This window comes from Calypte anna, chromosome 2 (assembly GCF_003957555.1).
Source record: "Calypte anna isolate BGI_N300 chromosome 2, bCalAnn1_v1.p, whole genome shotgun sequence".
Lineage (NCBI taxonomy): Eukaryota > Metazoa > Chordata > Aves > Apodiformes > Trochilidae > Calypte > Calypte anna.
In genome coordinates this window covers 107,669,658-107,958,015 of record NC_044245.1, presented here as the reverse complement: position 1 = coordinate 107,958,015, position 288,358 = coordinate 107,669,658, and the positions used below count along the sequence as shown (strand labels likewise).

Genomic DNA, 288,358 nt, shown 5'->3' with positions numbered 1-288,358 from the left:
TAATCAATAGACATTAATAATGAAGTTGTTCTTGCGTTTCTTTATTACTGTGCATATTAAGTGTTTCAATTATTTCTACTTAGTTTGATAGATAAATGTATATGCACATTTTATGCCTTGAAAAGAATATAGGATTACTCTTCAAAACAAAAGCTACTGTTTAGATGAAAGAACAAGTGGACTGGAAATACACAGCTTGTTATACCCCTCTGCTGTTCATGTTTGATGCATGTATACAATTTATTATGCAATTTCTTGAGATTTGACAAAGTAATTGTCTGGCAAAGCATAGCTCTAATGATGGTTTTTCTGCTTCATACAAAAGGTCTGAAGGTAGTGTAGGAAAATGACTTAATAGATCAGTGTCTATAAATGCTGCTAATGTATTATATACATACACATACATATATATGTGTGTATATATACATGCAATGGTAACCCAGGTTATTTTCTGAGTTACTGCACAATATGTTGTGAGATTCCATGTGGTAAATTTGTTTTTTGTCATCAGAGCTACTGCATGAAATCTTATATGTTGAGCTGTAGCTCCCAAAATAACTCAGGTTACTGCCCTAGCTTGGTGTCTTGGTGTCTGTCACTGGGAGTTCTTGACAGTGGACCAAAGGCTGTGAAGAAGCCTGGATGTTAGAAGAGCACCTTAAAAAAGCAGCTTAAAAAAGGACAGCATTTCCATTGTTAATCTTGTTTTAAGAGCTCATCACTTGGAAGTTAAGATTCATTCAGGTCTGAAAACAAAGTCAAGGAGTAATATATAAATTTTCCTTTCATCATATTCATTTTAAGTCATTGTGGCTATCCTTGAGATAAGGAACACAGAAATCCTAAAGTTTTATTATTTTGAACACTTACACAGTCTTTCATTACTAAAATATATCCATTTTTTAAAAAATTAAATTTCTCAGAAGAGGGATGTTTCATTTTGTCTGTCTCCCTGCTTTACCATCAGTAAAAGACTACTGTCCAGATTCATTCCTCGTGTGAGTGAGCACTGAGTCCACCAGGACCATCCCTTTACATCAGCAATGAACCTCTGTCTGCTGATGAGCTTTACTCAAATGAAATTAAAATGGAGAACTCTTTCATTTTTCTCTGGTGTTGTTTCTCAGCCCCAGAATATTAGGATTGCTTGTGCATATCTTGGTGTAAATTCACATGAGGCATTGGGCAGACAGGAAGATGTTATCTCGTGAGCAATAGGTGCCTGAAAATCATCCCAGCATATTAAGCTAAATTAGGAAAAAACGAGATGAAGTTCTGCCGAGTGGGCTTCAAATCAAGTATTGCTTTATTCTGTTTGGTCTCAATTTTTAGAATTAATCATACCTACCCTCATACCTGATTTTTTGCCTCCCATATACAGCTGATTCAGTTTGTTGATAACAGGGAAGACTAAAGTCTCCTCTTAATCCTCTGGTAGGAGAGAAACAGAGCAATACTTATTTCTTCACTTCCCTCATTCAGCACTGTGAAAATACTCAAAAAGGTGAGGGGGGAACAATTTCCAGCTGTCAGTGGCTGGTATATCCTTCATGCCAAAGCAGACCACACATGATCCGCTTGTATTCCAAGGTAATGTAACTCTGAGCAAAATACAACAACATTTTTATTACGTGAACTAGATGCTGACCTGAAACAGCTGACTGGTGACCCATGGAGCCTTGCCACCCATTCACTGATGTCTTCTTCTTGGGTTCTACTTTTTGGCCCAGACTTGAACCAGGAAGCTGGACACAACTGTCCACTTTGCTGAGAAGTAGAGAAACAGTTCAGCAAAGGAAAGGGATTATTTTTCTGCTCCCAGTTTCTCCTCCTTCAGAGTATCTGCTACTAAAGTTATATGTTCCCTGACGAAAAAGTTATTTTTACAATGCTACACCAACCTCAGGTTGCTATGTTGCAGATGGATCTAGTGGAGACAAGACAAGAGGTCCTTGTTTATCTGCATAGCTGGCTGGGTTAAGTCAGAGCCAGTACTGTAGTTCACCAAAATCACCCTGACCATCTAATGGGGTCAACACCAGTTAGGGGAATAATGCTTGACCTTCACTGGCTGCACAAAGTTAAAGATTACCTGGTTTCAATCTCATGAAGCACTATCTCCATGTTTTGTGGTTTTGTTTTTTTCTTAATCAGCAAACCAGCTAGCTTGAGTTAGCAGGTTTCAAAAACACAGCATGGGATATGGGCAGCAGAAGTGGCATGTTGGCTATTTTACAATGGTGAATAGGTCTGGTTACTGGGAAAGTGATGATGACACATGATCTCCATAGAGAGATCACCTTTTTTCCTCTCTGCAGCCAAACAAGACTCTATTATTTAAGCACAGCCCTACTATTTGAGCAGCCAGGTCAGGAGGGGCTCTATGTTATCTTAGAAAGATGAAGTAAATCAAGGGAAGACTGTAAACTAGCATCTCCTTTGGGTTTTTTATACTTACATTTAACTGATGTTGCCAAAATTATGTAAACAAATAAGTATCTTGATAGTCAAAGCTAACATCACATTTTATTTGAAATTGTTACACCTCACAAGGGAGTTGACATCAAATGAGCCCTTTCTGCTACATCCAAAGGGAGAAGAGAGTTTTGGGGCAGCTGAAAGATTTCTGTCCTCAGTGCACTTAGATGTGATGGAGAACAAAAGTCTTTATCAGTAGATTTTGCTTGAAAGGGAATGAAAACATTTTTTGCAGCTCTTCTCTCCCTTCAAATCTGTTAGTTGTCCCTAGGTGCTTGCAAGAGCCATCCTATGGATTATGTATTATTTTGGTACAAAAATATACTCCAAATCTTGCCCCCACAATCCAGCTGGTTCCTGTTGCACTGAAACTTGCCCTTTCCCCTTTGTGCCTCAAAATGCTGCCTCAAGAAACCAAGCAACTGGGATGGAGGCCTCTCCCACTTGGGGATGGCTCCTAACAAAGCCTGACTGCCTTTAGAGCAATTGTGGTTTCACTTGCCACCAGTGTGCCCTCCTAGTTTTGCAGTGAGTCCTATGTGCATCAGGCTGGAAAAACTCAGCCAGATTGAATGGTGAATGAGGACACATGTCCCATGCCAGGAAAGCATTCCCTTTCAAGAGAGCACTTAAGAATATTCTTTAAGAACTGCTTAAATGCTTTTCTGAACAGAAATGGACTTAAGTACAAGAGAGTATCCCTTAACTGGGAGTAGAGCACAGACACAATCACTATAGCTCGTATTATGTTCCTGAATATCAAGACCCAGAGCATAAGCTTTTCTGAGTGATGGTTAGAATGTTCCTAGTTGTAGCATGGTTCTTTACAGGAGGATTTGCTTAATCCACCTTGCTTTTAGATTGCAATTTCCCCAAGCTTAGCTGCTTCTTTTTACAGTTCTGAATTCTGCCCTCCCACCCCCCAAGTTATTTTAATAACTCTTTCAGAAGCAACATCTTATATTTTGATTTTTCAGAAGCCACTGGTTTCCTGCAAACTTTATTCATGTAATCTTGACTGCACAGCATTTCATGGAATGACTTTATAATTTTTTATGTAATCTACCCTATTGCCTTTTTGGAAACTGCAAGAGGAGAAAGAACAACTTGCCTTTTGGCTCTTAGGATCACTGATTTAAGGTCCTGTTTGGCATCTCCTAGTCCACCCCCACCAAAGCTTTGGGTAAGCAGGGCAGAAGTCTGACTATTTAATGGTATTATGACTCCTTGATAAAGAAAAAATTATGTTCTGTATACATTCAGGCATAGAAACAATACTTCACAGTATGTCTGCATGCATAAATAAAACCAGTCAGTATTCCTGGAGAAATCCCAAGCACTAGGCAAGCATGTATGAACCAGGACACAACACAGGTGACCAGGATGCCTGTGACACCTTTAGGACGAGTTGTGCCAGTCTCTATACACAAAGTTGCTGAAGCCACTGGAAAAGCAAGCATGTTGGAGCTAGGCAGATGTGCTCAGTGGGATCAATGGACCATAAACTGGGAGAGTCTTGGACTGCAGTAATGAAAACCCTTAGCATTTAACTGAAGCACAGAGATATGAAAGGATGCACCTGAATCAAGGTTGTTGCATATTAGACTCAAGATAACTTCTGATTTCAGATCTCTCTCCCTCCCAGCTCCTTGTAACACCTCACATTTCCTTAGTTTTCTGGACAAAGGCCTCCTCATAGAACAAGAAGGCACCTGTGAGCTTTGGATGGGTCCCAGGTTCTAATCCCAAAGCACGCAAACCAGTGCAGGTGCAATCACTGTGTGCCAGTGGTGGGAATCCAGACCCTGGCTCTAACAGCCAGCACAGCAGCCTCCTGAAATCTTCCATTCCTGCCTTACTTCTGAACTGACTCTGCTTGGCAATGAATGAAGCGAGCAGTCCAGCTGTATGGCAGGAACAGTGCAGCTGCACTGCCAGGTCTACCTTCAGAAGTCCCAGTTTACAAATTTCCACATAGGAAACTTCAGGGTGGATTATACAAAAATGTTGTGAACCTATCTGCATAGCACTCATACTACAAAAAGGACCTGTGTCTTCAGATCTGTCCAAGCAACTAGTATGGCATGTTGCCCAACAAAAAAATGATCCATCTTACCTGTGGACTTTACTTTTCTGGAAGACCCCCAAAAGAACTTCGTTTCCTTGCAGTGGGAGATCCCATACACATATGAGGGGCTCTGGTGAGAACTACCATCTCTGTTCTACCATTTGAAATGCAACAGTGGCAGAAATGCAGACTTTCTTGAGAGAGTTCAACAGGCCAGACAATATGCATAAAGGCAATTCCTGCATTCCAAGCAGAGAGCCAGCTGAAGCTCTGTTTTTGGGAGCAGTCTCAATGACAAAGGCCCATGTGTTCAGAATTGATACTTATTTTTGTTCTTAATAATTAGGATACTGTGCAAGTAACTTGATTTCTCAGCTGTGCCAGGATATGAGTGTATATTGCAAAACCAAAATCAGATGGATATTTCACATTGCAAGCACAGATAATAAAGGGTTTCTAAACTTACTTTTAGTGAAAAATACCTCACTTATGTACTGAGTTTGTTCCCTTGGGCTTAAATAACAATGTCTTATAGTTTCTTGATGAATGCCCCCTTTGCACCTCTTCCCTTAATTGCAGTTCCTTTTGTAGCACTGACCTCCCTAGTACAAGCCTCTGCAATGAGACTTCAGCAAGTTGAGGAGTCTGCATGGAAGGAAAGAGATGAGCTAGGGGAAGACAAGTAACCACCCAAAATCTAGTAACCTCTTTGAAAAGATGAAAGCATGGGGTGCTGCCCACTGTTCTTTAGAAATTCTGGTTAGGGATAGAGTCCTATGGCTATGATAGTGAAGGCTTGGGAGTTGGTATGTGTTCAGTACCACTGAAGAGATACTCTTTGCTCCCAGTAGTTCCCCTTATGTTTGTGATGGTCTTGGGCTCTTAATCTAGAGATGTGAAGTCCCTACTTAACCTGAACAGCAAGTACATCTTGTTTTGCTCCACAGGAAAAAAAAAAAAGGTAATTTTACATGGTGTGGGTCAAGGAGTAACTGCAGAAGGAAGAAAATATGGTACTTTGTGCTGATAGCTGTTGCTTACAAGAGAGGTACTTTAACTTCCTACATTTCATATTTAACAGGTGAAATTCTCAAATATCTCACCGAAGTGAGATAGAAGCTTTGAAGTCTCACTTCAAAAGTACTCAAGCCCATTTAGAAAACACTGTAACCAGAACTTCTGGAAATATTTGTCCAATGTAATTCACATGTGACCACAAATCATCTATATAAAGTTTGTTTCTACTTGAGTTGTCTAGCAAAGATAAAGAATTAAACTGGTCTAATGGGCAAAACATACCAATATGCTAGTCCTAGAAACTTGCTGCACATTGGCAAGGGCATATTTTGGCAGCTTATGATGGGGAAAGAGTATCAGTGAAGAGTGGTGACATCAGTCAGTGAAAATTGATACAAAATCCCATGGGGATTATTTACAGCCATTACCGCAGTAAAGTTCAGCAGCACAAGCATAATATAAAAATTTTTCTTTCCATCTACTCCACTTGGGAGACAACTTGCATCACTGAAGACATCAGAGAGTACCAAAATCTAGATGTCTTGTAATTCATGTTTCTCCTCACCCAAGCAGAGGTCAGAATCTGGGTGGCAAAGAATGTACAACTGAGAGGAAGGGGAGGCTCAACGAGAGCAAAGCTAAGAAAATGGTTTTAGAAGCAGCATATGACAGCATGATTCTTCTGGGAATACCATGCCCTAAAAAAACGGGTGCCTAATCTTTCTTGGAAATTTCCTGCAGGAATAATTGATGTCCAAGAGAGGAAGAAGGGAACTATCTGCTGAAGAAAAATAGAAAGGTAAGGCAGAACTTCTTTTTTTAAGGTCACCAGAAAATAAATAAAAGTAAAAAGTGCCTTGATGCCTTTCAGTTCCAGTCCTTTGCATTCCTGAGCAATCTGAGTCCAGCTCTGTAAATGTATTGGTATCCTTGGCCAAGTCAAAGAGAAAGACCATGAGACCAGGCATTCAAAGTCCCACTCCTAGTGTGTATTTTAATTAACGAGAGACTGAGTATTATCTTGGAAAGAGGATGGGGCTTATGCCTTTCACACCAGGTAAAACTTTCTGTACGTGCTCACTCCAGCTTCTTTTCATGTGCTTTCATTGAAGGGCATACATTCCACCTTTTTTTTTTTTTTTTTTTTTTTTTTTTTTTTTTTTTTTTTTTTTTTTTTTTTTGACAATTGGAGGTTTGACAACAGAGGAACGAAGCTATAAATGTGAGGGTGCAATATATCATGAGACAAAGTGTGGAGAACATGTCCTCTACCAAAATGCCCCTTGCTGGAAAGAAGAAAGCCCAAAATACCTACAATAAGAATACTTCCCTGCTTCTTGCAACTACAAAGGAGCAAAAATCAAAACAAAGCCCCCACCCACAAGGCTGCACTGTGCTCATTTCTAAGGTATCATCTCTGGTAGAAAGTTGAAAGGTTACATTTGTGAAAAAGCAGCTGCTTTCCTGCCATTTGATTCAGGCTTCTGCATTGCAAAGTCTTGAAACTGAAAGACAAATCTGACAATATGCTAATCTTCCAATAAAAAAATTATAAAAAAAAAAGTGACTTCTCAACCCTTGTCTGTTGAAGAGCTGACAGTGAAGTTCAGAGATGGTTGTCTAACCAGACAAAACGGTAGAGAAAATATGCCTTCAAACAAGATAATAAATCTTGAACAGTGCAGGGGAACAAATGTAAAGGGAACATTTTACCACTAACACCATTAAGTAGCCTCACTTTCTTTCTTCCCCCTCCACCACTCCAGCCTCATCATACTTGTAAGGAAGGAGGATGTATCCTGTCAAAGCAACAATATAAATACAAGGGGGCGGGGGTGGGGTGACAATATACTGGGTACTGAAATCAGGCATTACTTCCATTACATCCGGGGTGCGGGGGGAGAGCTGAGACACAAAACAAATACTGTGCAACCTGAATACAACAGACTTACACACACACACACACACACCCGCCCCCGCCAGCAACACACACACACACACACACACACTCACACACAAAAAAGTTTGCATATTGCACAGGGTGCTTGAAGATCATAAATCTATGCATGAGAAAGATGTAGTGGAAATTTTTGGGGGGATTAGAGTTTATTTTTGTCATCTCTGTGAGACAGCTACTCATTCATCCAGATCACAGCTAAGAAAAAAGCTGGTCACAGAAATTAGCAGTTTCAGCTCAGCAGCAAAGTCGCCAGCCTGTGAAGGCAGAGAGAAATTGACTAATTAGCAATGCGCACTAAAACTTGACGGTTCTTTATAGAGAGAGAGAAGAGAGAGGGAGAGCGAGAGGGAGGGAGGCAGAGAGGAGGGGGGGGGGGCTCGCTTTTTCCCCTTCTTTCTTCCAAAGATGTTTGAAATCGCAGTCATTTACGCTCGACAATTTTTACAATAGCCTTGAGCCATAATTTTGCGAGTCTCTCCAGCATCCATCCCCCTGTATGGTCTCTCTCCACTGGCCATGCACGACCGTTTCTCTCCCCAACCGTGGATTTCCTATTACTCTCGTTACGACTCACTGAGCCCCAGGCCCAAGGATAATGATGTGTTGTTTCTTGGTAGCATAATTTGTCACACGTACATTTTTTCTTCTTCTTCTCTTGCAGAAAGCTCTGCGCTCTCTCTCTCTCTCTCTTTCTCTCTCTCTCCTTCTCTCTCTCTCGTACATTTTCTTGCTGTTGCTAATTCATGGTGATCAAATGATGTACGACAAAATAAATTGTAAAGAGTGACTGCTCCGAGTTGGGAACCAGAAGGTTTTTTTCTTTCTTTTCTCTCCTTTTTTTTTTTTCTTCTTTTTTTTTTTTCTTTTTTTTTTTCTTTTTTTTTCTCTTTTTTTTTTCTTTTTTTTTTTTTTCTTTAAGGAGCGAGCAAACCTTTAAAAAGGAAGGACAATTGATTTTTTTTTTAGAGGGAGCTTAAGTGAACCTTTACTTTGGCAGCTGGTTGTAGAGCAGGTAAGTTTCTGGCCTTGTGTCTAACCGTCTCCGTGCATTTTCTTGTGTCTCCTGATTTGTTTGTTGTTGGGGGAGAGGAAAGGGGTGTCTGTGTGCGGGTGTGTGTGCTGGGAGTGTGTGCGGATGGGAGGGGGGGCAGTTGTATAACGAACGCGTTTGCAGAATAAACTCTGATGGCAAGAAATGGGCAAAACGAGGAAGAAAGAAGGGGAGGGAGAAAGAGGAGGAGTATGTGTGTCTATGTGCGTGTGCATGTATGTATGCGTGTGTCTGTGTGTGCGGTGGGGAGGGGGGGGGGGGTTTGACCGGGTCCACTTAAAGGGAGAGGCTCCGGGAGGTTTCTGTAGCTGGCGGCGGGGCGCGGAGCGGGGCTGAGCGGAGCCGGGGCAGGGGAAGCGGCTGGAAGGAGCCCCTCGCTGTGCCGATAAATGGGGCGGGGGACAGGGAAGGGAGGCAGAGGGAAGCCCAGCGCTGGCGAAGAGCGTCTTAGCGCGCTGCAATGGCAGGAGCAGGTCTCGGCGGGATCCCGCTGAGGAGGAGGAGGAGAAGGAGGAAGAGCGGCGGCGCTCGGCGAGGCGGGATGCGGCCAGCTCGGGTCGGTGGCCGAGCAGCCACCCCAGGTGCGGCCGCAGCTCGGGGTTGCCCCGCAGACCTCCTCCCACCCCCCCTCCCAACCCCGGGCCGGGTACGGGGTAGAAAGGGCTGCAGCGGGGCCCGGCTGGCCCGAGGGGCCGCCGGGCAGGGCCCTGCTCCCCGCAGCCCCCGCCCGCCTCCCGTGTCCTTCCCCCAACTTGAACTTCACGTAGTTACCGGAGTTACGGCAGCGGCGCCGTCTGCTGCGAGGAGAAGCGAGACGGGCAGGACAGCAGCGGACGGCCCCTCACCGGGCCCGAGGCTGGGGCTTTCCCTCCCTCCCCTTTCCGGGGTGGGAAGTATTGCCAACCCTCCGCTGGGTCGAGGAGAGGGGCACAACTCCTGTGCCGGCCCATGCCGGGGCCCTCGGCCCGGACACGCCATCTCCCGATTCTAGGGAGGATAGGGAGGAAGCGGGTCAGGGCGCCGCCGAGTTGCCACCCAAACGTCCGGGGGGTTGGGGGGACGGGGGCTGCTCGCCTTCCCTTTAGAGTTTCAGTGACTTGGTAGTTTCTCTGGGTATCACGGAGTTTTGTGGTTTGGTTTTTTTTTCGTTGTTGTTGCTGGTTGGTGGTTTTGTTTATGGGTTTTATTATTTCCTTGGGGGGGGGGGGGGAGCTTATTTTGTTCGTGACTGCTTGGGTAGGTTTGTGAGATGTTTTTTGAGGGGGGGGGCTCAGGGTTGAAAACGTCCCCATCTTCTTCGCTCCTCCCCTGAAGAGCAGCCCGGTTTGCACCGAGGAGGGAGGAGAAAGGGGTGGTGTATGTGTGTGTAGAATAGGGGGGGAAGGAGGTAGGGCAAAAAATTAATCTCCTCCAGCCTTTGCAAGTTGCTGCCCCTACGTGCGAACCAGTCTGTGCGCGGGGCAGGGGGGCGGCTCGGCGGGGGCAGAGGGGAGCCCATCCCCTGACTGCTGCCCCCGCCACCCGTGGTCACACGGCTGGGATGCGCCCTCCGGGCCTCTAAAGCTCTATGTTTATTGTTGTGTCGTCCCGTGTTGTCCCCCCCACCCCGCTCTCCTCCCCACCCCTCTGCCCAGGTTGGAGGAGGGTTTAAAAGACAGGTGTGTCGGAGGCCGCTCGCCATGTCCAGATCCGGGGACAGGACCTCCACCTTCGACCCCAGCCACAGCGACAACCTGCTGCACGGCCTCAACCTGCTGTGGAGGAAGCAGCTCTTCTGCGACGTGACCCTGACGGCCCAGGGCCAGCAGTTCCACTGCCACAAAGCCGTCCTGGCCTCCTGCTCCCAGTACTTCCGATCCCTCTTCTCCAGCGGCGGTGGGAGCGCTGGGCACCCTCACGCCCTGGGGCTGGGACCCGGCGCCCAGGACGGGCTGGGGGGCCCGCCGAAGGAACCGCCGCCGCCGCAGCCTCAGGAGGAGCCCGGTACCCCGTCCTCCTCCCCGGAGGACAAGCTGCTGGCCAGCCCACGGGCCATCAACAACCTGGTGCTGCAGGGCTGCTCGTCCATCGGACTGCGGCTGGTGCTGGAGTACCTGTACACGGCCAACGTGACCCTCTCGCTGGACACGGTGGAGGAGGTGCTGTCGGTCAGCAAGATCCTGCACATCCCGCAGGTCACCAAGCTGTGCGTCCAGTTCCTCAACGACCAGATCTCGGTGCAGAACTACAAGCAGGTGTGCAAGATCGCCGCCCTGCACGGCCTGGAGGAGACCAAGAAGCTGGCCAACAAGTATCTGGTGGAGGACGTGCTGCTGCTCAACTTCGAGGAGATGCGCGCCCTGCTCGACTCCCTGCCCCCCCCCGTCGAGTCGGAGCTGGCGCTTTTCCAGATGTCCGTGCTGTGGCTGGAGCACGACCGAGAGACCCGCATGCAGTACGCCCCAGACCTCATGAAGCGCCTCCGCTTCGCCCTCATCCCGGCCCCGGAGCTGGTGGAGCGGGTCCAGTCGGTGGATTTCATGCGCACCGACCCCGTCTGCCAGAAGCTGCTGCTGGACGCCATGAACTACCACCTGATGCCCTTCAGGCAGCACTGCCGGCAGAGCCTGGCCAGCAGGTGAGGGGGGACGGCGAGGAGGGACGGGGCGTGGAGGGGAGGCTTTCCTCACGGACGCTCCTTCGGCGTCTCCTGGCCGCTGGAGGGAGGTTGGGGGAGCGGGGAGTCCCCGCAGGTTGCGGGGCCGAGGCGGCGGTGGGCAAGGATCCCGCGGGGGCTGGGCCGGGCGCCCTCCGGAGGGGGCTGGAGGAGGCGCGGCGGCTGCGGCCGGACCGGGCGGCGGTGGCGCGGAGCTGCCCGCCCTTAGCACCGCTAAACTTTTCATCCCCTCCCCTCGGCCCGGCGGGGCCGTTGCGGCCAGGGGCGGGTGGCGGGGCAGGGAGAGCCCCGCAGCGCTTCTCTGGCCGCCCGCCCTGCGTTGCGCAGACAGCCGGGCCGGGCAGGCTCCGCCGGCCGCCTTTCCATCAGAGAGGAGCTGGGCGGGGAGGGCTGGAGCCCCGGCAGGGCTGGGGCAGCGGCGGGGTCGGAGGCCGAGTCCGAGGGCGGGAGGCCGTCTCGGTGGCGATGGCCGGCGGGGCGTGCTGCCGCGGGAGTTTCCCAGGGCGTGGGTCCCTCGACTGCCCGGTCCGGCCCAGCCCAACCCAGCCCAGTCCTCCCCGTGGCCTCCCGGCGTACTGGCGGCTATCGCAACTCCGTCAGACGTGGTGTCCGGTCCCGGGGTCTTCACTGTGTGTAAGAGCGCCCGCACCTTGGGAACCTGTTGTAATTATTTATTTTAGGCCATTTATATTTATTGTGGTTTTGCCCCACAGTGTTAGCCCTTAACAATGATTATCAGCAGCGCATCTGCAGGGCGTTTTCATCTGTGATACCCAAGTTCTAAATCTAATGAATTATTTTCGTAAATACCTACATTATTTGTGCACACCTTGGTATTGCTGGTGTTCGGATGGTGTCTGTATTGTGCATGGAAACTTGTGACTTCATAGTCCTTACATCTATGACATGTCAGTTATTTTCATTTAATAAGGTCATTAATGAATCATGATGTCAAAGATTGACAATGTGAAGTTAGTTTTAGGAACTGAAAGCACAGCATGTCATTTAATGAGCAATAAATATATTAAAAATTAAAAGTATGTTAATTTTTCTGTCATTTAAATATATGTTTATACTTTATTTCATTAGAAAATGGAAAGATAATAGCATCTAAGTACAGTGGCATGGTAGTGCAGAAATCAGAGCACACTTTGTATTATTCAGCTTTTTGACTAATAGGTGAATATTATTAATGACTTTACAGCCACAGGAAAAACTAGTGATTGTTAAATATTTTAGATAACATGCTCTCTTAGCATTAATGCAGAGGATTCTTTATATCTTCATGTAATGGGTACCCCGGTGATTTAACTTTGGAAATGCTGTGCCTTCTGTTATGATCTCTGGCTAGCTCTCTCTGTTAGTGTTTTGTCGTGCTCATCACCTTGCTGCCTAACCAGTTCTCACTCTGAAATCCTACAGTAAAAAACAAACACCAGCATTTCGCACTGTAAAGTATTTTTGAGGTGCCGCTGCTGTAGCTGGCGTGTACCCTTTCTGCATTTTAGTATTCAAAATTTTTGACTTTCAGAAATGCAAACCCCACCACGTCCTTCTCAGTCAAGATGCTGCACGCCACCAGGGGCATTCTGGGGCTTGTGTCCTGGTGGATTGCTGAGATACTAGCCGGCTTGGTTCAGTGAAGATACCTTCCAGCTTCATTGGTCCATGTCATTTGAAGGATATGTAGTGGTGTTCTGACCACTGAATGCTTACAAGTGTCATGGATGCTGCAAGAATCTGATACCCTTGGTGCTGGGAGCTGGCTGGCCCCGTAAGCGTACACAAAAGGATCACACTTTAGGTAGACCTAGATTAGATTCTAAGTTGAGTTTACTTAATGGCTTGTGGGGGACTCCAAATGCCACATAGCCACAAGTACTATGTTTTCTATTTGTAGCAGGTCTGCACATCTGTGCAGGCAGTGGCATTTCAGAGGCTCTGCACAAAAACATACCATCACCTTCTGAACTTTACGGTGTTTACTGTGTTTAATGACAGTGTTACAACTAGCTTCTCTTGATTGGGTTTTTTGGTGGCGGAGAAATTGGGGAAAAAAATATTTCCTTTTATTTATAGGCAGACATTAGAACGTACTCAAAACATTTAAATGATGGAGATGTTGAAATGCTCTGTGATGCAGCATACAATTGGTATATTTTTGGTTTGGGTCTTGGATGGTTTTCCTGGGAATTCATAAAGGTCACAAAGGCCTGTCTTTGAATCTTAATCATTTTAAGATTTCCTTAGGCTATCCAAGTGTTCAAATGCTTTCTTAAACATGAAAAAAAAAACCAAAAGAAACTTACATAATATTAGAGAGATTTCCAGACTTGTCCTTCTTGTTACCCATTGTTTCTCTTAACAATTTTGACAAGTTGACATTCAGTAAGTAAAAATCTATTTTTAAAGTGGAAAATATGCAGTTATTTAAGTTACTAATTTGTGGAAGGAAATCTTAAAAGTAATTAACAGGTGTGTGTACAAGTAGGCAAAAATTATTACACAGCAAAGGACATTAAAGCTATTATTACCTTTACTGTGATCAATGGTGACCTTGGTAATTTGGAGTTGAAAGTTTAATGAAGAGTCATTCTCAAAAGATTCTCTTGTCTTTAGAAAGATTAACTTTTCCAGTTGTGCAGTATAATATATACTGCACAGTACAGTATGGGCCGGTGAGAAATATAAGCAGTGCCATAGCCATCCATTACTATATTGAAGAAATTAAGAGCATTGCACTCAGAATTAGAAATTGCCAGTACATTTTCTGCGTTTTTAAAAAGAAAAATTTTTTTTTTTTGTAATGTGCTACTTAAAAAAAAAAATAGTCTAAAAGTCTGTACCAATATGTACATGCATTTCTATAGATGCATTGCTACTTTGGAGTACTATGGAATTGGGGCTACTTGCATTTCTTAAATGAAATACATGTGATGGAAACCTTAAAATACCATGATACTCCTCTGAAATGCAACTGGAGAAACAGCAGAGGTTGTTTCATTAAGATTGTTCTTTACGTGGCTCATTTGTCTGACAGACACAAGGTTTTGCTATTTTCAGTGTGGCAGGAAAGTGATTTTGGATCTTAAGAGGCAGCCTGCACACTTTGAGCAGAGTTATTTCCAAAGTTAGTGCTACACATCCTGGTCCTGCAGTGCAAGTGATGCTGGCACTCTTAGCATGGTTGTCTTCTGTGCCACAGTGAAAAATGCAGTTTACCTGCAGGGAGAGCATTTTTTAATATTTTTTTTCATTAAATTTCCTGAGAGAAGGTAACACTTGAACACCTTCATGCATTTTTGCAAAATTATTTTTTGAAGTCCAGCAACTAAATGATCATAGTTTAAAAAGATGAGTGATGAAGTTCCTAACTTGTGAACCTTGCTGTGCACTCAGAAGTTTAGGGCTTTACCACTGGGGGGTGGGTGTTTTGACTCTGGACTGTCATTTGATCGGGTGCTCAACTCTAGGCAAAGTTGGTAATTCCTTTGACTTCCATCTCCATTTCACAGGTTAATGCTGGAGCTTTCTGGCCTCTGCAGTCCTCACCCTGCAGTAGGGCCTCAGCACATAAACCACTATTGGAGCTTCTTGAGGCAGTCAGTTTTGAGATCAGTAGGAAAAATCCCAGTTCCTTTCAGCATAGAGAGACTTGGGCCCATTATGGGGAACCCAGATGTTAGGCTTAAATTATGCTTGTCCCCGAGAGACACACATAACTTGGTGCTGTATCATGTTTTCTGTAATCCCGGGGAAAAATGCATTTAGAAAGAGGAATGCTCATTTACCAATTACTTTTTGTCTCTTGGAACTTCACTAGAATATTGAGCTGATTAACATCTCTGTGTGTTATTTTGTAATGTATTTTATATAATGCACAGTATGTGTTTCCAGTTTTGAAAGGTCTAGGTTACAGCATTACTGTGTTGCTGGGAAGAACTTCACTTTTAGAGATGAGTGAGCAAGTCAGAATTACTACTGCTTCCATGTTTATTTGCAACAATGAAAATGCTTAAAAACACATCACTGCTGTGAAACAGGTAGCTTTTACTTTTAGTTTTTCTTGTGCTCATACACAGTACAGCTGTAGACAGATAATGGAGCATTACCAAAAAAATATTTAAATTACAGGGCTTATTATTGAATGCTTTACTGAAATCTTGCTACCTTCTAATGGAACATTGCAATGATTTTATATTTTTGCTCTCTTCTACCTATTCACAATGACTTCTGATCCAAACAGACATGAGAAGATAGTTTGGGTGGGAAGAGACAGCCTTGTAGAGCCTTGGGAGCTGCTTGTCAGCTGCAGCTCCTCTTGGCCATCAGTGGTTTGGGCTGGCCCAGCTCCTCCCAGGATCTGCAGGCAAATCAGCAGCTGCTTGTCTGTACAGCTGCATTAGTACCTGAGCATAGAGGGAAGTGAGGAACCTGGGAGAGTGGGGAAAATGCAGGAAAAGGTAGGAATTGAGATACCCTGTGAGAGAAACAGGACATAAGTAGTGGAAGTGAGGATGTGTGAATGAGGGAAAAGGGGAGAGAGCAGTTTTGAAGGGAGAGAAGTGAAAGGATAGGATACCAGACAGAAGAGGAGGAAAGCAAAACAAAAAAGAATCTGGCAGATGAAAAGAAGAGAGGCAACAAAAAAAAAAAAGGAAAAAAAAGTCATTCTTGGCAGAAACAGCATCTGTTGTGAACAACTGAGTATTTCAGTTTCTGTCAAAGCTGTTTCAGATGCAGGGGAGGAAAAATGGACAGGGGTCAACCAAGTGACCTGAGATGGGAAAAACTTTAGGCAGTAAATACAGAATTTAAGAGGAAAAGAGAAAGGAGGGAAATAAAAACACCAAGACATAAGAAGGCTAAGACTGACTGTGCTGTTTTCAAAGTCCCAGCATGTACAGACCCAGCTGTTTTTCTATACCTTTGTTCCCTAAACTTTGGGAAGATGAGAAGTGCAAATTCTTATCCCACTGAAAGTAATTGTAGAGGATTATATTTTTCTTTAATTTCTTCAGGGAGAGGGTGTCATCCAAACTGTGTTAGGTGATATTAGTCACAGTGACAGCAAATTAAACAGAGAGAAGTGATGAAGATGATAAGGCCAGTTTTCACTCAATGGAAAGGTGTTGATGAAGAAGGAAAGTGCAAGGTGCTGAACAGTGGGAGATGCTAGCATTTATGTGGAAGAGACAGATACCCATTCTGTTTTACTTTCTGCAGGATAAATTCAAAATATGAAGAAACTGGTTATGTCACATGGCAATTAAATAATTTCTTTCTTAAATCTTTGTTCGCAGAGCCAAGTGATGACACTATCTGTTTACAAATCTCACAGAGTGTAGTTGAATCTGACCTTTTTTTTTTTCTGCTAGGATTTTTGTAGGATCTAAGTAGGGCATCTGCAATGGTTGTAAAAAAATGTACTAGTTTCTTTTCAGAAATGCATTGTCATGTGTTCTGGTAACAGCCACCTGCCTGATCCTTTTTAATCCTGACATCAATATTTTGATTTTTAATTAATTTTTGTATTCATAGTTAATTGCAATAGAGAAATATTTCATACCTCGAATTAACATCTGGATAATAAACATACCTTAAAGTGTATGTGAATTAGTAACATTTGCATTGCAGTGTGCACGAAGGAAAAGTGAAGCTCTGGTTTATTTTAGTGGGCTTTGTATCAGGTCTTATGTGCCTGAATTAATATCAGGAAATTGTAACTGTGCCAGGACTCTCTCAGCTGAGCTGCAGAAGGGAGACTGACACATTAGAGGCTGCAGGGAAGTGAACCACAGACCTGTAGACAGTTTAATCCTGGTTAGTCTCACCTGCTTGCCTTACTTGCCTTATGTGCATTCATTTGCCTTTGCAGACAGGCTAGTACTGAAGTGTAAGTGGAGAGATGTTGAGTATTTGAGAGGGAGAGCAAGGCCTGGAGCTTAGGTTATAGTCAGAGGCAGCACCATTGTCCTTAAAGGGCATATATGACCTGACTGGTAAAATCCTTGAGAGCTGCAGTGTCATTGGTTATAGCCAGTTTCTTGGCCCAGTTACAGTATTCCTTAGGAGAAACATAAAATCATAGAATATTTTGGTTTTGAAGGGACCTTAAAGATCATTTAAGTCCCACCCTCCTGCATGGGCTCTTGCATGGGACACCTCCCACTGGACCATGTAGCTGAAAGTCCCATCAAACCTGGTCTTGAACACTTCCAGGCTTTTCTGGGCAACCTGTGCCTCACAGTAAAGGGAGTGCACAGACACACAGTGCCCACACAACCTCAACTGTGAGATTGCCCTCACAGTAAAAATTTCTTCCTGATTAAATCTTTACCCTTCTTCAGTTGGAAATTGTTTTCTCTCTCCCTGCACGCTCTTGTAAAAAGTCCCTCCTCAGCTTTCCTGTAGCCCCCTTCAAGTACTGGAAGATTTCTGTAAGCTTTCCCTGGAGCCTTCTCTTCTCCAGGCTGAACAACTGCAAGTCTCCATGCCTGTCTTCATAGACAGGCTACCATTGTGTTGGTAAATTATGCTCTTTATAATTTATTCATTCCATTTAATAGCCTTTCTTATGGGCAACCGTCTTTCCAACATCTGTGGGTGAAGAAGGGGTGCCAAGTGCAGGTACCCCCCCTACCAGCTGGTTTAATTGTCATAAGCCCCAGTTGTGGTTGTCTCCTTTGTGAACTGCCAGCACCTCCTGAGTTATGTCCTTATGAATCCCTGTACCTCCTTGCGCATCCTGTGACTTCTCTTGCTTCTGTTTGACCAAATCTTCTACTTCAAAGCCTTTTGAACATCCAAGCTACTCTGTTTCTCGTAGCAGTCTGCATTATAGGTTCCTCTTTGCTCCCAGGAAGGGCTCTTCAGATCCAGCCTACCTGAGCTTCACCTCCACCTGTCCTTTCTCTTAAATACCCTGCTGCCATGGCCCCTGACCTCTCAGTGGCTCCTCAGAGCTTCACAGGCTCCGTGTAGTCACACACACTAATGCTGACTGCTCCAGACCTTGTAGCTTGGATCTCCAAAAGCTGCTGCAGCTGGTTGGGCTGTGCTGTTCCTCAGCTTTCCATCACTTTTTAGCACTTGAAGCAGCTTCAGGTATCTGCATCTGAATCTCCAAACTGTTTTTCCAAGAAGGGAAGTCTTTCACTGGATTTCAAGCCACCTGGTTCTATGGGGAAAATGAAGTTCAATTAAAAAACCCCCAACCTTACTAAACTACTCAAACTGAGGGCAGAGTGCCTGTGAAATTGGGAACTTCCTCCTCAAATGCTGTACATTAGCAAAATGCCTCTTTCCAAGCACCTGCAATGTGCATCTTATTAATGGATCCTGTAGGTTTCTATAAGAACAGAGCTGCCTCTTGTGAGGTCTTGTGGGGTCTTGTCCATGCTTTGGCAACACAGTCCATCTAGGCTTGCTGCATGTGCTGTTTAGGGCTTATCTGTTGAGTCTTTGCCTTCACGTGGAAAGAGGAGATAGAAAGAACAGAGTCTCTGGAGGCATGTTGTGGCCTGGGGGGCCTGGGGACTGGGGGTGCTTTGTTTTTTTTCCTTTTAGCAGAAGAATAAGAAGAATCCTGTCTCTGTAACTTCTGGGCACTTAATGGAACTGAGCTGCAATGGTGCAATTGTTTGGATTTGTACTTGCAGAAAAAGTACAGCAAACCTTGGGGGCAAGGGGAGTGAGGAAAGCAAATGTAGAACACAAAATCAACAGAAGGTAGTTTGCCAGGAAAAAAGCTTTGTTTCTGTGAAATTCACACTAGGAAAAAAATCCTCCTAATCTGTTAAAAGACCATTTTCTCTTTTCAAACATCTCCTATGTTTTAATAATCAGAGCAGTTTTCTAAATATGAACAAAGTCTTCCATTACCCTTTCAAAGTATGGCCTGGAAAGATTGGGTAGGGAAGTTAATAAAAATCCTGAATAAAAGTTTTGAATCCATTGCTCTGTATAGATCTCTGTTGTTGGTATTTTTGAAACACATCCTGTCTGGTATTGCAGGTTTAGCAAAGGACCATGCAAAGAAATGAAAGAATATGGGAAGTTAGAATCCATTAGTAGGTAATTCCTGGCATCAGTTTTTGTATTTGCTGCTTTCCTGAAGTTTTCTTTAAAGACCATCATGCTTAGTGCTTAGTAGTCTACACTTCTTTCTGTATTCTTGGAAAGCAGACAATAAACTTTGAGCAAATATTATCATCTGCCAAGTTCAGTGGAAACAGACGGTTTGCACTGAGGCTGGAAGTAAATAGAAGTTGATGCCACAGTTTGTTCTTCCTATCATCCCTGACTGCCTCTTTTCAGAAAAAAAAGCAAAAGAAAAGGTAACCAGTCACAGCTTGGGTGAGACAGCAATAAGTAGTGTGTCTTGTTCTTGCCTTTCTAAGGAAAAGAAGCCTATATATCTACATCCAGTATAGAATCAAACAAAGAAAAGGACCTTCTTGACTTTTCCCAGTCTGAAAGTCAAAAAGAGGAGCTGACTGAAATTTCCTAGGGGAAAAAGTGTGGGCTTAGCCACCCTGAAGCATTCTATAAACACTTCTATTGTACCACCTCAGTCTAAAACAAACCAGAAAAAGAAAGGAGGTGAGAAAGGGAAGGCAAATTGCAAAAGCACCTAACCTTCACGCTTTCTTTAGTTTTACTTTTAAAAGTATTCAGGATCAATTCTTTTAGGTTTTTCAAAACTTCCAACAATACAGAAAAATCAGTTGTTGGCACAGTTTCATCAGTAAGGTTCATGACACAGGTTTTGTGACTCTTACCAACATAAGCTTTGCTAATAAAATTCCTTAGATTCAAATCCCTTACAATGCTTCAGATACTCTCTGGCCAGTATTGGATGTCTTTTGCGTTCAAATCTCAGAGAATTTGAAGAACTGAGTTCAAAAGATGTATTTGTATAGATACTGTCACTGGAGACATGGTGTTCATGATCTTGTATATGCAGCACATCTGTTAAAGTCTGTTTCAAGCTATAGGGCATGACAGTGTTTGGTAGGAGTACAGCAGCCTAGGTGGGACTCCATATAGGAAAGCTAGTGAGCATCTCTCGCTGGGGTGCTGTACAGGTCTCCTGTCAACATGATGAATAAGCTGGTAATACAGGGAGAGGAAGATGAGAAGGATATTCCTGAGTGTTACTCCCAAAGGAATGTTGATGGTAGGTGCTGCTCTTTAAGGATAGGTGTCCACCCACCACGAGCTGCCTCTCAGTTCAGAGGCTGGTATCCCAAAGAGAAGGACATTCACTTTAAAAATCTTCCAGCCCTGACTCATCAATGTTTTCTTAGAGACCATCTTCAATGAATAACAGCAGTGGGATTGGATTCATAGAGAAAAATATTCACTGCTCCAAAATATGGATAAATTATTTTAATACAGGGAATGGAAAATTGTTAGGCAATTGTAGAAGTAAAGAAAAATTTTAAGTTGTCAGGTAGCTTTGCAACAGTTCAGTGTGACTTGTCAGGCAAAAGATTCACTTACCCTTAGACTTCTGATTTTTAGACAAAAAGAAAATACTGCTGTTGGAGCAAACAGTGCCTCCTTTTTTTCTTTGTGTATTTAAACAAATGCACTGGACAGAAATGAAAAAAACTAGTAGACTTGGGTAACAGAGCAACAATGAATATCTGCAGCAAATAATTCTCAACTTAGTATCCATGTTCCTAAACTTCAGTCTGTCAGTAGTCAGCAACATGCATTACATGAGCAGGAGAGGTGGTGTCTCTTGGGCATCACTGAATGTCTTCAGTGAACACTACAGTGAGCTCTGCTGCAATGAAAACTTGAACTCTGGGCCTCTTGCTAAGCATGGCCATGTTGAGAATGAAAAGATTAAAACCAAAATCTGCATGGCACTAACGTGAATGAATGATAAAACCAGTTCTCAGATTTTTCATGTTCTTTCAGATGTGCTTTGGGGAGTAGATGTGCCTTAGAAGAGTCAGAAAAATCCATTCATTAAGGAACATTAATTTGTTCAGCATATTTTTAGATATATTTTGAACCCAAGAACTAAATTATTTCTTGGACATTTTTTTCATGAGAGCTCAGCATGCTTCAACAAAGTCATGATATTCTGTTAGGTCTGTACTTTGGATATAAGGAGAAAAATACTCCTGGTGGGTCAGAATTCCAGCAGAAGTCTGATCTTTGGACCTTGGTCTGGGGGCTGTGAGGGCTCAGGTCATTTCCCTGGTAATGTTTTATGTTTTGGAAGCGATTCTGGTAACCTATTCACCTATAGGTTATAATGTTCATGAATTCATTTTTTTATGATAACAAGATCTCAAAAAATTTCCCTGTCCAAAATAAAATTTACATTATATCTTATGTCTCTCATCAAGTTCATAGTTAAACTGCTGGATAACAGTATTTTCTCTCAATTAAATGCGTTGCTAATCATGGCTATCTTTGCAGTCAACTATGTGTGGAAGCCAAAATCTGTTGAAATAAGCAGTTTTCCTATGACACTTTTGTTGCACTGAAATGTCTGTCCAGGAGCAGGGAAGGTGATTGTCAGAGATCTCATCACACCTTCTGTGATGGTCAAACAGTTTCTTCAATAACAGGGAAATGGATGCCCTCATCATTAGGTCAGATTTGCAGAGTGCAACTGGATTCTCCATTACTGTTTTGTGGGATAAAACTTTTTCAGATGCCTTTTTAGAAGGAAAAGGTCACTAATGATTGTCCTGGTATCTGAATATTAAATTAAGTCTGTAATGTTAACAAATAAAAGGTCTGCACTTGAAATACTGATTGGGACAGTGTATTTATCTCTTTGTCTATTACCTCCATTAAGGTTGGTATCTAAACCTCAGTGCAACATTCTGTTTATCCTGCAGCTTCTTTTTGAGGTTCTTGCTACCTCTTGTTTTGATGGTATTACTCTGTGTCAGCCTTCAGTTTCTCAAATTCTTTGACATAATAAGATTTGTGGGTATCAGTAAAATTTACCATTTGTTCACTCTTGCTGGATCCAGGCTGATCTTCTGGCTGGTTTTGTCTGAGCCTGAATTCAAAGAGCAAATACTTAAAGTATGATTTGGCTCTGCTGTGTTTAAGGTAAAAGCTCAAGCAAGAGCAGGGCATCCCATGTCTGTGAGATCCCTGGTCTGAAGAGGCACCAATGACACCAAAATGACAGCCAGTATTAAAAGAGACATAATGCTCCAGGTTTTTGTTTTTATTGTAATCCTGTGTTAAGATGAATGTGTAGTTGAATAGATGTTCTTTTTCTTCATTGGTTATCATGATCACCTGAATGTCTAAAATTCAGTTTTCTTTCTGATGTGTAATACTGCACTGAATGCATGAAGAACCACATGACTGCCACTTCATTGTTGTATTCTTCTTTTCATGTGCATTTCCTACTCATGCGAAGGAGGGAAGCCTTACTGCATTGTTTGAAAACTGGAAGTGTCTGGAGCAAACCTGTTGTTGGGGCTTGTTTTCTTGCCAGCCTTGATAGAATGGACTTCTACTAACTGCCCAGATAAGAAAAAAACCATCAGTGCAAGATTGATAGATATGCTAATAAAAGAAAACAATGTGCAAGAAGAATATTTCCCATCCGTATGTTTTCTATTAACATGAGGCTACTAAGGTAGAAAAAGAGCTTTGGGTAGTCAGGGTTGTCGGGAGTTCTGAAGTCTGTTTCTGTCTTTTCTTCTGATTCCTTATGAGTTGACAAACTCTTGGAATCAGAATTTTGCCTTGTGTATTCATGGTTAGTTTAGACTTTGTACTAATGATCTGAGTTTTAGAACTGCTGCACCTCTGATAATACCTTTGAAGTGAGTAGGATTTAGATATGTTTATGGATAAACATTTCTGAAAACAAAGCTACTTATATGAGTTATCAAATTCCTAGGTTGGTGTGCCTGAAGGAAATGATTTGAAAATAATTTGAAAATGTTTAATTTAAAATACACTTTTTGATTTAAAATCATATACCATCTTTACTTAGTTCACTGGAAGAGATCTCAATGTTGGTGAATTAGTTACTTTGGATAAAAGAACCCATCTTTTTTTTTTTTGCCACGTGAGAGTTCCCTGCTTGGTAGAGACTGCACTGGCTATTAAGTTATTATTAAACTTTTATTAAGAGCTTCAGTTCATGCTACTTCCCACTTTAAACATGTAGAAATGCTAACTACTTTTAGACACTTTTTAGACACTCCTGTAGCAATGCAGCTCCATCTCAAGAAACAGTAGCTTATCAGATTGTTTAGCTGAAAAAGTAATGTTAAGGATAGTTGCAGCTGCCAAAGTCTGGAAACTCAGAGTTACATCTGACATTTCATTCTTCACCTTAACCATTGAGCCTTGGCCATTCATTGGTTTTTCACAGAGCTTTGGCATTAGAAGAGAGTTTTACAGATGAAAGATGAAAATCAGAATAAACTCCTTTATCGAGTAAACCTTGCAAGGGCATTCTGAATTTTACAATACACAGGAAGTTGATTGTGATATAACATACAACACGAGAGGGCTGGAATAAACAATTTATTCTCTATCGTCAGGGATGGCCATGCATAACTGACTTATGGCTCTGGTTTGCTCTGCCACTTGTTACGTGTGCAGCCATCCCTAGCTCGTACCAAAAATAGTTTATCATACTCCTGTGTTGCATACTTTTTGTCAAATGTTCTCTCATTAAAAATTTTACCAGGGAGATTGAACGTTTCAAGACATTGGCAATGCTTATGAAAGCTTTCCCCAGAGCTTGGTCTCTCTGAGCGGAGTCGATGCTGACAGTGATCACAAGACAGTTCCTGATATCCTACACAGATACAGTCTGGTGGGCAGGTAGCACTCATCATTTGGCAGTATATAGGAGGCTCAGTGCAGAGGTGAAAGGCTGGCATGCCAGCAGGACTGAAGGACCCAACCCCCTAGTTGGGAGTGAATCAGGGGTTTAGGACAGTGGGAGAGAATACTGCAGTGTTACCACCCTTGTGGTGTAGCTTTTGCCCCTGCAGTGAGGGTTTAATTTCTTCCCCTGTCAATTTAGGACCTTCCCTGAGCCCCAAATATATTTAAAATCAAACAAGGCCATCTGTCAAATAATTCCCTGGCCATCCTTGTGACAGCTGTATCTGAAGTCTGTAGTTGTCTTCTGGATAGCCGTTCGGAAGGTTTTATTTCGAAGCGTCGTGTGGATCGAGCCTTCAGCTGCGTGTTCCATATGTGAAGGGGGTTTCTCTTGGTAGTGCATGCATACAGCATGAGCTAGATCAGTCCACCCAGTCTTCTAGAGAGGGGATACAGGCCTGGTACAAATGTAAATGGGTTGGTCCTCACCACTGTCTAGGTAACAGCTGGACCTAAGGCACTGGTGTGCCTCGGTGGTAAAGCCCGTAGTGCTGAGGTGCTCCTGGAGCTCCATACAGTGGTGGTGGTGGGCTTTGGCTCATAGCATTCTGTACCTTTCTTGGCCAGGAGTGTTTGCTGCAGGCTGGCACACAGATTGGTTCACTGATGTTGTTGGGCTTGGAAAAATGTTGGTGTTTGGCAAGGGTGCTTTCCATCAGATGTCATGCTCTTCCCTGCACATTCATTTGTGTCGATGCATTTAATTTTTTTCCAGGCAATGTCACCTTCCTACTTCACAGGAACGTTTGGAGCATAGGTCTTGGTTTCAGCACTACCACACCCAAGCTTAGTACGACTGTTGAAAGTTCAATTATGCACGGAGTGACTATTAATGCATCAGGGCTCATCTGGGGGTCTGGGCCACCCCTCCCCTTCTCACTTAGGATTGTGCTAAATACCTTAATGTTGCAAAGAAACCCTACATTCATCAGGTGGAGCGTTGGAGGCCAGGGTGCAGATAACCGCTTTTACTGCATATGAGACATTGCAGTCCTGTTCTTAAGAACTGCCAGGCAGATTGGGAATCACGGTCACGGTTAATAGCAGCGAATTGCCAGCTCTTGATGGGTGGGTAGTCACTCCTTTCAGTGGTTGCCCCCTGGGGGAGAAGGTAGAAAAACAGAGGGAGGGAATTAGAGTGACTTTGCACAGTTGAGCAGGTTCATGCCGCTGGATCAGTGGCAAGCATTGGCAGGGCTCCACTCTGGGGAGGCTCACAACAACATCACAGTCTCATTTTTACCAATTGGTGTTGCTATAGCCAGTGGTGCACAGGGGGAGAGCACAGAGAAGGGGGGGAGCCCGGGGAGTCAAGTAGGGGGGGGGAGGGTGAAAGCGAGAGCCTGGACTAAATTAAACAAACAAAAGTGCTTGTAAGTAGCATTTAACCCATAACCATTAGCCCAGTGCTGCTAATTGTACTAAACTATATATCTGAAGTTCAGTGTGTGATTAAAGAGTTGGCTCACAAACTCTCTGCATAACCTTAATTTTTTCAAGGTTCTTTGAGTGTAGAATGGCTTATAATAATGATTTTGACTAATACGATTTTTGACATGCAACTTTAATGCTTAACCTTAGTACAACTCCAGAGCATTTCATGTGTATTCAGCTGTAAAGAGTGATGATTTAAAGGGATAATATAAGAAAAAGGTCGTTCTAGAATGAACCTCTAACAAATTGCATAAAGGAAGCTTATTATTCCATGAGTAGAGAGATATGCAGCTTTTCTGATCATTTTTCTGCTTGGTTCAAAAAATTGTTGAGACATGATTGGGGAAAGAAACACAAAAAAATGAAATAGAAAACTGCAAGCAGTGAACATTCTTTTGATGGTTATGATTTTGTTGCCACTAAAAATACTCCTCAGTAATGTGGTTGTTCATCTTTCCTCTTGTTTTGGGTGAAGAATTCGTTCCAATAAGAAAATGCTGTTACTGGTTGGAGGATTGCCTCCTGGACCTGACCGGCTACCTAGCAATTTGGTTCAGTATTATGATGATGAAAAGAAGACATGGAAAATACTGACAAGTAAGTGGTTTATTTTTGTACAGTTGTCTTGATGAATTTAAAAACATGGTTAATCAAATTAGACACTTTATTGATTGGTTTCTCTTCAGAGATTTGTTTATGTATCACAAGGGGCTTCACAATGGAACAATAAATTGAGATTGCAGAAGATGCTAATTTTATAATGGAATAGGCCTAAATTAACATTGGCTTAAAATCATTCCAGTAAGTTTTTAAAGTAAACTCGTAAGTCTTTCAGGCTGCAACCTGGATACAGGCATATTTATGTATATTTGAGTAAAATCTGGATTAGGATTTTAAAAAGGCAATGCACAAGACAGTTTTCACAGAGTCAGATCCCTGGTAAGCCATGGTACTAGAGAACACCTTTGATTCTCTTTTACGTTTTCATTTCCTTCTTCCAGCTTTATCTGTTGTCCACAATAATTAAAGAAAGGTTTCCTCTGTACTGCTCTGTGTCCATTGCTGACAGAAGCACTGGTAAAATATATCAGCTACAGTAAACAGTGCACGGAGGCTTCTATCACTAATTTCTTTCACACCTTCTTTTAAAGGTTGATGGTGTTTTAGAGTAAGTATTTTGCCTCAAGCATTGAGATTTGGAACTTATTGTTATGTTGGTTGCGATTCCCAGTCTGACTTGGTCATGGAATCAAATCATAGCTTCTTGAGTGCAGCAGGCTGTGTGTGCATTCGTCCCCTTGTGGCTAAACTGGCTGCATTGGTCAATAAAACTAAATTTTAACTGTCAAAATTGCCCAAAGCAGTATAGATAAAATAATAAATGAGCAATTTTGATCCATAAATCAAAGCCGTACTTCTAAAACTGGACAAGTGGTAAAACCTGTATTTCCTAATAGACCTGATTTTCCTCCCTAGGAAAATACAATTTACAGAATTCTGTTCTTCTTCCCTTATCCAGAGCCTCTTAATGGGATGCATCCATGTTATTATTACATGCACAGGTTAGGATGAAAAAGAATTAAGATGCTTGCTTTTATTCAGGACTTGAAATTACGGTTTTGCAAATTGCTTTCTCCTATGGAGAAATCAGGAGCCTTTCTCAAAGTGCTGCAACATAAAGGCTGCTTAAGTTTAGGTACCCTGAACTAATGGTTGGAGGGTATTGTGTAAGAATGACAATTAATAAGGTTGTATGAATTGGACATCGGAAAAGTCTGCAGTGTCTATACTAGGGAACAGAATGGGCTTCACATTTTTCAGAATGAGATATGGTACTCACCTCTGTATCTTGCTTCTAAGAAAATTCTGAAGGTATTAAGTCAGTGAAAAATCGGTGACATTACATAAGGCAAAATTGCTCAGTTTTTTTCAATTTCTCATGTCTAGTCCAGTGGCTCACCAGGATAGGCAGGTGAAATGGCTCTCTTGCTGCAAGATCTGACCTCTCCACTGGATTAAAGTAAAAAAGTAAATAAATCTGCATCTTACCTATCTGTAGTTGTGTTGGATTTTGTAAGAATTAAATTTTTTTGGTTCATGGTTACTTTCAGTGTGATGCTATCTCCAAGACTGTGGGAAACTGTACCCAGAGGCTTGATTCCTAAACACTCTGGTTAAAAATCCACTGGTACTTAAATATCACCACCATCTATGGTGATGTTGAATAGCTTTATGTCATTTTATCAGAAGAATGCAAATTTTTCTGTGTTACTACTCTAACAAGTAGTAAATGGAAATTCTTCTTCCATTCTGGTTAATGCACATAACCTTCTGTGCTGTGGTTAGAAGAAAATGCATCTGCAACAGCCTAGGTAGCTTGTGTCCAAGTACCTGGTGCTCAGCACTGGAAGTCCTGAACATTCCAGGGTCTGCCTCAGTGCTAGCTGAGACAAAGGCTGTCAAATACACAGCTCTCAAGACAATCAATAGCCCTCTTGTTACAGAAATAGCTAATACAGGATGCCTTCTTGGTCTGAACTACTGCTCAAGGACATTTTTCACACTGGAAAAGACTAAATGTTACCAAGCATGTTTTCTTAGAAAATACTGTTAGTATTCACCAAATGCTAGCAGGAGAATTTTTTTTTAAATGAAGAAAAAGTTTCAAGTATTCCCAGGTTTATTTTCTAATTTAATATGAAAGAGGATGGGAAGTGAAGACAGGTTGGAATAGAACCTTTTTCCTCTCCATTTCATAAAACACTGAAGGACTGTAGTGCAGTAGAAGTGCAGTGAGAATTGAAGAACTGTGACTGACCAGTTTTAGGGAAGACCACAAATGAATCACATTATAATACAGTGATAATTCAGGACAGTCATAGTGTGGTACCAACATGGTGTGATATTTATGGTATGTTAGAATTTAAGGACATTGTTCTGTCTTTATTTTTCATGTACTTCTTGCAATTTAGGGAGTAGTACATTTATTTCCTTCCTTTACCTTTTTACCTCTCTGAGTCTACACATGGCATTTTAGAAAATAATCAGTCTATTTATTCTTATCAGAGATGTACAATCAGCAGGAAGATTTTTTTTTTTCTGGTTTTTTTTTTTTTTTTTTTTTTCTTGTTTAGACAGTGCTGTCAGTCCTAAGGTTGCAGTTCAGCACCAACTCATCAATGCAAGTGAAGAGTTTTCTCCCTAGTGAACAGGGAGAGAGTAAAGATTTTGTGGTGGAAGAATCTCAGTCCATGTAGTTTGATATTTCAGGGTCTTATGTCTTATAACCCTATATTTGACTTTTTCTCCTGTACAAGCAAACAAAGTCTTTCTTTAATCTTCTGCCCTCCAGTAGATTCCCCCATGTGCCAACAAAAATCCAGGTTTTGCATTTAGAGGCTTACTGATCCAGTGTAAATGTGCACAGACATTTCCCTTTCCCTCCTCCTAACTCATCTATGTTACTCATTTTCTGCTCTCTGTGCCAGTGGAACCTGGGAGTAGGGAAGGTGGGCAAGAAGCTTGCAGACACTTAGCCCTGGGTACAGTGGCAGGACCATTCAGTAGGAGATGGATGAGAGAAGACTGAATCTCCTCTTGTCATCTTCCACTGAGAGGAACTCAGAAGTTACTTAAGAGGGCCCGCAAACCCTGTCTGGGGATCTGTTTGCCTGTTGCCTTCCTCCTTCTCAGCATCAAGAGTGGCTGCTGCAACCACACAGTTGCTTAGGGCTCTGTGCCCTGCCTTGTGTGATGCATAAGGAGCAGGAGAAGATCAGGCATCAGAAACTACTGTCTGCCTTTAAGTTGTGGCACTGCAGTTGGAGCTATGAAGACAGTTGCAGGTGGAACAGCACAAGCTATCGAGTATGACAGCTCAGCAGAGTAGCAATCTCATTTTGTTCCCCCGACAAGACTAGATCTATTGGCAGGGGATACTGCCCACCTCTCTCTGCCTGGCTACCCAAAGCACCAAATGCATCAGTACTAATGGGAGTAATTCTAAAGGTATCAGGAAAACAACTTGCCTTGTTCATAGATCCAGAAGAGGAGGGGAAGCATGCACCCATTTCCAATTTTTTAATGTCATCATGTATAGGAAGGAATGCTATGGCTCAGGGGATCAGTAGATTTTTCACAATCTAGTATTACTGTGTATTTCTCCTGTCTGGTATTTCTCAGAGAATGATTTTTTTCTATGTTGGTAACAAAGACAAAAGAAAAAAAAGGATGAAGTAAGTGTCATTTTACAAACATTTTCTTCCACCCAATTTTACTTGATGTGAGCATAATCCCAATCTGAGATTCTTAGTGTACATGTTGCTTTATAATTTAGAACATCTTTTACTGCCCAGTTGTGCCTGAGCAAACTAGAGGCTTTTATAGACTGTATGGCAAAGTACAGTGAACAGATCTTCACTGCATGATTTCTTTGCAGGCTTGCTTACACGTGCATGAACAGCAGTTCATTTTTTAACTGGGTGCTGCCTAGGTCACCTAGCAGCAACAGGCTACCACCACCAGAGACACAAACTGGGTGACTGGTGGGTGTATGACAGACCTTAGTAACAGCAGAAGTTCTGCTCTGTTAATGGGGGCTCATTGTGCCATGGTATTTTACAGTCCTCATTGCTGCTTACAGGATGTGGGGCAGCGTGGGGGTCCTCTGTGTCACCACCTCGTGCCATACTGCTCAGAACCAGTCACTGGCTCAATTACCAGCTATGGTCCTGCCAGGACTCCTTGTGTAATCCTAGAGTTCCTTTGGTTGGTTGTTTTAACTGTAGTGCTTAAGATTAATTAAACTTTAAGGAAATGAAGCAATGTTTTGTTTCATAGTATTATTTGAAAATAATTGCAAGTTTCAAAATCCAGAGCCTATAAAGATTTTTTGTGTTGAGAATTGCATAGCTCTCCCAAAAACCCTACTGCTAAAGCAATGATGTATTACTTTCACTTTCATTATATGTTTTTAATCAGAGCATGACTTCACACTAGACAAAGCGATGCTTTATGCATGGTCTCCCTTGTTTTTGCTAAAATATTTTGACATGATTAATTTTACTTTAATGCTTTTGTCTTGTTGTAATGTTAAGGATGATGGGTATAAACCAGGGCAAAAAAATACATGCTTTTCTGTCATAACGCCTCTAAGCATTTAAAAAATATATTAAATGAAAGAAAAAAATATCACAAGAGACTGATCCACTGGAATTAAATTTCTTGCTACGTGAACAGAGAATGCAAGAAAGAAATAAAAATGATGCAGCCATTGTTTTAGTTTGATTTTTTTTGTATTTTTCCGTAGCAATGTATCCATCTGTCTGATTAGGAGCAATGAGTAGGAGAGAAATTGTCTTGCAGTTTTCTAGGTATACAGCAAAAGCTCCTTGCAATGCAGAATTCCTTTTACTCTAAAGCACAAAAGGGTAAAATATTGGAAATGTTACTGAACTCTTGCCTGGCAAGTTCCATCCATGTGAAACTGCAGCAGAGCTTTCTTTCATATCAGTACTTTGTTTTTCAGTAAGATGCTAATTGAAACATTCCTTAACCTCCCCAGCTTACCACATCATCTGCATAAACCATGGAGAGTCTCAGCGGACATCAGAGTAGTGGCAAATATCTGTATGGGCATTATTGTGGCATTATGCTTAGGTATTGCACTACGTTTGGATTTTAATCCAATGTAAAAAATCCAATGTCACATCCAATGAAAAGTATAAAACAGAAAATATATTTGCATAGGAAAGTAGGAAAATCATAGAATCACAGAATGGCTTGGGTTGGAAGGGACCTTAAAGATGATCTAGTTCCAACCCCCCTGAATGGGCAAGGAGATCCTCCACCAGACCAGGCTCCTCAAGGCCCCATCCAGCCTGAGCTTGAACACTTCCAGGGAGGAGGCAGCCACAACTTCCTTGGGCAACCTGTTCCAGTGTCTCACCACCCTCAAATTAAAGAATTTCTTCCTAATGTCTAACCTAAATCTCCCCTCTCCAAGTTTTAAACCATTTCCCCATGTCCTCTCGCTACACATCCATGTAAAAACACCTACCCCAGATTTCTTGTAGGCCCCCTTAAGATATTGGAAGGTTGCTATAAGGTCACGTTGGAGCCTCCTTTTCTGCAGGCTGAACAACCCCAACTTCTTCACCCTGTCTTCAAAGGAGACAGAGGGCTCCAGACCTCTGATCATTTTACTGGCTCTCCTCTGGACATGTTTCAGGAGCTTCATGTCCTTATGCTGGATGTCCTTCCAGATCAGAGAGTTTAGTCAGGATGACCAACATGCCACTTCTGGTGACTTCTTTTCCTGGTTAACCCTTAGTTTTACTACAGTTATTTTGACCTTCCTGCCCTTTTCCAGGTGTATTTACATCTGCTGTGTATTTACATCTGCTGTGTTTGATCTGTGTGCAAGGACAATCAGTGAATCAGGCACTTTGATTTCCTCCTCCATCTCTCCTTCATGCCAGCAGCAGTCACACAGTATCAAGGAGATGTCATTTATTTGTCTTCCTCAGATTCACTGATCACAAGCAGCTGGTAACCTTTTCATCCTCCATGCTCTTATAAAGGCCATCCATATCCTCCTTCCTTCCCCAGACTGGCTCTGCTTTCCTTTTCCCATGAGGAAATCCCCACTGCAGGAAATCTGCTTTGGATACAATGTCTTCGTATTCCTGTGATTTTGACTTTTCAGATTTCCCTTGAATATATTCAGTGACAGTATGGCCTCCTGTAGAGCAGTCTTCCATCATCACTAACAACATTTTGAGTGTCACCCAGCACATAGGTGTACTGGTGGCTCTAGAAACCCTTTCAGCATTGTTCTTTATGCATTTTATCCATGGTGCAGTCAAGTAAAAAGAAGGTTGAAGTGGGTTTGAAATGGACTATGTTTTTTTATCATGGTCAGCATTAGAGAACCTGGGTCACTGCACTTCCCAGCCTATATCATTGCTGCTGGAATAGGTTGCATTTCTTCTTTCTCTCCTGTTTTCTTTGGCAATTCTGTGATGCTCAGTTGTGTCAGCCTTTCCTATACAGAATGATACTTCTTTGTCCTTCCTGGGCAAATTAATAACAAAAGTCCTGTTCCTCTCTTTTTCTAAAATGGCTTTGGGCCCTTCCTGTGTTGGGAATGCTTTATCCAATTTTCTCTTTTCTAAGTTGGTTACTTATGAGACAGACTATATGATTGATATGGTCACACTGGAGGTTCTTGTGAGAAATTTGCAAAGGCATAAATGTCAGTTTAAGTGCCACTCTATTCCTAGCACATATTGTGCCTTTGGAAATGTTATGTCTTTTAAGTAAATAAATTCATCCACTGTGGAGCTTTTACTTTTTAAAAGAATGACTGTATCTTAGAGTCAAAGGTTTCCCCCTTCATGTTATCCCAAGTGACTGGGTAACTGAATAAAAGAAGTGATGCTTGCAAAAAAGTGAGTTGTTTCAGGTAGGTTACATCTCTTGACATATGCCAGTTATAATTTCTTCTCTCTTTTTTGTCACTTGTGAGAATAGCTCACACTTGCGTTGATCAAAAATGTGTCTTGATGAACACTCCTTGGCAGCTCTGATAAATTTCATCTCTCTTACTCCATTTATCCAGCAGTCGGGAATGCTGCAGCTACTGCTTCAGTGTTGTGTCAAGGATGGTTTCAGCACTGCATTGAAAAGCTTGAGCAAGCATTAGCATATTGCTAAGGCAGAAGTCTTGGTATTATCCACTAGACAGATTTAATAAATGTGGTAGGTGTATGTGGTAGTTCTAAAAGTACACGTACACTTACGCACACGCTCATGTGTATTCTCCATCTTAAATAAGCACACTGGTTGCAATAAAAGCAGTTTTAAACATAAGTTCCATCTGTATTTTTCATTCTTATACCTAGCCTCTTTCAGAAGCTTCAAAACCAGGAAAATGCAGTCAAAAAAAAAAAAGGGAAATTCACACAATGAAAAGTTGACTGGTCAGTATGACTATCCAACTTTAACTCTGGATTTAGGAGATTTATTCAGTATGGCCGACACATTGCCAAAAAGCCACATGCTTTATATATACAGGGAAGTGAGAATATAGAAGTGAGTAGCAGAAATATAGTGAAAAGTATTTCTTTACATGTGACATAACAGAGGTTAGCCACAACTCCCATTCTGAGGATGTCACATGGGAATTCAGCCATGCAAGTGCCATTAATGGTGCATGATGCCTGTGTATCTAAGAGCAAGACAGAGCTCTCAGAATGAGTGAAAATGTGGCATTTTCTCAAAATGAATGTTATATTTGTGCCTTAAATACAGTTTTCTTCTGTACTACCATATAAAATAACTTTCAAGAAATGTCATCTCTCTTTCTGCACATTTTTCATTTTTTATTACAATAGTTGCTAGTTGGTACATAGCTGATACTTGCATATCTTTTGGGATAATGTTGGTACTCTGCCTAGCTTGACCAAGCAACATATTCTCTTCCCCCCAGGGAATGAAAAACTAGTGTAAGTAAATCATTTAAATTTTTTTTTTTTTTTTTTTTTTTTTTTTTTTGTAATAATTTCATCTGAGACTTTCTCCTTATTTATAAAGCAGATTGTTCTGCATTTGCCCTCATATCTAAGTGTAATGTATTTTCAGTTCTGGATATCTTTGTCTTGCATAGGGATTAACATCTTGCTATCCTGTGCCTTTGCAATGTCCAGTCTCCTTGCAGTCTTATTGCAGTCTTACTGTATTCAATCTGTTTGTGCTAAAGCCCTCAGTAGTCTTGCAGCTTCTCTTGGCTACTTTCTTCTCTTCCTCATGAACTTGTGAACAGCCACCTCTCTGGAAACCAGGCTGCTCATTTTCTTCCGCACAGAAAAAGATACCTGAGTCTATTCAACTTTATCCTCAGAAACTCCACCTGCAAACAGTTACTTTCAGGTAAAGTCCAAAAGAAGTCTTAGCCCAAATGTCCTGTGCCCTGCCACTGCTTGGTCAGGACTATCTGTGGTTGAAAACTTGAGTGGGACAAGAGAACAAGTCACAGCCCTGTTCCAAGACATCCCTATGCAGGGATCTGGGAGCTGAGTCGTGGCTGTCCCCAAGTAAACAGGCAGCAGGTGTAAATTCCACAGCAGGTGCTGATGTCAGGTTTCTGCAGAGATTTCTTACAAGGAAAGCTGATGGTTATTGGAGATGCTGCTCCCTGCTATATACTTGCAAGTACAGCAAAACCTTTGACTCAAAACATTCCTTCTCATTTACAGAGGGCTTGAGGATGGCCATTCAATTTTGCAGCAACTTCTACAGCTTTGTTTCAGGGCAAAATGAGAACAAATTCCTTCAAATGTTTTTGCAATACCAGTGTTATATTAGGATGGCATCTCAACAAGTCCTGTGGGGTGGGGAAGGGGCAGGCAGCTGAGGTTCAAGCCTCTGCTTAAGTCAGAGAACAGTTTTTTAATGTAAGGATCTCTCATATGTGTCCCAATGGGTATTTTTCATCCAAATGGGTATTTTTCAACCAAAGACAGTTTTGTGTAGTTTTTCAAGGGTAACTGCAAACCAGAAACTGCATAGCTACAAGTATAAAGTTTCCACAACTTCAGTGGTAAACCCAGGTGAGTATAGACACTTGGTCTTAATGCAGCCCTAAAGGATCTGCAGCATTTCAAGTCATCTCAGCCAATGGGCATTGTGTTTCTGCTATGAACATACATATCCTGATGCAGTAGGAACTGGGAACTGTGTTGTCCAGTCTTCTGTCCAAAGCAAGTGTCTCACCTTGCTAGATACAGATTGCAGTAAAGTCACACAATTTCTAGTGAAAGGAAGTATTGTACAAAATGTTCTCACCTCTGAGAAATAGAACATCTTGAATAATTCCCAGGAAAAATTATATGACATTATGTGAACTTAGTTCTGGCTGCAAATATGTCTTTCTGTTTCTTACATAATTTTTGGTAAAAAATATGTTTATTCTTATCTAGTTGTTCTTGGATTTATGGAGCATTAATGGGAGCCAGGCATGTATGGAGATGAAAATTAACTCTGTTGTATTTCTAGTTGCTTCCTTCAGAAAGCATTCCCTCTTTTTCATTATCCAATGTGACATTTTATTTATGTACAAATAGCTTGCAAACAGGATGGCAAAACACTCCTAGCTGGGCAAAATGTAAGCATAAAAAACTCTCATAGAAATCCTCAGACTTTTTTAAGAAACTGATATATGGTTTATAAATTATCTCCACTCAAATGTTCCTAAAACAAAAGGCAGTTTCCTTCCAAAAAGTGTTTTGTACAGAGTTATTTGCAATACAGATTTCAGAAGCCTGCCTTAGATTTATCAGGTTTTTAAGTGCTATTAATAGCAAGAATTGTACATTTTGCATCCTCATCTTTATTTGGTTTTGTATGTCCTGATTGCATTTTGGTGGCTCATTGTTTGTAGGAAGTCATGCTCTGTTCATTTTTCCTCTATTTTCTCACAGCATGATTAAGTCACTTTCTCTCTTTCCTTGCTCATGCCTTCCCCTTCTCTACTCGCCCCCATACTTCTCTACCTTCCCTCTGTATAAGAGAGAAATAAAATCTATTACAGACTTGAGAGGGTTTTTTTTCTAAGCTTTCTGTCTCATACCAGGTGTTGTATGAGCTACTGCTTTCATTTAACTGAATGCTGGAGTAAGTATCTGCAGGAACAGACTAATATGTCTTTACAGGGATGGCTTTTGGTATTTTGTTTTGTCATATTTATATATTGTGATTCTACTCCCAGATGGGAATTGTGCTACTATAGGGTATGCAAGTGGAGAATGACTGTTCACACCGAGAAAAAAAGTGTTAACAAATTGAATAGTAATGAATTAACCTGCAGAAAAAGCATTTTGCCCTAGTACACAGAAACCCTGCATAACTAGAGCATATAATTTTAAATGAAGCAGGCTCTAGGAATGCCTCAATGGGTGTGATGTCGACAGTAGCTCATAATTCATGGGTATGAATTATGGCTGAGTATCAGGAAAAAACTTCCTGACATTGAGATCTATTAGATTGTGGAATAATCTCCCATGGGAGATAGTGGAAATCCCATTGCCTAAGATCAGACTGAGCACTAGGAAAGGTACAAATCCTGGCCTGGCCTCAATCTTTTAGGGCAAATGGATTAATTGCTTTGACATATGCTTCCCAGTCAATCTAGACAAGTCATGTCCTCTAACTTTTGCCAGGCAGGAACAACAAAGTCAGCTGTCATACAAGCCACCCTTCCTTGCCCTATGACTGTGTCCCCTGTGAATAGATCACCCCCAGGGAAAAAAAAGAAAAGGGGGACTTTGAGCCCCCCAAAGAGCTGTTCTGGAGAATCACTGTGCTGGCTTCATGAGGGCTGTGCCTTGGGACCTGGGGGTCCCTGTTCAGCAAAACAGCTCTGCTCTGCTGGGGGGCTCCTACCCACCTTCCACATGGGGTGCAGGATGGCTCCAGTCCTCTGCCAGGGTCTCCCCCAGTGCTGATGTGAGCCTGTCGTTTTCAGTAACAAATTATCTGTGACTGAATCATTTTTAAAATTCCCATTTTACAACTTGCAAGTAGATAATGTATTTAATGCACACGATTTAGCTTTAATTTAGGGGGAAAAAATGTCATCAACTCTGAGATGGCTACAGCTAAAACTATTAAGTCATGCTTGTTTCCTTGTTAGTAAGAATGAAATAGATGCAAGTGGAGTGACTGCTTTGCAGCAGTGACAATGATCAGTACCTTAATGTATATGGGCAGGCCAGTGTTTTATGTTCTGATGGGTTTTTTTATTTTAGAAAGCAAAAAAAAGTCACAAAAACAAACAAACAGAAAAACAACAAAGTAACAACAACAACAAAAACACCCGACCAAACAAACAAAACAAAACAAAACAAACATAGAGACAAAGAAAAAAGTTTGACTCCAAAACTTGAATGTAGGATATGGTGGTGAATTCTCTCTGGGTTAAGCAGGAAAGGAATAATTGAGAGAGAGATGTGCTTGTGCCACGTTCAGAGGGAGATCTTGGCAAATTATGCTATTAAAAGTCATTTTAAATAGATTTATATAAAACTACCAAGATTAGTAATGTAAAGTCATGTTTCTTCTCTCTCCCTCCCCCCCAGTTTTGCATGCAGAAGAACAAAGTGCATGGCTCAGATCTGTACTCACCAGCAGCTGCCTGCTTAGTGGTCAAGAACTATAGCTGCTCTATGTTCCCAACCTTAATAAGCACATACATGTAAAAGATACTTTTCTGATTGAAATAACATGAAAGAAATGTCAAAAGATCTGCCAGATCAGAAAGAAACGAAGTAACAGTTTTGGTTTGGGTTTTTTTTCCCCTAGATGAATCCTTCAAGAATTAAAAAAAAAAAAGTGCAATTAAAAGTTGTGGAGCAGTCTTTTGCCTCATGCATGTGAAAGACACTGTGCAGGCATAACAAAGGCAGAATTTGACTCCCAAATTAACTAATTTGCTGGATGCAAAACTGAAAGAAAATCCTTATGACCAGCTTATAAGCGCATATAGTGAAAAATTACAACAGCAGAAAAATGTATTCATGTCATATCTCTAATTTAGCCAAGTATTAATCACACTGATGTTCAGCAGTGTGTTTAAATACATGCTTAAGTACATTACTGAGTACTGCCTGTAAACAACTCTATAGGATGCTACATTAACATAGGACAGATCTTATCTATAAACTCTCTCCAGAGAAATACAATTCTAAGCACTGTGGCAGCCAGTGGTACAGAGCTGGGTGATCTGCAGTGTCCAAATCCCACCCTTCTGGCTTGTCCATGCTGTCCTTGTCCTCCATCTTCATTACCACTAATGTCTACACAAGCTCTTTTAAAATTTGTTTTATTCATCACAATCACACCTGCTGGAATCAGCTGGGCATTTACACAGTTCCATTAACTTCAGTTCCAGGAAAAAAGGTATGGCCAGGGCAGAGGTGTCTCATGTAAGCGTTTATACAGGGTCCAAGTCTCAAACTTGAGTATTGTTAATGTGCAGGATGTTTCAGGAGCTTTCTGCGTTGGAGCACACTTCATCCAGCAAGGTTGGGGTCACTGTCTTCCTGCCAGATCTTGGGTTTTTTCCAGCACAGGTCCAAGAAACAATCATTTCAGTGCTTGCAAGTTTAATTTCTCTTAACTGCAAAGATTAACACCAGCAATCAAATAATAAAGCCCGGGCATAACGTTCCGTTTTGTGAAGCCATTATTTCGCTTCACCCCAGCTGTCCAGGACTGTCCAGGGAAGAGGGTTCCTCCCAGGTAAAACAGTGCTGGTGCCTGCCTGAAGCAGGTACAGTCACTTGAGGGCTCTCATTTGATACTTCCAATACTGGAAAACAATTTGTTGTCCTCAGAGAAAATAATGCCTTCCTTCGGGAGAAGTCCTCTGGCTTTACTTGACACAAAGCAGTACTATTCAACAGGAATGAAGACAGATCTTTAAATAATAGAAGAATTAGTTTGAATAATGCCAAACTGTTTCAATGAAAGTTTTTATAATAGAGAAAACTTCTATTGATCTATCATCTTCTATTGATTTTCACTCCAAAAAAATTCTCCAGGTCTGGCCATTTAACCATATACCACAGTTAATTGCTTCTGCTTTGGGAGTCACTGATTGTTTTGAGATGTCTGCATCTCCCTGGGTGCTCTGAGGTTTTGCAGGGTGCTGGAATGCACTGCCAAGGGTGGGAAGTCCTCTCTTTGCAGAACCAAGGCTGTAGAGGTAGCTCCAAGGTACTAGAAGACTAACAGTTGTGCACCAATTTTGGGTGTGGGGAACCCTATGTAGGGTGCAGGAAGGGAGGAGTGGCTGGGTTTGGTTGGTTTGAGTCACTGGGGGGTTCCATAGTTGGACAAGGAGGGCAGATGCCAGAGCTTCATGCTTGATCTGCAATTGGAATTTGTCCTAGGTGGGCTCCAGAGGCTGGTGCAAAGATGTTATGCAAGTGTCACAGGGAAAAAAAAAAACACAAGCAAAAGAGTCTGATTTATTAGAGATGGGAAAATTCATGCCACTCAATGAAATCTAGAGATAAAATCTATCATGAATTTAATGTCCATTCTACTTAAAATGATTTGTGGATGTCCATTGGGGCAACTAAGACAGACGCTGAAAATCTGGAAAGAAGTATTTGATTTACCCTTTTGCTGATAGTTTCTATATTCCTTTGTAACATGTTGTTTCCTGCCACCAGTGGATACAACACCTGCTGGACTGGGGCCCTGGACCAACTGGGACTTTTAAAACAAAAGAGAACCTGAGAGCACACGAGTTGGGGCTAAGTCAGCAGCACAAAGTTAGTTCAGGTGTTGCTGTACCGTACTGTAACAATTTTGGTACTCACAGTTCTATGCTGGGACTGTCTCCTCAGAGTGCAGCAATAACACTGTCTTTTGTCATGTGTCTAAAAGCCTAAGTGGGTACCTAATTCTGATTATTTCAGGGAAATGACTGCAGAGTGACATTAGCAGTGCTGCAAACAATTTTATCTCTGATCTTGCACATTTAGTATATTTAGACAAAGCTTTGTGATTCAACTGATTATTTTTTGCATGGTAGGTTTTGGTCTTGTGGTTAAAACTTAAAAGTCACTTGAAAGTAAATTGAAGATAGTAAATTGAAGAGACATCAGCATATGTAGTAGCTTAGATTTAGTGGTCTGGATTATAATTTTTGAAAATGTTTTGGGTTATCAGCACTTGTATGGTAGAGTAGGGAGCAAGTAGGTAAGCCCACAAGATTTGTAATGTGATTTGAAGACAAGATTTTTTTCAAAAATGTTTAGTATTCATGTTTTTCAAAACTGTGTTTAGGCACTCTGGAATTAATGTATTTGTCAACTTCCAGTGCCATTGATCTCAACAAGTGTGCCAACAGGGTTTTTTTGTAATTGCTTAGATATTCTATATATTGCAGAATGCAAAAAAGTACTTCTTTATGTCAGAAACCCAAATAAATGAGAGAACTTATCATTTGAAAGTCTACATATAGCTGATTATATTGAGCTATCTTTGCAGCCTCAATGTCTAAAGTTCAGCTTAAAAGACTCTGTAAAGTTTTAATGAAGGTGTTTCTCTAATAAAAACGCCAGCCTACTTCTTGGGATATGGGTAGTTAGTGCAAAATTTCAGTGTTTTTGTACTGTCTGAATAAGGTACACTGGCATAAGGAGTAGGCTGATTTCACCAGCTCATTTTCCAGGTAGTTGCTATCATGTTTTGTTTGTCATCTGTGGAATTTTTGTTGAGCTAAGTCTTTTGTGGTTTTGCTAAGGTCAAGAGATTTCAAGAGATCCAGCTCATCTGCTTTTCTCCAAGGTAGCACCCACTAATTGACCCATGATACCTGCTAATGATTATGTTCCTAGGTTGTTACAACTGTAAGGTAAAATGTGCTCTTTTGAATGGCCTAATCAGTGCTTTAAGGTAGTTTAAGATAGTGATGTTTTCTAATTGTAAGAAACTATAAGCAGCTACTGCAGCCCTGCTGATAAGTGATGACTTTCACAAGCACAGTGCTAAACCAAAGCAGTTGCCTTGGTCATCTGTTCATGCCTTGTAGTACGAATCAAAACTGTATTGGTGGTAACCCAATTTGTGTAAAAACACATCTATTTTAGCTAGATGTGGATCAGCAATGTTCGAATGAATATATATGAGCAAATATGCTGCACTTGGGATTATAATCTGTCTTTATTAATTTATAAAAAGTATGCAAACTCTTCAGACAGGATCAGTCTGTATTAATGTCCAATGATGATGCACTGCACAGTTTGTCAGGGCTTCTGCAATGAATTAAAAGAATAGCTCACTGAATGCACTTTCTGCTTTAATTTCATAGAATTATAGAATAATTTCCATTGCATTTCTTTTTCTGTCACATTTTTTTCATCCATTTTTCTTTGAAATCCCAATTCATCAGGAATGCAGGTTGGGTTTTCATCTGCAGTGTATGTGACAGGACACACTGCTGGGCAGCACAAATATGTCTGACCATGTTCATCTCCCAGTTAACTGGCAAGGTGCAATCCTGCCTAATTAAGTGCTGTACTGCTTCTTGGGTTTACTCCTGTGTGTGGCTCTCGAGGACTTTTGAGACACCAGCAGGGATACAGGCCTGTGCAGGGCTGGCTGTCACAGGCTGCAAAATGCAAGTTATCCCCTTACTGGAGAGGTAACTGAGGGTGTGCTTAGTACCCCTGTCAGTAACCCTGCCCCGTGGTAGCAGCATCCCCAGCCATCTTCTTCTGCTGAGTGGGAGAAGGACTTTTTCTACCCATGCCAGACAAGAAAAAAAAAAAAAAGGCTGACTTCAAAATTATCCCAGGACTGTAGAGAGACATTGTCAACCAGGTGCCTCGAGTTGCCAGAGAGTGGGTGTGAGTCCACCTGTGCCTGATTAGGACAGGCCCCTATTGGGCATGAGCAAGACCAGGGGGCCAATAAAGGTGGGACACACACCCACAGAAGGCACCTCAGCTCACTCTGGTGCAAGGCATGGAGAGGCCAGCAGCTCGTTGAGCCTCTGGAGCAAGAAAGGCTCTTCCCGCTACACTTCTACCCTGGAAGCGCTGTGTGGTGGCTGGAGTCCTGGAAGAGACCAGCAGCTCGTCGAGCTTCAGGAGCAAGAATGGCTCCTCCCGCTACACAGGACCATGCAGAAGAAGATAACTCTGCAGGAGCTTGCAAGGATGGCCCAGGTCCTGAGAAGGTGCTGTAAAGGGGATGCAAGATACCTGTACTTTTGTGAAAGGATGGAAGAAGCTGGATGTTGTGAAGAAATATTTGTCTGTATTTTATCATAGAATCATAGAATGGTTTGTGTTGGAAAGGACCTTAAAGGTCATCTAGTTCTGACACCCCTGCATGTGCAGGGACACCTTCCACTAGACCAGGTTGATCAAGGCCCCATCCAACCTGGTCTTGAACACTTCCAGGGAGGGAGCAGCCACAGCTTCTTGGGCAGTCAGTGCCAGCATCTCACCGGCCTCACAGGAAAGAATTTTATATACAGGTTGAATAATAAATAGTGTTACTGGAATGGATGATGCTTTGAGAGGGACAGTTCTTCTTGAAAGCAGTTGGGAAGGAATGTGAGAAGGTGTAACTCTTCAACAGTGCAGACACAGGTAAAAATACCAGTGCTTTCCCATGTTCCCTATGGGACAGGCATGCTTTACCTTCTGTGTGCTTTCCCAAATAATCTTTCTTTAAGGAGAGGATAGCTGTGATATGGCCATCTTTATACAGTCCATTTTGGGATTAACCTTGAGTCATGTTTCCATTCACAAGGAGTGACTATTTTAGAAAGGATTCTTCCTCTCCCCCTCCAGCCCCCGGCAATTCTGTAGGTTCTTTCTTTGTATCACAGTTTCCTCGGGTCCTCTTTCCCCTTCCTTACCCCAGTAATGAGGAAGCACCCTCTTTGTCAGAAGTGAGCATGTTGTTTCACCCAGTTTCCAGATCATTATTAAGAGAGAGAGAGAGGGAGAGAGCTTTGGCAGCGGCGCTGGCAGTGAAGGGAGCTGTGCCTGCTGTATTTTACTGGGACTGGAGTAGAAAAGCAGATGTGTGCGGACTGCCAGAGGAATCGCTGACTGATGCTCGCTCAGTCTGGCTTCGGGGAGCTGAGACAAGACGAGGCAAAGCAGGTATGACTGATAACCGTGCCAGAGCCTGAGCACCCGCCGTGCCCACGGCAGGCAGCGGGAGAGCTCAGCACCCGCCAGGGCCGACGCACCGAGCGTTCGCTGGGGTTTGTGTACTCCGTTTGATTTCCCCCCTTTCACGGCGAACACGAGGAACAAGCAGAAGTTAACTGCTTGGGAGGAAGCTGGCTGTGTCTTTTTGTGTGCTGCGTTTCACCTCCTTTGTTTTTTTTGGTTGGCTGCAAAACCTGAAGCCAAAAGATGATTGAAATGCCTCTCCCCGGGGAGGGAGAGGGAGGGGGGAGGCGAGCTCATCTCACCCCATCTAGTGGCTTCGCCTCAAACTGCTGGCGAGAAGGAAATGCGGCAGGAGGAGGAGGAGGAGGAAGGCGAAGAGGAGGGCTCCTGCCATGGGCTTGGTAGACTTCAGACTCCACAGCACTTAGACGAGTGATCCAGGGATGCTGGAGAACCTGCAGGATCAGGACAGGGTCTAGCTGCCAGTCAGACCTAGGGGGTGGATCACACACCCGGGACTTGCACCAAGGTTGGAAAGAGCGTGAGACAGGCAGGGGCACCAAGCCCTCTGGAGTTACAAAATGTGAGAATTAAGCTGCTTCTGCAGCCCTAATTCTGCCTCTGTTTGCACAAGCATTAAGATACGATCTCCAATGTTACCAAATACTATTCTTTGTCACACATCAGTGCACAGAAGGGACCGTGCTCAGTTTCTCCTCACAGTATTTTGTTTTCTGTGTTCAGCAGATAGAGCCTATCTGTTACATGCTGCTAAAATCTTAAGAAAACAGTTTTTTTCACAAAGTTTCTTTTATAGTATTCACAACAGCAGGTGCAAGCTGCTTCACTGGCATTCATTGCAGTATTTTTCACCATCCTCTTTGTGGGGCACATACTCTGACATTGCTCCCATTTTGCAGGTGAGGAACAGAGGTGCAAGGAGGTTAAAACTGAAGGTGTTCTTTATTTTGGGGTTCCCATTTCAAGACCCCTCAGATCATGCTTTTCAGCCTGCCTCTCCCCACCTATTTCAGTTAACAGCGGTGTGCACAAGAGCATTCCTGCGTGTCAGACACAGGGATCAGAGCAGGCTTTCTGGGAGTAAAGCACATGTAATTAGTGTTCTCAGAACAGGAGAAATGGGTAGCGGCAGAAAAAAATTAGCTTAGCAGACTTGTCTAGAACCACAGTAAAATCATATGGCAAAGGCAGGGACAGGAGCCCATCCTCCATCTCAGGGCAGAGTTGCCTTGGCTGTGAGAAATCCCATCTCCTCCTGCAGCCCCCAGCCTCTCCCTACGCACCTTCCGGAAGTGAAGCAACCTCATACAGTTAGAGGTCTTGTTCACTGTTACCTATTTCATTCATAGTGCTGCTTCATGCCCTTTACAACCATATGATAGGTGAAGCTTTCCACCCAATTCCCCCTACCCACCCATGGTCCTGTCTTCTCATTCTTTTGAGCACTGGAATTCATTTGGCTCCTGTGTGAGTTTGCTTAGGTCATTAGACCAAAATGAAAATACTCTCTAAGTTATTTTTCCACCAGATTATTGCTTGAAAGGGCTCATTGAGGGGTGCCAAGGAGACACTGCTGACATGAAGAGAGAGCTGGATTCCCTGGTCTATGAGAGGAACAGGGACACAGCAGTGCTAGATTAGACCCATTTAAATGGTTTAGTGTCGTGTGCTGAGGCTGTAGTTTCACAAATATGATGAACTGATGCGAGCTGGTTCTCCTGCTGCTATATAAGTCCTTCCCTTCTCATGGCATTGCAGTCCCACTAACTCAAATTTATGAGGCCAGGCAAGGAAGCTTAGTGGAGAACAGATCTGTTCCTTAAAAAAGTAGTGTGGCTTCTTGCTTGTTTATTGTTTGGCTGCATGCATGCATCAGCCATCACCAGGGCTGAAATGTTTCTTGCAAGTGGCAGGTTTCTGGTGTTCATGGGACTGAGCTTTCAGCAAGATGTGATGTTGGGAAGTGTCATGGTTAGGTGTTTAAGGGCCATACCGGTATTAAAAAAAAAAAGAGGTGTTAGAAGACCTGTGCACTGCAGTCCCTTACAGTGACATTCCATAACTTCTCAATGCCCTACATCTCCTTGGCATTTTCATAGACTTGGAGGTGAAACTGCCTTTTCAAGGTGTGCTGAGAAACAGTGCATCATGTAGGCTGCCTTTATAGCTCTGCCTTTTGAATTGAGGATGATGATAGCAGAGCCTTTGTGTCCTGGTGCTGGCACCAGTTTCCACCCAAATGTGGTGACAGCGGAAAAGTGTGGAGAGTGCAGGACTTGGAGCTCTGGATCAGTAAATGCTGCTGCATTTGCAGACTATGGCATCTCTTATTCCAGCCCTAGTCCCTTCTGCCATCTTCCCTCCAACCTGACCCATCCCTGTCCATTTCAGTTTCATTCCCTTCCAGAACTCAGTCTCCAACAGAACCTGGTCCAAGTCATGGTTGCAAGCACTATGAGCCCCAGTGTCATTCTTAAGACTCTGTCTCAGTCTTCAGTTGCCTTCAGCTAACTAACTGAAAATGATACTTACATGAACAGTACTGTTTACAAAATTAACTTCTTCAACAAAAAAATGCAACCGGTTGAGAATGCTTGATTATGTATATTTTTAAGTATTTGGGATTGATAACAATGGTTTTAACTAACTGTACTGTGCATGTTGAATTATGCAGTCCTGGCATGGCTAGTGATTTAAATTAACCTGACCTTTCTTTCTGTTTGTCTGCAGCCCACGACCATAATATAGTATTATAATTGTGAATTATTTGTGATTCTGTGTGAACATGGTTCAGCCCATGGATTGTGACACTGCTGAATTTACATAGCTGCTTGTGCTAGGATATTTGTCTTGGTATTTAATGTAAAGAAACATGGTTTTGCTTCAGTTTCCTGAAGGGAAGCTTTCTAAATCCATGAAGAGTTTTTGAAGAGACGGAACAAAATTTCTGGTATGAGCACTCATTGGGCGTGATTCTTTCTGATCTTTATCTTCTGATCACAATACATTTTGCATAGCAGTTTTTCTGAAAACATTATACAGTACTGTTTTCATACAAAGCAGAAGAAAGTTAACATAAATTTAGTCTAAATCTGTTAATGGATTTTTTCTAGATACACATTCTCATTTCATCTTCTGTGTATAGATTTAAAAAGTAAGTGGTCTGTGCCAGTTTTACGTAAGTCTGTGGTTATGCTGCCCAGGTCAATTTTCTTTGTCCGATGTGATAATTGTCTCTGGGTCTGCCGTTTCCCTTCCTTGGGAAGGTCTAGGTGAGTAACATTTCTGCCTGATTTCTATTAGAGAAACCATCCTTTGGTGTTACCTACTTTCTGTGGATTGATTCCTGTGTTTCCTTCTCCATTTGTTTGCCCAGTAGTTAGTACATTTTAGAGTCTGCCCATCCTTGGCAAAAAGAATATTATACATTTTATTTAATTCTGTCCATCCTGGAAAAAGCGTCAACGTTAAGTTGCTCATCTCCTGGTACTTGAACAACCATTTTGGTGGTGATGAGAGCGTTAACCCCTGCCCAGGCATCACCAAGTGGCTTTTTTATTTCAGGGTGTTGGTAGGGTGCTGCAGAACTGAGGAAAAAATCTGGACTGTAGTCCTGGCTCAGACAGCAATGTTCCCAACTATGAGTGTTCATTAGGGCACAATCAGGGCTGTTGGCTCTGTGAGGACAGACCTTAGCATGGATCCAAAGTCCACCCAGGACCCAAAGGCAAAGCTGGAGACACACTGCAACATACCTACATGGGGTCTGTCCAGGTCTGAGCTGAAATGGGGTTCCTGCTCCTATGGGCAAGTGGTGCTGAGGGAGACCTCAGGCTGGCCAGGGCTACTGGGTCATGTTGGTGTCCTCAGTGTTCTGACAGTATGCTGTCAGAGAGGTGTGTCCATTAAAGAGGAACTTGGCCTTCTTGGAGTCCCTGGCAAGGGACCCCTGAGCTTTCTTTAGGCAGCCTAAGTCAAATACTATATGGACATTGCTACTTCTGCATTCTGTGCTGGGGCATGCTGGAAGGTAGGCATATTGGAGTTTCAGACTTCTCTTCAGACAGCATCAGCTACTCACATATCTCCTGAGAAAGAAAGCATTTTTGAAGCTTTTTTCCTGGTGCTAAGCACTGGACGGATATTTCCAGCCTTCCCTGCTTTAGGTCTGGTGCTTTAGGTATGTGCTGCACTTCCTTGTTAACAAAACCTTTTGTTTGTGAATTCTGAACTATTTAAAAAGAAATGTGCAAAAATCCTTAGCAGTGCAATTTTGAAGGTTTCAATTTATCTATTGAGATTGAACTCATGTGTGTCAAAACCGCTGTTTTAATGTGGTGAAATATGGGCACATCCCTTTTCCATGTAGTTTTCCAAATGGAAAATCACATTTTTCTTCTTCTCCTGGAATGATTTCAAGACTTAGTGGGGAAAAAAAATCGACTTCTGGTTGCTTTAAAATAATATGTTTGTCAAGAACATAGAGTAGCATAGCAAGTACTGAGACCGAGAGAGAAAATAGCGCAAGATTCAGCTTGGGGAAAGTAGGAACCAAGTAAAATCTTGATGCATGTGATGGAGTCTTTTAAAGACATGGATCCTGGAGAAGCATGAGCAGGATCTGGCTAGGAAGACACAAGGGGTGATTGCAATTGGAAGGTTACCTTCAGAGGAGACCAGGAGAACATCTGCATCTCAAGGTCAGGTAGAAATCGAGCCATGAACAAATGCAACTGGTAACAAACAGTTGGTCATTAGCACATAACTCCTGGTTGGAATCTTCTGTCCTGTGGCTCTGTTAGGAAAGTCAGTGCATGTCCTTGAGATGATATCTTGGAGGATGTGAAAGCCTGCAGTGGGACAAAAGAGTATTTATTTCTGGAGCTTTCTGGCAGCTCTGCTGTGGTTTTCTCCCATCAGGGACTATTCATAATTTCCTCCATAAGGAGATTTTGTTGTGTGAAATGTCATGTGTGAATGTCTCATCATGAAACTGCTATGATGTGACTGACAAGATGCTGTTTGCCAGGAAAATATGTTGGGCTCTACTTTAGAGACCATAAATTGGGGCCAGAGTAGGTACACAGCATATTCTGCTGAGGAGCAGCTCAGCAGTGTCACTGAGGTGGTGACAACCGTGGTGGTGGACACCAAGTGTCTCCTGATAAACAGTCTGTGGGACAGCTGGGTAAAGAATGTATCAAAACAGTTATCTCCTAGCATTTGAATAAAAAATGTTTTCTTTTCATTACTAAGAAACATGTATGTAATGTAAAATACTTTAATATGAAATACCAGTCACTATGTAGTGAATAATTCCAAGTACTTTCATCTGCTCAGATAACTGTTTCTTAGCGCTTTTCTTGCAATAAGGGCAGTTTTGGGGTGGCATTTCACCTTTTCTTACTTCCAGCCTGAGGAGAAGTAGGGGTTGTGTCCTAGATGAACTCTGCTGGTATGTGTCCATCTTACCTGTGATGGTTTGGGTGGAGTTTCCACTCCACTGGCCATGGGGGTGAACAGGTTGTGAAGTTTAAAGCTGAGCTGATGAAGTTCTCTGTGGTGCATCTGAACCAGAGCTATACCAGTTGTTTTCAAGAAAGATTTGAAGAGACAGTGCTTCATCCTGATCATTTTAGCATTCAGTTATTGTGATTGCTGTCCCAGGCTTCCCCCAGAGAGTTGAGCTCAGACTTAAGGTTGACACTGGTGTGTTACCAGAAAAAATACTTCCCATGTATTTGCTTGGATTTGAGGTGACAGGGTACAGTTTGGCTATAGGAATTCCAACAGGGGTATTTAGCATCTACTGTTGATTATTCTCCTCTTCTAACTTTGTTTGATCGTTTTTGTAGCAGAAAATGCCAGTGGGTGAACGCCTGATGCCTTTAAAGTCAATGGCAAAACTCCTACTACATTCACCGAGCTTAGAATTTCTTACTTACTGTGGTCAGTCTTTCCTCACAGTTACTAAATAACAAACAACTGCATAATTCACAAAGGAATCCAAACGTATTTGTATAACCTCCTTGGTGAGAAATAACAAGTAACATTCAGTAATAAATTCATAGTCTTGCTACAAATGATGTATGAAACAAAGAAAGGTGAACAGTATCTGATATTCTGTATTCAAGAAACAGCTGGACCAGCTGTGACCTGACCAGCACTTTGGGTAGAGGATTTGGAATGAAACAAATATTGTATCTCTGCCATGAGCAGATCATAGTCTCCTCAAGTGCAGGTGCTTTCTGTGCTAGGAAGAGACATCTCATGTTACCCTGCCCTCTGGAGAACCATGAAAATACCCAGTTTTGAAGTAGCAGTGGCTGAATGTAGCCAACAAATTAGGTTGCTAATATTGTGGAAGGTCATTACTGACTCCATATGTCCTCTGGTAATGACATCCTGGTTCTGGAAACACACTCTTCTTTTGCGTCATCTGCACAGGTCATTAGAAATTATAAGCATGACTTCTTGGTGTGTACTCAGTCTTGAAGGGGCTATGTTCAAGCTGTGCAGTAGCTGAGGAAGAGATTTCTTGGCTTTCCTCATGGTACCGCCTGTATTTCAAGCAGCTGAACAGTTCAGGGCAGTGAAAAATCTATGTATTTTTAGGGTGGTTTTTGTTTTTGTTTTTTAACTTTGAGCAGAAGAATCAAATTCAGTTCCTGAAAAGAGTTTTTAGCATATCAGGGAAATGGCTGTGGGCTATATCAAAGCTTTCAAGTCTCCTGAGGCCAGAGCTCATCCTTCCTTCTGTCTTGGAAAATGCCATTCCTGTTCCCCCTTTCTTCATTCTAGTTAGTGTTGAAGTGACAACAGACAGGGGAGTGTGGGTTGTAAGGGGAAGGAGGAGCTGATGACCCCTTGATTAATGTACGGAGAACAACCAGATGCTGTTTCCTAAATGTTCAATTGTTGGCAGAAATTAAGCAAAACTAAGCAAGAAAAACAGTATGTTATTTTTTGTTAGGTGAGTGAGGTGCATCACTGTCACTCCAATAGAAAAGTTCAAGTACCTTTGGAGCATCATTGCATCTGGCTGATCTCATAGGCATTACGGTTGAGAGCATTTGATTTCATGAGCTCTGAGTTGTAGACCCTTGTTTCTGAAAGTAGATGCCAGAACATTATCTGATGCCTTTCATTAATAAGATTTGGCATATGTGAGGAGGTTTTGCCTGGAACAGCTATCCTGATGTGCAGAGTGTTTGTACGTTGCATCTGAAGAACATCCGTGACCGTCACCCCCTGCACAATGTCACTGATGGTTGTGTAGTGAAGTATTCCTAAACAAATACCACTGCACTCTTGGACTTCACTGCTTTCCAGATCATTCCGAAGTATAAATCACTGCTTTGGTTTTGACCTAGAATGCTTTGCATGTTACATATCAGTACCTGAGGAGTTTCTTACCACCTTACTAAGGGTCTGCTACTGATCATACATAAATTTCATGGGAATGGGGCTGGTGGGGTTGTTGTCCTCTGTAGGACTGCTTGAATTCATTTGCACTCATGGTCCAGGAAAGCACTAGTTTGTTAACCATGGGCCTCTCAAGCTTTGGGAAGTGTGTGTTAGGGACAAGGGCTTTGGGGAGATAATTTCTGCTTGCCCTACTTGATCTACTTATATTTGTTCATCTCATGTAATTTTCTGGCACCTCTTGCCTTGGTAGCCAAGCATGTTTCTCAGATGACCATGGCTTTTTTCCCTCTTGTCCTTTTAAATAGTCTTTGCTCCTTCCTTTTAAATCAGTCTTTAATAAAGTTGAAAATTCTTGCACAGGGCTTTATAAACATGTGTTATTAAATTTTAAATCTGTTTTGAAAGTGCCTCTATCCTACTCCCTCCTAGTAAAGTGACCTTTTTAAATGGAGGGAAGTGGGTTTAGATGACAGTCATGATAAATGCGGTCATGTTCACTCAATAAAATAAGGCCCAGTGCATTTGAGGATAAATCAGTGAAATGTACAGCCCCACCTGTCTGTCTCCATCATTCATTTCCACTGTCACTTTCACAGTGGCTGATGGATCACAGTTGCTGTAAAATTAGACAGCCTTTAATCTCATTTCATCCTGATTAGCTTCTCCTTACCCTTTCCCTCTAACTCACTGACTGACACGCTAAAAACTCACACCGGGCTGTGTTTGAGCGTGGAGTACAAACTTCTCTTCAAATACCCTTTTCTGTGGGGCAGGCAGGTGTTCCACTGAGTTGAAATCGAAAAATGAGAGGAGAGGGTTTCCAGATTATTAAGGCAAAACAGCAGACAAGGGCTCATATAAAATTAATGGAAGCAGCAGCCTGGCCAGAGTGTGTGATGGGCCAGATTCTTCCTGTTACACCTTGCCAAGCCCCTGGTGAGTTTGAGAAGATTCTTCCTACTAGAGACGTAATGTAGCATGCTCATTGCCATGTGAATTTCACTGTATCTGTGACAAGTTATGTCCTATATGGGTGTGCGTTCAACAGGAATTAAGAGTTTGCAGCACAAATTTGCTGGTGCTTTCAATGGGGCTTTTTGTAGCAGTAAAAAAAGTTGTTCGTTCACATAATTTCAGTTCCTGTGTACAAGTCATGATTCTGAGGGACACTGAAAATGGCCAGGGAAAAAGACTGCAACACTGATGATTTAAGAATTCAGTGTCAAAATTCCTTCCCCTCTTGGATGTCCACAGTGTTGCTCTGTCCCCCCTGTTTTGTCCAGGACCTTCCAGCCCTGTGGGCAGATTCATGAGACCCGAGAAGAGAGTTTTCCCCAAAGCTCTGTAAGAACCATAGGTCATAGTAGAGGTCTGCAGTGTTTTATTGCAGTCACCTTTCCTTCTGAAGTCCAAATACTACCCTTCTTTCTAAGGCAAACTTACCATTAGCTTTTCCATAAAATACAGATGGCAGTGTGGGTCATTTGGGCCCAATCCCCTATCAGTGGGAATGTTGCCATACACAGGGAGCCAGGATCAAGTCCTTAGTTTTCAAGGTTTAATTATCATCATAAGTGTGGGAGTCTTACTACATAGTTGATATGCATAGTAACAGCAACAAAGCTTAAAATATAATTTCTTCCTCTACTGGCCCTGTTTTTATCAATATGGAGGATAAAAAAACAAAAAATGTCTGCAAAAATGAAAAAACAACGTGGAAAATATGCATGTGTGCTGCCTGCAGGCAGTGTTTCTGATGAATGCTAGGTCTGTCCAGACTGACCAAAGGAAGAGCCTGGTTGAGAGTACAACCATTGGCTTGGACCTGATTTGAAACCATAAGGGAGCATTGGAAGAGGTAAGAATTGAAGCCCCTGCAGACTGATCCTGGGAAGTCTCTTCTTGAAAGGGTCCTAAAAAGCATCTAAGCAAAGCAGCAAATTTCCCAAATTCATTCTGTAGTACAGCAATCCACAAAATCAAGCAAATTACTGGGTTTTGGGAGAGATAATTTTAAATGGAAAAATGTCTGAGATTAAAGAATAATAAAAATACAGTGTGGGGGCTAACAAGAAAACAAAAATCCTCTCAGTCTTTCATGGCACTGTAGGAATCTATAGGTAGCAAAATCTTAATGCATTGCCTAGTATAGGGTTATTTCCCAATTATATAAAGTGAGCAGTAACAAATAACCTTAATTAATGAACTTCTATTGTACATGGCTGCTCAGTTCAAGAACTGCTTCACTTACATGACTTGTAAGAGCACAGACTATGAAAATTATATTCGACCTTTACAAGAAACTAAAAATGTACCTTACTTATTTGTCATTGCCTTGGTGAAAACTTCAGTAAGAAGCTTAAGTGAGCCCACTTGATCTTTAAGAAAATGTGTCCTAAATAATAAAGCTGTGCGTATTTCTTATTATTATTTGCATATGCTATACTGCACAACTGCATTCTGAGAAAAATAAAAGATAATAAAACAAATGAAATGAGAGATGTATCACCCAAAATAATCCAAGTGTGAGATAGGCTGACTCTTTTTTTTTTTCTTTTTTTTTTTTTTTTTTTGGCATTGGCAAAAGAGCACAAAGTAAGAGCTGGCCCTGAGTCATATTGATTTCCCACTGCACTGGTTTCCTAAGTGCTCTGTTGATCCGTGTCAAGCAATAAGTTCCCTGCCTGTACATGCACATCACCTCCCCATTTGTCCTCACCTAGATTTAAGGTGCCCATATGATGAGCTGAACAAGGACATAATTTTTCCTGCTGGTGTCACTGGGCCAAAACTATTCTATGTGGTATGATAACTAATGCTGTGTAAGTTTACATTTACCATATAATATCCAAATAGTGCTTTATGGCACACCACAATAATATGTTCATATTATGTATATATAAGCCCCTGTCTCTTTGTCTTAGTACTTGCAGTGGAAAATGTAAATTTTTAAAAAACCCTATTCTTATGACTTTAGTTGGTCCGCAGTAATCCTGACACCTCCAAAAAAAAAAAAAAAAAAAAAAAAAGGATACTGAAAACCTAATACCACATTTTTGATCTTTGTTAACAAAGGGCTTCCTGATTAGATGAATAGAAAATGTGTGGTTGTGCTGCTAATGACATTGTACAGGAAATTAAGCGTATACATTTGGAAAAGGCATTAAATCAGCAGGACCTTAATTTAAAAACTTAAAACTGTATGGAAATGCAGCTTGTTCATTGCTGTGTAATAGAAAGCTTCTGAACACACTGACTTTTCTTGTGGAAACATTACCACCAGAACAAAGCTGGGCTGAGGTTTTTTTTTAGTGTTTCCTAGCATACTAGGATTCCTAGTATCTGCCTGTTTTCAGGGAAATATCAGGAAACTTCACCCCTTTTTACAAGTTCTTTTTAGGGATGCATATACAGCAGTTGGCCATGCTGGGGGTGCTGGGGGGCCAGAAATGGATCTTTTTTCCTCAATTATTTGCAAGATTGAGTAACATAAGACTGCTATATAAGTGGCTATGTCTGCTGCTAATTCAGTGGACGTGGATGCTTGGAGTAATGCATTCCCCTGTTATTTCCTACAGATTTAATACTAGTTTTTTATTTTGTACCTTTGGAAATACTTGATGGACTTGGTACCTTGAGCTGACAAAGAATTCTTGCTTTACTTGCAGTTATGCCATATAACAGTGCTCATCACTGTGTCGTGGAAGTGGAAAACTTCTTGTTTGTGCTGGGAGGAGAAGACCAATGGAACCCTAATGGTATGTATAGAACATTAAAAGACACAAGCAGCATTTGCCTTCCTGGGTCTGTCTTTCCGTCAGGTCAGCTGCTGTAGTCATTACCAATGGATTTTGAGGACCCTCAGCCTAGTTGTTGAACCTAGGAAGGGCTAATTTTAGATGCTGATGCAATAAATATCCAATACTTCAGCATTAGCATCTCCGTCATTCATGAGCTCCCACCTCCCTTGAGAAGTGCCACAGGCAGCAGAACAGACTCTTGCATGCATGCACCAGGCAGCAGCTGTTAAGAATTTTAACCTTCATTTCCAGTCTCCTTCCAGTCATAATATAATAGTGCTATTGCAGTAGATGAATGCTTCTTTTCTATTGTCAGACCAGATACTCGCAGCTGAAGTTGTTAATGTGTTAATTATCTAGATTCTGAGATTCTTAAACTGGTCCTCTTTTCAGTCTTTTGCAAGAGCTTTTCATATAGATTATCTGCTGCTACCTTCTTTGATTTGATTACTTCATAAATTTACTGCAATGAGAAATTAAACAATTTAACAGGCTTCTGAGCAACGCAAAAGGAGAATACCATGCCTTGCAAAATTCAGAAAATTGTCAAGACATTGTTAAAAAGCTTGCACACGAAGAAAGAGTTGTAGTTGTAGCAGTCTGTGTAACAGAGATAATTATGACTGAGAAACCATAAAACAGCTTGCAGGTACACATTTTTACTTTAAAACACCAGAGGATCCAGCTGAAATTGCATATACTGCATATATTTTATTGTGAATGCCCCATTTCAGCATCTGCACTAAGCCAAATTATAGAAAATTGTTACATCTGTTCACTTCCCAAAACCTGAGACAAACAATCCAGTCCACCCTATTAGCATATTTCCGGTGTAGTTAAAAAGATGGCTAAACATCTTAGGAGAAGAGCCCTGCAGTTCTATTGTTGCATCTCCTTTATATTAAAGAGAAGATAGTGTGATATCATCAATGACAATTTTTATTAGGAGCATCAGACACATCCAAAAACTGAGGGCCCCTGTTGTGCTTGGTGCATACGGATAGTAAGGCGCAGACCTTGTTACAGACAGTTTATAATTAAATTGAGGATAAAAGAGAAGAAGTGTGATTACCCACAGAATAAGGATGTGGAAACTGAGTCTCAAGGTGATGGAGAGATGTTAGAAAGGGTACATGCCCTGCATAAAAGGTAGGAGTCAAGTACAACTGTTTGTGTGATAGATAATGTGTTAGGTCTAAGGTCACCTAGATGAACGCCTGAGCTGAAGGTGTTGCTGAAGACCTCTAACATTGTCCTTGTTCTGTGAATACCAGATTTTTCTGTAGGGAGGATAGGAATAAAAGATAGGAGCATCGCTGATTCTGATCTCCTTCTGAATTTACTCCAAGAGAAATGGATCTTACTGGTCACAAAAAAAGTGAACATCCTGTGTTATTACTGGGCTATTTCTTTCATGGAACTGATAGGCTCTCAATGTGCAGCTGCATGGGAACCACTTGCACATTGCCTCTTGAGTTTATGTAAAAACTCTTGTCTGCTCTTGTCACAGCACAGAAGTGTTTTCAGATTGACACTATCTGGAACTGTCTTATCAGGGCTTTCAGTTTCAGGGCTTTTCAGTAAGAATGTATCAAGTGTTTTCCCAGTGGAAAGAATCACCCTTAAGGTGGGGGCAGTGGAAGGAACACCCTAAGTTTCTTTATCTGGCAGACCTACAGATATTTGAGAATCTGGGTGGGCTCCAAGGAGCACCCATGCCCCTTCTGTGCTGCTCCTTGACTCCTAGAGAGCACAAGAGACCTTTTTTCTCACTTTTTCACATCCTCTTGTGACTATACCTTTCCATTCACAAAGGATCCCTGCCTGAGTAAACACTGATGAAAGGAGGTTGCAGAACACGGGCATGGATTTAAGACTGACTTTCATAACCTTCAGACACCTTTTGGCTTGGCTGTAGAGACCTTCCTTTAGAGTGCAGAGAGCAGCATCTGCCTCCTTTTGTCCCATCATTCTGCTAATTGCTAATGCTGATTTATGGTCATTTGTTACAGTTTCTTCATTCTGACAGGTGCCTCCTAGCATGTTTAACTTCCTGACTGAAGAGTAAGGCAAAATAAAAGATACTTTCTTTCAAACTGAAGTCCAAAATTAAGCTGGAGTCAAACAGGTTACACCAGGCAGCCAAAGTGGGTTAGCAAGTCCATCTCCTGCCATCACAGGCCTCATGTAGACCCATTTTCTAAATTTTCTAAGCTATTTCAAAAAGCAGTTGAATATTTTAGCCCCAGATACTACTGTTGGAAAGCTGTTACAGAATCCAATTGCTTTAAATGAATAGAAGCCTTATTCTAATTCCCAGTAAAATGTATTCTTTGACTGTCTAAGTCACCTTGTTCACATGCCAAAGTTGGCCTTTAGCTTAATAGTTTTTCCCCTCCTGGAGATTTTCTCCCCTAGTCTATTACAGACAGTGCTTCCATCCCCTTTTAGCTTTTGTTTTCCTAGGTACAACAAGCTAAGTTCTTTTTCTCCTGTGATAAGGTAAACTTTCTGTTTCTTCTGTCACAATAGTAGCTCTTCATTCTGCCTGTCCTGGTTTAATTTCATCTCCCTTCCTGTGAAGCAACAATATTTTGTATCCTGTATTCCCACTCTAGGCTCACTACACCCTTCTCTTTCTAATCTGTGCTATCCAACTTTCTACACACATGGCATTTGTTAGTGACTGTGTTTGACATATGTCAGGAGGCCAAGGTCCCCAAGCCATGGTTTTGTTCAAGAACAATTAAAAAGCTGCTATATAACCAGTGACCACTGAAGTCCCCAGTAACTCTGAAAGATGTAGTGAATCTGACAGCATTAAAATCTCCTGCTAGAAGTACAAACTTACGATCAATACTTACATTGTTTTAAAATGCTGCTTTTTTAAATAGAAACAGATGAATATATGTCCTAAACAGTGAGACCTACAGCCAGGCAGATCCCTGCTGTTACTGTTTCACTTTTTATTAAATATTTAGCTTTCAATGGTTCTTTTTCTAAACTGTTTGTGTAGACTGAAGGAATTCAGCAAGGGACCAAAAGCAACGCCGCGCTTCACCGAGCTCTGTGGCAAAAGGACCAGTTGCCCTGTGTGTACAGGGATCTCACCCTATGTCTTCAGATTTGTTTGAGTGGTGCTCAGCATATAAGGCTTTGTTCCTCACTAGGCACCACACTGAATTTGATGTTGCTTTATTCATCAGTCTTCTGCTTTGCCCTTCTTACATAGAACAGGCTCATACATAGTGAGAGAATGGGTTTGCTTTCAGAGTGGCCAACATGGTTTCTTTCTCTGTTTCCTTGTAGAACATGATCTTAAATTATTATGAATATAAATTCTAGATGTGTTGTTATTCTTTTCTACAGTCTTGATGGCATATTTACACATGCTGAAGTAAGTGTGGAATGAAACAAGCACAGCCAGCCAATCCTACAGAGGCTTTTCCAATGCAAAAATATTCTCCTTGCAGAACACCCAGTGACCATTTATAGAACTGTGACATATGCAGTTGGGTTATTCTTCTGGCCTGTGAAGCCTCTAATTCAATTTTTTAGTCACACATATATCAACAAAGGTTTCTGTTTCCAAGATCCTCATCTGTTGAAGTCTCAGGTGTTACAGAAAATTGCCATACACTCTCTTGCTTCAGTTTTCATGCTTTTATGTCAATCTGCATATAAAATAAGGTGGAATCTTAATATCATGAAGGCATGAGTACAGTTCTTGGGCTTGACAGCAGGGATAAGCTAGTTAGCTGGTGTGTGTTGCTCATGTTTTATATTTTAGCTAACACAACTGGAATAAAACTCTACGAGTGTATTCCCCCTTCAATGCACGTGTGTAATTCCTTCTAACTTAACACTGAAAGTAGCTGGTAGAATAAACCATCTAGTGCAAACACTGCATACCCCATGCTGATGGCTTATGCAGCTCCTGGTTATTTACACATAGAGATGATGTGAGGAGAAAGAAAAGTACATGTTCTCCCTTTGGGTTTTTTTTTACCGGACACCAAATACTCTCATCATAAAAATACCGTAGGGATGACCTCTTTTGGGTTGTAATTTTGTTTAGTGCTGTGATTTATTGTGGCTGGAAAAGTACCACAGCATCTATAAGTAAATTTAAATACACATTTTCAAGATCTTATTACAGAGAGCAAGAATAATCTCTTATCTGCTTTTACTGCTAACAATTGGTAATTCAAACCTTGCAGTGCCCCATTTGTTGAATTATTACTATACACATAGTGTAATCATACATTGTTGTAAAAGGGGGAACCCTTCATAAAAGCTGTCAACTTGTGAAGTGTGTGTAATATATATTACAATCATGATGTTAAATACATGAAACAAACAGCTGAGTGTCAAAATAATCTATCTTTACAGGGAAACACAGTACAAACTTTGTTAGCCGATATGATCCCAGGTTTAACAGCTGGATACAACTTCCACCCATGCAAGAGAGGTAAAAACCTGCTATTACGTGTTGTTCAATATATGTTTTATCATCCTAAGAGCAGTTGAAGTTTGTCTTAGTTCTTGGAATAAGGAGGTCTACAGAGGCACTGAAAATACTGATATAAAGGCAGCATGCAGTTGTGTCCCATTTTTTTCCTAATTTTTTAAACTTTCCAGATTCAAACCTCTGTATGCCAAATCCTGTAGTGCTAATTCATACCAAATAACCATGGGCTTTGTGCAATTACTGGTTGCCTGAGTATGGTCTGAAGGAGTTTTCTGAATGCTTCATAGTGTTCTGTCATGTTCCCTGATGGAAATGTCATTATGAGTTTGCTGTAAATGATCAGTATAGTAAGATATCTTGTGGGGAACTGAAACTTCCACATGTTGACCTCATACTATTTCACCACACCAGCCATGAAGACCTATCCTCAACATGACTCACCTTGTCAGAGGACTCCTAATCCTAGTTGGTCTTTGAGTGAAGTTGTTGTCAATCAGTGTATATTAGAGAAGCAAACATTTTAATCTTAACTGTGTACCATAGAGTGGAGGTGCAAGTAGACTTAAGCAGTGGATGGTAAAGGTTATGTAAATTTAACTCTGGATCCCAAATCCTAGCTTGGCAGATAAAAAGTCTGCCAAGCCTAAACTGAATGATGAGTGTTTCCTAAGAAGAATCTCAAAGGCCAATGTCAGAATGTTGCTTCATGAAAGTGCATTCAGTGTCCATCCTTCAGCTCAACACCCATCTTGTCATGCATCTGACATACGAGAGATCTCACACCACCTTCCTAAAACACTTTCCTTGTTCCATTTGCTGTCAGTATTATAGCTTTTTCTCTCTTGACTGGTCCCAGTATTAGGTGTCTGGCAGTTGTTAATACATTGAACTCAGTGTAACCTTCTGATTCAAGGTGTGTATTATGGAGATGCATGGAAATATGTGTGTTCTTTCAAATATCCAGAGGTAAAATGTCAGTCTACAGAGTTTTTGAAGGGCCTTTGTTCAAGATTCAGTTTGATTGACAGAAGTCCATATGCAGACCCATGTGTTATGCTTGTAACCAAAAAATTGTGCATTTCTCCACTGCATGAACAAGCATAAGTGGAATAGATCTGAGAAGGTTCCCTGGTGGAGGTGGGTGAACTGATAAAATTAGCCATATAAATAGAGGTAGGAGTAGGATCATAATTCATCATAGTCTCTTGTTCTCCTTCCCTCCTGCCAGCACTGTGGGACATCTCCAGAGCTGGGTTATTGACCATAAAACAGAGGGACCCCTTCTCATCTGGTTCAGCTCCCTGGACTGCGTCACCACCAGCTCAGGTGTTGATGTGGGGGAGACAGGAGGTGTGCAGGAGATTGTGCATTGCCATGCAGGTCATCCTCAGGGAACCAGGAGGCTGACTGGTGTTTGTATGGAGACCTAAGCTCTTCTGTGGAGCCTAATCTGTGCCCTTGATACACCCATTGGATATCTGCCAGCAAAACTCTTGAGGAGTATGTGCAGCAGGCTGAATGGTCGGGTTATTTTGGCAAAGAAGGTAAAAGTAGGTAGTTGAGGGCTGGAGTAAGAAAGCAGTAAGAGTTATTCTATCTCCACAGCAACCAATTGCGTTTCACTAGAAAAGCATTTTACAATTGCAGGTGCCAAATATGACTTGCCTTGTGCTTTGGTAGAACCTACCTCCTTCAGCCATAAGTCAGAAACTCCACTGCACTTTGTGATCACTTAGCTGCTGCCCAGTAATAAACTGGAATGTATAACTTGAGATGGTCCGCTTATACATAGTTCCTTCTGCAAGGAGATTTTACTGTGATGCTAATTGTCACCTCTTTTGTTTGTGGAACAGAACTCGTAGGCTTGCCTATTATTTTCCTCTAAAGGTTCCTCAGCATTTGGGCTAATGCTGGAAAATTTTAAAATTACTTCCTGAAATGGTTTTAATGGTTTATTTGCTGAATCCAAGTGACTTCCTCAGAGTTGTTGCTGACCTTAGAGGTAGGGTCTAGCCAAATTTTGGAAGATCATACAAACGAGAGAGCTTTTATGCAGTCTCCTTTCTCAGCTCCTATAGTCAGATGAAATTCCCATTAAAGTCAACAGGCTATTTTTCCCCCACTAGGAATACAGGGTCATGCCCTGTCTCTGCTGGCATAATGCAGGCACCACTGACAAGACATACTGTTTAATGGGTTTTTCTGAGTCATTATGGTCCATCAAGTCAAAACCTACTTTGTAATTTTAGTCTGAGAATAATTGTCTGTATAGACTATAATAATAGCTCCTTTGAAACGACTGCCAGGTAAATGTGGGTCTCATTCACAGGCAGTATATTCTCAAGCTGAAAATCTGTATGAAATATTTGATGAGTAAACTTTTATCTCATATGCTAAAATCCATATCTGATTGATTTTACTATATGAGCTATAAAGAAAAGTCTCATCCTGTTAGGCATCCATAGTTGTTAGTCTGTTTTCTTTAAAGCCAAGTTTAGTTTCTTTTCATTTGAAGAACATCTCAAAAATACATGCTTTTGAAAACTGTGTACTATTTTCAGGCATGCATCGTTTAGAAAAGCAACAAATGGCTCATCAGCTTTTGAAGTACACATCTTCCTGACAATGAATAGCAATGGGATGCTTTTTGGAGAGCAATTAATTTAGACTAACATGCCTGCTGAAGCAGTGGTCTTTGTAGCAGATGTATATGAACTCGTGGCCTCAGATAGACACCTCAGTACTCCTGATTCTTGCCCACTTAGCCCGGAGCTGGACAGGGTGTGTAGAACCTGGGTGTGTTTTAATAACAATTAAAGCATTACAATTTTTCTTAGATTCTGAGTTAAAAGTTTTTGCTTAAATACCAGCAAAACCCACAGTGTTGTACCAGGGCCTGAAGTGAGCAGATCAGCATTCTCAATGAGGCTGAGGGAGCTGAAAAAAGAACCCGTAGAAAGAGAGATAAAACAATTTCACGTTTTATTTTAGTCTTTTGCTTTAATAATTGTAGTGTTAACCTTTATTAACATGACTGCAGTTTTTAAAAAGCAAAGCATACACACTAAAAGTGACTTTGAAATCATATCCAGACATTGGGATGATCAGTAATTGTATTGGTAGTTTCAAACCTCAGACTGGTGGTTCTGTTTCTTTTTTGAGGGTATAAATTTGCAATCTGAGGAAATCAGAAAAGATTTCTTCCTTTTATGTGTATGTACTTACAAGAAGAAGTTAGTTGGGTTGATTATTGAGTGGAGGGATGTGAAGGAAGAGCATTTCAGTGAGCAGTGGATGTCAAGTAATTGCAAGTCCTGAAGAAAACCACAAAATTGGATTATTGTCTACATTCAGATCCTGAGGATTCTGGTTATCTGATTAAAATGGCTCGTTTCTCCCCAGTTGGGTGGGGAGAGTTGTGCAAAGATTACTGTACTATATTTTAATCTGAATAGTATTTTAGAGCAGTTTAAAAAGTCAGCACTTAACAGCATGCCCCTTAGACACTGTATCACTGAAAAGTACCAAACTGAAAAGCTCAAAATGTTTGTGACAGGAGCTAGTGAGTATTCACATCCAAGCAGAAGAGTGAAGCGTGCTGGCACTTTTCGTTTTTGCTCCTTATAGTGACACTGTGTGGATGAAACCAGGAGTACACACACACACACACACACACACAGAATAATGTCAGTGAAATCCTACTTAATATGTGATGCCTGCAAGTTCTGTCTCCCTCTGTTTATTAAACCTGAACTAAGAAAAAAAAAACCCAAAAACAAAACCAGGGTGAGAGCAGTTCATTAGTGACTTTGTCCATGAGCATGTCAAGCATTGGCATCTGAACTGACACCCTATGGGTTTGTGCCCTGTGGCTTCCAGACACAGGAGGTTTGGACAATGTGAGTGCCCCCCTACATGGGGGGATATCTAATAGGATGTGAACTCTGCAGCTTTTTCTACTTTTGGGGCCTCTGTGGGCTGTCTTGCCTCTGTCCTGTCACATACTCACAGGGTTCATATAGGCACTTGATTGCCTCTAACAACTATACCCTCTGTGAAATCAGAGTGAAATCAGCAAGCAGGTTTTTGTTGAGGAGACAACACTCAGGCAGACATGGGTGCACATACAATGTAATCAAATAAGCTTTGTTTCCATAGAAAATCAGGCTAAAAACATAGATGCACAATTTGCTGCCCAACCATGCAGAGCAATGTATGCCATCAGCTTCTATCTGCCCATTGACAGATGAATTAAATGGTCTTACTTAATTCTTCAGTTGAGCTGGAGGCACTTAGCAGTGTTCCTGTCCTCCTATTTGTATCTTTTTTTTTTTTTCAGTAGCCTTATCCCTGTGGTGGTGTTCCTAATGCAACAAGGTGTGCTTTCCTGCACCATCCAGGTTGCCCATGTGCAGGCAAGGTGAAAGCAAAGAGGCAGACAGGAGTTGCTCAGTGACCCTGGCTGCTGAGAAGCCCTGTCAGGTGTTCACCATATCCAAAAAGTAAGGCCAGAAACAGCCAGAGTTTGGTCAAATCTGCACTCTGAATGCCCACCCACCCCTACTGTTTCCATGGCTGTATCTTTGTGTCTGCCTGACCTCTCCAGCTTACAAACAACCACCAGCTGGTCTCAGCTACATTTAACAGGAGGAGAGGTGACTCCCAAATGTCAAGGCACGTTAAAAATTTTATGAAAACTAGCTGCTGGGTGAAGGAGAGAGATCTTATTGGTGGTGGCAGGTTAGAGACATGGCACACTGGTCTCTGCTAGCCCACCAGGTCATGGGATAACTGTAGGAAAGGCTGGTAAGGAGCTGGGACACACCAGAGCAAGGTGCATGTGAACCACCACTCATCCTGAATGCCTTGCAGGGGTCTGCAGGATCAAGCCCTTGATGGTGCAGGTGACCATCAAACCTCCAAGATTTACCATGCAGTTCAGGAATCCAAAATTCAGATCCAGGTGCCTGGCCAGGAACCAAAGCATGTTGTGTCAGCCATGGAGAAGGGTTTGGCAAGCTGCAGCCACAGTCCAATGTGCCTGCTTTGCAAGAGCATTCAGAGCCAGACCTTGCCCTGCCTGACCTGCCTGCTTATCTCTGGCCCCACATGCCACTGATTTCACCCAGGAGAAAACTTGAGGTTTGGGACTGGCAGTTCTTGTCGTTCACCATTTTGTACAGGTCTTCATTCTAGCCTAGCTTTGCACTTTTGCAGTCTTCTTTCTCGTATCATTGCAGTTTAAAATTACAGGCTGCTACCCTAGTAAACCTTCTAAGCCAGGGAGCTTTCTCTCAGAGTGGATTACACTAAACAGGGTCTCTCAGTGTTGTCTGCTGCTCTATTTTTGCTGCAGGAACAAACACTCTTAATTTTGTAGGGATGAGTAAGACAAACTAATACATGCCTAGCACTGCTTACCAGAAAAATCAATTATTTTCCTGAATACCTGAGTTGCATGTGAAAGTGGACAGGTGGCTAAAACTTTTCTTAGAAGTAGTTGGATGGAGACAGACATCTTTTTATTTGAGGAGTGGAAGTATAATATTGTGCCTACTGTAAGGAAAGTTGTTCTATTTGCAGTACTGCAGAAAAAAATTATAATTGAAGAAAAATTTTGATGATGTGGTTCTCTTAGTAAATTGGGAACAATGACCCTTGAAGGACCATAAAGAAAGTGAATGTCAAGATAATTTATTATTGTTACATTATCTACCTCATTTTTCACTTTGTCTCACTGAGTTGTTATATCCCTTACAAGGTAATGCCCCAAACATTAATGAATGCCTTTTTGTCTTTCACGGGTGTGAAAAGGCAACAAACATCTTTGAAAAGGGGTATTATCTGCTGGTTTATGTGTGCTTAATTGTTTTTACACCAAAAATGAAGTATCTGTTTGATGTGAAGCATGCATTTGGGTAGAAAAGCAGCCATGGTCTCTAGGGTAGATGTAAGCCTGTGAAGCTCCCTGACACTTCTCTCTGAAACAGCATTTGGAGGAGCTGCTATCTTAGTTCAGAGAGTCATCTGGAGAAGAAAAAACAAACAAACCATGTTTGACATGGCTAATTGGTTTGTTGTTGGCTTGTTTGGCTTTGTTCTTCCCTGTCCTCCAGGAGAGCCAGTTTCTACGCCTGTCGCCTCGACAAGAACCTGTATGTCATCGGTGGAAGAAACGAAACTGGGTACTTGTCCAGCGTGGAGTGCTACAACCTGGAGACAAACGAGTGGCGTTATGTGTCCTCCTTACCCCAACCTTTGGCAGCCCACGCAGGAGCTGTTCACAATGGCAAGATATATATTTCAGGCCAGTGTCTTTTATCATTCCTGCCGTAAGAAAAAACCCAAAACGACACCAAAAAAAAAAAAAAAACCAGAACTCAAGATCATAGAACTAAACTCCCGCTGCAACACAGTGTCTTTATTTCCATCAATTAACAGAAGTGTCTTTACTTTGCAGGAGGTGTTCACAATGGAGAGTATGTCCCCTGGCTGTACTGCTATGACCCTGTGATGGATGTCTGGGCCCGAAAACAGGACATGAACACAAAGCGAGCAATCCACACTTTGGCTGTAATGAATGACCGACTGTATGCAATTGGAGGAAACCATTTGAAAGGTCACATTTTTAATAGGGAAAAAGCATTTCAGTGTCCCCGTCTTCTGATAAAGAGTATTTTTGTTAGACAGTCGTTGTTAAATACATTAAAAAACAGGCAACACAATTTAACAGGACACTTGAGCCAGCAATTTTAAAAACATTTAATGCAAATTATTTTAAAATTATAACAGTACATTAAATATATGAGTAATGAATGCTTTAGATAATAAAAATAAGAGCTTCCATTACTCAAAGGCATGGACAATTTGTCATTACCAAGAATTCAATGAAACAAACAGATTATTCTTTGACCCGAAAGTACCAGCAATACTTTCCTCTGTAAATCATTTTCCAAAATGTGCATTTAGAGACCTGTATACAGAGCAACATAGAAAAGCAAGTTGGTGATGTAATGAAGAGAAAAAAAAAACAACAAACCTTTAGACATTAAATATTAGGATCAGGCTCTTTAAAATCCTTCTTAGTATTAAATGCAACTTGCTAATTATAATCCTTTTCAGAGGTCTCTGTTTTCATCCTTTGAAAAGGTCTCCTCTTAACATAACTACTGTTTAGGCATCCGGTATTTTTGTCTTAATACCTCCATGCCACCACTGTTGCTGTTAAAGAGATTCTGCTTAATCCAGCTACTTAGACAACAAGCACAGCTCCTATTCCTTTGTCCCATGACAGTATTTGACAGTTTATATTCACATTTTTGCTTCTTTGTCCTTTATTGATTGGAAAAAAAAAAAAAAAAAAAAAAAAAAAAGTCTCACAGCAACAAAAGAGGAAATTGTAATGCAAAAGAAAAAGTGATGTTGTTAACTGCGAGTAACACCAGGCCATGTGCCTGGATGACTCCAGCATCTGAGTCCTGGTGAGAATCTGCAGCCACGTGCTGCTTTTGAAGTTCTGAGTGCCTGTGGAGCATAGAGGGACAAAGTGTCACATGTAAATTTTCTCTGGTAAATTATACTGGTTCATAAACCCCTAAAGCCAGGTGTAGGGCTGCTGTGTCTCCTCTCCCCACCCTTGGTTGTGATGGGTGTTCCTGGACTGGACTTTACAGGGGGAGGGAGGTAAAAACTGCTGTACATGTGCACCTGCAAATTTTGTAGAGGTTGCGGAGCTCCACAGTGGTGGCTTTTTCTCCTGCTAATGTGGAAGTCAGCATGTCACACTCATCCTATAGCAAAAGCACATGGTTTGGATTGCTTTCATCCTGCCTTCTCCTTTTTTTCACCTGGTTTCATCTACTGTCTTCTGGTGAGGAGGGACTTGTAATGAACATTGCATTTTTGTCTCTGCAACAGTTGCTGCCCCAGGTGCCTTTGTTACTTATAGAATCATAGAATCATAGAATCCTAGGGGTTAGAAGGGACCTCGAAAGATCATCTAGTCCAACCCCCCCTGCCAGAGCAGGGCCACCTAGAGTACATTGTGCAGGAACGTGTCCAGGCGGGTTTTGAATGTCTCCAGTGAAGGAGACTCCACGACCCCCCTGGGCAGCCTGTTCCAGGGCTCTGTCACCCTTACAGTAAAAAAATTTTTTTCGAATATTCAACTTGAACCTCCTGTGCTCCAATTTACACCCATTACCCCTTGTCCTATCACTGGTCATCACTGAGAAAAGCCTAACTCCATCTCCCTGATGAACTGTTCACTATTGCAAGAGGTATTTAACATCCAAGCTTCTGGAAAGCAGGGAGCTGTCTGTTAAAAGGGCTTTTTGGAAATCTGATTTCTTCTGTACAGTGAGACAAAAGGAAGGACTGCGAGAAAAGAAAGAAAGGAAAGGGGGTGGACTGAAGTGTGGGTGAAATGTGACAATTTCTCCACCCTGGGGGAATAGCAGGACTCCACGGCAAAGGCCTCCTTTGTGAAGCTGTGAGTGTCAGCAGTGCGTTTACTGCATCACAGCGAGTCATGTGCATACTGCAGTTTATTATGGAGCTTTTGACAGATTCTGGGCACACAGCAGTGGCCTTTCTATGGCTCCTTGAAAACTTCACAGCAAAAAAAAAATATTTCATCCGAGCTGTTCATTCCTGACATAAATAGTACTTGTGTGAGCAGCATCATTGTGGTGCACCAATATCGTCATACATACCCTCTTTTTCAGCAAATCTTCTCTTCTCATTTCTGTCATACCTTGGTGGAGAAGACAGTAGTGTCAAATAAAGCACCCTAGCGTATCAGGAAAGCCATGATTTTACCATGGTGGTCTGATAAGAAGGTAGTTTGAGATAGCAAAGGGTCTAAAAATCAGAGCAGAAACCTGGACTCTTGGGTTCTATGTCTTCAGCTCACGTAATTGATACTAGTTGATACAGCTTAAGTGTCTTGAGCTGAGGCCCTTCAGCCCCTTGGTGATGACAAAGCAGCAGTTGAATGGAGCCTTTTTTTGTCTGTCAGAGAAGGATGGGGCCAGTGTTTCAGGGGTTTTTGTATATTTCTTGTCAGAAGATATTGTCATATCACACCTACATGCCAAGGAAACACTTTACCTCAGCTTGAAAACTGAAACTGGTCCTGAATGTCACATCCATCATGCTAAGCATCTTGTCCTTCTGGAACAAAGTGGCATCTGTTGTCTAAGCTCTACCTTGACTCATTAGACATTGGTTTCTGAGTAAAATTTAATCCATTGACTTTTGTATAGGTAAGATCTGCTGACCTTTGAGAAAGTCTGCCAGGACAGTCTTTTCCTACATGTTCAAACTCACATTAGCACAGATAGACGAATAAGAATACTGCTTGAATCTGCTTTCATCATTGAAAGTTTATTACTGAGTGTTATGGTTTGATTTATTCAGCTTTTCTATGTACTTGTGATTTGTAGAAGACTGTGCAACTAATGGTAAAAGCTTTCAGCAAATCTATTTGAACCAAGACAATGAGACATCAATGTTACAGGAGATGGCTTAAATGTACATGGCAGTATTTTCTAGAAGAAAGTTTAACGATGATGTTACAATTGTAATAATTGTACCTGTAATTTAATAAATTTAACAGTAAAGAAAATAATAGAACATGTCATAATGCAAATTCTCTCTTCTCAATGCCCTCATGTAGGTTTCTCCCATCTTGACGTAATGCTTGTGGAATGCTATGATCCAAAAGGCGACCAGTGGAATATTCTCCAGACTCCTATTCTGGAGGGTCGCAGTGGCCCAGGCTGTGCAGTCCTTGATGACAGTATTTACCTTGTAGGAGGATACAGCTGGAGTATGGTATGTACCTGCTTTCTGCAGTGACCCTTCTATTTCTTCTCAGCTCTTGAATCCCATGTGTATGTGTTACTCAGACCGGGATGGAGAGTAGATGAGGAATGAAGTAGCTTCAGGGGCAGGTTTTGATTATTTGTGGAGATCATAGAGTATTTTTTCTCCTTTGTGCTTTCTTATTTATATGAGTTATTATCACACTGTATTCACTGATATGGAGTAATACAAAGGTCAGATTAAATTTGGCACAAGTGATTGATGTGACTGTATGCTTATAGCTCTGCTTATAAGGTGCTTGTAAAGAAGCCTGATTTGCAGAAGGTGGGTGCTCAGCCCACATGAAAACCAACTCTCTTGAAGGGCTCCTAAATTAGAGCTCAAAACCCTGAGTCGCTTTTGGATGACTTTAAAGCTGATGTGTGACTTGGATTTTAATGTGACTTCTTTTTCTATTACAGGGAGCCTACAAATCTTCTACTATTTGCTATAGCCCTGAGAAAGGGACTTGGACAGAACTAGAAGGAGATGTTGCTGAGCCACTTGCAGGTCCTGCTTGTTCGACTGTCATACTGCCAGCCTGTGTACCATACAATAAATGATGGTCAAGGAGTACTGACACGAACACTGATTACATTCGGGAAAATAATGACAGGTGACGTAACTGTTTTATTAGAACAGGATTCCTGTTAAAACAAAGCTATCATAATTGACCCCTTGTTCCATATTTATGCTTTAGGAGCAAACTAAAAGAAAATAAAAAAATAAGTGTTGTCCCATCTCAGATAGGTGCTGGTGTCTTATGAAGCAAGCAGCTAAAACACACCAAACATTACATGCTGACAGACTGCCATTTCAGACTGATTTTAACTTTTTCCTGCTGCAGAGATATTCCTCACATCAAATTTAACTTTAAAAAAAAAATGAAGGCTAAATGTTCAAAAACGGCCTGAAGAGACAAGATCAGTATTGTGCATTGTATCTACCTGCATGTGATCTGTGTTGAAGTCATGAGGATGTTGTTTTCATGAATGCTTCAGAATTCAGATAGTGAAAAGCTCACACTGCATTGCAGAATTGTCTCCTCCTCTCTAATCCTAACCTACAGCTACTTCACATGCTCTGCAAGCAACACAGCATCAGAAGATTATAAAAGGTACAGAAATATCATTCAGTTTTTGCACAGCTTGGCATCTAATACTCTCTGCCTTCAAAGTCCCCATGTGTAAGTGCAGCAGAAAGCAGACTACAATGAAAGCCATGCTTTACAGAGCACTACTTGCAATAGCATCTTAGGGATTAGGATCAAATTCTTCTAATCTCACTTGTGTAAAGTCAGAGTCATTTCACTGAAATCACGAGGTGACTGTTCTATATTAGTATAGCAGAAATTTGGTCCTACACCTTAAATTCTGGGTTTGTAAAGTTATTTCTATGACCACTAAACCAGAAACCTTAATTATTTTTCACTAACCTGTTAGATAGGAGCATTCGTGCTAATTGCTTCCAAAGACAAGAGGACTGCATTTCACTGTAAATGTATTACTTTGGACTCTTAAATGATTATGCACAATTTTGGAGAGACACTGGTAAGTAGGTACAATACTCCTGTGTGGCTGAGCTTAAAAATGTGCTCTGAAAGATTTTTACTATTGATCCATCTTATATGAGGCTAAACTTTCCACTGCCTTATAGCCTGTGTAATTATTTACCCATTGCAAAGCAAGTTCAGAATGCTACCACATGGGACCAATAGCATTTAAAGACTTGCTTCGTGAACCCATAGATGCTTGCACAGATCAGGCTGTCTGTGTTTTCAGCTTGTCTCTTCTGGTCCTGGCTTTGCAAAAGCAATGACGAAATCTGAGCCTGATTCTTCAGTTAACATAATCATCTACACCTCAGCAAAGCAGATGCATAATTCTTCCATTGTGGTTTACTGGTGCTGCATCCATTACCCTCAGGAGTGCCCTCTTTGCTGGTATTAATTGACACTGCTCCATCGAAGCCAATGGATGTACTTTGGTTTAGGTCAGCAAAGAATCTGGCCTTTAATTTGCTTGGTTGTGACTGACTGCACCAGATAAAAAGCAAAGCAGATTCAGACCCTGCATTTTCAAGTCCACATGTACCTTTCATGACAGGGCTTAATGCTAGTGTGTTAAACAAGGAGCAGGCAACTACTGGAGGCTGATTTCTGCTGCAGAGGCAGTAGATGGGAGGAAGAATTCATTATTTGCTTTGCAAAATAGAAAGAGGGCAAATGTATACAGAAATTACATTATATATTGATGCTTGAGAGCAATATAAGTAATGGAGGACAAATACCATGGGACTGTTTCTCTCTGGCATCAGTCCAGTTTTATTGCAGTGCAACTCCCTTGCTTGCAGCAGAATTACACAGTTGTAAAACTGGAGTAATGCAGTAAAGACTGGTACCATACAAATGCAATAACCTAATTGGTGAGGTAGCTGCACGCTTGGAAAAAAATGTTTAAACAAAATAATAATCTGAAGATGCTAATATTTGAATGTGCCATTAGGGAGTTTTCCAGTGAGCATTGCTAAGGATCTCATAAAGGTGGAGTGTATATCCTGAAATATCAATCCATTTCTACTATATAGTGCAATCTTAGTTGGTTTTGTATTTATTTATATTGTTCAGATCCAAGGGATCCCTTGTAAAATATATTTGGTGCAATCATGACTTTTTTTTTCTTTCCTGTTGAAAGTATATAAATATAAATATATATAAAAAAGAAACTGTTAAGATACTATTTGAGAAAACCTTGAATGACATTTAAGATCAGGATAAGGTCTGCCATTAAACACTGACTGTCACCTGTCTCTACTAAAATGTACCATTTTAAAAGGATATTTGTTGTCCTTTTAAGTGGTTCTTTTTTTTACTAAGATAATTTAAAGATTTATGAGGACTGTATGTAAATCTTTCTATCTTTCAGGAAGGCATGACCAAGGAAAGTGCTAACTGAATAAGTCACAAAAAAGAATGTAAATTTTGTACAGTACTAGACTGTGTAAATGAAGCTTGCTTGTAGGGGGGAAACTTTAAATAAAACTTTATGTACTAATTCAACTGTCTGCCATATTCCTACTTATAAAGTGTATGTATAAATAATATCTACATTAAATTCTTTGGAACTTTTTTTATCATGTAGATGCGTAAACTTATTTTATTTTGTGGCTGCACACAGCAGCTTCTTTGTTCTCCAAGTGTCATTACTCAGTACTTACAAACCCAGCGACATAACAAAACATCGTGAGTCAGAGTCTTCTCCTGAGCCTGTGCCCCTGGCCTCTGCTTCCAGCAGGGACAGCCCCACCCGTGTGCCCCATGGCAGGGTTGGACCTCAGGAGCCTTCTGATATGAGTGTAAGTCTGTAAAATGCCTCTGGCTTGCCCATTCCTCCGTCGCATGGTAAAAGAAGTACAGAGGAGACCACTCTGTTAAATGCAGTCTTGCTCTGGGGAATTTAGTGCTGACTGTGGCATTTTCTGCCCTCCTCAAAATGTCCCTCCTGTGGTGACTGACCCTTCCAGCTCCAGGTATTTCCATAGTGATGGCACAGGTGAGTAGCAGAGGAGTTGGGACAAGAGGAGACAAAGGTTAAGGCAGGGATTTTATCAGGAAGCAAAATCATTACCGGTACCACAGGATCACAGAATGTCAGGGATTGGAAGGGATCTCTGAAGATCATCAAGTCCAACCCCTGCCAGAGCAGGACCAAAACTGGGGCAGGTCACTCAGAAATGCATCCAGATGCGTGTTTAAAGTCTCCTGAGAAGGAGAGTCCACAGCCTTACAGTAAAGCCATTCTTCTTTGTGTTCAGGTGGAACTTCCTGTGATTGATCTTGAATCCATTGCCCCCCATCCTATCACAAGTGGGAAGCAATTGTCCCTTCCTTCCTCATTCCTCATATATTTATATTCATTAGACTCCTTCTCAGCCCCAGGTCCCTCAGCCTTTCTTCACAAGGCAGGTGTTTCAGTCCCTTAATCATCCTCATAACCCTCTGTTGTACTCTCTCAAGTAAATCCCTGTCCCAATCCCTGTACCAGCTATCATACTGCATGTATTGCTTATTCCTGCCTATCAGCCTTTGTCATGGGCCAGAACCTTCCTGTGCAAACCAAATGGATGCAATGAGTGAAGAAAAAGGCAGTCCTGTGCTTACAGCAAATGTGAGCTGTGCTGGGGTGGCTAAGGGCACAATGAAAGAGCCTGGTCTAAGGAGAGAGGATCAGTCCTGTTCATAGCTTTAAAAAGGAAGGGAAAGGCAAGCCAGCAGCAGCTATGGTAAGATACCACAATGAATAGAACTGTTTCATGAATGAGTTTGTTTCAAGAAGGAAGAGAGATTCCATCATATTTTTTAAAGTAATGTGGTAGGAGAAGTAGGAGAAGCTGGAAGCAGTGGGCAGAGATACGATTTAGAAAGGAAGGGAATGAAGGGAGAAAGAAAATCCAAGAATGAAAAGAAAAAATGGAAAATGACAGCCTGCAAGAGGAGGAAGTGCAAATTTCTCGAGGATCAAGGGAACAGAGAAAGTAAGGGCTGGAGTCATGAGGAAGGCAAAGATGGTTTCAGAGAAGCCCACATTAGAGCAAGGCTGGAAAGAAATTGCAGGAGAGGCAATACAGAGAGCAGAAGAGAAACACAAGAAAACACAATAAAAGAGGACATGAATTAAATACAGAACTAAGAAAGCACTTGGTGATAGTACTGCTCCTGTTTTCCTCAGCTAATCAATCGCAGTGGTCTAGCTGTCAAGCAGAAGAATCCAGTCAGCAGAGTACTTAAGTGAGGCGGTGTTCAAGCTTTCAGTGCACAGACTTCAGCACAACAGAAACGATGACAGGGATGTCCAGTGTCACCTCTCTGTGGTGCTTGCGCTGTGGCACCCACCCAGTGACAGCCAGCACTGGTGGCAAGGGAGGAGAGCTGCCTCTGGCAGTGTGAGGCAGAAGAAGAGCAGATGTGGCCCATGTCCCCATCCCTGCCAGGCTGAAGGGAAGCATCTTTTCCATTTCTGATTCTCTAATGATAATTGTCCTTGGGAGCTGCACACATAGAGTATTCCTCTGTTCTCCCTCTCTGCTGTCCCCCTTGGCATTTGTCTTCTCCTCAGCATGACAGACTTGCCTAAGTACTTTCATGGAGCTGGGCCTTGAAAACAACAGACCAATGAATTTCTTCAGCCCTGGGCTGTGGTCCACGCCCACCACCAGAGAAGCACGAGAAGGCCAGGTTGCTGCTGTCTTGCAACTCATATGCATGCCCTTAAGGAAGGTAAATTAGTTGTTTCAGAAATACATTTTTCATTGATTATAGCATTGTCTTACACCTGCCTCCCAAAAGTCAGCATTGCTTTCCTTTGTGTTTGTCCCCCTTCCCACTTGTAACATGATTCACTTTACTCACTGCATCTGTGAGCCAACTTGTGGGAAAAATCCATGCCAAACCTCATTATATATGGCAGTTTGTGTTATTTTATAGCCTGTACAGTACTCTAGTTCTTGTGCTTTTAGGGGACAGATCATATTTAAGCATTTCAGCAATTTAAATGGAGTTTTCCAAGTCCAGGCAGAGGAAACAGAAATCCCAAACAGTGCTAAGAAGACAGTTGCCAACCTACACACTCCTGAGCACTTTTAAGATTCACATTCTTGTTTCTGTTAATGCAGCAGAGGAAAAGAGTCAGTGTTTTAGCCTTTCAGTCCAGACCAAGGAAGCAGCAGCAGCAGTGCTGGAGGTCAGAGTAGTTAGTGGGAAGGGAAAGTACACTAATGAATTCTGGAGGGCTTGTAGTGCCATAAAAGATTCAGTTAATCTGCAGCATAGATGTTGATCAGTGAAACTGAACCTAACTCTCTGGACCTTGTCAGATGTATTCTGTGCGTGTCAGTGTTCCACACCAATTACAGATTTTAGAAGATGCTCTCATGCAAAAACTATGTGCCCTAATATATAAGCCAGCTCAGATGTAACTAAAATTAAAATCTGACTGTGGCAAATCTCTGTGATCCTGATATATGAAAATCCAAATAAATGATTTGTTCCTAGAAATGAAAAATAACTTCAGCAGGAAATTTCAAAATTACTTATGCAGGATTAATCCAGTTCAATGAATGCGTCTTCCGTTGATTAGTAAAGCATTCCTGAATTGCAAAGTAAAACGAGAGGAGACTTCTGCTGCTGATATATTTGTGTATTTCTGAGCTCGAGAGAAATGCGTGCTAGCAAGAGATGTGGTCAGCCAGTGTAAACAGAGATTGAATACAAATAGTGATTTTTTAATTGTCTGTTTTCTCCCTGCAGCAGAAAACTACCTTGTGTCATTGCCTTTCTTGAAGAACACAAGTACTGTGTTACCTGCCACAATATTGAATGAGCACAGGGCACCTAACAAGATTGTACAATGACTCCAATTAGCATCCAGATGACATCTGCAGTCTTATCTAGCAACAAAAAGCAAAACTTGAGCTACTTTCTGCTGCTTTTCTTGCCACATAGAGTAGAAATTTTGGTCAAGTAGCATTAGCTTTTATGATCTGCTGCCCTGGAATTTAATTTGCCTTAGAGATGAACAGATGCAGGAAACCTATTTAGCAAGTGCAAACAAAGAAGTAGATATAAAGAAATGCAGCATTCCCTCCTCCTCCCCACATTTTTCTTTTCCTTCAGCATCTGCAAACACACCCCCCAAAAAATATTGTTGAATTTTGTTAAAATGGTCTCATCACTTAATCTAAAAACCTGTTCTTCAGTTTGGAGAAGGAATACTAGTGTCTGAGGTATTTTGCAAAATACCTTTAAAATGCTTATGGCTTTCTCTTTATACTTGGTTCTTCATATCAATCCTAAAAATCTTCCAAAAACCCAGACTGGAGTAACAGTATTTGTAAAGCTTGCTCTGTATTTTGGTAGCCTGTGTGGTATTCAGTTCCTGATTCTTTGCAAATTAATTTCCATTTTTGTTTGCATTTGTGTAAAACAATTCCTTTTTCAAAAAAAATTTGTCCAATTAAGAATATTTTACAAACAAATTAAACTTTAAACATACTTCACTGTGAATAGTGAATACCCAAGCTGATGATCCATTGCATAAAGAGTAACAAGAAAATTGTTGCTTCCTGTGTATTTAGGGGGGTTGAGAATCACAAAATCACAGTTGGAAAAGACATCTAAGATCACTGCATCCTACTGTCAAGATCTGCCCCCCCACCCAATAAAATCTATATATCAATATCTGTATCAACCACTAGAGCATGTCCTGAACTACCTCATCTCCACAGTTTTTAAATACTTCCAGAGATGGTGACTCCACCACCTCTATGGAAAAGTGTTTAACTACACACATACACACCTGCACCCCAAAAATGTCAAGTTTATAGGCCATAGTAATGACTGCTATGCTGTTGGTTATGCTAAAACTGTAAACTTGGTAATAGCACTGAAAGTAGGAGCTTTTTCTTTAAAACCCACCTCTTTAACTGCAAAGATCCCATTAGTCACAGCAGGGAGCATAACCAGAAGGAGGATGTCTGTAACGATAGCAAGAGAGCACATTAAACTGTAGGTCAAAATCACGACTGACTGATTACCTTCAGGGTGAGAGTAAATCTTCAGACTTGCCAGAGTGATAGGAAACAGGACTACGAGGGGCTTGCTGAGACCATCCCTGGCTGGAATTCCCCATGCCACAGTGGGGTCAGTGGTGCCCAGCACGCTCCCAGCAGACGTTTGCTGACTCTCCTGACCTTCGTAGTGATGTATGGCAGGATGTAGTCATCATCGTCATTAGAAAATCCTTCCAAATGTCTAGCTTAAATGTCTCATTAGTTTAAAGAGGTGATGCCAAGAAGAACCTAAAAGAGAAAAGAAGTGTTTTCCAAAATTTTAAGTTCACCATTACATCATCAAAACTTGCAGAAAATATCACAAAGCTGCTTTCCTTCTTGTGCTCTCAGTGGATGAGAAGTGTTTATTCCCTCTCTTTTTGTGACAGATTTTTTTTCCAAACTCAAAGACTAGAAGTTTTAACTTTTCTCTAGTCCTGTGATTCAGTCTCCTGGAGTGTGAATTTCACATCTAACAGCAGTCTGATTTTTCCCTTTTTCAGCGATGTTCAGCTGGCCCATACCTTCAGCTGGGCTTTGACCTTCATTTTATCTCATTTTCACTGAGGTTTTTGCCTGCCCATTCTTCTTCTTTTGAATGTGAGGGAACTTCCCAATCTGGACTAAGCAAGACCAGACCCCTGGCTGGCTAAATGCATGCCTCATGTTGTTAAGTGCCATGCACTGGCCCTGTCATTCAGAGCTGAATTTGTGGCAGTTCTGAATTTGAAGCAGTTCTGGATGTAGTTACTGAGACTTTGCCTTCATACTTGCAGGAACACTGGACATTCCTCTTTCAACAGGAAAGAAAATAAAAGGGTTGTAGCCTTGGCCTGAAAAGTCGGTTGTATGTTAGACTCCGTGTCTAGTCCAGCCCAAAAAAAGTTGCTGAAGGACGGCTCAGACTGGATTATACCCCAGTCACTATAAAACTTGCATTTTTCTACCAGTCTACCAGGCAGGCCATGGGCTGCATGGCTTTACTCTCTCCTCCATTCCTTGGCACTCTGGAACAACTCATCCACACCACCCCCATGTATGTATCTCACCATTGCTTGGGGCCAGGCAGCAGCTCTGGCAGTGGCCACATGACAGGGACTGATCCTGTGCTGTGCTCCCAGTCCTGCTTCAGATGAAGTGATTGAACTACACTGCTTTAGGAAATTACCTGTGCAAACAGTTTAGGACCCAGCTACAGAACATAATCAGAGCCCTTGTACTTCACCAGAGAACACTTATTGACAGCTATGGAGAGGACTCACAAGTCATTTTTTTAGACGTGGAACAGCACTTAATAGATGAGAAAAAGAGTCTTCATTCTGTACTCATTGGTGCCAATTAGAGAATGAACTGTCCTCTATTTTCCAAAGCATGTTTAATTTTGAATGGGTTTCTCATGGAGAGTGGGCTACCATTGGCAAATCTCATTTTGACAAGTACTAATTATGGACAAGGCAGTGGCAGGCTGTAATCTCTGTCATGAGAGCTATCAACAGGGATGCAGCGAAGGCTTTAACAGTGGGTGGCGTCAAATTAATCACCACCATAATGACAATGAAATCAGTAGAGCTTTAGGATGTTAAGTTTGATAAAAGAAGGCACTCTGTTCTCTGTCTGGCTATTTACATTGCAGCCTGGCCTCAGCTCGAGCTAATCCTTTGTCATAGTGTTCACGGATGGCTTTTTTGGGCATGAGGGAGAGAGAACAAAGAGCAGCCCCCCTCCCTTGCAGAACCAACGTTTTCATGTCCAGATTTGAATTGCTGTGAGTGGATTACCTAAGTGTGAAGAGGACAACCCCAGATTTGCACAGGCTGCTGTTTTGAGGCACATGAAAGGACTCAAATTTAAGTGGGAGTTCTGGGGGATGTGACCTCAGAAACACTGTTGTGTGTGTAGTCAGCTCCATTTGATTTAATTTTTTTGCCAAAGAACTTTAGCAAGGTCTCTTCTACCTCCCTTGTGTCCTTTTACCATGGCCAGAGCTTGAGGTCTGGACAGGAATCCTGTTAAAGCAGGTTGTAGGCAGCTGCCGGACAGGAAGACATGCAGTGCCTGCAGATGCAGCTAAAGGCAGCCATTTCTAGGAATAACCAGGTGAGCTGATTCTGCATGTGATGACTAAACTCTGTCACATTTTAGCCCAAGTCAGCTTTGCCCTACAGCTCCGGTCTTGCTCACCAAGAGTGCTTCACACTGCTTTATTCTCCTTTAGATACACGTTTCATGCTCTGCTGCTAATGGCTGTTTCTGTGATACTGAGTCTGGGAACATTCTCAGCACTTGTGCCCATGCACATACTCCCTCTGGACCCCAGAAAGGGTCTGGATGCGAGTTGCTGCCCTCACTAGGAGCTCTTTAGGCTACACTACCAGGGCAGTGGGGCCTTAGGCATCATCCAGCACATCCCACCAGGTTCCTGTGGACATGGACACAGCAAGAAGCTTTACATCTTGTGTGCTGGTGTGGCACAAACTCCAATTACCTTCCCATTTTGCCAGGTGGGCCTCCCCCACCCCCCTGCCTTACCCCACAAGGGGTTATCTCCTCACATCCTCTGTGTCTTCTGACAATTTTTCAAATACTGCTTTGATGAGGATGATAGAGCTCAGCTTTTTATCTGGGACTAAAATGAAGAATTTCTATTCCTACATCTACACACCTATAATATAGGAAGAATAAAAATATAAAACAATGTATTTTCATTCACCTATTTAGTATCAGACTGTTCACAAAAATACCTAACCACCCTAATTGCCAAATAAACTGCCAGCTACCCATTTTGGATCCATTTTGTAACTATGCAGAATAATCCATTCTTTTATTAGAGTGGTTAAAGGAGATTTAGAGGGAGGAAAGAGCTTGGTGACTTCCAAGGGGAAAATGAGTGATTCAGTGCAAAAAGGGTAAATTTCATCTGCACATTCTTAACTGCGAGGACATTCTGCACATCTCAGGAGTGCACTAAGTGGTGCAGTAAACCAGTAAATTAGAAGAATGTAAATTCTTTAGTACGAATTGCACGCAAGGGAAAAATGCTTCCTCATGCTCATATTTGTTTTCATGAAAATAATGTACACTCTTCCTAAAATCATACTGGTACAGAGCTGAGTAAGACATCAAAACCAGTACTAGATATTACACTGGACTAAGAAATGGCAATGACACAATTATCTGCAGTGTTTCTGATGATCACTGTGATAAAGCAAGTATCTGGTGTTTTTAGAGCCTGGCACTGAGTAGAGAGCCTTGTAGCTCCCTTCCCCTCTCACTCTGTCTGTCTTATTTATCTCTCATTAAACTAAATTGTATTCTTATTGGCTGAGTGACCTCTGATATTGTTATTAATTGATTTATATAGTGCCTTTCGCAAGCCTCAAGGCATTTCAGAGAATTGCAAATATATACGGGGATCACTTCACTAACCATCTAGGTGCAGTCACCAGTGGGATGGAAACCAGTGGCTATTGCAGTGGCACTGGAAACATTTTGGGTTAGAAAAGGAGGCAGACTAATACAGTTCCCGTTTCTAGCCAGCCTACTGCCCAGGAGCTGCCTTGAAATCAGACTGGAAGGGACAGGAATCTTCAAGAGAAATGACCAGGTCTGGCAAACAAATGAGTTGAGAGAGTGCATTCAAAAAGACGCTGCAGCAGAATAATTTCATGCTGGATTCAGTACCCAAGGGGAGTCATGATAAGGCTTGCATTTTTTCTTGGTGTCCTGATGACCACAGAAACCCCCCAGGCATCATGCCTGGCTGCTCTGTGAACTCACTCCTGCATGAAGATGTGGCTTTCATCCCCAGGAGTGTGCATCTGCAAGCCCCACTGTGTCCAAAGGACAGCTGGAGGTGCTGGCCCAGGCAAATGCCACTTACAGGCATGATCACTGAACAGCTACAAGGAGCTAAGCCTGGTGCTTCCTTCTCTCACCATCTCAGATGTTTGGAAAGATCACAGGGATTTCAGACCAGAAACTGGGGCCTCCCAGCTATCTGAGCCCTGTTTAACTCAGGACCCAAAGTATCATTGACAACTGGTAGCATCACTTCTGCATATCCTTGATGCCCACACCATTGAGTAATGCAGAGAAAAAGGTTAAAAGAGGCTAACATGCACATAATGGGTGGTCGACAAGAACAAAAGGGATCATACACACCAAAAATTGACACTGAGCTTCATAGAAGGGCACCACCTTTGGTGGTGACTCCCAGCACCATGGCAGGACCACATCTGTGGTCCCTGTCAGTGTTGATTCTGACTTCTCAAATGTCAGGAGATTGCAGGTTTTCAGTATAAAAGCTTGAGCAATCAAAATAAACATTTTTAATATTTTCCCATCAATCACAGATGAGAGGGCTTTGTGTTTTTTCAGAATATTATAGTTTTGTCTTAATTTGAAACACCTGAATGCCTCTAATAAAATAATAATTTTAAAAATATATAAAAAAAAAAAAAAAGTCTTTCCAAAGGTGCAAACATAGCAGAGATTATCAGAAATACCTTTTTTATGTTAGGTCATTAAAACTACTTAGACCTCAGTGAAATGCATTGTATAGATCTGAAGGTTTTGAACCTTTCCCCATTAAAACAACCCCTGAATATGAAAAAGTGCACCCCTTTCCAAAGCAGAATTAATTTCACGGGCTCCATTAACAAGCAGGTCTGCTCTCGTCTTATCTTTCAAGAATTCTATGCCTGATTGCATTTATGTTCTCATTTAGCATCTCAAAATGGGCACTTTCTTTCAAGAAGGGTTAGTGCATGACTCACCCGCTTAGTTAATCTGACTAATTAGCATACTGTCACCCATTAACAGCATTAGAACAACAACTGTAGCTCTCACTACCTTGCTGTCTGGAAAACAGACCTCTTCCAGTCTGCAAGGACATTGACTGCTCCCCTTCTTTTGGTAACCATGCAGCATAGGATTTGCAGATAGCTCTGGAAGAGATATAATTCTTAATATCCTGCAAAAAGCCTCAACCCATAATCTTTCCTGATGATTTATTGTAAATTATTCTAAAATCAAGTCCTTAGCTCTGCAAAAACCCTCTCTGGCATCTAAGCTGCTCTCATGCACCTCTTCCAGCTTCGTCAAAAGAAACTGATGGGGGAAATTAAAGATTTTGTTTCATATGGTAAGTCACAGTAAGCGTATCAATAGTGAAATCTGCTGTGCTTACACCAGCCACTACAGTATTAGACATATTTCCCTCAGTTATTCTAGGTGTATCAAGATGTGCTCACAGGTAGATGGTTTTGGATGGAAGTAAGATTTGTGGCTCCTTAGAAGAGTAGTTTTCTTGCCTTGCAAACCAGGAACATTTTTATTCATGGAGGTGACGCTGGGAGCAGCAGGTTAAAAGACTGAACTAAGGAGACCAAACCAGTGAGTGCAAGAGCTCCTTAAGACAACTGCAGAGTGCTCAAGGTGCTCAGGATTTACACATCTCATTTCAGCCTGCCTCAAATAGGCTGAGAAACCGTAGGCCCAGATAGGTGTGAATTTCTATTATTTATCTCGAAGGGCTGTTCATGGGAAGCCTAATTATGGCCACTTAAATGCCAGGACAGTTAATCATTTCACTGCTGCTCCCTGTACCAGAAACACCGATCATCTAACACCCTTCCCTCATGTCACCACCACGCAGGTGAAACCCACTGCTGCCAGACACCTTCACTCCAAGTTCGTGAGGAATAAACCAGCAGTCTGCAGAGGCCAGCGATGTCTTGTGAAGCCCTTTGATGGGAAGTGTTTAATTTCCCTTGCTGTTGGCACAGGGCCCTTCGATGCTGCTGTTCAGCTGGGTCATTCAAGTGGTGCCGTCTTTGTTGGGTCCTCGGAGACAACACCTGTAGGGTGTGCCCAGAGGTTTAGTAAGCAGGGCTCCTTGCCTTCTCCTCAGCTAGAGGTGAAACATCAGCAGGCATAACACACGAAAACACAGCTTTAGCTTTAGCTGAATCATATCACCAGCTTTAGCAAGCTGAAATGTCTCATGGGCCTGCAGATCTTTCCTGACAGGAATGTTGCTGCTTGGGGACAGCAAGCCCATTCGCTAGGATGGTTCATGCTGGACAATGCCAAAGCTCACGCTGGGTGAAGTCTCTGTCTTCATCGACCAAAAGCGCAGCAACATATCCCCTGACCAAAAATCCCTTGCTAAGCACGGGTCCCCACAGGAGGGGAGGTTGCTGGTACCCTCCTCCTGCTGCACAGTCACGGCACAGCCGCTCCTAATGATTGTCCCTGCTGCAGCTGGGGCTGAAAAGCATGAGCTCCTAGCAGAGATGGAACTACACCAACAGGTCTCAGGAATCTGAGTCTTGGGTTCAAAGTGCCCCTGATGGTACTGACAGTGATTCTGTCCAACTCACATTAGCAGCTAAACTTGTTTCAGGACCAGTGGAGGGCAATATTGCTTTGGCTTCCTAGAGCAAAGGGACTGAGGCACCAGCTAGGGCACTGAGCTGGTGTGTGCAAGGCAAAAGCCCTCACTCTGGGCACAGAATGACTCTTTTTGGTCTGCAAAAAACAGTTCCCCAGGCCATTGGAGTGCCAGCAGTGCCTTTTAAAATTACTCCCTCCCCAGACAGCAGCTTGCTGTAGAAATCAATGCTTTTATATAAGCTCCATGACCCCAGAACGGTGTGCAGGGAATGTCAGAGAGCGAAGCAGCTCAAGGGTGACACAGATTCTCTGTATGTACCAACTGCATCGTCCCCCATACAGACATACTACAAAACAACAGTTCTGCATCTCTTTACTTTTTACCCCCAGTTGTTACCATTAGTGGTTTTACTGCAAAGGAACCATGGAAAGGATTCTTCCTCTTATGACTTCTGTTATTTTCCTCATTATGAGGTTGACTCAGCATTTAAAAATTGCAGAAGCTCAAGTCTTAGTAAATATATAAAGTCAAAAAAAGGGGCACTAGGCCCTGTTTTGTTGAAATAAATTGTAGTTAATGCAGTACCTGAAGTATTTCTGGACTCGAGCAAACTGTTCAGCAGATGAAGTTACCAAGCCTGCAAAAGTAACAAGTGACTTAAAACCTTTGCTCCTTGTTTGATACAGTCCCTTAGATTCCTCTTGTAATATTAAATCCCTTGTTTTATTGTTAAAAAGAAATGTTCATAGTTTGTGTTGCCTCTCTCAGAGCTTTTGAACTGGTCTTGAAGCAACATGATTTATTCTGCTATAATTTCTCTCTCCTGTTTGAAATTTTGATTCATCAAAGTGCTTCCCTGGCAAGAAGAGCTTTGAACTTGTGCTCAGTGAAGAGCTGTGGCATTACTCCTTTTTCAACTTTGGCATCTGTGGCAAGTGATGGCTGCTAATGGGTACCCAGGGAGCAGGTGGGTGCTGGGTGACTGCTGCCACTGGGATAGTGAGTGGAATTTCTGGAAAGATGAAAGGAAAGTAAGAGGACTGAAGGCTGGTTTCATAAAGCTGGGAGGGATGTTGTCTGAGCCAGGGGCAAAGCTGGGGTGCCCGAGGGCTGAGGGGAAATTAAAGCTTGATGGGGGTGGCAGGGTAGAGGTGGGTTTGGTGGAGGCAAATGGCAGGTTTTTTTTTCCCTCCTCACCCCACTCACCTTCTGCTGCTGCATCCCTGCACTGTCCTGCTCTCACCATGTCTGAGGGGACTGTAGTGCCCATGGAGGCTCCCACACTACCAGCAAACATTGATGAATCCTCCCATTCAGCCTGCCATGGGGCAAATCTATCAGGAGAGAGGAAGACTTGGTTAGATTCACTGATTTGTCTGCAAAAACAAGGCAAGCTTTCTAGCTTTTTCTATGTGCAGAGAAGTTAGTACCTGGAAAATTGGCTATTTTTTCCAGCTATCTCAGTTTTTCCAAGAAAAAAAACCAAAAAGGTATTATTTCTTCCAGTAGTCTTTGTCTGTCATATCTGTAGACCACCACAGCTGCAACACAATTAGGAATTCAGCACATGCCCTTCAGTGTGGGCTGCAAACCTGTGCCTGATGAAATGGTGTCCAAGAGCCAGAAGTGTGCAACTCAAACCATTTTTGAATTGCCACGTGTATGTATTCATCCTTGCCTTTATGAGGAGCAGAATTTATTTACACAACACAGAAAATGATAGAAGATTGGAACTGAAGCCTGGAGAAGCTTAAAAGGCTATGGAGGTTCCTTTTTGCATGAGAGAAGCATCTATATTATTACATATAATTATTAATGATAGAATAGCAGCAAATATATGTGACTCAGTGAAGGCTAAGTAATTTCTCAAAGGCCACAGACTGACAGAAAATATCTCCACTTCATCTTTAACATATGACTGCAAAGAACAGTTTGGCAACACAAAGAACATTCTTCTTACTGACTCATTAAATATCCATCTTTCTGAGAGAGTTTTGATGTTGGAAATATTATTGAAAACTTTAGTGAAGACCTGAAATATTTAATCACCAAATAGGTCCTTCAAAAACCTAAAATCAAACTGTGCTATGAACTTTTTGTCTTGTGATTCTACCAGGGGCCCAGTGGAACCGTGAAGGTTAAGCTGTTTTTCAATCCCTTGCTCTGATCCTTGTGTCCCATGAAGTCCCATATTATTGCATGACATGTGCCATGTTTCTAGCTCCAAAAGGCAGGAGGGAACTCTGTTGAAAATCGTGCTTGGTGCTTAGTGATCCTAGACTTCAGGAAATAAGTTTGCTGCATTTACAGTGACTTGCACCTCTGCATAGCCACAAGTGATCAAAATGGGGGAATGCAAAGGGATTCTGTAGTTATATGAGTGCTGGCGCATCATGTGGTATGAGAATGTGTTGATTTCAGTTCAGTGATGTCAGTAAGTGCCTCCTGTAAACCTATGTCCTTCTGTGTAAATTCACATACGTTGCCATCAGCCCTGCTGATGTCAGGCTAAGCATGCAGGCAGGGATTTGCAGAGTTAGTCTAAGTCATCTTATAAAATCTGAGAATGAAGACATTCTTCTCTCCTATTAAACTTACTGTTATATTACCAAAAACATTGTAGTAGAACTTTATTTAGATAGAATTATTAATTGTCATATGGGTCTTTAGCTCATTATATCAGTGCATCCAATTATCTGCAATTCACAATCCAGTTGGCTTGTAACACATGATCATCAAGAAGGACTTTATACATCCTTGAGTTCTCTTCTGATATATCTGTATTCCCTAGACAAAGGTGACTTTAGCAGAATTGTGAAAGTTTTGGCTGTTGAGAAAGTCAGAAAGTGAAAGTTTAATGGGAACAATATCTACCTATTCTGCAAAGCTGCCACAGGCTTCTCAACAGGGTAAGGAACACAAAGGATATTTCTATTCCTGCCTCAAGAAAACCAAAAGGAAAGAAAAGGACAGTGCTGGATTGGAGCCAGCATGTTGATACACCCTCCTCTTCTAGAGGACGGAGATGGTTCTCCCGGCAAGGGTGCTTCTCCCCAGCCTCAGCTCAGTATACCTACCTTGCCCTCTCTGTAAGCAGAATAGAGAGCAGGACTCTGATGTTTTGCTGGGTTCATTGGACTGGCAGCTCAGCCAGATGCCTATGCTGCAAAAGGTCAGTTACCACTCTGCTTTGCAGAGGACAGAGAATTATACCACTGATGTTCCAATTCCAAAACTTTATTATCACATCCAATGGCTGAAGACTGTTTTGATTTCTTTTATTACACTAATATTTAATCCAGCACTTAGAGAGAGTCATCATAAAAAGGAAGGGACTTGGAAAGAACATCCTTAGCTGTACCTAATCTGATGTTTGTTAACCAGATCTTAACTCCAGCAATGAAGGTGTAAGTATGTGCCTAGAAAACCTGTAATAGTGCCTCAGTGTCTTGCTGCTCTCAGACATTTCCTAATACCTAAACTAAATATCTCCTGATGCAATGTAGACTCCTTATTGCTTTTTGACAGGTTATTCTTGTCCTCCTTCAGGCTATTCCTGCCCTCTTTGCCATTTATATTTTTGAAGATGTTTAATGTCTTTTGTGGTTTCTATCTTCTTTAGATCAACTGAGCAAAGTTCCTTTGATCTTGCCAAAGGCTTTAGAGGAGAATAAGGAAAATTGCCAGATCCACCTTACTTTGCTTGCATCTTTCTTGAAGAGGTTGACATGTCCATAGGTGAACACAGTTCTCCAGCTCAATGCCACACCTGCACTCAGCAGAGGAAGAAAATTCATGCATGTTGCAGACAAAGTGCCTTTCTTACTTTTTTGCATTCTCATCAACACATACATACACTATGAATTCCAGATTTTCTCCATGACTTTTATGCCTTGTCAGATATTCCCAGTTTTCTGGATTCTAGAGTGCAGATTTTCCTTGCTGAATCTTTCTTATGAATTTGCATAGTATTTTTTTCTCATTGCCTTCTCCAAGATACCTTGTATAGCCTGGATCCTAGATCTGCCTTTCAAAGTGTTTGCAACCCTCTCAGCTTGGTATCTTCTGCAATTTTAACATATATGCTCTTTATTTAATCAGCAATGTTGCTAGTGAAATTTAGTCTGAATGAATATTCTACACTCAGTATTACTGGGTCCATGACAGACCTCTGAGGCATTCCCCTTTGAAACATGCTCCAGTGTGACAGAAACCTACTAATTATTCCCTTTAGTTTTCAAAATGGTTTTGGACTGGCTTATTTAGACCATATTTCTCTTATTTGCTCATGAGGATTCCACATGTAACCATGCCAAGACTACTCAAAGTCTTGATTTATGGACTCTATTCATTCTTCCCTAGTCCACAAGGCCTCTTTTCCTGTCATAGAAGGAAATTAGGTTGGTTTAATACAATTTGTTCTTGACAAATCCAATTTGTCCTTGACACTAGTTTCATTATTTGTTCCATAAGTCTCAGGCTCTTCCTTTCCCTGCTTCCTAAAGATAAGCATTAGGTTTATCATTTTCCAGGCTTATCCCATGTAACTTATCTGCCACACATTTCACAACTTGTTTTCATCTCTAGCTTCTTCTGAAGGTGAGATTTGGTCAACTTCACTGGTCATCAAGCAGCACTCAATTTTAAGCTGACACACTCCTATGCGCTTTGAAATGTGCATGATCAATGGCTTTGGAGCACTCTGTTGGTGCTAACTATTCTTATTTCAGAGAAAACAGTGATGCTCACACTTGTGGATAAACTACAGCCAAAGATGCCTCAGTCTCCACAACCATAGTACCACTGTCAACTTGCCAGCTTTGCTTCTGTCAGCCTCAGTAGTCTGTGGTACTTTTGTTCCTCAACCTAAACAACCAAATTTCAACAAAGTTGTCTCCTCTAAGGCAGCTCACTTCTCAGATTTTGATTGAATTCAAGAAGTGGCAGTCTTGCTGCCAGCGTGACACAAACAACTGTAGTCTGTAAAGGAGAGAAGAGTCAAGTTCCACAATCAGCTTCAAGTCTCTTTCTAGCAACTCACCAACCTTACTGTCTCTCATCCTGGCTTCTCTTGCCTCTTTGGGCCTTCCGTTTCACCAGGTCCTACCTGTGCCTCCTGGAGCACAATGTTGGAGAGAAAAGCAGGGTGGAAACCCCAGGAAGGGTGTGGGAGATGGTGGATGAAACAGCTGTGAAAGCGGAGTAGGCAGAGCAGCACAGAGTAGCATGAGGGAAAATGGGAGCTGTGTGGGTTACTGGGTAGCAGAACATCAGCTCCCTTGGCCATACGTCTTTAAAAAGCAGTGACTTCAAAATTTCTGCTGTACAAATAAGTAGAGAGGGATAACAAAAAAAATATTAATCAGAATCGTGCTCCCTGAGACAGCACCAGTTTGACACTGTTGGAGTATTCTGTGGCAGTATTAAGTTTCCAGGCAATCTACAAAGAGACATATTTTAGAAACTTGAAATTAGTTATCTGCTTTCTGTTGGAAGGGGAAGTGAGTTTGTTCCACAGGTGTACTACCTGTGTGTCCCACTGCATGAATCTGTGTCACTAACCAAGGCATGTGAACCTTTCTCAGTGTTTTTTTTACTGCCTCTCCTAATGGCATTCAATTGCTTGATCAATATTTCAAATGATGTGCCCAATCACTGTCTCGCCTTTGTGTGGGTACCTGGATGGAAGTTTGATTTGTTTTAACTGCAAATCAAAGATGTTTTTGATTTAAAACAGCTTTTACTTAATGTAGGCATGTCTTCAGGAGGATTTGGTTGAGCTAGAACTGAGCATTGATCATTTCATACCTTTGTTTCACAACTGCATCCCCTGCTAGGTCTCTCTTCAATGGGTACTAAACATTCATGTTCACACAGCTTCCTTCCCTGCCACACCTCCCTCCTATGTTATTTTAGAGGGGAAGATATCATGCATGTTGCTTAGAAATCTGTAGAGGCCAAAAGGTTTTTATGTATTGCTGCTTGTTCTACAGTTACTGTTCTAATAGCTCACTATATTTTACCGTCACAAAATGTTTTTTTTCAATGAACAGCATGAGAAGGCTAATCTTCAATGTAAGGCTAATCAGCTTCTGAGTCAATGATGTCACCATAAAACCAAACATGGGATAGACCATCCTATTTTCTCAGGTATTTTCCACCCTAAAAGGATACTTCAGGCACTCTTACGCCAGATTCCCAAGGAGAGGTAACCGAACCAATGGCAGAGAGAAGATTCTACATGCCAATGGGTGCTAGAGGTGATGAGTTAGATGAAACCCTTGCACTTGGTAGATGAAAATTATTTTTTTACTTTTTAATAAGTTTGTCAAAGAGACAAACTTGGGGATGCGCCACAGGGAAGCTTGCCAGTGCTGATGACCAGGGCCCAGATGTACTGCTCCTCTCTGATGCTCAGACCACCCCTGCAAATTCCTCTAGCTCATGTTAATCATCTTAACTTGTATCCAAATTATCTTGGAAAACCAAGAAAAATGCAGATGTTTCCTGTGCATATGCAAAATTATTTTCGTTCACCAGGGCAAGATGGAAGGCATCTGTCATCCCAGGTCCAGCACCAGCTAACCTACAGCTGCATAAGCATAAAAGATGCTGTGACCTCAGTGACCCTCTCAGCCCTTCCTGGAGCACCACATGGCCTCAGCACTCTGTCACCATATTCAGACCCCACAACAACCTCTGATCCTGACAGAAATTCCAAACAGAAGGGAGCCTCCTACACTTCTGCTGCCCATGTTAGGCAGTATCTCACTGTCCAAGACACAGAAATCTCCACAGAATTTTTAACCTCTCTTAATTTTTTTAACAGCATATTTAAGTTACTTTTAAAACCTTGTAACATCTGTTTCCTAAATTAAAAAAATATATTCAACACGATAGTTTAACATTTTGAAGTTATTGTTAAAGATGTTAAAATTAAAAAAGATTGAATTCTTTGATTTAGTGAATACTTTTATCTGCTTTCAAAAGTTGCTTTGAATAAAAACCATGTAAGAACTGAATAATAAGTTAAAAATCAGTGATGTCTTCCTAACACATGCTTATGACTCCAATTTGTTTCAGCAGAAATATTATCATATAAAAAATGGATGGCTTGCATTTATTCATCCTAACAAGATATTGGGAAATACTCATTTTCCAAATGATGCAGGCAGCGATAACAGGAAAAGGAGCAGGCCCAACAGTCAGCCTAAGCCAAGGGAAACTAGGAAGGAAGGGAGACAAGAGCAAAATAAAAAGTAGAGAAAGAGATGAGGAATGAAATTCATTCCACAACAGTCCTGTGTTTCAAGGGCTGAAGTTCTCATGTCTAGAATCTCTGCCTCAGACTAGAGAGGAACAACTGAGGGATCTAATAGGAGGGCTTCAGGAAGAGTTAATTTCTGTCTTTCTAACAGATTATAATTTCATTTTCAAGAACTGTTGAGTTCTTCAGCTTCTTCTGTGTTGGCAAAATATATTTCTTCTTTAGCTGAATCATGCAGTGCAATCCCAGTACGTCTCCTTTCCAGGGCTGCTTTATGCAGCCAGGGCTTTTATGGGACTTAGATGAGGTTTTGGTGATTCATACTACTTAAACTACTCAAGAGCACTTTTTCAATTGGAAAATTCACTTGAAGTAAATGCATCATCAGCATGATTGTCCATGCATGAAAGAACTACAAGCAAAACAATGAGCACCATTTTTTAAAACCTACACTTAAGGCAAGAAAAACAGTTATCATGAACTATTAAAAGACCTTATTTTCCAGTTTCCATTAATCTCTCATAGAAAACATGGGTTATCCTTGTCTCTGTATCTCTTATTCTGAGAATACAAAATTGCAAATGAAAATAATATAATGTCCACATTGTTCTAGAGTCATTAACATGATACACAGCAACATAAATTACATTATCTATGACTGATAAAGATACTACTGATTTAGCCTTATTCTTGTAGTAGTCTTTTCTAGAAAGAAACCTGTAAAATCTAGGCATTGAATACTCTTAGTATTCTCTTTTTTGCTTTCAAAATGCTATATAGTGCTCTAATTTTAATCATTAACGGATTAATAGAAGATGCTCTGGTACCTGCCCAGAGCACTGTGGATTTGAAGAATATGTCAGATACTTAAATGAAAACAGATGTCTGCATTTTTGACATTTATCTAAAGGAAAAAAAATCTTTCTGTGGGTTATGTGTGTGCATGTGCCTATGTGGCATTTTCACAGCTGATTTGATAGTGGCGCTCCCAAAATACTTTTAATAGCATCTATGCAATCTTTCACTTGTGCTGCATTGTGGCAGTTTTTATTTATTTATTCACTTAAATAGATTTATATGATACATAAAAAAGGTCTATCCACAACTCTGCATGCTTTTGATATATAGGAAAACATAGACTGGTGAAAACAAGTATAAAACCAGCAACCTCGATTAAATCAGAAAACAGTCACTGGAAAATAAATTAAAAACTGTTCCTTGCTCAGGCAGTCATTCAGAAAGCCTGCACTAACCAAGATCATGAGGACACTTGAGAAGGTGAGTTCATATCATAAAAGCCCTTATAAAATGGGCCCATCAAGCCCCCAGCTCTGAATGTTCCCATTCCTGTCCCAGCGTTGTTCCCCATGACTGATGGGGACTGGAGATGGGTCCAGCAGATCTGAAGGCCCAAGGAACAAGGTGATTTCACAGCAGAGTGCTGCAGTCCAAATGTGAGGGCTCCTCATTGGGACCTCCTGGCCAGGAGTGCTTGATCCTGACAAAAGAAAAAAAAAACAAAACAAACAAGAGGATGGGTGCTCATGTAACCCTTTGGGTAGGGCTTTGGGGTAGCTGTGTGCTCTTGAGCATGGAAGAATAGTCCTGCTCCAGAAAGCTCCATGCAGTTTGCTAGTCAAGGCTCAGAGAACTGCATGCCAATTACCATCAGATACCAGTGTCTCTCCTCCAAAAATCATGCTCCACTGCAGGCAGCAGAATTGCATCCTCAACTCTGCATGTGATGGGGTGACAGCCCTCAGCCCTCACCTCTGTGGCTGGAGTGGCAAGTCCAGCTGAGGAAGAAGAGCATCTGGCATGGAACTAGTGGAACTGGGTGCATCAGGACACAGGGAATCAGGAGAAGGTAGCAAGTTTGGTTTCACCCTGACAAAACCCAAGTTAGCAGAGGTGAACTAGCACCTACTGGATAGATGGAGATGGTTTACTCCTTCTTCATCTTTGCTTGGTGAATTTGAACTGAAGTATGGCCACTTCTACTAAAGGTGACATATGTAGCTTGTGTGTTCTCAGGATCATCCCTCAGCAGACAGCTTGCATGGTTTCCACTTTGTTTCCATTACTAGGTAAAAAAGCAATGCAAGGAGTATGTAAAAGCTTCCCATCAAAACTGTCTGTCATGGCCACTTGGCCTTTGGTATGTGTCTTCTCTAAGCCACTTACTCCATTTTGATCTTCTAAAAGTGCTGTGGGAAATCATTCCCATAAACTGTACCTACAGGTTTCTGGGAGGATTAATTTTGTCCCTCACGTCTACATCATCTCTGATTTTCTACTCCCTGTCCCTTGATTTGGAGATCAATCAGTCTACACTGCTCCTGACACTACAGGCACTGAGGAAAATCAGCACATGTACTTAGCATCCTCCTCCTTGTCCTTACATCTTGATGATAACATATCTCTCCACCTCCTCTCTTCCTAGTCCAGGATTTTTTTTATGATGTTTAGATGTTTCTCAACTATTTTTTTTTCATAATAATATAGATTCCCATGGGAAAGTCCCCTGCAGACCTGTTTTCCACATGGGAAGAACAGTAGACGGCTCTTGTTTCTAGGACCATAAGTAAGGGCGCTTTCAGATTTTGATTCCCATGGATAGTGATGCCAGACAGATGCTATTTAGCTAACAAAATAGGGCAGACCAAAAAACAGGATTTTGTTTATCAGGATACCTGTACTCCAGGAGATATAAGAGGTAAACATGGGGAGTAACCTGCAATATGCAAACCAAAATACATTTTAGCAACAGATTATGTTCTGTAATGCACACACATCAGCACAAACTCTATCGAAAAACAAATATAATTCCACCATAGCTGTCTGAGTCCAACGGCTTCCCATCCCTACAGATGACCTATACTTACCTGAAGCTAACTCTGCATTTTGAAATGTCTATGAAGCTTAACTAGATCAACCTGAGGATGTAAAAATATCAGTACAGTTAATTTCTAAAGCTATGTGTGGGCAACAAAATTAATTACTAAGTTCCTCAGCATCCAGCAGTTTCCAGTCAGCATTCATGCATCTAGATAACTTTAAAGTTCCTATGTGTTATTTTAATAACATTGAATAATTCTTCTGAAAATCTTGACCAGATAATTAAGCAGTGACCCAAATACAGCACAGTGTTGAGTAATGGGGAAGTCCAAGTAACTCTGGGAGGAGGGTATGTATTTAAAGGCTGTACTTCTCTGACTGTTCAGTGAGAAAGGCTGACAGTGAATCACCACCAGCCAGTACATTACTCAATTGTTAAACTGGTCAAAAACTCTCCAGAAATTTCAGGATTCATTTAAAATGTACTCATAGTTCAGTAATGGAGATGAAGCAGGCTCAAGATAAGGGTAAAAATTACATTTGTGACCCTACCATAAATGTTGTGAATTATTCTGTGCGGACTTCAGTTATAATCAGGATTTTATTAACTGTACAGATGGAAGTCAGTATGGTCTCCTAAAATTCCTTCTGCTGCTCCTCATTCAGAAAAGAAGTTATGCATTGCGAAAAGAACTGCAGAAGAAAGACTACTTTTTCTGATATGGGAGCTCAAATATTTTTTATTTTAAAAGTTGTTCATAAAGTTGCTGAGTGACAGCTTTATTAGCAAATTACTAAATATTCATAGCTAACAACTTTTATGTGTCCAAGAGAAATGATGTTGAATTAGGGCTGAGGGTGACATTTGCTTGGTCTCCTTGATAGTCCCAATTCTATATTTTTTAAGAGGTCAGAACCCCTGATACAAGGCTTGGATTACTTCAGTTTGTTCTGCTAATATTTGTCTTTCTCATCAGTAGGTCAGAAATGTGACTTTGAATCTGGAGTTACCAAGGCCTACCCTTAGTGAAGATGGCCCAGCTAACCCTGCAAGTAATACTGACTCTGTCATTAAGAAAAATAAAATTAAAAGAACCCTACAATTCCAAACCAGGCCATGAGCAGCTATAAACAATGTGCTTCTCATTGCCATCACTTCTCTACAGGCAGTTTTCATCAGTAACCCCACATTTGAGCCATTCTGATTCAGAGAGATGCCCTATTCTCTGATGAAATCTTAAAAATTATATTCCTGTTTAAAAGTGAATACTGTCTCTTAAATAACTAAAATACTTTACATTTAGCTCAGCAATTTCATTTAAGGCTTAGTGAACCCTGTTTTGCCCATCATGAGTAATTTACCTCACTTTTGTCCACTCAGAAATGGTTTTATCTTAACACTAATGAAAGCAAAGAGCTTCACTTTGGTCACTTATTAGATTCTGTTCAGTGAGTAATCTTGACAAGAGCAGTGACTCAGTACTGAGGATTTTAAATCCAAATTAAACTTTGCTTTTTCCTCTCATTACCATTTTTAGCTTATACCTTCAGCTCAGGAAAACTTGCATGAATATGCTGCCAATATTTGTAATTGCATTAGTATTCTAATATTCCACCAAAATAATTTCAAATGGAAAGACATTGAATCTCTCTGCAATATTTTGTAAGCTGCATTTCATTAAGGAGGCTGTGGCATCTGTAATGGTATAATTGTGCTACAGACAAAAGGTTGTACTCGAATGCTGGTTTTTGTTCAATCTTGCTTTATAGTTAATTCGTTCCTTTAACTTTTTTTTTTTTTTTTAATAATGGTTGCTTGCAAGAATGTCCAAAGGAGACTTAGCGACAAAAATATGCTGGATGTTTTGCATGAAATATGCTGCTGAAGAGTCTCTATGGGTCCTGCCTGCATTCAGAGAAATTTACAGTACTTTCTGTAACTGTGATGAAGACTTAGCCCCCCTTCTGCATGGGTTTGGCTACATGAAAAATCAGCTGATCTAATAATTTGCTAACTCACTAGGAGAGACTGAGGAAACATATAACACTAAAGGAAATTAGGAGGTGACTTATGTGAGCATTTTGAGTATTAAAAAACGATAGCATCGTCACCTTTGTTCAAAGTCCTCCTGTACTCTGAGAGTAAACGGAGCAGTTATTCCTAAGCTTAACATTTCAGACAAAAAGCAAAAATGTAAGTATCATACCATGAAAAGTAATCCTAACCATTTACAAGTATTCAATGAAAAGTAATGTGATGTTGTAATAACCCAGCTTTTAAAAATTTAATTCTAATAGTTTTGTTCATTTTTCTGTGTGAGATGAAAAGGTCTCCCACTAAAAATTATTTTTAAAATTACACTGTTCTTATTAGTAGTATTTATCACATTATTGGAAAGATAGAGTCAAAGAAATGAAAGTGATCTATCAAAAAAGCTGAATGAGATGCAAGGACATCTTTTTCCAAGGGTATCTCAATGAACACCATGGAAACTTTCTTCTGGGTTTTTCACTGATTATCTTTCAGACACACAGTCATTGTTTTCAAGTCATTAGCTTATTAAACAAACTTTACCTATTATTAGCTCTACAAATGCAGCAAAATCATGTAGTTTACACAAAATCCAGAAATTTTTAAAAGCATGAAGCATGTTTTGTTGGGGTTTTTTGTTTTGGTTTGGTTTTTGGTTTTTTTTAATATCAAATTTCATTCATTGAATGGTAGCTTTTCAATGAGCTAACTTTAAAATGGTTTTAGTCAGTGGTAAGAGATGGAAAGAGTGTCCCCTTGTGGATAGGAATATGAGGAAAGTGATGTTGTAACTCACAGATAGGAGCCTGGGCATTTGCATTTTTGCAAATGGAAAATGCCTGGGCATTTTTGTTAAGAGACTAGCTAGAATCCTGCCTTAAACATTGCTCATAAATCAGTACTCAAATGCACACAATACTAGGGACAGCCTTTTAATTTAAATTGTCTGGCCTGGCAGATAACAGAGGGTGAAGACTGAGCTAATGTGGCATCCTTGCTAACACCATCAGTCCAGGCTACCACCTAAATTTAACTGCTCCAGGGAGCTGCAGTGCTGCCATCATTTGAAGAAAGCTATTCTGGGATGAACAGCTTCAGAGCAGAGAATGGCAGAAGGCCCCACAATAAAGACAAAGTTTTATTGTGTATCTATAAACCAATGTGCTGCTGACATCCGTGCACCTGCCAAACCTGTGGTAGAGCATCCATCTGCAGGACAAAGCACCAACCTTTTCCTTGCTCCCTCAAGATCACTGACAGGGGGATTGGAGCAGGATTAATGCACAGCTATTTGGAGACACCAGAACCTTGCTGAAAAATTTAGATTATTCTGAACTGTTACAGATTCCCCATACACATCATCATCTCTCTTCCATGAAAACTCCAAGAAGAAGATAGCACCCTGACATCACTGAGATCTGGGATAACCACTGGTAGCTTCAAATTTCTGCACAGGGAAGCAGAACTTCATGGGGCTGCTGAGAGAGCAGGGGATGTTTACCAGTGGAAGTGGTCTGGTTTATGAAGTCCAGTCCTTCCCTGTGGCAGGCAGCTGTAGACTCCCTAACAAATTTACTATATTCTGTCTTTATTAAGATTTTTTTCCTACTGATTGTCTCAATTATGGGAATTTTCTGAAGCATCATTATAAAACAATTTTCAGCTCAGCCATATTCATGGTTGGTCCCTATCTGTTATCTTCTTGTATAAGCAGGTTTTTTCACCCCTTTATAATTTAATCCCTGGCAGACAGTAATCATATTCCCTCCTAGCCTTTATTTTGTTAAACTAAGCAAACCACACACCCCAGCTTTATTGTACAGGATGGACTCCTCAAACACATTCATAATGTCATATGCCACTTGAAGGTTCCTGTAGGGTCAGCTTTTTTCACTACCAGTCATTCAGACCCTATGAGGAGAGGCTGAGGGAGCTGGGGCTGCTCAGCCTGGAGAAGAGGCAACTCAGGGGAGACCTCATCACTCTCTACAGCTCCCTGAAAGGAGGGTGTAGCCAGGTGGGGGTTGGGCTCTTTTGCCAGACGACATTCAACAAGACAAGAGGGCACGGTCTTCAGTTGTGCCGAGGGAAGTTTAGGTTGGATATTAGAAAGAATTTCTTTACGGAGAGAGTGATCAGGCATTGGAATGGGCTGCCCAGGGAAGTAGTGGATTCTCCGTCCCTGGAGATATTTAAAAAGAGACTGGATGTGGCACTCAGTGCCATGGTCTGGTAACTGCAGCGGTAGTGGATCAAGGGTTGGACTTGATGATCTCTGAGGTCCCTTCCAACCCAGCTAATTCTATGATTCTATGATTCAAGAATGTATTCAGCTTCATCAATAGACATCATTTCTCTGTCCCTAAATGGAAACACTTTGACTTATGCGCTCTTTGGTACTATTGGCTTTTTTATACAATCATGTCTCTCAGATCATCCCTGAAATAACCAGCTGAGTCAGCAGCTGATTTTGTTGTGTCCTAGTGATTAATTCCCAGTTTGTAGCAGAAATTCTCATTCTTTCAACAATGAAGGAAACTGCACTGATACTGAGAAACAAGCTGCTGCTGCTCTTTGAATATCTCCCACCTCGAAGTCATAGAAGTCTGTGGTCTGATACTGGCAAGCTGAGGTGCAGGTTGTTGTGTGTTTCAGAGTGGGGGTGATGGGGAAATAAACTGGCAATACTGCTTGGCTTTTGATAAGAGGATGTCCTGGATCGTGGTAGGTTGAACTCACTGAGTTGTAAGTAGTCCTACACAAAAAGCAAGTATGTTACATCTCCCACTCTGTGATACCCCAAGTGACTGAGGAGTTGCCTGAAGGGTTGAAGTTGAAAATGTAAAAATCTGTGGAGAGTCTTTACAGGCCTAGGCAGACACAAATATTTGTGAAGGTCTAGTAGCACTTTTAATTCAAAGTGTATCCCATTCCTAAATCTATGACACCAGAGAAGTTCACTGAACACAATGGAAAATGACTTTACAATCTGGATGACCTCAGATTCCAGTAAAAACAGCCAGACATACATGCACCAAATCTACATGGCAGGTGTACTCTTTCTTTTTGTACACTGCTGGTCACTTAGGCTGTCAGATGACACAGCAAATCAAAAGAGATAAAGAGGAAATTCTTAAAACCTCTTTCTTCTGTCTTTAATGCTAGGAAGTAACAAGAAACCAGCCTGTTCGTGTCTGTAGACACAGGGGAAGTGTTATGGGGGTTGTGAAAGTTCCCTCTTTCCTCCGCAGTGATGAAACTTCATGAAAAAAAGGTGCCTCTTTGCATAATTTCCCAATCCTAATTCAGAAGCATGGCTGAAGCGCAGCACACAGAAGCCTGTACATGATCTGTAAAAGGTCCAAGAGCGTGTGTAAGCTTTTATGGGATCTGTAAGAGGTCCAGCGCGTCTCCACTGACCAGCGTGACGGTGGATGCTGCGTACAAGCCGCTGTCACCCAGGTGGCTGTCACCGAGATGCAGTCGGTGGCCGCCGAGGGACAGCCAAGTCCTGGTGCATCAGCACAACAGACCCGCGACCGTGACAGCTCTGGGATTGCTGCGAAGCCACCGCAGCCGCTTACAGCACGGAATGACTTCAAGTCAACCAGTTTGGTCTCAGATTTTATTTTTTTTTTTTTTAGCAACCAGAGGAACTGCACGATTTAGAGCTTGGCCGGTTTCGTATTTTCTGTCGCACGTACGCAGACAGCCGGCTGGCGTAAGGACGGCGACATTGTCAGACTGAAAGGAAAAAAATAAAATAAAAGAAGACAAAAAGTAGATGCTTTATTCTTTAAATCCGGTTAAAAAAACTGAGTAGCGGTCCCGTTCACCTCCGGAGCCCGCCCCGCAGCCCAGCACTCCAAAGGGGCTTCTCCACCTTCGCGGGTCCGGAGGCGTCGGCCCCGCTAGGCGCCGGCGAAGAAGGCACCGGGCCCCGGTTCCGGTCCCGGCCCACTCGCTGGGTCCCGTCGCACCGCGGGCGGGGGCGGTGCCCGCTCCCTCACAGCGGGGCGGCCCGAGGTCCCCGCCCCGCCTTACCCCCGGCTTAACCCGGCCCGGTACGGCCCGGCCGGCACTCGGCGCCCGCCATGGCGGGCCAGTGTCAGGGCGGTGCGGGCAGTCCGCCGGCTCTGCTGCTGAAAATCGTGATGGCCGGGGAGTCCTGCGTGGGAAAGACCTCCATCGTGCGGAGGTACACGGACTCCGCCTCGCAGCCCGTCGGAGCTCCCACCTCCTCCTCCTACTTGGCCACGATCGGTGAGTGACAGCGGACCGGGGAGGGCCCCCAGGCAGTGGCGGTGCTGGAGCTCTCCCGCAGCCGCCGGCCTTCCACCTGTCGGCATTCCCCGGGCACTCCCTCCCGCCGGCCTTCCACCCCTCCCCGTGCCCCTGCAGCCCGCCAGCCCCTCGGGGAAGCGGGGACCCGCCAGGCTGAGGCGGTATCTGTGTGGGTACGGCCGCGCTCGCCGCACTCCCCGAAGGAAGGACGGGCGTGTGTCCCAGTGGGCCGGGTCGGCGCCCAGAGCCTTCACCCTCCTCAGCCTTTGCCTTCCCCGCAGGCCGCGGGTTCAGGTTTTAAACGCGATCTCCCGGGGGGTATGGGTTTCAAATCCAACCCTCCCGGCGCTTGTACCTCGGCACCGCCGCTCTCCGAGGTGTCAAATCGCGTTCCGGGAAACTGCTGAGAGTGTCCAGACACGTTTAGCGACTTACACCGGTGCAGAGGTTTGCCAGGATGTCAGGAAGCATGTCACCCTGGCTACCGAACTTCTCTCTGCTAGGTAGTAACACACTCCTTGCTGTTTGGGGCATTCGGAACCTAGTACTTTTCATTTTTTAAAACGTATGAATCATAGAATGGGTTGGGTTGGAAGGGACTTTAAAGGTGATCTAGTTCCAACCCCCCAGCATGGGCAGAGACACCTTACTGTTTCTTACTGCCCACAGCTCCACATGGAAGCTTTGTTCCTGTACACAAGTGTGGGTGCACAGAATGTTGCGTACTTAAGACCTGTCAAGCATCAGTAAAATGTCCTTCCATCTTTCATGCTAGAAAGGGGGTTAACTTCGTAATAATAATTTTTACGGTATGAAGTCTGCTGTAGGAAGCCTTATGTGTGATTATTAAAGCAGAGCCATTGTGGTAATGGAAATAATTAGCCCTGCCAGGCCAAGGTGGTTTTGTGCTGCACCACCCTGCTGCCTTCCCTGGCACCTCTGCAGATGAGGAGTGATGGGGAATTCCCCACTGCCATGTTACACCAGCCTCACAGCACCTCAGGGAACCAATGGCAAGTTGGCTGTCCACAGGATGAAAACCAGGTCATCAGCATGAAGACACATGATGCAGAGATTTTCTCAAATTCTGAGTGGGAGATTTTAATTTTTACAAGTTTGAGTGTGTGTAAGAATTCCTTTCATTTTCTATGGTCTTGAAGAGAAAGTATGCACAACAAATTGTGTGTTTCTGCATTTGGAACATGCATGGGTGGGAGGATTTGGGTTAATAGAATAAATAAGAGGTGGTAGCTGTGGCAGCAGTTGGTGTTGGGAGAACTTAATGTGATATGACTTGACCTGCATGTTTAAGAATGTCTGAACTTAAACCACATTTTATTTTTGGTCCATTCTTGCAGAGCAGCTTCTGAAACTGACACAAACAGGGAGGAATGCAACTAGAAGTCTTGAAATTGATGGTTATGACAGGCAACTTGTTACCAGACTTAGCAAGGAGTCTCAAGGAATGGCATGAAAATAAACATCAGCTTTGTTGATGGGTTTTATGTTGGAAAGTAGATTCCTGACTGTGAGGTTACTATTTGAGTCAAGATTTCTTTTAATTAAATCCACTGCTGAATCAAAAAATCTTGTATGGTGGTGGTATTAAGAATATATTTTCCAAGTTGTGGGCTGAGGTAGTTTAAAGAATAGTTAAGATAAAAGAGTTTTGTCACCATTAGGGACTGACATTCACTGTCTTAGTTTTATTATTGTTCCTGAGACCTATGCTTGAGAGAGTTATAAACTATTTATAACTGAAATGTATGTGAATCATACAAATGCAGTGTTTGTTGAATGTGAGTTTAAAGTTATTTCTGAAACACCATGTTCCTTTTAATTCCATATTAGGAGGTGTATTATAGCGTAGACTTTTAAAATGAATGGTATTGGGAGTGATGGCTTCTCAAACAGTAATGTTAGAAATGGAAGTTTCTTTTCCATGAAGACAGCTACAAACAAGAGCATAGCCCATAGCTTGTGGCCTATAACACTCTAAAGAAAAAAGACACGATACAATGGTTGTTCTGTTCCTGATGTTTCCCCAACTTTGTTGACACCATCAAGAACATAACTGCTTTCATTCAGATGCGTGCTTCATGCAAGCTCAACCAAATGATTCCTATCTGTCATGCATCCTATTGAATGCTCATCTGTTGTTAATTTGGTTTTCACCCTACCTGTCTGGCTGGAACAGTGATTCAAATAGAGGAAACATTAGCCAGGCTGTGCAGTCTCCCTGCCATCTGAGTTCCTGACAAAATCATGTGCCACCACCTTCCTTAGCAGCAAAGGGTCATAGGCACAGAAGTTAAAAAGTTGAGAGTCTCATTTCTGTGTCATCATGAATCACAGGTTTGTGTTACTAGGAAAAAACGTATTGGTGGGGAAAAAAAACAACAAACCACAAGCACACAAACAGTTTTTAGTAAGCTGCAGTAGTGGTGAATTTTTTCTAAAATTATGTATTTTCTGAGAAAAAAACAATATGCATCCACAGTAAATCTTAATTGAAAACTTTTTATGCAGCAGTTGAACACTCAAGGCTGTGTGCCCTTCCTCCTCTTCAATTACGCAGTTTGAGTAAATTCTAAGGAGCTGCAGTTTTCTAATTAAACTTCTACGCATCATAAGGCAGCTGCATTGTATTATGAATAGACTATAAAGAATAAATGTTTTTGTTTAAACAATGGCATCGAATATAAAGCTGTAGAGAAAGTTTATGAGCAAGAAAACCTCTTAAGTAGGTTTGTGATCTCACAGGCTATGAGGTTGTTGTTTGGCTGCAGTATGGTGGCTGTGGTCTCGTAGCACACACGTGTTCTGTGATAATTACTTCTGTAGGGGTGTGAGTCCTCCCAAATCTGTCCTAGTTAAAAGTGGTGCAATTCCCACTTGAAGTTAAAAAAACAAAAACCAAACCAAAACAATTTTTTTTTAAATTTGACTTTTTCCTCAAAAAGAAACTTTTGCTTTTTAGTGCTTATACTTAAAAAAAAAAGTTGCAAATTGAAGTGATTTACACATTTGTTTCTAATGCATGATGCGTAAGAGGAACCAGCTCTTAAGCCTGTGTAGATTCCCTGATACTCACTTTAGAAGGAAATGGAGTTAATTTAAATAAATGAGCCGTTTTGAAGATACATGTGTTAACCATGTTAACAACACTTGTTGTAAGCTGCATCTTATTTTAATTTTTTAATTTTTTTTTACAAGGCTGCTTTTTTGTCACACCTAACTTTCCTGACAAGCCGTTCGTTGCCATGAGCTGCTTTTCTTGCCAAAATCATTATTATCAACACTTGTGACTGGTCATTACCAGTCCACTTAAGATATTCCTTAATATGTACAGGAAGAGAGTCTGATTCCAGTAATGCATCAACATCTAGTAAAGGTTAAGTATGGGTTGGAGTAACACAGTGGAAACTCAGCCCGTGACATCTAACTGGGAGCATGCCCAGCTTGGGCAGAGGAGATGATACCATCTCCTTCCCCATTTTCCAAGTTGGAGACACTGTATGGCAGTAAGTGGGGTAGGGAGAACCTGCACCTGGGGCAAGTACCACCATCTGCCCATCCTACTACTAAGCTGCTCAAATGTGTATTTGCTCTGGGTAGATGTAGTTTTTTGGGCCTTTTATATCAAGGAACTTGCCAACTGTATTGGTGAAGAGTGGGTTGTAATTTTCTGGTCCAGGTGCAAAAGACCTTTTTGAAGAGGACTTTTGCAGACTGCCAAAGACTATTTTTGTAGGTATTGAGGGAATAGAGGGGCTATTCACAGCTGAATTACCTTATGGCTGAATTGATGCTTTTTAGACCTATTTGTCTTTAAGGTCCTTCAATCCTAATATGAGCATATTTATTATTTGGAATATAAAGAAAAGAATTTAACCTCAGGGGTATAAAACTTGGAAATAGCAACTAGAATTTGAACTTGTACCCAGTGTACCCCTTCTTGGTTTTATTGGACAACTTAAAAGAAGCAAGTACAAGCTGTTGCATTCAAATAACATTTAACTCGAGAGCGGTAATCAATGCTCATTTTGTAATGTTCATCATGTTGTAAACTCACATGGGCCTTAAAGCATCTGAAATCTGTGAGCTGTCTTTGGCATTGTATTTCTCATTTTTCTTTTCTGTCTTTCCAATTTGCTAAGTTTGCTGGAAATTTCATATAAAGACATGAACAATTCATGCATGCAGAACATATTGACTTCTGTTTTTCACTAACATTCATTGACCTTTTAGGTCAATAAATTTTGAAGTTGACTTAAGAAGTCAATAAGCCTTATTTTAATTTAGATTAAGTTTTAGTCTGATTCAGCACTCTCCTTCCCTTTTTATAAAGAAAAAAAAACCCAGAACCTAGAGTAATTTATTATTAAAATGTATGTCAAGTAAGAACTCTTTCCTATATGTCTGTGAATCTCCATCTGGCTTATAGGATTTTTTGCTATATTCCTACCACACCATTTGAAAGTGACATTCCATCCTCTCAGCCCTTACTCTGTCTCTCTCAACTGCTTTAATGTCAATTGGAGAAAGTGATACAGATAATTAGACAAAATCATGTGAATTTCCAGAGCAAATGTTTTCCGTCACATTGGAATTTCACCTTACATGAGAAACTTGTTTTAAATTACATTTTCATTTGACATTATTAATTCCATCAAGGAAGCTTTGTGTAATATTAATTGCAGATACGAATTATATTATTTCATCTTTCCTTTCCATTGGAGCTTCAATAAAAATTCATCAAGTGGAGGACATGATTATCATAATAATTTTGAAAATCTACCTAGGTTATTTTACCACATGCACACAATAATATTAACAGCATTGGAATCAGGCATGTGAAAGCATACTTGTAAAAGTTCTGTGCACAGTAATTCCATTGGTAAAAAGGAATGGAGCATTTTTGGTTTGCTGTCATGGATGCTTACCTTTCATACAGTAATTTGATAACAATCATTTGGCAGTTCTTACAGAAATCAGTGTAATGGTTATAATTTTAAAATTTTATGTTTTTTCAATCAGTTTGGTTCTTTCAGTGACATTACTATAGGTGAAAAGGCACACTGAAGTCATGTTAAACAGATGTATTTTGACCTTATGGAATTTTGACCATGCAGTATGGCTACCTATTGCAATATCACCTTAACTTCACTTAATACAATTGACAAAAATCACCTTATTAGTTTTCAGTGGGGAAAAAAAAAAGAGCAGATAAATTACCAAGTGGTATTTTAAAACTTCAGCTGTAATGTAATTGAAAAAAAAATGCTGAGCTGTGAGGACGTGTATCACTCAAGATAACAGCTGATAGCTGGCAGATTCTTATATTAAGATCAGAGCTTCAACAATTCATAAATCCAAGTATCATCCACTGCATCTGCGGTACCTATTTTATAATATGATAAAGGAGTATGTAGAGTGTAGAGTAGAAACAACATTCTGCACTGATTCTGAGTCCTTGATTTTAGCATTAGTGTTCTGGATCTGGGATGAACGGTGATTCAGGCTGCAGAGACAATCCTCTTCATTTTGAATGAAATCCAGTCTATGTTTGTCTCTGCATTTAACCAGTACAGCTAATTCCTGTTCCTGTTCCTGTAACCTTTGACTATTCTTTTTAGAGATTTGAAAGGAAGGGCAGAAAAATGGTGTTAAGCATGAAACAGCTTTTTAAGTGTTCCTACCTTCCCATTCATAGCTATTGTGATGAAACTGGAAACAAGAGAATCACCAGAATATTTTCCAGGTTCATAGGCCATGAAACTGCTCTCATGCCACTTCCACTATTCATGGAAATGCCTACATCTAGTTTCAGAGTCACCTTTGCTCTGACCTGCCCATCTGTTGGTCTGTTGGCATTGCTTTGTATTGTGTTCAGGTAATGTATTGGGACATAGTTGTTTTCACCATTGAATAATTTCCTATTACAGCTTCCATTTTGAATGTATATGGTTGGCTGGTTATTCTTTGTTTGATATAGTTCCTTTTCACTTTCTGTTCAAAATGGCATGATAACTAGAGCTAAGAAATGGTCTTCAAAGGGATTCCATATTATTATGAGAAATGTTACACTTTTTCTTCTTTCTTCTAGGCATTGATTTTAAAGTCAAGCTAGTAACATTTAATGACACAAGAGTGAAACTTCAAATATGGTAAGTTTTAATTTATATGACCATACATGAGAGCCAGCTAAATTACATTACAGCATGAAAAAAATCTCATACGCTTTAAATTGTTTGTCTTCTAAAGTGCAGTTGTTCCTACTAAGTCATTTTTAAATTTGAATTAGGCCTACAGGAGCATATTTTTTGCAGCAACTAATCTAAGATTTAAAAAAGGGTTATTGCTAGGTTGCTTTAACAGTAAAACTTGCAGCATACAAACCATGCAGCTATACCATCCTTATTTGGTAGATTTAATTGTATAGGAACATTGAGGGAAGTATAAAAGCAAGAAGATTTTACATTTCATTACTCATAAAATGCATGTTCAAAAAGAGAAAGCTAGTCAGGTAAATATTCTGGAACCTACACTCTATTTTTTGTTTTTGAAGTTTTTCTAAAGGCAGTGTAGGGCTCCTGACGTCCATCTCTCTGGGCATACAACACTGGAGGTTATCTATATTTTCCAGTATTTAACTTCTTAAGGAGTAACACTGTACCTGAATTATCTGACCAGAGTTGGATATGTGTTTATTCCATCTCAACTTTTAATACAAAAATCTTGGAGGCTTTTTTAGAGCTTCCTTAAGGCCTGATTATTTGTAGGAATCTCTGCATCTCTGTATTTTATGACTTCTTCCCAAGCCCTACCTTCCATATGAACTGCTTTATTGTCTTAGTCACAGTTTACAAAAGGCTTATCAGAATATGGAACTCTGCAGTGCTTGTACTCCAAATTTTTGTCATCACCTTAGTTTCCTGATCTTAATGATTAACTGTATATAAAGAAGCAATGTTGGGCTTGAAGATGCACTCAGACTTCAACCACTGTTTAGCTTCCCTGGTAGGTCTGTATCTTTCAGGACAAATTTTCAGTGTATTTCTTTCACTGCTGCAACTGGCAACCAGATTTTCTCTCATTCTTATCTTTTTTATCCCTTTTATATTAGGGTATGCCATTCAAAATTTGGCCAATACTCCTTCAAGTAAAGTGACTTTTCTTGGGGGTTCTGCAGTTTTAAAATGTTTTCTTTTGTTGTTGTTTTTTATATGTGTGTGATTTCTTCAATTTCTTTCAGGGATACTGCTGGCCAGGAACGATTCCATACACTTAGTACTAGCTATTTTCGTGGTGCACAAGGGTTTGTCCTTGTATATGACATCACAAATCTGGAGAGTTTTCAAAATATAACAATGTGGATGAAAGACATACATGAGGTAAGTATACATAACAGTGGTTTATTTCTTAATGTAATTAACAAGTTACTGCAGTTAATGCTTAAATTACTGCATGAGATTTTTATTCCTGGAACTGTATGTTTCTAACCAGAATTTCTTACCTTTAACTCGACACACATTATGGTAGTGGGATTACCTGGAACTGGAATACAGTGTAGATTATCCAGGACAAGCCAGAGATAATGTATGAGTGCTTTCTGAAGTACTTTTGAAACATAGCTTCCAATGTGGTTTTGCACATACTGAATTATGGTGCTTCTGTCACTGGTGTGGCTGTGCACAAGCCAATCTCTGTGAGCTCACCCCAGGATTTTAATTGGCTTCCATGTCAAAATTCAACATGACAGCCAGTGATTTCCCTTTCCTGATTTCATTACTTTAGCCTAGTTACCACATCCCAGTAATCAAAAGAAACAAATTAAATGAAACATCCTGTTCATCCTTGCTGTATATTCCCTTTGAGAAGAGGGTTTCAAGAGGTAGGAACTGGGGGAGGAAAAGGAGAATCCCTTTTTGATGGAAAATCTCTTAACCTAACCAGCTAGCTCTGGTACTGCAGCCAGAAACTGCTTTCATGTGCTGTAGGAAGTGATTCAGCAACACATGGCTGCCAGAAGGGGGGTGTGTTCCCACATCCCTTCCTGCTCCTGAACATTGCCTGCCACTGTGCTGCTTGTCAGAGCTCTCTGGGGTTCACTCTGACTGTCTAATGTGGTAGAAAAATAACACAGCAAAACCAGTTGGATGGTTTTCTGTTCCATCAGTGAGTTTAAGAGGTTCATAGAAAGGTCTGACAATTATTGGAGTTGGTGCAAGGTAAACAAGTAGGAGTAGGAAGGGCAGGAGAAGATCGTCTAAGGAACAGTGTGAAGGAGGCACCAGAGAGGAAGGAGTGGGCAAACCCTTAGGGATCAGATCATTCAGATTCCTGTAACCCTGTACCCCAAGTCTTTATTGCTAGAGCTCCCCTTATGTGTTCTCTGTTGGTAGAGGCAATTTTAGAATAGAACAGTTCAGCTGGAAGAGATCTACAGTGATCATCTGGTCCAGCTACCTAACCACTTCAGAGCTGACCAAAAGTTAAAGCATGTTACTAAGGTCATTATCCAAATGCCTCTTAAACACTGACAGGCTTGGCTCATTGTCAGATACCTCTCAAGGAAGCCTGTTCCAAAGTCTGCCCACCCTCTTGGTAAATAAATGCTTCCTAATGTTCCATCTGAAGAGCCCCTGGTACAGCTTTGCACTATTCCCACGTGTCCCATCACTACCAGGAACAAGAGATCAGCACCATCCTCTCTACGTCCCCTTCTCAGGAAGCTATGAGAGCAATGAGATTGCCCTAAGCAGTAATGTTGAGGTTTGTAGTTGGCATGCTTGGATAAGTCAGTATGCTTGTGGAACAACCCAAGCAAGATAGCACTCTTTGTTTATTAAAATGAAGTAAACATTTAGCCAGTTTTTATAGTAATCTGTGAATTGGTAGGAATATGACGTGATGAATGGGAGAGTTCATCTTGGGAAAGTAGGCTTGAAATAAAACCATCAGATGTGTTCCTTTCTCTCTTCACAGCTTCAGTATATGGATTAATTTATGAACTACACATGGGCATATATCCAATGATATATGCATAGGGTATCTTATACTTGTGGTGAAACATTGTGTTTCCATTGCCTCAGTATTGAAAACGTTACTATGGGGAGCTAGTACATCATTGTCCTTTACCACAGACTTATCCTAAAAGTCTCAGTGGCAACAGAGCCTAACTTCAGTTATGTGTTACAAAAGAAATTTGATGATAGAATATTCTTCCTGGCTTGTCTACACACACTTCAAACTAACACATGGTTTATTACTTCATTAAGCAAAGTGTGCACTCTTCTTCTGTTAGGTAAACCAACTAGAGTCACAGCTGAATATGCCACTTGTACAGCTTCATTATTGGCCCAGATTTAACTCAGCACATGCTATGATGGTAGGTTTACTGTTACCTGCAGCTGAAAATGCAGATTATCCATATCTGTCTGTCTATCCATCTATCTATCTATATGAAATACGTGTGTATGTGTGTATAAATTTATACATAAAATATATATAGACAGTGATATGTCTTCACACTGCCTCCAAAGGGGTCATTTTTGTCCTGCCCACTTCAATCAGATCTATTAGGATTGTTAATTCAGTGGACAACCATGCAAAACCATGAATGCAAAGAAAGGATCAGGTCTGTATGGCTAGGGTGGAGGGAAGGATGGGACCAGCTCTTGTAGCCTCCATGCAGGCTTTAATCTGCTTAAGTCAATCAGCAAATCACACTTGCACAAGCCTGCTTTCTGTTCCTGATACTTAAAAGCTTTTGTGTAAACATACTCAAGCTATTAATACTTACATTTTTTAATCTTAACCCCAGAAGGCACTTTGTTACTATAAAATTAAAAAACAGAAAACTATTCAATTTTTAAAAAATTCTAGGGATGTGAATTGCATGATAGATTGCACTAATTTCAAAACTAGCAATTAGCAAATGTTGTAATATAGCTAGATAATAATAAAAAAATTAATTTAGTCCTAGTGGGATATCAATTTCTGAAGTGTCTTGGTGAAAATATATGGGGCTATTCATTGCAAAAGAAGTGTTTTTTAAGCAATAACTGTTAAAACACGGGGCATTTCATGAAAATTAATTACTTACTAGAGGCTGGTGACATTCCCTGCATTTGCTTTGGTCTCTTAGTGCAAACCACTAATTCTCCACAAATGCTCAGTATCAAAGAGGCTTTTGCTATGCCATCCTTAAAAATGTGCAAGGGCAGGCATTTTATTTTAAAGTTAAAACAGGAAGCAGATACAGGTTTCATTGGATAACAGGTGGATGGGTAATGTGAAGGTTGCACTTGAACCTATCAAACAGGATTTTTTTGACAATTCAGTTATTACATTGCACTCTCCCCTTTGAATTCTTCATGCATGGATTTTAAACAAAGTTTTTAAAAACTCCTCAGTGTGCTAAGCCTTTTTTGCAACAGTTGAAAATGACAATCTAAGCAATTTAGCATTCATAAGAACTCCATTGATTTTATAAAAACTGTCCAGTCAGTGCTATTACAATCAAATTACCAGTAATGGTCTCATTGTATTTCAATTCTTTTAAGTGTAGAATACAGCAACTTCCCTATTAAAAATGACTTATTGTTCAAGGAAGTTCAAGATGCAAATATGCTGCTGTCTCTATTGCTGTAAAATTTGTGTTCTGAACTAGAGGAAACTACATAACATGACTGTATTTAAAAAGTGCACTAGAAATGCATACTCGCAGATTAATATCTTGGGATGTTATTGACAAATATATACAAGTATATTGGATTTGTAATGCACTCATTAGAAGCATGATAATTGCAGGAAAATTGCTTTAGAACCTGAAACCATGCTTTATTCCTAGGGTTGTGGGTGATGTTGAATTTATTAAGGTGTCCCTCTTGTCTGATGACATGGCTTTTAAAAATTAAATACAACTGTGTGCCATATCTCTTTGCAGAAAACACTTCTTTCCAGGGTGTTCTGAACAAGATTCCAACTAACATGTTGTCTAAAAGTTCCTCTCAGTAGAGTGTTCAAATGCTGAAAGAAGGTGCCTACAGAGGATTAGAGATACTGAAAATGATACAACAGGGCCTTGAGCAATTTGACCTGACTTTGAAGCTGGTCCTTCTTCAAGCATGAAGTTAGAGACCCAATGACTTCAGAAGTCCTTCCATGATTCACACTTGGCATCTGAGTGTCCAAAAACTTTTGACATTAGTTTGGTTTTAAAGACACAGGGCTGGTTTTCATAGTGCTACTCACCTGGTGTGGCCATGAAGATGACCAGTTCTTAACAATTACCTCTGTGCTGAGAATTCTTGGCTAGCATTGGATTTTTTTGCATGGGAAATAGTAATTTTCTCATACAGGAGCAAGCCTTGGTGACATAATTGAGTGGTTTTGGAATATACAACCTTTCAGTTTATGCTATCTGAAAATAGTGACCCCTCAACCAGGATGTGGCATGTATGGGTATGGTGGGTTACTGAGATTTTTGCATAGTGCCCTCTTCTGGTTCTGTGCATTAAATGCATCTTAAGAGTTGGGAATCTGGAGTGCTGCTCAGTATTTCTGCACCATGCTTAAATAAAAGCAGCACAGCAAAATGCTTTGCAAGTGTAAATAAGCTTGACATGTCTTGTGAGATTTTCATCGTCAGATGAAAAACCTTGATGTGTGAACCCATGGATGGGTTTGTTGTTATGACTCTGGTCAGAACTGAAAATTCTCGTTCTTGTCACTTTACTAAATTGGTTTACCTCTCACCGTAGGCTAGCTTGAGGATAAATTGTTTTATATCTAATCAAGTTTAAGTTTGATAATAGAAAACTTCTGTCATTTGTACAATTCCCTCTAGTTCTGGGAACTAAGCATTTGTAACTGTGGTCATCATGTGGCACTTCTTAGAAAAATGTATATGGACAGACATACATATGGGAATCATGGTATGAACACTACTCGTGATGCTGTCAATGAGATTGTGGAGAACAGTATATTGCTAGGAAACTGTTCTTCATTAATACAAAGGATCAGTTTCTAGTGTTATTGTCGAGTGAGCAAGAGGAAGAAACTTCACAGCTTTATGGCTCTTGCCTTTATCTTTCTGCATGAACATGCATATTACTATATCCTCTCCAAATCTGAAAAATTATATTCTATATTTCTTCCTCAAATGCAAACTAATTAAGCATTACCATAGAGTATTTCTCAGATCTGTTTTTTGGTTTTTTTTCACTGCTCTGACCTGCAAAGAAACTTAGGTTTCCTTTTCAAACTCAGTTATCAAACTATGCAGCCTTGGAGATGTGGTAGAAGGACAAGGGGGTGATTCTAGAGAGAAAGCTTTAGCCAGCCAGCAGTCAGGGTGAGCTTGGGGTAACTGCAGTCAGTTTGCTGCAGGGAAGGTTGATGCCAGCCACTCCTATCAGGGGTGGTGCTCACCATTTAAAAAGTGAAAGGATAATTTCTCTCAAGAACTGGTAAGTACAAATGTGACGTGGTTGTCTTTTGATAAAGGTGTCAGTGCTACTTCTGACATTTTCATGAATTCACAGCACTTCTGTGAAATTCTTTTTCCTGAAAAAAGAGAGCAAACACAGAAAAAAGCCATAAAAGGGGTGAAAATGACATTAAAAAAGGGATGAGCAAGATATTTTCCTTTTTGCATCATTGGTTTCTATTAATAGCTGCGCAGTCAAGAAGTTGGGTAGTTATCTGGTAAAGATTAAGCAGTACTGTAACTAGAGAAGGGCATGGATGGATGGCTCCCATCAGAGCAGGCTGCTAATGCACACCATGGCAGTGAGGGATGAATCCAGGGTTCCTAGTCCTGTCCCTGGCTCTTCTGTGACTGAAGCTCTGGCACTGCTCCCTCCTGTGGCCACCGGTCACAACATCCTGGCTCCAGCACCACCGGCTCCAGCTGCTGGGGAATCCAGAAGTGGAAAAACCCTTTAGCAAAAATCCGATGACTCTTCTAAATGCTTGAGAAAACTTAGTCATTCTCAGTAAATTTCTCTACTCGAATTTTTGGAGAGAAATATAGTGCTGATATTTTCTTCTCAGAAGTTTGGAAAAAGACAAGCTAGGTTTTCACCAAGTTCAGATTATTTTTATACGTCAATAAAATGCAAACTTTGAAATGTTAAAACCAGAAGAAAAACTAAAGAAGGTGAACAGAAAGAAAATCTGGATGTATTTTTGACAAAGCAAAGCAAGTTTCGTTTTTTTTTTTTTTTTTACTTCTCGAAATAAATTATTTTTGATGAAATTGATGAGCTTTTTAATAGTACTTTTCCACTACATGGAAAACAAATGTTTCCTTACTCTACTGGCTTAGTCAGTGCTGACTTGCAACTGTGCTCTTTTTAGCTATAGGTTTTGCATTTGGAAAGCTTAATCCTGAGCTATAAGTAAAAGAGGATGAGCACAGGGAGCTTTTGGAAGCACCGAAGAGCTGTATTTTTGGTCAGTTCAAGTCTGTGTACATTTGCAGCTTTTATGCCAGCTGAGCATATGGTCAAACTTCTGCCTAGTCATATTGTCTTAATTTTTTTAAGGCTAGTTCTATATAATCAGCTTTCAAAAATATAAATGGAAGTAATTTTGGTGTATATTCTTTAGTTTTACAAAATCAAAAAACTGCAAAATAACATCTTTTTAAATAGAGTAGTTGCAGTGCTTTGATGGAGCATCCAGTCAAATTGAAAATATGTTCTTACCATAGAAATAGTTATTTATCATAGAATTACAGAATCACAGAATGGCCAGGGTTGGAAAGACCCATAAAGATCCTCTAGTTTCAACCCCCTGCATGGGCAGGGACACCTCCTCTAGACCAGGTTGCTCAAGGCCCCATCCAACCTGACCTTGAACACTTCAGGGAAAGGGCAGCCACAGCTTCTTTGGGCAACCTATTCCAACATCTCATTACCCTCACAGGAAAGAATTTTTTCCTAATGTCTAACCTAAATCTCCCCTCTTCTTACTGAAAGGCCTGGTACCTCTAATGCCCTTTAAATTTGAGGCTGTTGAAAAGACTACTCCTACTGTAAACATCTCCGCTGTTTGTACAGAAATAAATTTACAGGATTACTTTTACAGCTTTGTACATAAAGTATGCTAGTATTTCCCTTTGACCTTTTACTTCAGAGTAAAGTCAAATGTCACTTGTAAAACTGTCAGCTGCATACAGTCTTCCTCCAAATAAAAAAATGATTATGTGGTGTGGTTACCCTATTCTAAGTATTGATGTATGTGATTTTATGTAGGAGAACCATTGACCTTAATGAGTAAAATTTCACTGCGTTATGAAACAGACAGCATTTTGGTCTATTAATCCAGGTTAGATTGATTCATTATTTTAGACTGTACTTTGTACTCTTATGATAAGCTTACTTCATTTTTATACATTGATTATCTTAAACATGACCTATAGGTGTGAAATGAAATAAGCTGACTCAAAAATGAGAGAGGATTAAAAAAAAATATGATATAATGTTCTTTAAGAATAAATTGTCTCCTCCTTTATTCTTCAAATGAGGCCACTTTGTTTTACAGTTGCAAACAGACTAAAAATAATGATTCTTTCATCCTTTAATGCTAAAGATTTATCACTACATTTTTCAGAAGTGAAAAAGTGTCCATGTGTCCATATGCATGGGTGTGTCCACTGGGGAAAAGGACTGTCTGCATTTGTTTTATGGGAAAGTTAAAAAAATAAGACTTCGTCAGAGGTCAAAGCTGTCACCAATGTCATTGTAGAGAAAAGATCTGTAGCCTTAGACCAAGCTTTTTAAGTCATCAGAGAAGCTGTGTGCACATGTACTTTCAGAATATAAACCATGGGATCAGACCCTATTACCTTTAATTGTCACTAGATTGAGACTCTCAGCTCCTTCCATTTAAGCATCACAAGTGGTTTCAAGTATTATAATTTTCCCAACAAATGATGATTTTGCAATTCCACATGCTGCTGCAGAACTGTTCTTTTCCTTATCATTATTCCAGTCATGTGTAGTTCCAATAGCTTATCTTAAAATAACACTGATGTAAAGCATCCAGTGCATTTTACAGTCATCATGTACATAACTGAATTAGTGGAACAAAGGATGAAGACAAGGTCAAAAAGCTAGATTTTTCTTCCTTTTGAAATCAATGAGGTTTTTAAGTTTTACTTCAGTAGAAATCTATTGCCTTCTTCCAAGTGTCTAGCAATAGTCAAACTTTTATGTCGACTTTGAAGACTTTGAATGTAATTTCACTCTCTGCATGTGAAAGTGAAGCACAGAGAGGTAATCTTTCAGGTGCAGCAAATTCCTACCTTTTTACTTGTGAGTGCTGGATGTGGACCAGACCAATATGCTAACCCACGAACCCGTTACTTTAGAGAGGGCACTGTCTGAATTTAGGGCATTTCCAGTCACTTTAAAGCCTCAAGATGGAGCATTCATCAGAAGATGGTGCCCACGCACTATATACTTTATATCCTCTGAAACGGTTTCCAAGTTATGCCTTGCACTTGCAAGCAGCTTTATTTCTGCTCTTTGCAATCTTGCTGTTTTCCTTCAAATTCCAGTAACTAATGGAAAATATTTCTACAGATGAAAAGGTCAGGACAGAATTTAGCCTTTACTTTCAATGAAATAAAGTGTTGAAGGTTAGTGTGAGCTGGAGGTGAAGGGCTTTTGTTGTTTGCTTTTTTCTTACTTGACACTTATTAATGCTGGTTCTCTTTTAGAAAGCAGGTGATGAAGTGGACGTAATACTGTTGGGCAACAAATGTGATAAGGAGTCAGAACGTGTAGTTCCAAAACAGAAAGGAGAAAAGGTATCATTGATCACTAGCACTGTCTTTGGGTTCTCCTGAGTATCTTAGTATGTGACTGTGAGCTGTTACACTGAAAATAATAAAAAAAGCTCCCGAATTCCAAAAAATTCTGTTAGGAAATGCTCCAGAAGAACAGTTGTGGAATTTTGAAGTGGTTGAGGTTTTTCTAATGTATGAGCAGAAATGCATTAACTAATTCCTAGCTGATCCTTTTAGAATACTGATTTTTATTTTAAAGGTCAAAATGCATTTTTATTGTTTTAGGCATTGCAATAGAAATCTTATATTTTGAATGAAAACGAAAAATATTTTAGAGTCTGCATTTTCAGGGTACTGTTTTAATGTGGAAATCTAAACTATCATTTATAATACATTCTGCATAATTTTTCTTGTACCTGATGCACCCATCAATTTTTTTTTTTTTTTTTTTTTTTTTTTGCTACAGCCTGACTATAAACAGTTATTCTGTCAGCCTGTTCACTGTGATTTGCATTGTTTATGAATACCCTAAATAATATTAGACAGGTGCATTTCAGGAACATCAAGCTCCCCAGGTTCTAACTGTGTATGTTGTATAGATTACAGTATAGTTTATACATGCTGACCATGTGTAGGGGCAAAACTGGTGTTAAGTGGGGAGTGCTGTTTTAAAGGTAATGGCAAACTGCTCTCACTGAGAACCCATGAGGAAATACTGGAGCCATGCTCTGACAGAAGGAATTGTCATAACTTAAATGTTGTGGGAGAGTGTGTCCTATATATCAGAAAATTTTGCATCTGCAAACTGTGTGTATCTGTTATCTGGAACTTGGAATAATCCCTTCTGTTATGCTTTCAGGCATAGAATCGTAGAATCATTTAGGTTGGAGAGGACCTTTAAGATCACTGAGTCCAGTCTTTAACACACTGCCAGGTCCACTAATAAATCATGTCCCTAAGCACCACAGCTACATGTCTTTTAAATACCTCCAAGGATGGTGACTCCACGATTTCCCTGGGCAGCCTGTTCCACTGTCTGACAACCCTTTCAGTGAAGAAATTTTTTTTAATATCCAATCTAAACCACCCCTGACACAACTTGAGGTGATGTCCTCTTGTTGTACCACTTTTAACTTGGAAGAAGAGACCAACCCCCACCTTACTACAATCTCATTCAGGTCGTAATTTAGGTAATTGTAGGAAGTGATAAGGGGTCCCCTCAGCCTCCTTTTCTCAAGGCTAAACAACTCCAGTTTCCTCATAAGGCTTGTGCCATAGATCTTTCAGCAGCTTTGTTGCCCATCCCTGTACATGTATGGTGAGTTAGGCAAGATGTCTTTTGTTTGAATAATTTTTTTGCCAATTATATAATCCTGGATAATGGAACTTTAAAAAATAGCATCACCCTTTCAACAGCATCTTGAATAGAAACTTTTGAAAGTCATATGCAAGAGCCTTTCAGTGTTAATGTACTGTATCTGTGTTCAAGCAGCAAGGTTACTGAAAAAGATATGTCTGCTCTCACTCAAAGAATACAGTGTTAGAAATCCAGTCACTGGATGCTTGTGCACAAGAGGGCAGTAGTAGGGTTTTGCATAAAGTATTAACAGGGACATTTTCTGACTTCTGTATACTTAACCAGCCAGTCAAGATTTCTCATAGTACAGTATTTTTTTCAGAAAACTATTACTTCCTCACCAATAAGTCCTCTTTCTAGATGTGTTCTGTGTTTTAAGGCAAGGCAGTTCTTCAGTTACACTTCTTTTAATGTGATTTACAAATCCTAAAAACCTGACTGGTCCAAATGGAGAAATATTCCATTAGCGGGGAGAGAGAATATTGTCCTCTCCAAAGAAGAAAATATCCTTATTTAGAGGGAAAAATAGTTTGATGCTAACTCTGCCACATAATAATTAATACGGATGTATTTCATATTATTCTGTGAGCATGATCTGTAAGTATTGATCTGCTCAGAGTCTTGTAGAGAAGACCCCTGGATTCCCTGGAAATCTTACCATGTATGTTGGCATTTCTATAACAATCTGTCATAACTGAATGGCCATTGTGTGCCACTTCAGAGACTAGTTGAATGCTGGAAAATTATAATTATTTTTTAGTTTTCTTCTGTAGAGATATAATTTTGATAACACAGAATGGATAGATTTAATTTTAACACTATGAAGTATTTTCTTGTATTAACATCTTTTTCTTCACTTTGAGAAAAGATTGAACTAAACCCTCTTTGGCTCCTGCATTTCTGCACTCTCCCCCCCAGTAACATTATCTTTTTCTCTGAAAAATACCAATGTTGAGGGTTATATTTTTTCTCCTGTCAAATCTAACATAAATCTTTCTAGCAGAAAGAGATAAGTAAGATTTTTTTTTTCATGTCTTCATGATTTCAAAGCTGATCTTTCCAAGTTTCCAGGTACAATACCAATGAAAAAAACATTCTACACAGTTCTAGTACTATTTCAGACACATTTCTCTGCTTCAATAGCAGGAAATTTTAGCGTCACTTTGCTAGGAAGTTATTCTGAGTTACAAGAGAAGTGAACAATTGGAATTAAATTTCACCAAGGAATATACTGGTATTAGTTACTTTGTTATTGTTAGTAACAAATGAGGTTACTTCACTCAAGATATTCAAACTGTTCTCAAGGGTAATATAAAGTAATGTTTCCCAGCAGCATAATTCTCATAGGTTTGTAAATTTATTTAGTCAACAATTTAATGTAAGTCAAGAGTGTTCTCTTGTTGCGTAAAGGCATGCTGGGCTACATTAAGAGGATAATGGAAGGTAGGTCTGGGGAAATTATTATCCCACAAGGCCACAGAGGATATTGTGTCCAGCTTTAGCTCCCTCATTTCAAGATGGGTATTGAGAAACTGGAGAAGTTCCAGCAGACAGCTACAAAGATGACTGGGGTCTAGTGCCAGTAATCCAGGAGGAGAACTGAGGCAGCAGGGTAGAGATGAGGCTAAGTAGCAAATACTGATCTGCAGCAATTGAAGTGTAGCTAGAGGAATGGCAGAAGTCCTGGCTTATGAGGTTCAGGTTGGAGACCCATAAAGGCTATAGAATCATCATCAGTGGTGGATTTCAAGGCTTAGGTAGGTAAAGCCTTGCCTAACCCCGTATTGTCCCGTTTCAAATAGGGTTATCTTTCCAAATTATTTTCTATTTGGAAATTTTTCTATTTCCAAATATATTTCTATTATTACAATGGTTTGTGTTCATCAATTTGATTATAGGTAGTGTCTGGGAATCTGTTACATGACACAGGAAAGAAAAGGAATAATTAAATGTAGATGCTGTACACTTCACAAACTGTAAACTGGTCTTCTTCACTTTATTAACCCAGTATTTCTTTATTGCCTCTATTTTTCTTTATGAACCATTATGCATCATTGTTTTGCACTGGCACTTGCCACTAGTTGACTGACCTTAACTTTCTTTAACAAGTTGCTACAGAACCAAAATCAGTTCAAAGTGGTCAGCTGGAGTTTTTGGATCCTTTATGAAACCGCTTGTCTTGAAAAACAGTCAGAAATTATTTTGTTTTACAGCATTTTGGAAAAATAAATATTTTTTCTTTCCTTTTCCCTACCCTTAATATAATCTTTATTATACTTTGGCTAAAACTTTGAAGCCCAAATCTCGTACCTTCAAACATGATTTTGGATTCATTTGTTACTTCTAGAGGTCATTGAAAGCAAACATAAATGCCAACACTAGACCCGTTATCCTAACAGAGAGCCTCCCAAATGAATCATTAAGTGGTCAGTAATTTCCTACACATTATAAGCATAGGTCATTTGCCTGGGATAGTTTTCTCCAGATGCTTACTAAGAAAGGATCCATTGCAAAGGGAGTGGACTTTCCAACTATATTTATCTGGCAGATATTCCCATTTTGGCCCTCTCTCTTGGGAAGCATCAATGCAACCGTCTTTCTTTTATCTCCATGTATTTAACTGTATAAATTAGAAAAAAAATAGGACCTTAAAAAGCTAGAATTTTGTTGGGTTGTTGTTTTTTTTCCTCATACCAACATATCCCTAAGCTATCTGTAAGGCAAGCATACTACAAATTAGGGAATTGGAGTATATTAAATAAAATTAACCAGTGTGAACTCTATTCTGCCCTTTTATTTTAAGTATTTTCTCTCTTCTATTACCATAATATATTTTCACATGTTATCTGGTTTTTGTTTGCCTGTTATCTCTGTGCTTCATCTCTTTTCTATGTGTAATCACTCCTCTTTGTCTACATTTTTTTCACATTTTTATCTATACTTTTCTGCAGGCAATCCATTAGTTTCCTCTAAGTAATTGCCTAGGAGACAGCTTATTCTCCACATAAATCAAAACATTGAGAACATACCCACTAGAGTTTATTTTTCTTATTTACAAGCAAAGATAGATTTAAAAAGCTGTATTGAAAATGCGAAAACTTAAGAATGTTTCAAGAGTTACCTGAAATTCATGAACAGAGGATGAATACAGAGTATGTCAATGAGCTGACATTTACTTAATCTGTGTTTATGTAGCAGGGTAGAAGCTATCAGAACACCTCCATATTTCTTGCTATTAGAACTAGGAAGTGTTTTTTTCCTAAAGACTGTTCATCTCATTGCCTACATTTGTTTTTCAGCTTGCTTGGGAACATGGAATACCCTTTTTTGAAACCAGTGCTAAAGATAATGTGAACATTGAGGATGCATTCTTAGTCTTAACTAAGGAAATACTGGAAAAGGTAGGCTCCTTCTCTGAGTAGAAAGAAAATGGGAGATTTTTCGTGACAAATTGGGTGAACAAGGTTGTAAATACCAAAGAGGTTTAGCAGAGCACTGCCAGTGCTCTTTCTGCATCATCAAGTTAGTATTTTGGAGAGATCATATAGCTGCAGGCATACAGAGGAGGAACTTGGGAGAAGAACTGTAGCAGAAGAGAACAGAAGGGCAGGTAAAATACTGTCTGGAGAGAAGGTGAAAATTCAGGAAATCTGCATCTGTTTCTTTCCTGCCCTCAGCTCTAGAGTAGCTCTGTTCCAGGAAGATTTTTCCTGTAGGTTTCTGCAGAATATGCACACACTGTGAAGATGCTGCATGCCTTTGGAATGAGTGGACATTTTGTTCAACAATCACATGTTTCATCCAAAGTTCACAGCTGTTTTTTGGGATGATTTATGCTTGTACTTTTGAAGTTGTTAGGACCTAAAGATTTGGGTTAATTAGTGGTAGAATCAATATTGTAGCTGTCAGAGTCAGCATCTCTAACTGCCTCTACTGTGTTGGATTAAGGATCCTTACTCCTCAGAGTTGCAATACTTTTGTTGGACTGAATTTTTGTTAATTAGCTCTGAAAATGTTTTGCATTGCAATTTATTTTTAGACAGTAGAATATTATTTTAGACATTAATGGATGTTCTTCATGCAATGAATTATCATTGCCATTCATCACCAATATTAGTTATACAAAGCTAACCTTCCATTCCAAATACTTCTGAAGTCATAATAAAGATAAATGAGCAAAATTACTGACAAAGTCACAAGTTGCAGTGTTTTGATTAAGTAGCCATAGAGGATGGTCAGAATAATAGCTCAGGGTTGGACTCCTTTTAAATCAAGGTCTCATCGGATTCTAGCAAAACATAAGCTATAGTTGATTATTTTGGGGGAGGAAAAAAAGAAAAGAAAAAAAAAGCTGAAGAGCTTTTTAAAGCTTCATTTTCATACCTTTCGCATGAAAGTGGAGCTCGGCAACCCAGCAATCACATACCATTTAGAACAGGGGGATAGCAGCAGGTCCTTGAATAGATGGCAAAATCTCTCTTCTTGTAAATGAAGACACTGCCCACTGTAAATAGAGAATGTATTTGTTAGTATGAAGCATGAAAACTATAAGACATTGGCTATGATCCTAGCTGCATGAAGATAAATACATGTGACGTGAGCATTTCTGGACAGCGTGTGTTGGGGTAAGATCTGTGAGAATTCTTTGCAGTGTGTGGATTATTTTTGAGTTTTTCTTACTTTAAGATTGCCTGTACATATTCTTTTGCTTTAAGTGCAATGTTAGTATTCCTACTCATCTTGATGGAAATTCATGGGTTTTGTAGTGTGTACATGCAAATAAATTCAGACCATGCTGAAAATGTTATGTACTCCATAGCTTTAATTAGAACTGCTTGAGGGTACAGTTGTATGCTCTGAGTGCATGTATGTATTTTTGGAAAATACATCCATGAGAATTTGTTGAGTTCATCTGTAGTAACATTTCACCTTATTTACAAACATTTGCAATCCTTGAAAGGGCATCAAGTGCCATTACTTTAGTAGATAACTCGCCATTTTTAGTGTAATGCATTTGTTAATTTAAACAAGTGCCCCTTTAGCCCAAGTGGTTTTGCCTCTGGCCTGGCACGAGTTCACAGTAAAAAAAAGTTTCATCGGTTCGACGTTTTCAGGTTCGACAAAATAATTTGCTTGTTCGAAAAGCTGTGAAATCTCAATTGAATTTTAACTTCTGCTAACTGATCAAATTTTGGAGAAGGGAAAATGCAATAGGAAGTGTGACCAGTAGCTGTGAAAAATGACATGACAGATGACAGTCTGAGATCCCTTCAGTTATACATCCATTCTGTAGTGGTAAAATATGTACTTGCTGACTGTAAAAAGGAGATACAGCTTTGCACTGTGTTCTGTCCCAAGATGCCTATGTCTGGGGTACAGGGGTATTAGCCCTCACTTCTGGTTGCAGTAAACCAAACCAAAGGTGTGGCTGCACCTTTCCAAACTGATGAGATGATTCAGTAGAAGCATGTCATTGCTTTACCAGTCCTGTTGAGGAAACTCATTTTAAGGATCTACCCAGAAAGTGTGTTACAACCATGCTTTTGGGAAGTATGTGGAGGTCATTCAACAGCTAGATAGATAGGCAGTAGACCATTTTTGGATGCATTGCAGTAGGCTGTATTAATCTGAGGAAATCTAGGATATTTTATATATGCTCCTGTTTGCCATCTACTACTTGCATTACTATATTAACTAAATCTACAGAAAACACTCCTGTGGATGGGGAAGATCAATGTATTGAATTACAGAATTCATACAGAAGTAATGGGGTTCTGGATTCTCTTGACATTTAGAAGAGTTGTGGTTCAGTGGAGAATTGGGGGAAAAAAAACACATTAAAATGTGTCAAACACACACAGAAAGCAAGTTTGTATTGACATTATTTTGTGCTGCATTTTCCTGTCTCTTCTGGTGTCCCTGCCCAAGTCAGGGTGTTGGAACTATATGGTCTTCAAGGTTCCATCCAGTCTATTCTATGATTCTTTTGTGGATTTAGTTGTAGTAGGCTTAAAGGAGGGAGAAAACTTACATTTCTCAGCTTTTCAGATAACAAAAATGCTACTTAACCTTTCAGCTTTGATCTCTGCAGTTCTATGCTGGGTCTTGATTCTACAGCTCTAATTGACATAGAAAGTTTCATAAACCAACCATATGCTATTTGACAGTTTACATAGGTAACAGTTAAGTAGTCATGACATATTTTTGAGAACTCATTATTTTCAAACCGATCAGTTAATATTAACTTATTTAATTGTATTGAAAAGGCTATAGTGGAAATGAATGTTAGTGACACAACTTACTCCAGAGGTTTGCGTAGATGTAGACACGTCCACAAATAACAACATTATTATTATTTATTCACAATTCTTATGAGTCTCAGATATGTCTACACCTGTCGATTAATAGATGGCAGCTGTTCCTTAACAATGCTTTTGTTTGCCAGTCAATTATTTGTCCTTGTGAGTCAGTCCTCAAAAAAACAACCAAAAAATACCACCCACAATGCAATTAGGATTTGCAGTTTGGTGTTTGGTTTCATGTGTGACAAGCAGTACTCTTCTTAACCAGCTTTTTAAAAAAAATAGTACAAGCCCTTGTATTTCCATCTTTGTGAGTGTGGTGGTTGGTATTTTCCTAAATAGAAGCAGAAAGAGGAAAACGTAATTCAATGAAAAGGAAAATAAAGTTTTTATCTTTTTTCTGAAGACTGCTGTAAAACTAACCAGTCAAAGATCCATATAAGAACTTTCTCTGTGCTGTTGAGAATAACATTTAATGTTTAACATCTGGATGTGATTTGAGATGAATATTCAAAAGTATTAGGCTTCAATTCTGTCCTTCCTTCATCTCTTTACCTCCTTTCCTATGGCAACAAGATTTTTGATATTATACTGTATGTACCATTCCTTTGCTCCTAAAGTACCTTTGGAACTTGTTAGATGATTTTAAACAGATTTGACAGGTTAAACTACAAGATAGGTAAGCTCCCAAGGAGTTTCTTGAAAATAAGGTGCTGGGTGAAGGAGAGAGAGTATTCTGCAGAAGGCAAGTGTCCAGAATTAGTTCATGCAGTACTAGGCAGAAATGGCTACACAGAGAAACTGAAATATGCTTCAGCCAGCCACTCCAACTGGAGCTTGCATCACAGAAACCAAAGGTAATTCACTGCAAGACACAAATCCATAGGAAATCAGATTTCATTATTGCCAAGGTTCATGGAATTTTTAGTTTGTCCAAAAGATACCCATGTCTCCAGCAGTGCACATTCCATGGGCTATCATCCACAGTCAAAGCATGGAACCCCAGGCATTATTTGCCCTTTATTTATCTTGTATTGACCACAGAATATTAATTTCTTCATGAGTTTTTTCATAATGTTCATAATGCTGTGGTTTAGATCTATTTTAGATTTTTATCTTCATAACATTAATAACGTTAGGGAGTATACTCAGCATTGCACATGTGGAAACCAAGGTACAGAGATTAAAGCAAAGAGGATAAATGGTACCAACTCAAAACTATGCCCTACTTTTCATTAATTCTACTACACTACCTTGTTTAATTGGAAAAGAAGTTTGTTCTGGACATTGAATGAGCCAGATATTCTTCTGGAAACAGTAGCGTGTAATTAGGTCATGTAAATCAAAACTTAGTCATAATGTTTGATTATAGTATCCAACCTTAGGTGGACAAAATTTCCGTGACTACTCTGGTGTGTTTTTCTGGAACCATCTCTGTTCAGTGGAATAAGATACATCTTTTTAGCATAGAAGTGTGTTCTGGAGATGTCTTTTTCCATTGATTATAGAGGATTCAATATTTCAGCCTATATGGTTTCATATTATCAAGTTAAATAAATTGAACTCCAAGAGACCAAAGGAATGTTACACACTTGACTTTCTTCTGGCATGTGCTGCATCTGCAAGATCTTGACTTTGAAGCCTGATTGCACTCTTAGACTGGGTTTTTGAGGTGGAGCTATATTAATCCTTACAAAGATTATCTATAAGGTTGAGGAACCTTAGAGTTCCTCAGCACAGCTGTCTCAAGTTTGTGAAATCCCTAATTGCAGAACAACATTGCTATAGTCTATGGTATTAACAGAAGAGGGAGGTAGAGACCCACACTTGGCCAGTGGGTTAGATGTGTTTTAGGAACTTTGTACGAGCAGGAATTGGGAGTGCAGACTCATCCCCATTTCCTGATGCAGGTTTTTCTGCTGTGCCTGATTCTGTACCTGCTTCTGCTCCTTTCCCTGCCACCCCCCTGAGTAGTCTCTTTCCTAGTTAATATATCCCTAGCTCTTGCTTGGTGCTGATTGTGCCCTGTCCTGGCCATTCCTGTTGTGAGAGGACTGTCTTGTATTTTGAACAAGTAATTTCAACCCTAGAATTACAGAATAAAGGGAAAATACAGGTCAAGAATATGGCAGGACTTAGTAACTGAGCTGTCTGTCTACTGGGAGTTGAGGTGTGGTCACATGAATTTGGTTGCACAAGATTATCTGCCAATCTTTGGCAACTACCACTGTTAGATATAAACAAAATTATTGTGTACATTAACTGTGTTGATTTTGTCATTAGAGAGAATAAAAATCCCTGAAATTTCATGAAGTTATAAATAATAAGAACTTCAGTTACAGTCCCTCTTACTTGTTTCTCTAAATCCCATAGTTTTCCCACAGGCACTCCAGGTCTGTCTTTGATGGGGGCATTGAAATATATGTAAAATTCTTCCAAGCCCATAGTGAACCCCACCTCCAAAATAACTAAAGCAATATGAAAAATAGAAAGAGGTGGTGCCAGAGTAGGTGAATTCAACTTGGTATCGCACTGCTAATCTGAGCAGTTTCCCAGCAAGGTAAGGGCAGCTGATTTTAGCTGAGATTTAGAAATTTACACCATTAGAAGACATTCAAAGAGCCAAGGAAAGAGCAGCTGATCTTAACTGAGATTTAGAAATTTACACCATTAGAAGACATTCAAAGAGCCTCTTTTATTTTTTAATTATATTTTCCCCTTGTACAATTGGGATCTCATCCAGCTTCTCACAGTTCCAGTATGTCTATGAGTTAGGTATCTGTACCACAACAGTGACGCAAATTCTTCTTAGAGCTGGAGAGAAGAGACAGCTCCTAAATCAGCTTAAACAAATGCTTGCCTGTTAGGTGAGACATGTCTGCTCTGCTATATAACAGGAAAAACTAGTATTTGATAGCAGGAAGTTTCAACATCTTGATAAAATCACTCTGTGGTGGAGCGGTATCTGTGTCTGTATTTTCAAACCCCCACTTTGCCCAAGGTGCTGGGGTGGAAACTCGGGCTTCTTGGTAGCAATTTTTGTTCTCACCTTTTCACAGCTTTCTGCTGTTGGTTGGCTGGCTTGTTGAGTGAGTTTCAACAGGTTGAGCTGAAATGTGAGCTGGAAGTATTAGCGTTCAGGGAGCCCTGAAGAAGGAATGCTGCCTGCCTTGTTCTCTGCAGGTGGGAGAGATTTGCATACCTCCCCGCTGTCATTTCAGGAGAGAAGGGTGCCACACCTCTGCCAGGGCTCTGCTTCAGTTGAGCTCTAGGTGGGATTGCCTGATCATTGCTTCAGTGCTTTATGCAGGGTGTCTGATTATCAATGTGTGTTTTAAATGTGTGTATAGCCTATTTGCTTAAATGAATCCCAGGACCTTATTTGCTTGACGAAGATCCTGTATGGAGCAGTCTTATAAAACTGAAGTCTGCAACTTTCAAATGGCTTTTAAAAACAATTACCTGTTCTTTGTGGAGCAGTGGTTCTTGTCTTTCTGTCTTGGCTAATTTGTTGCTGAGCTACTATCAGATAATGATTTTACAGATTATATGAACCATTTCAGTGCCAAATAAGCTTCACCATTCTTCATTACTTACAGAATTAGAGATCTTTACTGCACTTTCACATAGCCACCTTACTTGCCACCCAGAAATACTATTAAATATTAAAGTAATTGCAAATAAGCATCTTCATTGTTTAAAGAACATGCAGGTTTCTCCCTTATAACTAAAAGCATAAAGTTAGATATAACCAACCATACTTTAAAATCCCCTGTTTGCTCCAAAGCAAGTGGAACCTGAATTCTGAAATTGCTGAAACAGGGATTTTTCTAGAACTCTTTACTATTTAAACTGACCTTTTTTTTTTTTTTTTTTTTTTGTCAGAAGAAAAAGCAGGGGTGAAACAGCACCTACTTAATTTATGTTCACAGTAATAAATTCTCAGGGTTCGTTCTTGGTCTCAATACTCTATTGAGAATTGAATTTAAATTTCTTATTGTACCATTATCTTCCAAGGCTATTGTGGGGTTTTTTCCCCCTTCTTATCTCTTGTTCCTTAAGATGACAAGGGTATGGGTGTTTGCTTTTGATTCTGCCTCGCTGTCTCTTTTAAAAAGGTCTCATAGTTTGCATGTACCATCCAAGCTAGAAGGCTCTCTAATACTGTCTCTGCCTAGCACAAATACTGGCTAATGCCTGTACTTGAGCACCTGACACTACTGGGTTAAAAAAAAAATAGAAACAAATCAGAAGTTATGAAGATGTGTGTTGGAATTTGTGTGAAATCTCAAGGGCAATAAAAATGTGATGGCTGTTGTTACTTGTCACTCCAACAGAACGACAAATACCAACTGCACATTCGTCATGTATGTATGACTAATGACAAGAAATTCCTAAAATCAGTAAGTCACAGTCTGCTAATACCTCAGAGTCAGAACAATCATTGTCACTAATTTTACTGATGGCAGGTTCAGCATCCATCCTGTGGTTTAGAAGCGATTGTACCTTTCCTGCCCTCTGCTCCTGCATCTGTCTGTCTGTCTGTCTATCTATCTATCTACCTATATATCTATTTCTTCTGATCCCTTCCCAAGGGATCTATTCCCAAGCATTTCTTCTTCTCAAGCAGTGTGCACTGTGGAAGCCTTCCTGAGTTCCTGTACCCTCAGGGAGAAACAGGAGGACTCCAGCCATTCTCTTGATGGGGTTGGCCAGGGCACAGGGCAGCCAGCATGCTGGGAGAGCTACCTACTGAAGGTAAAAGGAAACAATTTTCATGCATCTTCTCCAGAAATTTAGGTAGCTTTACATAATCACGAGACACATAAAGCTGATTATAGTATTACAGCATACTTTTTTTCCCTCTTGTTTTGGTTCAGTTGAGTAATTTTAGGTGAACCTTTCTGGGTGTTTATCTAAATGTACATACTTACACTGTATATGTAAATTTTCAAGATGTGGCTTTATATTACATTTGTGCTTTTTTTCCTCTCTGCATTTCTTTTCTGGAAGCTTTTCTTTATTATCAGAAATGGTTGATTATGGCTGTTGGGTTTGGGTTGGGAGAGGAATGTGGTGAATCCAGTAGTTGCACTTACTTCTCAGTGTATCATTCCATACTTGGGAAAGCTGCCAAGAAGCAGGCAGGAGAAGTGGCAAGTAGAGAAGTTAGGACATGTTTTTTTCTAGGCATGTGACAATAATATTCTCTATGTCTTTGTGCTTGAGTTCAGAGTTCATAGTTTTAGAGTACAAGATTGCATCATGTACTCATATTGAATTGCACAACTGGGTTTGAATGTTTCTCTGGTCAGCACTAATTATCTAGTTGAGTTTTTTGCTGAAAGGAAGAGGCCTGGGTTTGCTGATTTCTGGGTTTTTAAAAAAAATTTGCTTTTGCTGTAAGTACATAAATGTACATGGGTGCAATTGTTTTTTTGATCGTGTACCTTGGTAAAGATTTGTTGCTTCTATTGGAGGTATTCCTGGTTATTAAACAGAGACAAGAAAATAAAGAATTTCAGTGAATTTCACAAAACCAGTTGATGCTCTTTGTAACAATTAATAGCCTGTGCCTTTTTAAATGAGTACTGGTGTTCTAGATTGCCTTATTCCTTTCACTTGGATTTTTGCACTTTATGCTCAATACTTTAAAGAGTAGTGTAGGTAACTGAAAATTAGTGAAAATTGTGTAGTCAACAGAAGAACATGAACATCAAAAAAAAATTATGTAAGTAAAGATTTACAGGGTCATTTCACATGATTTGTAGTATCCCCTCAAAAGACACTTGAATCTGTCACATTCAGAGTTATGGGAGATGTTTGAGGTATCTGAAGAATGTGACTACACAAAGCTCTGATTTGCATGGGCATCAATTGCTGTCTAATTTATTAGAAAACTGCAATATTTTAATTAAAAATTCAAAATAAATATATATTCAGTGACACCACCAAATCTTTAAATATTAAAATAAAAATTAAATCTTTTCAACTGTTGTGTTGTAGTTATCTTAATTGTTTGCTTATGTTTGTTTTACAGAAATCCTGTGTATTATATGACTTTGATGTTGTGACTCTAAATGGAAGTAAGAAGAGAACCTGCTGTGCATTCTGAAATGCAGTTTCCATTTTCTTTTCAGAAAATATTAACTGTTGCAAAGGAACATATAAGGTTTTAAAAGTGAGACTGTAATACCAAAACACAGCATTTAGTTAGCCTTTATATAGCAAAAACTTTTTTTGCCAAATGTTTTGATATGTTTATATTATATTTTCATATTTTTAATATGAAGTTAAAACAATTATCTGGCTTTGGAGTTACCAGATGCTTCTCAGGAGTACTGCATTTGCATACAAATGTTTGCAGAAATGAAATTTAAGTGTACTAATCTTCTCATATTAAAAAAATTTACCTGGACTTCTTTTTTTATGTGTTATTCATACCAGATTTGTAATATAATGAACATTGACCTAATCATACAGGCAACCTTCTGACACATGAAATTACTTATGCAGTCCCCTAGCTAACACCTCTTTAACTAGCTGATATTTACTGCAGTTCCCTAAGGTAATTTTCTGGGAATTTCTGGCTTTGTTTCTTTTTTTTCAGAAACAGATGTGTTACTTGAATATGCTTGAACAGGGAGTCTGCAAAGGTGAGGGCTGAGAGAAAAGAGTAAGCCCTACACAAGATCAGTAAGCTGCTTAACCTTCCTTAGAAGGCAGAAAACATGGAATAATAGAATACATCCAGTAATAATTCTTGTGCTACTACAGACTTATCATTCTATAAAATAATTCATATGGGCATCGTAGCATTGCCTGCATTTTCAGATTTTCCTTTTGTTATAAATGATCATAATATTAAAAGGGTATTCAGTAATTAATTTTTTTTCTAAAAGTATAAATACATTGAGTAGCTGGTTCTGCTCTTTTTGATCTGTTTTATGTTGGTATGTAATATCTTTAATTTCAGTGGAGGATATCAGATTTTACTTAAATTTAAATGAAGGCAGAATCAGGGTGATGGTTTCTTTTGCTTTAATCAAAAAAGCAAAGAGAACTCGAAAAAATTTGGAAAAAACTCGAAAAAACTTGGGAAATCTGAAGAATCGCTGTGATTATATATTGTCCTTTTTTGTTTGGTTGGGTTTTTTGGGTTTTTTTGTTTTTTGTTTGGGTTTCTTTGCTTTTTTTCCTGAGAGACATGGTTCTTTCTGACTATGAAATGTATTAATTTTATCACCATTTGTGAAGGAATAAAACTACAGTGAAAAATTGTTCTGAGCTGTTCCAGCACATCCAGAGTAACTAACTCCACTGTCATATTGTTTGACATACTAGAATGTCACTACCCTCCTAAAATATGCCTGTATCTTTTTTGAGGGCTGGTTGCAGACTGTCATAATAACAAATTATTACTAAAATTTGATATTGCAAGAGTGAGCTCAGCTGGAAAATGTTTTCTGAAAGCACAAGGGACCTAGTATGCCTGAGCATACTGCCAGGTTACTGTGTCACTGGGCAATTAGTATGCTTGCTGAAAAGGTGCAAAAGGATGGGAAGGGGTATATATAAATTTATAGCTGCTCCTGTGACTACTTATCATGGCCAGTCACTTAAACTAGCATTTAGAGCAAAATCTGAAAGTGAGGAACAAACAGTAATCTCTGCCTTAGTTAGAGCCACAGCAGAGAAAGGAATGGTGCTGGAGGAGATCTTCAGAGGCTGTCTTGTTTCTCGCCCTGTCTGAGCCTCAGATCAGCTGTCCCTGCTGTACTGCAGGAAGATGTTTAGAGAACTGCAGTGATGGAGATTACACCCTCTCCCTGACTAGTGCACAGTCCTTACTTAACTGGTTTGGCAAGCTGGAAATTTCCTAGTACCTAACCTAGCTGCTATCCATGGAAAGCAGGTTCTCCATTTCCTGTCCATGTAGGTGAATGTCTCTGCCCGCCCTTTCCCATCTCTTCAGGCTGGAGAACTCCTGTCCCTTCCACCTTCCCTTGTAGTTCTGTTTTCTGAATCATTTGCCATTTTTCTCTCTCTCAATGTTTTTGAGTTGGTTCTTAATTACACTGGAGTGTAGATCTGGAAACCAAGCAGACTGTTACAGTTTAAATAAGAATACTTGGGTAGATTAAAATTTCTTTTTCATTACTTATGATACTCCCAGTTGTGCATTTCAATATCAGCATAATGCAAGATAGCCTGACACTGCTGACTATTCAACTTGTGATCCATAATCTCTCTTGTATGAATAACTGCTTTTTATCCTGTGCAGTTGACTGTTCTTTTGTATCTGTAGAACCTTCTCTTTCTCCTTATTCAGTGGCATTTCAGTTTCTCCAGTCTGCCAAGTTCCCTCTGAATTGTAGTGCATAGTTGTAGCTTCCTCTTGTTGATATGGTCTCCAAATGTGAATAAATGTACTTTGTCATGTAGTCATCAAAGATGATGATGAAAGTACTGAATAGTTTTAGATTCAAGACAGATCTCAGTGAAATGCATTTCAATGTATCCTTTCAGCTTGGGAGTGCTAATTATTTCCAAATAATTTTGCACTCATCCTTCTCTAAACCAGATTTTCGGGGGGTTCAGAGCACATTCTGTGAAATCCTATGATCCTCACCCTTTCTACCCTACCCACAAAGCCTGTTACCATCTGGCAGAAGTAAACTAGATTCATGTATCACTTGTCACTGATAAATCCATGCCATTACTTCTCATACTTTTACTTTGCAGATGGTTACAAATGGTTAGATTATCTGTTTTGGGTTTTTCTGGAGTAGCAATTCAGCGAACCAGTTTTTAGATCTCATTCCTTTCCCCTTTCTTTTCAAAAGAGATGCAATCTTTTTTAGAGTTTTCTGGAACCTCACTCATTCTCAATTGATTCCTGGAGATAATCAGTAGCAGCTGTAACATTGCTTGAGCCCCAAGGGAGTTCAGTCAGGTCCAGTCTATCAAAAAATCTTTATTTTCTAGTCCATGTGTTCATTTTTCTAGCCTAAACTCTTAGACTTTTGTCAGTGCTGCTAGTAGTGAAATCACATTTCCCACCTTAAACTGAAGGCTGAGGTTAAAAAAGGTGTTACAGATACTGGCATCTCAGCATCACCAGTACTTGAGTGGTGATTAAATTACATAATTATTCCCCATCTATGGAATAACAGACCAATTTTTAACTCTGTCTTCTCACTATGCATCTTTCCAACATCCTTGTTATCTTTTAAATCCAATTGTCTTAACATTTTGGGACCTTACCTTTCTGGTTTTGTCCATTCATAGTCTATACATTGTTCATAATTTAATAACTTTACCTACTTTCTACCTTCTTTCAAGTCATGGAAGATCTTACGAGTCAGCCAAGTTAGTCTTTATTTCACTTTCTCTCCTTCCTCTGTGTAGATCAAATTCTGCAGTTTTGCCTCCAGCAGTGGATCTTCAATGAACTTTTAAGCTGTCCTGAACTCACAGAAGTTTAGCTATTAGTTCTTTCTCCAATTTTAAGTCTCCATTTAGTTCTTCCTCCTCTTCCTAACAATGCAAATAGATAAAAAGAGGGTCAGACTGGTTAATAATTTAAATTTCATTGGGACATCTACCACTAGACCAATTGCACAAGGCTTCATCCAACTTGGCCTTAAACACTTCCAGGGATGGGGCATCAGCAGTCTCCCTGGGCAACCTGTTCCAGTGTCTTACTACCCTATAGTGAAGATTTTTTTTCCTAATATCTAACCTAAATCTACCCTCTTTCAATTTAAAACCATTACCCCCTGTCCTATCACTATCCTCTTGGGTGAAAAGCCCCTCCCCAGCTTTCCTATAGGTCTCCTTCATGTACTGGAAGGCCTCCCCACTCTTCTCCAGATTGAAAAAAAACCAGGTCTCTCAGCCTGTTTTCATAGCAGAGGTTCTCCAGCCCCTTGATCATCTTTGTGGTTCTTCTCTGGACCCTCTCCAACAGGTCTGTATCTTTCCTGTGCTGGGGGCTCTGAAGCTGTATGCAGTATTCCAGGGGTGGTCTCACCAGAGCAGAACAGAGGGGCACAGTCACTGCCCTTGCTCTGCTGGCCATGCTTCTTTTGATGCAGTTGGCTGCCTGGCCTGTGAGTGCACACTGGTAGCTCATGTCAAGCTTCTTATCTACTACCACTCCCAAGTTCTTTTCCTCAGGACTGCTCTCTATCCATTCTCCCCTCAGTCTGTATTTGTGCTTGGTATTGCACCAACCTAGCTGCTTGGTATTGCAGTTGGCCATGTTGTAATGCATTAAGTTGGCATGAGCACACCTCTCCAGCCTCTTGTGGTCTTTCTGGCTGGCTTGCCTTCCCTCTAAGGTGCCAACCACAAATCACAGTTTGGTGTCATCAGCACTCTGATGCTGGGTCTCTACCCCACTGTCTGTGTCTGCAACAAAGATGTTAAAACAGCACTGGTCCCAGTACTGACCCATGAGGAACACCACTTGTCCCTTGCCTCCACAGATTTGATCTCTGCATAGCTAATCAGATATTCAGGTCCTGATGGAATATTTGCAGGATGCCTCACCCCTGCTGGCTGATGTAGGAAGCTTTGCCTGACAGTGTAGGTAGCATGACTGTTCTACTCTTGGCATCTGTTCCTCTTCTGGAGTGAGACAGTTGCCTTTTTCTAAGCATATGCATTGGGAACTATGTTCCCAGGAATGTGCCACTGGGGGAAAATCACCACTCTTGCTAGGAAGGACCAGGAAGCCTCCCACCCACCTGGAACACTGTGGTTGGAAGGCATTTTCCCAACTAGAAATGAGTTGCAAGTTGCAAACATTATCTTCATTTACTTCTCTCCAAAGCTGGCTGGAGGATAGGGTCACACAAATTCCCACAGATGGAATTTTTAGTATAAATAAAGGTTAAGGGATTTGATTGGAAAAAGGAGGACACCTCTTACAGTGAAATAGAAGATAAAAAGGTAAAATGTTCACATCAGACCTTCAGATCTCTTTAGAATACCTTGCATGAACAAAGATTGCTTGAATTTTGCCAGTAATACAGGAATACTGCTTTCTTTCCAAACATGAGATGCACAGACATCAACTATTTCAAATGCATTGCTCTCTTTCCCCTTTCCCCCTTGCTTCAGAGAAAGACAGGTATTTAGGATCTGATTCTGAAATGATCACTGCATTTTCTGTTGTTTCCCATTGGACTTGCAAATATTTATTATGAAAATCGTTTGCCTTTGATATAAAGGCAAATCACATGTAGGAAGAAGAATGAAAATTAATTGGAGGGTTTAAACGCAAACTGACTGTGATGGCTTCACATGGAACTTACTGTGTAAGGCTCAGAGTTTTATTTGGTGTATGCATCTTACAGTGTAAGCCCTATTACCAGATTCCTACTAAAATCAGTTTGTTGTGAACAGCTCCATTTCAAATGTTAGCCTAACTATAAACTGATGATGATCTGGAGTGCTTTAAAAGTCATTTTATTGGCAATGGAATAAGTATATACTAGAGATTTTACAGCCTGCTGCATAAATGTGTTGTAGAATCAACATTAAAATCAGGCAATTCAAAATTCATCTAAGAATAATCTCAGGAATTATTCTGAGTCCCCCTGCCACTTCTGATGGTTTTATGGTGAGAGTTTGCTGTTGATACATAAACACTGTCTCTCAAAGCTGCTGGAAAGGCACATACACAAAGAAATAAAGCTTTTCTATCACTGAGACCTTGGTCCTGAGGTGGAACTGTGCACAAGGATTCCTGTCTGATGGCTTTGTTACCATTTTACACCAGTAGGAGACTCTGGTAAGAGATCATGAGAAGGAACTAAATCATTGCTAGATATCAGATAAATTATGTCTGAAGTGTTAACTATGCATAAGGTTCATTTAAAAGAAGAAGTCATATGAATGAAGAAGTCACATTCATATGTGCTGGTGATTTGAATACTGTGTGTGTAATATCAGAATGTATTTCAAGGAGGATGAGCTATAATACAGTTAGGACACATAACAAAATCATTCTGAAAGCTCCAGAGAGACATTTAAATACTAGTAAGCTTTATGTCTCTTTGCCTGGGAATAACTGAATGAAATTTAGATATTATATAGAAGGTACATTTTTCAAAACTATCTTGTTCCAGTAGGATGGGTAAGAGTGGGCTGGGCTTCCACTGCTTGTAGAGAACACAAACACAGATAAACAAAGTCAGATTTTAAAACCATAGGACATCTAAAACCATCTGAAGAGTCTTTAAAACAAAGTCTTTAAATTAAAATCAGCAGTAACTATTTATTAGTGTCAATGATGCATTTCTTCCCAGGCAGCAGAAGTGCATGATGTCCGAGAGAACTATATGCTGTGAGATGGTATCTATCCTGGAATTAAACCTACACAAGACAGTGCTTAAAAACAGTTCTTGACAGACTAGTGCTTCAAGTCCAGGTGAATCCCAGTCTGACCTGCTCTGCTTTGCCTTACACTCAGCAACCAATAACCTCATCAAACCTGAACGAGTTAAAAAGATGCCTTTGCTTTGTATGTCAACAGTAATGCTCTTAGTTATTACTTTGCACTTCAATAGCTTAATTCACTTTAGCTGTTCAAAGCATTTGGAGAACTCTGTAAAAGGCAAGCTTCTTGGACAAAAAAGAAATCCACCCATAATTTTAAAGCTGATTATTGTAGGTAGGATCTAACAGCAACATGACTTGAGTGCAGAGAAAAAAAGTTCTCCACAGTGCTGGGAAATCACAGTGCCAGCCTGTGTAGCTAAAGCCTGTACCCACATCAGTTTGAGGTTCAGATCAACCCAGTTCCATTCAAAGCAAAAGAGCTTGGGTTTTCTTTACTCCTCTGAGCTGACTGGCTTCCACTGCCTTTGTTTCATCCTGGAGAGCACGGATGAAGTCCCAGTCTCTGTTTGCAGCAGGGCAGAACAAGAGGGTGTTTGTCTCAGCCCTCCTGGTGCTGGCGGTGCTGCTAGCACCAGGAGTTAGGGAGGCATGAAGCAGTGGCTGCCCTTCATCCAGGCCCACAAGGAAGGAAGGGCAAGTGGCAGGAAAGCCTTTCCTTGCTCTCCCCGGAGCTCTGCTACCCCTAGCAGTCTCATAGGTACTGTGGGAGACAGATCCTGGAGTGAGATGTTAGATAGGGTTGTTTGCAGTTGTTCTAGAAATCACTGAAAGGCACTTCTAAGTTTCTACTCAAACAGTACCACCTAAAATGGAGACAAATTTCCTGCAGTAAAATAAGCAGGTCTGACACAAAAGTGAACAAAATAAACTTAAGCACAGTGCAGTGCAACCACCCAGGAGGTAGTTCTTTTTCTGGTTTAGTTGGCCAGAGTTTCTGCAGTCCAGAATCCATCAATCTAGAGATAGAAATGCGTTAAAAATTTTAACAAGTGGTAGATCAAGAGGCAACAGCCTCAGATTTTGCCAGGGGAGGCTTAGATTGGATATTAGGAAAAAAATCTACACTGAAAGGTTTGTCAGGCACTGGAAAAGGCTGCCCAGGGAAATGGTGGAGTCACCATCCCTCAAAGTGTTTAACATGTGTAGATGTGGTGCCCAAGAACATGGTATAGTGAACTTGGCAGTGTTAACAATTGGACTTGACCTTAGGAGTCTTTTCCAATGAAATCAATTCTATGGTTCTATGAAGATCATGTAAGATTTTGTCACATAAGCCACTTGAAAAGGAGAACTAGTGCTTGGTTTTAAACTTTCCTGTGGTGTGAAGACCTATTTCCAATGTGCAACATACAGAGCATTGCATGAGCAGTAACAACGATGCAACAAAGTTGAAGATCTTAACTTCAGCGCGCTTCTCTTCATACTTTAAATACCCATCCTTGACTTACAGTTGAAAACTAAAACAATAGAAGGACAACCGAAGCTGTGACCTGATTGGATTTTTCTTAATGTAGGATGAGTTTCACAGGAACATTTCCTGTGCTAAATTAAATGGTGAGAAGATGCAATGACACGGCGAGACCTTTTAAGAATCTCAGTTTTGGGGGGGGGGAGGGGAGGGAGAAGGGGCGCAGCACATACAATTCCAGCGCACGGGGGAGACGCCGGAGCCTCAAACCTGTGCGCAGCCCCACGGGCAGCGCTGCTGGAGTCTCCCCCCGCTGTGAAGGGGGAGGTGGGGGGGGGGGGTGGAGGTCGGACGGACACACGGACACCTGCACGGCCTCCCCACTGCTCTCCCCGCCCCGCTGGGGCCCTGCTCGGCGGCGGGCGGGCTGCAAGTCGGTGGAGCGGTCGGAGGGTGGAGTGAGAGGGACAGTCTGGGCGGCTACGGCAGCTCCCCGCGGGGCGGGCGGGCAGCCCGGCACTTTCCTTTTCGGCGCGGGGAGGAGCGGTAGCTGCGCAGGCGTTTCTCGCACCCTGTTGATTACTCAGTGCTGGGATGGCGCTTCCTGGCCCAGGCGCGGCGGCGGGCGGCCCCAGCCGGTCCCGGGGGGCGGCGGCGGCGGGAGCAGCAGCCGCACCAGCACCAGGAGCAACCACCCGGTCGGCCTCCCCTTCTGCCTAGCCCGGCATGTCCCGGGGCGGCCGACACTGAGCGAGGCGGGTTCGTTCCCCTCCCTCTTCTTCCCCCTCCCCGTTGGCTGTAGCCCCGCCGGGAGGGAGCACCCGTCGGCGCTGCCTGTCTGGCTCCCCTCTCCTCCTTCCCCTCCCCGGGCCGGGAAGATGGACCCCGGCCCTTCGCTGGCTTGCAGCCTCAAGGACGTGAAGTGGAGCGCTGTGGCCGTCCCCTTGGACCTGCTCGTCAGCACCTACCGCCTCCCCCAGATCGCCCGGCTGGACAGCGGTGCGTGGGGCGGCTCTGCCCGGCGGGGAGCGGGGCGGCGGGGCGGGCAGAGGGGGCTGCTCCTGGGGCGGGCTGCCAGACCTCCCGGTTGACCCCCCTTCCCTCGCCGGGGTTCGTTCTGTGCCGTCCTTTCACCGGCGTCTGCCGTCACTGGGTGTCGGTGCAAGGCTGCGACTTGCGTCCGGGTCCGTGCGTGTTGCTTTGCATCAAAATCTCGGGGTTTTACCCCCTACCGCCTCTGCCCGGGGGAGCTGGGTGAAGCCCCTTTGCTGTCAACTGCCTGCCCCTGAGAAAAGTCCTCCACTTGAAACGTGGAAGGGCAGTTGCCGACTCAGTGTTGTAATGAAGTGATGCTACACCAAGGGCAAAGAAGAAGGGATATTAAATAGCCACGCGGGTTAAAGCTCCGGTATTGCATGTCACTGGAAAAAAAAAAAGCCGAGGACCTGCAAAAAAGAGTAACATAAGAAGCCTTTGCAGCCTCCAGATAACTTTTTATTACTGTTCACCTGCAGTTTGCAAGTCTGCAGCTATTTGTTTACTCCGGGAAATAAAAATCTGACAGAGCAGCTGTGACAGCAGTGCTTTACCTTTCCTAGATATGTGTCTTGGAAAGTAGTGTGTCAGCACAGAGAACTGGGGAAATACAGGGAATTTTTCATAAAGCCTCAGACAGCTGCTTTACAATAAATGTGCATTGCTCTGTGAAAATTGTCTGACTCTCCCTTCTCTAAGGGAATGCAGAAGATAGCTCGCAATTCAGGAAACATTTCCAGGCTTTTTATTTTGACAGATTATGAATTTATCTTCTGCTTACATGATGTAATAGGAGAGTTCTCTTATAAAAGTTTTGTAGTGATCTGAAAAGTTAAAGAGGAACACAGGCATCTTCTGTTTTTCCCCAGAGTGCAGGTCAAGACCAGGATTGGTTTATTACTTAACTGCAGCTCTCCTAATCCTATGATGATTCAAGCCAGGGCTTTTTTGACTTTGTCCCTTGATTATGCAGTACTTTTCCAATCCCTTGTAGTGCTTCCTCAGAGCTGGTGCTCAGGAGCAGGTTAAAGAAAAGCCTCTTTGCCTTTCTGACTGCAGTGGCTGTTTTACATACTGTCGCATGTGTATCGTCCTGTGAGAATGGCAGAGTTGGTGTGATAAGGAGTTCCTCGTGGTAATTGCTTCTGTCACTAGAAACAGCTAAGATGGCCTCCAGTCACTGCACTTAAGGCTGTCGATTTACTTGAGATTTCTGGCAGTGCTTCAGGCTTTAACAGGATGTATATATATTGATGACTTACTGATTTCCCTCTCTGTGTGTTGTACTTCCCAATCTCCCCGCTCATCTGCCCTTGCTTTATTGGAAGGGACCTGAGAGAGATTTGTGGGAAGAGAAAGTTTATGGGGTTTGAAGCAAGTAGCCTTGTTGGGTTTTGGTTTGTTTGGTTTTAGTTTGTAGGGGGTTTTTTGTCTTATGTCAGACCTGATGATCAGAATGTCCTGTATTTTTTTGGGAAGATGAACATGATGTGGATTTTGTGCAAAGGCTTTTTTGTCCCTTATGTCATACTTAAAGCATATGCACAGGCAAGCGAGTGTAGACAGACCTGAGCTCTTTTGCCAGTGCCCTGAGATGGCCAGACATGAGGCAGCTGTTGGTGTTAGTGTCCTGCCAGTTATGGTTCAGCCCCACACAAAACTCTTCTAGGAGGCAGGCTTTGGTATAGCACTGTACACAGGGCTTGAGGCTAGAGCTGGCTGAGGTCTGGCCAGTTCAGCATGCAGGCAGATGCTCTTGGGACTGCTTTTACCTGTTTGTATGTACATGCCTTTTAACCTCTGGGACTACAGATGGCAGACAAATCAATATTTTGTAAAGAAGACAGTTGCTGTGGTCTTGGTGGTACAAAAAGAGTGTGTTTTCAATTTCCAATGGAAGTTGTCATGAAAAAGGAGAAAGCAACCATCAATCTGTTCATACCCTTCTGAAGGAGGAAAGTTGAGAAGGTGCAGTGTTAGTGGAAATGACTGGAGCACCTGCTGTCCTGGGATGGTTGCTCTGCATCCCTGGCCTTGTCTTGCACAGCTAACAAGTGGAGCTCTGGGGGAGAATTTCTTGATGCAATGTGGAAGAAAATAATTGTGGAGCTCAACCCACATATACTTGGAAAGTTTAAGGCCACCTTTGATAACAAAGTTGGGTCTTGTGCCAGATTTATCAGGGTGCAGCTCTTGCTTCCTCCACACCACTTGGGGTACAGCCTGCAGATACTCACTGTCAGGGTTCAGTTGTATGGAAAAGGCCTGATCTCTTCTTTAGGTGCTGAATTCCTCTCTCTCAGTGGAAGTTGCAAGTGTTCTGTGCTGTTGGAAATGAAACCACCTGTAGATGTCTGTCTTCAGTCACCTTCTGATTTCATGGCTGGCTTCTGTCTGTAGCAGTGAGTTGTTTTTGGACTGGTGGTTTCAGACATCGTGAGGTTTTGTGGAAGACAGAATTCATTTCTTCTGGAGGATCAGGATGCAGAGGAGGATGGTAAAGCTGGAGATATATTTTCTTCAGAAGGTGCCAGCCTTACTGTTTTGTTTCTACATTTCTTTTAGTGGAGTTTAGCCCTCAATGAATAATATTCTTAGATGATACCCACAAAAAATCTCCAGTTTTTCATGGCTGCTTTACCTTTGGTCCATTTAGTTTGAAGAGGGAGAGTGATGAATGCAGTTTTATTCTTTGAGTTTGCATGTGTAGCTCCTGGAAAAATGCCCTTAAGTAATTCAGTTTGATTTCTTGACAGGATGAAGATATGAAATATTTATGTGCACTAAATTTGTCCCTCTGCTAAGAAGGGAGGGTTTTTCTTGATGAGATGGGATGAAGGAGGAATGGAAGGGAATAGTCTGTTGTTACATCAAGATATATAGTTAGAAGTGATTTGGCATCAGTGCCTGCCTTATCCATCAAGAAGTGATAAATATATCAATTTCTGTTTTTTCAGATGACATTTTAAGACTGTTTAGCTGTATTCCAGGTTCTGCTTTAGCATGCTGTTAAGCTGTATGCCAAATATTGTTTGGTTTAACCTGTTTGTGTGTTTTAATATTTTGGTAGTGACTATTGTTATATTAATTGAAAAAATAGACTTAAAGATCTGTCACTCTTGCAAGGAAGCAAGTTTTTTTGTATGTTTTTTTGTTTGTTTGTTTTTCCCCAACATATATAGGGCTTAAATATTTCTAGAGGATAGATCAAATACAAAACTGCTGAAAGAGTGCTAAACACCATACCAAAGAAGATGAATGGACTTTATCTCACACTGGAATTTACTGAATGGGCCGTTGCAGTTGAAAAGAAGCAAGACTGGAAGAGCAAGAGAGGAGGGAGCTTGTGCTGTGTTTCTCCTGTCCTTGCCTCCCCCCTCTGCTACCCCTTCCCTCCCCTTGATGTGCTTTGTCACAGATGAATCCCACCCCAGTGACACCCAGAGGTTTGTGGGTGGGTTCAGTGGGAAAAGGATTTCACTCTGGGAACTGGCAGCAGAAAGAGATTTTATCAGAGTGTGGTTGTTGGAACAGGGCAAAAGGTGAGCGTTGCTGGGCTTCCAGAAAACAGGGATGCACATGAGGCTTGGGCTGGCTTTCTTCAGATAGTTAGAAGGCTAAATGAAGCTATGCCTCTTGTCTCTCTGTGCCAAAATGATAGACATGAATATCTTGGGGCTTTAAGGGGTTTTTTGTTAATTATTTTTTTCAAGGATGGTTTTGGAGGGTAAAAGAGAAATGCTGTCAAAGTTAAGATCTGGAAAATAATGCTTTGCATAGAGCTAAGCTTCAGGCTGAGAGTGTTTCAGCTTTGAAGCTCTCTGCTCCCTTTGGACTCCAAGAGTCTGTCATTCTTTTTCATAGTGGAACTCCTTTTCCCCCAACCACTGTTGCTGTTCTCCCACACATAAAGAGCAGCCTTTGGTAGTAGGTTGTTTTCACCCACAGATTGGGTATGAACTTGAAAGAGTTCACAGAAATTCCAAAGTTGTGTACAAAGACTAAAGTTTCAGGGATTAGGAAGGCATGTGGTCCTCTTGATTTTATTTATATATTATTTTCTCTCAAGAGATAAACACGTTTATGCATTCTCTAAAACAAAAGATGTTTTGGAAACTGATGCTCTTGGGATCAAAGTCATGGTACTTGTCCTCAACTCATAGAGAAGTGATTTGCTGCTCTGCATGGTGGGGAAGCCATGCTGAATTTGGCTGAGAGTGAGACCGTGGATTGTGATGAGCCCCTGAGACTCCAAAGGAAATTATACTCTATGCACTTTAAATGTGTGGTCACTGTAAGATAAAATGACAAAATTAGTGGCTATAAAGAAAGGAAAAATCTATAAAATCGGTAACAAATTGAAAGGGTGTTTTCTTCTTTCCTACCCCTGAGTGAGTGAGCTCTTTGTGAATATCAGCAGTGGGTAAAAGTGAGTTTATGCTGCTACTGCTCCTGGGGATGAAGAGAATTTATTTACTTATTTTATTTTAGATTCTCTTTTTCTATTCTGTTTCAAAACATTTCATGATGGTGGCCATCTTCCACAGTCACATTCAGGGGACTATTGTTCTCTGCAGCACATTACTTTAGGGCTTATTCCTATTCCAAATACCTGGAAACTGAGCAGCGTTGCACTTATCAAAGAACATCACACTCAATAGAACAGTGTGGCTGTGTACATAAAGAATATTTGGTATTGCGTCACTCTACAAATCCAGGTTATCTCTGCAGCTGAACAATACTTTGAAACTACAAAGAGACTTATTCTTTCAAGGCCTGAATGCTTCCATTCCTGCTTTGTCTTGAGTGACCTCCCTCTTTCGAGAAGCTGGTGCAGGATGTCTCAGTAGTCTGCTACTGAATAAATATTTCAGAGGAATCGTGGGGGTAGAGCAGAGCTTTCAAGAGGACCAAGGAAAAGGTATCAGATATGCACAGACCCTGGGCAATGACCATGATCTGATTTCCCATTGTAGGTGTGTTGTGCACTGTGTTGTGCTAGGTGGTAGTTCTCATATATTTGTCAGGTAGACAAGTGACTCTGATTTGAAGGCCGAATTACTCAAGAATATGCTCTCTCCACATGGCTTGTTTTTTCATTGCTTTGTTTTTTGTGGGTTTTGTTTGTTTTTTCTCCTTGCTTTGAAACTCCCAGCTGTTCATACTCTCTGTTCTGCCACTAAAGTGTAAACTCAGAAGCATCTCCTCCTTGCTGCTTCTTTCCTCCTTTACCTTGTGGTCCACTGTTTCCCTCAAGCCAGTTGCCCCTAACCACTGCTCCTGGTGTGTGCTTTTTGTTTTGTTTTCTTATTGTTCTGTTTTGTTTTTTTCCTTTTCCCCTGCTGGCAGAGATGAGTTCCAGAAACATTTTAGTGAAAAAGCTTTTAATTCATTTAAAATCTGCAGCTACTGAATGGTGTCTGTGAAGATTATAGTGCCCTCATGGAGATGGAAGCCAGTAACTTGGCAACACCTATCCCCAGGAGTACATAGCAGCATAGTTGTTTTACACCTAAATACCCATTATTTCTTTGAGCTGCTTTCATGTTTGGCAATGATTTAGTGCACAATAGTGTGTACTGCATGTTCTTTAACCAGTGTGCCATTTGAGCTGCACGGGACCCTTGGTAGTGTGGTAGGGCTGCTGAGATGCAAAATTCGTTCCTTGATAAATATAAACTTCTATTTATGCATATATATATATATATATATATATAAATTAAAACAAGATTCTAAATTTAAAAATACTCTTTTCTGCCATACAGGATGTGAAACTTATAGGTCTTTGTTTCAATTTCTAAAGTATTGACTGTTGTGTTTCCAGGAATGGGGCATCTATCACAGAATCACTCATTCTGGTTGGAAAAGACTTTTAAGACCATTGATTCCAACCATTAACCTAACCCTCCCAAATCCAGTGCTAGGCCATATTCCTAAGCACCACACCTACACATCTTTCACACACCACTGGAGATGGGGATACCTCTCTGTGGAGCCTATTCCAGTGTTTCACCACCCTCATAAGAAAGAATTTCTTCCCTATATGTAGTCTGAATCTATGTTCTTTTGGTTTAAAACCATTACCCCTTGTCCTTTCACAATAGGTCTTGCTAAAAAACTTGTACCCAGCTTTCCTCTAGCCCTCTTCAAGAACTGGAAGGCTGCTTCAAGGTCTCCCTGAAACCTTCTCTTCTCCAGGCTGAGCAACCCCAACTCACTCAGTGTGTCCCACCAGAGGGGTGCTCTCCAGTCCTCTGATCATCTTTGTGGCCCTCCTCTGGACTTGCTCCAATAGCTCCATGTCCTTCCTGTCTTGTGCGTCACAGAACTGGACACAGTATTCCAGGTGGGGTCTGACCCACCTCCTTTGACTTGGTGGCCACACTTCTTTTGCTGCAGTCCAGGGTACTGTTGGCTTTCTGGTCTGTAAGCCCACATTCTTGGCTCCGGTCCAGCTTTTCATACACCAATATTCCCAAGCCCTTCTCCAAAGGACTTCTCTCATTCCTTTCTTTCCCCAGCCTGTATTGGTACTGGGGGTTGGCTTGACCCAGGTGCTGGACCTTTGCGCTTGGCATTTTGGAATTTTGTGAGGTTTGCACAGGCCCTCTTCTCAAGCTTATCCAGATCCCTCTGGATGGTGTCCTGTCCCTCAGGTGTATCAGAAGGTGAAAAAACATTTTACTTTCCTTTACTGGAATTTAGGTGCTGTAACTTGAAATCCATGGTTAAAGTCTTAGAGGAAGCTTAGTGCCTTGGTTTTTGGTTTTTTATTGTCATTTGGGGGGTTTTTTCCTTCTTCATTTAATTACACGTAACATTCAGATAAAGCACAAGATGTACATAAAATCAAAGGAATGAAGGTGTTTTGATCAGGTAGTTAAGACCCCTAATCTTAAAACAAATGTGGTTTGATGAATTATGTGCTGCTGTTGCAAGATACGGTAGTAAGGAATGGTACAAGTCCAGCACAGGAGAAAAGGCTTTTGCTGTTTTATGCTTTGTCTGTCAGTGCTGTTCTGGGACTAGGTGTTCCTGGGTTTGGTTATTATGTGAATTGGCACTCCCTGTAATCACCCAGCAAAGGCAACTCCAGGGAGTATGCCAAGACAAAGTGCTGGAGGATATTGGACAATGTGGTCTGGTGCTCCAGGATTTGATGGAAGTTGTGGGAAGAGCTACAGCATGTTCCAGTCATTCCAGTGGTGGTTTGTCAGCATTGGAAGGGCATGGGTGTTGCTGCATTTCCTTTTGGCATTAGGAGTAACAAGTTGGTTGGATTAGGGAAGATTAAGTCTCTCCCCTATAGGAAAATATTCATCATCATAATGTGGATTGCATATGACTCAAAACCAACCTTCATAAAACCTAGTCAGCCAATATTTCAAGTCTGAAATTTTTGCTTTTAGTAGTGCTTCCCTTTGGAAGGAGTTTTACATTGCGTTTGCGGTTTGTGATTTTTCATACCATTTATAGTATAAAAAGCTTGCAGAGCTGACTTCACTGCACCTTCTCTTGTAAGCCGGATCTGCTAGTCTGAAGGCCTAGCATGGAAAATGTAAAATTGAGGTACAGAAGCAAGCTGAAGAGTATGTCTTTGCTGATGATCAGGGCCACCTCTGCTTTGCAGTCTTTGTGGCAGTGTGCACGTCAGCATAACACTGCTAATATTCTCAGCTTTGCCAGAGCACCTGCATGCTTGGCTGAGGCATTGCATCAGCAAGAAGAGCTGCTCCATCTCGATGCTGCCTGCACTGCTGCCTCATGGTGTATCGCACCATCAGGCTTGTTGCTGCATGCTGGGGGTAGAAATGTCTTCTGGGGGTTGGTAGGGTTTGGAGCCCAAGCCTCCTCATCCCATACTTTGCTTTGGTTTTCAGTTTGTGCAAAGGAGTGGTCAGAAACTTGACCTTCAGAAAGAGGTTGGTGGACTGGTGGAGAGAAGGAGATGTGTTTAGCTTGTACAAGGTTCTAATACCAACAGAGAAGGCCAGAGAAATGAGAATAGAGGTGTTATAGAAGTTGTGGGAGCAAGAACTGCCGAATCCTGAGTCATTTGCAAGCCAAGTCTGTTGTGTGGGGGATGTTGCTCCTGAGCCAGCAAAGCTCATACCAAGTGTCTGGACCAACCTGCAATGCAGACCCAACATGACCAGTGAGAGATGCTGGGGCTGTGGGCTCAGGTGCCTTGGGGAGCCCCTGAATGAACTGAGACTTGTGGGTATTTCTTTGCCCTAGGGTGATGTTGCTGGGCTCCTAAAGAGAACCAATGGTAAAGACATAAATGCGGTCCATACTTAAGTATGAACTTAAGTTCACACTGGAATTGCCTCACACTAGGGCTGGACCTTAGTTTCTCAAATGTAAATTTTACACAACATGCTGCCATAGCATGTGTGAAATGAGCAGAAGAAACCTTTCTGGCAAAGCGGTGGCAACATGGAGGTTGGGGAAGTTCTGTTTACAGGTGAGAGCTGGAGGACTGGGAAGAAAATGGACTGAAGTAAGGGACTGAAAGCCCCTTTTGACAGTCTTGTACATGCAGTGTGCTGCTCTGCTCTCTTTCTCTGTGTGTTCATGACAAAACGTGTGCCTGGTGTGGGGGAGGATGTAGCTCAGTGGGTGGCAGGTTCCCAGAGAAGGGCTGGGGGCTGCAGCCAGCAGCTGGGGAGCAGTGCAGGGTGTGCGTCCCCTAAAGGCAAAATGCTGGATGTGAGGCTGCATGGGGACATCATTCCCCTCTCTGCAAGAAGGGTGTAAGTTAGTTGTGGGGAGTCTAGATATTAACCATCCTGAACTGCTTATTCACTCTGTCCTGTAAGAGAGAGATTTTGTGCCCAAGACCAATCCGAGGGTACAAGCAGAGGGAGGTCCCTGTGGGTACCTTAAGCGATCATTTCCAACTTGTGCCTGCTGGTCCTTCCAGTGTCTTCCCCCTTGTCATGCTACTGGTGTGGTGCTGCTGGACTGACGCAGCAATGACACACTCACCTGACAGCTGGGTTTGTAAGAGTAATACACTCTAAATACTCAGTTACTAGATTAACTTCCAGGAACTATTTCAAAGTAATCTGCAAATGTTTGGGTACCCACTCCCATGTGTTTTGTGTTTCTGTTTGCATACTTTTTGTTGTTGTTGTTGTTCCAACTGGCAGTTTTACTTATCTGACCCACTCAAAGCAAGCATTGACTATTCCTGATGTTCCTTGGCACCTCACCATTTGGGAGATGAAAAGATTGGTGTGGGAAGATCAAGGAAGCTTTTTTATCTAAAGGAGAAAAAAAAGATGTGTGCGAAAGATGTGTGTGCACATCTCTTTTTCATGTCCAACTTTCCTGTTGCATCTTTCAAGTGAGTCGCTTTGGGGGACAGTTGGATTCAAGGACCCCTTTGCTCCAGTCTGTGTCATTCAGTCCATCCACCAGGCAGCTGTCCTGCACTTGGGGGCTTCCAGTAGGTGTTGCAAGTTACCTGCAGTTGTTGCCAGAGTTACTCTAAGGTGAAACACCCAACACTGTCTAGCAATAACAGAACAGAGCAGTGCAAGGAGCTTCTTCCATTTTTCTATTTTCCTTTCTTACCTTTAGGTAGGATAGTCCTTCCTTTCACCTTTTCCAGCATTACTAGCATGTTGCTGTTGTCTTCTTGTCTTGTCCTTAAGCTCCTTGCAGCTCCTGCACATACTCTGTTTCTCAATCCCTCCATGCCCTTATCTTTTTCCTAAATGCCCTTTTCTTTTCCCTCATCTTGAAGGAAATCGGGGTATTTCTTGGACAAGGCAGCAGCATGATGTTTGGCTGTGAGTGTACCAGGAGTGATAGTTGGGTATGTTCTACCAGAGGTGAAGAAGCAGGGAAAATTATTTCAGAGACTTCTACAGACTTGAAAGTTTCTGGTGACTGAGACCAGATTGGAACTACAGCTCATTGCTGTTGGAAGGAGAGAGGTGTTCTTGTCTTCACTGCAAAGAGGTTGGTCACATCAGAGCAGATAACATGGGATCTCCCTGCGTGTGGTCTTGTGCTTTGCTGTTGACATGCTGTTTGTTTTAACTTCAGTAAAGGGAGTTTTGCTGACAGGACTGGAGCAGGAATCCATAGGCTTTGCATGCAATGCTTTCTTTTGTCAGCCAGCACTGACTGCTTGCTTGACTTTGAGAATGCGAGTGGAGATGCTGTTTATTTGTAAGAATCATGGTAATCTCTGCTCATTTGCTATGTGACTAGCTGGAAGGAGAATCTTGTGTGTATATATCCTAGTTGGAAGACTGGTTTCCAAAGCACTTAATTATTCCTGCTTATTTCTTAACAGTCGTGTTCAGGCTTCTATTTAATGAAAGGTCAAAATTCCCCTTTTCCTCTTTGAAGGGGGCCATAACCACACACACTGAGTAATCACTAAGATCTTGTCTCAGTTGCCTTTATGTAAATTCACTGTGGTCAGGCTTTTTTTTTTTTTCTTTGTCTCCAACTCTGAAGCTACACTGTGCTCATAGCAGGAAAATACAGAAAGCAATGGTGCATATGTAACTCAGAGAGATGATAGGGTTCCATATGAAAACACAAGATGTGACGAGTTACACCTGTGTGTTATTGCAAACATTGAACCCAGGATGTGGCTGCAGAGAAGCAGCAAAGCTGCAGCACTGCCAGAGCTGAATGTAGGGCAAGCTCGAGGAAAGGATCATTTCTGTTGCGTGTTTTATAGGTTACGCTGTCAAGTATCATTTCAGTTCCTGTCAGTATCTAGCAAAATATTTTCTGTCTGTGATCAAATGGCTGGTGGGCAAAGATAGATGTGCCCTCATGGGGGAAGTGAGGCATGATGGGCTTTTCTTCACTCTCCATTCTGCATGCTGCTCACCAAAAGTAGCTTTCCTCTTCATGGGAGGGGTTTTTCGGTTTTTTCCTCTTTTTTCCTTTTTCAGATGATGAAAATATTACCAAAGGGATGATATCCACCTATCCCTTATGTTTTATTAAAAACAAAGCCATTCTCTTTATACATTACATTTCAAGTGTAGGTTTTGCTGAGACAATGAAAATAAATTGCATTCAGGGTTAGGACTAGGATTGCATTCCACTTTTTTTTTGTATTCTCATATTGCTCAGATATTCTTGCTGTACCAGGATGTAACCAAACCAAACAGATCCCTAATTCCAGTTGCACATCCGAAATTTCTATAGGTGTATTTGATCAGCCCATGTTTGAAGAGACATTACCCTCTTATTAGTGATACTTAATTTTTCCAGGTTGCCCAGAAGGGGTAGGATAGACAAGGCTAAAATGGAAAGGCAGCAGCAGCCCTGAGAGGAGGGTTGCAGCCCTGAGAGGAGGGTTGTGTGTGTGCATGATCAATGAGTGCCTGCGCAGTCTCTGAGGGCACCGGAATATGGGCCAGGCCACTGGGCAAGCAGCCAGGTGGCAACCCGACTTCAGAGCAGAGCTGAACTTTTGCTTTGCTTCCAGCTGTTTTTATTCCATCGTTACCCAGGCTCGGTGAGGCTGGGGGTGAAGGGGGGGAAAATCAGAGGCAAATTAAAGTGTAATGATTTCTTTCAGAGCCAAAGAAAACTATGCTTTTGAGCAGGTCCTGGATTTTGGCTACTTTATTTTTAATTGGGATCCTGTCCAAGATGCCCCAAGTTCAAACAGGGAACACTGCTGTGCAACACAAAGCAGCATAGTGTCTCTTTAGGACTTGGGATATATAATGAGAGGACTGAGCATGTTTGCTTGAGTACTATTTTAAAATACCATCTAGTCATAAATAACTGACAATGAGAGCTCCCCAGCTCTTGTGCTGTGCCCAGGAAAGGCCTGAATGAATAGGCTGCTTTTCTGTCTGCCTAGGCCATCTAGAATCCAGTTCTGTGCCTTAGATCCATGAGATTGGTAGGGTCAAAATTCTCTTCATTGACATCCTGAATCTGGAGAGTTTTAGCCAGACTTCCCTGACCAGACTCCCAGCCATTGCGTGTGGGGAGAGATGACTTTTGCAGCAGCTAAGGTGTGCAGCTGCTTTTGGTTTTATTGATTAAAGCAACCATTCTGTATCCATGCTTGGGAACAAGTAGGAAGCCAGTAAAAGCATCTAATGCAATGCTAAATGGTGACCTCCCAGCACTAAGTATTCAGCTTCTCCAACTATGTACATGTTACTAAACAGGCACTTGGAAGTACATCCTCATACCTACCTGTGTAGGTACATCTAAGCAGGAGTTTTCTAGCATGAGGAGTGCTTGCCTTTAGCAAAAGAAAACCTCACCTCTTCTAGCATTGTATTTAAAGGTGCTGATTTGGATGGCAAAAGCTGCTGAGAAATATCATTGCTGCTGTAGTTTTGTTTTGGGTTTTTTTTCTGACTTTGGCTACAAGAGTTCAAATCAAAAGTGAACTGTGATACCAACATTAAAAATTTCTTTCTCTTACCTTCTGTGGTAACACTAAATGAGGCTGGAACATTTCTTGCATGCAATTAAAAGTTATTTAGCTTTATTCTTCTCCATATTTCTAACCAGCATTTTAATTGGAGTTAACTTGATGATCTCTGCTCTTATCCATAGTACTTCACGTTTGTGATCTTAGGTGACTTCAGAACCAGAGATCTTTGTTCCATAAGAATCTTACTTTTCAGTTGAGTGATTCAAAGATGTATTTTAAATTTTTTTTCCTTCAAATGCAAGATACCATAAGTAGTTGGCAGTATTCAACATGTTGCATGCTGTAGGGGTAGTTTAAAGAATTCCTGTTACTTTCTAGTATGCTTTGTAAGTAGCCATGGTGATTGACTTCTGTTGGATCAATCATACAGCTAAATCTGTTGTGAGGATACAGCAAATCTGCAGTTAACATGTGGTGATGCTCAACACTAATAAGAAGAGTAATTATGATAGCAACAGAAAGTTACTGTGTTTTTCAATGCAAATGTTAGGATGTTGTGGGTTTTTTTTCTCCCGTGTAGGAGTGGAGAGCAGTCTGTGTTGAAAGATGTGTTTTGGCTTGCTTGGCTTAAGTTCATAAAAAATAAGGTTTCTCATTCTGGGATGTTTGTTCTGAAGGCATGAAACAAACACAAACAAAGCTCAATGAAATCTATATTGTTACTCTTTGGGAGGGAGGGGTTTTTGCCCCTTAGTTTTCTTACGAGCACAAAGAAAGCGAGATGCCAAGGTTCAAAGTGTGAGTTTGCTAAAGTCAGCAGAGCATTTACCATTAGTGGCAGTGGCACCAGAATTCCCCTTGGTGTTTATTTAAAATATTTGTGTTCCTCTTCCCTGCAGTAGGTCAAACAGGTTTTTGTTTTTAAGACTGAGATACTGTCTCTGTGAATGTGCAGCTAGAGCAAAGCTTGTCTTGGAACAAACTGGATTTTTCAGCGGATTAATCTGTCCCATCGGCTTGTAACAAGATTATGGTTTATGCTGATTTGTTGCAACAGTACTGGTATATCCAGTCATTCCAATAGCAAAATGCTAATCCTGAAGAAATAAATCTGTCTTCCTGCTGGCAGGCATAAAAAGAATAGGGGGATGGGAGTCTCTACTCTCTTGTTAGGTATTAGTGGGTGGTAGGTTGAGCTCAGCCTCGGTTGGATTCAAGCAATTTGATTGTATCAGGCTTTTGCAGAAGGATTGGGAATTACTGAAATGAAGCCTTATCTTCTTTCTCTTGATTGGGAAATACTTAATGGTCACCCAGAGCAAAGTTTGATCACAGTATTGTGAGGGTGAAGGATTACATCAAAGCACAAAGCAGCACAGGTAGGGGTGTCTGGCAGCCGCAGGGTGATGTTGTCCTTGCCCCTTCCCCATAGGATCACTGAAGCCTGGGCTTCAGTATACTCTGGGCTCCCTGTATACTCTGTTGTTCAGACATGACTGAAAAGTGTTGCAGCATGGTCAACCATAGCCAACAACAGTTGTGTTTCATCCCAGCAAAAAGATGTACAGAGGGGACAGGTTTAATTTTGTACAAACTGTTTCTTGGGAAACTGCACCTTGCTCAGCCCTTCCTGAAGGTACAAGAAGATTCAGTGTCTCTCCCTTCACTATCCAAGGTGGAGACAAGTGTAATTACTAGTAATGGACATTGCTGCTGGTGACCAGTTTTGGGCATCTGAGTGTCTCAGTCTGGGCTGGACAGGCTTGGATTCTTTTGCTGAGCATACATCATTCCTACATGGCCTCTGTAGTTGAGTATCAAAGAGGCAGTCCAGAACTCTTGGTGAGTTTGTGAGGCACAACCTGACTTTGATGCCTGGGCTCCCTGGTGGCTCAATTAAAAATATATTTCTAAAAAGGGAAAGCACTTTGTTTTTTTTAAAAACGATCTTTTGTAATGTAAAAAGCAACTCTGAAGACCAATTAGTTGAATCTTAATATGAGAGACACTATATAAGATTTTAAACCAATCTTCCCTGATGTTCCCTGCTTCAGTTACAGCTTTTTCCCTCTCTTGCTTTTCACAAAGGAAGGAAGGATATAAATCATCTTAAAATGATTTTATGACTTCCCCTTATGCTGTCAGGGGAAGCCTTTCATCCACTGAAGGATGTGGAGTCTATGCACTTGATGGAAGGTCAAGTCAGTATTGCTTTAGATTTCTTTGGAGAGAAGGGTGTTTGATTGCAGTTTGAATCATGACAGAAATACTGGTTGATCCAGAGACTGGGAACCAGCACAAATGAATGTGCTGCAGGAGTGGAACCATTAAATGGATGCACATATTTAAAACTACCCAGGAAATTGTTTGAGAAGGAAGAAGGGAAACTGAAAAGTGAGACAGATTATCAACTGCCCTAGATACGCCTGCAGTTTTTATTGCAGATGTTTGTGTTTCAAGTTGAAAAGGTTGTGTGGCTAATGATGGAGCCCTCTGTCCATCTTTTCCACTATGTTCAGACACAGTTAGATGAGACCACTCTCAGACTTTCCTAATGAATCTGACCACTTTAAAATAAAAATTTAGGGCACTACATTTTATAGCCCTGACATGTTTAAATTTTAACATGAGTTGGTCTGTTTTGGTTGGATTTTTTTTTCCATCTTGCTCCTAGAAACTCCTGTTTACCTGCTTAACTCGCTGGCAGTCCATATTTATTTTTTGTGTCTTTACAGAATGACAAAATAGAAAAAATGTCAAAGCAGGTTTTTCTTTGGTAGCAGTAGTGGTGTTTTCTACAGCTACATGTTCTCTTTACTTCTTTCTCATTAGGCATTTTATGTAGGAGTAGTTCTTGCAAGCATCAATTCAATCATAGCGACAAAAAAAATCCCATGAAATTTTTAGTCTTTGTGGATCCAGTGCTCATTGATGTTTCTGGAAGTGGGATTCTTCATGAAATAAAATATTTGCGGAAGTTTTTTTCCTGCCTCTATTAGGGAATGCTACAAGGATGTGATTTTTTTTTTTTCCCCTCCATACAAATTCTTGGTGCCACTTCAAACTGGAAAATTAAGATGATGTTCTCCACCTAATGAACTTTTTCCTCTGACCTACATCATAGCCCAGTGTAAGTTTTATTTTTGTGGAAGAAATAGCATGTCAGGCTGAACAGCTCATTGACATTTGACTAGGTAACTATGTACAGTGTCAAAGCGCAAGCAAGCAAGCCACCCTACTTTAATATTTATTTTATTAGTATATCAGTCTCTGACATTCATAGAAGTATTTCTCCATGGATAAATACCCAACAGATACTCTGGAGTATGATCATAGAATCAAAGAATTTTCCGGGTTGGAAGAGACCTTTAAGATCATCTAGTACTAATCCCCCTGCCATGGGCAGGGACACCTCCCACCAGATCAGGTTGCTCAGAGCCCTGTCCAGCCTGGACTTAAAAACTTTCAGGGATGGGGCTTCCACCTCTCTGGGCAACCTGTGCCAGTGTCTCACCACCCTCATGGTGAAGAACTTCTTCCTAACATCTAACCTGAATCTGCCCTCCTCTAGTTTGAATCCATTCCCCTGTGTCCTATCACTACCTGGCATCCTAAAAAGTCCCTCACCAGCTTTCTTGTAGCCTCCTTCAGATACTGCAAGGCTACAATAAGGTCTCCTCAGAGACCTTACTTCTCCAGACTGAATAACCCCAACTCAGTCTGTCCTTGTAGGAGAGGTGCTCCATCCCTCTGATCATCCTTGTGGTCCTTCTCTGGACGTACATGTCCATGTCCATCCTGTAAAAGGGGCTTCAGAAATGGATGCCGCACTCCAGGTGGGGTCTCACAAGAGTAGAGTAGAGTGGGAGAAATGATGTTGTAGCATGCAGAAAACACAAGGTTTGACTCCTTCCCTTTCACCCTCCCTCAGAGTTCAGACAGAAGTTATTGTCATGAGATGTTGCATGACATGCTAAATAATATTAATATTAAATTAATTTCCCTAATTTCAATATTAAAATTTAATAAGAAACTTTGTGTCTTTGTTTCTTGCCCCAAAATGTAAATTTCAAACTCAGCATTGTACAAGAAGAAAGCTTTAAGTATTAGTGAAATATCTGTAGGAGAAGAGGCACCTGTTCTGCCAGGGAGATGTTGCTGTGGTAATAACCACTGAGTGCTGGAGATGAGGGGTGATGTGTTGATAGCATTGTGGTACATGGGCAGTCAAGATGGAAACTGTCTCATGCACTGTCTGCAGTTTCAGTCTGACTGAAAGAGCAAAGGGAAAAGGGCATTTACTCACTTGTTTCCTTCCTCCTCTTGGTGACAGCTGCTATCAGGTGGTCATTTGTGACAGCACTGCAGGTATTTAATTAGCAAATAATATGTCAGGTACATCTTCTAATGAGTTGTCACGTACTTGCTACTTTTCTTTCTCCTCCTCAGCTTGTGTTGAAACCAGAGAAGGTTATTTAGGAGCACAGTTTTGCCCCCTAAGTGAAAGAATGAATTCTGCTCCTTTAATTCAAACTCCAATAAAAATAGATGCTAAGCCTCAGAGATATTGGAAAATTGACTGTTTAGTATGCTCCTCCAGTCGTCTACTGCCCATGCTAACAGTTTGGCATTTTTTTGTTTGTGTTTTTCAAAGCACTTGTACTCTTACTAGCATAAAAGCAACATACTCAGTGCAGTGCTTCTTGAGAACTAGCAGTGCTTCTGTGCGTCTCTGCGTCAAACAAGTCCAAATTGAATTTAACAGTGAAAAATCTTTGTGATGGAGCCTGACATGCACCTTGATCTTTTTTTGGCTTACTTGTTTTGTATGGAACAAGGAGTTTCTGTCTGCCTTTTTTTTCTTTTGTGGACGGCTACGCCTTGGCTTTTGTTGTCTTGTGTTTCAAAAGATCAGAAGCCCAAATAATCACCTGGCTGAACAAGAAGGAAAGTGTTGAGAGCTGTTTGAAGGCTGTGTAAAGGATGAGCCCACCAGTGAAAGGAAAGACAGATTGCCAGATGAGAATGGTTTTGAGTTATGATTGATTTTAAATTTACTTTTTTAAGGCAAAAAGGATGTTCTGGTATCCAGCTTAGTTTTAACACCTGGTGATACCACACAGCCTACCTTGGGAAGGCTGCAGGTACCTCATTGCCAAGAAGGCTGAAGCCAGTGAGAGCAAAGGGCTCAGTTTGTAGGTGCTCACTGTTCACAGCTGGTGTTTCTGACCCCTGAGCTTTTGTGTTTAGAGGAGGCCTTGGCTAAAGCTTTTTGGCTGCTGTGAATCTTCCAATAAGATGAAAAGAAATTAAATTTGCCTTAAGGTGTTACCTGTGTGGCAGCTGTGTGACTAGCGGATGTTTGCAGAAAAACAAGAGTGGCCTTTCCAAAAAGAAGACAACTTTTAGTAGTTGACTGGTGTTTAGTGTTTTAAATTCCTTTTTTTGGAGTGGAAAAGCAGTGCTGGCATTTACTTGTGCTAGCAGCCTGACCTCTCTCTGACCTGAAGCATGAAGCCCATAATACTGTCTTTTTTTTTTTTTTTTTTTTTTTTAACACTAGATAATAACTTCATTTCATACTGGCTAGGGCTGTGCTTTGTTTTTTGTGATGCAGGAGGGTAATGTTAAGGTATATCTTACGGCATGGCTTGTTTGGCCCTTAGCCAGGGAAAGCCCAGTGAAGCTGTATGCCCAGTGAAGCAGATACCGTGTAAGTAAGGCTCCTCAGTGCAATGATAGCATGATAAATAAGTGAGAAACTCACTTCTTTCTCTTTTCTGGCTTTTAACAGTTCTACTTTCCTAGCTTCCAGTTGTTGCAAAATAAGCCAATTGTTGGTAGTCTTCTCCTGTAACACTAGCCACATGCTGACAGTTCTTCATAGTTATTTTGCAGCAGACATGCTCACCTAATTAGACAGACACTTCTTTTTGCTGTTTCACAAATTAACTCTTTATTCCTAGCAATGTCAGTGCAAGCTTGAGTTAGGTTAAAGTTGAAATTAATCATTTGTATAGGTATCTGGCTGAGCACCCACCGAAATGATTTTTAATGTTGCTGAGATTTTCCTTTATAATGATATGTTATGCTATTGTGGAACATTAGATGGAATAATTAAACTTACCACCTACTTAACTGACCAAGACAGGCTGGGTGATGCACTTAATTGTACAGCATCTGTTACCTGCATGCAGATGGTGCTCAGGCTTAATGAGAACACATGGCCCAAAGTTTTGGTGAGTGTTTTCTGGGGTTTCACAGGTATCTTCTTCACCAGCTATTTCACAAAAGCCACCGTGACCTCCTCCTTGCTGTGAGCTGTTTTGTTCCAGAAAGAACAAATTCTGCATGCTTGAATGGATGTGCAAGGGGCAGCATTAAGCTCACTTTACAGTCTTCTGTGATGAATGAGATGACAGGAATGTCTCCGTAACCATCCTCCTGGCAGGAGGAGATGGTATCTAGTTCATCTGGCATGTGTAAATGGTATCTGTTACGTTGCTGGAACTTTGCAGGCCACTTCATCTCTTTTTCTGAATTGCTTGCTACCTGCTATTTTAATGTCTCCAGACGCAAAGCTTACGCTTTAAGGCAGTGGTGTAAACTCTTAGCCAGGATGACAGAGTGTGTGCCATTATACAGAGTTTATATTACTGTAGATTGCTGCTTATTTTTAGCAGTGCAGTTCTGTGAGTGAATGAGTCATGTTGGCCTGCACATTTTGCAGTGACTTGAAAGTTAGTTTCTCAATACTAGAAGAGCCTTAGTAGTTGGCAATTTTTTGAGTTTGTTTTTGGTTTTGTTTTTCATTTGTTTCCTGGTTTTTCTTCAGTGGTTGGGAAGACATTGCTGGCTTTGGCAAACCAGAATATGTGGAACCTGCACTGATTTTCTTTTATGACCTCCAATGGGCCAGGCTTTAACTGTTGATCCAGAAGGAAGCGGGAGGTGGGAGTGCTCAGACCATTCAAAATTGGAGTGGTCTTCAGTTCTGCTCCTGAGGCCTTACCCCAGATATTTGGAAACAGAAATGCTGAACCAAGTAAAAGTGTACGTCTTTAGAAACTAAGTGATGGCACCAACCTGCCGGGAGGTCAGTGCTTGCTTTAAAAGAAATTAGCTTCTTTCTCTGCTGCAGCCCTGCCACATATAAACACATGTATGTAGCCAACTTGTCTTCTCACCTGGTTCTTAAAAACTGCAAGTGAGAGCAGCAATTCGTCTCTGAACTTGCAGACCCAGGCATTCTGCTCCCAGTCTCACAGCAGTTGTTAGCTGCTCGTTTGAGTTTGGAGTGTTTACAGTGACAGAGCCAAGATGTGCTAAATGTGGACAATCCAGTTTTGGAACTGGAAAGAATTATTAAAGAAGTATTGGCATTTAATGTAGGTGGTATTTAATAAGCATGGGAATCTTGATTAAGCAATCGCCTCTTTTTAACCCTATCAACATGTGAACAGTTTTTCTTTTGTGATCATCATTCTCTTGCAACTTCGCTGCAACAAGGGTGGGATTTGCAGTATTGGTAGTTTTTAGGAATGGCTTGAGAAATTAAAAAAATAGTAATACATCTTAAGTGAAGTGAGCACATGAATAGCTAATGCAGTGCTGCTTTGCTCATGCATGATGTGTAGCCCAAATGCTGGTTTCAGAGTGCTTACAGGAGGACAGCTTGTGTAGGAACCTACTGGCCAGCTTTTCAGTTCAGAAGTGTGAGGGTTTTATTGTCAGGCAAGGAAGGGTACTGAGGCTTTATTTAGGGTTTAGGCACTGTTAGCAAATCATGGGTTTCTTAGTCTCAGACATTATTATGAATAAACTTGACTCACATTTTGGAAGGAGGTAGGCAACTTGGGGAGGGGTGGGGAATTGCATGTGATACTTCATTGCTTCCATGGTTTTTATTTGGGGGAAAAAACCCAGCTCAAGTGTTTGCCTGTAGGTTCTTTGTAGTGGTTTAATTATACTGCAAGCATGTGGGGTGGGGAGGAGAGGATGAGAAGATAGAGCTAATCCGTATTTGATCATAAGAGACAAAACTCTTACTAAAGAACTCTTACTGTGTTCTCTGTTTTCTCATGGTGTTATGGTTTTTGTGTAAGCAGCAGTGTAGGAGTATGTTGAATAGGTGAGAACTGAATTGCATAGTTGGTGGACGTAAGCACTGCTGAGGTCTCTCCCACATAGTTAAAATGTGATTAATGAAAGGCTTGCGTAACTGGGGTTAGTAACTGAGGCAGGGGAAAAAAAAAATCAGGTTGGATGTGTGTGGCTAGTTGGCCAGGTACAGTTGGCTGAGAAGAGTTGTAAAGGGCCGAGTGTGGGCAGTGCTTGGGCTGGGAAACGAGTTGTACAGCTAGGGTCAGAGGTGGCTCCTGCCTGAAAGGTCCTTCTCTCAAGGAGACAGTGAGCAAGTCTTGTGGGAGAAGGCACGAGAAGACAATGGAAGAAAGAAGCGTGCTTATTGCCATGTTCTGTTGCCCTTGGTCATGTTTGACTCTTCCTTGTATTTCCTCCCATATCACGGAGGCCATCATTAACTGGGTGTTTTTGCAAGTCCATTAATCCCTTTGGTGACAAGAAGCTTATTCCTATAAAACAACCCCAGGAATCCAGCTCACCCACAGTTAGGAAAGATGAGGGCTTGTTAAGGACAGTGTTGCCTCTTGTGAGAGAGCCAGAGGGACCGAGAGCTCCCTGTGGCATGTGCTCCACCTCCGCTCAGTCTCCCCTGGCAAAGCACAAAATTCATTTCCGATGTAATCGGTTGGAGCAAATAATTGGTTTAACAAGAATTGTGGTTTCCAAGGTTCTGTTTAAAAAATACAGCTGCTTTCAGCTGCAGACTTAATTATAGAGTCACTCTTGGGCCTGCCTTAGTGATTCCTTTTTACACTCACCTGTCCCACCCAGTTTTAGTGGAGTAATCGCTTAAACAGATCACAGCATGTGAGCCATGACTGGAAGCACCTATTCATAATGGGTGTCTTTATTTTCCTGAGAATATCTTTCTCAGACTCTTCGAAGGGTGACCCATACTGTAATTATTTCCATGTAGTCCTGGATGTAGCATCCAGCCTCCCTTTAGCTAAGATTATGAAATTATACCTACAGTTTGTAAGGCAGAGAAAAAGCATGCCAGAGATGCTTTGTATTTTCTTCCAAATTCATTTAGTACTGTCACTGAAACTACTAAAATACTAGTTCTTCCCTTAAATGTCACTGGTGGTGTTTTGTTTTGAGATGGATTAATTACTTGTTGCCATGGATTATAGAAAACCTGAACATAACTCTTTGAACTGAAATGTGAGTTTCTAATAACATATTATTATTGTTATTATTATTATTTTTATTACTATTGTGCTTTCCTCCAGACTTTTAAGCCCCTATTGCAGCAAGCTGAATTTTTGTACGTATTAGGCGTTGCCCTGTGAGCAGGAAGCAGGAGATGCTTGAGGTTGGATGACATGGTGAAATTTAGTGGGTGCATGACTCCTTTAGCAAATATATCTGAATTCCCTTCAAGGTATGAATGGGGCCAAAGAGTTGTCCTTTTGCTGCATGGCAGCTTTCCCACCCGTCCTGAGGCTTTCTGAGGTCCCTTCTCCCAGCACACTGGGGGGGGTGGTAGGGGGGGTGTGCTTTCTAGAGAAGAGGAGCTGATGTTGAGCAGCCCATCTGCCTGGCTGGACTGTCAAGGGATGTGGTCCAAGGAGCACTTGAAAACCAGTTCTTGAAATGTCTTGCCTGCCTTGAAGCTACTTTCAGTGCTGTGAAAAAGAAGGAAACCTGGAAATGGTACCTTCACAGGGAAAGAATAATTGGTACTAAGCAGTTCTGTACACCTTTTGGTTTTTTTTCTTTTTGTTTGTTTTTTTGTTGTTGTTTCCCCTCTATACCACCAATATAGCAGCTGGTCCACACTTATGTATTGCCCCAAATGTGCAAAGCAAACTTTTTTTTTAGTTTTTAGGACTGAAAGAGACGAGACAGAAGGAAGCTCATCTCTCAGACTCTGCAGATTGGAATGGGTCTTTCCTTTCTTTAGCCAAATCTAAGTTTCTGGAGGAAACAATCAGAATCCTGTAGCTGGAGAGTGTCGGAGCAGATGGTTGTAATGGTCTCTTATTGAACAATCCTCACACACACCAGTTGCTGTGTTTTGAATTGTGTAGGAGGGTGCTTTCTGATAGAATGGGAGCATGAAATCAGGCAGGAATGGGGTGTGTAGTAGCCATTGCTTACGGTGGAAAGGATTGCCTGATGTGGGAGAAAAAAAACAGCCAAACAAACAAAAAACAAACCATCTCAATTGGAAGTATCTCTCTTCTGCAGACATTGAGCAATGAAAATGTCTGCTGCCCCAGGCTGAGGAAAGTCTCATTCTTCTACTGACTTTTTAAGAACATCAGAGGACAGTGAAGAGAAAGTGCAGTTTGTTGTAGTAGCTGAAGGGAATGGTTTTTGTCCAAACTTGATTCCAGGGCTAAGCTACGTGCTTTATTTTTGGCTGTAACTGCAGAGGGCTGGTGAGAGAGAAGGAAAAATAAATTTCAAGCTTCATTTTTCTTGGCTGTCTACTAAGTCTTCCTGAAAGTTGAATGTGGCTGCTTTAGGAACACCTTGAGAAAGGCTGCTTTCTGTGGGCTTAACGCAGAAGCATACCTAGCAGAACTGCAGGTGTGTAAGAGCAGTACCCTGCTCTATGTAATTTTGTTCATTTATCATGCTCGAGATGTGTAGCTGACAGCGCAAGTAGTCTATCTGATGTAGCAGTTGCTGAAAAGCAAAGCAAAGCACCCTAGTCCTGATCAGGTGCTGTAACCAGTGGAGGAGGAAAGCATACTCTGCAGAAATGCAGAGGATTTGGTAGGGACAGGGGAAGAAAGGAGAGCTGGATCTCTGGCTGTGTTTGGAATTAATTTGACAGAGCATAAGAGATTACAAAGATAAGCTGGACATTATCTGGGAGGAGGCTTCTGGCTGAATTTATCTCTGAGAGAGGGTTTCAGTCTGTGCTAAAATTTTTTTTTTTTTTTCTTCTCATTAAGTGTCAGGATTAAGTTTACAGACCTAGGAATGGCTGATCAAGCAATGACTTGCAAAAGCTGAAGTCTCTATGTCTGCAAGTATGATACTCAATTACTTCAGTGATGAACATGACTTGGCTTCAGGTGCCTGTATGGTAGTGTGATGCCTGTCTTTCAATATACAGAAATGCACTTTTTTCCCTTTATTTCAAAATGAAAAGAGCTTTCAGGTATTTGTGTTAGGTGAGATGGGCAGACATAAGTAGAGATGTCAGAAATCTGTTTCTGCAGAAAGCTAGGAAAGGAACCCCAGAGCAGCTACTGAGTAAACTTGATTATATCTCTTTGGTATCATATTCATGCACAGAGTTGTTTTGGCTTACGCTTTCCTGTAAGGTAAAGATGCTTGTGTTGCAAAAATTAATACCGTGTAGAATTGAAACATAATTGCTCTGAAAAAATGAACAGCAATAAGAATGAAATGCTTGTTGTGGAGTTTTCCTAATTATTTACGCAGTAATTATAATTTTTTTTTAAACCTACATCTGTTTTGCAGGAGAAACTGTAGAAGGCCTTCGAGAGAGCGATTATCTTCTCATCCATTCATGTCGGCAGTGGACAACAATTACAGCTCACAGTCTGGAGGAGGGTCACTACGTCATTGGGCCAAAGATTGAAATCCCTGTACATTATGCAGGTAAAACTATTGCTGACCTGAAATACAAATACAAAGAGAATGAGTTGCCTGCTGCTTGCACTGATCACTTTTTTAAGAGGAGGAAGCTGAGCTTCTGATGCCTCTGTCTGTGACTTAACTTCTTGATAATGTGTTCAAGAGATACTGGCTTACTACTAGGGCTACTAAATATGTGTATTTCATTGGGCAGAACATTGACACAGTGTGTAGCTATGTAGAAGAATTACTTTCAATATGGGTATATATAAGGAATTGCTAGTGCTTCTCATCTGTGAATGTTGTGACAAATGAGTGAAAGTTTGAAAATACCTTGGAATGTTTGGTCAAAAATGGAATGGGTTTTGCACTTTGTAGAATACTCAAGCTGGAGGGGATTTTTTAATGTTTCCATGGTAAAAGTCAGGAAGCCTTATACTGCAGTTTTACACTAATGCTCCTCACAAGTTCCTTGTCACTCTCTTCCTTTTTGAGTGATGCAGTAATACTGTTGTTCCAAGTAGATTATAAAGCAATGAATCCATATTTATTTTATAGTTCCAATTTTTTACTTTTCTATTATTTTTAATACTGTTATATTTCTTATTATTTTTAATACTGTTTCCCAGTGCTTAATATCCTTATTCACAGGTAGAATAGAGCAATATTATATGAGTGAGATGTGCTTATCTTACTGCAGTAGATACAAAAACTTTAAAAACTGGAAAAGGAGCAGAAAGAGCCATGGTTACAACACAAAGATGTGGGCTCTGTTTTACTTGGTCTTCAGTATAGCCAGTTGTCAATTGAGTAACCAACTCTCTTACAATCTCCTTAAAAATGTTGCTGCAACAAGGGTGTGCTGAGCTGTACAAGAGTTGAATGGAATGTTTTGTTTCAATCACACCACTGCTGCAACTGCAGTGATGGCACCTTATTCAGTGATGAAACTCAGATCAGCTGCCTTCTTACACACTGTTTCTCCTTCTGGAAGGTTGTTTTTGTTTTTAAGATGTGTTTCTATGAGCTTTTGATCTGATATTTTCATATGTGTCTCTCAGTATAAAGAGTTTCTAGCATTTGTGTTTAGTAACGTCAATTATTTTTTTTTAAAAACCTCCTGGGTGCATAACCTTCAGTACTGTGAGCAGATAAACACTCCTTCAAACTGAATGCAGAGTTTTTAAATCCTCACAGTGATTCCTGGAAGAATGAGAACAGTAAATAAAATGGTTATTGGCATGAAGACTGGATCTGAAGGGGCTTAATAAAGCTTGGTTCTTAATTTTAAAAGAAATTAACAAAGATCTGCTAAGCATGGTTTCCTGACTCTTTATACTTTTGTTCATACGTGGCTTGAATTTACACAGAAACCAGCAAAATCAAAATCTGTCCCCTGAGATATTGCAATATAAATATCAATATGTTTTTCTGCATGGCTTGTGTTAATACAGAAGTGTGCGTTTAGTGGGTAGAACATGTCTTGCTGCCAAACAATCTTCGGAAAGTTCCCTGCCATAAACCCCTCATTAATTAGATGAAAATTCAGGGAAGTTAAGAAACTGCTACTGAAAGTTAAGAAACTGTAGTGAGGGCACTTACTGAACGTATGATGATCTCTGATGCCGCCAAAGGAACTTCACAAAAATGGTCAGTGCTAACTTGCATGTATATTGGGCTTGCCTGCAAGGAAGAGATGTGTCTAAGCATGTGAAGGGTTAATTAGCAAAGCACTGCAATCTGCTGCTTGGGTGGTATCATCAAATTGTATTTAGAAACTTCTTCAATACCTGAAATATAAATTTATGCTGTTGTGGTGTACCACGCAGAAATCTACAATCTAACGCCGAGTGTGCTTTCAGTGCTGCATTGCACTGTGCCTCATGGCATCACTGCTTTTAGGGTCCAGAACGCTGAAGAGGTAAAGTTTAATCTAAGAAGAGGTGCTGGGCTGTGTGCTGGCTGGACACAGTTATGCTGCTGGGATCTGCTGTGTAGTGCTTCTCTGAGAAGGCTGGGAGGTGAGGAGCACTCCAGAAGCTCCTCTGCAGAGGATGTGCTGCTACCAAAAGGTAGAGCCAGCCCCTGGTGCTGACTGGCTGGTACAGCCCTGTGTCTGCATGGGAGAACTGAAAGCGCAACTGGAGCAGTTGGCAGAATGTTTATATTGGACTCAGACGTTTTTTAAGGAAGGATTTTATGTCCTTCTAGGCAAATGTTTGTAAACTGTATTGCTGTATAAATTTTGGATTACAGATCTTAACTTTTTCCATGCTTTAACTTTATCAAGTTAGAGATACACGATGAATACACAGCTGACCTTGGTGCTTATACTGCTTACTAGAATGACCCTGAGACGTTGGACAAGATTGTTAGAATAACTTCTCAGGCTTCTTTCTGCTTTAAGAGAACAACTTTTTTTTCTTCTAGCAGAATTTTAATGTAGAAAATTGCAGCATGGTTTTGGTTGCAACAGGTGAACAGGAAGAGAAGTTGAAACTGATGTTACTCTCTTGAAATTATGGGCTTAAGTAACACAAAGTCATCACTCATATATATAGATATATATATATATAAGAGTATAAAGTAAATCTCTTTCTGCTACTTGCAAAGTCAGGTTTTGATACACTTATTAAACCTAAAGACAATAAAGCCGTATTAAAGAAGGAAAATGTTTTTACATTTAAGTTCACTATTTAGAGAACCTGAGTTCTGCAGTCCTGCCAATGGTTCTTTCCCTACTGAGAAGCTGGTACCCTGTGTGTTTCTGTTGGGGATGGCTGACATGGTTAATTTTTTGCTGTTGCTGTCAAAGAGCAGTCATATATGACAGCTGCCAGTCTAACTATTCCCTCTTGAATACTATTTCCAGTCTGCATCTCTTTAGAGTTAAAGGTAAAACTAACATAGCATCAAGTTCAATTTTCATGTAATTAAAACCAAATGGCTAATGTGTCTCTGGCTGGTCAAACATAAGGGGTCTTCATGTGTATATAGCATGGAGAGCAGATCCTGATAGTGCCCTACTGTGGTGTAACAGAGCACACAAGAGTCCAAGGCAAACCATCACATTTGGAAGTTGCTTTGGTGTCCTGTGCTTTCCTCAGGTACACCATTCATATATGGTGCTTACAACAAGGTCTTAGCAGCTTTCAGTCTGAACTAGTTTTATTTTGTTCTTAGAGAACTGAGTTCTCTGAGTTTCAAGTTTTGTTCTTAGAACTGAGAACCCTAATAATAAATTCCTGCTCTAACAATGTGTGCATATCATCTGTACCTTCCATCTGGCAACAAACATTACCCCTACATTTGGCTTACGCAGTTCTGTAATCTTTACCTTGATAAATGTCTCCCTTAGCAGCCTCCAGCAGGTATGATTTTATGATCTGAATCTGGAAGATACAGAGAATATTGGTATCTTGCAGAACTGGACTGTACTGTGCTGTTGGTCATCAAGAGGTACCTCTGTAGAGGTACCTCTGTGGGAAGATGTGTACCAGGGGTGTTGATGGCCACTTCTCTGTGATAACTGAAAGTGACTGAAGCAAAGTAATGGGGGTTTGAGCACTGTCATCCTTGGGTGTTGCCTGACCCTCCCTGTGTGTTATGTTCCAGGCCTACATAACTCAAAAGTTATCAAAAGCATTTTTGAGGATGCATCAGCTCAAGCTGCAAAGGTGTTCTGCTCTGACTTGAAGCAGCCCAGGTTCAGTCTCTTGTGCCCTGGATACTTGATCCCATGCTTAATGAAATTGTAACAAGACATTTACTGTCGGTTTTTAGGACCTTATTTCTGTTGTTGCATATGGTGGTTCATTTATTCTTCTGTTTGCCCATTAGAGGGTTTTTTCCCATCCAAGAACAAAGCTGTTTTCTCGAGTTCATATTTAAAAAAAAATAATAAAAAAATCTACCCCCTGCCTTTCCTTAAAGAAAAAGCTTCTAGTCAGCTTTATGCAGGGCTTGAAGAGAATACCTCTTGCACCAGGCCTGCTGTCTGTGTGATCTTAGGAGGCAACAAATGAAGAATATACTGATGTGAAGACATTAGAAAGTAACACCCCATTCCAGGGCGTGCCATTGCTGGAACACATACGGGGTGTTGGAAATACTCTTCCTGTGAACTCGTACCTCCCTGCCTCGTAGTGGAGGTATGCAGTTGCTAATACAGAGTAATTGGTGGTACCCTGTCCAGTTTCTTACTTATGTGTGCTGATAGCTTTCTTTAATGTCTTTTGAATGAAGAAATACAGAACTTTGTCATGTGAACCTTCCCCAGGTGGGGCAGCAGGTGAGGATGAGTCAGAAGTCCCTTCTCCAGTGGTAGAACTGGTGTACAACAAACGTCCTACTGAAACCTGTTTCTACTGGTTTGATTAGTTAATCATGGAGCAGTGCCTGATGGGCCTGTTCCTCACTGCATCCTTCAGACACAGAGGAAGACAGTCTCTGCAGACCTTCTCAAGAGCGAACTTGCCTTGGCAGCTGTGGAGCAGGAAAGCTCCTTGAGATTTTGCAACACGCAGCTGCAGAAATTTTTCTCTCATGTCCAGAGGTGTGCCTGCCCCTAGGACCCAGTTTTGCACTCTGATACTTGCTCTGGGGTAGCCAGACCTTAGAGATTGAGGGAAGAAAGTGGTGAAGTATGGTGTGAGCTGGGCATCTCTTAGTTGACTTGAGGTGGTGACAGAAGCTGCTGTTGCTCAGTACCCACCGAGAACCTATTGCATCCAAGATATGCAAAGAGCTTGGATTTTTACTTTGGTGATTACTGAACACTCTTAGATGCTTATAGTATGTTGGATGTTCTGTAAGGATGCTGTATGGCTCTCTTCAGGGCCCTGGAGGGAAAACCAAACATCAGACTTGGCAAATGTCCTTTGATTGAGCATTTCTGGTATCTGCTGCCAACCTGTGTTACTCTATGGACAGAGGGATGCTTCCTTGTCATACATTCAGCTTTGACTCTTCACTCCTTCAAGTGCAATGTAATACTGTCTGCTGGTCAAGGAAGGTGGCACTGGGCAAAGAGCTCTTTGTCCATGGCTTTGCCTCCCTGGAAGCAGCAGATGGATTTAGGGAGAAGCCACTCCTGATCTTCTTTGTGAGTGGTATGGTACAGCTTTGATGGGGTAATTTTTAAGTTCAAAGTTTTACAACAGGGAGAGATGCTGCTCTGGAGCAGGGAACTTACTTAGGTGGGTCCTTTCCATCCAACAGGTACACCACTCCCTGATATGAAATGTGCTTTGCATTTTAATCTGTGTTTTGCTTTGAATTTAACCTGGTATCCAACTGTCACATAGTTCTTGCTACTTTTGTTCTGTACAGCTGAACTTAACTTCAAGAGGACAGAGCCCAAGTGCTTCCCAGAGAGGGGGGCTGCCATGTGTCTCTGGGCTGGTAAATGATTAATGAATAAATGTCCTCAGAAGCAAACCAAGGGGAAAAACAACCCGGAAATTTAACCCCCCAGTGCCTAAGCTTTGCTTTGCTTTACTTTGCTTTGCTTTGTTTTGTTTTGTTGTTGAAAAAGCTGGTGTGATCTAAAAAGCAGTTGGAGGTTTGAAAGCTTTTCTTCATAGGTACTGGTAATGAAAGCATTGCCACCAGCATTCATGCTTTTAAAAGAGAAGTATGGCTTCTGTAGCTCTGAATACTTGACTGTGTGAAGTTTCCTGAGAGCTGCTTACCTTTTCTTCCCATAAATAATTGCAAGAAAGTCTGTTTTGAGTGTTCATTTAAAAACCTGAGTATTAAAGAGTGAGAGGGCACTTGTTTTCATGAGCGGTGCTCATGCATTTTCATCTGTAAGCTTGATATCAGTCATGTCTGAAAATCTTGTAATGGCCCAAATAGCATAGTCCCATGCTTTTATTTTTTTGTCACAGAATACATTTTTCTACTTGTTTCAAGTTTAATTGCTGCCTCCTCTTTCCTAAAGACAAGTTTTTCTATTCTAGACAATCATAGCTTTGAAGACTGGAAACTATATTCATATTCCTGGATTTTTCAGACCTGTCACCTTGAGCTTATGTATGAACTATTCTTCCATACAGGAGGAAATACCAATATTCTTTTTGGGTTTTTTTGCTTTTCTTTTCTTGCTTTCTTCCTCTTCCCAAGAGTTACCTTCAGCAATTTTAGCTGCTGTCAGATTTCTCCATGGTTCTATCTGTTTGTTACTGCAGTTTTCTGAGCCTGATATTTCAATTTTTGGCAGATGCCTCTCTACTGATCTGCAGTGCAGTATCAACTCTAAATCAATATTAAAATACAGGCACTGAAGTTGCTGGCAAAAAATGGTTTTCTTTTGCTCCTGTGGGTGCACATGTTCCTTCTGCCTCTTCGTATCCCCCTGTTAGCCAGTCTGGTGAAGTAGCAGCTCTTTACCTAGGTTTAATGAAAGATTCCTCATTTATCTGACCACCTGTATTGGAGAATCTTTTCTACTTTGCATTTTTTTTATAACTATTAAGTTCATAGAATCATAGAATTGGCTGGGTTGGAAGGGACCTCAGAGATATCAAGTCCAACCCTTGGTCCACTACCGCTGCAGTTACTAAAGTTATGTCTGGGCATGTCTTCCCAGTTGGTTGTTGTTTTGTTTCAGGTTTTTTGCTTGCTTGCTTGCTTAGTTGATTTTTGATTGAGTAGTCTCCCCTAAGTCCAAGGAGTTCTGTGTGTAAACAGTTCTTGTTTTCTAGTGTCATGTGTTGGCAGCATTCCCAGAATGCAAGCTGTGGATCAGGAATACCTTTTTAGTGGGGGTAGGTGGTTCAAATTTAGTTTCTAGCGAAGTGGTGGCATTGCAATTCTTCATCAGGTTGCACTGCTGAGAATCTTTCATTCTCAACTTCATCTCTCTGGAGTCAGCCAGGTTTTTTTGCAGTGTCAAGTTTCCTTAAAGGTATCATTCTCATAGATGAAAATCAGTGGACTGTGACACTGTCTCTTCATACATATGCAACCTTGTGTCTATGAGACATTTCTGGAGTTGCCCAGAGACTTTGTACAATTTGCTTTGATGTTCAGTTTGGTGGCTGGATATAGCTACATTTGTATTCAGACTTCTGGTGAAACCCCATTCAACTCTTTTAGTTCCCACCCACCTCCCAGTTTTGCTGCTTGGCCCACCTGAAATGTCCGAAGCTGTTGTAGAGTCTGCAGTGCTCAAAGGCTGCTGCTCTTGGTTATGATGAGAAGAGCAGGGTTAGCCCACAGGGTAGTGTAATTCTAACTGATGGAGGAAGAGCCTGGTTGTATTAAAGAAGTTCAGGGAGAGAAAATGTCTGCATTTTTTTTCTTATTATTTCCAACCTGGGATAAGAGGTTCTGGTTTGTAGACACCAGTTTGTACTATAAAAATTGGTTTAATGGGATTTGCTTTGTGCCTCAAAAGGAACAAAAACTTGTGATAGTAGTGTTTTTCAGTATTATCTCAGTGAGGTACTCAGTGGAAGAGGCATATTCTTTGAGATACAGCTGTCTTCCACTCCTCTACTTTGACTTCAGCACAAGTATAATCTTATGCTTGTTAAAAAAATTAAGATTTGCCTCAGTGTTGAACTTTGTGTTTTACTTGTGACAAGGGAGTGAGGAGGGAGGGAAAACTTGCAGCTTTTACAGCTGACAATTCGAAGGATCACATGTTCCTCTCAAGTCTGCAGACTTGTAACTTGCTGAAATTCAGCTGTGACCTTACAAGCATTCATTATAAGGAGGGTTTCTTTTGTTTGTTTGCTCATTTCAGATCTCTGTGGGCAGCAAAGAAGCTGGTCAGAGTTGCATCAGTTAGGAAAGAACTCTCGGGGCTTGTACAAAAGAAATTAACTGGGGAGGATGACTTTTGAAAGACTGCAGTGAAGGGAAGAGTAGAGTAGCAGCCAGGAAACTGGTTCCCAGAAGACAGGGAGATGGGCTAAATCCCACAGGATTTACTTGGCATTGCTTGAATTACTTTGCCTTAGCTCTTGGCTGGTACAGTGGAGCGCTGGGCTCATTTCCATGATGTGAGACAGAGACTTAAGCAGCTTTTAAGACCCTTCTCCCAAGCACTTAACTTAACCATGAGGAAGATGAGAGGAAAAGGCTGATCCCCACTGGGAATTTGAGGTGTATTTAGGGCTGCGCTCAACTCTGGTCCTGTTTCATGTTTCTGACCACTTGAGGCTGCCCTAAATACTAGCTACAAGGAAGCTGGGAATGTGGCTCCTAAGAGGAAACCTGTTCTCTGCTTTCCTGAGGTATAATTTAAGGATTTAAAAGAAAGGAAATGCACAAACAGTCTGCCCAGCTGGTAAGGTCCTGCCAGCAAAGTTGGCATAGGGATGACCTGGCTGTTTCTAGACACTGAACAACTTTCCTACCCTGAAGCAGATGTTCAAGCACATAGAAACCATACAGTTAAAAATAAGTCTGGAACTTCACACCTGTTTTCCTAATGGGAGAAGAGAATAAAGAGAAAGCAGTTGTAAATGATGCAGTCTCTATTTAATTGGTAAAAAAAAAATAAATCTATGCTTTCCCTTCTGTGCAAACCTTAAGAAAGATTTTTTATAAAATCTGAGCTGAAAAGTGGTATGTTTTGAGTTGATAGTTCATCTGGATAATGATGCTTTCTGTTAATCTTCTGCTTAACCCTGGTGGATGAAGTTGGGAGTTGGGTTTCCATATGAACAGAGTAGCAGGTGCAGAAGAAAGCAAGCATTTGTCTCTGCTGTCACATCTTTACAAGGAATGATGCAGTCACCAATGCAGCTATCCCATGACTTCACCTGTATCATAGTGCATTCTAGTAGCAGATAAAAACTTTTGTAGAGAAGTACAATCCTTAGGGCTTAGAGGATTTGAAAATTATTTTACTGCATACATTTTTTTTTAAACTTTGGGTGGTGATTTCTTCTGCCATCGGGTTTCCTTTATCTCAAGTTTGTCCTCTCTTTTATTATTTCATGGTCTAAATCTGCATGGGAATTCAGGAAAGAAGAATTTGCTATGTGCTTCCTGCAATTAATCTAAGAGATCTCTTTTTGACTGTCACTTTTTGCATCTGGGGACTGGAGGGGAAACTGTTAAAACTGAACTGATATGGCAAACAAGGCAAAAATCATGATTATCCTTCCCTTCTGTAAATACAGAACGCAACTGATAGAGATGTAGAGCAGGGCTTTTGATAGATCATGTGTGTTTGGGGAGGGAGCTGCAGGGAAATTCATCACACAGGATGATGTCATCTGAATTTTTGGAAGCCCAAACAGATTTTTTAAATTTTTTTTTTTCCCCTGGAGCCCAGCGTTTGCTGCTCAAAACAACTGATAGGAAGTGTGGTAGGAATTCTTTGGTCAGAATCCTCCCCATGGAAACCAACACATTTCATGTCTGGGAACGAGAGCTGGTCACGTCAGTGCTGCCTATTAAAGCAACTGACATCACAGATGTCTTAAGCTTCAACTAAACTACTGTATCAATTGGTGCCAATAAGAAAATAAAACCATGCTATTTAAGCTGTGTATAACTCTGTTTATATAGAGAATGTAATTTGTGTGTTTAATATAGCCTGTGATCCAAGACAGTAATTCTGCTGTGTCAGGAAAACGCAGTTCTGTGAGCTTTGAAACTTCAAGGAGTGGAAAAACTGGCTTTTTTTCCTCTGTCGTGAGCAGTTATGCAGAGATTTTCTGTTCTCAGTTGGCAGAGATTAACTTGTTTCAGTATGTGTATGTGTGTGTGGGAAGCTATTAACACTAATAGCAAAGGTGACCATTATTAACTGGATAGGAAAAGCATGGGTATTTAACTTCTCATTTTAAAGGACCTAAGCATTAGAGGGAAGCTGAAGCCTGTGCTTACTTCCCGCACAGCTTTATGTACAGAAGTGAAGTTCCATTTCTTCTGCTCATTCCCGTTGCTGCAGGTGAGGCTAAAATCTTCTTCTTTTGAACCAGAACACGCTGTTTGATCCCAAAGGTGAGCAGAGCAGGGGCAAGGAAGGAAATGCAGTGTACATGTGTATACAGTACAGGGACCTTCATGAGCGTCCTCAAATTAGGAGTGCCTGGCCAGCAAACCACCTGTCACAAAATCTACAATACTGACATGCTATTGTCATCTTGGCTGGTTGATAGCCTGTGTTGAGTAAGAAAGACCTGTTAAATCTGAATGTTAAGAGGGCTCTGCTTTTTGGAGGAGTCACCTTCACACCATGCTCTTCATATATTTGTCACTGTTTCAACCTTTTCCAGTTCATCTCACATGAATTGTGTGTTGGATTAGACTGGGAATAGCCAGCCAAGGCTGGCTGGCTTTATTTAGGTGGCTGAAATAATTCAATCTTGCTGCGTCTGTTCCTTGTTTTGTGGTGCTCACCTGATCCCTCTCAATGTGTGTGTGTGGAGCTGCTCATGATGTGAAAGGTACCATTTTTGTCACAGTGGCTGCACGTGTGCATGCAAAAGGAAGAGGAACCTGTGATTAGAATGCACAGTCACATCTGAAGGTTTCTGAAGGTCTTCATCAAAATTATGAGAAGTTCACTTGTTCTCTTCTGCCAGAACAACAGGTTTGTTTAATTTCATTATTTTTATTTTCTTTTTACTGTTAATAAACTTCTGAACATAGGAAAGTGTGAGATGTATGTCTGTGCAGGAAAGAGTTTTCATCAGGATGCTCTAATTGGGGAAAGCTGTCTCTGATAAAATTCCCCATAGCCCTTTGCGTTCCCAAACTCAGAACATAAAGGCTGTGTGGGCCAAGTGGGACCCCTGTGAAGCTTACTGGGAAAAGTGGAACCTTTGTGTTAGATGAATGGACAGGGGGCTTACATAATCCAGTTCTTTAGCTACTGTGTACCTGATAATTTAAGTGCTAGGGTTCAAAGTGTGTGGTGGGAAATAAAACATTTCCTAGACAAATGGCATTCTTATCTTAGAGATTTTTGTGTGTGACTTGGAATCCCAGAACCAGGTGCTGGGGAGGATGTGTCCTTCAGAATTGGTATAAGGCTACAGCATATCCTGGGGTGTGGGATGAGAAACTCTGAGTAGAAATGAGACTTGCAGTGGGATATTAAATAAGCTGTGACCTTCTCTAGACATTGTTGGGGTGTTGGATGGGGTAAATGGTCATTACTTGAAACTGTTCATGGTATCAGTTTTTTTGTGTGAAGTGCTTTCAGATCCTCCAGGAGGACAGTCGCTATGGAAACATAATGTGAATTTAGACAAACTTTCTAACTAAAATTCATGGAGAACCTAAGTTTTACTTTAGGCTGGTAGTGTCTTAAAACAGTATGTAAATAGGAGAGAGACTGACATTTATGATGAGACCTAGAATCCGTATGTTCCTATCTAAAAAAGCACTTTATCTGATTCTGAAAAAGAGGCTGAGAGATGCACTTGAAATCCTAAAGGCTTTGGGTGGGTTGGTTTCCTTTTTGTCACTTTGATTCCACTGTCCCATTGCAGGAAGCCTGTGGATGCCTGTAGGTCACCCTTGTTTCTCTACTGGTGTTGTAGAACCCACGCTGTAAAGATAAATAGCGCGGACCCAAACATCTGCAGGAGCTCTTCTGGATGGATGTTTGGGAGCAGATGTGCTTGTGCTGCCTTCCCAAGCAGACTTCTCCACAGCAGACAAGTCTCGTTGATGTTGTCTGCTTACACTCCTGCAGTCATCCTGCTGGGTGTGGGAATAAGTCGTAGCAGTATTAAGGAAGGAGAGGAATGAGGGGGAGACCATGGTGGAGGCCAGGAAGCAGGAGACAATAGCAGCAGCCTGGGTGGCAGTGGAGGGCAGGAGCAGGATGAGGTGGTGGGAGCAGGGGCTTCCCTGCGGGAGATGGGGAGATGCTGGCCTTGCAAGGACAGGAGTGAGGCACTCTGCCAGTCCTGCTCAGGGACCAGAGCTCTCAGTTCTCACCAGTAACTCCCTCAGAGCAGCGAGTGGTTCTCAGTACTCTGATGCCTAGGGAAATTCCTGGTACCGTTTAAACAGAAAAGTTGTTTTGCTGATCGGCAGTGCTGGTTTAAAACTTTTAACAACTGGAATTAGTCTGTCTAGAAGAAAGAGACATATGGCAAGCAAATGGCCCCTTTTAATGAGCCTCCCACTCAGCAGTTGGCTGCTTATCCAGTTTGTGTGTGGCACAGTCTTGGAGCAGCATCTTATTGCCAGAAAATAAATAAATAAATAAATCCAGCAACCTTTGGGTGGGTTTTCTTTCATGGAGAGAAGGAACAGATCATAATGTAATTACTACAGAAAGATAAAGCCTCACGTTATCTTCTTCAACAATTTATTACCAAAACTTGGAGAAACTGTTCCAGAATCTAGTTTAAAAAGTTGGAAAGCACCCAGTTCTCTACCTCTCAGTGGTAGTTGGGTACCATATGTACCTTTTTCACTGCATGTGGGCTTTTCTAATGATAAATAAAATAAGTAATGTCTTACTTCTGAAAGTCACAGTAGTCTAAAAGGCTGCGGTAAGTGATTACAGCTGGCCTAGAAAACCCTATTGAAATAGGTGTTATTAAATACTTGATGGAAAATACTGTATTTGGTAGCAGATTTTAGGATTGGAGGATTCATGGGACCATTTTTCCTAAAATGTAGGTACCATCAGATGACCAATCTCTACTGTAACAGTTCAGTGACTGATCTTAGAGAAATCTGTTGCCAAGATGTGGCTCTGTAAGGAGTCAGGCAAGTAAAAACATAGTTATGCCCAGCTTCCTCATGCAACATTGTGATTTCAGATGGACTTCTAGCAAGGTCAGGCTGTCCTTCAACACTTAACCTTGCCTGCTGAAGAATATCCAGTGCTACAGCAATGCCTTAATATTGGATCTGACATTGATGTCTGTTCTCATGTTGGAGTTAGTTTGTATGTAGCCAATAGAGAATACCTATATAACAAATAAAGAATGCTGTCATTCTGCTATGAAGCTCTGCCTCATGTGATGTGCAGTACTGCTGTACTTTTCTTTCTCACTGTGATTTGTAACACTTCTCCCAGCTGCTTGAAAGCACAAAGCAGTTTGCCACCCTCTCTGTGCAGCTGGGACTGCCTCAGCTAGAGAGGGAGGGCTGCTTTTGCAGGCTTGGCCTTTGAGCTGTGCCACCACAAGATGGTTTAGTTGGAGCCTGTGTCACCGTAAGAAAGAAGTTGATCAGGTATTTCTGCAAGAAAAAGAGAGCTGTGGGTCAAACCTGTTGCAGCAGGACTGCCTTTAAGAAGAGTGGGAGGCACTGGGGTTCATTGGTGTGGTCTCAGCAGCAGTGTCCCAAACCCCTCACTGGGGACAGCTTACTCTATCTTTAGTTGCCATGAATAAAATTCTTGTTGCTCTTTCAGAAGGGGAAGGGAAGCTATTAGCAGCAACGACTGTGCACGTCCAGCTCTTTTGATAAGATATGAACTAGCAATTGCAACTTAAAATAACTTCTCCCAGTCCATCCCATTAGCCAAGCAGTTGTTATCTAAGCAGCCTGGAAACAGAGCTGTGCCACTGCTCCCGGTCACCACCAGTTCTAGTGTCTGACAAACTGGTTCACAGTGTGGGGATGAGCTTGTCAGCTGGCTAACGCAGTCTGAGTGTGTGTTGGGCTTGGGCTTGGTTTGTTTTGGTTTTTTTATAGCCTGTTAATCTGCAGTCTCACAGGCTTTCTTCCAACTGCATTCGTCTAGCGGTGGCTCTTGAGAAGTTCTTCCTCCCCAGACATTGTCTGGACAGATGCCAGCTGAGCTCCTAAGCACAGACCTTTTCTATGTCAAATTGCTGGTGGCCAGTTACAGCAGTACAATATGGAGGGGAAGAGAGAGAAGGCATCTAGCACTCTGTATTTGCCAAGGCATATTATCATAGCAAGGTGTGAGTAATAACCACCATACATATATATATATACTCACACATATACACAAATGCCAGATCTCACTTTTATTTGATTTCCAAGATATTTATATGCCAGAAACCAGACTGCTTCCAGATACCTCTTTTTCATGTGCGAGCAGTGAAAGCTATTCAGTGTGACTGGGTTGAACTTTTTCTAGGGGAAAATGAAAATATTTTTTTATAAGGAAGTTATGCTCTGATGGGCAAGTTACTAAAAAAGTGATACAGCAGAATTGTCTACCTTATCTTACCAATATGGGTGGGCTAAATTGTGTTTTTTGCTTTTGGAATCTTGGTCTTGCTAACTGTAACTGGTAAAAAACTTTCACAGTGACTTACCCATTCCTATCTAGGTATCTAGTTTATTTTCAATGTCTTATATTCCTCTGAAAAAAAGGGTGCAGTAAATTTAATGCTACCCAAAAGCATACTTTTGAATTTTCCATATCTCTGGTTACTCAAAAAATAGCCAGAAGAGTTCTCTTTTATATGCAGTTTTCAACAAAACTACAGTGCTTCAGATACTTGGAGCTAAATGAAATACTGAAATCAATGCCACAAATTTTAAAAATACAGAATGACATTAAATTGTGTGCTCTGGGGTCATGAGGAAAGAAGCTGGATGCTGTGTGATTCCTGTAAGACAAATTGCCACAGCTTGTATACATCTGAGTGGGTGTGTAAGGAAGCTGGCATTTCCATTAAGAAGTTTGTGCAAAGGAAGGCTGTAGTTAGTCGTTTCCATTTTGAAAATGCTCGAAGGGGATCGGGGTGTAGGGAGTTGAGTCTTAGAATTTGAAACCCAGTAAGTGTTTAAGCCAATGAAAATCAAATTCCTCTTCCTCAAGTTTTGAAAACAACCAGTATAGGGATGCTTTTTAAAGGATTGTGCTGCCCAAATCAGTAGCACAAAGTACATTCCTCTCTTGCTTAGCACAAGTCTACCTTTTCAAGGTAAGAACATTTTCAGCTTTAAATACCTGCGTGCTCATAAGCTACTGTGATGGATGGGAGCTGGACTGCCTGCAAATAGAGGGGGGCCCTTAGGTTTAAGAGCCTGTGTCACAGGAACCAAGTGTGTGCTTTATGTGTATATTTCTCATGTTCTCTGTTGTGTGTGGTGATGATTGGTGTTTGATTGCTTTTCATAGCTCATGGTTACTGGTCCAGTCACAGGGATATTTAGATGCATTTATAAAATAAAGTGGAGGAGAAAATAAGCATTATAGCTTGAGGCCTCACCTTGGGTAGCAGTAAGTCTGCTTCTTTCCAATCTGAATTGAAAGTTTCAGCTGTTGCCTTTCGAAAAGCAACCCTTGAGCAATACCCAGTCCTGTTCATAGTGCAGTTGGATCAGTTTAAAATGCTCTATTTTTAAAGGCTGATCTAGTTGTTTGTAAAGCTCAAGACCTTGTGTGGATAGCTATTTGGGAAACTAAAATGAAGGACCTGGTCGGTTAGCATTTGCCCTAGGCTTCAGTATCATTGGCTTCAAAAGAAATCAACAATGGAAACAACATGGGCTGGTTTTGGCAGATGAGGGTTTTTGTTTCTTGCTTGTCTTAGTTGAAGGGATAATCTTGGGAATGGAGACAAAATACTTTGACTAGCAGTGCTATAAATATTAGTTTCCCCTTCAGGAATTCTCTGTACTGAACAAATAAACAAACAAACAGAGATGTTTAAAAAATTTATCTCTTTATGGGAGGAAGCATTAAAACAAATAGAAACACACCCTTTTACCTATGTCCTCAAATGATTGCTCTGAAATGGATTTAAAAATAACCTTGTGTGTTTATTTCTTACGTTTGTGGTCTGTTTGTGGCGTGCTGCAACATCTCCATAAGGTTGCATGCTAGAGCATGTCATATCGTGGCTTCTTATGCCAGATGAGTTTCACAGGTCAATTAAGCTTAAAATTAGCAAATGCTGTAAATGAGAAATTTGTCTTGAATGATTGATTGGTTTTGTAGGTCCAGGGCTTAGTAACCCATATAAGATAGCTCTTCACCAGGTATACTTTTTATTTGGAAAAAGCTCATCGGTCTTTCATATCAGCAGTTCCTCACTAGAGAAGAAAATTCTTTGTTCTCTGCCACAGAAGGAGAGTTATGGCTCCTTTGTGACATCAGAACTTTTGGGTAACGTTTGGAATAAGTGAAAACTTAAGGAGCACCAGGGAGAGATAAGACAAAACCCTTTATAACCAGCTTCTCAGATCAGAGTAATGCTCTATGGCCTCTCTGTTCAAAGTAATTTTGCAGGAATATGTAACACTTCCTGAACTGAGCCATGATTCCCCCTCTCCTCCTTTTTTTTTTCCTTTTTTTTCTTTCTTTTTTTTTTTTCAGGAGAGTAATGAAGGACCCCCTAATTTAAATGGGAGCAGAGCTAGATTACTAGTGAGGGCTTTAGAGAAGAGCCTGCTTCTGAGTAATTGCAAATACTTGTATTCTCTGGTTTTCTGCTGAGACTGCCGTGGTTCAAAAAGTGAGGATTTTAAGGAAGCAATGTGAATGACTTCTAGTTAGTTGAACACAATGACCTGGATGTAGGAGGTCACTTTCATGAGAGAAGGCAGAGGCTACAAATGGCAGGGTTTTGAAATATTATTCAGAAACAACTGAGATGGAAAAGCCCGTTGCCTTAAACTTTGAAGCTTAATCTAGCATCTATAAAAGAATGTCCCATCTATAGCCTTTCAGAAATAAATTATGGAAAAATTAGTTTAATGTCTAGGGGTTGATTAAGCTGATACAGAAATGAGGATGCTTTGTTTAGCTGATTCCATGTTTAATGTATTTCAGATGTAAGTGCAGCAGCACCAGCAAAAATGTGATTACATATCAAATGTAGTTTGGTTATAACAGCAGCAGCAACAAAAATGTAAACCTACATGTTCAGGACATATAAGTGCAGTTATTCATTTTAAATGTAGTATGTTAGTCACCTCTAACTGCCCACAGCAGTTGATTTATGGGTGTTGGGTTTTGGAGCACCAAATCTGGGTTCCTTACTCTTAGTTGCTGTGGCTCAAGAACATCGTAGGAGTGGAGAACAGTATAAATGTGTTTTCCACTGAAAAGAGCAGGTGCAAGAGCATATACAAAGGACTTGTATTATTTAATAAGAGCACCTCTTCTTGTAAGGGTTGGACTGCAGACTGTTTGAACCATATCCAATCAAATATTTGGAAACAGTTGCTCTCAACTGTTGTTTTTCACTCTCTTCCCTTTCAGTGGATACAATTGCATGTATTAAAACTAGCTGATAATGTTCAATTCAATGTAATAACTTTTTAATTTAGAGAAAAAAGCCAAAACTATCCAAAAGAACCCAAAATGCAACAACCAAAGAAAACCACATGCTAAGTTGCTTTCTATAAAGTAGTCAAATTACTTGTTTTCACAGCCATGTAAAATTCCTGGAGTTTTTTTATTGTGAATAGAACATACACAATACAGAAGTCAACAACACAGTAAATGTAAAATCCCAGAGTGATGTTTCCATGGCTGTTTTTCAGTCTGGTGGTACATTTTTTTTTTGAGTTTTTTGAGTTTATTTTTACAATTTCTTTTACAAACATATTGACATGGGAGCTATCACTTAAGATTTGTGGAGACCTAATAACTACAATGTTTGGCTATTCCAGAATAGCCAAACTGTTCCAACTAATAGAGATGACAAAATTTTGTCTGCAAACAGTTACAGATGCAGACCAAGATGGAAATCAGACTTTGGGTGTCAACACCAGTATTCTTTTAAATTGTGTAAACAGCCAGACAGATTATTCTTAGCAATGATTTACAAACCCATTTGATTTGATTGCATCCAGACTATAATGCAGCTTTTCCCTCTGAGTTGCAAATCAGTTATTTTGTCAGTAGATGTTGTTAGGTTGCCATTATTTTTTTTTCTCTCTCATTTTGAGCTTGTGTGTGGTATCATCTTAATGTTTTTCACTGCTCAACAGGCTCAATGTTAACTAACACAAGATTCAAGTATGTGAGGAACAGCTGAGAGATTGCTAAACTCCTAAAGAGATTTGGTACATTCCCCTGAAAGCAAGCAAGTAAGCATTTCTTTTGTGCTTGGAAAATTATTTCATTGAAAAATTACCCCTTATACTATCAGATTGATTTATCTATTTATTAATTACTACCTTTTTTTTTTTTTCCTGCAGATGTATTGGCTTTAGGCATTGGTGACAGACCCAAGTTATATTTGTGGAGTTGATGTGTTGTATTGATTTTGCTATTCCTAAATATAGCAAAGTCACTTTTGGACCGTTCTCTCCCTCTTGTTTGCAGTTCGTCAGAGATCTATGCATGTTCTTCTGTGAGTTATGGAGTACGACTGTCCTGGAAGTTCAGTACCTTGGTGTCTCTGTTTTGAGTAAAAGTTTTCTGGTCTTGAGAACTGTGAAAAGCAGCAGCTTAAAAAGTATCTTTATGCTGTATTTGACTGGCAGAATTTTTTTAATTATCTTTTTTGAATAGCTGTTAACTGGGAGAGCAGTTTTTAGGCCATTTTAAAAAACTACATTCCTCTTTCATGGTGTGAGTAACAAGACCTATATGTTACTTGGCAAAGATCATTATAACTTTTCTAAAACATTATTGGTATATGGTCTTGTAGTTTATTCTAACACTTCGTGTTAGAATAAATCTTCATCAGATCCAAAATGTTATCAGAAGGCTTTCTATGGTTTGCTCAGTTCTGTCAAACTTTCAAGTAAGAGGCTTTCAGGATAAGATAATGGGTTGTTCTTTAAAAAAATGAACTGCTCTCCTGACTAGGAGTGTGGTGTTGGAGGTTGCCCATCCAGGGGAAAAAGGAGAACTTCCCAAGTGAAGCAGGAAGGTTGACAAGTCTGAAGGCACATAGCAAGAGAGATTCATAACCTTTGTCCATATAAGCAGCTTGTCTAAGATGAGAAGCTTTGTTTTTGTACACCAGATGTTGCAGACAGACAATAGAAGATGAGGAGGAATTTCTGACTCGGGCTGAAGGATTCATTGTAGGGTTGTGCTAGAGACCCTGAATTAAGAATAATAACTAAACTGGCCTGATCCTGAGCTGAGAAGTGATACAGAATTGATACTGAAAAGTACTTAGTGTCTGGATTGTGAGGAATATTTGTGAGAACAGTTGTAATTTGGCAATGAGTTGCAGTGTATTTTTGGACAGATGCAAAACTAGCAGATGATCATGTATTGCAGTGGAAAATGCCTGTCCAACCAGTAATGTCTCAAATGTAGCAACAGCAGCTCTTGGTGTTGGAGTAGCGATGGAGTTTGAATCTGAGTTCCATGCCTGTGCCCCAGGCTGTGGAGCATCAGTTCCATAGAGGTGTCCCACTACTGGCATCTGGCCCAGTGGGATTCTGCTGCCACAGAGCCAAGGGAGACACCTGTTAAAAACTCCTTGAATGCTATTTCTGTTTGGTAAACAGAATGTAAAGCAGTAGGGGAAGTAGTAAAGACAATAATTTATACTCTTAAATTCATGATGTAATCAGGATGCTTGCAAGAGGGGATTTTGCAACTGTCTTTCCTGTTTTATTAGTGTTTTCTTGTATTGCAAAACTCTTCCTATTACCGGATCTGTTTGTAGCTGTGTTTATTTTTAGGGTCTGGGACTTTTCTTTGATGCACAAATTATACTGTTGATATCTGGTGTATTTAGATACAGCCATTTTGCCATTTTTGAGTTCTTGAAAAATTCTAACTTAAAAAAAACCTTAACATTCTTCACTGATCTGAATCTGAATAATACGACCACCTTCTTTCAAAAGCACAATGTACCTGGATAGTCCATTTCCTCTAAAACTGCTCACTTCCCTACCCTTTCCAGTCCTTTCTGCATACTGCTGAAGCTAACTGGCAAAATCCTTTCATTTGATCTGTATATTGACTGCTTGCACATGAATGTGATTTTGACTAAGCAGTTGCTTGCAGCCTGTTCTGCTTCTAACTGACAGAGGTTTTAAGCAGAACTGAAATTTTAACTAACAAGGGCTTAAACCATACAGTTAAAGGATATGGATGAAAAATTGTCAGTTATTGCAGTCATAATATCTAACTGGGCCTTTAAAGAAAGTCAGTTGCTGATTTGTTTCCAAGATTTTCTCTGGCAATTTATTGTTTCTATTTCTTTAACAGAGGTGGGAAAGGTAATTGGGATGGATCTTTTTTTCCCTCCTCTTGGAACCTAATACACTCAGAAGTACTCAAGTGTTATTCCAGCAACTTGTCTTCAAAAACATAGCATCCTAAAAAAATTCTAACCTTGTGCTGCAGAATGCTAAAGGCATCCAGAAAAAACAGTTACGTAAGTTCGGAAACCTCTGATTTGAATGAAACTGCAACTGGTCTTAAGCTGTGTGGCTACTTCCAAATTTAATTAATACTCTCACAAGCTGGGATCAATCGACGGGCTGCAGCTCTTTTTCTTACATCTAATGCTGTTTAAGGAAAAGTATCTGTATCACACATTTAATTTCAAACCTGGTTTAACTAACTAGGCAGCACAATCCTTTATTATTTTGTCTTTGTAGAGCAGCTATGATATCTTAACCACCATTCAGATATATAGGTAAACAGTATGGTGGAAAACTTTCATCCTACTAAAGACAAGCAAGAGAGGAACAGGGAAGGGGAGACGGCAGCAGTGTATACACATTTAGGACTCACTTTAGAGCTGCGCTGATCTTATTCAAATGTCTATGTGATGACTTTTTATATATTTTTTTTTAATTTTTTTTGTAAGCTGGCAACCTCTTCCCCAAGTGAGTGATGCTTCCTGCCTTCCTTTCTTGGTAAGGAGCCTGCGTGTTCTGCCAAAAAGCAGCTGTCACTTGACACAATCTGTTCTGTGCTCTGGCGTAGGCTGGCTGCTCAAAGGGGAGCTCTGTTGATTCTTACACATTAGGAGATTAGAGAGTGACTTCAACCTCCCTTGGTTATTAGGGCTTAAAGACCAGCTGGAGAATGAAATATTTGGAGCCTGTTTCACCAGCTTTCCACAGTGAAGTGGGTCAGGGTTATGTGTTGAAGGGAGGGGGGCGGTGGTGTGCTGTTCTGACAACTACAGGTGCTTTAAGTGTATCATGGTTAATAGGGAGAGGGGGAAATTAAGGGGAGAAATATTTTTAAGAGTTTATGAAGTGAAAATTTTGCTTTTGTTTCTTTGCAAAGGTTGAAAGGTCTGTGTACCTCTGTATTATAGTTGTGTATGTGCATATATAAATATATATAACATATAAAATATATAACACATCTGTGTCTATGAAGCTGTTATTACTATTTACTGGCAACTCTCATAGTGACTCTTAGCAGTTCAGAGTTGTATAATGCTGCTGCTGGCCAGTTCCTTGTTACAGAGAACAGAAAAATAACAGGGTAGTAATACCAACCTTCCTTAACAGTGACAAGTGAAGGAAACAAATAATTCTGCAGAATAGTAAAGTCTGTGTGGAAGGGGGTGAGCATCAGAATTGCATCCTAAGGCCTAATTGCAAAGAGTTTCTGAATTACAAGAGATATGTACATGTGAGCTTAATTCTGTATTAGACTTAATTAGTAAATGGCAGTGCAGTGAGTTTTGCCATTTAAGTTGTCTGAGAGATCCCTTGAAAACGTTTCCTCAGGACAATGTTAAGAGAGCCAATAGTGCTTACCCTATTTTTATGTAATTGTTTTACTTAATGCTTTGTTTCAGTGATTTCTCTATCGACAGTAAGAAAATAACACCTTCTGGGCAATATTAATGAAATTTAACTGAAGGGCAGCATGGCTGATGGATATGAGAAGAAACAGTTACCCTTTGATATTTTCGTATTCCTAAAGTTGAATGAGGAAAGATTACATAAAAAATGACCCTAAGGTATCCTTACATTTGCAGTGTATATAGTCTTAAATTTAGGAGAATTTGTGATAAATGTATTCTTTTTCTGTTTAACATTTACGTTTCCATGTGGTGCTTTCTAGTTAAGCTACAGTGATTTGAGAAGGCAGTGTGAAAAATCAAACTTTGCTTTTTATTTAAGGCTCTCCAGTGATCTTATAGGAAAGGTAATTATATAAAATTTGATCCATTTATTCTATTAAAAAAGCTATTGCAGACAATGTGTGAATTACTCACATCTTGGAAAAATATGGAAATTTTGTCAAAGAATGAAATGGCTTAACAAAAGTAAGTAGTCTGTTTAGTTACAGCCTCATGATAAAACATCAAACTGTGGCACCTTAATAAATGAAGAAAGTAGTGGTCTTCATCTCCTTCAAGTTATGAAACTGAACTTTGTCACAATAATTCAGAAATTTCATGAGTTCTGCAGACATTGTCCCTGAACATTTCAGCTGTTCAACTTTTCTAGAGATCAAGAGATCAAATCCTTCTCACCTCTCTCCCTGTTCATTCTCTTTTCCTCTAAGGCTATTTAGTTTGTATAATTTCTTGGAACAAAATCCACTGACAGCAGTCTGTGAAGTAGATTTATTAAGCAAATACAGTAGCTCCTTCTGTAGCTTCCTTTCCTGTATCATGCCTCTGACCCTTGGAGTTTTTCCAAGATAATGTCAGTCATTTGATAGCGGGATACATAAATTATGCTTATGTGAAACTGAACATCTTAGACTTCATTCATTCATTGCTATGCTACACAAATCTCACCAAGTTAACTAGTTCCTAGAGGTGTTTGGTTCCAAAGCAGGTTTTTTTAAGTCATTGCCTTTGGGACAATCTATTAGTTGGTCTTTGGAGAACTACCAGGGTGGTGACACTGTGCTGCTGCTTTCCAACTTTTGCCTAGGAGCTGAATGAAAAAAATTTGGGCTACCCCAGTGATACAGAATCAGTATAGTGAACTCACTATGTTGGTGGACAAACTTGTGCAGTTGGAGTGGCAGATCTTATCTACTCTTGAAGATATGAAGGCTTCTAATATTATTTCTTAGACCCATAAATATTCTTTTCAGTAGCAATCATAATACTTCTGTGGCCAGTGTAAGGCATGTAAGGCTAATAACAAAAAATCCTGCTTCTCACAATCTTATTTAATGAAGTTGATAGACCATTAACAGCCATTACTGAAGAGGGAAGAAACTTGGAAGTCTTCCCTCAGAGCTTTCTTAGTCCTGAGCTGTGTCTACTCTTAACATATTGTTCTTTAAGCCCCTGCGGGAAAATATAAGGCCATTGGTAGAAAAATGAAATGCAAAGCAAAGCTTAAGAGTCGCACCTCACTGATTAAACATTCTTGAAATTTGTACTTTCTCTTTAAGTAATATGATGATCATCTACCAATCCTCCACCCAGTTTTAAGAGACTGGTCTTAAAGGGTATGGTACTTCTCACCCTGTTCTGCCATTGTAGGTGTGATCTGCTTGGTCCTAGATAGTCCTGAAAATCTTCCTCAAAGGTGCCCGTTGGGTGCCTTTTCACTTAGGTCCTGTATCAAAGAACATAAATGAAAATAGACTTGAAATGGTGACAGAGGTGGAGCAGACCTGGTGAGAACAAAATGCTGATGCCTTTCAAGTGATGGTGAAAGTAAGAAGCATAGCAGAGCAGAAGGACAAAACTAAGTTTTGGTCACTAAATATGTTGATTGCTATCAGTTCTCTGCCAGTCTCATTCTTCCCTAGTGGGTGAGTCAGACATACAGCGTTCATTCTTCTTTAGGTTACTTTATATATAAAAACTATAGCTGCTGTGCAGGCTGAAGCATGCTTACGTCAAGCAAAGGACTGTGCTAGTCTAACTTAGATAATGAAGCTTCTGTTTATGAGGACTCTTGATTGCGTATTGACTCAGTGATGCTTAGCTGATTGAGATGACACTAAATTAAAGTGCTTTAATTTGCATATTACTTCCGGACTATGGAAGAATAGCTATAACAACCAAGTACTTACTTGTCATGTCATTACTCTGATGCATAAACTTCCTGTAGTGTGTGTACGTGTTACCTTTTACTTAACAAGAATGATTATGAGTAAATTTCCTAGCTCAGTTTTTCTGGTGACTTGATTTGATTGGAGTTTTTGCTTAAGGTGGTGTTTGGGGCTAAATGGTTTGGCCTTATGATTTTCAAGTAGTGGATGACAAATCAGAGTCTGTGGTGGATGCTGATTTCTACCAATAAAAGGCATTGTTGGGGGCCTGCCAGAACATTCAGTTATCTATCTTTCCCCAGGTGTGTTTTGGTTTGTGAATTCTCTTACTTCACTGTATGCTTCCTAAGGGCTTTCCTGGAGACTCTGATGTTGCTTGTAATCTTATAAATCAGTTTATAAACACATTTAATTAAAAACTGGATAATAACCTAAGGTGTGTGTAGGTAATTATGACTGTCCTGCAGCAAATGAGAACGATGCCTGACAACATCACATGGTGGATAAACATAAGTAGACTTACTAAAGTATCCAAAAGAAGCTTAAACTTGCTGCTTGTCCTCTTTCTGAATTGAAGTTCAAAGCTCCAGGCTTGCATCTGTTGAATCAGTTCACATTCTGAGGCTGGAAACTGAAGAATACATCCCATACTATATATTAACAGTTCAGGGTGAAAATCATGTTAGAATGAGTTTTGCCTGGTGGCAGTGGTAGAGACCCTAATCAGAACTACAGCTGTCCCACCACCTCTTTTGAAGGATGGTACAGGGTTGGCTTAGACAAAGGTTGGCCATGTGGCCCAGGTTGCAAAGCCAGCCTGGCTCTGTGGGGAGAGTGCTCTCTCTTCTCTGATAAAATGAAAGGATTGCTGGACAGATGATGGGGGCCTGAACTTTTAAATCTGATTGCATACACATGAGCCTCTTCCCTGCTGAGATCATTGAAGAGCTATGTCCTCCAATTGTGTCTTTGGAGAACAGAGGTTGCTAATGCTTTCTGATCAAATTAACCCTTTTGCAGAAGACTCATTTTGTTTTTCCTATAAACTATTGTGTAGTCCTCCTTTGCTGGTTACACAGAGGCTGATTCAAAATCCTGTGGTGCCTGTGTCCAAAATGTGACAATCGTTGGGGGCTGGTTATCCTGGAAATCGTGGTGGACTACAGATCAAAAACATGAACATGGTTGTCCAGGTTCTCTTTCCAGTTCCAGGTTTCTGTAGATACAATATGGGACTGGAAAGAGACACCTGGGCATGTACATTTTCATGTTTTTGATGGGTGGACTGCTCACCAGATAAGGAATTGGTTGGATGGTCGCATCCAGAGAGTAGTGTTTGACAGCTCAATGTTCAGATAGAGATCAGCAGCAAGTGGGCTCTGTACTGGGACCAGTACTGTGTAATATCTTAACCCTGGTATCAGTACAGGTGAAAGGATTGAGAGCAGCCCTGTGGAAAAGGATTTGGGTGGATTAAAAGCTGGACATAAGCCATTACTGTGTGCTCTCAGCCCAGAAAGCTGACTGTATCCTTGGCTGCATCAAAAGAACCATGGCAAGCAGGTCAAGGGAGGTGATTCTGCCCCTGTACTCTACTCTGGTGAGACCCCACCTGGAGTGCTGTGTCCAGTTCTGGATTCCTCAGCACAAGAAAGACATGGGACGATGGAGAGAGTCCAGGGAAGAGCCACAAAAATGATCAGAAGGCTAGAGCACCTCTCCTGTGAAGACAGGCTGAAAAAATTGGGATTGTTCAGCCTGGGGAACAGAAGGCTCAAGGGAGATCTTATTGTGGCCTTCCAGTTCCTGAAAGGGGGGATACAGGAAAGCTGGGTGAAAGTTTTTAAGTAGAGTATGTAGTGATAGCACAAGGGGTAGTAGTTTTAAAATAAAAAAGCATAGGTTCAGACTAGATATAAAGAAGAAATTCTTTCTTGTGAGAGTGGTAAGACACTGGAACAGCCTTCCTAGAGAGATAGTAGATGCCTCATCCCTGGAACCATTCCAGGTCAGGTTGGATGGAGCTCTGAGCAATCAGATCTAATGGAAGATGTCCTTGCTCACTTCGGGGGGGTTGGACAAGATGACCTTTAAAGGCTCTTTCTAGCCTGAACCATTCTATGATTCTGTCTCTCTGGTGCCAAAATGCCAGTGGAAGTTTGAGATGTCAGAGGGCAAATGGCCTTTGGCTAGCACTCTGAGCAGTTTCAGTCCTTTCTCTGTAAATCAAATAAATGACAGTTTTTTGGGTAGAAATCTAAGCTCTGACTTTAATCTTGGCTGATGATTTAAAACCTGAAGTGGCTTCTTTCTTTCTCTGTGGAAAAACTAAGGAAGAAGGAAAAACTCAGGCAGAGAGGGATGGTAGCTGTAGTGTTTGTAGATACGTTGTTTCTCTGCAAGCAGAAGTTATAAAGGGAGGCATAATATTTTCATTAGACCAGCTGGAATTTCACAAGATGCAGTTGGAAAAGGCAGGCAGGCTCTTGGGTACATGGTCCTTTGGGAGAAACAGCTATTTTTGCACTGCACGGGAAGGATGAGACACATGGAGTCCTTGTTGGGAAGAAAAAGATGGAGTATGTGAGTAGTGAAGTAAGAGGGCAAAATATAGTTTGACTTACAGCAGTACATGATCTCAGCCTCTGATCTCAGCCTTACAGGGTGACTTTACACTGTGTTTTCTGTGGGACCGGGCGTTGTTGTTACTCCATGGATAGCAATGTGGAAAGAACCTGGTTTAGTGCTCTGTGGGCACCGTATAGAATTGTTGTTTGGAAAAGTTCTTCAAGATCATCAAGTCCAGCCATTAACTTGACACTGCCAAGTCCCCCACTAAACCATGTGCCTAAGCACCACATCTACATGGTGTCTTTGGAGTGGTGCTCTGCTGATTCATGGTGCTTCAACACCTTTGTCTATTGTGGGAAAGTGCAAGTGAGGGGAGGAGAAACAAGCCATGTTGGAGACCTTCTTACAGAGTACCCAGCAGTGCTCACCTGGCACAAGTCATCTCTACTTCAGTCTCTGGTATAGCAGATAGGAAAGCTGGAACTCATGTTGCAGGTGAGCCTGCTGACTGTCTTGTTTCTGAGGCATGGAAGTGAGGTGCTGCCTGTAGTCCCTAATGTAAGAAGTGAACCATGAAGAAGAATGTGTAGGACCAGAAGTCCAGTGGGTGTAGTGTAAAAATCCAGTGAAGGTTTCTTATAAATTTACATTATTTTGTGTTTTACAGTTAATATAGAGATGGTTTTTAATAGTTTCTAAGACTGTTTTTTGAAAATTACACAAAACCTAATATATCTCTGAAATGTAGTACGTCAGTGTTTAACTGAATATGCCTTCCTAACCTCTAATCTCAAACAATTTTGTTTTAGAAGATTAAAGATGGTTGTTTACTATGTAATTTTACTCTTACCTGATTGACAATAGGTTTAAGGGGTCTGTTGGTCTGCATGGATCTTCTCAAAAACATTCATTTACTAGCTACCAATAGAAGTGTTCAGAGAGCCAGCCAGGTGCATGATTTTGTACTGCACGTGTTCTGTGATTAATCTCAATCAAAGTGGCCACACATGCAAGAATTTAATGTCGGCACTTCAGCTTTATTGGTCTCTTCTCAATTATTGGTGTCAACTCAAAGCTGTTGTAAGAAAAAAATTATTCTCTAAGTTACATGCTAGCATGTACTCTTTTACTTTGGGTGTAATTCAGATCCTAAACTTACAGTCACTATAAGCATCAAGTGGGAAGCAGTAAAGGCAGATATACTGGATATGTAGCAGAAGATCAGCATGCAGAGATGCCTTACATGCCTATAGAGTTGCTTATTATGTTTATATAATGACAAGGACAGAAATGTAACTATGTAGGAAAGCAAGTGATTGACCTTTCTAGATGTCTTTCTTGGGAATAGTAGGTTTAGTAGGATTTAAACTTCGGTGGTATACTGAAAAATACTGAGTTAAAAGATTGGTTGTTGATGGTTAGGCAGTGGAGTAGGCTAAGAGTTTGATTTAAGAGAATGTTGGCTGTTTATTTAGAAATACTTGCAGAAATCAGACACTTTCCTATGCTGTTACTAGACAAGTCTCTTACTGAAATTGATAAGAGTGTTTATCTTGGTATACTTAGTAAAATAGCATTGCTTTCATAAATGATTTTGAAATCTTGACTAAAGTTAGGTGACTTTCATCCTATAGCTAAGAATGAGAGAACAATGGACAATTATTGTCCATTGGAAAAATTATATAGTGGAAAATGGAAAAATTATATAGTGCAAAGCATAGTTTAGTAAAATGTGGAAAAATATATTTGAAGGAAATTATAAACTATGTTCATTAATGTAAAATGCGATGTCTCTTGGTCTCATGTGACCACAGTAGCATCTTTCATTATGAATGAGGAGGATTTTAATGGTATTTACTACAGTTTAAAAGTGTTTTCTTCCCCTATCAGATTTGAATGTTGTTATAAAATGCTGTATTTAGACATTCAATAAAATCTATCTTAATTTAGAAACCAGCCAGGCAAAACATACTAGCACTATGTAGCTGCTAATACTTGAAAACAGCTTTCAAGATTCAAGCTGGTTTAAGGATGGCCTCTGCACTCCATCTACAAAACACACGAGCTAGTTAGCTTAAACTCCTTTATGGTGCTTTGGTTTATGGGTTTTAAAAGAGAAATCCAGGGATTTTTTTTTTTTTTTTTTCTGGAAAGAAGACTCTAGCCTGGTATATAGCAGCTTCCAGAACTTGTACAGATGCATGAAGCAAGGAAAATATTAATACTTACTTGGGAGGCATCATCAAGATGACGTGTTTTGTACTTCTTAATTTTATGGCTCATTTCTGCCTTTTACAGTATTACTTCACTGTTTATTTCTGTAAACTCTTACATATTCTTAAGGCTGCTTCTGACTTCTTTCCTTAGGAAGAGAAAGAAGATTATGTTTTCCTGACACCTTTCAGAAGGAGGATTTTTGACAGAAGATTCTTTGTTTCCTTGGTTTCTTGGGCCAGTTTACTTTGAAAATTCAAACTGCTGGAACTTCAGACATTCACACTCATACTTATATAAGCATAATAACTCTCCTACACATTACTTCACAAATTGAAAATGCTTCTTTTGACTCTTCCTGAGCTCTGCCCATCTCTCACTGCCCTCCTTGCTCTTGCACATTAACATCCCATTTGGAAAATTATTGTAGTGATATTAGATACAAACATCAATTCTATTAAATGTTCTAACTCAGTACAATTTTCGATTCCATAGTATTTATAACCATTTCTAAAATATGGAGAGTATGTGTAAGATGAAAACAATTGGGCTTATGTATTAGGAACAGAAGATGTCTAAACTCACAAATGTTATAGAGATTTGTCGCCTGAGTGCTCCCTTGCTGGATTTTTATAGTCTTAGTTCTGTATTGCTACAAAGACAAAAATATCTGTGTGCAACTGAGCACTTTGCTTGTTTAGTTCAGTGGTCTTTGCTCATGTGGGGTTTTTTTCCCTGATTGTGGTCTTTAAGTTGTTCTACCTCACTGAAACCTTAAAGAACAGGGTAAATAAAGATCATGTTTCTTTTCCTGTTCCTGTGACATTTGAGTTTGTTTTTAAAATGCTGTATTTGCTATCAGTAGCTTTTTTTCCCCCGTTCTTCCATTGTTGTGTGGAGTTTTTTTAAGATATATTTTTATTTCCTCAAGAAATAGCAAAGATTTTGTACATGCTGAGTTGGTACATTTGAGGACAGTCGGAGGTAATTAAAATGAAAGCATCGCCTTTCATCCCTACCGAGAACTGAGATTCAAGCAAGTAGTGTTTATGGTCTGCATCTGCCACTCAGATCTGCTTTTATTTGCTTACTTAGAAAGTGTCCTTCTGAGGTGTCTGAAAGTCCAACCACCCAAGCAACTGATGGCTGCAATTTGAAAAATTGTTGACAGACGATAGGGAAACCACTTTAGAATGAGAGCAAGAAAAAAGGTTAAAAGGCAGGCGTCGAGCACGTCTCTGGCAGGAGACATCAAAGGCCTTATTTTCAGCTGGATTATTTAGATATGGAAAACAAATTTCGTAGTGGCTCTGTTTATAAATCTGATCGTGTGTCAACAGTGTCATGATGTTGCCTCAAGGAAATGAGAGGGCTGAAATGTCTGATCTGGAGCTTTTTTTAGATTGTGGGATGATGCGACTGCTTTCTTGGCTGTTGGTAAAGTATCAGCTGAACAGTGTGTTCACTTTTGACACTGAACTTCAGGAAAAATGCAGACAACTGAAAATCTAGATTACAGCAGCCAGAATAATCAAGAGTTCAAGAACAAAGCTCTGAAGGAAATGGTTCTGGCAGGGGAGATATTAAATGAATTATTCCAAGTATCCCAAAACACTATTCTAAATGAAAGGATGCTACATATTGGCATGAATTACCTTGACAGCTTGGGAAGACTCCTGTGTTGGAAGTTTTTTAAGAAAAGGTCAGCTATTTGCCAGAATTGGTTTAGAGACCACAAATTTTGCATTAGAAGTGGGGAAGGGAAGGAAGACAGGACTTCTGGACATCAGCTCTTATTTTCTGTGATTTAAGAAATATGATTGTATAAAGCTGTATTCATAGCCATTCTTTCTCATCTGTGTGTGGTTTTAGTATTTTTATTAATGAATTAAAGGGCTAGGAAACAGAAGGCCAGAGAAAAGTAGTAAATAAAACCAGGTTACAGTTTGTTCTACATTAAAACAGTATTTATTTCAGTAAAGGCAGATAAAAAAAATTAAATCTGCAGGAACAGAGGAATATAAGTTGTGTTTACAGGGTAGTGAAAGACTATTTAAGTATTTCTGAAAAGTGCTTTATTATCCACTGTGAGGTTTTTGTCTGATTTCTGCAGTAAATGTGTCTAATGTAACTGGTAAATAAACAGGGTAAATGAGAAACAGGGTAAAAAGAAAAGGGTATCCGGATCTCCTCTTTGGACCTGATGTGACTACAGCTAGAATATAATTTATGTCTGGTTCTCACAGTGGAAGAGATACTTGGGGAAAAGCAGGGTTCCTAGAAGAGACTTATAAATATGGTAGGCTGGAATATAATGTTACTTGCAAACTCCAGGGGTTTACAAGGGAAGTTAGTTTTATTCAGCTGTGGTCTCTGAGAGGTTTGCCTTGTGAAGCAGTGAAATTAAGCCATGTTGTGTTAAAGCTGAAAAAGTCTGCCAGACAAAGTCACAGCAGAACTCAAATCAAAAGTAAACAGAAGTAAACAAAGAGCATGAGGAAAAACTATGAATTTGAGGGTAGAACTTCTTTTCCTGGAAATATTTCAATCAAGATGGAGGAATTTTTTTCTCCTCTTTGGAAAAAGCAAATACTTGTAAGCCTTAAGCCAGACGAAATAATTCATTGCAGTCTTCTGGCTTGTGCTATCAAAGAGATAAGACTTATATGATTATATTGGCTCCTTCTGGCTTCATAATTTATTTTGCAAAATGGGGTGGGGGTGGGGTTAATAAGAGATTAGCAGCTCTCATGGGAGCGGAAGGAGGGTTTTCCCATGACTGGCATTTTGTAATGTCTCTCTGAAATTGTCTTTTCCAGTCTTTGTGCCTGTTCTTTATAGGTCATTAGTGTTCTATTGATTTTGATGTTGGAGGAGTATCTTTTAGCCTGTTTTTTCTGTTTCATTACCATCACAGGAATTCCTCTCAACTCTTGATTTTAAATTTATTTTTTTTTAACTTAAGTAGTAGTTTCATTTCTTTTATTTTTTCTAACATCCCAGACTCACATAATTGCAGATGCAAGTTTCTTTCATGCTTAGTAAAGAAAAGCTAGGAGCAACTATACAAATGGATCCCAAAAGCTACAATATGTGAGGATAGCGTGGAGCCAAGCAGTTGGTGGTGTGGATATTTTTCATGTGAAATATATTATGAATTTATTTTGGGGTAGAGGAGTTTTGGCTTACATTTCCAGTGCTTTTTTAACCCTTTATAGGTAGAATTACGAAACTATACATACTTCATGTTGTAGGGAAATGGCAACAGCACACTACATAAAGGTAACTAGAGGATGTCAAAGAAGGAAGGTTGCTGACTTCTAAATTATCTGCTGTAGCATGTGGTGCATGAGAAAGCCAGAGGAACTTAGGTCTGTTCAGCCTAGAGAAGAGAAAGATGTTGGAGCAGCCTTCCAGCAACCAGAGGGGGTTTGTAGAGAAGGCAAGTCAGACTCTTCTCAGAGGTGCACAATAAGAGGGCAATGCACATGATGCCCAATAGGGAAAATTCCACTTGGCTCTAAGGAAAAACTTTGTCACCACGGTTGTCATTTACATCGCCTGGGGGTGCCATTGAGTCTTCACCCTTGGACACCTTCAAACCTTGATGAACAGGGTGCTGGGATCCACCTTTCAGATTGATCTAGCTTTGAGCAGGAGATGAGACTTCATGACCTCCAGAAGTACCTTGCAAATTAAATTGTGTGATTCACTAAGGACATTACAGATTTGTCCTGATGTTCAGATTAACTTTTCTCTCTTTCTGCTGGGAGCTGGGGATGTGCGTGGGAGGATTTTTCTCCCCCTCCCTTTTCTTCCTTATATCCCTCCAGAATAATTCTTTCTAGACTTAACAAATACTGCCAGGAGAAAATTTGGCATATGCATACAATTTAACTGTTCACTTATTCCTAATTGATGGTAATACGCCTTCAAAAATATTAAAAATATTCTCGTTTTGCAGTTTGTTGTAGGGTTTATTTTGTATCTAAGTTGTGACTAATTGGTTATAGCATATGGTAACACTATTTTGAAATAAGACGCCTCCATTTTAAAACTTTTTTCTTGTTTTAAAGGAATTTTTAAATTGTTGGTGTTTTCCGGACACTTACATGAATGTCTGAGCCTAGTAATGGCAGGTCTGGAGTTTATAGCTAAGGTTCACTTAGCAGATGGCCTTCCTTGGCTATCTTGCTGGTTCTCCTCCCCCTCTCTTCCCTTCTCTTGAGAGAGAAGGTCTCAGTGCTCATGGCTCTTAGCTTACAAAAACTGGATCCTACTGGTTTAAGTCCTTATGCATCCAAGTTGGGAACACTCCTGCTCATCTGAGCAGTTGTCCTATTGCACACAGTTTTCTTCCTCCCTCAACCCCCTTGTTTATTTCCTTCCACGAGATTTTCCCCACCCCTTCGGGTTGCCACTTAGAGTGGTCAAACATACACATAGTTTTCAAGAGGTGACGTGGCAAGACCCAAATCCAAGCTCTGCATTTTAGGATTTTTGTGGGGCTTTTTTTTGTTTGGTTGGTTGGTTTTTTGGTTTGGTTTTTTTTTTGGTTGGTTGGTGGTTTGGTTTGTTTGGGGGTTTTTTGGGTTTTGGGGTGGGGTTTTTTTGGTTTTTTTTTTAAGAGTAAATAGCCTTTTACCTGTTTTTCATACCATCTTCCCCAAATTATCTGTGCCCTCAAACTTTCTTGCTATCATATGCAATGACCATGATACACTTGAGCCCCACTGCCCTTTTCAATATATGCAGTTTCAGAATTCCCTTAAAGCAGTGCATAAGTTAGTTCTTTGGAAGCTCTTCTTTGTGGTCTGATGGACTCTGGGGCCTCAGGAAGGGATGGAAGGAGAAGGCTTAGTGGGTCTGTGGGATAGATGCCAAATAGCTGCTCTGAATCCTCACCTTATTTTCTCCCATTGCTTGGGGTACAGTAGGTACACTGCCACTGTGCTACCTAGGGTAGAGTTGCTTTTTCATAGCTGAAGGATCATGATTTCTAAGCTTCATAGTTTTATAATATTATGTGAATTTAGTTCCATGGTAGATACAACCATATGATACCACCAGTCTCTTTATTGTTATTGTTTATTTTTCTTTCCCATTTCCATCTTCCATATTTTTTTCAATGCTGGTTGTGACAGTTGACAAAAAGATAAAAGAAAATCAGTGCAGAATTTCCCACAAGAGTGAATCCTGTGAAAGAGTGAAAGTCCTGTGACCCATGCCTCATAGCTCAGCATAGGTATCCTTAAAAAGTAGTTTAGTCATAAGCCCTCCCCTTATGGGGGCCAAGTGTGCAAGGTGTTGACACTGTTCTCCAGCACATTTGGGCTCAGAAACCTAAAGCTGACAAGTACCACTTTAAGACGACAGACTTCTTAAATGAAACCTTAGCCTTCTGAAGGAGATTGCAGGACATGGTTGCTTCAGGATGCTTAAACAACTCTTTGCTGCGTCACACCTGCTTCTGACACCAACATGCAGCTTTGTAGCAAGTGACAAAGATTTGACATCCTGAACTTTCTTACTGAGCAATAAATTCCATCCAGTTTAATGAAGTATCAACAGAGGTCTCCTGATGATCATTATTTTCTTTGCTTGAAATTCAGGGTGTTTTTCTGATTATTGTACACTGCTTGAAAGCAGTGTTATTTCAGTGAGCCAACAATCTAACTACTTTGTCTGAAGTGCTCTGAAGTATTTAATATTAACTGAACCGTTTTACAAAAAGTGCTATCTCAAAACAAACTCAAATATAGCTTTACCCAGGAAAGCCATGGAAACCCATTTATTTTTCTTTTCTTCAGCTGGAAACAAATGTTATGTTCTCACACCATGTGAAACTGGAATAGATTCAGGTCATATTCATTCCTTGAGACTCCTTGACAGTTTTAACTATAGTCACTTCCCTCTCCAGCCCACTCCTTTCACTCCTAACTATGAGAATGGAAACTCCTTCATCTTCTGGGATTTGAACTTGCATTTCTCTGAGCCTGGATGGATAAAAATCTGTTAAAACTTTATCTAAGTGGAATGTCTTTAGTATGTGAATTGTATTCTTGGGTGTTGTGATATAAAAATAACATCATCCACCAAAAATGGCCTTTAGTGGGGCTGTTTTTTTCTGGGTCATTGTGGGCACTTTTATACTTTCTATATTACTAAATTCGTTAAGGGAAACGCTAATCTGGGTGAGTCATGGTAGATCAGCAAGTTTTCCTTGTGGCTGTGATCTAAAATGTCATTGATAAAGCCTAAAACCTTTTCCTTAGGCAAATGCAGCTATCCAGTAGTCTGCAGTGGATGCTAATGAGTCATGTGGAAGCAGAAATTTAATGCCTTCCTCCTCCAACCTTCACCAAACATCTGACTGAAAATCTGTTCAGTATGTTAGCAACTGTCTCTTTTCCTGGAAAGCCAAGAAATACCCACAGGGGTTGTTTGTATAAACTACCAGAGGTAGAAAACACTACATAGAAGCTTTTACCAGCCCTGTAAGCCAGGATGTGGCATTGCACCCAAAAGAGACTCAAGTCTGTTCTTTGCTTTGTTCATTTCAGAACTGTCATTCTATCGCCTCTACGATTTGAGGGCTCAAGTGGCAGTGTAAGGGCTGAGAAGGCTGTATTGTACTGAACAAAATGAGGGCTGTTCTCCAGAGCCCCGTTCCTTGCTACACAGGGTCCATCTATAGTGAAGGAAAAAGAATAAGTAACAACAGATTAGTTGTGCAGGGAACCACAAAACACGTTGCCTGTATGGAAGATTTAGGCCTTTTCTCAACATAGAATTCATCTGCTGCTGAAAAGGTCTCCCTTCCCCCCCAGTGTTTTGTTAACCAACACCTTTTTCTACCCCTTCCCTTTCTATTTTCTTTAATGTGCTGGAGGTGGTTGGATATTTTTCTCATTAAAATCTATGTTTTTGAGTATAACCAGGTCAGCAAACTGGCTAAATAAAAAGAAAAATTTAGCGGAGTCTGAGCCAGCCATTTGCAAATAAATCCCTTGGGGTCTCTAATCACTAGCAAATCTCACCTTTTCTTTGATTTGAAGGGAGATTAAGGATTACACATATTTTATAAATTTATTTTTAACTTCAGTGTAGTTACATGAAAGACAACTCAGTGCTACTTTTTCATCCTTTCTTATCTCCAGCAGCAGTCTGGAATGATGCATCTGGATAGACTGAAAAGCATTGTTTCTCCTCTGTTCATACCCAGTCCATGAAAAAGCTGTCAGTGGTGTGGCCTCTAATGCACTGGTACAGAAGTAAGGAGATTTTGGTGTCACAGAATGGGGCCATGGAAAGGCAGGGTTTGCCTGGTAAAATTTGAATTCATACTAATCTTGGATGGGTATTTTCAACTTTCATGGCTCTCTGTCTTAAAGGTCTATATACTTGTGCTCTGATTTGCACTGAAGGGAGAGTGGCCTCCGTGGGATACTGCAGGTCCTTGACAGATCAGTTCTGGTTTTCTCTTGTATCTGGTTGGGAAACATCCCCTGCTGTGGTTTACTGTCATCTTCCTAGACACCAGGCTTTCAAATAACAGAAGGTGTCAGGGTCAGTCTGTGTAGGAAGAGTTGCATGTTTGGATGCAAGGTGCTGAACCTGCCTTTTCCTCCTGTATGTGTATTTTACCTTTTCCAGCACCCTGGGTAGCCTGTTCTGGGAGTGAATAACTCGGAGACTCTGTGAAATTCTGTCACAGAAGAGCCCTGGGCATGAACACGCAGAATCCCTTAATTCCCTAGTGCATTGCACACCTTTCCTTCCATTTCTGTTTCGTAATCTGAATTACCAGTTGCTTGGACCGTTTTATTCTATCATGTAGATTTAATTCAGTCACAAATCAAAGTCATGGGAGGGGAGGGGGAAGGGTGACTCTTGCCACTCCAAAGCTTTCATAATTTTATGCTTTTTAAATATTAGAAATAAAATCCTGAAATAGTATGTAAATGGTAACGAAACTTAGCTGGGCTAAAGGCGTTGAGTTTTGCCTGCAAATGCCATCTGGATGTCTGTCAGAGCAGTGTTCCTTCTTCGTATTGTTCTTTCAACCTACTGTAAACAATTTCAATGGCTTCTGGATTTCCCCTTGATGCACAAATAAATCTTCAGTGCTGATCCTCCCTTTGCTCCTCTGTATCAGTTCTGATGCCAAACGAAAACAAAACTCCCTTCTGTGAAATAGCTTAACCTCATCTCTGCTCCTGTGGGACCTGTCCTGACAGGGTAGGAGCTGCAGCCACAACCCTATTTCTGCCACCAGCCTTCAGGTTGTCAAGTCAGAAGATTGCAGAAAGTCGAGGCAGAGACCTGATCCTTGAAACCTGTCTCCAAGGCACCAGCTCTGGCACCCCCAGGCAAGGAGAAAAAGCTGGGCAGTGGATGAATTGCAACTTGCCCCTTCCACTGCTTTGTGTGAAAGCTTTGAACCCTTGCCCTGAGGGGAGCTGGGGTGCCCCTGCAAGGCAAGGGGCTTCCAACAATGCACCCCTTGTGCTGGCTGGCTTCCCCCAGTGCTGCAGCATCTAGGATTATTCTGTAAATTGCCTGGTGCAAAGAAACCCCCTCCTGGTGTAAGAATCACTTCCTACTGTTGGTGATGGATGAAGCTGAAATAAAGAAGTGCAATTTTTAGAAAACTGTCGACCCTGAAAGGATTGAGCTATTATTTTAATTACTGTAATGAGCAAACACAGCTTGGAAATCGTTAAAAGAACACAGCTCTAGATCCTGCTGTCTGACACATATTGATGAAACTTTTCTTGAACCAGAGAGATGCAGGTTAATTTATTTTTTTTTTTCTGCTAAATTGACAGCAGTGCGGGCAAGACATTTTGCTGTTGCTTTGTATTGCATTTCCGCCACCAGGAAATTTGTAGTCAAATAGAGGCTATTAGAATAAGTGTGGGTGAATGTTGCAAGTGAGCATTCATAATGATCTCTTCATAGCCATCTGAAATTAGAGCTGGCAGAATTAATTTTCAGCTTATACCATTTTTCCTTGGGAATGCTGACCTTCTGAAACTATTGCAGGACCATGTTGAGTTACATTTGGAGGTTAGGGTTTGTTTGGTTTGTTTTTTGAAAGGCTTCTCAGATCCATAGTGGAAATAGAGAATATAATTGTACCATACAAAACCTGGTGATTTAAAACTTTGATATGTAACATAGAAGATACATTATGCCTCTTACTTTCCTGCCCTGATGGATTTGCAGCAGCGGCTTGAACTTCCCACATTCATGGTTTTCCTGATCATAGGGGTATATAATCAACTACTCTGCCCCAAGGAGTATATTTGGAGCAGTTCTTTTGTTTTCTTTGTGTTGTTGGTTTTATTTGGTTGTTTGGTTAGGTTTTTTTATGTGTCTACTGTGGCAGACATTGATATTATAGCAGACATATGACAGTGGATTCAAATTGCTAGCTCAAGGGAAACAGTGGTATGAACTCAAATCACTCACCAAGATTCATCCCAGCCCTAGCAGGGGGCAATGGGTGAGCATGCATGCAGACGTCCCCTCTGTGAGCATCAAAGCCCTGGGAAGGTATCTCAGTATAGTTCTGCTGCAGAAAGGAAATAACTCTAAAACTTCAGATGTGTACAGGGTGCAGAAAAGTTTAACCAGATTTCTGAATACAGAACTATTCTGTACTCCCAGTGAAAGAGTTGTCATAGAAAATTCAAGGTCCACTAGAAAGAGGCTACTGAAAATATGGCCAAGCCAATTGCTAGCATAAGGTAAAATAGAAGATGGAATATTCAGTTTTGTGTTCTTCCCTCAGAAAAGCACTTGTTATTGGTGTTAGAACTTTGTAAAATAACACAGGAAGCATTTTGGGGTTAAATCCCTACTCACATGCTTCTCCTTAATATAGATGTTCAGCTGACAGCTGGCATGCTGTGCTTTGCCCAGATCCTTATGATGGGCAGGTTTCTAAAGCTCACTGTGCTTCATATTGCTCCATGACAGAGGGTGGAAAGTGATGAAGATGGCAGATGAGTCAATGCAGCAGAAGCATCATGTCATTTCTTTGCCTTTACATTGTATATGTGGAGTATTCCTATGTGGTTTTCTCAAGGAGACAGCCAAAAGGGGTCACAGAGCACTCCACAGACAGAGGAATTGATTAATGAGGAATTAATTTGTAACTAATGGTGGAACTGAAAGAAGAAAATGAAGAAAATTTAGGATATATTTTTGGGAAAAAGAAATTCTGATTATTCTTGTGTTGCCTTATTGCCTTCATCTGTAAAGGAAGAGTTGTCATATTCTAACATTTTTACTGTTTAGAGGTTGAACTCTTCTATAAGGCTCAGTCAGATGACTCAACACTTGCCAGTTTTCCCTCCCTTCTTTCCATCATGCTGCTTGATTTCAGCCATGAAAGTGGAATCAGATTTCATAAAGGAAACGAAAATCTCATTTTCAGACAGCTGTCGGATATCAAAAGCAGAAACATTGGAAATCTTGATCTGATGACCTATACATATGGTTTAATTTTTCATCTAATTAAATTGTCTGATGTTCCTGGATTAGCCTCTAGTGTTTTGTGCTATCGAAGACCCAAAGTATGAGATGCTGGTATTTCTGGTATATGTAAGCTGCTAATATTGTGACTTTTCTGTTGTCAAGCTTTTATATCTGGATCAACTTACTTAATAATCAATCTTCTTTTTTTCTTTTTTCTGATTTTTACGGTAGTGTGCTATAATGTGGAGTCATAGATAGCTCATCCTTTGGGGAAAATGCTTTTTAACTTTCATTTCCTAATAGTAACTCTTAAGTTATTTAATGGCAGAAAAAGAAATCTTTTGAGTAGCAGTTTTTTTACTGTACCTTTCATATAGTAACCATGAAATAGCAGTCACACTGATTCACAGCTATACTATACCCTAGAGAAGGGTCACAGTATTTTTAACATATTCAGTTGCTTGCTTTTCCTTTCCTTCAGCAGGAAATACTTCTGAGTGAGGCTAAATGGGAACAGGAAGGAATTGGCACACATATTTGCCAGGCAATAAGCAAGTAAATAAAATATAAAGGACCATGCCAAGCCTCCAGCTCAGCACGAAGATGTGTGCAGGCTTCACAGATCAGCTGTTTGACATGATCTTAGACTTTTCCCTGGAAACACTGGAGGTGAAGCACACAGGGTCTGCCCACACAGCACAAGGGACACATAAGGTCACAACCTGGCCTGGATCACCTGCCTAATGATAGCAGGCAAGCATCAGCATCCCAGCTTGTGTTTGCAACCAAGGTTTGCACGCCAGGAGTCCCTGAAAGATGATGTCCTGTGCTGCTGAGGGTGAAACCCACTGCTGCCTTATCTGCCTTACTGCTGTCAGGCATGCTGGTGCAAGGAGGCAGATGTGTGTGTGATAGCAGGCATGACACTTGTAAGCCTTCCTTCTGCTTGGAACCACCTCTCATCTTCTCTCCTGTGGAAAATGAAAAATAGCCACATTTTTATCGTATTGCAGACATTTGTTGCCTCATGGTGTTCGGCTGTCATAAGGCTTGTTTAATGTGAATCAGATGGAAAGTCTGCAGAGTGGTTTTCTGATGCCTGTCAAAAGAAATACCTTGGGTCCACTGGAATTCAGCTTTCTGAGAGCTGGCTCAGCTGAGTCTTCCTGGAGCTGACAACTGAGCTGCCTGGTCAGCCATGAGCAGCCTGTAGCAGGCAGGAGTGCGGTGCTGGGGTATGGTGAAGAGTAGGCTGTAGGTAAGGCATTAAGTAACTTGTATAGGTATTTAGGCTCCCAGCCACTGGGATGATTCAGGCTGAAGAGTGCCTGGGGAAGCCTGCATGTTGTGCTTAAAGGAAGCAGAGTTATGGCAGGGAAGAAGGGTATGAACTGCCCATTTTGACGTCCCTCAGTCAGAGAGCCCCCAGCAAATGACACAGATTGTGAACCAGCGTAGACTTTCCAGTGATTAACTAAAAATGTTTTATACCACTTCATTAAGCAGGCATTGAAACTATGTGTAAATAAGTTGGTTAGCTGTGATGCCAGTCAGAGTAAGCTGTGCCTGTGAGTACTTCCAATGAATCTGGCACATACTGTTGGCCAAGCCTACTGGTGGTAAAGACCATCGCTTTCAGTGACAGGAGTTTGGTGGGACAGATGCTCCTTCCTCTCAAGGCAACTCAGCATAATAGATGAAGTGTTATTCTGAAAGGGTGAGAGAAATGTTAGAGTGCTTCCCTGGAGTAGGTGACCCTTCTCCAAGTGATCTTCTGCAGCATGGTAATGACTGTCACTGTATGTCTCTGTGAGGCTTCATATATGGATGGGATGCCATGGATGGGAGGCCATGGGTGGTGTTGGGTTTTCTTGTTGCTGGAAATGCAGTAGTGCAGCTGAAAAGGGAAGGAAAGGATTTTTTTTTAAAAGAAAATTACTACTTCAGTTCATCCTATATCAAAGGCAGGGTTTCTTACTATGTCTTTGCAGTTTTACTCAGAAATCTCAACTAAAAGAATCATATTCCTGAAGGGGAACACTAAGCTTTCAAGAAAAAATTTTCAATACTCTATGATAATGCTGGCAAAGACTGATCTTTTCACAGTTTTGGTTATTGAGTTGCTCTTAGCTTGGGATGTCCCAATTTTTCTGGTCTCCAAGCATCATCTGTTTCTTTCTCAAGATCTACAGTAACCAATTCTAGGTGTCTGAAACTCTAGTACCCTTTTTTTCCATCCCTAGCATCTTCACAGTCTTAAATCTGTGTGCTAGCACAAACTGCCTGGTATTGATTTAGTTTCATGATTCAAGGAATACCTTTTTTTTTTCTAAAACAAAACAAAACAAAAAAAGCAAAATATTGTAATATAGTAGTATAGTATTTGTCGTAATCCCAGAGATCACCTTGTTTTACAACTGAAGTTCTGCAGAAATTTGAACTACATAATTTATCTGAAGCATTTGCAGCTTCTAATGCTTGTGTACTTAGAAATCAGCATGTAATAACATACCTCATGATAAACTAGCAGCTGGGGAAGTTTGTGTGCATTGAAAGACACATAGGCGGACAGCCACTCTGGTAATTACCACTTTACAGCCCTTTCTGTGAAAGGCTACAAAATGGAATTGTGCAAAAATGGCTTTCCACCAGAGATGCTCTGAACCAATATGGGCAAGAAGGTTTCACTAGGATAAAATATTCAATAGCAATTCAGAAAGCATTAGCAGAGCATAGTGCAACTCTTTAAATCATGAGTTATCATTTGCATGGAGAAAACAAAATCCCCTAAGTGGTCTTCTAAAAACACTTTTGAAATTAAATGACCCCCTGTGTTGTCTGTAGCATTTATTTTCTGTCCAGCTGGTTTAGGCCAGCCTGCCCACACAGGCTGGGTTCATTTGGCTCTTGGGGAGCTGGCAGACATCTTGCAAGAGAGAAAAATTGGCTGGGCATTCTGTGTCTTTGTAACTTTTGGATTCAGCTGTCATTCGAACTGCCAGAGAGGGGTGTAGGTAGTACCTACCCTTTTGAAAGTAGTGAAACAAAATATGTGACAGAAGGAGCTCAAGAGAACTGAGGCAGATGCATCTCTAGCTTAGATCTGCATTTTAGATTTATCATCTTTGTTGCCTTCTTGAGTAGCAGTGGAAATCAAATGAAGTGGCAGTGCTGAAGCAGTGTGCTCTCCCCCACCATCTCTATACAGCCACCTTTTCAGCGTCCATTTTTTTTGTTTTGTTTTTTGTTTTTTACTAGTGACAGCTTAGAACACGCTAGGAACATATGCCAAGATGCTCATTCTTAAAAGCTGCTTTCATTCATCTTGAGCTGTTACTGAGAGTTTTGAGAGTTTTTGTCTGCTTTGTAGATAAAGTGCACAATGCTGAATCAATGTCCTCTTGTGCTGGAAAGCAGACAAACTGTTCTGATGGAGCCTCTGTTGCATTCATGCACCCTGAGTGACGAGATGGCTTACCTCATGCAGAATACAGTACCAGAACACCTTCTGCTTCTCAGCTGAGGAGATGACATAAATGTGGCTGCTGATCCTAAACCAAAAAAATGAGAAACAGTTGCTTGCAGCAAGTTACTTTGCATGCGTGATGGATATTCTGACATTATGGATGAGAGTTTCTGGAGCGTAAGCTGCTACATCTATTTCATTAAGGTGCCTTTCAGATTGTGTCTTTTCACTTCAGATTTGGCTTTACACTTGTTTTAAATTATCTTTAATATAATTTTAGCTGTAGCATAAATGTACTTAGCACTGAGTACTCTCATTGACAGGAAACTTTAGCTGAATATACCGGATCTATTGTGTAATTAAGGAGTTTCTTTGGAACTTGGCTTAATTTCGGTTTTAAATATTTCGTCTAAGTTGTTACAGAAGTAAAGTTAACTCGTTTATGAGAACATGCTTGTGACTGCTAGTGGGCAGACCTATAACAAATTCAATTTCTTCCTAATTTACAGGCTGCATCAGGTATTGAAAATACAAAGTGATAAAATACATTTCTCAAGAAAATTGTCTTTTTAATCACATAGAAGAGCAGCAACCGCTCCTTTTCATTGCTGATATACAAATGTTGGGAACTATTTGAGTGACAGGTTCTCCAGTAATTTGAGTGAAAGATTTCAGTGGATTTAAGTTGAGTGAGAGAGGAGGAAGAAGAAAACCAGACTCTGTTAGAGATTGTGAACCACATGTATGTTCAGCAAGCAAAGGAGATATGAGCTTTGAAACAATAAGCTGCTCTATAATGCAAAATTGGCCTTGCCTTTCAGGCTACCAAGCTCAAGCTCTGAAGTCTCCCTACACATTGATAAAAATGTCCAGCTCTGAATGAAATACGTTTATTCTGTCTCATGTAAAGCCCTGTAAGCTACTAAGGACTGACTGAGCTTCTGACTCCGTCATTGTTCCTGGTTTTTACAACTTCTCCCATTCAGTTAATTAAAAAACCTGTTCCTGATCAGGAAACAAAAGCACTTTTTATATGGAATTGATCTACGTACATTTTCAAGATTTCTGCTCCATGAATGCACTTTTTCTTCAGCTTAGTTTATTGCAGCACAAGTGCCTGCCAGAGTCAGTACTGTTGACATGATGGTCCTCCTCGGGTGGAATATTTCACTACACACCATCCTACACTTGTGCCACTGAGCATGGGACAGGGTCAGAACCTGCAAGGCACAAAAGGCTGCTCAGCGAGCAAGAAAACCATGAAAGGCACTAAAGTCAGGCCATAGAAATGGGGCTACACACGTGGGAGTAGCAGGAGGAAAAAGAACTGTCAGCAAAAGAGCTGAAAGCGTAAAGGGTGGTGGTTTTACAATTGAAGAAAGCATCTTTGCACTGTGGCAGCAACACTAAGAGCGTGAGTTTTGGTTACTGTAACTTCGAAGCTTTTTTGCAAAATAAATAAAAGCTGTTTCTCAGTAAGGCAAAATTAATGATCAAACTCAGCAGTTGCTGCTGTTATTTTTGTAAAAGCTTTGATTTGCCAAGAAATAGAAGCATGTGAATGAAATTGTTAGGAAAAGCCCCTTCCATTCTGTCAAATTTATTTTTTAAGAGATGGCTACTAAATCCAAAATGTTGTGTCTGTCCATAAGTCAGTCACTCATGGTTAGAATCTCTGCAGTCCGTTTTATGACCTAAAATATGCTTTTGTATATCTTAAATTCCTTCCCATAATTGCAACTCCTTCCAGTTTTTTGATCAACGAACCGAAGCAGGCCTGACACACACACAAAAAAAAAAAAAGATGGGAAACTTGTAGTTCCTAAATTGTAAAAGTTTGCTTTCTTTGATGCAATCAAATTTTGGTCTTCTAAAATGATCAGCCCAATTTCCAATCTCAGCTATTCATAGATTCATAGAATGGCAGGGACCTAAAAGATTACCTGCTCCAACCTCCCTGCCGTGGGCAGGCAAACCCCTCATGTATGAGCAACCAGCAGACCAGGTTGCTCAAAGCCTCATCCAACCTGGCCTTGAACACCTCCAGGGAGGTGGCATCCACAACTTCTCAGGGCAATCTGTTCCAGAGTTTCACCACCCTCATACTGAAGAACTTCTTCCTAAGATCTACAGTAAACCTATTCTCCTTCAGTTTAAAGCCATTTCCTCTTGTTCTATTGCTGGACATTCTTATGAAAAGTCCTTCTCCAACCTTCCTGTTGGTTCCCTTCAGGTATAAGAAGGCAGCTATAAGGTCCTCCCAGAGTCTTCTCTTCTTCAGGCCTCTAAGAATGACACCTCTTTCATCTATTAATGTAAGATTTCTCTGTTCCCACCAGTGGACAGGATTTCTTTTCTGAATACTGTCTGGTTTGCATCTTAATCTCAAATAAATACTATCATTTACTTGCATCGACAGATATTGAGAAGATAGACTGAACTACTCTCTGTAAGTACAGTCTATGTTTAAGATACTTTTTATCAATGCAAAAAACCTCTTCAACTTTTTGAACAAATTTAGACACCAGGATCGGAAGCATCTCTTCAACTAGAGCTCCACTGAACTCAGGTCCTGAAATACTGCTGCCCTTAGAAAGTACTTCAGTTTCTCTCAATGACACTTCAGTTGCAGAAGAAGTTCTCTGTTTAGCAATCAAAGGTTTCTTCCTGTGTGGATTTCCCCATGAGGAGGCATCTGTGAAGGCAGGGGGAGGATGGAATTGGGTTTCTGCACTCATTCAGTTCTTGGAGTCATGTGGATTATGAACTGCAACTCTACCATTGCTGATGGGGGCATCAGCCCAAATAGCTTAGATTTGTGCTACTGTGTTTTTTTCAAAGCCAGATATTCTCTGGGAGAGCGTGCCATCTTCATGTGCTTATCTTTATATTCTTGCTGTTCAACAGGAAACTAGCAACAGCTTTTGTTAATAACAGTTAGAAAAGTCAGATGGTGCAATAGTCATCTGAGTCCTCTGCATGATCTCCTTAGTGTGTGAACTAGCACTCTGCTGGTGGAATAGTTTTGGTATCTGTTGCCAGCACATGGTAGAGGAATGGAATTATATTAATTACAAGTTAGATCAATGATAACCCAGTGAATAAGCTAAATCTAGTTAACTTACAGGACAGACACTCAAACATGTGACCCTCTAAAATGAAACATTCATTGTGGTAGTCTTGTATTTGTGATGATAATAACTTACGAAACTAAGGTTAGAGGTTGGGCTTGTTTTCCCTGTCTGTCTTTTTACATCATATGTAGCTTAAAATTCCCTCTCAGGGGAAATATCTGTGAGTTAAATCTGCTTGAAGCTATCATCAGTCACCATTTGAACTACTTTTTCTTTGTTATGCTGCCAACAGAATAATTTTACTTTTTTTGTTATGCTACTTAAGAGTCATAAAAGTAAGATAAGAGAAAAGAGAACACTAGGCTGTACCATCCCCTTTGCTTTGCCAGCACAGGATTAGAGGTTTTGATTAGCAAGCATGGCATTGCTGTGTGAGAAACTTGGTTGGGTTCCCGTCCTTGATCTCTGGCATGGTGTCTATGCAAATGCACAGGTGATGTGTCAGTGTGGGGATGCTCTGCTTCAACATGTCCCACCAAGTTGTGATGCCTGACTCATCCTCTCTTGGCTGAATGGGTATTTGTACCGCAGACATAACAGAGAAGAATAAAGGCGTTTAAGGCTTAAAAATCTTCATAATACTTCTGAGAGGCAAGACTATTCATTCTGAAGGGCTCCTTCCCCATTAAATGTTGCACAATCTTTGCTGACTGAATGTGCCTTTGTGCCTTGCCCTCTGCTTTGCACTGGCGTAAGTTTAGCTCCAGTACACTTGATGAATTCTACTTGTATTCTGTTTACTTAGATATGTCTCTAGTTCATGTTTCATCTGCTTTTTTTTTTAATACATTCCCAAAATTTCCAGTAGATTGGGTACAGCTGGGGACACAGGAGGTCCTCTTCTTCACCCCTCTCCCTTTCCTCAAGACAGGCAGCTCTTAAAACACAGAAGCAGTATTTCAAAGTCTGTTTAATATCTGTTTAATGGTGATTAGAATACAAGAATCAGTCTTAGCTTTTCTAGCTCGTGGGCCAGTTGTTATCCCTTGAAAGCTGTCTACTTAAGACTGCTTTATTCTCTTCCCTTTCATAGTTTTCCATATGCTTCAGCAGGCTAAAATATGAAAATAAACACAGAAATTCTTATTAATAACTTAGGAAAACTTCCCTCTTTGCTCCCCAGACATTTTTCTTCATAGCTCTTAGAAGCTCTCAGTGTGGCCAATAAGGTGAACCATACTGTTGTGTCACTTTGCTCTTTCTTTGACTGAGGGTGTGACCTTACCATAGCATTGCATCCATATTACTTTTGCTGCCAGGTACCAGCCTGAGTTTCAATCAGCAGCTCCTTCAAAGGGGAACCCAGAGGTGATGATGGAGCAGGCGGTTCCCTTTGCTGTCCTCTCTGTGGGCTGTGGGGCTATGAGACTGGCTGCACTAGCTCACCTGAGAACTACTGTCTGCTCCTGCTCTTGAAAACAGCCTTCTGTAATTCCATTTATACTTGCAGTTTCTCTCTGCCATGAGTCTTTGCTCCCTCTGGATGGGGAGCATCCCCTCTGGATGGGGTACCCAGCAGCTCTGCGGCTCCAGAGGACCTGAGAATGATGGCACTCTTGTCTTCACTGAAGAGCTGTGAACAAATGCTAAGTTTCAACAAGCTGGAAGATGACAAAGTGAAGAAAGGAATTTATTTCCCAGTTGTCGTTACTTCAGCATGTCTGCCAAACCTTTCCACGTTTACTTAGTGATAGGTCCCTAAAGAGCTGCAATATTAACTTTACACCTTCGTTCCAGTTGGTCACATAATAGTGGCATTCAAGCTGTGATTGTTCTTTTTTGTTCATCCCCCTTTTTTTTTTTTTTAAGACCTAGACAGCTACAGCCACTGCCTTGACAACACTTCTTGCAACAGCAAAATGCCACATGTAGGTTCTATGCAAAGACATATTGGCAAATGTCAATTTAAATACAAAAAGTATTTAAAAAAATAATATGTAGGCTGGAATACTAAGGTTATGTCTTAATCCATTATTTTGTAGTCTTTGGTTTGCCATGCTCACTCTTAACTGGCTGCTTAGTGTAAGGATTAAATAGGGATGAAATAGCTCTACCGTATGACCTAGTTGATAGGGTGACAAGTGAGACCATGAACTGAGATTTCCTTCTATCATCCCCCACTGAGACAGATTTATTCCTGTATTGAGGGAAGTTGTGCACACTGTCAGCTGGAGACTGTACAGATCCATCTAGGAACTGGGCGTGCTGAAGTGTACTTTCCAATTTGTGCAGCCGTATTCTCCCTGATATCTAGCAAGCCTTCCTTCATTATTATGTCTTATTTATGCTTTAGGCTTATGCTCTTCAACTCTGCCCAGTTATATTAAGGATCATCTTTTTAGGGAGGAAAAGGAAGTTACTCCCTCTCAGCTTGATGCAGAGGAATGCTGAAAAATGTAGACAAGAACTGTCTATTTCCAAAATACTGTTATTCTGGCAGGTAGAAAGCCTTTTCTTTTTGAGTCAGCTCTGCTGTTCTTTGAAATACTGAAATGCCGTCAGCAGTCAACAAATAATATGAAACATAAACCTCAGCAGTACTTTTTCTACCCTGCTGTGCCATCTGTGCATTCTTGAGAAGCCCTGGGCTTGCATACAGTCTCACATAGGGAGATTTGAGGCTTACTAAATAATCAAAGCTGCTGAAAGACAATACAGCTCCTGCCTCCTTGGAGAAACATTTAACAGCTAACGCAACTGAGCAGATGTTTCAGTGACCTTCCATGTTTCCTACTGATGATATGCAGCTACTTTTCTTTTTTTCATTTTTTTCTTTTTTTTTTTACATAATCTCTTTTTTTCAGATTTTCTCCCATACATGCTCCCATCCTTTTACAGCAATGAAAATTTGACTTCATTCACTGTGTGTGAACCCTCCATCCATCTAGGCACATTGCAGACACAGTATAAAATTTATCTTGCTGTCTTAGAAACATTCTGGACTGTTGGAAATGGCTGAACTATTTGGTGGAAAGGGGTAAGTCACTGAAAAACCCAGGGGATCTTGCATTAAAGAAATAATCTGTGTAAAGTGAGTTAGGGTTGTGAGCATATGTAAACTTGCAAGAACCTTTGTGGTGGAAGCAGCAGAAGCAGCCTGAGGCTGGGTCAGAATGGGCTGTTTCATGCAGATGATGGAGGGCCAACTTCTGGCAAGAAGGATGATAGACCACTGTTCCTGCTTCTACTAGGTTTTGATAAATGCATCCATAAACTGGAGGATAAGCCCTGGTTTAGGTCTTTCCCTGCCTTTTCATCTTTCCAGACTCATTACCAGCAGTAGAGGATTTACTGTCTTTACTGTAAATACCTTCACAGGGAAATAAGAATTCATAATCTGCAGAGATAATACATACTAGAAATAAACTGTTCCAATACTGTATCTGCCAGAGGCCAGGCTGGAAGATAAAGATATATAAAGTCCAGAGGCTGCAAAGGAGTTAACCACACCTGCTCAGTGAACCATGTAGGTATTACAAATCTTTGATCTTTCTGAACCTGCACTGATTTACTGGACAAGCATCTCATTATTCTTTTTGTTCTAGTAAGAGAAAGAGGGGTGAAAATCTATGAAAGTATAACTTGAGCTTTAAATTTCTTTATTTTTTATTAAATTTCCAGTTAATGCACAGTTAAATTGCCTTGTGATTTGTTTAAGCTTGCTGTCAGTTTTGTAAAGTCTCCCAGTGCAATTTTGCCTCTTGCAAAGCATAGTAATATTCCAGTTTAACTTGCAGTCAAGCCAGCCTTACATCGATTTAACTTATATTTCAGCCACACTGTCTATTTTATGGCAGCTTGAATAGAGACCAGGGAGAAACAAAATAAGACATTTTCTCCTTCCTCCCCGTTAGTTACTTGACATCTGGTTCAAATGTGTATTGCAGGCCCCTCTTCAGCCCTTCCTTCTCTCCTTCCAATAAAAAAGCCTCCCTTTTTCAATCAGGAAATTAACTTTAAAAAAACTTGCCTATAGGGAATCTCGAGATACCAACCATGTTTTCCAAAGGAGAGGCATTTTAACATCTAGCCCCGACAGCTTCTGTGCACAGCACACTTCTTGATTTCACAACAGGAGGAGATTAATGCTGCCCTTCTATTATATGCTTTGGGATCTGTCTGTACTTCTCTGTAGTCAACCTCCTCATGAACTGCTGCTTATTAGCAGGGAAGGCACAGACAGCTTTGTGTTCGTGCAGCTCAGCTGAAGGAAGGATAGGATGGCACAGATAGCGACACAGGCGGTTCTGAGCATCCCTTTGTACTGAAGCAAAGCTCCAGCTGATTTTATTTATTTATTATTTACTCTTTTTTTTTTTTTTTTTCCACAAGAGCATGTGTTGCTCTACAGTGGAGAGCAGATCCTGCTCCCCACTTGCAGACAGCCTGAAGCGTTTGTTTTGTGCTAAGGAATTTGGGACTTTTTTTGTAGAAGTGTGGATTGAATGGGCTGACCTTTTCTTGCCACCAGACTATCTGTTTTTAAATACATAACAGTCATAGTAAACTGATACTATTAAGCTTCCAAACAGGGTAACCAGAGAACCTAGAATTAAAGACCACTGTCTCATTGAAAGTGCTGGATGAGTATTGCTCATATAACATATTATTATTCAGTATGCTTTTTTCCTTCGATGTTCATGTGAATTCATGACTTGTTACTGTGCTCAACTAAATTCTCTCTTTGAACTGTGTCTTCTCAATTTCTTTCTGAATTAGCAAAATTTCATCACAACATTTCAAAATTTAAAGAAACTATGTAGCTTCCATTCAGTATCATATTCAATTCTTTACATAAGGGGGGAGTGTTAAATCAGAAATAGCCCCACTGGATTTAGTTCTGGCTGAGGTGACTCAAACTCGCTGTGAGTTTGGGGTTTTTTTTCTTCAGGGAATTTAAAGTATGAAATGCCATTATAAATTGTAATCACAGATTGCCTGGAGTAGGAACCACAGCTGGGATCCTGCAAAGCAGACCCCTGGATCTTGAATTGGGTAATCAATTAGGGTTGCAGCCAGGTGGCTGTGTCAGTGGTTGAAGAGGACAGTAGTGCTCCCTGAGGAGCAATTCAGAAATAAGCAGGAGAGAACAACAACCTCAGGTCAGCCCATGGAGAATGATTGCTGTGTGATGACTTTAAGAACATCTTGCACTTAGTGAATATCTGTGAAATATGGTCACTGGCTCTGTGCTCTAGAGTAGTAGTTTTTCTGTGCTGTCAGGTACTCCCTGGTGCAACTCATAGTCCCTGCTGCTTCATGATGTTCTGGCACATCCTGATCTACATAGGCGGAACTCTGACTTCACTCAGTTCCCACAAACACTTTGCAGGAAAGTTGGGTGTCTGCAGCAGGGAAGGAGCTGTGGAGCTGGTGAGTGCGTCTTCTTGGTCAGGACATGGCTGATGGGCAAATCCTGAAACTGAAATTTAAATTATCTGTATGGCAGACTGGGGATTAAAAATCACCATTCTCTCTTCATCCCTCCCTGTCTGAGCCTCAGCCTCCAGTTACAAAATGCTTTCCAGCTTCAGCAACTTGAGCATCTTCCTTGGTTGTTGTCCGGATTCCCTGAGCCCAGAGGTGCCAGCTGCCTGGCCTCTCTATTGCTGAACACTGGAGCAGGCAGGTTGAGGAACTCAGCTTCAGGACACTGCAATATCTCCCTTGAGGGCTTATAGTGTTTTTCCAAATGCTTGTCCACTGTCAGGTTTTCCTATGGTTTTCTGTAGTGTCTGCCAGATGTAGTTTGGTCACTCTTAAAATTTCAGCTTTTAATTCTGGAGTCACTGTATACAGAGCCTGTGGAAAAAGAGGTTGTCAGAATTTTTAAAGATAGAGGGTATGTCTACAATAAAGCTTCTTAGGTACCTTCATAAACAATTAAACAAATTTCCAGTAAAGAAAACCTCTGGACCTACTAAGCCCAGGAATACCTCTTCCCTGTTCTGGGCATCCTTGAGCCATGAGTTCCTCCTAGAGGTGTGGAGACTCTGAAGGGTATTGCTAATTCTGCTTAAAGTCCTCCCTACACAGCTGTTGTTGACTTGCATCTTAGGCAGAATCCTGCATGAGGTCAATTTTTGGTCTGACCTGAAGAAGCCTTTCCTGTAGTCAATTACATTGCTGGAATATACTACAGGAATGACTTCAGCAGGTCAGACCAAAGGTCCTGCTGCTCCTACCCCAGTGTTGGTCTTTAAAGCACTTGAAGTGTTTTGGCTGTACTTCAAATAATAGCATGTCCTGAAGCAGAGACAGAGTAAGACTCCAAGGCAGCTCGATTTAGAAGAGTGAAGTTTATGAAACAGTTGCAAAATACACTCTCATGGTGGGAAGCACCAGCATCTTTAGTTACCCTGCTGATAATACTTCAAAGTGACTGTGGTCACTTTAGAAGGACAAAACGTATGGAAGGCAATAAAAGGAAGTTTTCTGTCTTGTAAGTTGATATTTAGGCTCACAACCACACCAGTGGAGCATACTGATTAAAAGAGTGTGGCTCTGTCAGCAGGGTGCTGGGATGGGGTAGGGGAGCTGAGCTTCATGGTCTTGCACCCCTTTTTGGTGTGCGTGTGTTTCTACACATTTGGCAAGGTGGTAGGGATGGATCTTTCCCATGGGGGAACAGGACTTGCTGAGCTCTCATTTTCCTCCTCTGCTGATTAAGTGGCCTGAAATTGTTTAGTGTGGGTGAATTCTCCGAACATGCCACAAAAGTCTTGAGTCTGATGGGGTGTGTAGGTGCAGCAGGGTGTTATGCACAAAAATGCTGAAGGAGTGAGAAAATATTTCTGAGGGTGGCTGACATCCTGATGTATTTTTATGAAGTTGAGCACTGTTTGGGAACAATAATGCAGCGCATTGCTAATTTAAAAACATGATTCACAGGAGATGCACTAAACACTGACTTTTCTCAACTTTTTACTTGCTTTCTAGAGTTATTTCTTACATCAAGTCTTGCTGTGTTCTCGCTGAGCTCAGCCTTTAACTTAGTAGTAGTTAATGTTCCTAAATTTGGGAAGATTGCTACGCTGATTTCAAGTCATACAGGAAACAAATGTGTCCATCTAAGCTTTTGTTATCACTGTGGGTTTTTTTAAAGAAAGCTTTTAAACTTTGTGTTTGTAGTGAACAGAGCTGATTGATGTGCCTGGCTATCCCTGGCAGGTCTGCCCCAGGTGGCTGCCTCCCTGTTAGTTCTTGCTTTTTACAAGACTTAAAAAATAGCCAAGGTTTTTGTGCTGGGGGGAAGTGAAGTCAGCAAGAAAGACTTATTTCTGATGCTTTTCTGATGGTGGCCACCTTCAAAAGGTTTTAAAATGTGTATGGTTTAATTTCTTATGTTAGTTAAACTTTATGATTAAGGGAAGTTAGATGCTGATCTACTCTAAGGGAAGCCTAGGGGGAAAAGGGTAGCATTTTTAATAGCTGTTTGATGATGCAAAAAAGAAACCCAACCCCTCTGTGTTTATTGTTTTGGGGCTTTATAGTAATGGGTGTGTTTTCTTTCTGTGAAGCTTTTTAATATTAAGGGCTGAAAAATGCTATCTGTACAGATACTGTTACACCAAATTAAGTACACAAACACAAATGCTTCCATAGTTATTTACTGTTTCTAGAGAGCATGTGATAAAAGGGCCTTTTTTAATTTAACTTCAGCTCCTACACATTCTTTTTATTCCAACCTGGTGAAACTGGATGTCTTTCACAGCAGGTTCAGGAGACTCTGCAATCTTCTGTCTTCTTTGGGCGCTTAATAACAGGAAAAATTTACAGAGCAAAATGGTGAAGAAGTTGAGCCAGCAGTTGCCACAGTGACAGTTGTCCAATATAAATATCTTACAACTCTTCTGTTTATCATCTGTTTTCAGGGCAGTTTAAGCTGCTGGAACAAGACCGAGATATTAAGGAGCCAGTGCAGTATTTTAACAGTGTGGAGGAGGTGGCTAAAGCATTTCCTGAACGAGTTTACGTCATGGAGGAAATAACATTCAACGTTAAGGTAGTCCCTGAATAAATATTTATCCCTGTCTAAATTATTAACTGCTACAACCTTTATACACATGGCAAGTGAGCAAAGATGCTGTGTGGGAAGTGTAATTTTTTGAGACAAACGAGCCCTTAGTGTTCTGCGTTCGGTGATGATGCTCTTTGGGATCGTTTTTCTAGTCTTAAATCAACATGTCTTCTAAGGGCTCTCCTATCCTATGGCACTTTGGGGAGCAGTCCAGATGATCCATCCAATAATCATCTCATTAGGATGCTCCTGCCAAATTTTAAACAAATGTTTTTTGTTGCCCCCATTTCTTTCCCCCTCCAGCAGTCTGAGTTTTATTCTCTGTTAAACAGCAGCTGCATGAATCCCTGTACAGAAAGCCTTATTCTCAGAGAGCACACAAGATGAAATGATGGGGTTGCTCGTCTCAAAATTACTGCAGCTAAATAGCATCGTGAATAAAACAGAACAAAACAAACCCCAAAGACATGGTTTTTTTCTGTCTTTGTGTTTGCACATGCACACCTCTTGGACTCATCAAAGGGTCAGCAGTCTCATGAGTGTAGAAGGATTTGCTGTCACCAAACATGCTGTGGTGCAGTGACGTGACACAGTAAGGACAGAACTTGTTTCTCTTTCTCCTACATGTGACACTACACATGGTAGATTAGCTCAGCTGTGCTAACAGAGCAAGGTGGTCTCCAGGCTCTTCTGGTTTGCTTCAGTTGATAAAACCACCTAAGACTGGCTGAAGAGCATCCTAGCACTGGGGTACAATGGTGCATATCCACATTGTGTGCCTTACCATGGAAACTGGTTGAGACTCCTGGGACAAAGCCAGTATAGAATTTTCCTATATGAAGCAGTGTGAGGCTGAGTAGTCCACAATTTTTATAGGTGTGAAACAAGATTGCTGAAGACTGCTGTAAGTGCAAGAGCTCATCGATTGTTTCATTTAGGGACACAGACTCATGCCTTTCAAGACAGTAGGGGTTTTTTTATTTCTGTTCTCCATTAGCCTGAACCCATAAAGAAGGAGGCTTTTATGAATGAAGGCTACGTGAGAAAGCTGAAACACCTTTGTATGTTCAGGATGTAGTTGAGCAAATCAAAGCAACAAGAAAATTTCATTTCTACCCAGGAAGGATCAGTCTTTTCCTTGGGACTGCTAGCCTTATTCAGTGCTGTGCCAATGTTTCTCAGTGCTGTCCCATTATTTCTCAGTTGATCAATGACCAAATCAAGAGAGCGGCAGAGTAAAATGTGCAGCTTTGATTTTATAGGAAGAAAAGTATTTGAAGGCCCATTTAAATGTAAAATGTTGTCTCTTGAGTTTAATATGAGTGTTCTTAAAACTCTTTGTTGTATTTAGAAAACTGAGAATTAAGCATGGCTTACTGTTACATACCAAATCAGTTTTTTAAAGACATTATAGTGATACTCCTTAATGTAAATAACAGTGATAATAAACCTGGTTTAACCTAGTTATCTTGCCAGTATTTCTCTTGGCAATTTTTCCAGTTTCATAGAAGCTTATTCCAAGATTATCATCTTCCAAAAAAAAAAAATGATCTTAACAGGATTTATTAAAGAATGTAATAACCCTTCACATGCAAGAGAATTGTGTGTGCTAAAATTTTAATATAGGGGAGATCCTGTCAAACCAATTAGAGCAAATGGAGAAGGTTGATTTCTGTCAAATGCAGTGTGCTCATTTAAATTCAGAAGGAAGCTAATCCAGTATTAAATAAATAATGCCTAAAAGATTTGATGAAGCATTTAAGATGAAGAGGACCTCTGAAGTCTGGGAATTCTTTCTTGTTCCAAACACTCAAGTCTTCCATGGATATTATTTGAAGAAAGAGCCCATAGAGTTACAGGGAGCAACCACACAGTCACTTGCATGTGACTTGACACACAGTCACTTGACTGTGCTGGTTGAGGTCTGCCCGCATGTGTCAGTGATGCCACAAGTTATGGTTCAGCTTGGTCCTGACTGTACTCCTCTGTGTAAATCCTTTGCTGCTCTAGGAGGACTTTTCCAGCTAGTGCTGCCATTCAGAGAGCTGCCCGCTCACAGTTACAGGCCATGGGGTCTTCTCCAAGGGAGTTACTTTATTTTTACTTCTTATATTAGTTGTTAAAAGGAAAAATAAGCCACGTCATCCTGGAAGAGGCAGGGGAGATGGGTCTCCCTTCCTCTCTTCCCCAGAGGTTTGCAGCCAGGCAGGCTTTCCTGGGCAGGGGGTTGGGACTGGCTGGGTATGTGTAGGAGGGCAGCACATGGGATCAAGCCACACGTGTAGTGGAAGTTGGAGTCACTTTTCACAGAAGAGCAAACAAAAATTTTAGATTAAACCAAACTTCTGTAATGGCTAAAACTAAAGGTGATTTTTTTGGATGTACAAATCTATCAGTGCTCTGTTTGTAGGCTCAGTTGGTTGCCACAGGTACCCGATGGCCAGCAGTGTCTACAGATGCAGCAATTTAAAGTCTTCTGGAGAAAAGCAAATTTCACTCAGTCAATAGGTATTTAATCTGTTCCTAATTTGAAATTAGAGGCATTCTGTCTTTTCTTCACTGATCGGATAGGTAGATAACCTTTTTGTATTAAAATTATTCAGAGAATAATTGCAGAGAATTTTGCTATGGTAACAGCATTATGCTACAAAAATGAGGACTTTTTTATTCTCTATGCCAAGGAGAAAAATATTAAGACAGTTGAGCTACCCCAAGGTCCTAACTTTTGCTGAACCAACGCAGCAGGTTTCTGTAGTCAGGTGCTCAGGTGCCTTACAGATGGCAATCTGTACAAATACCCAGGAAGCTATTTGTATTAAGACTTAAAATAAAATTAGAAACCAAACCTCCACATCATACTAAGGGCAAGTCACAAAAAGTTCTCTTAAAAGCAAAAATATTGTCTGATAGGTTGTACTTTGTACAAACCATGAACTTCTGTACTCCAGAAAATATCCCAGCTAGTGCTGTAGGACCCTTCAGGTGTTCCAGGATATAATTTTAGTGCTTAATCTCCCAGAAGAGGCTCTGAGGTTGTTTGCAAAGCCTTTCCATGATGGAGAGATAGATTACATAACAACCCTGTAATAATTCTTTTCTTTCATTATGAAAGACATTGTTTGGCTGATGTGAACTTTTGATACCTGATTTGGTTTTCTTTTTAATATAATCCTCCTTTCACAGTTTTTTAATGGTGTTGGTCCATACAGTCTGCATTTTTTCAGAAATAAACACATACCGATACCATGCTTTTTATTTTATTTTTTTCCTTTTTGATGAATGTTAATTCAGCAAAGTTGATCTGATTTGGTTGTGTTGGGTCTGATAAACTTGTCCTGGCTTTCCAAGAACACATATCATATTTAGACTGCTATACCCTACAACATTTTTAAATGCTGCAATAATGACTTTCTTTGCAGTCAGTCTCTGTACAGGTTTTAGCTTCAAATTTGCAGGCAACCCATGGTATTTCACCTTGAGAATTGGTGCTTTAGTCCCTTTATAACCTTGTGGCTTGATGCCAGCCTTATGAGTGAGCACCATTCCCTCACAGCAGCTTCGTGTGCCAGTCTATCTGGCATCCCATGTGAAGAGACATTTCATGTTATAGCTCTCTGGGGTTACCTGTCTTACCTGGGGTCGTTCTTTGAACACTTTGATTTATTTAAGGCATTCTTAAGCAACACAGGAGCCAGCTTTTAATGTAATGAGGGCAAAGTCCCTCTTACTTGAGAGGGTAACACACAAATACCAACATTAATGTTGTATTTTCTGATTCTCATTCTTGGGAGACAGAGGTTTTTAAAATAAAAATAGAAAGCTGTCTTACTGAATTTAGTAAACTTCTCTGAAAAAGTTTCTTTTTTTCTGCTAGTAGCAGTGCCTGGGGTGTTTTTTTAATATTAAAAAGTCTTTATTCATTTGGGGAACCTGTAAAAATAATTTTTTTAAAGAAGTGTTCTGATTGGTCCCTTGGCTTTAATAGTAAAAACGACATGCAGTAACTATGAGTCAGACACCTCATAGTTAAAAGAGCTCTACCAAAAGAAATCCTATCTGAATTTTACCTGTGAATGCAATCCTTGCATTACTCTAATAAGATCTAGCAGGTATAACAAGCAATATGAAGCCACAAATCATTTTTATAAGGAGTTCATATGTGCCCAAGTGATTAAATACTTCTACTTAAAACTGTAACAAATCAGAACAGTTGGAGTCCAAGACAGGATTATTGACTCAGGTGTTGTCAAAATCTATTCTTCTGAGTTAACCTTTCCTTAAGCAAAAGAAACAATATACTTTAGCTTTCTCACAAGAACAGGTTTCCTAAATAATCATTAATCACTTCTCTGGTGCCTGTCCTTTGCAGTAGGTGTAATTGGCTGCTGGATTGTGGAAGTCTTAAAACTGAAAACAGTGACTTAAGTGACTTAACCCGCTGCTGGTTAGTAGTGTGTTTGATAAGATGTCTGTAACCTCTCTGGTCAGCATCCTGGCATGAATAGTGAACAGTTAGTATAGCTCAAGATCTGACAGTGAAGAGATGAAGGGTAAGTATAGCATGGAATAGGTTCTGGTTTTGTGTGCTCTCTGCAGTAGGAGTTGTTCAATTTGAGCATCTGCCAGTGATTTCTGGATGGCTTTGGAGTACAGTGTAACAAGTACTGCCTCTTCCTCAGAGCTGGGAGAGCTGATTCTCACCTATTCACAGAAAGTGCAAAATTTCTGAGAAGGGAAAAAGAGGGGAAGAGGGAAGTGGAACTGCAGGAGTCATTGTTATGAAGTATGGAGCGTTTTTGTTATGACACGTAAAACAGAGAGCAGCTATGAAGATAAATGTGTTTGGGGAAGAAGTTATTTCAGAATGCTCCCTAGGCTGGTAGTTCAGTAAGTGGAGGAGACTTTGTGTTTTAAGATAATGACAAGAGCTGGAGGTATGGTAACTATTGGTGCATGTTGTTGCACTGGAAATGTCCAGTGAAGAATTTCTGCTTTAATCAGATGTGAGAAGCAGGCACACACAAGAAATTAAAACATCAGGGCACAGTCCCACTGTGGAGATGCACTGGGACCAGAGTCTGCCCACCCAGTTGTATTATGGAGCTGAATGGAAAAGCTCCTCAGGTGCTTTCCAGAATTATGAGGAGATTCTCCTAGAAATATAATTCCTGCATCCGTCTGTGTTCTGGACTATGGTAACTCTGGCACTCTGAGACAGAGAGCTGCTGACTTCTCCCCATCATACAGCAGTGACATACAGAATCACACGCATGGGCTGGGATGTACCAGTCCAAGTGTCTGGAACAGTGTAGGTCCCTGCTGCACCCCAACAGGGATTTTGTAGCAGAAAGCAGGGGGTGCACAGGGCATGCTCTCAGCAGGGGTGTGAAGGAGCAAAAGGGGTGCTCAAAGGTGGGTCAGTGCTGGAAGCTTAGAGGGTGGAGGGAGCCAAGTCTGGTGTGGTGTTACCCTTTTTGCATTTTAAGAGTATTTTATGATACTCACTTCTTTTCCTATTGTTTTGCATGGGTCTAATAATCTGTTTCAGGGAGCTGCTGTGCTTGGCTGATTCCTGGGCTAATGGTAGCCCTGTGAAGTTCACCAAAGGCAAGCACAAAGCTTGGTGTAACTAGGTAGTTGAGGTGTTGGTGATTGTTCCCCACCAATTGATGCTTGTGATGCTACAGCTGAAGTATTACTTTCAGGTTTTGGAACAACTTTTTTCTAATAGCACGCTAATACAAGGAAGACATTGACATGTGGCAGCGGGGTCCCCTCAGAAGGGAATCCCCTATGACAATTACCCTCCCTTTAGTTTTTAAAGGAGCTGTCCTGATGCATGAGTCTGTTTGCCTTGTCAGCTCCCTGGATGGGCTTTTACCAACATCCTCATCAGGCAGGTCCTCCAGTTCCAATGCCCCGTATCTATTATGCAGGGACACCTGGAATGGAGGTGATGGCCAGGAAGGGATTCACCTGCTGCCCCCAGGAGGGACTTGTATTCATTCACCCCCATCTCTTTGGTTCCTCCTTCTGCCTTTTGACCGGAAGGCAGGAAGAGGTTGACCAGAGAAAATGTAGATTCTTTATCTTTGGAGAAACTAAAAATTCAACTGGACATGAGCCTGAAAAGTCTGCACTAACTACACCTGCTTTGTGAAGCAGGTTGGACTCTACCCTGAGGGTTCTGCTCAACCTGGAGGTCTCCCCTGGTATCCTGTGCTAAGTCCATGGCCCTATTGCTTAATGTTTTAAGATTTGTGACTATTGATAAAAGTTTGAGTACACGAGACAGTAATTTTAATTTTTTTACTCATTGCTACAAGGACAAAGTACAGATAAGTTAACTATGTGATCTGAGAAACAAAAACTTAGAGATATCTGTGCATGAGTTTCTAGATTATTTTAGAATGAGTGCCACCTAAGGTATAAATGAGATTTAGTTGTTGCACATATCCTGGAACACATTTACTTACAATGTGTGTTTTGTAGATGTTTACTACTATGTGGTAATGAATAAATTAAACTAACATAAGAAGAGAGGACTTACCTTGCTTGACTTTCAAAATTTAAATTTTGAAATATACTTAGCTTGCTGAGGTGTACCAGCAGCCTTAACTTGACCATGATAGAGTTTAATGGATGGAGATAAAGTTATGCAGTCTTAGACTTTCAATTTCAATTTTACTTTTTGTTATATTTTTTTATTACAGCTTTGGACAGCAGCTGATACCTTGTATTTTTGTTCAGAAGGAAGAGTACAGAACAGTATTTTTCTCAGAGTGCCAAACTGGAGAGTGTCTTAATTTTTCTTTTGTTCCAACATAGTAAAATACAGCCTTCTTTCACTGTGACTATATTTTTTTAAAAAACTGAAATAATATTTTCCAAATTTTTAATTTATAATCATTTTGCCCTTAAACATGCCTGTCTAATCTAAAAATCAGTTTGCTATTTGGCTGGTGGAAATGGATGCCATTACTAAGCAGCTGGTTCCTGTGACTTTCCATGGGAAGCTCGGCCAGTTAGGTACCTCTGTGGTTTCACATCTGACCCACCATTTCCTTCTACAGTGGCTTGCTTGTCTGTGAATCCCCAGGGAACTCTGAGTTGGCCAAGCAGCAGCTCTCTCAGCCACAGACTGTGTGACACCTCCCTCGCTGGTGTCCTGCAGGAAGCGTGACTGATGTAACCATACAGTCTTGAGATAAAATTTCCGTCAGCATTCTCCGAAGAAGCCATTTGTGGGGACTTTTCAGTGCTAGAAACTGAGGCTCTTACAGAATGTGTCTTCTCAGAAAGAGAAGGGGGTGGTTGAACAGTACATGCACAGAACCCTATGTGTCCTCAGCCCTAATCTGCTCCACCAAAAGCAGACCTGCATGGCCTCAGCTCAAAACCAATGCTCTGTGGTGGTTTTGAGGAGAAACCAGCAAAAGTACAAAGTGCTTTTCTTTTACGTCATGGTGTTTCAAAATATTGTCCGACCAGTGGTGTGAACTGTGAATGAGTATTAGGTACCATAAAATCCTAGTGGTTTCCTGGATTACACCCAAGTAGTCTTTGTTTAGATAATTCAGAGCTCAAATGACTTCCCCTCCGGAAGCCCCAGGACTGAAGTGCTGAGGCAGCACAGCTCAGCTGAGCTGCCTCTACCTTTGCTATGAAAGGCTTCCAGCAGGTGATCCCAACAACCTCACAAACACAGGTGAACTGCAGATCACTTCTTAAAAGAGGAAGCATCATTCACAGCGCTTCTCAGTTATTAGCTGGTTGGAATTACAGCCTTGATTTCATGCAATTGCTATTCTTGTGATGATACCCAAATTTGAAGCTTGGAATTTGAATTTCACTCGGCTCCATGAAGTTTTTAGGGGTTGCGGAGGCAAGAAAGGGCTATACCGGGTTTTGATGTGTTTTAATTTGCAGTATTTTCAGTATGCTTTGTATTTCCAAATAAAATGGTCTATAATAGGCCAGTGGTTTATCTGGTGCACTTTCCTTTATGAATAGGTATCAGGTGCTGAGGAGGAGCTGGGTGAGTTCTGTTAGGTCCTTGAAAAGGGCTTTTCACATTAAACAACTCAAATACAAACCACAGCAAACTCATCTGTAAAGAGTCAGTCCAGTGTTAAGGAAATAACTTAAGGAACAAATGAACCTTGAACACCTGTTTTGCTTTATTTTTTCCCTTTCCAGCACAATTTCCATAGTAGAAAAACACACACATGGCTTTGCCTATGTTGTTTAATCTCTTAAATTGCAATTCTGATCAAAAAATTATGATCTAGTCTATGACTAGGAGAGCAAGGCTAAGAGGAATTATGGGACAGACTGATATTCTTGACTTTTCCTTCAGGGAATAGATGTCATCCATAATTCACCTCACCTGGAAGAGATTATATCAAAGGGATATGCTTCATCCATAACAATGGCATCACCTTTTCTGCTCCTCAGGGAGCTGAAGATGATGGAAGAAGGTTTGTTTCCTTCAAGAGCCTGGCAATAAGTTCTGGCAAACAGCAAAACCAAAGGGGTGGAAAAAGGGCAAGGGAATGTAGACATGCTATGTCATAGATGCATGACACAAGTGGCTATTTGAACCGCTGGTCCTTTATTTTAAAATTGGTTTTGTGTGCTCTCACACCTTCTTTGGCAGTTTTGGGTGTTTTTTTCCCCTCAAGAAAAATGCAGGAATGTGCAGAACAACAACGACAAAAAAGGTTACTTGACTAAATGTCAGGTTAAACACATTGGTCTTGACTACTCAGCTGTTCAAATGAAGTTAGTTTAGTTTCTCCAAATATATAGTCTCGCAAGTCCAGTCTTAACAGATTTGATATGATATGAAATATTCTCTTCAGTGAGGAAAAACCAGATTTTTTTTATTATTATTATTATTTTGCAGGTGGCATCAGGTGAATGCAATGAAGATACTGAGGTTTACAACATCACCCTTAATACTGGGGATGAGCTCACTTTAATGGGGCAGGCAGAAATCCTTTATGCAAAATCCTCCAAGGAGAAGTCACGACTGAACACCATCTTCAAAAAAATTGGGAAACTTAATTCAATTAGTAAGCTAGGCAGAGGCAAAATGCCCTGCCTCATCTGCATGAACCACAGGACCAACGAAAGCATCAGTCTCCCCTTCCAGTGTAAGGGCAAGTTTAGCAACCGCAGCCCGCTGGAGGTGCAGATGCAAGAAGGCGAGCACACGATTCGCAATATAGTAGAAAAAACCAGGCTGCCTGTGAATGTCACTGTGCCGAGCCCTACCCCGAGAAACCCTTACGACCTGCATTTTATCCGTGAAGGGCACAGGTACAAGTTTGTCAACATTCAAACCAAGACTGTGGTGGTGTGTTGCGTGCTTCGTGGCAACAAAATTATCCCCATGCATTTTCCCTTGCACTTGGCACTTCCAAAATTTATTCTACCTGACAGTCTGGTGAAGGGGGAGCTGTGGCACGAATCCCTCATCCAGCACTGGTTTAACATATGCCAGGAACAGTTTGACATAGATGAGTATTCCCGGGCCGTGCGAGATGTGAAAACTGACTGGAACGAAGAGTGCAAGAGCCCAAAGAAGAGCCGATGTGCGGGGCACAGCCACGTCCCCAACTCCCTCAGCTACGCGCGGGACGAGCTCACCCAGTCCTTCCACCGCCTTTCGGTCTGTGTCTATGGAAACAACTTGCATGGGAATAGTGAGGTGAACCTCCATGGCTGCAGGGACTTGTGTAATGAGTGGGCCCTGTTTTCTCACGATGCTCTTCAGTACCAGGAGTCTGGTGACAGTGGCAGCGATTACCTTTTTCCTGAAGTAAGCGAAGAATCCATGTTTCTGCCTACAAAACCAGAGCTTCCTTACGAAGAGCTGTGGTTGGACCAAGGGTCTGGAAAGGCTGGTGACCAGCCTCTCACTCGCTCGCTAAGTGAGAAGAACAAATGTGACAACTACAGAGGGTCTTTCCGATCAAAGTGTGGTAACGCATCTCTTCCCGTGCCTGCGACTGTTGGAGCCACCACGAAGTCTTCAGATGTTTCCCTACCTCCGCCTCCAGTGCCTCCCAAATCAGAAGCAGTAAGTTGGAGTTCTTAATGTTGTTTTTTTGTTCTTTTGCAGCTGATGAAGAGTTTGCTTGTGGATTTTTTTAGGGAACACTTTGGGGTGGGGCGCATATTAAAAGCAAGGAAAAGGCAAGACTTTAAGATTTACAACTTCCCCTAGTTTCCTACCAAGTATAACTTATGCCCTAAAACCACCAAACTGTAGTTAATATAACTGGTCTAGTACCTTAGTCTTGATACTTTCAGGTGATATTTATTGGAGGGGTTTCACTCACGCAAACAAGAATTTCTAGCTCACTTCCTTCCCTTGCTTTCCACATCACCTCTCATGTGGCTTCTGTGTTTTCTCATATTTTCTGTGGCTGAAGTGTGTGGGGTATGACCCCACTTGGAACTACCTCAGATATCCTTAGTGTGTGTGTCCAGTTAACAGTCCCCAATAATGAGAGCAGCTAGAATTTTTATGGATTTCAAGTGTTTGTTAACAAGACATCGTCTTCCCTCTTACAAGTCTGTGGCAGATTTTGAAGAACATTAAGTATCATTGACTTTATCAAACTAGACTTCAACTAATCTCTCTGTACTGCTTATTGAAAGATAACATGTTCAAACAAAGACTCTGAAAAGTTGATAAATGAGCTTGATAAAGCTCATTTAATATCAAAAGTTGATAAATAAGTCTCAATTTTAAACGCACCATGTTTCCTAAGGGTTTCTAATGAGAACTCAGGCCAAGAAGAAATAATTTCTCCAAACCTGAAAGGTCATGGAGACTTTGGAGGAAAAATTATACAGATTATCAACAGGACTTTATGTGGACTGGGTGGAAAACACAGCCATTACATGGTGTCTTGATGTAGTTCTAAACAATTAAAAATAAAAAAAAAAAATGAACAAAGAAAACTTCCCCCAGGAAACAGTGTTTAGGAATCTTTAGTAACTTGAAGTGATAGATACTTGTGTCACATTAATTGTGGCAGATATAATAATTTAACTAATTAGTTTTGCAGGGATTTTGAAGGAATTTAAATAAAGAAAATATTGTTCCATTTGCAAGTCCAGTCATAATTCCAAGAGCATGGCTGCATAGTAAGATGAGACTAAGACCAAACTGCAGCAATTCATGGTGATCCCATCCCTTTTTTATTCCCATCTTACAGTTCAGTAGTGTTGACCGTAGCTTTTCTATCATGAATCATAGAATGGTTTGACTTGTAAGAGACCTTAAACATCATGTGGTTTCTACCCCATTTCAGTAATCAGGGGCACCTCACACCAGGCCAGGTTGCTCAAAGCCCCATCCAACCCAGCCTTGAACACTTCCAGGGAGGGGGCAGCCACAGCTTCCCTGGGCAACCTGTGCCAGTGTCTCACCACCCTCACGCTAAAGACTTTATTCCTGATGTCTAACTTAGATCTACCCTCTTCCAATTTAAAACCATAACCCCTTGCCTTTGGGAAAAGTCCTTCCCCAGCTTTCCTGTAGCTCCCTTCAGGTACAGAGAGGCCACTATATGGTCTTTCTGGAGCCTTCTCTCCTTCATGTGGAGCCAGGCCCCAGTTTAGGTGAAATCTAAGTTGTATTTTTTTTTGTGCTTGTTAGTCTGCAGTGGGTGGCTGTGGGGATGCCCCTGGCCAAGCTGTGCACCTGCTGGAGCAGTTTGGGGAGGAGAACACCACAAAACACACCACTTCCAGCCTTTCAAACTTCCCAAAAAAAGCAGCCACAGCAGCTTCAGCAAAGACAGGAAAGTCAAGACATTACGTCTTTGTAGCAGAGTGTTTGCACATCATGTCTTAAGTGCAGGAACCCAAGAGCTCTTCCTTGCCTCAGAGGTCAGGTACACACTGACACTTTGTCCAGACTCTCTTGGACAAGTGCCCAGCAGCAGCAGCAGCACACCAGGATGAGGTTCCCTGGCAGCCCACGCTGATGTAAACCCATGTGGGGCTGCTCTCACCCTTCTCCTCCTCCTTCTCCTTTCCCAGCCACATGGTCCTGGCTCCTCTTTTGTGCTGGCTCTGGCACTCCTGTGCCTGGGCAGGCAGCCAGGTCTGGATCTGGAAAATTATTAGTTTCCTGCTGATTTCTGCAAGCTGAACTGCTTCATCAGGGGGGTCAAAGGAGATCTGGAGCCAGCACCAGGGAGAGGGGAGGACGGTGAAGGGGCGGTGGGGGAGGAAGGCTGCCCCCACAGTGGGGTGAAGGTGGCCCTCCTGTCCCTGGGTCATTCCTGAGGGGTGGGTGATGGGGTGCTGGGAGAGCTATGGAGCACCTGCAGAGAGCATCAGTATGGACCTTTACACTTGGGGGAATCGCCTGGCTTAGCAAATCCCTTCTGGGGGCAGCAGGGTGTTTTTTGGGCTAGATACATGTCCTGCCTTTTAAGGACATTTTGAAAAAAGTGTGTCATTTTGTCATGTGTGCCTCACATTACTGAGGTAATGTGTGAGTGCTGTCAGCAGTTTCTGTATTGCTCTCTAGCTGTGCAGGAGACCCAATTTCTGGTAAAGATATTAGCATGCATTTAGAGGTGGGCAGGGAGTGTAACCCTCTAAAAAAATAACTAAAATGACTGCATCTCCATAGATTATGATAATTTAGGCTCAGTTTTGTGGCTTCCTGGAGCAGCTTCAGAATGAGTATCAGTGATCTACCAAATTCATCAGTGGGCTGGGGCCAAGGAGATGTTTGCATGGTTTCCATGTAGGGTATTTATAGAATAAGTAGATCTCAGGAGCTGCTGCTGAACATGTGGTTTAGTCATCACTCCCTCCAGAATGATATTCCATAACATTTCTGTATAAAGGCTGGCTGGCAATTGTATTTTTGCATGGGCTAAATTTAAAATGTGTGTACAGGAACTGTTTTGTTTGTAGAACAGAGAAAAAGACTTTTGGGTGTTTCAAGAAGCTGTTCTGGGTTTCTTCTCACCATCAGGATGAAGCATTCTGGTATGCAATGCTGATGTTCTAAATACCTTTCAGAAAATCAAAGTAGCCTGAGGGCAGACGATGAGGGGGGAGAAATGACCTCTGAATTAAGGCTTGTAAATTATAAATTGCTTCAGTCCCCAAATGCTAATTTGCATAAAAATCAGAGGTTGTTTTCCTGATTGATTTAAAGTCTATGCCTGATGTATTCTGTCAGAAGTTCAGGCTCCCATCACCAAGGGATGTTGAACTGCTTTGCATTACACTTGTGGTCCTGCTGGTGACAGGGTGGGTTATATCCAGGTGGCCTCAGAAGCTGTAACTGTGATGGGCACCTGTGATGCCCAAATTCAGGAGTGACACCCCAGCATCCAGGGGCTGCTGTCAGGGCTCAGGCTGGCACCAAGGAAAAGGAGGAGAGGCTTTAAAATCCACTTCACTCCATTGGAAAGGGGTCACCACCCCCGGGTCATGGGAGGGAGAGCTGGAGCATGGGAGAGCTCAGGCATTCAGTGCAAGTGCACTTTATCTGTATCTGGCAGCCACATGGCATCCAGTGCTTCTGGGCAAAAGAGTATTTCCTTGTCACAGAGCTGCCATCACAGTTGTAGTGTCACACCACAGCTGTTCTCCTCCTCTCCTGCACGTATTTAGCTGCTGTTCTCTTGGACCTAGTGTGGGGAGCTCTCCTCTGAAGCTTCCCCCCTGTCAGTTTGATCTGCAGAATCTCTCCCTTTTACTCCTCTGCTGGGTTTCCTGGGGGCTGTGTCTGGCAGTTGTAATCATGGTCTTGTGACAGGGACCAACTGGGACTGCAAACCGGTATTATTTATGTCCTCATTCTGATCTGCAATCTAGGTCAGCAAGGGAGCTTGGCATAGTTTGTTATGCCAGCACCTCTGAATGCCTGCAGTATTATTTCCAGGGAAGAATGCCTTTAACCCCTTAACTGCCTGCCATGCTCCAGGAATTCTCTGGAGTGGTCTCTCTAACCCCATGGGTTCATAATCTGTAGCATGCAGTATTAACTTTGTCTAGTCTGACTTGAATAAAAAAATAATAGTCCTTAGGCATCCTTGGGGCACAGCACTAAAATGGTTGAGGAGTTTTATGCCTGAACTCAATAACAAACATGAATAAAATTGATTCTATCTTCCTTTTTTTTTTTTTTTCCTTGAAATAGCAAATAAGAACCCATAGAGCAAGATTTATTTCAGTGTTTTATGCTGCTGGGCATTTCCTGTAATTTTGACTTGTTTTGAATTAGGGAAAAAATGTACTACAATGTCCTCGTCCCCAGTTTTCCAAATCACAAAGGTATTAAATTAGTTGTTGCATTTTGAAAGCACTGAAGTGGATTGCAAAAGGTTCCACATTTATTTTGGTTTTAAATAAATTAAATCACTTTAATTGCCAATTATGTCTTGCAGAACTGCTAAGATAACTTTTTGTTCAGTAAGGTTGTTAAATTTAAAATTAAACTATAATTTTCAAACACAAGAAATTTCCCTTTTCTGGTGCATCTAAGACTGTTTCAGACAAGGATAACATGAGGTCTTCATCCCAGAGGGAGGTGGTGAGTCCTTAAAAATGCTGCCTGGTAGCCTAATTCTTGGTAGCCTTGTTCATCTCTAGCCCTACTAAATGATGTTGCTCTCCTAGATATGTGTGGGTGAGATTAAGGTCTTAACTCCATCATTTTTTCTATGGCGATGTATCCTGATATTTTTCCTCTACCTAGGCACACCAAACTAAGTTTCAGATAAGTAGTGCTACAGTGTGTGTTCTAAGCTGTGAAGTTGGAAGGCTGAGAACAGTAGACCTATTGGCTGTGTGGTATTTGAGCAGGGTCTACTACTGCCTGCACATTCCAACTTGTACATTTGGTAGTTAACCTTATCCTGGACTGCTTTGGCTGCTACAGAAGGGCTAAAGCTCCAGGTATGAATCCCAGCGTCTGGCAAATGCGAGATACATGTATTATTCCTGTGGGAGGAAGGCTGGGAATTATCCTGCAGCTGGATGGCTTAGCATCACTGGTGAAGTAAGTAGGAAACATCAAAGTCTGTTGAGATCTTTTCATTACATAAGCTTGGTTTATTACATCTAAATAAACAACACTAATGAAGTTTAAGCCTAATTAATTGCTCCTCACAAATGTAAAATATTTGGAAGAATCTGTCTCGTGTTGTATGTTACAGGAAGGTTCCTTTGCATTGTTCTCTTGCTACTACTTTTTAAAGGAGTGGATGTCAAACTACTGGAAAAAAGCACCCTAAAAACGATCACTAGTAGTCTGGTAGCAAGGCATTCTTCTGGACTTCTTTATGAGAGCCACATACTATTGCAAATATGTATGCTTAGCATAATTTTTTTCTTCTCTTCCCTTTTTAATTATTTCCTTTCACAGAATAAGGCAGAACCAGATGTGTTTCATCTGTTTGGGAGTGGTGCTGCCCAGATTTTTTTGCTGCTTACTTACATGTTCTTCTCTTATACAGGTGAAAGAGGAATGCAGGCTCCTGAATGCTCCCCCTGTCCCACCACGGAGTTCCAAGCCTTCCTCCACCAGTCCTTCCATCCCTCCTCGCACAGTCAAACCTGCCCGGCAGCAGACCCGATCTCCCAGCCCTACTCTGTCATACTACTCTTCAGGACTGCACAACATGTATGTGTTGGAGATGCGAGAGCCCAGTGCTAGCATTTTTGGAGAAAGTTAAATTTTCTTGAATTTTTCAGTAGTCTGTTTGATGACACTTGTTGTTCTGGGTTGGCGTTGCAGACTTTTTGTGAAATGGGCTAACCTGTCAAGTTTTATAGATAGAAGAGAAGCAAAGCTGCAGGAGAAACTAGCAAAGATCCTGACACAGCAATTTATATTAAACACATGCACATATTTCTGTAGGTAATTTCAGTGTAAAGTGGCATAGGCTGGCTAACTGGAAAATTCTGTACAGTTTGGTATAATTCTTGAAAGGCTTGAATCTTCAAACCAGAACGTCTCAAAGCTAGTTTTTGGGTGGGATGTCAGTGCTACATGTATGCAGTGCCTCCAGCTCTGATAAGTGGGGGAACAAAAGGGGTGTGCTAATCCAGAAGTGTGTTCTGCCAACTCTATGGGAACACACAGGGTGGGTGTGATGGAGAACGGAGAGGCCAGCAGACACCACTGAGTGCAAAGTGAGGTGTAGCAGAAGGTGGCCAGACAGCTTCCAGATCAACCCCACTTCAGCACAAATCTAACTCACAAACTGGAAATTCCACTCAGGCTAGCTGAAAGTTGACAGTAGATTTTGAATTACGTAGCTGCATACATTTTCCTCGCAATGCAGTGTTCTTCCTTTGGCTTTAGAAAGTGTATACACCTTTTGAAGTCTCACCTCCTTTTTAACTTGGATATCTTGTTGCCTTTATTTTTGGTATCTCTTCAATGGCAAGATAGTACTTGTTTGGATATTACAAGCTGATCTGAAACACCACTGAAGTCATTCCAGCTTAGATGCAGTTGGTATAATAACTTATGCATGAATTGCCTTTTTAAGCCATACAAGCCAAACTGCACATTTGCTGCTCAGTTTTGTGTATCTGGCAATGATCACTCTAGATCAAGGCTGCTCATTTGTTTTTTATGAAAGCCTGTTGGGTAGTTCTGTCAAGTTCTACTCCACAGGAGGCACAAGACCTCCCAGCATTTGAGGCCCTTCAAATGCTGCTTTCTCTCTTTGTAGCTAAGAATACATCTGCCTCCCAAGAAATGAGGAAAACAGTGAAGTTTCTCAGGAATGCAGGTGGTATTATTTGCTTCAAACTTTACAATATTTGCATGAAATTCATCTCCAGCCTGGGTCCAGACTAGATATCTTGGTAGAATTGACCTAGTGCTGCAGGGGAAGCTCCTAGAAAATTGGCAATGTGTGGTATAATCAGATTGCTGCTGAAGTTGCTTTTCAAGTCTTGCTATTTTTATCAATGATCTTATTTTCTGGATTATGAAGTGCTGCAGCCAATATTTTAATCACAAATAAAACCAATATTATTCGTCTTTATCTGTCTATAAGAATGGCTGATTTTAGCTGAACTTGAGGCTTCTTTTGCATCCTTTGGCACCGAGTCCCAGTGAGTTAGTTTTGGTGAAGGACAAATTAGGAAGCAGTTTGAAAATGTTTTTTTATCAGTTTTCAGTAATTCCATCAACCTTTAAAATCATTAAATGCTCCCATTTCTAATCCTGAGTTAGAGGACAGAGGATCAATCAGTTTAGTTCCTCTGTGCAATTAGTTATTTATTACATCTCAATGACTGTCTTCTCTGAATTAAACAGCCTGATGGGTAGATTTGTGAAAAATTCTTTGCACTTTGTACTGCACAGCAGTTGGTCTTTAAACAGCCAGAAATGACCAGCTGACAGTGTATCCTTTTAGAGGAGGAAAAAAAAAATCTGTTACTGTAAAGATCCAGCTGCTTTAACTTGCAGACTTGTATTAATGACATAACCAAGAAGAAAGTAAAGTTTGGAAGGCATGGAGTGAAGACCAAGGCAGGGTTAGACAGAGAGGGAAACTACCTGTCTCGGGGTTGAGTTTCGTGACTATTTTCTAGGATTATAGTTTAGAGCTGCTTTTGTTCATCTGCAGTTTGTGTTTGAGCTGGGCCAGTCCAGGTTGACTTCCTCTCCAACCGACTGTAAGCACACAGGGAACATTTTTTATGTCAATCCATTCAAAACCATGCTGGTTTTGGAAAGCTGTTCCCCTCCTCAAGCAGTTTTCACTGAGCTGTCCCATTAGTTAGTTTCCAGAAGCGAGAGGTGAGTAGTTAAAACCATTTTAATTGTTTTTCTAGTGTCCTGGCTTAGTTGGCTAGAATTCCAGAGATCAACACAATCCTTCAGACTTTCTAAAAGCAACTGGCATAAAAGCAGCAAACATTTACTTTTGATAACAGGTTGCATGCTTTTGTTGGTAATGTGTCTGTCAGGAACACCTGGATATCAGTTCCCTCAGGCAGGCTGAGCTTAGTTTACCATCCGAAAGTAGGTCAGTGTAACTTCAGATGCCTTTGAAAAGTGTCTCTCATCACAGCTTTTTAAAGTTGTGGACACACAAACAAGTTACTGTGGGGTAAGCTTTAAAGCCTGATACTTTCACACATACAGCTACATCTGCTTACCCTTCCTTCCAGGTAAAACTCTTCCATTGTCAGTAAGGATTCACTTATTCACTGTTCTGTACTGTGCACTGGGGCTGTTTCCACACCATGGGGAAGGATCCTGTGCCCTGTACCACAAGAAAAAAAATCTTCCTTTTCTTGGCTTCAAAAGGGCTTTTGGTCATCTCTTATGTCAGATCTCTTGGATCTAGTGCAATGGTGACCTGCCCCTGTTACAAGCTTTTGCATAACATGACACATCTTGTGGGAAGTAAATACCAAATGCAGGATTAGAACATCTTCCAGTATATGTGAGGTGGTTTCTTTTCCGTTGTTGTGTCCCTCAGGAATTCAGCAGTGGAAAAATTACGTATTGGGGAGATGACACAGAACTGAATTGAAATACCTACTTTTTTAATGAGCTTGAAAAACCAGGGCATGAGGCTTTTACATTTATCAGCATCTTGTCAGGCTTGTGTAAGGACTAAAAGAACTGTCTATGTATTATTCAAACATGTTGTTCAAGTCTGAAAAGTTCTGCCAGAGGAAAGAAAATTCTTTCCTTGTGACAGCCACCCTCTGTCAGATGATTTATGAGTTTATTCCAGTGCCACACTTTTTCATACTAATGACATTCTTTCTGCTTTGCTCCTTAAGCAACGTCACAGAAAGTGATAACACCAACCCAACTGAGAGCCCGCCTGTTTCCTGCTACCCTTGTAACATGGCGAAAACCGAATCCAAAGAGCCTGAGATCACGATGCCTTTGGGAAGCCCCCCAGCTGAAGCTCTGCCTTCCAGGTTATCTTGGCCAAACCATTTTTCAGGAACTGCTGAAGGCCAGAATAAGAGTGATTTCCTGCTTGATCCTAGCAGGAGCTACAGTTACCCCAGACAGAAGACTCCAGGTACGCCAAAGAGAAACTGTCCTGCACCTTTGACTTTTGACTTCGATGGGTGCGAGCTCCCGACAGGGTGCTCCCCGCTGACCCCAGCAGAGTTCTCAAACACCATTTCTAGCTGTCCAAAGTCAGCAAGTTACTCTCTAGACTGCACTGATGAGAAGGCTCTGGGAGACAGCAATACAAAGCAGAGCCATTCGTGTCCTGCCTTACCTCCTCGGGCACCGAAGTCAAATGAAGAGAAAACAGTTACAGACATGGGCCCCTTGCCGCTGAAAATAGATGGTGCTGAGGAGGAGTTGAAAACTGGTTCTCCAGACCTCTTGGAAGATCAATATCTTGTTAAAAAGGGCATGCAGGATACTTTCTCTGTGTCTTATCCCTTCTCGTCTCCCCTTCATGTCCAGTTAGCACCAAGATCTTGTGGGGATGGCTCTCCCTGGCAGCCACCCACGGACCTTTCTGGACTCTCAATAGAGGAAGTGTCTAAATCTCTGAGGTTTATTGGTCTTTCAGAAGATGTCATATCATTTTTTGTTACAGAGAAGATTGATGGCAATTTACTGGTTCAGCTTACGGAAGAAATCCTGTCAGAAGACTTTAAGCTAAGCAAATTGCAGGTTAAGAAAATACTACAGTTTATTAATGGCTGGCGGCCCAAGATGTGATGCTGACTGGTTGTTAGTGAAACTGTACAAGATGTGCTTCATGCACTTCAGTTAATACATCACTTCCTGTTTTTTGCACTAAAAGCCCTTCCTGTAAATAGTAGTAGAGAAATTCTTACTATGCAGATAAACATTTTTGAGTGGTGAATGGATTTGGGTTTTTTTTTTATGTCAATAATAAAGATAAAGAATCGACAGAGGTGTGCCTTGGGCATCCCTGAAAGTTCAACAGCTGCTAAAAACTGGACACTAAGGGAACTTTAACTCCATAGTCTGTTAAGACTTAGTCGTATTTATTACTGAACAATTTAATGCTGAAAGACACACACCAATACAGTTTACAGTTTTGTGTTAACTGCAAAAAAAGCTATTTCTTCTGAGATTATTTGTGTTCAAGTAATATTGGGCAACATGCTGTGATTTTCTTCTGTTTCTGTTAACCAAAAGCATGTTCAGATATTCAAAAACATCATTTTGACACTACACCTGAAAATGTTAAGAATTGCTGTGAAGTGCCACTAATACACTATTCTTGCAGCACATTTTTATTTAGGCTATCCTCCTGACTACCTGTAATGTGGATACATTTTCCATGTTACTCTGAGGAAAAAGAGTTAAATGTTTTTTTAAAAAAGAGTCTTGCTCAGCTCATTGCCCAGAGGGGAGGGAGAAGGGGGATTTTCCTACTGAGCCACTCTGCCCTGGCCAATTAAAAGTTTATGACCTGTAGATTTCAAAAGTTGCTTTTGTAGTCAGATGTCTGGAGTGTAAGTAGCACGACTTCTGGTCGTGCAGCTTTCTCATGGGAAAGGCAGTTCAGTGCACAGATTTTTCTCTTGGCAGACCCTGCCTGCCTCAGTAGCCTGCTAGCACAGACCTTGCAATAGCCTTGCTCTGGCACAAGGCAGCCCCTTACATTTCCTCTGCTGCTGTTATGATCAGCTGAAAATGCACTCAGTGTGCTATCCTATTCCTGCGATCGGATCTGTGTGGGAAGGTGATAGTATTCCTGTAGGATGCCTTTGAAATAAAGCATTAGAGAGGTGGGAACAGGAACAGCACATGGCACATGGCTGGTAGGAAGGGGCCAAGTGAGGGTTTGGGCCGTGCCTTGGGAAATGCTTGTAATGTGTTAAGTTCACCTGTCTGGTTTGCAGTAGTGGGTGTCGAAGTGGGAGGGACTGTGGCATCCCAAGATGTGCTAATTCAGTTGCCCAGCTGGAAAAACTCACACAAAAGTAGCAGTCAAAATGGAGCACAGAGGTCAGAAGGGGGCATTAGGCTGCCCTGCAGAGACCTTTTGAATTTAACTGGTCAGAAGCTTAGAAATAGGATTAACTTTTGATAGTCAGTTTTTGAATTCTTGTAGTTGGTAGAGCTCTGTAAAATGTGTCTAAATAACCCCTGATTCCCCTGCGTTTGTAGAACTGATTACAAGGATTTAGGGAGGTTCCTCGTAAAACAGTCTATGGTGTCCATCCCTAGCAAGTGTGTGTACCCAGCATCCTCAGGTGGTCAGAGGCAGGCATGCTGGACCAGCTTCACCTTCACCCAATGCTGAGCAGAGCCTTGGCCAGACCATCACCTGCCTTTTTTACCTTTTTAAAGTGCAAAAAATCTCTCTCCCTCCATTGTAGGGCATGCAGTGGGAGCATCAAAAGAACATACAGAGCAAGGACAAAACTGAGAGGCTGATTTTGCCTGTTTTCTGAATCATATTGACTCATCAAAAATAATTTGTTTACAAAAGGAGTTTTCTGTTGCCTGGGCAAATTTTGCTGCATGTCTCCATGGTCAACTGAGATGCATCATTTGTCCTTCAATAATGCAAACCACCAGTTCCCAACCAGAAAGCAAAGCCCATCTGATGTGGGTACTAGAAAGCAGTGAGCAAAAAAGATCCCAGTAGAAAAAAACCCAAAAGTTCATAATCCTACCTTTTTTCTTAATGTATTGACTTTTAGCAACAGATCAATAGCTTTCTCTGGATACTTTTTAATTAGCATCCTAAAATATTTTAAATCCAAGTAAGGCTAAATCAAATTCAAGTACTGTTAGATGTGTATGCTTGTTGGTAGGCAGGTGCAGTTGCGAGTCAGTTTCATTTTAACCCCCAGTATGTCAAATAGCTTTCAAATTTAAAAAGGTCATTTAAATGTTGGGTACATGTCTGTTTTGCTTGGCTTGTTAATTACAGAAAAAAGAAGTAAAAGATCTAAAATATCTCTCTCTTCCTCTCAATAAAAAAAGAACCAGGAGATTACAGGATTACAGTCTTAGTAATATTAACATTAAATATTAGTAATACCTCCAGGATATTAATATCCCTAAGAAAATAGTGTTCTTTTACTGTGGATGGGCACCTGTGCTGTTACCTCTCCTCACCTGTGTGGAACACTTTTTCTTGGAAGTAGCCTGGTGGAATTTTCACTTCACAAGTGTGTTGCATTGGCATCATATATGCATAGACCAGAATTTGGATGGCCTGTTGAAAGGCCCAGAAATGTACAATGATTCTGAAGGCAGATCCCGTGTGGAAAGTACAGCTAAAACCTCTTAACTGCAGACTTGCTGTTGTTGTCCTTCCAGTTGTCTTGGTCTGGCTGGGCACTTCCTGCTTATTTTTATGCATAATATGGTAGCATTTAACCTTTTATTTTGCCCCCAGCAGCTCACCAACATTTTTTCTCCAAGCCTTTTTTTAGCAGTTTAGGTGTTCCTAGCTTTTGTGTTGTGTGGTTTCTATGGCTTTGGCATTGAGGTAACTGCTGTGATACCCAAGCTGAACTGAAGCATCTGCTCTGGTGAAATCAGAAGAATGATGAGCAAACCAGGCAGCTGGGGGTGTGGTGGTTTGGCTTCTCCACAGCTGTGTAGGTAGCCAGGCTATGGCAGTGCTGATGCCTGTGGGGATCTAATTTTTTTGCTTTCCTCTTGAGCTCTGCTGATGTTGAGTTAGGGGATCGGTACCATCCCTGACACGGTAGAAGGCTCTCTGAGCAGCGCAGACTGATGTGAACACATCAATCTGTCAGGAAGTCCCTGGCCATAAAGGGATGGTGGCACCTTTGAAATGAGGGAGGAGCAGAGGAGTCCATCAGGCCTTAGCAGAGAACCACACAGGATCCTATAAAGGATGGGGTGTAAAACCTGGAGGCTTAAATCCATAAAAAGATACAAAATGCTGCACTACTTACGGTACTTTGAGGTGGAGGGTTACATCAATGTTCCCACTGTGATTAAGAGGTGTCTGAAAGCTCTGGGGAATATTGGTGAGATAGGAACTTTTGCTACCTGGTGTGAATAGGAAGAGGAGGAAGCTCTCAGCCTTGGAGACTTGCAGACTGAGCAGTACCAGAACATGGGCACCCTCTCGTGGGGGTCCCTTGCTGCTGAAGTGTTGATGGGGGTTCTTGCCTGGTTTGGTGCAGTCCAACCAACCTATTCAGTGAGTGACCCTGTCAGCTCCCAAGCACAGCCTAGAGGTTCACAAAATTGGGGGGGGAGGGAGAGGGGGAGGAGGGGGAGCCCAGCCTGGTTTTGGAGAATAACAATGTTCAGCTATGTTGATGTGAGCTGTGCTGGCTGTTCTTGTGACTGACTTTGTCTACTGAAAGAGATGTAGCCCTTGGGTTCAGACAACACACCTCGTGTCAGAGTGGGCCTAAAATCTCTTATATTTGGAGGCCAGTCCTAACCTGGGACTTCTTTGCTCAGATTAAAGATATCTAAGGCCTCTGGTGCTTATTTAGTTGTAGGTTTTCCTCGGGGATTTTGTTTGTCTGGGGGTTTTGATAGCAAAAAAATCTGACATGTCATTCTATATAGAGCTGTCCTGCAGCAGGAAATACATCCTTTCTATGCAACAGTCACATGGCAGCACAAGGACTGATGCTGTCTTCAGTGGCAAAAGCTGGATTCTGGCATGGGGTCTTTTCTGGAGGTGGACACAGAATTGGCAAGGGGACGGGTGGGGAGGAAACTTGAGGGAAAATACTGGTTTCCATTCAACAATCATTGTGCCTAGGATTAAGATCCTTCGTATTGCTGCCTGGCTGGCTAACCAAAGCTGTATTGAAATCAACTCAAAGTGCATATTTGTGTTCTTGCCATATTGTAAAAATTGCCTAAGGCTGGAAGCTTAGAGGCAAGAAACATTTGGTCTATCCAGCATTAGGAAGAAAATGTATTTTGAAGTGTTTGTTGCATCTAGAAGCAAGGGTTTGAAGTAACTGTGCATTACAGTTTTTTTCCAATACAGCAGTTTCACTTGCCACTTTAATTGACTTCCTTCCACAACAACAGCTTCAAGAGAAACAGCGATGCTATCTCAAAACCCACCTTGTTTTAAATCTCTCTACAAATACTTGCAGTGTTTTCTCCTATGATTTCTTCTTGAATCAACTTCTTTGTATTCTCCATGCTAAATCAAGTGTGCTGACAACAGCTCCTTGGTAGCTGCTTGCCTGCAAGGCCAGGTCAGCCAAGTCCTCCCTGCAGACCAGGCAGGGGGTATCCCACATGCCATGCTACTTAAAAGCTGAACACCAGCCATATGGAAAAAGACCAGGGCTTAGCCCAGGTCTCCTGGCTCCTCTTTTTGATGTTTTGAAATTGCAGCATTTCCACATAGGAGCTGGAAGGTACAAGTGAAATCCTAATGGAATTTAGGGATCATCCTTTTTTCCTCGCTGTGTTAGGGCCAGGATGGTACTGGGAAAACACAGGCCCCTTGTTGAGACATAGCAATAAGTGACTCTTCATGTGTTCTGTCTTAAACTCCTAATAGTCTAGGAGTTGCTCAGATTGTACCATTTCTGTGCTCAATAACCAAATTCTCAGCGTGAAAATCTGCAGAGTGATTCTCTTGACTTGGACAGTCTTCTGAATTATACTAAAAATATCTGTTAGTTCTTAGCTCTTTAGGTTCACTTTGAGTAGGTCAAAAAAGTAACACTTGGGAAAAAAAAAAGGGAAAGCCCCAAAACTTTTGCTTAGTACATTTCCGTTATACAACGAAGCATGGTTTTTGTGGAATTCTGTGCTGTTTTGGGCTTTTGTGTAAAAGGCTGAAGGCAGATTATTATTTAAACCAGGTGCAAATAAATATCCCTGTAATGTATATGAACAAAATTAAACCGTGTATTGTAAGTATATAAACTGTATATTAAAGACACTATTTTCATGATATTTCAAATGTGTACAGAATTTGTTGAACTAAATCTGATGGATTTGCATGTATTCTATAAAATGGTTGGCTTCCATTCCTTCTCATCTCAGTATAATTCAGAAACAAGTGCTTCTCAAACAGTGAATTCACAAAGTGAGATTGGGATAACCAGGAGAAGAAATCAGGCTTCTGCATTTAACCTCTCAATACATATTACTTTTCCCCATCTTGTAATTTCACTTGATCCCTTTGGCAAGAGTATTGAGCTGTGTGTTCCCTAAAGAATTTGTTGCCAGACAGCTTTCCTGACTCCTGCAGATACTCACCTAAGAAATTATTTTCTTGAGCCCTCTGCCTATTGTCTTTGCTTTAGAGAAATGTGTTCAATTATCATTTGGATATGCTTTTAAGTGCAAGACCACATGCAAGTATTTCTGCTTTGCAAAAAGTCTCTGAAGCATTTACTGGGTAGGGAGAATATTAGAGATGAAATGATGCAGTGTGCCCAGGTGGCCAAGAAGGCCAACAGCATCCTGGCTTATATCAGGAATAATGTGGCCAGCAGGAGAAGGGAAGTGATTATGCCCCTGGTGAAGAGTCTGGAGAACAAGCCCTATGAGGAGAGGTTGAGGGTGTTATTGCTTTCTACAACTACCTGAAATGAAGCTGTAGGGAGATGAGTGCTGGCCTCTTCTCTCAAATGAATAATGATAGGACTAGAGGAAATGGGCTTAAGTTGCACCAGGGGAGGTTTAGGCTAGATCTGAGGAAGAATTTGTTTAATGAGAGAGTAGTGAGACACTGGAATGTCAAGGGAGGTGGTGAAGTTACCATCCCTGGAAGTACTTAAAAACTGCATAGAGGGGACGCTTCAGGACATGCTCTAGTGGACATGATAATATAGATAAATATATTTTATTTAATTTTTTGCTGGGAGGAAGTGTTGGCAGTTGGATGTATTGATCTTAGGGGTCTTTCAAACCATGACAATTCTGTGATGTGCTCTAGGTTGCCTGTTCATATTTCTGATATGTCAGCTCTACAACCATCCTTATGTCATGCAGGTAAGTTGCTGTTGTGCCAAATTCCCTTGGGCTGAAGCTTCATTCACTGATACTAGGCCACAAGTAAGTTTTCTCCAGCACAACAGTAGTTGTGTAGAGGGTTTCATGGAGGGACTCATTAATATATGTTTATGAGAAACAAAGCAGGGCATAATACATCACAGTGGTTGACACTGGATTTGATACAGATGGGGCTTACTTGCCTCAACCCTTACATCTGGGAGAAAGGAGAAGAGTGTGCATTGGGTGGGAAGGTCAGGAAACAGGAGTAGAACTGCTTTCACAAGTTCAGAAAAATCTGATTCACCATGAGCAGGGCTATCTGAAGCACATCCCTGCTCTGCTCTCGAAAGAGAGGAAAGAAAAATATTTAAAGTTTTGAATGCTCCAGTCATTTGGCTTCAGGCTGAGTAAAAGGGTCTGCAGGAAAATATTTGGTGCCTGAAGGGCAAGAGAAGGGCTACAGCCCAAGTCAAAATGTGGCCATCTACCTATCAGGAAAGTGCAGTTCTAAGGCAGGCTTTTTCTGGTTGGTTATGTGCATTAGAGTAACCATCAAGCCTGATATAAATCTCCTGCCTGGCTAGTGACCATGGCTACCTGTAGGTACAAATAAGGAATACAGCACAGGAGAGGAACCTGAAAAAGTAGCCCTCTCTCCTTTGGGAAGTGCAAACTTAACACTTGTAGATGTGCTGCTCTTCTGGGTGTGACACATTCACTAACTGGACTTCCCCAGGGATCTCATAGATGGGTATGTACCCTGTTCACACTTTCACTGGAGCTCCTGTCCTTGAGTTGCTATGGGATGCAGGATATTGAAGGAGCCTGATGTCCTGGCTCATTACACTGGTGACTAATCACTGGAGTTCTTACTTGCAGCAGGCTCTGCTGCTCAGGTTAGTGCTAGCTTGGGGCAGTCTACACCACGCTCTGTTGCTCAGGTATAAACGTGCTTTATGTCAGCAGCTGGACACCTCATAGGCAACTGCATTCTGTGGTGACCAAAAGCTGCAAACCTGGGCAAAGATGTCCTCTTCTGCTCTTTTTCCATGCCATGGAACATTTTGAGCAGATGTTGGGATTTGCCAATTTGCAGAATGAGCAAAAAAGTTCTGGTCTGCCTGGGCAGTTCTCCTTGGTGCTTTTGCCCAGGCCCTGAGTGCTGCCCCGCCAGCTCCCTACCAGCCTTTCTTCCATGGCAACATGGCTTTTGGGATCTGGCTTGGCACCACTTGCCAACCACTGCCTCTGCCACCACAGGCAGCTGTTGGAATGGCATCTCTAGTGGTTGTGTAAAAGCTCAAAATTAATTGTATTCTGTATACAGATTTTTTTTTTCTTCTCTTGACCATGATTGTCATGCTCAGTGAAGATAAACTGTTGTTGAAAGTTGATGGTATTTATATTTTTATTCAGTTGCCTGGATCCAGTGTTTCTCCTTTCCCAGGGTAAAGCAGTGCTGTTCTCTATCGCTCAGTTCAATGAAGAGTGACATGAAGAGCTGCTTTGAGAAGGGGGTGTCTGCTTCCTGTTCTTGCCATCAAATTCCAAAGGTAGAAAGCTCTAGATGGGAAATGAGGTCATCACAGTGTGAGCATAAAATATCACCCAAATCTATCTTTATTGCTCAACAAGACCTCAAAATGCCCTTGACTCCTGGGTGGGACAAAAGGAATCTGGTGCCAAACATGCTCGTATGAAATGAAAACCATTTGTTGCAGGGAGTCTGGGATAGGAGGAAGAATAAAAAGCAAGAAAATAGAGTGGGAGGAGAAAACATACTCAAGGTGCCAAGTCTAAGGAGCTGGCAATGAAGTGGAGAGACAGTGTCCTCCTGCTTTGTGTGGCAGTGGCCGCTGTGGTATTTGTGCCTGCCATGCAGTGTCAGGCTGGCACGCAGCCACTGAAGGATGAAACCAAGGGTAGGGGCTGCCCAGGGTGATAGATGGGCTGAGGGATCTCATTAGGACCTCTGCCAATCCTATTAAAACCTCCACCACAAGAAGGAACTGTTTTAATTGCACTGCTGCTTCTCCATTATGCAGTATCAGCAGTTCATCTTAATAAATGTGAGGGTCAGGGAGGCAGGTCTCCAAGGCTGGGTGTTCAGCAGATAAGTGCAAACAGAAAGGAGGAAACTAATGGGTCAAGACTGTAAGACCCACGGAGGGTCTGTCAGAGCCCTTAAAAATTGCACGGATTTTGTCTAATCTTACTTAGCTGCAGCACTGCAAGTGAGAGAAACATATGGCAGCTAGAAATCTTAAATACTAGTCCTGGGTAGCCTCTGGTCCTGATGAACAAAGCACAGAACATCTTGGTAACCAGTCCTCCAGTTTCCTCCTGAAAACGATGGGTACTTTTATCCCTCAAGAATACTGGAAAATCACTGGTCTGGATTAGTATTTCATGGAATTATAGAATGGTTTGGGTAAGAAGAGACCTTTTGAGATCAGCTAATTCCAAGTCCCTGCTACGGACAAGGATTTTTTTCATTAAAACAGCTTGCTGAAAGCCCCATCCAACCTAGCCTTGAACACTTGCAGTGACAGAGCATCCACAACATCCCTGGGCAACCTGTGCCAGTGTCCCACTACCCTCACTGTATAAAAAAGTCTATTTTGTTTTGGTCTAAAACTAACCTCTTTCAGTTTAAAATGACTGCCCATTGTCCTGTAGTACAGACCTTGGTAAAAAGCCTGTCTCCAACTTTCTTATAAGCCCCTTTTATATATTGAAAGGCTACAAGGTGTCCTTTCTTCAGGCTGAAAAAACCCAAGCTTCTCAGCTTTTCTTCACAGGAGAGGTGGTCCAAACCTCTGGCCATTTTCATGGCCCTGAAATGTCTACGTTTACTAACAAATAAGTGAAACTGCAATAGACATAGGCACATCTCTCTCTGCATCTGTCCCACACAGGTCTGTGGTTAATTTTGCTTTACTATTAATTTCTCAGACATTTTTGTCTTCTGCTTTCTGTAATGAAAGTAAAAAATAATTAAACAGTTTACCCACCTAGAAAGCTTCCCAATAACTCTTCATGATTTAAAAAAAAAAAAGTAAGGCCAGATATTGCTGCTGCTTTTGATTCTTCTCTGCTGCTGCTGGTATACTGAAAAAAAAAAAAACAAAAACCAAAAAACACCAAAAAAACTCAAACAAAAACCAAGTGCCATTTCACAGAGTCTTCAGTGTTTATTTTCTGCTTTACAGAATTCAATCTGAGCTTCTTGTGCAATGCTAAAAACTAGAACTTGGCTACTGAGCCTCCAGTGGGAATGCAGCTGCCTTGGGTCCCCACAGAGCCCTGCTGGTATATCCAGGGAAAATAGCCCATCCTTTTCCTGCCCTGCTCCTGCTATATGCACACCTCTTACTTCAAAAGCTTTAACCTCTGAGCTTACCTTGCAGATAAACCTGGGTTTGGCTTCCACCACACCTGCAAACCCTGAAGGAATCAGATAGGGTGATATCCACACATGATACTAGGTAGCTAATAATTACAAAGTACCCAGCTGCTGTTGAGCAGTGAGAACTGTTTTGAGGACCACAAGGCTTTCAGCTGGATGAAGTTACTTTCATTCTTCTTCCCTGCTTCTTCACATCTAAAAGGAAACCATCCCCAAACCCAATATATGGCATATTTCTACTCCTGCTGCCCTGAAAGTGGTTTGGTTGCTTCCCCACTCTAGGAATTACAGAGGCACCTTCAGCTACCCTCCTGCTGCACACTGTTCAGTTTCCTAAACATGTAGGATGTCATTAATGCATTAATGTTTGCTGGATAGCTGATGGATTTTTATTTTTGTAGCTTATCCAAATGGCTTGTGTTTGTATTTCCTTAACCCAGTGTTTTTACAAGAAAACTGAAGTATCTACCTGAAGTAAAAATAAATAGATGATCCATGAAAATCGTTATCAGCTTATTCCTATTGAGGGATTTAAACAGCAAAAACAGAGCACAGTACGAGTAAATAGAGTTATATTTAGGCTGCAGGTTCTTAAGCTTGAAATCTCGGGGCTGATCATGAGCCTGCCTGGAGCCATGAATTTCCATCTAGAGGATGCAGCTTTGAAATCTTTTTCAAAGTCTTACATTTGAACTGTGGAAAACCAGAGATGAGAAGGCAGTTTTTAAAGGAGAGAGGAGAAACCTCTCTGTCGCACTGCGCCTTTCATCTCCAAATACAAAGGACCAACATAGAGAAAAAGAGCATAAACTGAGCTGCAGCAGCTCAGCCTGAGGTTGCAGCCTGGAATTGCCTCCCTCCCAGCCTGGAGTGAAGATCATGGCAAAGGAATGGGAACAGGATGCACCGGGATATTTCTTGGGAGTGCTTTCCCTGTCTCCAGTGAGATGTAAATCTCATGGCCTTTCAAGAGGCAGATGTAGTACTTTGTATTTAAAAGTCACTGTCTTTCACTAATTAGTTTTGAAGTTTCATGCTAAAGTGCAGGTTTTCACCTGCAGCTTAGATTGGATTTTATTAAGAAGCACTAAGCCAAAATCAGTACTTTAGAACTGATGCATTTAAAGACCCCAGTTCCACCACAGAAGCAGTATCAGCATGTTGTGTTTATAAACCCTACATGACTGCCTCTGGTCTATCTGTTCTTCCCTGCGTTTCTGAGGTTTTACAACTTTGTTATTACTTACAGAGCTTGAGATTAAGGCAACAACCCATGGAGCACCTTGAATTAGGCATTACTTGTTTTTGACTGGGTGGGAAAAAAACCCAAAAGTCCCATTTCTCAAGGGATGTGATTTGCACCCAGCTCATTCATAGTGATCTAAGGTAGATGTGCCCCAGAATGCCAAGGAACAGAATAAATGTTGTCTTTGACCCCCAAAACTCAGCATTTCTTCAGTTCCATGTGGATCCAACCTTACTGCCTGGGTTTCTACGTGATTTCTCAGACAAAATTCACTCTGAAATAAAGTACGATTTTTAGAAGCCAGGGGCCATTCCAGCCAAGAAACTTAGATAGTGCTCATGAGCAATATTTGACCCAAGGCATTACTGAGCCTCTTAGTCCTCTGGTATATTCAGAAAAATTCTTCCCAGGGAGCCCTTCTCTATCACAGACACTGCTTATTACTCTGCATTTTGCCATAAACTGAGACATGGAATTTTGGGGGGTGAAAAAGTATTATAATTCAGTTATAATAAGGTTGTTAAAAGTGGGCTAGCCTCTTGCTAGCTAGTTTTTTTGTTGAATCTGTCATATTACTAAGTGCAGGTGTGTGTATGCACCTCCATGTCTGTGTATAGATGGATGTAGCTAAAAAAAAAAAAATAATCTGCTACTTGTCTGCTGCTTACCATACCTCTTAAGTGCTTCTGCAATACTGAAAACACAAGTTTTCCTAGCATGTGAGAACAAGCAAGTGAACTTGCCTGGCAGACAGGAAGCAAAATCTGTTCATAAAGACAGACTGACAATTTAAGTGCAGGGAAATGGGAAGAGGTTAATCCAGGCTCCCTTTTAAGTTTGCTTAATAATAAGGTTTTCTCCTTTTCTGAGAAAATTAAAGATTACATTCACACAGGTAAAGGAGTTTTTAATTTGATTGTTTTAACTGAGTTTCTTTATGCAATTTTCCATCTGATTTAATTCTGTTTAGTATGATAAATGCTGCTTAAACTGAAATTATTTTTTTTTTCATTTTCATGTATGAAAAACAGAGATGAAAGATTAGCTTCTAGTGACCTGCATCAAAATATAATTTGTCTGGAAATTAAATGGATTTGGATTTAGCTGTATCTCCTGGATAGTTTTGCTGCAACAACAAATCTTCATAAAATTAAGCTGCCCCTGTTCAAGGAGTGGAAGAGGTATGTTCAGCTGAGCTGTAAGAAGCTCCGGTGGTCTCTGCCCTGCCTATGTGTGTCTGACTGGAGTCAATGACATCAGATCCTCAAAATGTAAAGGAATTTAGGATTTTAAAGTAAGATTACTGCAGCAGCTCTTCATGGTTTAATTATTTTATATTGGAGGCTGCTGAATGATGCGTTCAGTGAGCTGATTGCTTTTCAGAGAGCATTAAAAGATTTAGTTGCTCCCTGTTTCAAGCATTGGGAAATTTTCGCACTGGGATTGAAGGGAGCTATGGAGCAAATCATGTATCTCCTCGGGTGCTGGCTGCTGGCTTCCTTGGTAGCTTGGGCTGTGTGGAAGGAATTGTGACAAAATGTAATTATTTTGGATTTCAGCTTTGTTGTAGCTCGGTCTGTGTTTTGTCTCTCGGCTGTATACAAGGCAATATGCACTGGTTGTTGGGTTTTCTAATCAGTTAAGTATTAATGGCAAGTATTAACACGGTATTTTCCACCGGCTCTACTGGTGGCACTGGTCTGGCTGGGTGGCTGTGCTGGTCCTGGGGAGGTGTCACCCCTTGGTGCAGAGCTGGCATCTCCAGGAGGACTGCTCCACAGATCCCACTGTCCTTATTTACCTCAAGGGGTTACCTGTAGCTCAGGGGGTAACAAGCACTGGAGTTGAGGGTGTCATCATGTCCTCTCTTCCTCACCATGCCATTGCATGACTGTAGAGCAGGAATAATCAATGATTGTCAAAATCTCCTTGTACCTTTGAGGCGACACCCCCAACCCAGATCAGTGCCAGCTGGCCTTGCATGGCAGTGGAGGAGGCTGACTGCCACAGCCAGCACAGCTGGCATAAAGGGAACCTGGTATCAAGGGAGAGGATTTGTTTCTTTACCGAAGAGTTTAAAAAAAAAAATCTGTATTTTTCTCCTAATTTCCCATTATTTTCATCTGTACAATTACACACACACACAAAAAAAACCCAAACAAAAAAACCCAAAACAAAACAAAAAACCAAATCTCCGTAGCTTTCCCCTGAGGAAAGCTCAGGAATCTACTCAGAAAGATCCTGGCTTTTTGAAGCCAGAAATAGGGCTTACCTTTGGTGGCTGTGGTCTGCTGCTCCCTGTGCCTGGTGAAGACATCTGCCCTGCTTGCCTTTGGAGCTGAGAACAGCCATTTCCACCTATCTCCTTCTCTTCTCTGCCAAATTTTCTCATGTTGCCTGGCCCCAAGCCCTCCCCAGTGCCAGGTGAACTCCATGAGCCCTTGGAGTGCCTGGCTCTGGTGGATCCACAGCTCCATCCTCACCTGGGCACAGACAAAAGAGGCAACCGGGAGAGCTCTGACCATGGCAGCTGAGACAGGCCCAGCAGACACAGGGGCTTGTTGGGAGCCTCCAAAGGCTGGAGCTGGATTAGTTTTTGGTTTAGTTTCCATTCAAGTCCTCTTACCTGGGAGACACAATCATGCCCTGGAGTGGCTCGTGTTGCTCACACACAGATCTTGGGCTGCTTCACTTTTTTTTTTCCCTATAGGTGCTGCAGATGTACAAGTTGCAGTCTCCCTTCCAAATATCTTTTCTCATGGCTCTTCTGAAGCATCAGCTGTCTCACCAACAGCTAGCTTAAGCCCGCTAGCTTAAAAAAGACTGGCAGGTTCAGAAAGCAGCAGTTAAGGTGATGTCTCCTCGCTTTCTACTTTAAAATACAGCTTTTTGAGATGATGCTTTTTCTCACCCTCTGGTGTTTGCAAGTCTTGGCTGATCAGTGTTTAGGAGAAGCTCAAGTGGCTGACAAGCCCTTTGAAAACAAAGCAAAAACTGAGTGGTCCTGTCTTTTTCCTTCAAAGGTAGCCCTAATGCCAGAGTACCTTCTTTGATAAGATCTCCTCTGCTTCACCCTATACAGATATCCCACCCACTCATATTGTGGGGTAAGGAAGAAATGAGACCCCTAGTGCTATAAAACTATACAATGCAGTTCAAATTCTTTTGAATTCTTCTCTTGGAACTTCATTAAATCCTCTTACTGTGTGGATTTCACTCACTAAACCATAATAAAAAGGATCAAACTAATAATTTCTTTGAATTTGATTCCACTTGCACTTTCTCGTTCCTAAGCAGCTTTTCATGTCACGAAAACAATGGTCCAGTATGTATTAAATAGTTCATCTATTTAATAGTTAATCTCATGACATTTCTCTGCATCTTGAGGTGAAGACCCAGGACAATAACACTGGCTAATAATATCAAAGTGATGAGCAAAGAAATAGTACTCACATTCTCAGCTGATGATGTGACAAAGATCAAGAAATTCTGCAAAGCTCAACCTAAAGTAAGTTATAAATTGCATTAATACTGGCTAATGCGTAATGAGATTCCATGCTAATGTTGGTAATGTGCAATGTAAGTGTTTGCTGTTTCTTAAATAGGATATCTTTGACCATTTAAGCAAGTCTTTAGCACCAAACGTTCATGACCGTGAGTATATTAAAAAAGCCATTTTGTGTATGCTACTGCAGAGTAATGAGAAAGTTCTCAACAATGGGACACACATTAAAGGAGACATCAATATCTTATTATTAGGTAAGAGCATGTAGAGTTAATAGTGCATTGATAAGTTATTTTATTATCCCCCCCTCCTATCATGCTAGTGTAGTTCTGTTATAGAATATTAGCAAGAAAATAAAAGCCAACCCAGTACAAAGGCTCATTTCGTCTTATACAAGAGTGTTTGTTAGTGTCTTAGGATCAATTTATTTTATCCTTGGGCACATTTTTACAATTATTTCTGCTTTGTCCCACACTTCTCTATTTACTTGACATCTGTTCTATGTTTCTGACTCGTGCCAGCATGATGCACAATCGAGTCTAATCCTGCACTGCTCATTCAGGCGAGACACCCACTGATTTCACCAATGGGCTTCACTTTATCGCTCACATTGATGGAACTATTCTACTTCTGTCACTTGTGGCTGTTCAGTTGTGACTTCATTGCTAAATGCTTTGTTTTCAGCACCTGTAATTAAGTCACATTAGCCTGATAATGCTAACCCGCTTCATAACAGCACCTGGCAGAGGTGTCAACTTCCTTGCATAAATCAAGCTCTTTATTTCTTCGCAGAACTTCAATCAAATATTTGATAACTTGCTTTAAAAAAAGATCAGCCTAAAACAATAATCCTTTTTAGATCTTTCTGTTTGAGTACACCCTCCTCTCATGAGGAAGGCAATTTATGCACTGACTTATTGGCAGTACTGAAGCAGTATTTCATCCACACCCTGCTACTACAGATTTTAACCATGTCAGTAAAGGTGAGATCTGTTATCCAACAACCCTTGGTCAAAAATGCTTGCCCAGCCACCTGAATTGCCTTGCTTTGTACCCAAATATAGCACATGCAGCCATGAAAATGGAAAGCAGGTGTATAATGGCTCTCAATGACATACTGATGGATCTGCTGGGCTTCTCTATCCAAAGGACTGTCTATTCAAACTTTATTACAGCCAAAAGCTGATCCCTGAATAAAATGCAAAGCTAGGTTGGTCACAGACATACTTCTTAAAAATTTGGAAGGAGACCTTAAATTAAAAAAAAAAAATAGTAACAAAAATATCTGGGAGGATTCTGAAGCAAGAAGTCTGATAAGGAAAGTATAGTTTGAGCATTTCTAACTTTTTGAAACAGGATTTCTGAGGATACTTTTACTACCTACCTATGTTGCAGTAATGTCTAGAGGACTGTATGATATGTGGTCTTTTTATGTATACTTATATATATATATATATATACAAATTTATTGTTATAAAAATTTACACTCCTGGCCTATGAAATGACAACTTTTCTTTTCAGATTGAGGCTGCAATTCTTCATATTCACCAGTACTTTAATTTAATCTTACAGCTATATAAAGCAACTTAGAATCTCATCAGTGCTGCAGGATTTCCAAGTTTGCTAAGGCTCAGTAGCATTCTGGAGGGGAAAAAAGTAAACCAACAATTGAAATTCTAAAACATGGAGGGTTTCTTATCAGAGTCCTTCAACTGGGAACTTGAAGGCTCACAAACATGACTCTCTAATGCTTTATCTTCTTTCAATTGCCTGAACCTGTGCTTCTGGAGATGCTGGTAGGGAATGACAAGTTCCTGCAGCTGGAATAATGAAAGGTGTTAGTTTGATTTGCTCACAATTTTCTCCTGTCAAACAGAAGCTGAACATTGTATCTTGTGGAATTTATACAGAATCTGTGTTTTCGGATATCATATAAAAAAGAAAGATGAAAGCTTAGGAAAAAAAAACACCTGTTGATGCTTCAAAGTACTTAAAGTGAATGTTTTAAACTTTGGAGATTTTGATCTTTGTTACTTGAAAAGGGGAAAACTTTTGCCACTTCTCAATATCCACATTGACCTACAACATACTCTCAACACTGTCAGAGACATCTTCCTCCTTTTACAGGCAAAGAGCTTAGAAACAATGAGTAAAAAATACTTATTATGGAGGTCAAGTGGAAGCTTCTAAAAGCTGGCTGTACCCACCCTTCAGCTGCCTTGCAAGCTGGCTTTTTTGAGGCCACAGCTCTAGGCTCCCCTGGAGTTAGCAACACCAGTGTCAACATCCCCTTGCCTCTCAGCAGGGACTCCTGGCTCTCCTGCTTCCAACACTTCCATCCAGCAACAGAGGTGAGGTTTGCCTGCCCACAGGAACAGAACTGAATGCTGCTGGGTTTGGGGGCCAAGAGGGGAGAAGAACCAGTGAGGATTGTGACTGTTGCTCCACAGTGGAGCAGCACTGCCAGAGGTCCCGGGTTTGCTGCCACAGAGTACTCAGTCCCTGCTTGTTACCTCAGGACTGGACTGGAATGGCACCACTGGGCCAGCAAACCATCAGAAAAGCAAACAGGTACTGGGGGGTTGCCTTTCCTCAATCTGATTTGATAGCAATTTACTCTGCGCTCCTGCTTAAGCCTCCTAATAGTCTGATTTAAGTGTCTTTCCAATAAACTGAGGAAACTGATTTCCCGTTTCTGGGGAGTATTTGGGCAATTAATTGTAAAAGTACTTTGTAAGTTCAAGAACATTTATCTCCTTCAAGTTCATTTCTGGCAGAACTTGAAAGAGCCAAGATTCAAGTTTATGGATGCAATTAGCCCCTAACAGCATCAGCAGCTATTTAGTGCTTATCCCTAATGCCCAGCTCAGAGGTCCCTGCATATGAAAGAGGTGACCATGATGCTCCTCCTGCCCTCATTTATTTTGCACATCCATGGAGAGGAGTTGGAGCTCTGGCTGCTGGGATCTACCACATTTTCCCCTTACATTGAAGTTTTGTACTGCATACTCATGTATTTGCATGAGGTTGTTGTATTGTTAAACATAACTGAAGTTTGACATTTTGTGACAAATAAGCCCTGCTGCACCTGGGAAAAGGACCATTGCCAAGTTATCCTGGCAGTGGCTCCATCTGAGGCGATCCAGGTGTGCGTGGCCACAGCAACTTTTGGGAGGGATGTGCAAAAAATATTCTGACAACCAGCAGCTACCAACTTTTCAAATATTTTCAGCACCCCTTGTGACAAAATGCAAAAGTGGTGAGGAAGGAGAGGCTCTTTGCTCCACTCCTGTTTAATAAGCTGGAGAAAGTCACACACGTACAGGTACTGTACAAGTTATTAATCACAAATCAATAATTCACATAAGTGCTGAAAAGAACAGGAGTAAAGAAAGGTCAGGATTTCTCTGCTGCTTATTAGGCTATGTAATTTTTTCCAGTCCTCTAAACGCAGTGTGCAAAAGGCTTTGGCCCTACAGCTGAAAGGTGGCACAGTGCTCTGCTTTCCCCTTTAAGAGGTGATCTTCCTACTGCAAAATATTCCTTAAATGGCTTCCACCATCAGCAGGGGGTTGCCAGGAAGGCAGCTGACAGCAGCTGTAGCTGCTGATTAAGAGAATGATGCTCAGCCGTGCATTTCCAAAGCTATCAAACTTTCTGTCTTTTGAGCTCTAAAACCCTCCTGGTGTGCAAAGGGCCCTGTGTGCCTGGCTGCAGGCTACGTGCCTGTGTGTGCATGAGCAAGCACCCATGTGCCTGAGTTCCTCTACTCCAGCCTGTGGGGTTTCTTTGGTAACAAAGTCTTGAAATGGTCTTGATGCCACCTTAGAGAAAGTGGGGAAGTGCTGTTTTGTAATTGAAGAATATTTACTAAATGGAAAAAAAAAATATTCAGTTAAGCATTTTTAGCCCTCCTAGTCCAACAGATCATTGAGATGCTGTGGGAAACAAGAAAAGAAATACGCAAGGAAACCCAACCACAATCTGAGAGTGATCTGCTATGCCTGGGTAGTGGTTTGTGCAATAAGGGTGTAAGTCGAGGCAGGTGGAAGCTAAGGTGACTTGCCCTTAGCAAAGCAAACAGTACCACCTCATCTAGGCACTCAGCAAGATTATGGTGTAAAAGAAAACATTTCTGACTTTGCTAGGACAAAGGGCAGAGTGGCTTACTCATTTGACCTCAGGGGAAGAAAGGGTAAATAAACCTCTATTCCTCCTTTCCCCATGGTTCTTTAATACCTTTGAGGCTGCTGGGACTGCATTCAAAATGGATAGGTCTGTGGCTATTTGTATTTCTCAGAAATTCAAATTTGTTTTAAAGCTCAAGATTCATTTTTGGGGATAAGGCTGTTGCCAGACAGTTACCTGCAGGTCTTTCATGGACAAGTGTGTAGCCAGTGAGGAGATCTGATGTCAACCCAAATGGCTGCACAGTCACTCCCACTGTGTGACTGCACAGGGACCCTGCCAGGAGCGTGGGGCAGAGCACTGAAACTGGGCAGCACTGGCTTTTCTGGACAAGGGGTGTTGGGTGCAAGATGAGGACTTACATCCCAAGGGAGAAGGGCAAATATTTATATTTATATTCAGTGGCTTTGTAAAACTGTGTTGCTCTCCACCACTTTGCCTCCAAGGCACTCATTTATTGCCCTCAAACCACTCATTTATTGTCCTCAACAGCAGCCTATGCAGGGACAAGCTTTCCATGGGGACAACAGGGCCAGCAGCACTGCACACCACCACTGGCTTTGTCCATGGCAGAGGCTATGGCAGAGGTTATGCTTCCAAATTTCAATTTAGTCCTTCAGCTTCCAGTGACAAAATAAGCTTTGTGTGATGCTTGTGCCAGTGCAGCCTCTCCATCACCCTGGCTGCCAGTTTCCCAACCCTCCCAACACAGAGAGTTGCCCAAAGAGGCTCTGCAGCACCCAGAGGTCTGAGAGACATGTGCCTTGCTATAAAATAATGGAAATAGGTTTAAAAAGCACACAAGTGGTAGCAATTGATACTGTTATCAGTTGGGAACCTGTGAAAAACAGAGCAAAAGGGTGGGCTGCTAAGGAACAGGAATTGTTCAGGCTTCATGTTGCAGAGAAACATTTATCTTCTTGGGAGACTTAGCCTGTAGACTATCACACAGTAGCCCATACTACCACTGCCCACAGTATTTGCCATGTCAATTTAATTTTCTTTTCTCCCTTTTTTTTTTTTTTTTTTCTGGCCAAGGAAAACCTGCTGATGTCCTCGCTACCTGCAAAGGTTGTTTGTTAACCAACCAAGGTGATAGATCATTTCATTTTCTGTTCCTCTCCTTACCTTCAGCTTTCCCAGAAATCTTTCCTGGTGACAAAGGCATGACAATAGCAGCCAGAATGAAACCTGACACTTCTAAGGAGCAACGTAGACTCCTACCACAGTTAATAAAAAAATTTTATTAAAAGACTTAATAACTACCAGATTTAATCAACTAATTGCTTACTTAAAAAACTAAACGGAAGTTGCAGTGTTATATGTAATTCATAATGCTCTGTTCTGAACCAGCAAATGTCATTTACATGAGTGAGAGTTGTCTCCAAACAGAAGTTTTCACAACATGAAGTATGAAAAAAAAAAAAAAAATCAATCACAGATGAAGTGGGAGACATGCTACTGAGAAGATCTGATCTGGCTTTTTGTAACACAGACTGCATGGATCCATATGGTGTTAAAAAAAAAAAAAAATCAAGGGCAAATGCACATACACAGAGTTCTAGCAGAGCAAGATGGCTGGTTCTAGTTACATATTAGTGGCTGCTAATCAGAAATGCTCTCATTAACAAGTTAATCAAAACGTTCCACCAATTTGTTTAGAGATAAGATTCAAATCTGATAAAGAGCACACCATCCTTTTTTTCCCATGAGTGCTGCATTGGAAGAGCAATCATGTTTAGTTATTGCATGATTAAGCATTATGACCTTGGGAAAAATGAATTTTTATTTTGTTCTTTTAAGTTCTAGAAACTCAAGTCAAACTTCTTTGATGCTATTTTGTTTTCACTGTAGGTGAAGTCAAAGGCACAAATAATTTCATCTCAAGTGGAAGAAGTGAACAAATTTGTGAACAAATGAAGATGAAAACTGGAATGGAAACCTGTCTGCAAGCTTTATGATACCATTTACAGTGTACATGTTGTAAGTAATGAACTTTGACTGGGGAGGGGAAATGAAAAAGCATTCCATTAAAAAATAGGAAAAGGTGGCAATAGTAGTGGTTTTGAAGAAGTTCAGTACGAAGGAGACTCATCCACATGCACTCCAGAAAATTATTAATTGGGAGTAGGAGGGGTGATCAGTCTGAATTGCTGTGGTCTATTTTTTTTTCCTCAGTTCATTCTGTTGATGTTCAGCTAGGGGAGAGGACAAGGAGAGCAGCCGCATAGAATCTGTCTGCTGCAAAAAATTCATAATATTATTCCACAAAATAAATTATTAAAACTTGACTCTAGAGCAGTCTTTTGTGATAAACTGGAATATATGAAAGAAGTGGGAAAATGAGAACAACATATATTTAATTCCTTCACTATTTCATAGCACAATCTGAGCAAAAATACAGATATTTTGCCATTACTGCATCGGATACTACAAAAGTCTCCAAGCAGCAACTCTGGATTTTAGGAACAGCAATCGAGTGTTCAGAAAAGGCAGCTTACTTGGTGGTTATCTTCTCCTTTTGAGACATTATTATCTGTACTAGCAGAACGGAAGATAGCTTGAAAAATGCAGTTCAAGCAGAGAGGAGAATTAACATCCTATTTACAAATATGAAAGGTAGTTTCAGTGGCAGGTGGCATCTGTGTCTCAGCAAAAGCCCTGAGCTCTAATAAAAGCAGAAAAGGACAGCTGGGGGGGGGAATAAATTAAAAAAAAAAAAAAAAAAGGAAGAATACAACTTCTCTGTCATGATCTGCACTTTACAAAAATGACAGCTCAGAACTCCTGCCCAGCACCCTGGAACTGTGTCTGCCTGCTGTAGGTAGCTGAAGTAAGAGTGCTAGTGTCTAGGATCAGTCCCTTTTTTTTGCATTTAGACAATGTGGTGCCAGCCAGACTATTAGACATTATGATTCAGTTATCTGCTAACTGGGCAAAAGCTAGACTGAGCGAGCTGATCCGTGTGATGCAAATAGCAATGAAATTGGTCTACTTTGCCTGTATCAGGAATATGAGACTGTGTATACTGTTTAGCATAGATATTAGGTGGCACGGCTAGAAGATTTTCTGCAATGTTGAGATTCTTGAAGACAGACCGCTAAATAGCTAGAAAATCAGCCTACCTTTTTTTTTATTATTATTCCAAACCTGAGCCACTGTCTTGAATATTGGGGTTATTTTAGTTTAGTTTATTTTTAAGCCCATGCTGTGACTCCTGATAGACTCAGCAGTGGGGAATGAGTCATGCACACAGCTCACACACAATGTGCACATACTCTGCTGGGTCCAGCTGTACAGCTAGTCCAGAGCCCAGAAAAGGAGGAGCAGAGAAGACAATATTCACTAAAGCCTGGGTTTTTTCTAGGGGAGCAGCCTCCAGGTACCAGCAAGAGACACGCAATTGAATGAGGGAGAGGAGCAGGGCAGCCGACTCAAGGACTCAGTGTCCACAGTGCCAAGTTTCATTCTGCACAATGTGGGAACCCAGAATTAGGTTCTGGATGCTCGTTCTGATCTGTAGAGAGTGGAATGTGCCAGAGAGGGATGCAGGGAGAGCAAATCCATGTGGCACATTTTAACCTGAATCACCAGGATGAGGACGGCAAAGAGCAGTGGAACATGGTGCAGATTTAAAGCTGGTGGGGTTTACTGTCATGTTATTCTCTCAGTGGTCTCACATATAGAAGTTTACATTATAGATTTTTAGTAAAACTTTCTTTGAATTAGAAATTAATTTCTTTGAAAGTAAACACCCAGGCTGCAAACCCTTGAATGTCTCACTGACAGACCAATGCAGTATCTGATCTGTGATGAATATCCATATTATTTGTAAATACGTCAAATGTACATCTCCAAAATTAGGATGCTTCATTAAAAAGAACAGATGTAGTCCTAGCAACCATGTAGGAAAGGTCTTTGTAAAGCAGGGAAGCCAACTCCAGAGGAAAGCTGTGGGATGCGGCCTAGCAAATCTTTTTTGTTGTTTTCACAAGAAGTGACCAGTATTGGAGGACTGCAATTGTAACCAGTTAAATTGCAAATCCACACAGAGCATCCACTCATAAAGAAAACCCCACATAATGTACTTTTAATCTCTCACCTCCTTTCTTCGCAGAAAAATACCAGCAGTGTTAGTCAGCTGTGCTACAGGTTTTTTAAGAAAAATGGTTTTGTTCAGGAACATGAGCTGGTATTACAGTTTTTTTGATAGATAGTAAAATGCAATTTTGAACCTAGTGCTGGGCTTCCCGAGTCTTTTTTTTTTTTTTTTTTCCTGCATTGAAACTTGAAGAAAGAAAGGGGGGAAAAAATTTTGTCCTAAGTATTTTTAGGTCAGTTAATGACATTAATCTATTAATCAAACCCTTGCCTCTTTTGGCTCTGGTAAAATCTATCCACCAGTGAAAAATGAGTGGATCATACTTACTGACTGGGAAAGTCAGTTTTAAGATATGCTCTTGACTAACTGCCATTTGATATGAATATGCAGAAGCTTAAGGCTTTTTCCCATGGTAGCTTACTGTTTCAGGATATATGCTATGGAATTTGTATCTCCTGCAATGTATTATAATTTATTTCTCTATGTATTTCGTTCCGATGAAAACACAGGTAAGTATTTATGCCATTTCAAGTTAATCTGGATTCCAAAAAAATATAAATGATCTCTGCAGTCACAAATCTGGTAGTTCACATTTGAAATTATGAAATGCTTGCATTTTATAATGTTAAGTATTTCAGCCAGGGTTGAATTTATGAACAGTCTCATTTGTGTCTTCTTAACTCCATGTAAATCTATGTGCATATCTTAATTAAAAGCACATTTGGATGATTATTTGCATGAAAACTGCTGATGAAGACATGTCAAAATAGGAAAGTTATTTTAAGACAACTATAGTAGAGTATCTTGTATCCAGGGTGTTTGTTAGCTCTGACAAATCTTTGTTAATTTTGTCTGGCTGTTTTTATGAATCTGTGGGTTCCAACAAAAGCTTGTAAACCCAGCTATGAATGCTTTAAATATAACTACATTTCAGAGAATACTAATGAGAAGAGGATTACATATATAATGTCAGCACGGAAGCATACACATTTGTTGCTTTGTTCCTTGCAGTGGCATTCAGAGGAAGTCTTGTTCCCTCATCAAATTTCCATACATTTGAACTGCTCTTGCCTAGAGTTAGAGTAAATTGCACAACAAATGTTATGAACATCAACATCCATTCCAGGGAATCAAAGTAGCTGCTGACCTTTAAATGTGAACGTATTCACATACCAGTCTACCAGCCATCTGGTGTGACCTGACATTTCTGTTACTGGCATTCCTGTGTCTTGCAGCCCCCCTCCAAACCACTGCAAATGTGATGATCTGTGCCTATGGTGACTGCCATCTTCCTCTACAAAGCGTCCTCAGGGAAGTAAACTTAACATCCTCTGGCCCTTCTCCTATTCCCATGCCTATTCTGTTCTCCAAATGGCAACGAACTGTAGTCCTCCTTATCAAGGGTGTTAAGGGAGACACCAGCTCCAGTAGACATGGAACCTTCCACACCAGCCAAAGTTCCCAGCCAGGAGCAGTCCTGCGTGATCTCTCTATCCCAGTGTCAGAGATGCAGCTGCTGCTGTTACAGGTCTGGCCTGTAGCACAGTTGAGTGTGTAAGCAAAGACACACACACAGACACAGACACAGACACACACACACATACCCTTAATGTGGCTGTCTGCACAGCTGGTCTCACACACAGAGCAGCACAGGTAGCCCAGCCCTCCTATAATGCCATCCAAACTCACACAGGTACAGACAGCTCTGTCCTCTTTCTTCCCTCCAGCCGAGCAGAATGGAAGTTCTCTGGTGGAAAGTGATTCTCCACATCCATAAGCACCCCCCCACTCACAGCCCCCTTGAATGTCAGCACAGCCTCTAAACCTGTTTAATATCCATGCCTGGGCTTGGGCTCCTTTAACTGTTATGCAGGTCACCTCCTACTTGCCAGGTAGAGCAGCGTGATGTTTGCTAAGTCAGGCCTCTTACAAACCCATATACAACCCAGTCCCTCCAGTTTCTGCCACCCAGACCCACAGCCCTGGTGCCCATAGCCCCTTCTCCATTTGCTGTCACTTGGACTTTTCAACATACATACAACACAGACACCAGTCTTTCCAGTCACTGCTGTTTAGACCTACAAGCCCTACTGCCCAAGTCCTGCTGCCTACAGTCCCTCCAGTTACTGACACACAGTCTCTTGCATGCCAGTCCCTCCACCTGCTACTACCTAGACCCACAAATCCTAACACCTGTGGTCTCCTCTGGTCATGAGCACACGGATCTTTTTTGCAAGATCCCTCCCACTTCTGGAACCATTTTCCTACATTAGATCATATTTTGATCCTTCCTCATTTCTTTGTATCCTTTGGCCCTTCCCCATTTTTACAGAAGTCCACTAGCCTCTTCTGATAGCCTATATCCCAAGCAGCCTTAAGTATCCCATAATACTCATGTTAATCATGTTTCTCTCTTCCTATTAGTTAAAAATTGTTGTTTGGGTTGACATTCCTTGAAAGCTCTGCCTGAGCAGTTCCTTTAATAGTCCATCAAGCAGTGACTGAAGCATTCTGGGTCCTCATTATTTTCTCTGTTGTGACTTCCTCATTAAGGTTTGTTTGTCTGTGTGGTTGGCTTATCCCTTTCTCCATTACTTTTTTTTCTTTAATAGTTACTAGATCACAACCAAATAACTCAATGAATCAGACACTCCCACACCCCCCATACCCTCACTCCACCAACTGACAGCTATTATAGGATTTGAAAGCACTGAAAAATCTGTGATTACAAGGTTTTAGTTCCATTTTATTATGGACACCCATATCATGATAAGACAGCAAACTTAGACTCCACTGTGTTGATGAAAATCTGGGATGCAGTTTTACATATTTTCCTTATGTTCACGTAGATTTAAGGACAGGAGAAGCATGTTTACACAACTTATTTCTGATTTTCTCCATTCCGTGGTGATACACAACACTGTCAGACACTTTACTAACTTTAGCACAGTATTTTATCCAGATGACAAATTATTTTCCAGACTTTACAAACCTTTATCATGATGGTTGAGATAAAAGTAAGAGAAAAAAATGATGATGTAGTTGTGGTTTTTCATTGATGTTCATCTTGTGTCTTTGATGCTTGTTTGCATTATCTTCAGAGGGGTGTTTTATACTAGATGGGGAAAAAAATAAAAAACAATAAAATACCAAAAAAACCCACAACTCAGAAGTGTGTAGGGTGGGGAAATATGTGTAATGTAAGAGGATTACTTACAAAGAAACCAAAATAATTTACTCAAATGTCATAAAATAGCAGTGTCAAATGTCTGGCATTGCACAGAGCTATTGCACCTCAACATCACATTTTATAAGGAATATTAGGACAGAATTAAAAATGGAAATCTGCTCTCTGGAAGGCTATTGCTCTTCAGTTTGCTTACAAAATTTCTCATGTGCCTTATGAGTCCCCCTAAGGCAATGTCATCCTCACCATTTCCAAGTCTAAGCTTCTGTTTAAGCTTCTGGATGCCTGGGACTTTAAGAAACTCTATGTCAAAACCTGTCCAAATCTCTCTGCTGTTCTCTAAACGGCCTTTCTAATGCAGTCATTCAAACAGTTTGAATCTGTTGTCTTCTTTTATTTCTCCTTAGTTGTAATTTCCATAGCTACTTTGTTCCTTGCATTAAAAAGTGCTTTTTAGAATTGCTTTTTGTTTTGGCATTTTAGTTTTTAGCATCAGATCCAGGTGTTTTAAGGGGAGATCTTTAGTAAAAAATGCAGTAAGAGATGAAATACAAGTCCAGTAAGTGGAAAATACAGTTTAGTTACAAATTCAAAATGAGCCCCTTAGTTCACATTCTCCAACTCAATGTAGGCTGCCATTGGGGCAGTAAGAGTGGTGAGGGTGGAGGAGGAAAACAGGTTTTGAATTAAGTGGTGTCTTATTTGTTATTTGTTAAATTAGTAACACTTAATGGAGCTGCTAAATTCCTAAGCCAGAGTCTTCAGACTTCAAAAATATGACTTCTTCTATTTTACTTCCTACTCAATTTGATTGCTTAATTTTAGTAAATATAGGTATATATATGTCTGTCTATGTGGGTAGAAATATCTATATGTATTTGCTGAAAGAAGTGAAATACTTACTTCTTCTAGAGACAGTCTCTCCCCATGTCCATTTCCATGGCTGTATTTCTTTTTAAGGCACACTGAGGTGGTGATAGTGACAATAAGCATTACAACAAATACACTTATAGTTGAAGAAACAGTTATTATAGTATTTTCTTGAGTTGAGCCTTTCCTTTCACACTTTTCTCCCATGTACCACCAGTCATCACCTGCTGGACATCTAGAAAATAAAAGAACAAACATGCTATCACCTAAAGACTAAAATAATGAAAAAGGCTACTTAAAAACAGCATCTCCAAAGTACCGTTTCTATCTCTATCCCAAAGTATAAATGAAGTTCTCTTAAAATTCACTTCTATTTTAAAGTTGAGTGATCTGGCTTAAACAGAGCTCTGTATCACATTCCCCCTTGTTTCCCAATAGAAAATCAGAGCAGAAATTGACTGCTGGTCACATACTCCTCCAGGACAAAAAGTAGGTCACATCAGCACTGGAACTTCAAATAGTCCACAGATGTCAGAAAATAAATATTCTCTTCCCATAATTTTTAAATCAGTCATAATGTTCTGCTTTTTTTGGTTTTTGGTTTTTTTTTTATTTTTCATCCTGAAACAGCTTTTTGACGCTTACTGATATTTGTGACCTGCTTCTGTTGTGTTGCACAAGAACTGATTTTCAAAAGGTTTCCAGCATTTAATGAGTCATCCTGACTCTTGTTGCTCTTGGCCTTTAGATGTTTGCCTCACAGCACTCTCCTGGTCTACCTGGCCTGGCACAGTATCACATGAGGTTGCTATCTTCAGCCTTAGGGCTTGCTGGAGAGCTGGAACAATGCTAACCAGCCAGGTGGGTTACATAAATGTATCCAGAGAGAATTAAATAAAAGTTGGTACTCATTTTTCTTGCAAAGCAAGCAATCTATTTAGTCCTCAGCTTTCATCTCTGGTTTCACAAGCAAGCAGCTACGCTTTGGCAATTCATGGTCATAACTTGCTCTACATGATATTTCTGAATCAAAATCTAAAATAACGTCTCTGCAGCTTCCTGCCTGAGAAGTATTATGCATCTTTTCTACTGATTACAAATGCTCTTTTGTTTCAAATACATTTATATTTAACTCTTCTAAATTTTGCTATAGGGAATTCTACAGAGATGCGCAGTCCTTTTTATAACAATTGGACTAACACATTCTTGAAAGCAATAAACATGTTTAAAACATAATTTACCAGGAAGTCAAGCAGAGGACTTCAAAATGGTCCAAGGCTGAGGTTAGGAGCTTTGTTGCCCAAACTGGTCATAAGGTTAATCTTGCAGTAGAAGTTGGAAATATTTGCCTTAATTGGCTATATCCTGTCTTTCCTTTCATTAGGAACAGAGATTTAGTCTACTAGAAAGTTCATTACTGATCCTGAAATTGCATTTGGGAATGATTCAAGGCAGTTACCTGCAAACTGGTGCTCTATCTACAATAACGCAGACACCATCATTTTCACAAGGGTTGCCTGGACAGGAATCTGGAACCTCTGGCTTTTCAGTCAGGGTGACAGAGGGTATTGAGGTGGTAGTTTGGGTGGTGGGGATGGGCTTGGTGGTTGGACGCTTTGTGGTGGTAGGTTTGGTGGTGGGACGCTTCGTGGTGGTAGATTTGGTGGTGGGACGCTTCGTGGTGGTAGGTTTGGTGGTGGGACGCTTTGTGGTGGTAGTGACACGTGAGGTAGGTGTGATGGTGTTGCCAGTGGTCATAGGTGAAGTACTTGGCTGAGTCGATAGTAGATGTGATATATCTGCATGACAAAAACACAAGAAATAAGTCTTCGTGTTATTTTTCCTCTTAGTCTGATGATAAATTCTAATAGTCAAGAGAAAGAACCTGTCAACATGTATAATGGATAATTAGTTTTTCTTACCTTTCAGAAGCATGGTGTTTCTTGGAAATGTCCTCTAGATTTTTTCAGAAACTGACAATTTTATTCAAAGTATTCTATATATCCACAGCACTTGGCACTTAGTATATGACACTGCATGTTTACTATACCATAAAGAGTATCAGCTATGTTTACATACCTTCCATTGTTAAAAGAACATAAACACTGTCATCTTTAATAAACTTGCGGCTTCTAAGTCTTTCGTGAGTTAAAAATGCACTTATTCTACTTCCTGGACCTCTCATGAACATAGTTCCATTGGGAAAAGATGCTGGAGATCCCACTTTATCTGGCCTATCCCAAAAAAAAGTTGAGGAAGAATCTGGAAAAAAAAAACAAAAAAACCAAAAAACTGACTGTGAGTATGGGACCATTCTGTATCTTTTTCTCAGGAGGGTCTCTTCCTTCTCAGATAATCTCTGCAGTTTTATTGAGGCCTCTCTCAACAACTAGGACAGAGTGAATCCTACTTTGCCCACTTCTACTTAACTACTCATGGATATCCTGAATACAGTGAAGACCATGAACTACCTGATATTCAGGGAGTAGGAACAATGCTGAACCTGCCTACAATATTGGCAATTTTTTTGCCTGAGATTCCACACTGATGAGATGTACAAGACAACAGACACTTTCAACCATTTCATTTAGCCTGAGGTATTGAGAAAAGAACCTGACAGAGGTGAGGTAACTGGAGAGCCAGCTGAAAACCTGTTATATTTTCTTTTAGTTCCTTTGAAGTATAGTGGTTGGTAAGATGAGTAGCACATGAACCATCTGTAAATTGAACTAATTTAGCATTTCTCAAATATAGCATCTCTTGATGTGGATGTAGGGCAAAGGGTACTTGAACATCCTGAAGCCACAAGCCACTTACATCCCCTCCATCAAACCCTGTTTTAAGTCCCAAAGCTGAGCCTGATTGTCTGTGAAAGTACCTGACAGAAGGAAGAAACACCTCTGTTGGTTAGAGAAAGGGTAGAAGATACAAGGCTTCTCCTGGGAATGTGAGACTATTATTCCTTCGTGGACAGAAAAGGGTTGAGCACTGTGGCCATAACAGCAGAGACCACAGCCAAAATGTCAGCCATCTGCGAGGGCCCAGTGTGGCACACCCATCCTTTGTAGGGAAGACATTTAGTCTTTCTAGATTACCCACTTAATTTTCACATACAGTCATGGAAAAATGAATGTAAATCATAAAAGTTTCTAAATAATCATGTGAGTTAGATATTTTAGTGCCTTCTTCCCTCAGTAATGTTATAGTCTGAAAGCCCAGGAAACCAATGCAACAGGGGAGGTGGTTTCTTTTAGCAAAACCCTTCTATAGAGTAGAAAGTAATCTTGGCTTGAAACAAGTCTTTATCTAGTGGTGAATATGTGTGTTTTCTTTCAGATCTCCCCTAACAGAGGTTCCTAACATTTCTCAGATTTACATCTTTACCTCAGCTTCCTCCCCTCCAAGTTATTGTGGACAATTGCTCCTTATCTTCTCACATCTTGAATAACCAGATTATGTAACATGAATCAGAACTTTGTCCATCTGGAGATTTGCACAGACACCACTTTACCTTTTACAAGGGAGGTGGGGTTGTGTTCAATAACTGCAGTTCTATCTGGTATGAATTGTGTGTATTGTTAATTCAGTGCTTTTCTTTTCAACCCTCCAGAAAACTTCCATTCTCATTAAAGCAGATGTAAGTGTATCTTCACAGAGCATGTGAAAGAAATTTTAGTCCACCTGTTTCTTATGCAAACCAACTTTGAAATCCAAGGTCCCAGCTTAACCTACTTGTATGTTCATTCTTCTCTTATCTGTGCATCAATTATATTGTTGCTTTGAGCAAGTGAAGCATTCCAGAAGCTGAAGAAACTGCATTAATTTACAGAAAGAAAAAAATCTTTAGACTGCCCTTTAAATGTATTGGGTAGTACATCTGATTTTAACAAACCTGATAATTCCAAGGGGTCAGTTGTTATACTTCTTTGGTTTGACATCCGTCGACGAATATCAGGATGCTGGTCAAGCAGAATCATGGTAACTTGTTGCCATGCACAAGGCCATTGCAAGTGGTCATCATTTGCTCCAGAAATCAAGTGAAAGTATATTGCTAAATTAAATGGGTTATCAGCAGTACCATTTACATCCAAGCCAACCTGGAAAGCATATCCTTCACTAGAGTAAAAAGGGGGACTGTATATTCTTCCTGCTGCCCCTGCTGGACTTGTGTTGAGGAGATGTGTGAAATTTCTGATATCCCAGACATGGTGGGGACACTGAGTTTCTGACAAATTGATGTCATCGATAGAGAGGCCTCCTTTTGATAAGCCACTTCCTCTCACACCCTGAAACACAACCCGGAATTTGCTTGTGACATTCAAAGAAACATGATGGAGCTGCCAGGAGGTCACAGGTGAACCTGAAAAACAAGGGTAGGGATTTCTGAGTAAGCACTACAGTCAAACACTACACAGGTCTACAGACCCTGTACTGATGCTATGTAAGAATTTCTCAGTTCCAGTGCAATATCATACATTCTTAACCTTGTTTTTTCAACAGGTTTAATATGCACAGCAGCTCTTTGAGTGAAATCAGTGCCAATGTGTTCTAAGACCACTTTTTCTTTTATACTTTTAAAGAAAATTGTATTAAATTAAGAAAAATACTGTGATAATTAAATGTACAAAGACGGCTGTTACCTGCATTATTTAAAAGAAATTAAAAATAGAGCAAAGTTTATTCAAATAATTGAATAACAACATGTCTTAACAACAACAACAACAACAACAAAAATACTACAGAGAATTCTGGGAGCCTAGAACTACAAGATTTATTCACTCAATTGTTCTTGTGTATTTAAAGGACTTGTCAGAAGTTTGCCTGTGCAGAAGCACTATTCACCCAGCACATGATTAATAGCACTAAGTTCAAATTAAAGCCAGCCATTTGCAACACCTATTTTATGTGGTAAAATTTCACTGTGAGTCTGATGCTGTGTCCAAAAGTGCCTGCACTAGCAAATTCCACTTGAGTCCAAGAGCAGTGTGTGCCAAAGCAAAGACCTCTGCACAGGGGCCTTGTAAGGCAAGTGCAGGTGGCACATCCTTGGCTAACAGCACATGCAGCAAGACAGTTTCTTTTGCTGCCTGGTTTATCTTCACCTGAGCAGAACAGGATTTCAGCTGCATTTATGGAATAAGCAGTATGACTCCCAGGTAGAACCTATGCTTCACTTTCCTAACAATTCTAAACACAACACAATGGATCTCAGAAATGAGTATTATTTTCTTGCCATTTCTCATTACCATTACGATTAAAAGAAAGAAAAATCAAAACAAAACAAAAAGTCAAAAATGAGAAAAAAAGCAACCCACGCTTTGCCATTACATTGCCTTCTGCATAAATCGGAAGTTTTGCACTGCACAGATTATAGGCAAGACTGGGGTTTCTGACTGATGATCAGCTACTGTGCTATAAAATGTCCCATCCCCACAACCTCTTCTGCTCCTGACCAAAAGGAGCCACAGCTGCCACAGTCCAGCAGAAAGGGTTCAGGGTTTGTCCCTCAGCCTCTCAAGCCCAGTGGTTCTGCACAAACCCATGAACAGCTCAGCCAGGATGTCAGATCATGGCTGGAAAGGGATGTAGCACCTCTACTTCTTCCAGGCTGTTGACTGCATTGGTGAGGATAATTTCTCACCTGAAAGGAGTGAAACAGCTTGGGAGAAAAATTAACTTAAACCATTCCTGAAAGTTTCACCAGAGATTGCCAAAGTAGGGACACCCATATGAGATCAGAGACTTGAAAGGAAATTATGACCCTGAGACAGCAGGCACTGGGGATGGGACCTAAAATATAGAAAAGAGTCTTTGGGAAGACTGAAATGTGGAGAAATTAATCTTGGCTTCAAAGTAGGGTTCAAAAGTTTGGAAGGCTCAGACTGATCCAAGATCTACATCTGCCTCAGCAGCCCTTATACTTATGTTAAAAATTCCTGATGCCACACAGGGATGATGGAAGCATCACAGTGACAAAAAGAGTAGGAAAAAAAGAAAAAAACAGGCACCAGCAGAGCCTAAAAAAGAGGCAGAAGAATGGACTTGACACCTTTTTAGTAAAAGAGCATGCTCAGACCCTTATTTAACCAGATAATTGAATCAGTTGCAGCTGTAATGGAGACCATGTAATAGTTAAATATTTAAGAAAGTAATTTAATCATAAAGTGACCTTGGCAATTCTAGCTTACATAGCTCTTGTCCATTAACTGACCTCAGTTGCTTATTCTGAAGGCCATAGGTTCCTAAAACCACAAGAACTTAATTATCTTCAAACTACAATTCAACTATGCTGCCCATATATTTCAGTAGTTTTAAATCTTGTTTAAATAGTAAGGAGTTTCTTTGTTGGTTTTTTTTTTTTTTTTCTGTCCTAGTAAGTTAGCTATTCCAGTACATTTATACTTCCCTTTTCCTTATAACTTTCTTATTCATTGTAATTTATTCTAGTGACCAAGTTTATCTGTTGCTATTGATACCAGCAATTCTAGAAAAGTTAAAATGACCACTCATTAAATTTTAGCTATTTTGGTGATAAAACTATCTTGGTAATGCAAGGGCTTGTAATTGTGGTAATTGACTGTATTATAGGAAAATGGCTGACAGAGGATCCATCAAATATAATTTCACCAGCAGAGAATCGATTACATTGCTAGAGAAGAAGCCAAAATATAATGCTAGGAGATGAGTCACTTTGCTACAGTATTTCCCTCCAGTACTTTGAAAAGGACATTGAGTATAGATTAATGGAAAATGTGATTTTATTCCATACCTTTAATCTCTTCAACAAATCTCAAAGTACCGTTTGGATGGGCTGCAGGATACTCCCTGACCCAGACATACAGCCGGTCGCTTTCATGACCGCTGTTATAAAAATAGAACTGTAAACACTGAAAATTCCTTTTGGGATACAGAATTCGACTCTCCAGGGTGGCTGTGCTTCCTTCTGTTCCAGCACTGGTGTTGAAATGCATAAAGTAGCCAGAATCTGTCACAAGGCAACAAGAAATGAACAGCAGAGGAGAGAGAAAACAAAATTTTCATGGTTTATCCCTATTCTTAACACTGTACTGTAATAATGTTAGAAGAGATGCTCAGGTCAGGGTAAGGTAGAAATATTCAGCCTGAGGATGGTTACCTGTTCACATTCTCCAGAGGGAGGACTGTTCTCCTCGCAACTTTTTTCCTCATTTGGCTGTCTCTAAGAATTTGTTCTCAAAAGTGTGGGCTTTTCTCTTTAGCCAGTGCCAGTAATCCACAGATGACTCTCAGGAGGACTGGTTTAAGTTCCTGAACTCATGAAGTTTTCTTTGGCAGGTTCAGAGACAACTGGCTTTATTCTTATAGAATTATTCACCTGAACTCTGTTAGTATACATGATTTCTAAACTCCAGACGTTTTCAAAGACTTACTGAGCAATTATTCAGAAAAAAAGCAGACTTTCTGGTGTGCCTGTGCTGTAGGTTCAAATATTTTATGTAGCTCTCATGGTAGGATGTGACACTAAGACTAGAAAACAGCTCAGAAGTGTTAAGGACATTCAATCTTCTCAAATAATCAGAAAATTGAACTTATCACTTGATGTTCTTAGGTATGTAGATTTATGTTACTTAGTTAAAAAATAAACTGCAATTTGTCAACAAATAAACAGAGAGCAAAGCCAAGATCAAAGTCAACTCCCACGCCTCTTCAGATAACACTTTCCAGAGAGATAAGAACAGTCTTTTCTCATACCTTCACATTCTCCCATATTAGTGTGATCAGTGTTTGGCCCAGCAGGAACTTGAGACAAACGCTGCCAATCAGTGTTGTCATCTGAACTTTGAATCATGCCACATATGCTTTCAAGTTCAAAACTGCATGTGTCCATGAAAGTTAAGGAGGAGGCTATAAAATCAAAACAAAACAAAAGTTGTGAATCTCTGTTATACAACATACCTTCTAACTCTTAATGTTCAAAGCCAAGAGCAGAGAACAGCTAAGAAATGTAAGCACAAAATAATCAGTGGCTTCAAATACTATCAGTATTCATAAGTTCAGTTTTTAGGAATACAAAACACTTGGTGACTAATGCTGACATAAATAAGATGTCATCAGGATGACAACAGTCACCAAGGAGTGCAGCTAATTATCATATCAGTAACATATCACATCTTTTATTTGTAAAAGAAACACTAATATTAACACCAACCCACCAACTTTCGGAGACTTCCTTCTCATATCTCTGCTTTCTTTCACTAGTCCACAGACAAGCAGAGATTTTGACAAAAGTTCATTAATTCATAAACTGGAGTGTTCATTATAGTGAAATACAGCAGAGCAGAAGTCATGTCACTGCAGCAAGAAAACCTTGATTTTAAAAATGCTTCACTGAAAAAAAAACATTTGGCACAGGTATGTTTGGAACCAGAGATCTCTCATCTCATACATATTTTTAAGGTCCTGCATATAACCAGTGGAAAATTAAGTGGAGGAAGACTGTGAAGTTAAATAGAAAAGTGAAAACACTGTATGACATATTTTCTCTGCCTGAAGCAAACACTGGATGGGTGAGGGAGGGCAGAGTCCAGGTTTATCCCCATTCTTACGGTTGTTTCCCATTGTACTGTGTCTGAGCTCTGTGTAACCCCAGCAGTGATTTGAAAACAACTGAGTTAATAAAATGCTTCATTATTATTTCTTTTCAAACTATGTATAAAATATTGTGTCAGGTCTAAAGGTTTCGCTGCACCACAAAAAGGACCTTGATTAGCCGAAAAATCAACTTCAGTGGTATGCCAAATGCTTCATTTAGGCTGTAGCTCGAGGAAGCACTTAAGTATGAACTGCTGCCAAATCAGCTCTACTGCTGAGATGTTTTCTGCTCTCCTTGGAGAATGTTTAACAGTCCTCTGGAGGTTGCAAGGCTATCAGAAGTGTGGTATGACCAGTACCTTTTAAGATACAGTATTGGTATGGCTGTAAAAGCCAAGAAAATATTTTCACAATAACTCTTATATTGATGGCTGATGAAAGGGGGAAAAAAATATAAGAAAAAGAAAAAAAAAAGTAAAAGAAAAAGAAAGAAAAAGAAAAAAAGCAAAAAAAGCAAAAAAAAAAGCAACAAAAAAAAGCAAGATGTCAAATGTCAGGAAGAAGGTAAGCAAAAATGGAGAACTATTAGATGAGAGAACTCTTTGAAATCAAAATACAAAACAAAATATGAAATTGATTTCCCCACACAGGACAGAAGCAGTCTAACTATTAGAACTAGAACATGCCAGCTGAACAACAGGAAAAGAGAAAAGCAAGACACACTTGCTTGCAATGTATTTTTTTTAGATTAACTAATGAAACAAGGGAAGGGGACACTGCTTGAGGCAGGTTTTGAACTCCATCTTCACCAAAAGCCAGGAATTTTCTTGATATGTGCTGAAATGCTGGACTTAGAAGAAAATACATGAGGCCTGAGCCAATACATGCTGAGCCCTAACTTTAGTGGCTGAGGGAAACTTCATGGTCTGTTCTATTAAGGGATATACTAGAAGGGGAAAGCAGACTAAAATCTAGTGTTACCATAGGCCTGAAAGACAGTCCTAAAGAAGAGATCAGAACAGCAGTAAGGTATCAATCAGGATTATCATAAAACATAACTGTAAACCAGTACTCAGTGCTTGGTATAATGAGGCAATAAAGTATAAGTTTTCATCTGAGTGCTGGGGCACATTTGATGCAGTCACAATTACAGAATTATATTCCAGCTTGGCTACAGAGTTCTCTATATTTCTCTGTCTTTTATTTTCACTCAACTTTTCAAATAAATCCAATGTGAGCAGAATAATTTTTGACCACTTCTGAAAGAGACTGTGTTTTAAAATGAGAATGAAATGTTAAAAGCTTGTATTTTCCTTATAACAGCATGTGTACCCTATTTGCATGAACACACACTGTCACACTGATTGCATGAGAGCAGGGTAGGTATGACAGCCACAGCAAAGATACTTATTTCTGAGCAACAGCTGCAGAATAAAGGGAAAAAAGGAAAAACAAGCAAACAAAAAAAGCTTGCACCAGAGCACACATTTTAAAGAGACACCCAAGGGATGAACAAAAATCAGTTGCTGAGTGAAGCTGTTTTTTAAGTAAAGGTCAGATAAAATTGCATGGAAAATTCTGCTATACAGCAGTGTTTCTGCAGGGAGGCTATGTTATTTCTAGCTATACCATTATTTCTGGTGTTTTTAGCATAATTCACTGCTCCACATATATTAGCATCTCTTTCACTCATGCTCGGATGAGTTCAGTATGTATGTATCACTCTCATTTCTTTCATATGCCAGAGGCAAAAAAATTAAAAGAAATGGAGAAACTTACAGCAATTGTACAGCTGGTTTAGTTTCTGCAGATCATAATCACTGAAATCCATTCTCTGTCCTATTACATCCATGAAGTCTGGAATGTTAGTGACAATGGTGGGTTCAGTTCCGTTCCTGAATGCAGTTTTGCTGTAGTGCATCACAGAAGTATAGTCATAGGGAACATTCAAGAAGTCTGATACTTTATCATCATATTTGTTGAAATTATGTTCTTTACCTGTGGGGGAAAAAAGGAAAGACCAGGAGTTTTGATATACAGACTTAATGTGACAGCAAAATTTATCAGCTTCCTGAGTACTTTTTTGTGGTTCCTTATTTGTACTTACTCTGTAAAACTATTTTATTTCTAGTCTAGGCTTATTTACTTTCTTCTTTCAGACACCGGAACATAACATGATGATTTTTCCTGGGTTTTGCTACCACAAATATTTTTCCTGTGAAGCTTGTCAACTTTGATGGGTTTGTGATACTCAAAAATAGTGATACTGTTTCAGTACTCAAGTTGATGCAATTCAAAACTGTAATGCCTCCCTGTTTCTCATCTGTATTGTGTTAAGTTTACTCAGTGGTCATATTAGCTTGCAATAAATGAGTTAGAGTTGTCATTAGATAATTTTCCAGAATTTAACTATACATATATTTTCTGGAATACGAGCAAAAAAACTTTACTAACTACCCAATGGAATGTAGAGTTTTAAATGTTTTAAGTTACTCAAAATGCAGTAACTATATTATGGTCAATGTATAAAAGCTGCAGCAGTTTTAAATTGCTAGCAGTAGTGTAATTTGTCATTGAAGAGTCAGCGAACCATAATGGAAATCATACAACAAAGTCTAAGTAATTTTCTGTAATACATACTTGCATATGCACCCAGTGATTGATCACAACTAAGAATGCATTAGATTTAATCATTATCTGTTTTTTTCAGTCTTCTGTTTGTACCTGTGTAAGGAAAGCATCAAGCCTCTGGATGGAGTCTCCCTCATCTGCACCCCCTTACTGCACTCTTCTGCTGCCCACACTGGCTGTAAGGGCCAGGGAGAAAGAGTACAACCAGTATTTTCACTGAAGATTTTCTACTGGCTTTGATCACACCGGGTTTTTCAGAGTGGGATGATTTTTTTTCCAATTACTTTTCTTTTGTTAAAGGGAGAGTAGCAGTGCTTTTAGAGTACTCATTTAAGCAAACTAAATTACTCTCTTCTGTTGCGCTGCTGCACAACATGTAGCATGTCAGGATTCAGATCTCTTGTGAGGTCTCTGGAAAATGCTGTTCCAAAAGGAATAACCACAGCAACAACAAATGAGGCTTTCTAAGCCAAATGGAGGTCACATGATATTTAATTCATCGATACACTGGCTTTGAAAACTAGGTCCTGGCACATGAAGAGTGCGACCACCAAAAGATGTCTGTGAAAGAAGGGATGTTCCACAGCAAACCCCCTAACACCAGAGCCTGAAAGGAAAAACAGGGGGAGTGACTGACCAGACTGAATCCTGTCCCAAATGATGGACACGTAGTCATCCCGGTCAGACCGTGACTGCTCATGCCAGAATCCCAGGGCATGCAGGAACTCATGCTGGATTGTCCCAGTCTTGTCACAGTTGGCTCCAATGGAGAGCGCCTGCAACCCATGCTGAAGGTTTCCAACTGAGGACCAGCAGCTAATATTGAAATAAAATGAGAGGGGGCTCTGTGAGACATGTACCATCCTCATGCCATGGGAAATCCAGCATCAGTCTGTTCAATAGGTGTATTTTCAACATAAGTTTTCTAATTGAGTCTTGAAGCTACATTTTGCTACAGAGAGCACCTTGTCATTGACCTGTTCCCTACCAGATCCTTTTCTCACATATTTAGCTATGTTTTGATGAACAAGCAATTACTCAACTCTGGCTCTATTTTCCTGTTTTTTAATGGGTTTTCTTCAGCAGAAAAATGTTGAGCTATTTGTGACAGAAGAAAACTGATGAGGTTTTCATTGGTACATTGGTAAACATCAAAGGTTGTGGACACAAGATTTAGAGCAATGAAGATACTATGAATTAACAATTTTTAGCTGGAACAGAGTATGTGACTGTGACTGCACTCTGAGCCTGTCCTTATTGTAAGGTAAACCAGGTTTACATTCTGAAGGGTTGGTAGATTTGACAGTGTCTGTAACAAACTCTTTTCTTTCTAGTTATTTGTGAGCTGCTCCACCAGAGCATTTGCTGCTGACACACACTCTTGAGGATGAGCAAAGCTACAGCTGTGCTTGGAGTTTTCAGTAAAGAATTAAAAAATTCAGTGAGCTCTCTGCACAAGCCAATAAAATGGCACCCCATATCCACAAACTAGTAAGCACTGAGAGTTACATTTAATTTGGTATTTTATGCAGCAAATAAATCAACACTTATCCAATGAAGTCCATAAAATTAATCAGGCACAAAATATGCCATAGGATTTGCAGTCCTATCACCCCAGAAATTTAAAACCACAAGCACACCATGTGCTTTCGAACTCTGTAACTTATTAGTGCACAAAATTCCCCAGTATTTCTCTTTCCACAAAGTAGTACGGGCCTTGGCTATTGATTACTCATTAATACCACAGCATGAGACCTGGGCAGGAGCACATGTGGTATCCATGATTTCACAGGCTTCCCTTGAACAAGGCCTCACAGTGATTATGAAGATTTTTCTGGTACTGCAGAAGTCCAAGAAGTCCATCATAATTCTGGGCCCACCTCATACCAAAACAGCTGCCTCTGGCTTCACTAAAAGCACATCCAGAACAGCTGGCAAAACCAGCACCCCATAAACCAGGGCATGCAGCCTCCCCTTGCCTTCACTCTGCCAAATGTCCATGACACCATCATTCAGGAGACAAAAAGAGAGTAAATACAAGGCCTGTGTCACCCAGCACCAAGAACAGTGAATGGGACAGGGCACTCTAAACCAATGTGTATCTGGAGCAACAGATACACAAAGTCGTAAGGGTGGAGAAAAAAAATGTGAGGAATGTCCCAGCTTCCACAAGTGTGTGAGAGCTCTATGTCCCCTGATTCAATGCTTCCTGCATTGCCAGGTGCTCTATCAGAGGCTAGAAGAATAGAGAAGCACTGAGTAACTCCACCAGCCTGCTTTTTTGTAAGATGGGCTGTAATTTCATACATGCCATCAGTAGCAATGAGGCCACTTGGAAACCCCGTTCTCTAAGTGAACTCACTTACTTCAGGTCCATTTTTTTTAATAAGGTCCTGCTAGTAAATAACTTTCCATAGTATAGAATCATAGAATCATAGAATGGTTTGGGTTGGAAGGGACTGTAAAGATCATCTAGTCCCAACTCCTCTATGAGGGGAGGGACACCTCCTACTCAACCAGGTTGACCAAAGCCCCATCCAACCTGGCCTTGAACACTTCCAGGAGGGGACAGCCACAACTTCTCTCATCCCAGATCACCAGACTAGTATGAGCACACAGACACTTCAATTTACCAGCACCATGCTGGTTAGCCAGGGATCTGTATCAATTCACTTCTGCACAGGTTCCCTTTGCCATGTTGCCAGAGTGGCAAAGAGCTGGGGTGAACTCCTAGGAGATATCCATGAAAATCTGAAGTCCCATGTGGAAATACCAGAAATGTGGTTGATGCTCCCTGGTCTGCTAACTATCTGACTATGACAGCATGCAAGTTTTCCTGCTGAATGAGTTCTCTTCATGAGAAGAGTAGCAAGAAATCCATTGCAGGAAGACACCCCAGACTGTTCTGTGAGCTCTACAGACACCAGCTAGGTCGGATGTTCCAACATTTCCATAGTTCACAAGCATCCCTCACATATTTTGCTTAGCACACAGGCTGGAGTCAAGAAAAGGTCTTAAAATTTATCCACAGCCTAACCACTGCTGCAGATGCATAGGACTGAATAAAGGGTGAGATGAAAGGCTGTGTGCTAGAAAACCTTACACAAATCTCTACTCAGTTAGCATTATGAATATATATGTATGTATGTATATGCAAACCTAATATGAGCAGCAGCCAAGGCTTGGCAAATAGTAGATAAGGAATGTGGACATGGAGAGGGCTCCTTGCATGGGGGCTGACGAACACTGTGCATGTATATCAGAGACTATAAATGTATTTTTACATAGGCAGTCCACACAACAAAATAGCAGCAGGCTTCTGTTGTGGTTGACTTAATTTGAATTCAGAAGGATCCATATGGGAACTTTATGGCCTACTACAAATCCTTTTGACACGAAGTTCCCCCACCTCCTTCAGTCTGTTTTATAGATGCAAGCCAAGATCAGAAAGGCAAGGATGATTTATCATCTTTTCCTTGGTGTGACAAAACCTCAGGAATCTGGCTGGTGTTGCCAAGGACTTTGTGATCCTATGTGCCCTGTACCCTCTGGACAGGCCTCCAGTCTGCAGTTACAAGAGTCCTACTTGATTTTTTTAAAAACAGTCAGGAATGGTAAAGTGGAAATTGGTTGGGTTTTCCACCATTCACCTTGTCCCATTATTTCAGAAGAGAAGGATGGAATGAAATGAAAGGCAGCTAATGCAAGGTCAGTCCTGATAATTTCTTTGTACAGCTCCCCAAGCTAGTTCACTAAAACTGGACAGCCAGTTTCAGGAGACTGCACTATTTAGCTTCAATCTTTTCAAAAGTGCTACTGAACATTAATTTCTTTATGAATGTGTCTGCTGAGGTACTAGAAACATTTCAGGGCAAGCAACACACCAGGCAGTGAAGGCAAGACATGCTGTCCCACTAGAGTGACTTGTTTTCTTCATCACTGTGACTCATCTGTCTTTAATAGACACAGAAATGAAACATTGTGCAGAGGCCTTTTGCTTGTCATAGGCTAAACATGGTGGTTCTTTTTCAGGTACAATTATTAGCAGATTCAATGTCTACTTTATGTGCTAAAGGACTAAAAAATTTAGCTACATGAATTTTCCATTTCAATCAAAAAGCTGATGAGTCGTTACCACAGGAAAATGCATTGCTCCCTAAGTCTCCACTTTTATATCTTTTAGGGTTGAGTTTCAATGTCATGTGCACAACATGAAAAGCAGAAAACAGAAAGAGCCAGAGACTGAAGAAAATTTGAAACAATTATCTGCTACATATATCTCAGAACAAGCCAAAGGGAAAGGGGGGCTTTTCTATTATCAGAAAATCCTTTACTATTTATGAATGCATTCTCATACCAGGAAATTATTTTCTGAAAGCAAAATTCCTCACAAGGCTATTAAACTTTCCCTGATTTTTTCTAACAGAGAAATGGTTGTGTACAGAGTGCAGAATATATTTGTTCTTGTTGCATTTTTTTGACAGAGACTGTCTTGGAAAAGGGAAGCAGCTGGAGCAATTTTGACTTCTTTACTGGAGTCTTATTTTGCAACATATATAGCTGAATAACGTAATTATTAATCAAAAGAAGTAAATAAACAGAAACCTCTGTAAAATATCTCAGTGCTGTGCAGCATTTAAAGATATCACTGTTATAGCCAAGAGCTGATGTGACATCATTCAAATGCAACTCCATTTGCTATAGTCAAACTGCTGACCCACAGTTAGAACTACCATACTTCTACTGGAATTTTTTTCCTAAAGACTAGTGTTTAATAAGAATGACCATTTGAAAGTGACACTCTATATGTCCAATAACCAGTCTAGAAAAAAAAATTGGCTTGTTTCTGATATATTTTACCATGCCCAGAAAATTAGCTCTTATAGGACTTGATCACCTCTTATATTTAAAAATAAGTATTAGCAGGAAATAGTTGATGACTACTAGGTAATACCTGTTTTGGGAACTACTAAAATTTCCAATTTAAAAAAGACCGGAAAAAGACACAACAAAAATTTAAAAATTATAATCAGATATATCAGTTTTAGAGTGAATACTGGCCATGAAAATAACCTGTAGCCAAACAGAATGAAAGTTTTTTATATTACTCTTCTTACCCACTTCCTTTGAAGACAGATATGTAATTCTTCTCCCCTTCCCAAGGTTTGAAGTCAATACAGGTTTTCAGTCGATACTGTTCAAATGCCTTGAGGATGACCCCCTTAGCATTCATTTCTGCAAAGCAAACAGTGTTCTTGTCAATACTGAGCCAACAGCAAGTCCTAAGTACCGTTCCAGCAATATTTTATTAAAATAAACAGGCTTTTTGCTGAATTAAAAGCCAGGTAGGGAACTAAGCCCCATAGTTTTCATTATTGTGACATTACATCTTCTTCTTGTTTTGTTTCCAGGCAATTTTTCTTTGATACTTACATATAAAATAGGGCATGGCGACTATATAATACATGATAGTGCATGGTTCCTACTTTTGCAAAACCTTTAATTTAATTTGCTGAGATGTATGTGAACAACTTTTAAATAAAGAGGGAACAAAGACATCAGATTTCACCTCATGCAAACTGTAGGCTACAGATACCTCAGAGAACTTCTCCAGGACTTCAGTTGCTAACATTATGTCTGGGTTGTCTCCTCTAAGCAACTTCCATCATTTCCGTCCCTTCAGAGGTTTAGATATGAACCTCAGCTGAGGCTGAGTGATTTTTTCTCCCTTCACATTTTGTAGTAAGGGCACAATCTCCCCATGTGGCACATGGTCTGAACTCCCTGTCTTATCACTTGCCTCTGCTACGGAGAACCACAGCCAGGTGAATTTTCAAAGGGAGAGAGACAAGCTAGGATCTGTCCCTGGCCCCAGAACAGGGAAGACAGCAATATGTCATTCCAAACTGCTTGCCACTGGTGCTGTAGATGATGTAAATGGCCAGGTATACTTGCTTCCTTTTAAAAGATCTTCATTGCCCTGCTTTTCCTTCTGCTTAGTACAGTTTCACATCATATGCTTTTGTCACAGTTTAACACTGGCTTTGCCCTCGTGATGCCTCAAATTTATACTGAGTGTGACGTATATGGGATGGAATACTCTGTTTGGTCAATTCTGGCATCTATCTTGTCCATTCCTCCCCAAAGGAGGACTGCAGGTGGGACCTCTTTACTCCTTCTGGAGGGTAAAATGTTTTCCTCAGAGCTGAGCAGTGTCCTTGGCTCTGCATACCAATCTCTAGCAGTAACTATAAACATTGAGTGTTATCAGTCCCAGAAGCAAACACTGTCTGAGAAACTTACTGTTAATTTCAGCAAGTGCAACTACGTACAAGAGACTTAGCTAAAAGCAAAAGTACAAGACAGAAAATCACCTTTATCCTGGCCCAGACCAGGACAGCCTTAAAAATCACATCAATCTGCTCAGCCATAGCAATGGAGGGATAAGAAACATCCAAGAAAGGAGCACCAACACCAAGATGATATACCCCACTTGTGCATATCCAGGTCCAGTCCTGCTGTGGCAAATAGCCTGCTCTACACTTATAAGAGGAAAGGGTGTCACAGGATCTTTATTTCAATTGACACAACACACAGACAGATGTGCAGTAACAGCAAATACTGTACCCAAGCTATCATCAAGGACATAGGGGATAACACGTGGCCACCGATAGTTGTCACCAATGATGGAGTTTCGGTCCTGAGAAAAGAAAAAAAAGTATGCAGTCCTCAGTAAAATATTAGTTAGGACCAGGAACTACAATAGTGCTAAAGCAAAGCATGTCTCCTACAAGTCCATGTAAGAAATATACAAAATCAAAGAACTAAAAGCTTTGGCAGATCAGTCAGAGATCTAAGACTTGGGTTTGAAATCCCTTCACTCCCTTCTACCAGTGTCTCCAGTTTCTGCAGCATTTTCTCCATAAAAATTACTTGAGATTTTGATGCACATGTGAGAAGATCTTCAGATCCTGTGGCAAGCATTAGTATCTAATGTCCTGAAAACTGGAGAGATTAATAATTCAGTAATTTTTCATGATGTAGAAGTGTGTTTCTATGCCCCTGAGAAATGCTTTCCTTGCCTTCACCAGTGTGCCCAAGCCAAAGAAGTTCACCAAAACGAGAGTAAAACACCACTGACTTTCAGAGGTACAAGACACTTTTGGGGTTTTGACTGAGAGATGTAACTTGCTATGTTTGGGGTTTTGTTTGCTTGTTTGTTTGTTCGTGTTTGGTTTGTTTTGTTTGTTCTTTGTGTGGTATTACAGATCAAATTTACCCACTGGTTTTAGTGAATCTACTTACATGATGAAGGTTTTGCAGCACTGGTCTGTAAATTCAATTGGCTCATAATAAATGTTATGCTGATAAATTAAGAATCTTTATATAAACTTGTCTGGATAGGATCAGTTCTGCTGCATCCCTTAAAAGTGCAAATATAAAAACCACAGTACAGGAAACAAGAAACTAATTCTATTGATCTGATGGCTAAACCAATCTTATTTGGGATACTGTTTCTGCAAATGCACCCCACTCTTTAATTTTCTGTGATATTTGGTAGGAATCTATCCCCAAACATTTTCAGTTTATTGTTACATAAACAGCCTTCACTGTTAGTAGGAGCAGGATGCACCAATCTTTTATTTTGGTGCAGATGATAATTTAAATTGCATAGGACAATTACATATTTCTGGTTTCATGTTTTATATTTGAACTCACCCTATCAAGTTTGATGTCTCCCTCAAAAAGGTCTAGTCCTAAAGCTAAAGAAGAGAAGAGATTAGCATTCAGTTATTGTATTGATCTGTGGCTACCGTAACAAAAACAACCACAAAAATTAAAAGATAAACTGAATTTTTGAAAACCTTCATTGATGTCAAAGATGTCTTGCTCAATTCCTCCATCCACATCTATTCCTGAAAAATAAAAAGCCAAGTTAGGCAGGACATTAGCTCTTGCTGTTATCTTTATGAAGTGTGAAAATTAATGCAATAACAATAACAGTAATTATAAGTCTGTGTCTGTCCTAGCAATGTTTATGAGCAGCTGTTTTTGTTGACTGCCTCCCGTGCATACAAATAGATTTCTAAACAGAACTCACCAGTTGTCTCTGGAGCAGGCTGGGGAGGGGAAAGAAAAAAAAGATATTATTAGAAAGGCACATAATGAAATGCAGCTCGCGTTACTCTCTCAACAATATTAGGGATGCAATTTAAGCTCAACTGACAGCACTTAGAGCATGGCTTTGTGTCAGGCTGACTTGACCCACTGCCTTCTCATGTGACTGGCAATGTTTATGGGCTGGCTTTGTGTCCTCCCCACTCCAGGATGCCCAACAAGTCGCTCAGTGCTGCCTCTGGGAAATTTTCACAACTGATTGTAGAGAAACAAGATAAACCAGGTGCCTCGAGTTGCCAGTGAGTGGGTGTGAGTCCACCTGTGCCTGATTAGGACAGGCCCCTATTGGGCATGAGCAAGACCAGGGGGCCAATAAAGGTGGGACACACACCCACAGAGGAAGCTCACTCTGGTGCAAGGCAATGGAGGGGCCAGCAGCTCATCTAGCCTCAGGAGCAAGAAAGGCTCCTCCCGCTACAACTGATTTTCTCTCACAGTTTCAGGCAGTGCCTAACAATCTTTCACAAACAGAAAAAAAAAAAAGCCTGTGATTTCTAGTAAATCAAGTATCGCTACTTAGTCAGGCACATAGCAAGGGCTGGGTATAGAGTCCAGGTCATTTCATCCCCCTTCAGTGGTGTGGATGGACTCCTCAGCAACACCAGCTCAAAGGTGGTTTCTGCAATTCATAAAATTCAGGTTCTACAATGGAGCAAGACCATAGAATGATACACATAGCACACTTTACCTTGCCATAACATGCTCACAGAATATAATCTATACCTTTTTATTGGACTAGATGCTTCATTTTGGACTGGTTTGGACATACATGGCATAATACTATGCAGCTATTTCTCACACAGTGAATAAAATAAAGAACAGCCTTTCTAAGCTAATGTTGCTGGGTGGGTTTTCTTGTTTCTCACCAGAAGTCTTGTGTTCATGTGTTTGAAAAGGAGTTCACAAACTGAAGGTAAAAAACACCCTTAAATTCTAAGCTCTGACAATACACATTACAGATACAGCAAATGGTAAGATGTAGCACCAGTTCTGCAAAGCAGTGTGAGATGTGAGATTTTTACTTTGCCTTTTACTACAGTTCCTTTCCTCCCCGCCCAACAGTTTTACTTCATAGACATAATTTGTTATCTTCATACATGCAGTTATGCACATAGGACTTTGTCAGGGTGAAAACCATTTGCAAATGCCATCAAAAGCAATTAAGATTACAAGATCAGAATGTTGAATAATGTCAAAAATCAAGTCCATGCAGTCCACAAGAATACTAGTTTTGGTAATCTTTACCACCTGTATGATGGTTAAGAACATAGTATGGCCAGAATACTCAAGAGAGATTCAAGTGCACATGTACTTGACAGAATTACAGCATCCAACCATCAACACCCCGCCCGCAGTAAAATCAATATAAAATCAATTAAAAAATATACATATTCAATATCTGTATCATCCTGCACACTATAACATGTCCTTAAGTGCCTTGTCTACATGTTTTTTTAAATATGTGTAGACACATACATCCACAGATGGTGACTCCACCACCTCCCTGGTCAGCCCATTCCAACACCTAACTACTCTCTCAGTAAAGAAATTCTTCCTAATATGTAGTCTAAACCTCCCCTGGTACAACTTCAGGCCATTTCCTCAACTCTATTCACTTGAGAGAAGAGGCCAGCACCCACCTCCCTACAACCTTGTTTCAGGTAGTTGTAGAGGGCAATAAGGTCTCCTCTCAGCCTCCTCTTCTCCAAACTAAACATTCCCAGTTCCCCCAGCCTCTCCTCACAGGGCTTGTTCTCCAGACCCTTCAGCTTGGTTCTTCTAGACCTGACTTTTAGCACATAAAGATGAGAACAATTTTGAGGAAAAACATAACTGTGGACAAAAACTAATGGGGTTCATATAAAAACTTTGACCAAGTGCAGAAAAAAAATCACAACTGTCACTTGGAAAGGTTCAGAATGAAAGCTTTGAAATTGTCAGAATGTCCTATTTTAGCTTTTTAACAAAAGATAAATTTTCAATCTGAAATTAATATCTTGTGAAAACTTCAGCAAATGACAGGAAGAAATTACTGTAAATACAAAAGCTTGAAACCTCATTTTATCATTTTGTTTCACCTGAGTGAAAATTAATTCAAACTGTTTCTACACAAGTTCTGTCAGATTTTAATATGTTCTGATTGCCTAAGAGGGGAAACCATTTTTTGCCTAAAGAAATAGAGGCTATAATAGGTTGTAGGTTTGAGATAATGGCTAATTGGCATGAGATAGCATAATCAAATGCTTAATATCTAAATGTTATATAAACAGGTGAACTGTTTAATCAGCTCCTTCTGCTGCTTCTTAATTTTCTGAATGAAAACTCCCACCCACATACATCCTTGCTCAGTCTACAGTCAGGATTTTGACCTTGAAGTGCCAGTTGCAAAAAACATTGAGTAGAATCTGTTTCCTGACCCTGTTTCTCCTGAAACTGTCATGTTTCAGTACACCACAGTTTTAGATTGTTTCAAAATTTGGTAGTTTTTAAGGTACCTGACTTTTAGAAACCCAGTGTCATGTTGGGATAGTGGCCAAGTCCATGTTTCTGGAATTGGGCAGATGCAAATGCTGAAGGATTGATTTTGAGCTCGCATTTCACTGAGTTAACAGATATTATTTAGGTTTATATTGGTACATGATAGGTAAGGGTGAGGACTCTGAAAAAAAAGAGTAAGCATATGTGACTGTATACAAATAGGGCTTAATAACACAATATCTTTTCCAGACATTGATAAATCTGCAATGCCAATAGATTCCTCTTACATTATGAAGTTTTAGTGTACAAATATCCTCTCATTACATTTCTTTGCCACTCGATATATGTAAGATGGTATCCAGTCCATGTCTTCAAGTTTTGAAATGAAAGTATAGCTTGTAAAACAAGCTGAAAGTCCATGGGCAAAGTAACACACATGGTGAAGACTTCATTTGCTTTTAAACTCTCATTGATTCTCAGCTGATGTGGAGGGGAAAACAATTACAACTAAATCTCACAATATTCAGAAGTTAACATCATGTTGTCGTATTTTCTGTTAAAGATTGTTGATGGATGAGAAGGTTGTTATTTATGTTGAATCCTCTTATAACCATTAAGGGAGAGCAAAAATGTTTCTTCAGTTTCAATAATTATGAACTACAATATACCTGTATCAACTAATCAGAAAGTATAACTGTAATAAAGGTAAAAACTGGCTAGCTCATGGAAAAGCTCCCTTATCAGTAGCAAAAGCTCACAAAGTGATATCAATGTAGTCAAGTCCAGTCGTACTTTTGCTGTATAAATCAAAATGTGAGTGGCTGAAGAATATCAAAATCAGAAGATGGCTGAAATCTGGACTGGTCCTCAGTATGTGAAAAGAGTTGCTGAATGGTTTATGCTGAAAAAATCCCTTTCATTACTCCTTTCTACTTCCTTCTCAACAAAACTAATCCTGTGAATCTCGACAGCGAAATACTCAGTTGCAAAACTTGTATAACATAGAATAGATACTGTAATCCCACTTAAATAATGTCACAGGAGGTAATACTTTACTCTGGAGCTTACCCTGAAGCTATAAACAGCTGAAATGAACATTCAACAACCTATGTTTTTTTATTCTCCAAACTAATCGTATTGTGTATCATATGTGCCTCTACAAAAAATTATCACAAGATGAACAAAAAGTTATATTTCACCACAAAAGACAGGAAATATCTCAACTATGACTTTTTTTTGGCATTGATTTCTCTGTTCCTGAATCAGAGGAACAGAGAGTAGTAATTTACAAGTATATCCAATGGCTAAAAAGGCATCAATTTCAACATCAAATATATAGTGCTATAGCAAAAAAAAAAAAAAAAATCCATTCAGATATGGAGTAGCAAAATAAACATTAATACTTATCTTGGTTCTAACCCCAGACTTGCTAATCTGGTAACAATACTTTGAATACTAGTGGACATTTTGCTTAGATGGGGAATGCAAGATAAGATCTTCCCATGTATAGCCAGGTCTACTAAAAATAGCAGCATTCAGACCCTGAGGAAACATAAATTGTTCTCTCTTCCATGTAGATGACATAAGAATTCTTATTTTGCAAACAGAAACATACTTAATCTTTCCCTCTCAAACTCATCTTAAGCTGTATTGCTTACCCAATCATATAAAGAATAAACATTCTTTGTTTTCTTACCTGACTCCAGACCACCTGAAGAAGAAGCCAAATTAAGAGCACGGGCACAGAAAACCAGACCATATTGTTACCCTGTCAGCAGTTTCATGGACAGAATTTCTGAGCGACTTGGTATTTAAGACAGTAAATATCATAAAGTAAAACCTTTGTCCTTTTATGAACGATTAACTCACCTACCTTGTTCTTTCCCCGTAAGTGAAGTCCATCAGTGCTATATTGCAGTAACTAATATACACCTTAACTATTTTTAAGCATAGCTGTGAAGAAAGGATTGGACACAAATTAACATTCAGGATGAAATGGACACAAGAAAATGGAACTAGAAGAGCTACAAGACATTCCAGTTAACCATAAGAAAAAAAATTCTATTCTAAGTGTTTCTAATCAGTGGAACAGGTTGCACAGAGAAGCTCTGGAGCCTCTATCCTGGGAGACAGCCAAAACAAAACCCATGGCCCTGAGCAACCTGCTGCAGATAACCATGTCACAACCAGGGGGATCTCCAGAAGTGCCTTCCCACCTCAGCCATCCTGTGATTCAGTGACAGAAAATGAAAGTGGGAAATGTGTGCACCTAAAAATACCTGTCAGCAACATAAATGCAGTACTTTGCTTTTAGAAAAGGCAATGCCATTTCTATTGCTGATGTATGTGAAACACTGTGTTTGTCAGTAAATCATATAATGGTATTCTTCTGGGCTGCTTAAAAATTCTATACAAAATAAAATTTTAAATGTCAGTGTCATTGTACTATCACCACTGGCTTTTACTCCTTGGCGCTTTAGCGTATTCCAACTTGAGTCATTTCTCCTTCTTACTAGCTGCAGAAGAGTGTTGAAATTGCCAGTTTCTTATTACACTTAAACTGAAGGTACTTGTAGTAATTGCACAGAATCATAGAATGGCTTGGGTTGGAAGGGACCTTAAAGATTATCTAGATCCAACCCTCCTGCCATGGGCAGGAACACCTATCACTACATTAAGTGACTCAAGGCCCCATCTAACCTGGACTTCAACACTTCCAGGGAGAGGACATCCACAACTTCTCTGGGCAACCTGTTTCCGTGTCTCACCACCCTCAGAGTAAAAAATTTCCTCCTAATATCTAATCCTAATCTCCCCTCTTGCCCCTTGTCCTCTTGATACACCCCCATGTAAAAATCCCTACCTCAGCATTCTTGTGGGCCCCTTCAGGTATTGGAAAGCTGCTATAAGGTCACCTCAGAGCCTCCTTTTCTCCAGGCTGAACAACCCCAACTTCTTCAGCCTGTCTTCATAGGGGAGGTGCTATGATAAACTTTGTATGCTTTTTAGGGGAGGTGCATAAGACTTGGCAAACATTTCACTTTCCTAGGCCAATTATTTGGCTAGAATATCACAAAAACTAAAAATGGAATTTAGATTTTGTATTGTAGATATATAGTCCCAAATTATTATATTAAAGTAACGTTTCTTATATTACTTTAGTTAACAGAGCTTACAAGAAAGAATGGGTTGATCCGAGGTAATGAGGACACCGGAACAATTTCTAGCCACTGAGGTCCACGCTTGTTTCACTGTTGATCCATTAAGAAGTAGCAGTTGTAGATATTGCTGTTCTTATAATATTAGGTTTTCCAACACAAGTAACATTTTGTGATCCTCAACCCACCAGTAGTGGTGGTGTCAACTGTCCTCAAAGTAGTGATGTCTGGAAGGTTGAAAAGCTTTTGTTAAGATTTCTTCTGCAAGTTCAGCCATCCTTGAATTCCTCATGCTGTCATCTTCAGCTGCTGGGAGATGATGGTAGGTCTCCTTTTGGAGTCTCTCTGGGTTAGATTGACTGTGTCTGCAGCAATGAGGGCTTCAGTCCAACTGGAATGGATCACTACATTGAAACACGTGGTGCTAAGAACCTGGCACATATGCTGTACATGTCTCAAAGGGGTTTACCTCAGACTGGCTCTGGTTTGATCCCAAAGACTGGACATCAGTGGTGGCAACTGGACTGTGTTATGTGGGGATCTGTAGTGAAATGAGGCAACCAGGTGCCACTAATTGCCAGGTAGTGGGCATGAGCTTGTATTAAGCCCACCCGTGCCTGATTAGTGCCTTTTATTGGCCCCCTAATCCTGCTCATGCGCAGTGGGGGCCCTCCCTAACCAGGCATAGGTGGGCTTAACACAAGCTCACGCCCACTACCTGGCAATTAGTGATACCTGGTTGCTTCATTTCACTACAGGGATCTGAAGAACATATTCTTGTTTTCATTTCAAACCAAATAAGTATAATTTGAACATCTCAAGACTGCTCTGTGATGTGAACTAAAAGCTTGGCAAATGGGAATGACGATGATACTTGCTTAAAACATAGAGCCCTGATCAAAAGAGACTAGTTTAGCTGCACCCATTACCCTTTGATTATAGTACCTTACAAGAGTCTTCTTGAAATGGTGGAATATGATGAACTTGAAAGAAATAGTACATTTTTTGGTCTTACTATTTGGTGTTGGAAGAAAACTTTGAAATCTGTTTTTCTACTCCTTTGGTTCCTTTTACATGCAAATTATCAAGACAATTTGTTCTTACATCCCCCCTTTTAAGATGCATCCAGCAGCATGGAGACCTCACACCAGCCTGTTCACAAGAGGAAATGGGGAGATGACTTTATTGTCAAAAGGAATGGCTCTATGAACATCTGCATCATGACTATCACTGCTCTCAGGACTTGGAAGTGAGTTACCCAAAGAAAACACTAGAAGGTGTTAAGCACCAAACAAAGAAGGCATCAAAGTTATATGCTAATCATGCATCATAGAGTCCTTATTCACATTTTTCCTCCAACTGACACTGCTTTTTATTAGACTCAGAGTTTTGATACCTCAACCAGTCATCTGGTGTAATAAAGCAAGACATAACAGAAAATTAAACATTTGTGGGCAGGCTGGAGAGGGTCCTACAAGGTACACAAAGCTG

The 288,358-nt window shown here is 40.9% G+C and overlaps 4 protein-coding genes across 7 annotated transcripts; 3 read left to right on the top strand and 1 right to left on the bottom strand.

Moving 5' to 3' along the window:
• The first annotated feature begins 10,253 nt into the window (after nucleotides 1–10,253).
• On the top strand, nucleotides 10,254–69,580 carry KLHL14 (kelch like family member 14). The gene is made up of 8 exons (XM_008497574.2): nucleotides 10,254–11,191; nucleotides 26,043–26,164; nucleotides 54,393–54,482; nucleotides 58,917–58,995; nucleotides 65,112–65,302; nucleotides 65,456–65,614; nucleotides 68,675–68,832; nucleotides 69,285–69,580. Exons 1-8 carry the CDS (start codon nucleotides 10,254–10,256, stop codon nucleotides 69,423–69,425), a joined length of 1,878 nt encoding a protein of 625 aa, XP_008495796.2. The 3' UTR covers nucleotides 69,426–69,580.
• A 29,446-nt stretch (nucleotides 69,581–99,026) lies between these two features.
• On the top strand, nucleotides 99,027–129,095 carry LOC103531917 (ras-related protein Rab-10). Of its 3 annotated transcripts, none has more exons than XM_030445261.1 (6): nucleotides 99,027–99,264; nucleotides 105,395–105,455; nucleotides 106,544–106,682; nucleotides 115,025–115,114; nucleotides 119,750–119,851; nucleotides 128,793–129,095. In XM_030445261.1, exons 1-6 carry the CDS (start codon nucleotides 99,096–99,098, stop codon nucleotides 128,865–128,867), a joined length of 636 nt encoding a protein of 211 aa, XP_030301121.1. In that variant the 5' UTR covers nucleotides 99,027–99,095; the 3' UTR covers nucleotides 128,868–129,095. The 3 variants fall into 3 exon arrangements, with proteins under 3 accessions (XP_030301121.1, XP_030301122.1, XP_030301123.1); XM_030445262.1 differs by lacking the exon at nucleotides 128,793–129,095 and adding an exon at nucleotides 127,383–127,510; XM_030445263.1 differs by lacking the exon at nucleotides 115,025–115,114 and having other exon boundaries at nucleotides 128,793–129,093.
• Nucleotides 129,096–137,205: 8,110 nt separating this feature from the next.
• On the top strand, nucleotides 137,206–240,274 carry GAREM1 (GRB2 associated regulator of MAPK1 subtype 1). 2 transcript variants are annotated; one of them, XM_030445612.1, is made up of 6 exons: nucleotides 137,206–137,573; nucleotides 161,584–161,724; nucleotides 215,236–215,366; nucleotides 224,290–225,468; nucleotides 230,891–231,057; nucleotides 234,195–240,274. In XM_030445612.1, the coding sequence occupies exons 1-6, from the start codon at nucleotides 137,453–137,455 to the stop codon at nucleotides 235,105–235,107; spliced, it is 2,652 nt and encodes an 883-aa protein (XP_030301472.1). In that variant the 5' UTR covers nucleotides 137,206–137,452; the 3' UTR covers nucleotides 235,108–240,274. The 2 variants fall into 2 exon arrangements, with proteins under 2 accessions (XP_030301472.1, XP_030301473.1); XM_030445613.1 differs by lacking the exons at nucleotides 137,206–137,573; nucleotides 215,236–215,366 and having other exon boundaries at nucleotides 161,675–161,724.
• A 10,906-nt stretch (nucleotides 240,275–251,180) lies between these two features.
• Nucleotides 251,181–285,468, bottom strand: MEP1B (meprin A subunit beta). Its single transcript, XM_008497612.2, has 15 exons — nucleotides 285,406–285,468; nucleotides 281,155–281,173; nucleotides 280,919–280,969; nucleotides 280,773–280,816; nucleotides 279,681–279,753; nucleotides 278,171–278,288; nucleotides 273,691–273,869; nucleotides 272,202–272,420; nucleotides 269,583–269,735; nucleotides 268,621–268,836; nucleotides 265,744–266,211; nucleotides 263,931–264,113; nucleotides 263,311–263,650; nucleotides 261,885–262,086; nucleotides 251,181–251,324 (listed from the first exon to the last, which is right to left on the bottom strand). Exons 1-15 carry the CDS (start codon nucleotides 285,466–285,468, stop codon nucleotides 251,181–251,183), a joined length of 2,472 nt encoding a protein of 823 aa, XP_008495834.1.
• Nucleotides 285,469–288,358: the final 2,890 nt, after the last annotated feature.

Excerpts from the sequence above, each read along its gene's own strand:
- MEP1B (XM_008497612.2), bottom strand. The coding sequence starts at position 285,468 with ATGGTCTGGTTTTCTGTGCCCGTGCTCTTAATTTGGCTTCTTCTTCAG. Across the intron at positions 273,870-278,170 it reads TCTGTCTTCAAAGGAAGTGG|CTGCTGGTCCTCAGTTGGAA; the intron begins GTAAGAAGAGTA and ends TTTCAATATTAG. Across the intron at positions 269,736-272,201 it reads AAACCAGCTGTACAATTGCT|CCTCCTCCTTAACTTTCATG; the intron begins GTAAGTTTCTCC and ends TTGATTTTATAG.
- KLHL14 (XM_008497574.2), top strand. The coding sequence starts at position 10,254 with ATGTCCAGATCCGGGGACAGGACCTCCACCTTCGACCCCAGCCACAGC. Across the intron at positions 54,483-58,916 it reads AGACCAATGGAACCCTAATG|GGAAACACAGTACAAACTTT; the intron begins GTATGTATAGAA and ends CTATCTTTACAG. Across the intron at positions 68,833-69,284 it reads GAGGATACAGCTGGAGTATG|GGAGCCTACAAATCTTCTAC; the intron begins GTATGTACCTGC and ends TTTCTATTACAG.
- LOC103531917 (XM_030445261.1), top strand. The coding sequence starts at position 99,096 with ATGGCGGGCCAGTGTCAGGGCGGTGCGGGCAGTCCGCCGGCTCTGCTG. Across the intron at positions 106,683-115,024 it reads GGATGAAAGACATACATGAG|AAAGCAGGTGATGAAGTGGA; the intron begins GTAAGTATACAT and ends GTTCTCTTTTAG. Across the intron at positions 119,852-128,792 it reads CTAAGGAAATACTGGAAAAG|AAATCCTGTGTATTATATGA; the intron begins GTAGGCTCCTTC and ends TTTGTTTTACAG.
- GAREM1 (XM_030445612.1), top strand. The coding sequence starts at position 137,453 with ATGGACCCCGGCCCTTCGCTGGCTTGCAGCCTCAAGGACGTGAAGTGG. Across the intron at positions 161,725-215,235 it reads AATCCCTGTACATTATGCAG|GGCAGTTTAAGCTGCTGGAA; the intron begins GTAAAACTATTG and ends ATCTGTTTTCAG. Across the intron at positions 225,469-230,890 it reads TGCCTCCCAAATCAGAAGCA|GTGAAAGAGGAATGCAGGCT; the intron begins GTAAGTTGGAGT and ends TCTCTTATACAG.